This window comes from Podarcis pityusensis (assembly GCF_964106645.2).
Source record: "Podarcis pityusensis genome assembly, chromosome: 9".
NCBI classification, from domain to species: Eukaryota; Metazoa; Chordata; class Lepidosauria; order Squamata; family Lacertidae; genus Podarcis; species Podarcis pityusensis.
The window spans coordinates 54514789-54719100 of record NC_138034.1 but is presented as its reverse complement, the minus strand read 5'-3'; the positions used below and the strand labels follow the sequence as shown (position 1 = coordinate 54719100).

The 204312-nt window shown below is 41.3% G+C and overlaps 3 protein-coding genes and 1 long non-coding RNA gene across 10 annotated transcripts; 1 reads left to right on the top strand and 3 right to left on the bottom strand.

Moving 5' to 3' along the window:
• Positions 1-7134: 7134 nt before the first annotated feature.
• Positions 7135-93966, bottom strand: TBCK (TBC1 domain containing kinase). The gene is made up of 26 exons (XM_081020285.1): positions 93944-93966; positions 89826-90061; positions 84483-84555; positions 63744-63858; positions 61003-61076; positions 60228-60369; positions 58860-58920; positions 57326-57387; positions 56416-56477; positions 53990-54138; positions 51953-52091; positions 50441-50540; positions 47627-47676; positions 46817-46946; positions 46452-46550; positions 45147-45209; positions 44386-44512; positions 43686-43736; positions 42224-42307; positions 38282-38367; positions 34717-34753; positions 29785-29946; positions 25849-26024; positions 21183-21358; positions 17066-17225; positions 7135-8157 (listed from the first exon to the last, which is right to left on the bottom strand). Exons 2-26 carry the CDS (start codon positions 90016-90018, stop codon positions 8047-8049), a joined length of 2682 nt encoding a protein of 893 aa, XP_080876411.1. The 5' UTR covers positions 90019-90061; positions 93944-93966; the 3' UTR covers positions 7135-8046.
• Positions 93967-94087: 121 nt separating this feature from the next.
• On the top strand, positions 94088-130026 carry AIMP1 (aminoacyl tRNA synthetase complex interacting multifunctional protein 1). Of its 5 annotated transcripts, XM_081020398.1 has the most exons (8): positions 94089-94179; positions 96194-96292; positions 108007-108140; positions 111435-111548; positions 113177-113341; positions 114878-115086; positions 118487-118655; positions 129771-130026. In XM_081020398.1, coding segments are annotated over exons 2-8 (960 nt in total). In that variant the 5' UTR covers positions 94089-94179; positions 96194-96290; the 3' UTR covers positions 129938-130026. The 5 variants fall into 5 exon arrangements, with proteins under 5 accessions (XP_080876526.1, XP_080876524.1, XP_080876525.1 ...); XM_081020400.1 differs by lacking the exon at positions 96194-96292 and having other exon boundaries at positions 94088-94179; XM_081020399.1 differs by lacking the exons at positions 94089-94179; positions 96194-96292 and adding an exon at positions 94557-94688.
• A 2723-nt stretch (positions 130027-132749) lies between these two features.
• On the bottom strand, positions 132750-142179 carry GIMD1 (GIMAP family P-loop NTPase domain containing 1). Of its 3 annotated transcripts, none has more exons than XM_081021450.1 (3): positions 142066-142179; positions 137262-137676; positions 132750-133156 (listed from the first exon to the last, which is right to left on the bottom strand). In XM_081021450.1, exons 2-3 carry the CDS (start codon positions 137652-137654, stop codon positions 132887-132889), a joined length of 663 nt encoding a protein of 220 aa, XP_080877576.1. In that variant the 5' UTR covers positions 137655-137676; positions 142066-142179; the 3' UTR covers positions 132750-132886. The 3 variants fall into 3 exon arrangements, with proteins under 3 accessions (XP_080877576.1, XP_080877578.1, XP_080877577.1); XM_081021452.1 differs by having other exon boundaries at positions 142081-142157; XM_081021451.1 differs by lacking the exon at positions 142066-142179 and adding an exon at positions 138712-138817.
• A 32291-nt stretch (positions 142180-174470) lies between these two features.
• On the bottom strand, positions 174471-185442 carry LOC308485084. The gene is made up of 4 exons (XR_013990331.1): positions 185409-185442; positions 183547-183687; positions 181567-181667; positions 174471-174992 (listed from the first exon to the last, which is right to left on the bottom strand). It is a non-coding gene; the product is annotated as an uncharacterized lncRNA (long non-coding RNA).
• Positions 185443-204312: the final 18870 nt, after the last annotated feature.

The following is a 204312-nucleotide window of genomic DNA, read 5'->3' as shown; positions in this document are numbered from 1 at the left end:
CAAAAAGGACCCACAAAAAGGAAGCAATGAAAACACGATTCCTAAATGCACAGGACACACAAATTATGCTCAGGTAAACTAAGAAGACGTAGCTTGAAGTCTGACTATACATACATCAGGAAGAACTTTCTGATGGTAAGAGCTGTTCGACAGTGGAATGGTCTCCCTTGGGAGGTTGTGGACTCTCCCAGAGGTTGGATGGCCACCTGTCATGTATGATCTAGTTCAGGCATGGCCAAATTTGGCCCTCCAGCTGTTTTGGGACCACAGTTCCCATTATCCCTGACCACTGGTCCTGTTAGCTAGGGATGATGGGAGTTGTAATCCTAAAAGAGCAGGAGGACCAAGTTTGGCCACGCCTGATCTAGTTGATTGCAGGGGCTTGGAAAGGATGATCTTTGGGATCCCTTCCAACTCTTCAATTCCATGATTCCATGATCCGTGCAAAGCACATGCCAGACTAACTGCATTTCAGTCCGTCTCTACACCATCTAACATTGTGGGAGAGGAATGCTACCGTGTCGACAGGACTTGCAAATGTTTTAGGCACGCATTAGCGATCGTGCCTCACCATGTCCTGGAAAAATCTTTGAACGAAAGGACAACCAGGGGATGGTTTATGATTTTGTCATATGCCAGCAATGAAGCAGCCAACACACATCAGCCTGTAATAATTCATCGGATTACTGCTATGTAAACAAAAATGAAAGGGAATTTCCTCGCAATACATTCTTGTTCTCCAGAGGGAGGATGACAGTCATTAGCCTCTCTGGATAGTCCATTTTGTTTAGGCAGAGGGTCAGCCAGGTTTTTGTCAGGCTTTGGACAAAGGTCAGGCTCTGGACAGTTGTGTTCTGGGACTTTGGGGAAGCTAGCTGTCAGTCTCCATGAGGCTACATTCCAGCCATGCAAAATTCAGGAGTTTCTAGGCATATAACATCTTTCCACCCGCTTCTAGGTAATCAAGGCATTATCCCAGTCAGGGCTGAATTAAGGTCAGGTGTCCCTTTACCTTTTTAAGCTACTGAAGGTAATGGAGCCCTTTATATGTCCAGCTGACCTTTGTCAACAACAAATTGTCGCTGTTTTTTGTGTTGAATATATGTTATATAGTTATTTATGGACCTAATAGGTATCTAAATCCATTTGCACATGCAGAATATAGGCACCCTATACAGTGGTACCTCGGGTTACAGACACTTCAGGTTACATACGCTTCAGGTTACAGACTCCGCTAATCCAAAAATAGTACCTCGGGTTAAGAACTTTGCTTCAGGATGAGAACACAAATTGTATTCTGGCGGCGCGGCGGCAGCAGGAGGCCCCATTAGCTAAGTGGTGCTTCAGGTTAAGAACAGTTTCAGGTTAAGAACGGACCTCCGGAAAGAATTAAGTACTTAACCTGAGGTACCACTGTATATAGAAATAAGCAAACCAGTGATATTTTAGGGAGCAGGCTAGCAGGTGGGTCCCATTACTTACATCATTACTTACAAAAAAACAATTTTGCTGCATGTAGATTTTATTTGTTTTTTATCTTATATTTTGGAAATGTACATCCAGTTTTTTCCCCCTTTAATTTTTTTGCCCCCCCCCCCCGAGAGTGGGGCCCTAAGCTATAGCTTGTTTAGCTTATTCGTAAATCCGGCATTGATCCCAGTTGAAAAATATAAGATGAACCTGCTGGATCAGGCCAATGTCCTGTCTAGAATCATAGAATTGTAGAGTTGGAATGGGCCTCCAAGGGTCATTACTTATTATTTATTTTATTTATTGAATTTACATACCGCCCTATACCCAGAGGTCTCAGGGCGGCTCACAGAACAAAACCAGAACACAAAACCGCAAAATATATAATTAAAATAAAAACAACAACCAAATAACTGCCCCCCCCCCCCATTTTAAAAGGGCATAGGATCATCTAGTTCAGGGATCAGCAAAGTTTTTCAGCAGGGGGCCGGTCCTCTGTCCCTCAGACCTTGTGGGGGGCCGGACTATATTTTGACGAAAAAAATAATGAACGAATTCCTATGCCCCACAAATAATCTAGAGATGCATTTTAAATAAAAGGACACATTCTACTCATGTAAAAACACGCTGATTCCCGGACTGTTTGCAGGCCGGATTTAGAAGGCGATTGGGCTGGATATGGCCCCCGGGCCTTAGTTTGCCTACCCATGATTTAGTCCAATCCCAGCCTCCTGTTCTCCTCACAGTGGCCGAAGAGATGCCTGTGGGAAAGCAGGATTCAAGCACAAGACCCCTCTCCCCTTCTGTGGTTTCCAGCAACTCATATCCAGAAGCATTGCTGCCTCTGGCTGTGGAGGCAGAGCATAGCCATCGAGGCTAGAAGCCATCAATAGCCCTCTCCGCCATGAATTTGTCAGAGACAAAGCCTAGCCAAGCAAAAGCCCTCAAGGAGAAAACGGCATGCGCGAGGGGCACGGCAACAAATGTGAGGGGCTCGTCCCAATACAAATGCTTAAAATAAATTAATCAAATGAGATGAATGGGAAAGGATTTTGTCCAGTCCCCCAGTCCCAGGCCTGGCCACTGGAAGTCCTGATATGATGCTGTAAAGGGCTTCCTTTTCCTCCGAGGAAATGAAGAAGCTTGCCCTACGTCCTGCCCTGGGTGGGAGAGATGCCCTCATGTGGTGCCATTAGAGGACGGGAGTTTGGAAAACACATCCAGGGCTCTACTCAGCAGAAACATCAAGAGGGCCTCTGCATGGATCGTGGCTGGTTCACTGTATTTTGAGGTTAGTGAAGTAATATTTATTGAATTTATATACCACCGTATACCTGCAGGTCTCGGGGTAGTTCATAGAATAAAATACACTTTTCGCACCTAAGGATGGGGGGGTCCTTTGTAAGTCAACAGAATTACTGAGGTACCTCAGGTTACAGACGCTTCAGGTTACAGACGCTTCAGGTTACAGACTCCACTAACCCAGAAATAGTACCTTGGGTTAAGAACTTTGCTTCAGGATGAGAACAGAAATCGCGCGGCAGCAGCGGGAGGCCCCATTAGCTAAAGTGGTACCTCAGGTTAAGAACAGTTTCAGGATAAGAACGGACCTCCAGAACAAATTAAGTTCGTAACCAGAGGTACCACTGTATCTAACTGTACCATCAGCTGAGAGAAAGGCATTGTTTGGGAGTAAACCCCAAGGAAAAACCCCAAGCTGCTGCTTTGAGGGACATATAAGGGAGAAGAAAAGGCTAAAGAGCAAATCCTACACAAATCTGGAACACAGTTCCTGAGATGGTTGGATGGGCCTTGTATGCTTCCTTCCAGCAATTCCTGCAGCCAAGCTGGTGTCGAATGTATTGCGCTGCTTTCCTGTGGACCACATCATTGAGGCCTGGGTGGGGTGGGGGGTGATGTCATTTGGGCAGCCCAGGGCCTCCATACACACTGCCCAAGCTTGCACCCTGGGGGTGGGGGGTCACTTTGGTGTTGCTAATGCAGCAAAAACAATGCAAGAGGTGGCAGTCATGAGTTATCAGTCTCTGCAGCTACAGTGGGCGCTGTGATTCCCCAGCAGTTTGACTTGAAACTCAGAGGCACACTCCATTGTTTTTCAAGAAAGACGGATGCCAGCAACCATCACCGTCAGCAGAGGCGGAGCTAGCCGGGGCGAGCTGTGGGGGCGGGGAGGCAAGCATCCCATGGGGGTGGCATGGTGAGCATGGGGGTGGTGCCGCCCACGATGAGTGTCTCGGGGGGGACGAGTGTCCCACGGGGGTGGCGCAGCAAAGTCACCCCCCTCAGGGATGACACCCGGGGCAGACAACACACCCCGCAGTGTGTGCCCGTCGGCTTTCATACCTCCATGTAACTGGATTGCAGCCTAGGTGTGCAATCCACAAGCAATGACAAGCACATCGATAGTGCATGTGGAGCCGTGATTAGAGTGCTGCACTAGGAACGAAGAGACCACAGTTCAAATCCCAAGGTCACTCAGTAGGTGATCTTGGGCCAGTCACAGTGTCTCACCCTGACCTACTTCACAGGGTTGCTGTGAGGATAACACTGAGGAGGAGGAGAACCACCTTGAGCTCCTTGGACAAACGGTGGGCTATAAACGCCATAAATAACAAATAACATGAAATCTGCCACTGACTTCAACAGGATGGGAATGGCATCCTTAAGAGAAAACAAACCTACAGTAACTGATGTCCATTCTAAACTGGGTCTTGATTCTGCCATACCTTGAAATCACACAATCCTTACGGAACATCAAGCCTAATCACAGATCCGCTACTATCATTCAGCAGCCAGATTTGAGAGAAACTTCAGACGTTTCAAAAGCGTCAGAAAACGAGAAGGCTAATTAAGGACTCCAAAGGATTAACTGAAGGCATTTGGAAGGGTGGGAACCAGGCAAATCGAGTCTAGTACTCTGGAGGCGAGAAAGCTAAACCTCCCCTAATTCCTTGGGGTCTACCATACCCAGTGCCCCTGAATCCCTGCAAACTGACAGGCTTGTTATTGTAGCTAATATTAACAATTATCCTGCGGAAGAAAGATTTATTGTGCTACTTTTGTGCTCTGTGGCGCCAGAGTTATGTCCTAAACCAAGAAACAAGATAAAATTTCTCCCTACAGAGGTGCCTGAGAAAAGGTGGAGCCGTGACTCACACTGGAATCAGCTTACCGTGATAATGCCAGGTAAATACATATTCGGTAGAAAAAAACTTGTCCTTTGACAGTTGATGAAACACGCTTTGGAATACCTGGAGGCAAAAACGACTCTCACCTTCCCCCCTCCCCCCCTCCAAAATGCTTGTTCATCTGCATACTTTTTGTACTTGGGAACTAAAAAAGTTGTAAAGATGCTGGCGATATCCACAAGCATTGCAGGTGTATTGAAATGACTCCAGACCAGAAGACGCACTGCAGCAGGGGTAGCCAATGTTGTGCTCTTCGGATGTTTTGTACTACAACTCTCACCAGACCCATCCAGCATGGCCAATGGCCAAGGATGATGGAAGTGGTAGCCCAAAACATTCGGAGGGCAACACATCAAGTACTCCTGCAATGCCAATTCCAGGATGGGAAGCCTTGCTTACCTTGCTAGCTATCGTTTGTTTATTCCAACCATTTTTATCTTGCTCTTCAGCCAAAGAAGGCTCCCAATGCTGCTTGCCAACAAGACAGGGCACTGTTCTTCCATGTGACAGATATTTGAAGATGGCTACCATATCACCACTCGGTCTTCTCTTCTACAGGCTAAACAAATCCAACTTCCTCAACTGTTCCTCATAAGGCTTGGTTCCCAGACCCTTGGCTGCCCGCCTTTGCACATGTTCCAGTTTTTCAATATCCTTCTTAAATTGTGGTGCCCAGAACTGGACACAGCAGTCCAGGTGTGGTCTGACCAAGGCAGGATAGAGTTGTACTACTGCTTCCCTTGATATGGACACTAGACTTCTGTTGATGAAGCTTAGAATAGCAGTAGCTTCTTTTGCTACAGCATCACACTGTTGACTCATGGTTAAGCCTGTGGTCTATTAAGACCCCTAGATCCTTTTCATATGTACTGATGTCAAGTCGTATGTTCCCCACCCTCTATTATGGGGAGGGGGAGCAGCATGTACACCACTTTGAGCTTGGAAGAAAGGTGTGATAAAAATAAAACAACTCTTTCAATTCTAACTGCTCATTGCAAGGATTCTGCACCTAAGGAACAAGCCCTACTTTGCTCTTCCCACCTTCCCACCTTCCCTCCTCATCTGTTTTCTGTTGTGTCTTTTAGATAGTAAGCCTGAGAACAGGGACTGCCTAATCCAGGGGTCAGCAAACTAAGGTCCGTGGGCCGGATGTGGCCCGCCAGGCTCGTAAACCCTGCCACCTGCTTGGTCAGTCACCGCACGATGCGGACACCTCGCTGCATGGGGGCTGACTTCTGCGACACTGGCACAGCTTCTGGGTGGCCGGCAACATTGGCAAGGCTTCGGATTGGCTGCGGGAAGCTCCTGCAGCCAATCTGAAGTGTGGACACCTCTGGGCAGGCAGTGACGCTGGCATGACTTCGGATTGGCTGCAGGAAGTTCCTGCAGCCAATCCGAAGCCTCACCACCTGCAGCTGAGGTAAACCTGGTGCGGCCATGGATGGAGAGGCTGGCGGGCTGATGGAGCAGCTGCTGCTGGTCAACTCTGGTGAGCGGGCGGTGCCGAGACGCGCCTCTGAGTGCGTGCAGAGTACATTCTTCTTCCAGGTCCGGAGGCAGCTGCGGGACTGGCTTGCAGGGTATTTATATTTTTCAAAATATAGTCCGGCTCCCCACAAGGTCTGAGGGACAGTGGACTGGCCTCCTGATGAAAAAGTTTGCTGACCCCTGGCCTAATCATAGCTTTACAAAGGTGAAGGATATGATGAAATCACCTGTGATAAGATTTCTGATTCCATAGAGTTTTGATGGTTTCCTACTCCTATGGAAATGGGAATATATCTACTCCATCGAGGCAGAAGATCAACATGTGACAGGGTGGGAAAATGGGCACTCTTCTCTGGTTTCCCTTTTAATCTGAGCTGGAGAAGAATCCAGGGCCTGTTCTTTCAGGTGGGCTTTTTCTGCATTTGGCTTGGGAGAATGTTACTGGTATCCCATGGAACTCAGTAGGGGAGGAATTTCTGTTGGCTTAGGGGAAGCAACTGGCTTGTCACTCACATCTTCCCAGTCCCACAATGATTGTTCTATCACCTTTGGTCTTTGAAGCATCAGCCATCCTCCAACCCCAAACTCATGAGAGAATCAGTTGGGCCTCAGGTATACCTCCCATTCCATTGCTTGGGAAGAAGGGACTGGATGAGTGAGATGCACTTATGATTAACAAAGAGAATATATATATATATATATATATATATATATATATATATATATATGTGTGTGTGTGTGTGTGTGTATATATATATATATATATATATATATATAAACTTGCCCTTTATCTAATGTCTTCATTTGAAAGTAAAATGTGCTGTCTAGAAGCATAAAAAAAATCACTGTGGTCTGAAACCCAGATTAGGCAACCTCTTTTATGCACTTGAGATGTTATTGTTAATCTTCACATTTCAAGGGCTCCTCTCTAAAAAAAGGAAAAAATTGTTATCATGCCAGGCTCTGATTACGGTAAAAACAAACTCAGGACTTTATTTTAGTCTATTGATGCAGACACTGTAAGCAATAGGTCTTATAATGCTGAAAAACATAAAGGTGAAGACTGCCAGGGTGTTCTCCACCTTAAGCTCTCCACACACGACTGTTTTCCTTCTGACGCTGTCTGTAAGTTGTTGAAGTAGAGATATTTCTTCGGAGTTTTAGAATTTGCAAAAAGCAAATTTAAATTACATTACAAATTAAAACATAAAGCCTGAGGATGTTATCTGTGAGGTCTGTGCACAAGCCTATACTTTTTACGCAGACGTCATTTGTAAAGTTCATTTATATCAAAGTTAATATTCAGACATTTGAAATTTTTCAAAGAAAGAAAGGTTAAACATGGCTTAAATGAAGTATTTGATAGAACAAAATGTTTTTTAAATGTTGCCAAGAGTGGAGGCATGCTATTTTATTGATACCAATATCTTTTAAAAAAGAAAGAGCACTAGAAATAGAAAAACAAGAGAAATAAGACAACAGAACTCTTTGAAAGGGAAATGTGCAAGAGCCCAACATTTATCGGATCTGCATGAGTTGATTGCATCCCATTAATTTAAAGTGTTCGCTCTCTGAAACATTTACTTTAAAACAATTCACTTATTTTTGCATGAATATTTTGAGAGAATGTCTGCGGATTTTTAAAATAGCACAGTTGATGTTCATTGCCACGATGATCTTAGATGACTTGGGGTGACATTAAACATTCCAAAGCTCCACTTTTTCATCCAGAAAAAAGGTGAAAGGGAAGAATACTACAGTATTTCCTGCAAAATCACGATGGAAAGCCATAAAAAATATGTGTCGCTATTGCAACGCAGATGCCGTAATGCCCATAAAGAATCTTCTCATATTGTTGATAAAAATGCAAGCTTCTCACTCATATTTGTGGAGAAGGAACAGTCAGCAGACCAGTTGGCTTGATTTTGTTGATGCCTCCATCCAAAATGCAAACCCTTGGATATTTGACTTTCACCAGGTGAGCTGCAAACTGAAGCAGAAAGACCCAATGTCAGGAAGATGCCTATCATTTCTGAATGTGCACATACACATTAGCACAAAGGAGCAAGGTGGCTTGCTGGGATACCTGCATCATCCTATCAATCAAACCACAGTATTGCTTTACAAAATTATTTCAAGGTATTTTGATGGTTTGCCTGTTCTCTATATAAACAAACAAACAAACAAACAAACAAACAAACAAACAGACCGTACTGTGCTGATAAAAGATTAAAAGTTGTTGCTTTCTTAAGGCAAGGGGTAACAGATCAGTGGCGAAACATGTGCTGAAAGACCCATGTTCCATCCTGGGCAAAAAAGAAAAGGAAGGCAGGAAGACAGATCAGATAACAGGTGATAGGAATCTGAGGCAAGGGGGAAGAGACAACACCAGGCTAGATATGTGCACCAAAAATGAAGAAGACTCTTGCCCAAATGACAATAGATGCCCAATAAAAAGGCACTGTAATATAAATCAGGCAATGGCAGTGGAGGCTAGACCATCAGGGAAAATGGGGCACTGTCCCAGCAACCTCCGTCTGCCTTCCGTCAGCTTCCGTCAGCCCCCACCTGCCTTCTTACAACTAGTCCAGGTTGTGGCTGCCGCCTTCCTCCTTTGTCTCAGTTCTGCAGTCAGGACAATGGGGAGGAAACTAGAATTTGTTGGCTATGCCTGTGATTAGTTCTGGGATCTGCCAACTGTTGGGCTCCCTGCCTTCCACCCTACCAGCCACTGTGGAGTAACAGATTAACAACAGAGAAACAACTACAGGACATTCAGAAGACACCAGAAGGCAACTCTCTACAGCGAAGTTTTTAGTGTTTGATGTTTTATTGTGATTTTATATTGCTGGAAGCTGCCCAGAGTTGCTGGGGAATATAAATGATAAAATAATAATGATAATAATTGCTATACAAAGAGTAGGCGAAACAGTAAAAGAGGGGTTCACTGGGTTTAAAGAGGAACAACCACCATCCTTGTGTTTATGCTGCATAATCAAACTGCTTTAAGTAGAGGCTGGATGGCCACTTGTCATGGATGCTATAGCCGAGATTCCTGCATTGCAGGGGGTTGGACTAGATAGCCCCTGGTGTCCCTTCCACCTCTACAGTTCTGAGATTCTAAGCATACTTTCTCTCTCCACACACACCCTCCATATTGCTGCCTGTCGTGTGCCTTCAGGACATGGCCTAAGAAACAAATGGTGAACCTGCTGCATCCTGAACTCCAGCTTCCATGAGTCCTAGCCAGAATGGCCAATGGGCAGGAACAATGGGAGCTATTGTCCAGAAGCAACTGCAGCATCACAGGTTTCCAGTCCCTGTGTTAAAACCTCTCCCATTGGCTGCAGATGATCTTTTTGTATGCCACAGCTTCTCATGTTGGGCTTGAACCAGCTGCAGAGTTTGGTGAACAATCAAAGTACACCGTACACCTATGCAAACAGAGACACAGCTGATCACACAGATGTAGAGTACTGAGTGTAGCTGCTGCTAAACAAACCACTTTAGCAAAGAGCAAGGCCAAACAACCTTGGCGTCTGTGTCTCCATTCAGGTTGCTGCCAGATCGACAGAAGGGCGCTGTCTGTGGTCAGGAGAAGGGGAAAACTCAACAAAACATTGGCTTTATTGTTACCCAGGGGATGACACGGCAACAATGTGGGTAGACCAGAAAATACAGCTCTTTGCTTCCTTTGCCAAGAACCCGAGTTGTGTTGCTTTGGCTACAAACAACCTTTATGGATTTTCCATTGGTGCACTTCAGCTCTCGGCTTTCTGTAGCCTGTGATTGCATGGCATGTCTTCTTAAATCTCTTCTCTGTCTTGCATTCATTCAGCCCACTCCGAATGAAAACCAATTGCCCTTACTGGAAAAACCCTCCATAGTCTCACCCTTGCAATTTCTTCACTCTTAAGTCCCAATGCACTCCTGCATGCAACCTTTCCCAGTTCCACCCTACGTCCGGTCATCTGACAGTTGACTATGCCCCTTATTCTTTTCTGCCTCCTATGCCTTTCAGAACACCTACAGGATATCGGCTCTCATTTGGTCTCAAAGCTAACATTTTCCTTGAAATGCCAAATCCATTCATCCACCTTATATTATCCCAAGGCCCAATTATAAGTAAGTCAAAGCAACTGAAATTAAAAAACCCATAATCTTCCCCTATTCTTTCTGGGTTGAATTTTAGACTGTAAACTCCTTGAGGCAGCACCCTATCATGTTCAACTCTTGTAATGCACATTGACGGTGGCATAGCTATTAAGGGGAATGTAAGTTATTGTGCAGAAAAACCAGCCATTGTGCACATTCACCAGGCCTCACGGAGAAGGTGCATATTAACCTTCCATGAAGAAGGAATTGTGCACATTTCCTTATCAACATATAGTAGAAGGTCTCCACTACGATTCCTGACCCTACCCTGCTATTAAGCTTTTTTATTTATGCATTAACCCGTACACAAACAAAAAACTGGGCTGATGAAGTCAGTCTTTTCTACCTCATTGTCAATGGCTTGGAAGGACCCCTAGGTCACCCTACACTACAGTATTCCCATGCATACCTGGGAGATGCATTTGAGCACCAAAGGGAACCTGCTCCCAAGTGGTTGCAGCTGCATATGAAGGGGCCATGAATACAGAACTACAACCCTTGAGATCTATTCATAATTTCAAGTGAAAAGCCAACAGAACTCCAGTTATGTATTTTACGGCTGTGCCTTTGGCTTCCGTTTATTCAAAAGGCAACTGTGTGTCCTGAAGATTTGCTTCTCGCTCAGAGCTGATAAATCTTGCGCTGTCCTATTCGTCCGTAATGCCCAAGTAATCATGATGTAGTAAAACAAGGATTTCACTGAAACTTTGACAAATGACCTTTTAAACCTCCCAACGGGACAAAGGGCTATTACTACCCTCATGCTGGGAGACCCTTAGCAACCAGGCTGGAGAGGATCTGTGACAACTGCTGAAATATCAGCTGTAAGAGAGAGAGAGATCAGCAGAGTACTGCAGAAGAAATGTAGTGCCTTTTGCTAGCTGGGTGGTCCAAAGGATGAGGAATACTGCAGAGAAAAGAAATGGCGAAGAGCTTGAGTGGAAAGGGACAGATGTAAAATGTGACATGGAACTAGGTGGTCTTGTAAATAGAATTTGGGAAGATATTTATTGATGGGATGAAGGACAGCGTGTGCTTGCATGCATCATTTTCACCAGAGAGAGACATCCATGGATGCAATTTGAAAAGGCGACAAATCACAATAAATAACAATGAAAGCAGCCCCGCTCTGCACCCAATTCAAAAACAGTCGTATTGGATTATGTCTAGGTTCTATCTAGGTTACTATCCAACAGCACCAAATAATTGGCTGAGGCCATGTTTCATACTCAGGTCTCACTTGCACCAAGAAAAACCTGCATTTGTCAGAGGCGATGCCACACATGCCAGTTGCTAGAAAGACACGACATCTTCTTCACCTGTGCTTTCTGCAAAGTAAAACACTGCTAGAGGAACATTGGCGGTTATTGCTAATTTCCTTTATACAGTTCCATTGGTGTGCATGGCAGTTTACATAATGCCAACCCGGCTAAGGAACGTGCAATTATTTCACTTACATGTACTTGGAACGTAGCTCTGGAAAACTAACTGCAGGACCAGGTGTAGCCAATGTGGTGTCCTCTTCATTTTGTTGGTCTCCAAATGCCACCACTAGCAGCCAGCAAAGCTGATGGGAGTTCAGAGTTCAAGAATATCCAATTACCCCTGCTATAATTATGGGTATAACTAGGGGATTAGTGCTAAATACTTCCCCCTCTACTAATGATGCTAAATGATGATCACCCCTGTTGTCTAGCACTTTAACTTTTGGCAACAAACATGGATGTAGCTGCAGAGGTTAAAATCACAGAATCACAGAATTGTAGAGTTGGAAGTGACCCCTGAGAGTTGTGCAACCCCTTGCAATGCAATGAGTTTACCTCCCTCTTGAGCCGCAGATATGGAGAGATGGGTAGTGTCTACCCCACATTTTGCCGCTGGTAAAGACAAGAGTCAGCAGGTTGATCTCCTCCCTAGCCCCTTCCCTCTGTTTCTTAAAGTGCTGCAAGCTTCCAGAGGCAGGTTGGGAGACATCCAGGGTCTCAAATGGTGTCAGGTGCGGCAACATCCCCTTGGCAACGTAGCAGCTATTCAAGCCTTCTTGGTCTCCATCCAGTTCCTTGGTCCTTGTGCTAATGATAATGGCTGGCTGACCCCCCTCCCCAAACTGTCCTGCCCACTTGTTACCAGGAAGGCAGGGGCTGCCTTGACTGCTTTTCCCACCTCTTCTCTCATTGCTTGGGGAGGAATACCCAGGGCAGCCTGGATACCATCAAAGTCCCTTTAAGGCTAACCACTGATCGCTACTCATTTTTAAACTTTTTCTCCTGAATACATTTATCTGCTTTAGAATGTATAGCTCCAACTTCTTGTTATACTCATGCATCAGAAGCTAAAATCTTGTGTTTACAGTTCTACTGTCAACTATCACGTTCCTCAATAGAAGGTAGGGTCAAATTATGTTTATGTCCAGACTGCTGAGAGCAGTAAAACTTAACATCTTTCATGTATGTTGGTACGTTAGACACTTCATGCACTCAAAGTGTATACAATGGAGATTCCATTAAGGGAGGGGAAAACTGTTGAGCAGTAACTGGACTAAGGCCAAATCCTGGCACTTCATTTCTCTTACAGACAAGTGTAAGGGGGAAAAATGGAAGATTTGTGAAGGCGGGTTGGCTAAAAAATGCAGTAGAAGCAAACAATGGTACTTTTCTACATCATGCATTGGATCTTGCGGTTTCTTGGGAGCATATTGTTAAATGATTTAATTCAATGATAATGTTTAAGTAACTATGGTCCAATATGTTCTTATACAAGAAATCCAGAATGAGGTAAAGCAATCCTTCAATGCTTTATCAGCACACAACCCCATTTTAGGAATTCACAATATTTGACTGAGATCATGATTACCAGACACTTATAAAATGTAGGCCGCTTTAATTCAATTAGCTAACTTTAAACATTTAAAAATATATAATACCATAATACCCTAAAACCACCAAGACATCTAAAAATATAGAGCTGAGGTCAACTAATATTTACTCAGAGTAGACCCAGCAAAAATTAATGGCCATGTCTGATTTGGACCCACTGATTTCAGTGGGTCTACTTTGAGTAAAAATTATTTGACCACAGCCCACTATAGCAGCAGAATTAAAAACAATGGGTGGCATTCAACAAAATTTACTAAGTAGATCTATTCACATGAATGGACCTAGTTTAGTCGTGTTCATGTGTCTGCTCTCGAGCATGACTAATGTTGGATACAATCTAGTATCAACAGACTCAAACAGCTCAAACGCACAAAGCAGTAGTAACATCACAAGTTAAAAACAACAGCAGTTAAACACCAATTACTAAATTATCTGGTAAAATCACTTTGGACCAGAAAGTCATTCAGAAGTCATCAGTGTTCAGAAGTCATCAGTGTGGGGACCATGTATACGTGGGTAGAAAATCTGATATGCATGGGGCCACCTAAACATATTAAGCTACTGGCTGTTCTGCATTGATTCCACACACCATGGTGCACACTCTTAGATCCCTATTAGTTTTGTAGGTGACTACTTATTTAACAAAGTCAAACAGTAAAGATCCTCTGGTGATCAATGACACTGGAAACATGTTTCTTAGATGTGGTTTGCAGCTGTACCAACCCTGAAATATGATGGTAATGAGGGAGATAAGTAGTGAAAAACAGAGTATGGTAAAAATGCACTTTTCACTCAAGATCAAGGAAAAATTCCTTGCATGCTCAACTGGTGAGGAATGTACACTTTCCACTCCATAATTTCAAGTATAAACTGACAGGTATAAGGGTCTAACGCACAAGGAGTTTAAAGTTCCCATTCATCTGCACAGATGGAAAAATATGATAAGAGATAAGGCTACCACAGGCCAGCATACGCCAAAAGAGAACATTTCTAGCTTAACTACTTTAAATTTGACCACACTTACCGCAGATCAAACTGTTTACTTAAAAATGTACAAGTATTTATTAAACAGTTCTTCCAACTTTTCAAAGTGGAAAGATCTCGCCACCACCAAAGACTGCTTAGTTAGTAATTTGCTGTAACAATTTATGTTGTGTTTGCATAAAATCAACACAGTCAGCTCGGGTGGAAGGAAGCAGTTCACAGGGTCTTCTTACCTAAGCTGCAAAATAATCCTAACTTTATTTATACAGCCTGTCCCGCCTTCCCACCACCTTGAACTTTACAAGGGACAATATACTTGGTGAAGCATCCATTGATACAACTGCAAGAATACTACAGGTGTTTCTAAAAAGGAAGCAGAATCAACAAATGTGCTAAAGGAATCAAACAGCAAAACATTCAAAGCCATTTGGAAAACAACAAGGTTTCTATGTACTTCTCGTTCAACACCGTTCTTGGTTCTGAGGGCAAAGGGGAGCAAAATGGAATGCCTCTGGGTCCAAACTAGACATCATATGGCAGATGTGTAACCTTTTCCTGATGCCTGTTTTAAAATGACACAAAGCTACAGTCTTATTCAGGCATCCTACTTCTGTGCTGAATCAATGTATGAAGGGGGAAAGCAAGGATGCAAATGCTGGCTCTGTCTCCTGTTGCCCTCCATGGGTTTGAGGTGTAGCGTGTGTGTGGGGGGGACGGACTGCTCTACCTATGTTGGCTCCCCGCATGATGCAACAGGGTTTTAAATCTTCCGAGGTAGCCTACAAAAGCAGACCAGGCTCTCCACCAAAGATGTTATTCCTCCAACCTGTGGAGGGCAACAGTGATGGGAGGTGGAGTTAAGTTTGCTCATCGTTGCTCCCTCATTTCACCCCACTTTGTGTGATTTAACGCAAAAATACGATGCCTTAAAATTGTTTGTGGCTGTCTGCAGTTGGGAGTGCAGGAAGGAGAGGGAGTTTAACCCTTTCCAGCTGCACTGCTGTGCACCCTCAAGTTCCAGGCATGAGAAACAATGTGGAGAAAAGCATGAAACCACGGTTCATTGGGAAAAGCTTCAAGAGTCCCTGTTGTTCCTCCACTCTTGGCTCAGCCTCCCAGAGACGCCTTTCATGGGGAGGGGCTCCCCCAAACCTGTTGGAAAACTATTTCATGCATCCACTGTGCATAGATTCAGTAATTAGTAAGCACCGAAAATATTCTACAATGATCATTGTGATGTGAACCAAGATACTTTCTTTTGCTGTCAGCCAAAGGAACAGTTCCCACGTGGAAGGGTCACCAGGCACATTTGGAAACACGTCAGTTTCATAAGGGAAAGATACATTTGCCAAGAATGTGTCTGTTTCCTTGTGCTTTATAATAAGCCAACAAAACCTCGTGCAAAATCATGACTCCGACTCTGACTTTTTGTTTGGAGTTGGTTGCCCATCTCTCCCTAATGGCGAATATTTCTCTGTGCTAGCAAGAATTGTGATATTTTGGTATTTGGAGTGAGGTATTTAAAAATTGTTCCAGAAAATGAGATAGTAACATTCTGGTAACTTTTCAGGCCAAAAACAAATGGCTGTGATGATCAAAAGTTCATGTGCCATAACCACAGACAGCTATAAAAACACTGTAGGGTAAAAAGTTCATTTAGCTTCATAATCACCCCCTCCTGGCCTGAGCTCCCAAAGTTGTGTCCAAGAAAATGCTGTTCCCAGAGTAACAGAGACAAGAATGGCTAATTATTATTGTCAACAGATTAATAATGTTAAGCTTGAGCTTCTTTTTCACATTAAGAGGATTACTTCTGCACTGCAAAAGGACAACCCTGTCATTTCAGATCACAGAGAGTCGGCTTGCACGTCTAAGTGTATTAATAGAAATATGACAATTCTTCAGAATTAGTGCTCTTAGTAGATGCAATTAACTCACTATGCATTCAGTAATGTGATCAGTTTCAGAAAAGGTGTTGTTTACCATACTGGCCATTGCAATATTCTCCCCCACCCCCAAAGAAAAAGGAAGAAAGCAAGAAAGCAGAGATATTTCTGTTCACTCTTCTTGGGCAAGTTGTTTTTCTGGTTTCCTTGTTTGTTGACCAGGCAAAGAGGCCACACTCACATTCTGTGAGCTACTTCAGTGATGCTGGAAACCATGTGAATTCCATTGCCCAAGTAAACAGGGTCCTTCAAATAGGGAGTTTGTGCCACACAAGAAAGAGATGGGGGAAACCTGCTCACAGACAAAATCTAGCTATCTGAAGACTGTCAATAAGCAAGTGCTTTGAGACATTCATAAAATCAGACCTGCTCTGATTTTAAGCGAATGTGTGCAGTTACCCTTAACACACAAATCAAGTAAAAACTGACATAATTGTAACACCAGTGTTGAAACACCCCAGGAACTAAATTAAACCCTTACCACCACCTCAAGACTCCGTCTGTTGTTGTTGTGAGTTACTGCTGCCAATCCATTATGCATTAACATATTCAAAACACTGCAATACCCCCCTCCAATTGAAAATTTTCAGGGCAGTTTACAACAGCTCATAAAACACAATGATTAAAAGCTACAATGAAACCAGTAGAACATTTAATAGCCAAAACCACAGAAGAAATACAAAAGCAACCATAGCAAAACCACACACAAATATATAAGTGAATAAATTTCAGCGACACTCTTCCATGTCTATCATGGAACTGGTTTCGTACATGAGATACAGATTAATATCCCAGTAATCTAAAAAGTTGTATGTCTAGACCGAGTCTTTATTTCTGTAGAATTCTGTCCAGAAAATTACACACTACCGTACCACTAACTAACTGTTATTGTTAAACCTTCTCATCCTTAACATTCATGCCATCATAGAAAACTTACCAGTGCTGCATTCTTTGCCACGTGTCCTACAACCACGACAACTCTCCCTTTAAAGCTCTGAAGAGTGGAAGTAGCAGGGCACTGGACGAGGTCTCCTTCAGCAGTGAATGCCGATCCAAATGGGATATTGATGCTGCCAGATATATGCCCTCGATTAAAGCTGTGCAAGAAGTAGGTCCATTAAGGAAATCAAGGAGGAAGAGAGGAAAACCAAGCTCTGAATATCATCGTCCTTTATTCAATTTAGTACCCGACCTTCACCGTAAGGTCTCTGGGGTGGTTATAGCAACTTAAAATTTATATTAAAAACCACAGGAATAAGGTGGGTCCTGAAAACACTTGTTTCAGGTGTGAAAGACCAGGATACAGAGGTGTCTTCAACATACAACCATAAACTGCATCATGGAAGCGCCAGACACACCTCTTTGGGGAAGGAATTCCACAACTTGGGAGTCTGTCACAGAGAATGCCCTTTCCTGGGCCACCACTCCCTAGACAGTCACACAGATAGAGACTTTTGCTGCACCTCTGAATGGGTGCCTAAGTGCAAAAGGAGAGTGCTCTGCAAATGTTTACTGTTCACATGGGATGAGAGTTTAAAAAGCCCTGAGCAAGTAATAGAAAGTGCCCTTATACTGAGTCAGGCCATTAGTCCATCGAGCTTAGAATTGTCCATAGTCCATACCAATTTGCAACAGTTCTCCAGGGCTTTTGACTGACAGGGATCTTTCCCAGCCCTAGGTAGACATGCTAGGGATTGACATGCTAGGGATTGAGCACCATGTACTCACAAAGCCCATACACACCTAGATATGTTGCATTTGCAAGAACAAAAGTTGTTACCTGATGGGGAAGTAACAAACATTGAAGTTTGGGTGCTAAAAAGATGAGATTGTCCACAATCAATGTCATAGTAAGATAAAGAGATCCTTGGGATCTGGGACCATGATGGGGCCAGATGTGAAGCCTCTAGGACAGGCATAGGCAAACTCGGCCCTCCAGATGTTTTGGGACTACAACTCCCATCATCCCTAACTAACAGGACCAGTGGTCAGGGATGATGGGAATTATAGTCCCAAAACATCTGGAGGGCCGAGTTTGCCTATGCCTGCTCTAGGAGGTAGAATGTGGTCCTGGGCCACAAGTTGCTTACCCCCATGTTAAGATATTTTTAAAGTTATTGGTTACCTTTTCATTCACTGTAAGTGCAAAAAAGTTAGCTTCTGCATTCATGCAAGTGATATGCATTCAACACGCATTTTACAGAAAACATTTTCAAGTATGATTTGTGGTGGTCAAATAGTCATGGTTTTTCAACTCGCGCTCACGTTATGTCTTCAAGAGTACCGGGTGCCAAAGAAAGCTACTTTTTATTCTTGGATCTAGAATGAATTGCCTTGGAAAGGCTTAGAATTAATCTAAGATTAAGAGATTCCTTTAAAAATAATTCATTTGAACAGTTCCATCTGGATGACTGTAAAATTTATACTGCGGGAAGTATGAAGTTTGTAAGATCACTAATAAACTAAACCATCCCACTTAGTTAGCACAGTTCATTAATTTTCTAACTCAAAGGAATAAGTATTTCTTGCATTCCAAAATTTACAGACCCATAAATCTATGGAGTCAATGTATATATTTCAATATGACATGGTAATTGTAAGACATGACAAGGAGAAAAATGCCTTTAACCTTAAGAAGGTCAAATACAGTTACTTTTTTGATTAAAGTAGTTGCATTAGTCACTATGCACACTTCAAAATGTCTTTTGAATTCTTTCTAATCTTAGCTGGTTATCTTAACCACTCCATTGCTGAGATGATTACAAAAGCTAGAAATTTATGCAAAGGAGGTTATAGGACCATAAAGAAATTTTGCTGGGAACTTCATGAAATGAATGGACCACCACTCATGTTTTTGTAACGTGCTTAATGAAATGAATTGTAGACAATTTCTATAGAAATAAAAATATCACCTAGATGTTACCTTAACCCCCCCCCCCCAAAAAAAACCCTCAAGCATAGCCCAGATAACATCCTTTTACCAGGAAGCTTCACCTTATAAAACTGGAAAAAAGAAAAGCCTCTCAAACTTACAACAGCCACCAGATTGTATTTCAGTAACTCCTTAGCTCCCAAGTGCAGTGTTACATGGAAAACGTCGCTAAAAGAAATAGGACACCTGTTGCTAGACCCTGGAGTGTTTCCCATTAAATTATGTAAAGAAAAATGCACTAAGCTGCCATCTGCCTTCTCTTTTCCTGAAGTGCTTGGAGGGGTATGGCAAAGTCCTGGGAAACAGCTAGCAGGAATTACATGGGTATGCAGAGGGGTGTAACAACTAGGACAGCTACAGGCTGGCAACACAACTCAGCAACACTGACTGGCCATCAGGAAAATGCTCTATGCTCTCATAGCATTCAAACAGTCGTTTCCAGTTATGGCTTGGATGTGAACTATAGTTAGGTTTAACAAGTTTCTCCATTTCGATGACACAACAAACTGTGTTTGATATGGAGCAGAAAGGAGTAGGACTGCCCTTTATGTTTCAGTAACGTGTAATTAAACATGCAGTGCAGTTATCCACTCTAGACCTGTAGCTCATCCTATCTGAACAAATCTAAACATGCAATGTTTAGCCTCTTCTGGAAAATGTTGCTTCCTGTTTATTTCTTGGACTAAAACTCAACTTTATTAATAAACATTTAATCACACCATCTGGAGGGCCTTAGTTTTAAAAAAGTTTATTTGCCTTGCCTTGAATTGAATAGGTGCATTAAATTACAATTAATAGTTACTACTAGCAAACCTGCTCACATTTCTGGTTTTTTCCTCAACATGCCAGCGAAAAGGGAAGGCAAAATTAAACAGCTTTGCTATGAATGCATTCGGCTTAAATATTAAACTCTTTCAGGAGAAAAACCTCAGAAGACTAAACAAGAAAGAGCTTTTGACACTGAAGCCTATGATTGACTGGAAATTTCTAGTGGTGTATGAAATTAATAAACATACAGAAGAAATAAATATACTTTCATGCTTCTTTGACCACTGAAGGTTGGGTTTTGGCATATTTTCAAGCTATAACTGTTCCATTTTGCTTATATAAAGTTGTGATGTAGAACAGTCTCTACCAAGCTGAGCTGAAAGGATAACTTCCAGGATATAATCAAGGGTAACTTATTTCTGTCTGATATGACTCATCCAGGGACTATTGGGAAGGCTATGCCAGTTCCCTGGCTTCTGCAAGATTTCAAGTGCTATCACCAATGCTATCTAATATTTATATGTCTTATAGCACTAATATTCATAGTGATCATCTGTAACTTCGGGTTGAGTTTCTTTAAATATTTATATATAATAAATCGAATTGAGACAAGCTGGAGGTGATGTTGGTAGACAGCTGCTGCAGTTTAGAAGTGCTTAGCTTGGCTATGATTAATGTTTTTTGGGGGACACTTTCTGATCAAGTAAAACACATGGAGGCCTCACTGATGCAGCACTAGCTCTTGAGAAGCAGGTCAGAGTTGCTGCTAGGAGTGCATTTTTCCATCTTTACCTAATAAGGTTGCTTTCCCCCCCATTTCTGGACAAGTCAGATCATGCAATGCTGATCTGTAATTTCCAGACTTGGTTACTGCACTCTCCCTGAATGGGACTCTCTTTGAATATATCCTGGAAACTTCCAGTGGGGCAGAATGCTGCTGCACACCTCCTGACAGATGCTGAGTGCATCTCCTGAGTGCACTTTCTACATCCTCAATAAGATGCGGAAGTAATTCTCCTTGAAGTCCATTATGCTTCTCTCTATCATGTACATTACCAACCTAGTCCTCATCGAGATGGACAACCTGAACCTAGGCTTTACAACTTCAGACTGCAGGCAGGAGACTCAAGTGAGCAAATGCTCCACCAAGTAAAATAATATGAAAACATAGGGTTTACAGATTTACAGGGTTTACAACATTAGATGTCAGGGAGAAAGAAGCCAGGCCAAAAATCTTCTCCCTAACTCGCCAGACCAGTTAAAACTCCCTGCTGCAGCAATGTAGCGCTTTCGGTTGAAATTGGCAAAGCATATAGTAACGATCAATCTATGGCTTTTCCATTTAGAAGGATACTCCTCGCTGTTACGGATGTCAACGATAAGCAGCTTGGGCTTGCTAGATTTTGTTTTCTTTGTTGGAGTCTTGAAATGACCAGGTCCTGTCAGTTCACACAAGTCGATCAAATCTTCAGCCGAGATCCTCGGTGACACTTCTGATTTCAGATCATTCAACTTGATAGAATCCCTGGACTTTTAAATGGAGACAAGAAACAAGAAAATAAAGATGAAACAATGCCCTTTAGCAACACAATGCCTTTATCCAGCATTGTGCGCAATCTCCCATTTCCATTAAGAGTAAACATTGTTTCTCTGACAAACTCCAAGCTATTTTATGCTCTAACTCCCATGGGGCCACACATAATACAAGCTCTCCCCCAACGCACACATTTCATTCATCGCGGTGACAAGCATTTTTTGTATCTCTGAGATATTACTCAATGCAGCATCCACATATCATCCACCAGTTTTCAATGAACAACTGGATGGGTGCCTGGGATGTTTTGTGTAATCAAAGCACATATCCTTTCTACTTGAAATATGGCAACTTGATGCAAATCACACAGGGAAACTGCCATCCAGAGCCTCATTTACAGCTTCCTCCTTGACTCAGTAGAAAGGTTAGCCTCCTCTCTTCTGCTACTGAAGGAAAGAAATCTCAGCTGCAAAGCTTCACAGCAGACAGCAATCTTACGTACCCATATCTTACACAAGCTAAGAAAATGAGCATATACGTGTGGCAACCAAGGAGATAGGAACAAAGCAAATAGCACCACAAGACAATTGCAGCATATATATGCGGCTACCCTCTTCAGTTTGATTGATACTGCATCCTTTGGGTACAACAATTAAACATAACATAGGGGGGAATAAGGGAAGACAGACAGCATCTATTTTAGAGCTTTACTTCCTTTATAATGATGACACCATCTATGTCTAATATATCTGCCCAATGGACTAACCCTAGAGGATTATTTCTCTACTAGACATGAAATTTAATACTCACTGTAGGGCTATTTTCATTCTTTTTTTAAGATGAAGAATACTATTTTCGTGATAAAATATACAGATTCTTTACTGAACCATGACATAAAACAGTAACACTCCACAAACAGCACTATGCTGAGCTACATTTGCTGCCAAAAAGTCTGCATCCACTAGCCACATCTTTTTATACCTAAAATTACTCATATACTTACGAAGAAATAAAACTCTGCTAGGGCTAAGCTTGCCAAAAGCATTACTTTGGCTCTTACTGTAAGCAAACAAATTCAGGACATTTGAACACCACAGTATTCTAGTCCATAAAACATGACTGTGTTCTGCACTGTAAACTGTGGGCTGCAACCCAGAGTATTACTGGGTTAGTCACACATTGAGTCCCCCAACCTGCATGGTGGCAACATCTCACCATTACTGTTGCATAGCTTCTTGGAGGCAAGTGTATTTGCTCCCTCCTTCCCTCTATGTCAGTGGTTAAATTCTATTCAAATATATACTCTCTCTCTCTCTCTCTCTCTCTCTCTCTCTCTCTCTCTGTGTGTGTGTCTCTGTGTGTGTGTGTGTTCGTGTGTTTATGTGTATGTGTATGTCCTAGACAACTGCTACCAGTCCAAGTACACAGTTCTGGGCTATATGGACACACAGTCTAGCCTAGTACAAAGTAGCAACTCCTTGATTTGTGAGTGCACAAACGGCAATATAAACACATTTTTCCAGGTTCCTTACTTGCACACATGACCTTGCAGCTGTTCCTTTGCACACTAAAACACACATGTGCCTAACTATGTGTTGCAATTTAGGTGTACACTCAAATGCAATGGGTATGATACAGCCAGCCTTAAGTACTCTGAAATCACATTCATTTTAATGAGTGAGAATTAAGTGTCTGCTTAACTCCCCCCCCCCCCGCCTGCTGAAATGAATGAGACATAAAACTCTGGCCGGATGACTGTACCCTATTTTATGAAGTGGCCTCTCATCTGCTATAAAACTTCAGTAAAGAATACAGATGTGGACAAGGGGTAGAACTATGAACAGTGCTCTCTTTGGGACTGTTATCCCTATAACATAGAACCTAACAAGTCAAACACAACAAAACCTGCTTTCTCTCCCTCCCTCTCTATATAGTCAAATTTTGCAATAGTAAACTGATAAGCAGCAGTGGGGCCTCAGAAGCCCCAGCTCTCCCCCCTCCCACTTCAGAAGAAATGAAGCCACTTCAAGCACTTTTGAAGTGAGGTACGGCATGTGCTAGGACAGAGAAAGACAAAAAGAGCGAAGAAAAAGAAAACAAGGGAGAGTCCCACTGCTGACCAAGTATTTGTTTTTTCTTTTGTATAACATACCATCAACATTTGCTCTGCTCCGCGATAATGGTCTTTGGGAGTTTACTTTAGGAAGTGATCAGCACACCGCGGAGGAGAAATGCTGCTCATGGCATGAAAGGAATTGCAATTTCATAAAGGAGGCATCTAGTGTCAAGCTGTTCGGAGAGTGTTGGGGTGCAAAGGGAACTGTGGAAAACCATCAAAGGAGTTCTGCCGATAAGGCTATCACTTGGCTCTGAAAGCGCAAACACCTTGCCCAGGCAACGTCTCTTGGCCTTGTTTGTCAATTCCGTGCATTTCTTATGCTTTGGAACTCCTTGAGAGGGCAAGCAACAATTAGTTGCAAGGTGCAGCCAATGGGATAGTTCAGGGTTTTTTTCCCTAGCCACAAAATATATGGTGTGTTTTATAAAATGTGAATATTGCATGTTTCAGGATCACACACATACACACATCACTCCAAATGAGCAAGGCAAGGTTTCCAAAGACAGCATAGGACAGGGACTTGTCAATAATCTAAATTAATCTATCTAAAATCTATCTGCTTCAGTACCAAGCTATTGGAGGAGGGCTGAAAACACCACACTTGTTGGCATCCATCTGTCTTGAGAGACATCGGAGTGCACCTCCAGGGGTGAAGTCAAACGACTGCACTATCAGCACCATATTGACCTTCCAAGGATGTAAGTCTGGCCAATGTGCATGGAGGTCTTGGGTTGCCCAGACAACAAGACCCCCCTCACAGCCTGGCTGATGCGGTCCAAAGGAAAGCAGAGCAATATGTTTGGCATCAGCTGGGCTGCGGGAGTTGCTGGAAAGCACCATCCAACAGTCTTGGGGACTCCACTCTGGATTTGTGTAGGGTTTACTCCTTAGTTTTTTCTTCTTCCGAAGATATCATGCAAAGCAGTGGTTTCCCTTCTCCTAGATGGGCTACTTTCCGAGGTTGATGAGCCCCATCTGCCCCTAAGGTAAAGGTAAAGGTAAAGGTAAAGGGACCCCTGACCATTAGGTCCAGTCGTGGCCGACTCTGGGGTTGCAGCGCTCATCTCGCTTTATTGGCTGAAGGAGGAGCGTACAGCATGACTAAGCTGTTTCTGGCGAACCAGAGCAGCGTACGGAAACGCTGTTTACCTTCCCGCCGGAGCAGTACCTATTTATCTACTTGCACTTTGATGTGCTTTTGAACTGCTAGGTTGGCAGGAGTAGGGACTGAGCAATGGGATCTCACCCCGTCGCGGGGATGTGAACCACCGACCTTCCGATTGGCAAGCCCTAGGCTCTGTGGTTTAACCCACAGTGCCACCCGCTTCCCTTTTATCTGCCCCTATAGCACCCCACTAATAACTGACTAATTATGCTCTAGGTATTTCTCTCTCTGTAAAGTTAAAAAAAAAAAAAAGCAAATTCAAAGAGACAAAAAATGTATTTCCTAAATTAAAGAGCAAACAAAATAAAATATTCCCAGGCTAGTTCCAAAGGTTTATCTGAGATCACCCCACTCCCCAGGCCACCACCAAAGGCCATTTCCATTGCAAAGAAATGTTTCTGTATTTAAATTAAGACAAAGGTTACATTTTCATAATTGCTAAGAGAGAAGCTATCTGCTTGTTGAATCAGCAATCAGCATGTTGGATACAGTGAGTAAGCCATCAGAAAGTAAGGCCTTTTAAAATAGCACATTCCACAAATTCCACGGGAGAGGGAAATGGATTCTTTTTTGCTATTCTTCCTCCGTGAAGAGAAGGCTTACTCAGAAATTCTGTGACTAGGCCTCAATAATCTCTGTTACAGGAATAAAAGCCCGTGCACAACAGAAACAGTATGATTACAGGAGCAGGGAGAAGCCCTGGCACAAGATGAAATACTTCCATTGGCACATTCTTCAGAGCAGTTCTAGGATCAAGATGGTACTGGAACATAAATAAAAGGTCACGTGGCCATCAAACCACAAAACAGCTCAGAAGTTCAAAAAGTTTGGGGAGTCAGGGAAGTTAGAAACCCAAATTAGTGTGCTCATGAAGAACAAAGATATACACTTCAAACTCCAAACAATAAATAGCTGACGTGGTTTAGTCAAGCAATGTCACAATGAGAAAACATCTATACATAGCTGTTAACTGTAAAATGAAGGAAGAGACATCAACAAGAAATGTTGACATCAACAACTGGATTTTTTGTTTGTTTTTAGGTTTATTTTATTGATTTTAAAAAGAAACATATCCTTTCTGCAGAATGGTCTCAGTGAATACCATTTTTTAAAAAAAATTAGGAGAATAAGAGTATGTTTAGCCTTAATATTCTGTTCTATATACCCAAAAATCAATGTAAGTTGAAAGTATAAAAACTCACCAGATCACTTCTGGGAGCATCCTGATAGTCGGATGAGAAACAAGACATTAAACTTCTTGAACAGTTGCCCTCTCCGGCTTGCTTGGGATGCTGTGCGTATTGTCTGTATGTGGCACTCTTAGGGGTCCAGCAGAAAAGATTGATTGATTCACGGACACAACGTTCTATGTCGATTTCTGAAAAGAGGACCGCAAGGTGTAATGGCTGACATGGTGGAAAGTGAACCTTGGTGAGATCAAAAGAGTTCTGGAAAGCCAAGAACAAACCTTTTTTGGTGGGAGCAAATCAAACCACATTCCCTGGTTCAGAAATAACGGGAAGCCAGGGATTGTGGTTCGTTTTGCTCCTGGCATGATCAAGGAAGAGCCAAGCGCACACATTTTGCTCTGGCGAATGCGGCCTAAAACCTAAACTACTTTTAAGAATCCCGCTACTTCTTAAATCACTGACATCTAGCCTAGAAATCATCTAAAGGCTACTCAGCAAAATTAAACGAGCCCCGTTAATGGACTTATTTCCTGTAGGTTTAATGACATGGAAAAAAGAATCTGTTGCCTAATTCTTAGTGGAAATTTAGCAGCTGTATTTTGTCAAAACGAAGCAAGTCATTAATCTCCCTTGATTTGATAAAACTGTCACACCTGACTGGAGAGGCATTTGAGGCTGCAGCAGCTTATATTCCACGCTACAACTCACAATCACATATTACATTTCGGTAAAGTGTTATTGTATGATAACTGATAAATAGCAAAGCCCTACAGCCTTCAGAAAGATTCCATAATCTCCAGCAGTCATTTTAAACTTTCAGTCTGTATTTCACAGGGACGGCAGAGCACACAGAGCACAAAGTTAAGAAGGAACACAGGTGACAAGAGGGGAATTTCGCAGCAAAGCACTTGAGCGCTTTTCTGCAAAGACAGATCACTGGAAAAACAGAGGGCTAAACAAGGGATTATTGACACAGAAAATATTTCATTAAAAGTGTGGCAAATAGTATATATAAATGTGACAAAGCATTTCTTTTGCATATCATTAAATCCATTCCAGAAACCTGCTTCTTTCTGGCGACCCTGCATGCGAAGAGGAAATTTAGAAAAGATAAATTGCTTGTCACTCTTAGAAAGAATGCATGTTAATAGCATTGGCCTGGCCTTTGAGTCCCAAGCATTTTATTTAATGTCCTACAAAACTTGCCCCAGGCACACAGACAACACTTTGGGAGGAGAAAGTAAGATATCAAGAGGTCTGCTTGCAGAAGCCTTTCCTTTTCACATAGTTTTCCTGTGAACACGCATCTTATAGCTTGGTAGGGCTCTGCCTATTAGATACTGCATTGCTTTCCATCTGACACGAAAACATTTTCACTAACTGATGTTACTATTTACTTGAAAATCCTCCATGTTTTCTATTGGTTGAACATGGCACATGATCACACTGCAATGCTGCACTGTGTTGCACCGTAGCAATTTCCTTTTTTAAAAAGTAGTTAGGTAAAATATTAAGTTCTGAATTCTTGCCAGGTCCAATCGTATGTCTTTGGCTGCATTTGCACAATTGGTAAGCCAAATAGGCATGCATCTTTTGCCCCCATGACCCATCCTCACACTGCAGAGGAGGAGGATGGAGACAATTTGGCTTGGGCCTGGCAGGCCAACAGCAGTGCCCTGAGGTTTGCCACTCCTATTCTAAGCCCCTTGGAGGTCCCCCCCCCCTTACAATCAACTGGTATATACAAATTATATGAAAATAAATAAATAAATAAATAAATAAATAAATAAATAAATAAAATGTATTATGTGCAAATGAAGCTGCAGATCTTTTGAAAATCTGATACAAATGGATCTTGTCTGGTTTTTCCATTTAAAAACAAACAAACTTTCATACCCCAAATCCTGCGTTATCTATATACACATGCATGTACATACACATAAACACACACATAGTTAACAAGTAGCTATTCATAAAGCCTGGAGACTTTGTATGTATGGAGAAGCCAAATATGAAGATGCTGATAAATGTATCTGTATAGAAGCTCGTAAGAGATAGTAAATGCCAGGTAATTAGTCTATATACAATATGACCAAGTATACAACAGCCAGGGAGCTGATAAGAAAGAGTGAATGAGAAATTGTTTGGGGTTTCTTCATCCTTAGAGCTAAAAACTAGGATTGATAGGCTTGAATATGTGAGCATCACATATATACAAGTGGAAAATGGGTATAATTAAAGGATTCAGAGCTTTAGGTAAAATGGCATCAATCTTGCAGGCCTCAACATTACAGAACAACTTCAGCAAGCAGGTGTGTGCTAACAAATCACTTTCTATCTGTACCAAAGCCAGCTCCACTACCCCATACTTGGCTGGAAGCTATTAAATATTGGCACGTAGGCATAGCTTCTGTTCTCAAATACCATTATTCACCTTTGATGAATTTTTAGAACTGTTTTATAAACACATCTGCCTCTTGCTCTCTTGACAAAGGCATCAAACACAGGTGATTCAAGAATACGTAGAGGTAAAAGAACAAAACAAAAAAAACCCTTTCATAAACAAGCGGCTCTTGTGTCTTTTTCTTGAAAGTGAAACAGCAACGAATACACCTTCCTGGGAGGGATGGCGAGAGGCAAGTCAAGCATGTGACACTTCTCCTCCAGCCTTCTCTGTCTGCAGGGACAGCTTCTGGAGAAGCTGTCAAACATGCTGCTTGCCATGTGAACAACGTATAAGGAAGTCAGCTCCTGCCTCCTCGTAAAGGGAGGCTTCGGATTCCAGAGCTGCTTTCAATGTGATGCACACTTGTAGATATTTTCTAAGGCAACTGTTGCTCTCTAGTTCCATTAGAACCTATGGTAAAAGGTAAAAGTACCCCTGACTCTGGGGTTGCACGCTCATCTCACTCTATAGGCTGAGGGAGCCGGCATTTGTCCACAGACAGCTTCCAGGTCATGTGGCCAGCATGACTAAGCCGCTTCTGGCAAACCAGAGCAGCGCATGGAGTGGTTTGCTAGTCTATCAAAAGGTAATGAGATTGCATCAGATGAGATTGTAACGTTCTGCTCTGGAGAAGGCCAAACACACCCTAGTTAATCAACTGTGTGGAAAAAAATGAAATCAAGACAAAATTGGTTGCTAAGATTTAAAAGGAAAACATAATACTGGAGTCCCAAGCTCAAGAGGAGAGCTGGGACATGAACTCGCTTGTGAGGCAGTTAGGGCCCTTCAGAAACGTAATGCAACTGTAGGAATGATGCCACAACTTCAAGGTCTGCAGGAAGTCTGGGGCTCATTGTACCTGTCAGAATGGAACTGGTTACTCACCACAGCAAATGAAACTGCAACACATATTACTGGAAGATCTATTAGGAAAGGTGTGTGGTTTCATACTATGGCATGCCCAGTTAATTTAATTCAAGAAAAAGACTGAGAGCCAGTGTGGTGTAGTGGTTAAGAGCGGTAGTCACGTAATCTGGGGAACCGGGTTCGCATCTCCGCTCCTCCACATGCAGCTGCTGGGTGACCTTGGGCCAGTCACACTTCTTTGAAGTCTCTCAGCCTCACTCACCTCACAGAGTGTTTGTTGTGGGGGAGGAAGGGAAAGGAGAATGTTAGCTGCTTTGAGACTCCTTAAGGGGAGTGAAAGGCGGGATATCAAATCCAAACTCCTCTTCTTCTTCTTCTTCTTCTTCTTCTTCTTCTTCTTCTTCTTCTTCTTCTCCTCTCATATTACACTCCTACAACTTAGCTATCCAATTTTGCTTTTTCCATCTCAAAATATGTCCTACAATTAATTCAAACTCTGCTCAGTGAAATGCAAGGACCCATCTATATCAATATTTTCCATCACCCTTCTAAGATCTTACACTCAAAACCCAAAATTATCAACAGAAACTTCATGAACCGTAATGAAAGAGATCCAGCATAGAAACTTGCAATACCTGGCAAATCAGAAAACAGCAAAATGCATTCGTTGAATCCATTAGAGAGAAGTCGGTCCCTCAGCTGCTGCAGAATAGCCACTCCAATACAGAAAGGGAAAGAAGAATTCCCAAGTAGTAATGTATCCCACAGATGAAATATTTTGTGCAACGGAAAGACATCTGCAAGGTGGGAAAGACAGGAAAATTATGTTTAATTATCTTGAGAGACTAGAAACCTCGCATGGCCCATCAGTAGATCAAACCAAACTAGTTTGTTGATCATTATGTTTAGAAAAGGTTGTGTTGACCTGGAACTGTTGACAGGAGTAGTCAATGTGGTGGTGTTGCTGGACTACAGCTCCCATCATCCTTGACCATTAGCCATGCTGGCTGGGACTGATGGGAGTTGGAGGGCAGCTTCTTGAAGGCACCACCTTGGCTTTTGCTGCAGAACGAAAGTGGGGAACCTGTGGTCTTCCAGATGTTGCTGGACTACAATTCCTATTACCCCTGGTCATTGGCCATGCTGGCTGCATCTGGTGGGAGCTGAAGTTGAACAACAATGATGTAACTGATAACACAAACTCAGTATGCAAAGGGTTTATAAATAAGATTCAACACAGGAAAAGGCCCTAAATAGCAGGTGACCTAATAGCATGCATGCAACCAAGTGGTGGAAGAGCCATTTGGAGAAACCCAAATAGTGTTATGTTATTAAGTCAATAGATTCATTGATAAATTGAGTAGGATAGTGAAAGAGGCCTATGATTTTCTGTCACAGATATACAGCCATTTTTCTAGATAAATTACCACAACTTGAAGGTTATTGCTTTAATTTTAGAACAAAGAATACCCAACCTTGTTTAGAAAGATTTATCTTCATCTGTAGATCACTCCCAAAGGTAATCAATAACTCATTTCAGTGTTATTAAATGCCTAATTAAGAGAATTATATATTCTGCTAAAAAAAACATTTCAAGGACTTTTCTCTTTTGTTGAAACACTCTGTATTTATTACTGAAGCAAAAGGAAAGAGATGCATGATCTGCATAGACATTGAATTCCCAGCTAACTGTTTCAATGGGACCCTTTTCTCCCGTAAGTACATTTTCGATCTTCTTGTTATAATAAACATTTACTAGAGACATTGTATGTACAAACTAATCAAGAAATGTGCACAGATAGCTATTGCTCAGCATGCTAAAATAGTTGGCAATATTGAGAAGGAGTTGGCAGAAGGACAACAGGTGGTTGTCCATGGGGAAGACATATTTACAGGCAGATTTGGTACTAATAAAACGTAGTCACTTGCAAATGTCATAATTTTTAGGTGAACTTCATAGGCAGCACAAAATATTTCAATAAATAGGCCAGCAGTGCTCAGTATTTAACTGTGAAAAGTGAGGAGGGGTAAGGACGGACTTAACACATCTATGTTTACCAATCTGGTTGTTTCCAGAAAGAATCATAGAGTTGGAAGAGACCACAAGGGCCATCGAGTCCAACCCCCTGCCAAGCAGGAAACACCATCAGAGCACTCCTGACATATGGTTGTCAAGCCTCTGCTTAAAGACCTCCAAAGAAGGAGACTCCACCACACTCCTTGGCAGCAAATTCCACTGTCAAACAGCTCTTACTGTCAGGAAGTTCTTCCTAATGTTTAGGTGGAATCTTCTTTCTTGTACTTTGGATCCATGGCTCCGTGTCCGCTTCTCTGGAGCAGCAGAAAACAACCTTTCTCCCTCCTCTATGTGACATTCTTTTATATATTTGAACATGGCTATCATATCACCCCTTAACCTCCTCTTCTCCAGGCTAAACATGCTCAGCTCCCTTAGCCGTTCCTCATAAGGCATCGTTTCCAGGCCTTTGACCATTTTGGTTGCCCTCCTCTGGACACGTTCCAGTTTGTCAGTGTCCTTCTTGAACTGTGGTGCCCAGAACTGGACACAGTACTCCAGGTGAGGTCTGACCAGAGCAGAATACAGTGGCACTATTACTTCCCTTGATCTAGATGCTATACTCCTATTGATGCAGCCCAGAATTGCATTGGCTTTTTTAGCTGCCGCGTCACACTGTTGGCTCATGTCAAGTTTGTGGTCAACCAAGACTCCTAGATCCTTTTCACATGTACTGCTCTCAAGCCAGGTGTCACCCATCTTGTATTTGTGCCTCTCATTTTTTTTGCCCAAGTGCAATACTTTACATTTCTCCCTGTTAAAATTCACCTTGTTTGTTTTGGCCCAGTTCTCTAATCTGTCAAGGTCATTTTGAAATGTGATCCTGTCCTCTGGGGTGTTAGCCACCCCTCCCAGTTTGGTGTCATCTGCAAATTTGATCAGGATGCCCTTGAGTCCATCATCCAAGTCATTGATAAAGATGTTTTGGGCCACAACTCCATAACCCCTGACTAGGTCGGGTGGGAGTTTTAGTACAAAACATCTGGAGGCACCCCCAAAATTGAACAGAGGTGGGATAAATTTCGGGGGGGGGGAATGTTTTGGGGGAGGGAGAGAGGTTTTGGTCTTGTTTATAGAGTGATGAGATGGCCAAGGGCATTTTTTCTGAGTGAGGAGGAGTATCTATTTTTACAAACTAAAGCCACCAAAATAGTTCATTGCAGAACATTTGAACCAGGGGACTTTCTGATTTAGTGCAGCTTTTTAGCTACAACATGACTTCAGCTTTCTGTGACAGTGTTACAAATAAACCCTGAAGTTTTTGCACCCAGGAGAGCAACACATTTTAATGCAGGCACCCATTTTTAGACAAACTATTCCTCCTGTTATGCTTACTAATTATCAGTCAAACTTTATGTACAATACTATAATTGTATGTGAGGTATATAATTCTCCAAAGGACAGAAGCAGTTGAATGATTTCCCTTCACATTAACTCATCTGAATCAGTATCATAGTTAATCTTTGACTTTATCTGACAGCCATTATGTACTTGGATACTAGTTAATTTATAAAACAAATTTAAAACCTCATCAGATATACCCGTTACCAAAACTGAGCTTTTTAAACCACAGCACTGTCTTGTTGTGTCCCAACAAAAATGGATATAAAATGCTAGTAAAAAAGAATTTTTTGCAAAATGCTTAGAAGGCAATTCTTAGATATACTGCAAATCTTCTGTTAAGTATATGGATTATGCCACACACTTGTAGGTGCTTGTAGGAAAATCCCCTGTGAATTAAGGACATGTCTTACTGTATCACACAATTTCACAATAATATAGACATGGTTACTGCTGTAACAACTTTTAGGTCTACTTTTAAAATGTGTTGCTGTATGTGCAAACAAACCGTAACCCTACTGTGCTTCTAAGAAACCAGTAGGATTGAGGCATTTTATGCATTGTATTTTTACATATATCTTCTGGGTTGTTTGCGATTTTTAAATAATTGTTGCAATTGACCAGGGTGATTTTATTTTATTAGGTAAAAAGGTAAAGGTACCCCTGCCCGTACGGGCCAGTCGTGTCCGACTCTAGGGTTGTGCGCCCATTTCACTTAAGAGGCCGGGGGCCAGCGCTGTCCGAAGACACTTCCGGGTCACGTGGCCAGCGTGACGAAGCTGCTCTGGCGAGCCAGCACCAGCGCAGCGCACGGAAACGCCGTTTACCTTCCCGCTATAAAGCGGTACCTATTTATCTACTTGCACTTGGGGGTGCTTTCGAACTGCTAGGTGGGCAGGAGCTGGGACCAAAAGACGGGAGCTCACCCCGCCGCGGGGATTCGAACCGCCGACCATGCGATCGGCAAGTCCTAGGCACTGAGGTTTTACCCACAGCGCCACCCGCTTTTTAATTTATTTTATTTTATTATCATTTGCTAAATTTGCTAAAAAAAATTTAAAGCATCATATTGTAATACTATGTATGCCCCACTATTCACATAATGCTAAGCCAAACCATGGTTTAGTGTGAACAAGTGAATGGATGAGAAAATTGCAGCCACTGTGCTCTACCTCTGTTTCTGCTGCTGCCATGCTACTCTGGCTAAACCATAAGTGGCAAATGAAGAGGAAACCTGAGTTACAGCTCATGGTTTGCCTGGAGCCTGGGAGTTTCGACATAACACTAAGTCATACCATAGCTTAGCATTATGTGGGAACTGGGTCTATATATGTGAAATGGGTCCTTGAATTTTGTTAATCGATTTTGGATTGCGATGGTTATAGGATCACAATGCGATTTTTGTTGTGTATTTTGTCGTTTTTATAGGTTGCAAACTACCTTGAGTGCAGTAATTCAGGAAGATAGAGTACAAATTAAAAATGAAATGACACCACTGCTTTGAAAGGACAACGTGGAATTATTCCTGAAAGAGTACGGTCCTTCTGATGGGGATGTGTAAGAGTTGCTCAAAGCTAGAGCATGTCATAAAAGACAAGACAAAACAGCAGGAGGATATTTCTAAGTGAAAATGTGCCACAGTACATATATGAATTGAGTGAACTATGATCATTCAATACTATAATCGGACAATCAGAAATGAAAATGTTGCTGCTTTGGGGTTGTATCCAACACTCCCATTCTGCTTGAAAAACAGAGCATCTCCCTTCTCTCTCCTGCAGCCCCCTAAAAAATTGCTCTAGAGGGTTGAAGGAGATTTTGGGGGGGCGCATGGAGTTAGGAGAGTAAGGGGGAGTTCCACTGCATGAGTGCATTACAGACTCCCAAATCTTCCGAAACATTGGCATGAAATCCTAGCCATCCTCTGTAGGTCCTATATCAGGCCTAGGGAACCGGTGCCCTTCCAGATGTTGCTGGATTTCAACTCCCTTCATTCCTGACCACTGATCATACTGGTGTGCGCGGGAGTTGGAATACAACATCTGGAAACTCACAGGTTCCCCAGATATTTAACCCAGATCAAAGTGAAAAAATGCAATATAAAGGGCATGCTTAGCACAGAAAAAAAATGACAAAGGGTCATACTCACGTGTAAACATTGTGAGAAACCAAGGGATAGCATACAGCTACAAAAACCACAGGAAGAGGGTGGGGAGAAAAGAATACATGTGTTAAAGCACAGCCTTGTAAATTTTCTATCACCTTAGTGTTCTGCAGCCTCTGACTGTAACAAGTGTGAGCAATTTAAAGTCAGGATTGCAGTTTAAAATCTGTATCGCAGTAGCATGTTACCAACGCTGCAATTTGAACCCCTAGAACCTGCACTTCACTATTTCATGGCTCTGTATAATAACTGTAATCCAGGCGTCATGTAGGGGGATTTCAACAAGCGCTCCATCATTTTGTTTTCTCTCATTACAAAATTTGCACGTGGTTTTTCTATATATGAAATTTCCTCTTCGGAATCAAAATGGGAGCTTCCTCTCTCCCACCTCTCCTATGCTGAAGCTGAGAAGTCTTGATCTATAAAATAATCTGTTCACAGAAGGGAGGAAGTTTGGAAGTATGATAAAGAGGTGAGGGAAGCCATTTTTCCATGATTAAGAAAAATGGGTTACATAACCATCCCTGGAAAAAACTGCTGCTTTCTACTGAGTTATCGTTAATTCCAGATTCATATAATTGTTGTGCAGCTCAGTTTACCTATTACATTTTCTACAAAATGGGTGGGAGTGGTGTATGCCCTTTAGGTTTGTACTAGGCTGAGATTTCTCTCTGGAAAGTAACAAGCAACCATCTTATGGAGAGGCTAAGGTCATATGAAATTGCATGGCACTGAAGCAGATGTCCTTTCTGATTCTATCAGACTCTATCTGTCTCATGTGTGTGCATGTGTCTATGTGTGTGTGTAAAATGCTCTATTTGCACTCAAGCTGGCCTAGGTCACTGTTCTAAGCAATACAAAGGAAGCTTTTGTGCCCAGTAAGTCAAGGTGGCGAAACTGAGTACAGTATACAGAAGAGACAATCCACAGTTCATTTAATGGCCATTTGTCTCTTTGGTAGCAGACCCGCTGTGACAAAATACCAGTTCTCAAATATTTAGCTTCTATTAGACCGCACTGATTAACTGAAATTGTGTTAGTGGAAATTGTATAAATTCAAATGACTGAGGCCTAACACACTGACGTAGAGGGATGGTCTCAGAGATGTATCAAACCTTACTGACAACTAGTCAATACACTGAAAAAGTAGTAAATTAGTATTTCATTTCACTATCTGAGAGTGCAATGCACCCCCCCCATATAATATTCTAGGAAAAGCAAAGGAAAAACAATAAGTTATCAACATTCCTTTCACAAATGCACTATAATCAGTTGTGTGTCTAGTTGTGCCTTAGGGAGACAAAAGGAGAAACATGAAAATAGAAAGAAAAATACACCAAAATATCTGATTCAATCCTTGCTTCCCAAATTTGCATTTAAGAACAGCTGCAACAATGAGCTTCTATTAGCTGAGATGCATTGTTCTTAGTACACAGTGCCCCCTACCAACCTCCCTCAAGTATAACCAAGCGGCAGAGACTGCTACAAATTCTTACTGCAATATTCCCCCAAAGTTTTATCTTTAAGATGGACTTACAAATACTGTATGTCAAACAGAGCATGCCAATAATAAAGTACAACTAACAGTCAATACAGTAGGTTCCCAGATCTTTCAAAGTTTAACCCTCACAACAATCCTGTGAAGCAAATATTTTTATAGATTTCCCCTCCCCCCCCAGCTCAAAATAATTTGTGAACAGGGAATTGAATTGATCTCTAACTGCTTGCAGGCTTCCCATGAGCCTATGGCCTGGCAAAAAAAGAGAGGTTAAAATTGGGGGGAAACACCACTGACATTTGAGTTACACTTGAATCTTGTTCTAGGTCTATACTGTTTTAGTATTTTAACTTTTGAGCATTTTAAGGTATGGTTGTGAAATTTTCTTGACTTTATTATCTTTTTGTAAACCGCTTTGAGGTTTTTTGTTTTTCCATCAAATAGTAGTGTATAAATCTTAGAATATAAGTAGGTCAGTCTACCTGACACCAAGTCAAATGTAATGTAACTCATCACTGCTAGATCAGTTGCCCCCCTTTGAATGTTCCATGTTACTGGTGGGAGAGAAGGCATGATTAACCAGCACACCCTCTTTCTCTTACTGCTGGGTTTTACATGGGTGGGTTACATATTCCACTCCTTTGCAGCAGACCTGAAAGCGGATCAAGACATGTGTTTCACTCAACCTTGCTCTCTTGCTGCTTCCATATAAAGTAAATGTGGTGTGGACGCCATTGTAATATGCAAAACCTCAATTCTGTGATGTATTTGTGTGTTTTGATGGTACTTACGGCACATCTGTAATTTTAAAAAATTGGCCCAAAAGCTTGATTAAAGGACAAAAAATTGACACTAGTGTCCTCTCAAATAACAATTAGCTGTACCATCATTACACAAACTTAGCAGCAATACTTTTTTGTTAAGCACTTGTAATTAGCTAGGTGCTAAGTTACTTGCAGGTGAATAAAATCAAAGCTTTTGGTAGCCACTTTCTTAAGTGGTTACCAAGTAGACACAGCCAGAACCTATAATTAATGGCAAATCAAAACTGTGACTGAATAATTTAAACATACAAGTTCATGTTTTGGTAGTAAGGATCCTTTAGGTTAAGAGATTATTGTTTTCATGTCAGAATTACACAGGAAATATGGACATTTTCATAACACAGTGTAAGATTTTATAAAATGTATACAATAGTTATTGTTCGGTGTTGTTGTTTTTAAGAAACCCTGCTCACTTTTCGCCACATAATACTTCAGGCAGACATTGTGACCAATAACAATACTTGCTGCTCAGTAGTGTTCAAGACTCTATTCAAGAGCTCTATAATATAAAAACAAATGGCAGAGTGGCAAGAAATAATCTCTTGCACAGCAGGAACCTGGAAGATTTATCAGTGTTCAATTTGATAGGATTAGTACTCAAGCATGAAAATCTGGTTCAGATCACTGCTGAAGTGCATATGCTTCAACCTAGATAGATCCTGATGAGTCGCCGGTATCAATTTTATTTTCCAAGTGACACACGCAGCTCCTATTAAGCTTATTGTAGGATAGCAAACCCATTTGTATGGAAAATACAGTTTTGCAGATAGCTTGTTTTCCATGTAATTATATACTCTCCCCATATACTCTTCTTCAGACTGTAAACCTCCTTGCATCAAGAACTGAGCACGTACATGGGAAGGTGAACTCCCAGGAAATTCTGCTTGCAGACTTTGAACATAACTGCAATTCAAATGCTTCTACATAGACGTCAACACTACTCAGAGTAGAGCCACTTAAATCAATGAACGTGGCTAAGTCAGAGCCATTAATTACTCTGATTAAAATTTAGCTGAATTCCACCACACTATACTGATTTGACAGTGATAGCATGTTAAGTGGTACAACACCAACTAATTGCACTGGCAGCTCCTATCAGGTTCTGAAGGTTTCTTGCATCAAATTTGTTTTGGGTTCTGATATGCGGAAACAAACCTTTGAGACTGACCCCACTTTCCCTTTCCCTACTGCTATTTATTAAAAACGCACAAGAAGCATTTCCACTTACATCTGGAATGAAGCCAATTTCGTTGAGATGGTTACTCAGCTCGGGGTCATGGAATGCAATCATCTGGGAGAAAACTGTCAGGTATTCTGGAAGAGCGATAGAAAAGGAAAGACATATTAGAAAACCTTTCACTCGGAATTTAGGCCTTAGGGATCAGAAACTAAGTCTGCTTGGTGGAATCCCCTATTACAAAGAGAACACAAGGAAACAAGCTCAAAATATTTACTATAAGTGACCTGCAATCACATCAATATTATGGTTCATTATTTCTTCCCTTCCCTTAAAAGAAGGGGAAAAGGGGGGGAACACAAACATTGCAGTAGATTTTGTACATATGTGCAGTTTGTATGTACATGATTTCCGTATGCATACATTTTACATCCTCTTTAATAGGACAACATTAAACACTTTGACATGCTGTTAGAAAGTTTACTTCAGATGTTAAAAATAATTTACTTTTAATCTGTGCTTGCCAGGTGTGTGATTATGATGGTATTTGTGACGGTAGCGAGCAGCAGTTTATGGCCATCTGTTTTATACCAATCATAAAGGATCATTGAACATATTTATGGTGCTTGATATTTTGATCTCCTGGTTTCTATGTAGCACTTCCAATAAAATATTAGTGTATCTTCTCATAAGATCAGTGTTTTTTACAAACCAGGTTTTGCGTTTGTTGCTACAGTCAATTGATGCTCAGTCCATCAGTTGTAGGAGCCATACTGGACCAGATCGAAGGTCTATCTAGTCCAGCATCCTGTTCTCTCAGTGGTCCACCAGATGCCAATGGGAAGACCATAAGCAGGATGTGACCACAATAGCACCCTGCTACTTACGGCTAATTAAATAATCCATGGCCTTTTAAACTGTAGGGAGTTACTGTTTTTGCTTGTCACCATTATGTATTTTTGTGTTTTTATACAGTAACCACCCTGTGATCCTCGGGTGAAAAGAAGTACTGTAAAGAAATTTAATAAATAAAATGAATTCTTACTTCTATTTTTGCCTCAGAGCTTTGGGGAGTACTTTTATTTTGGTATGAAAACCCACGTGATCCTTCAGTACTGCATTATCTCTAAGCCCCTGAAACGATCCTTAATTTATATACCTTTCTCCGAATGTAGTGTTAACATATTTACGTTCCTAATGAATTCACCAACAACAGGTAAAGTATTTAAAGCGACTAATCGCATAAACTCGGCTATGTGCTGATGAAAACAAATGTACAATTAGTTTCCTAAAAGCACATTTCTTTTCAAACAAGGGATTCGTGCCTTCAGTGGTTCTAGATGGATATGCTATACCTTGTTAAATACCATCTTTATTTGAACAGCAAGGCTCATAAAATATAATTGCTTTGTGGGATTACATGGTTAATTAAGTGTCTATTGAAGGCACATGTCTTTCCATGAAAATCTATTGACTGGGATCAGCCAAACAGCACTAGCTTAGATGATACAAATTATTCCTTCAGTATATTTTAGCTGTAAACTTTCAACAGGTCTTGCATTCTCAAAATCTGAAAAAGCCTATACTAAGGCTGTGTGCGACACATCGACAAGAAAGTGGTGATACTATGCGTACCCCTCATCTTAAGGCTGACAGTTCCCATACTACAGACACCTTAAGAGTTAGGGGCTGTCAAAGACTTGCAACCAAAAGCGCATGGAGGCACTGATTTCTAAACTCATGCTTCAATGTGGGATCCATATACGAAGCAGTCACAATTTTGTGCAATAACAAGTCACACTTCTTTGAACTACTGTAATCACGTATGTTTAGCCACAAGAAGTACTGGTGATTCATACAATCAGCGTCTCCATGTGACGCTGGCTGGATTGTGAACCTATCAATAGTCCAAATTTATTTTGAAGGCCACTGTGTGGGGCTGATGCCTTTACGAACCACCCCTTGAATATTCAGGGGTTTAGGAACAGTCACTCACGGGTTTTCTAACAAAGCACCACTGTGGCCTCCTGAAACCTGTATCAATTTCTATATATTGTAAAAGACTCATAAAAGACTGCCATTTTTTATTTCAAGTGGTGCAAATACAGTGGTACCTCGGGTAACATACGCTTCAGGTTACATACACTTCAGGTTACAGACTCTGCTAACCCAGAAATATTACCTCGGGTTAAGTACTTTGCTTCAGGATGAGAACAGAAATTGTGCTCCGGCGGCGCGGCAGCAGCAGGAGGCCCCATTAGCTAAAGCGGTGCTTCAGGTTAAGAACAGTTTCAGGTTAAGAATGGACCTCCGGAACAAATTAAGTACTTAACCCAAGGTACCACTGTACCATGAGTAGACTAAATGTCTGGGAGGAGGGACACTTCCAAATATAAAGTTTTCCATTTACAAAACTAGTTTCTTTCATCCTTTAAACATCTCTAAGCTTTTATGAAAGCGTATAGAGCAGGAAGTTCTTAAGTTGTTTACCCGTACAATTAAATTACAGTTCTATTATCTAACCTTAAAGCATGCTATTTCCAAACTAAACAGGGGTTTTTTTTATCTTCTGTTATTTCCGTTTCTGTTTTTTTTTAAAAAAATACTAGTCCCATCAACTTTATTCCTTTGTAGAATACTTAAACACACACAGGTCTATTTTCCTTCCAGAAATGAGACATAGATTGTGTTTGCACTGAAGGTTTTTTCTTGTCACCCTGTGTAGTCGGTGACCACACCTCATCTTGTCTTGCTATTTGCATTACAGTTTCAACAGCTTCTAAGTGCCAAGAGCCATGAGGGTATTTCTCTTTTGTTCCAGACTGAGCTACGGATATATTTTTCAGGAATTTTCAAAAGGCACCATAAGCGTCTGACTTTAAAAGAAGTCGTTTGGATCTGCTACATGTGCCATGTCTATATTTTCTCCAATTTATTTCATATGCAGGAAAGAAGCACAAGCTGCTGGGGAGGGAGAAAGCTCTACCTTTGAGGAAAAGTCAGCACCAGAGTACTGTATGTATTTTGCACACACTAGGAGTCAGGTTCAATCGCCAGTTAAAAGGGTCACAAGGTATCAATGTTAGAAAAGAACCTCTGCCTAAGGAAGAGTAATGAAGATACTACATGCACAATAGCAGTTAAAATTGCTATAAATGAAACTGGAAATAATAAAAAGTGCGTTAATTAAATCTGCGTTGATCTAACAAGCTGCTAAGCCTAAATTTTAACAAACTCTTGCATCTCATCCTCTTTTAAAGCCATCCAAGTTGCGTGACCATCACTGTTTCATGTAGGAGTGAGTTCCACAATTTAATTATGTGATGCGTGAAGAATTATGTTCTTTTGTCTGTCCCGAGTCTTTGAACATTCAGCCTCAGTGGACATCCTTGAGCTCTAGTGGTATGAGAGAGGAAGTAAAGCTTTCCCCACGGTATAAGCTTTTAGTGGGTCTGTTCTGAAGAGAACGTGGTTGAATACCACCCAGAATCTGATGGAGATGATCAGAACCATACTAACAAATATCAGTCACATATTACCCAATATATCCTCTAAGTCAGGGCTGTCCAAGTTTTTTAGAGGGAAGCTCCAGCGACTGAGCAGGATTGAGCAGGGGCATCCCGCAATCGACCAGTAGATTGCGACCGACCTGTTGGACAGCCCTGCTCTAAGTCATACTTGGAGCAAAACCATTGAAATAAGTGGATTTAAGTTACTTCTTGATTGATTTCAATTGATCTAATTTAAGTATGGCTAACATCTAACAATCACCCTATACTGTTATAATATATTAACAAGAGAGGCGTTGAAGATGATGTACAGTGTGGAGACAGAGTGGACCCACTAAAATTAATGAACATGACTAAGTTAGGTCCATTAATTTCAATGGTCTACTCTCAGTTAAAATTTAGTTGAATACCTCCCTATACATGTAAAGCTATATAAGACCTATCAAGGCAGACTTCTAAAAAGGAGGTTCAACAGAAAACCTACCTTGAATCACATGAGAATTGTCTTTCAGAAAGAAGTTATACAGGTATTTTGGAATAAAGGCAGACATACAGGCATAGGCCAGGGCTTTAAAAAAGAAGAGGAGATCATTAGGAAAAGATAACATTATTACTGTTACAGTAAAATTACACTTTATTTCATAAGCTACATTGTGAATGCGAAAGGCTCCTGTAATTTTAAAAACATTTGCAAAAATTAGCAACTACCCATGAAAAAAAGAGGGTTGGGTCTTGCGTAAAGCATGCAGAAGTCACTTTCCCACCCTCCCCTTTCCCCAGCAAACCCCTGAAAATTCTCTTCCAAAGATAAGACCTCTGCTTGTGTACAGCACCTCCTCTGATTTTCAGAGACCCTCCCCACCTATACCACACTCCCATAACCCACCCCAGTCAGAAGTGAGAAGGCTTACAAAGGGGAGATGCCAGAAGTAGGTGGGCAATCGGTTTCTGCTAGAACATTTCCCTGCATTTTTCCAAGCCAGGGCACCAGCAAGTGTATCAGGGACCTGACAAAGGGGCACCTATATTAACACATATAAAGGTAAAGGGACCCCTGACCATTAGGTCCAGTCGTGGCCGACTCTGGGGTTGCGGCGCTCATCTCGCTTTATTGGCCGAGGGAGCCGGCGTACAGCTTCTGGGTCATGTGGCCAGCATGACTAAGCCGCTTCTGGCGAACCAGAGCAGCGCACAGAAACACTGTTTACCTTCCCGCCAGAGCGGTACCTATTTATCTACTTGCACTCTGACGTGCTTTCGAACTGCTAGGTTGGCAGGAGCAGGGACCGAGCAAGGGGGATTCGAACCGCCGACCTTCTGATCGGCAAGTCCTAGGCTCTGTGGTTTAACCCACAGCACCACCCGCATCCTTATTAACATACATATAACACATATAATAGCCTTCTTCACGTACATAAAGCACCCAACTATGTTCCGTAATGAATTTCGCATCAGATCAACACAGGATGTAGTGGAAGCGATTAGCAATGTTCCCGAGCCGTATGATCTCTGTACAATGCATCTACACAAACATTCTTTTGATGGTGAATGACTGGTTGACTGTATTTTTATGCTGCTTTCTATGTAATGAATACCAAAGCGGCTTAAAAAGAATAAGCAACAATGGCATAACAAAGCATCAGAAGTACAGCAGAAATCATGTGCATATTCTCATGTTAGCAACAGCAATCCAAGTGGAAAAGTTATGCTAGTATGCAATGAACCAGCTGGTTCTCATGTTGCTGAAATCCCTACATTACCGGTGAACCACGGAAGCCAGGTATGAGGGAGCAGTTGTGACAATATTATATGAGACATCCTGTCTATGTAGTTTCTGGAGTTCAGCGCATGCAGGAACTATTTACAGGATGAGGAGAGATGAGAGATGGGAAATAGCAGACATCTCGTCTGGAGAGAACAACAAACTAAGAGTGGAAAATGCTTACCTTCATTGTTGAAATTCAAGTATAAGAACGGCGCACAAAGGGAGTCAAGACCTACAAGGGACGAAAACAAATGAAAGCACCAATGATGTTAATGTGATTTGCCAGATATTACGCAGTCCTCAGTTTTACTTCACTCACCCCAACACAGCCATATGCTCTGTATAGAGAATGTGCATATTTTTTCAAGTGTTTCTCGCATGAAGCAATATGCATTTGCCTCAAAAAAGCATAATGTGTGAAGCGATCCTGAAGTAAAATTTATTTTACTTGTCTGTCCCCCCCCCCCCGCCCCACTTCTGTAATGTCCACCAACTGCAGAAAAACTCCAGGTATATTACATTCTATAAATCAATACTTAAAGGTGTAATTGAGATGCTGATCATTACTCTGTTTAGCTACAATTTATTCACTATGTGGAAATAATCTAACTGATATTTTAAAGCACAGCATGAAAACAACAGAAGAATCAACAATTCTTAATTCCATGAAAATTCACAAAACTTGGGTTTGTTTTTTTAAAGCCAACAGATTGAATTACTGCATTTCTTATATCTAAAGCTAAATATATATATATATATATGTTGTTGTGGTTTATTCTACAGCACAGAAAGAAAACGTAAAATATGGCCCTGATTGCTTAAGTAAATTTAAGATTAAAAAAAATAATAATTCCTCAGCATAGTAAGTCAGCTGAACTAACCTTGCCAATATACAAGACCGGGATGCGAAACTACCCATGCTTTCAGTACCCGTCTAAATTTTGCGTGACCCTCCGGCGATGACAGTAATTCATCATACTGATGGCAGCGAGGAATGTCAACTTCAATCTACGATATAGGCAAGCACAGAAAAGGAGGGTGAGAGAAGTACTATAACAAAGCTCCAAAGTGGAATGTATGCTCAATTCCGCTCTGGGTTCGTAGAGTTCAAAGCAGGCATCTGTTTCCATCTGTTTTAGTCTCCCATACTAGTTCCAGGGTGGATCTGAGAATATGTCCTCCCAAAACTGCTGTTCTTTGCATATCACTGAATGGGAGAATGGAAGAAGTCATGGGAAATAAGGAAAGTGTTGTGCAAAAGCCACCTAAGAGAGCACCTAAGAGTGGTACCTCAGGTTACATACGCTTCAGGTTACATACGCTTCAGGTTACAGACTCCGCTAACCCAGAACTAGTACCTTGGGTTAAGAACTTTGCTTCAGGATGAGAACAGAAATCGTGATCCAGCAGTGCGGTGGCAGCAGGAGGCCCCATTAGCTACAGTAGTGCTTCAGGTTAAGAACAGTTTCAGGTTAAGAACGGACCTATGGAACGAATTAAGTACTTAACCCGAGGTACCACTGTACATTGTGAAGGGTTTTGTGTGCCAGAAAGTTTATTTTATTATCTGTCCAATAATTAAGTTGTACTTGAACGTATTTTCATAATTTCACAGGTGATCATATGAAAAGAAGACTCTTACTTGTCTATCTGTAGGAATTGGAGTGTCCTTGTCAATAGCGTCATACTTTGCTTGAATGTCACCCTAAAATCCATAAGACATCAAAGCGGTAAGAACCTACATGCGCAACTGAACTCATCGCTAGAATTAATGCTACATATGCGGCACTAACAGAAATGCCAGCAAAACTCATTCATGCAGGGTTCTGACAGGAGTTTTGGCAAGTGGTCCAAATTATTCTCTGGTTCAGATGGAGTGCTCTCCCTGCCCATCACCCAAACACTTCTCTCGGAACAATGCACAATTCTTTAACTAAAATACAGTGGTACCTCGCAAGACGAATGCCTCGCAAGACAAAAAACTCGCTAGACGAAAGGGTTTTTTGTTTTTTGAGCTGCTTCGCAAGACGATTTTCCCTATGGGTTTGCTTCGCAAGACGGAAACGTCTTGCAAGTTTGTTTCCTTTTTCTTAACACCGTTAATACAGTTGCGACTTGACTTCGAGGAGCAACTCATAGAACGCGGTGTGGTAGCCTTTTTAGAGGTTTTTAAAGACTTTGGTGATTTTTGAAGCTTTTCCAAAACTTTCCCGACACCGTGCTTCGCAAGACGAAAAAAATCGCAAGACGACAAAACTCGCGGAACGAATTAATTTCGTCTTGCGAGGCACCACTGTACAGTAACAAACTACGATTTCATGGCCACAGGCTGTTTTCGGACACATGTGACCCTGTGTGGATGTCAAAACTAGGACAAGCACACCATATGGCCATGCTCCCCCCCCCCCCACAATGCATATTGCCTGGAACTGGGCAAAGTATCTTTTGATCCAGAACTTTACCCCACTCCAAACACAAAAAGACTGAATGCTGAGAAGTGGAGTGGGAGAAAGGCAAGACTATACTTGATTGGGACTGGTGGTGTTAGGGAGAGAATGAGGGGGCGGCGTTCTGCATTAAATGATTGCAACCATATTGTGAGCCGTTTTGGGCACATTTCTGTGAAAATGCGGTATAAAAACTGGAATAATAAATGCTCTGCCCCTCCCCAGAAACAGGATTCAAGAGTAAGGAAGGGCTATTTCCTCATCAAGCCGTATCTTGCATGTATGTTTATGCCCGCATATCCCACTGAATGGTTTTCCTTTCCCCCAACTAAGCCTGCTCTTGTATCTCTCTGTGTGTAGGAGTGGGGAGGTTGGGCAAAACATTATTCAGCTATCTCTCAGGGAAACTGCAGTCATTGCACAGTTATTATAAGCAGCCTCTGCAGTTTGCAATTAAGAATCTCTCTCTCTTTCTCTCTCTTTCTCGCTTTCATTCTTACCTCTACTCCAAGTAAGGCAGCCCACGTTAGACCTCTCATTAGTGGAGGAATGTCGACTCTGGCTTCTTTCCAAATTTGATTTTTTTTGTATGGATAGGCCTGGAGACAACATATCATTTTACAGGACTGGAAATACTTTCAAATTGCATCTTATATTTATATACTGTTTGAATCTATATCTTTTATAATAATATACACACAAACATGTACATCCATATACAGATTCTTAAGAAACACACCTGGTGTTGACGTCGAAAGATAAATGACTGAGACATATCTCACTGCAGGAAGCATTGAGGGCAAAATGAAGATATAAACACAGTATATGAGGGAAATTGTATACAAATTTTGTTAGTACTACGCACCTTCAGCAGCCTGTCAAAAAGGACAATTCTGTTTAGCTGGTATTCTGTATCCCGCTCTCGGATTATAAGAGGAAGATTAGCAGCAGCAGATAATTCATTATTACTGTTTGAATGGGGTATATTTGACTGGCTGAAAAGATAATAGAGGATGTGGTTGTGATTTATTTTATTTCTTTTGCCCCAATACACTGAATTAACTATAGAAGAAATTGGGAAAAGCTGAAGCAATTAAGATCATCATCACACACACTCAAAAGTGAAATCAATTCTCTTACTCTCTTATTCTAAATGGAGACAATCTCATAATTTATAAGTCAGAATACTTTTTTTTGCAATGATCAATAAATAACATGCTAGATAGAAATATATTACTAGCTCTGAACATCATACCTGTCTACTCAGCAGTTTTATTTAAAGCTGGGGGCTAATCTAATGAAAGCAAGTGTTTCTGTTCCCACAACAGAACCAAAAATGGATCAATGACTTCTGCTGCTTCACAATCCTGACCAGCGGGAAACATTCCAAAAATCTCAATGATCCAACAGTAAACAAATTGTTTAGAGCACTGACCTCTACTTTAAACTAGTATTTTCCTTCTGATATGCCAGTCACACAGATCACCAAGAAATAGGCAGAGTGGACAGGAATACCATAGCCCAATGGATGCTACCCTTTTTTGACTCGAGGGCCACGTTCATCATTGGTCAACCCCTTGGGGGCCGCATTCCAGACTCACACATATTCCCACATGAGATGTTAGCCACCCCTAGTCTAAGATCTCAAAGAAAATGGCTTATTCTATGTACTTACTCATCTTCAAGCAATGGATAAAACGCTTCTCCACTGACATCTTTCAGCCTCTGTGGAAGGTCACAAAAACACTCAAAATTACATTCTGCATTTAATGTAAGGAAACAATTGTTGGAAATTTCCATTCCACCTTTAGTTGCTGACATGGAACTGTTGCGTGTCACATGTCTGTTTACATTCCAGCACAGTTTGCTGGGAACTTCCGTGGTGTATTGCTTTTGCTTTTGACTCTCTCTCTGAGGAGACGGAAAGAGAGACGACATGTTTCTTTTGTCCTGATTTATGCTTAATAAATCCGTAGCTTGTTAGTATGTTTCCACAAGCCTCATGCCTCTTCTGTTTGAGCAGTATGCTCTGCTGATATAGTGTGCTCAGGCTTTGAAGTTTGAGTTGCTGATTTACGTCGCACCAGAGGTCGGGGGTTCGTCATGGCTGGAAGGGCACGATCCAGCTGTGGGCTAGCCAGCTGGCATCTCGACCACCGAAAAATGCCGACAGCAACAATGACCATTTTGTCAAGTCAGTTATCTATTCCAGCCTTCCCTAACTTGGCGTTGTTCAGATGTTGAGACCTACAACTCCCAACAGCCCAAGCCAGCATGATCAGGGATGATGGATGAAAGCTCAAAAACATTTGGAGGGCACCAGATCTGAGAAGCCTAATCTACTCTGTGTTTATCTTGGACATGATTTCAAAATACTATCTTGCTTGTTTGAGCCTTCAGAAACAATTCTTGCTCATTTAGCCCTCAAAAAAGGGTCAAAAGAAACAAAATTAGCTATTTAAACAGGTGAAGGCATAGTACTAGCTATCCCTTAACCACAACTAAGGCTTGGGCCTGGGCTGTGAGATTGTGAAATCCCTCTAAAAGGATATTAGCCTTATCCTCTATGGATTTGCCTACCAAAGGCTGCAAGTTATTATATTCAAGTCATGATGAATATGTTACTTTCAGCTGGCATGCATCTGAATGCCGATTACTAGGAAACAACACACACACACACACACACACACAAACACACACACAAACAGAGAGAGAGAGGAAGAAGAATCCATTTCCTAAGTTCCTTAGGAAGCATGGATGGATGCCAACTGCAAATATAAGCCTGGTTAAGCCTGGTACTTTCAACATATTTAGCTTTGTTTACTAAACACAAGGAAAATAAACATGCTAAATTAGATCACTCGCTCGGGCATCAGAAAATGTTCTGATGCAACCTGAAAAACGTACACTGAAATAAAATAAATCAAATTAATAAAACTACTAAGGTGATGGTGGTCTTTTGAAGCTGCCAGGGCTCTGCTGCCTATAGCCCCAAAGATCAGGTGTTAAATTAACTTTAGTCTGGGGTGCAGCGTGATTAAGTTTAATATCACCTTTTGGACTATGTTCTTATACAATTCATGCCCTAGTCAGAAACTGCAGCACAATCTTCTCTTGGGATTTGCAGTGCAGTTTAAAACTCTTTACATCATGCAGCACTGATCCTCTTTTGATTACAGTCTATTCCAGCAGCAGGGCTTGGAGAATTCTAATTGCTAAAGAAAATCGTTCAGCTAATACTGCAAAGTTTGGCTAGGAGATTAGTGAGAGTCAGACCAGATCTTCCCCAAAGAGAAGGTTCTCTGTATTTAGCATATATATCAATTTCTACTGGCATTTCAATGTGAGGAAAAGCTCAGCGAAATAACAAAAGTCTTTTATTTGTTCAGATTTTTATGTGTTGATGAAAAACACAGAATGTCTGTTAATACACTAAACGAATGTTTTCATGTTTCCTTTTGTTGTTCATAAAATGACTTTTAATTTTTTTGTTCAAGTTACATATGGATTTATGTAAACACTTATATCCCACCCTGTTTGTTTTTTAAAAAAATGCATAAGGGAACTTAAAAATAAAAAGACCAAGAAGTAGAAGACATTCACAATAAAATTGAACACCACAAAGCCCAGCTCTACGAAGTCAAGAGTTCAAAATCATCAGATTGATATCAAATGGCTGTTGGGAGCGAAATTCTTTCAAGAAATTGTGAAAAACCATCAAAATGGACCTCCCAGTCAGGATCTGGAATACCCTATCACACAGTTTATGCAGATGAATTATGAACATTGTCAAACAAAATAACAAAAAATAGCATACAGATTTTTTTTGTTTTGTTTTAAATATCTTCGTGAATCTCCTAATTCTCTCCATACCCCCTCGGCTAGTAATGATTCAGAGCCCTGCAAATGTCAAACTGTTGCAGCAATGTTAAGAATACTCCATCTGATTCCCAAACATGGCAAACACATTTTATAAAAACTTAAGACCAAAATGAAGGAAAGTTCTAAGTCCGAGTTCAGTCTTATCTTAAACCGCTATGACAAGATGACTAAGTTACTGCATTCCAACAAAAGCAAATGAGTAAGTGAATTTGTAATTAAATAAATAGTGAAAATTTAATGGGAAAAAGTGAGGAGAAAAATGAGATGTGCTCATGTATTTTGAAAGCTCTGGGGGTAGATCCACTAAGTCATAGTCAGAGAAGATGCACTGAAATCAACAGACATGACTAACTTAAGACCACTGGCTCGGTTTGAGACACCCCTTTTCCTGCAAACATTTACATTATTGGTCAGGAAAATATATACGGTAAACTGCAAATATTTCAGCACATGGATAGCTCAGCTGGTTAGAGCGTGGTGCTGATAATACCAAGGTTGCAGGTTGCTATGTGGGACAGCTGCATATTCCTGTAATGCAAGGGGGTTGGATTAGATGATCATCAGAGTCCCTTCCAACTCTACAATTCTGTGATTCTATTATTCTTACGTTTCTGAGCTGGCAGAGGGAGAGAGTCACAGTTGTGTCGTCGAAAAGGAAGCTTCTATCCCGCCCTTGTCCAAAGCTCTCCCCATCCTCAAACAGAAAACTAGGAAGAAGGGAGGAAAAGTCACAGATCAAAATGATTTGAGAAGATAGGTTTTCTAAAGACATCTTTATATAGGTCCTTTTTTATATCTAAAGGTATATATCTATATAGGCACTAGAGGGACTGAATAATGGTGAATAAAATAGTGAATCAAACCCCAAAATTTCTACATTTAGTTTACATGAACCAATGCTGTTTGGGGGGAAAGGAAAATTTCTCCCAACCGCAATCCTTGTCTTGTTTCGAATGGGGATGCTTCTGTTTTATTTCCACTGGCATTTGATATAGATTGCATTTTGCTCGCCTTCAGATTTAGGGAAGTGATCTCATCTATTCCAATCTAAAGCTGGTCAGCAGCAGATACAGCTTGCACCTAAATGAAGTTTATTTGAGCTGAGCTGGGAATTTAAAGCAGAAGTTTAAACAGGAACAGAGCAAATTCTGCAAGCTAAAATAGGGATGAAAGTCACTGATGAGCAAGCCTTCATTTAAAAGAGCCTTTAAAAACAATGAAATTATGTGACCAACCCCAGGATTTGGAGACCAGCCATTGAATGGCAGGCAGGAATTGCCATTTCAGTTTCTCTCCCGCTCCCCCTTTTTAGGTTCCATATCATCTAGAGTCAACACTGATTTGGAGACATATTAAAGTACTGTATACATTGACTGGCAGCTCTCCAGGGATGCACAGAGATGTATTTCCTTGTCCTGCCTGTAGGGCCAGATTGAGACCTTTAGCGGCCTAAAACATATATGGTGCCTCCATAGATATCCAATTCAAAATATAAACTGTAAAATAACATTTTATTTTTTGAAACAATACACAACCTACAACAAGATGGAAACTAATGTTTATTTTCGTACACTTCCATTTTATTTATATTTGGAAAAGTTTCCTCCTACATTTTCTAATTGCAAAGCCTTTGATCAAAGCCTCAGAACTAATCTTACATAACACATCTACTTCTACACTTGGTAGAGATAAGGCATGCAGCCTGGCTTGTTGCAACAGCACAGCTTTTCTGCTGGTGTTTTGAATATACTTCAACTGAAAAAATGAATGCTCAGCTGAGCAATTTGTGACCATTCATGTTAAAAATCTGACAATGGAAAATTTATGTTGTGCCAGCCCCCTTCCCTTGATGCCCTAAGCGCGTGCTTATTTTGCTTAATGGTTAATCCAGCCCTGTCCACCTGGAGATACTAGGAATTGAACATTGGGATTTTGTGCAGGCAAAGTGTGTGCTCTGCTTTGGTTCTAAAGGATTGCATGGTGCTTGATAATGCGACTGTTTTTCAGACTCTGGACTTCTATTTCCCCCTTTAAAGCCACTTTCACTTCACTGTATCGTTTAACTTTTTTACTTCATGCTTCCATTCCTAAAATCTGGGGGTTTTTTTTTGTTTCTTACATGGGAAGAGTGCAGATGGGTGGTTTCGAATGAATGATTTCCTTGTTGACAAGCTCTTTCTCCAAGTCTCCTCCAGCCAAGCACCAGAGATAATAAACTTCTTCTATCGACCTTTCTGCTAGGTAATCAGAGTTTTCCTCTATTAACAGAAGCCAACAAAGACAGCATTATAAACTTTCCAGCAACTCTTTCAGTCCTCCTTCCCCCAGCACTGAAAACTCTGTTGTTGTTGCTGCTAGAAACAGAGTAATAGGTCTGAGGAGCAATTCTTCAGACCATGTTATTAGAGATAAACGATCTTCCCTTTGGAAGTGCTAGATGGAAAATCCCTGGGAAAACAAAAGCAGCTGGACAAACTATGGAGTCGATCGGGCAGGCGGGGACAGAATATCTCCATCTTTATTTGATAGCAGAAATGATATACACCAGGGAAACATTTATTAAATGCTTCATTACTTAAAAAAGGCTTCTCTCCTCTGGTTTAATGGGATGCAGTGACAGTAAATAACAGAACGCTTAATGTTCACTGAGTTCCTCTGAAAGTTGTGTGTGTTTCAATTTAACAACAATCTCGGACTAAAAGATAGCTGGGCAGAACAATCCTGTTGGGGCAAACAGAGGGAGAATTTGGAGCAACAGAACTGCCAGATCCAAAGTCCTGCTCAACCTGAATGGCTACAGCAGAAAGGGGAGGGACACTGTTGGAGGGGAAAATAAGCACGCTAGCTCCACAGCTTGAATATTTCACCTCCAGTACGTTTCCAAGCACAATTCAAAGTCTTGGTGCTAACCTTTAAAGCCCTAAACAGCCTCGGCCCATGATACCTGAAGGAGCGTCTCCACCCCCAACATTCAGCCCGGAGAGGGCCTTCTGGCGGTTCCCTCACTGTGAGAAGTGAGGTTACAGGGAACCAGGCAGAGGGCCTTCTCAGTAGTGGCACCCGCCCTGTGGAACACCCTCCCATCAGATGTCAAGGAAATAAACAACTATCGGACTTTTAGAAGACATCTGAAGGTAGCCCTGTTTAGGGAAGTTTTTAAAGTTTGATGTTTTATCATGTTTTAATATTCTGTTGGAAGCCTCCCAGAGTGGCTGGGGAGACCCAGCCAGATGGGTGTGGTATAAATATTATTATTATTATTATTATTATTATTATTACTCTACTGTTGCTGGGTATGTCTGAGGAGTGGAAGGATTTGGGATCACATGGACCAGAGAAGACAAAAGATCAGTGCAAAGAAGCTTGGAAAATCAAAAGGGAAAGCAGTTTTAAGCCAAAAACAAAAAAACCCTACCCAGATAGCCTTGCACACTTCTTCACTTTAAGACTACATAGTATTATGAACTAACGAAATTCTTTTTCTGGTTGTCATCTCCCTTCATGCACTAAAAGGCTTCTCCTGTCCATGTGAGGCTCCTGATTTAGTGAAAGTCCCTCATTGGCACGGGGAAGACAACCTTGGCCGATTTCCCTCCTTCCCATATTGTTCCTGAGGGTCCACCCTCAACCCTCCAGAACAGTGTGGGAAGTGCTTCTGGGGGATGTAAAGGGAAAATCAGCAAATGTTCCCTCCTCCCCTTCTGCTGACAGGGATGCTCCCATTGGAAGAAATGACATCTGGATCCAACTCATTTTTTTTAATTTATTGGAGAATCCTGCAATTGCAGACTGCTGGACAGAGAGCTTTGAACAGGGTGGCTTTGAACAAATTGCTATTTTGTGATCTGACTTGCCTCACAGGATTGTTGTAGAATTAAAGTGGGGGTCATCTAACATATGTTGTTGAAGGAAACCCAAGATTTTGATACAATTTTCCAAATTCACCTACCACTTTGCAAGATATATTCTGCCACCAAACCAATGGTGCCTAAAGACGTACTGTACATGCTCACAATATTCCTCAACAACCAGAAAACATTCACACAGAAATACACATTATGTCGACAGCCTGCAGACTGAAAATTTGCCAATGATGACAAATTATATATTAGATCATAATTAAGCCTAGACTTTAAATCTGTTACCTCATTTTTACCTTTAAACAGCTGGCTAATATCCTCAGGAAGAGTTAAGTTAGCACATCTTAAAGTGGGTGAGAAAAGGCTGGAAGGTTTGTGGAAGGCTGGGTATAAAGATGAGATTTCACTAAACACAAGGTCATTCAGTAACCTGTCAGGAGTAAGTCTAAGGAAAAAGAAAAAGGAAGGAGGGGGGTGAATCAAATCTCTTTTGGAAATCAGCTGTTTTGAAAATACACTCTTGAAAATCCAAATGTAAATTGGATGTGGTACAATGTGCACTTTTTTGCTTTATTTAAGAACTCGTGCAACTTTCCTGCTGTGTTTCTTAATTATTATTATTATTTATTAAATTTGCATACCACCCTATCTGTAGGTTCTCAGGGCAGTTCACAACATAAAATTACAATATAAAAATCCATAATACAGAAAACAAATAATTAAAACCATTAACAATGCTAACGTATGCAAACTAATACACTTAACAATTGAAACAGCAATTTAAAATATTGCCGTCCCTTCAAAAGCACTGATCTTACCCATGGGTAGGCAAACTAAGGGCCAGGAGCTGGATTTGGCCCAATCGCCTTCTAAATCCAGCCCGTGGACAGTCCGGGAATCAGCGTGTTTTTACATAAGTAGAATGTGTCCTTTTATTTAAAATGCATCTCTGGGTTATTTATGGGGCATAGGAATTCGATCATATTTCCCCCCCCAAAAATATAGTCTGGCCCCCCACAAGGTCTGAGGGACAGTGGACCGGCCCCCTGCTGAAAAAGTTTGCTGACCCCTGATCTTACCACAAAGAGGCTGGCCCATGCCCTCATTCCATCCCTGAAGTGCTGCCCCCCCAAGGCACAAACTCTTTGGTGTCTCCCTTTGGGTGGTGGCCCCGTCCCCAAGACAGGCTTTATAGAGCTGGCCCAGAAGCTGGGGCAGCAGATGTTACCAAATGCTGCCTGTCTTCATAGGGTCCTTGCCCCTAAGCTACTCTCAGCAGCTGCAAGTCCAGGCAGATGGAAGTCCCCAGGCAGCAGCTGCAGGCAGGTCCAGGCACCTCAGTGCATTCAGTGAGGCTTAATCCATGGATGCATTATTTCTTTTGTTTTTCTCCCAATTAGCAGTTTAATGTCTCCATTGTATTCTTTTCTTTTTTGTAGCTAGGCTATAAAAATAATTACCAACCACAATGTTTTGCAACTGTGTTACCTTCTAAAAATACAGCCAGCCCTCAAGCTACAATCAGTTGCTTGTTTGTGCATTTAACTACTTAGGTGAAGTTATGCCCCACAACAGCAATTTCCATGAACATGAATTTCTGTTTCAGCGCCTCCAATTTACTGGAGTCGCTCCTGAGATACTGAATATCTTTCCTCCTAGCATACAACATTGCTTATGCGATCACTCTTATGAGCTGTGAAATAGGGCTAATCGTAGCATGTGAAGTGGCCCGTGAATTAAGCTTATGTCTAAAACGCTTGGAAGAAAAACAATTAAGAATACCATAAGTTGCTACAGCAAATTGTATTTTAAATTCTCCATAACTTTCATACCTCCTCATCCAGTTTACGCCAAACACACACAAGCTTCTGCCTGCTGTTTTTTACCTACTTGTAGAACTACACCTTTTAACGCCTGATGGGCACATGCCTTGGGTATGATTATCGACAAGAGCACTGAACATTTATTTAAGCAAAGAGGGGAAGGGACCGTGATTGAATCTAAACCCTGCATTCTTACCCTACCCCTGGAACAGATGCCTGGTGCTGTCACTGATAGTTTGCAGACCACACATTCTATCTCTAGAAACTCATCTACAGTGGTGCCTCAGGTTACATACACTTCAGGTTACATACGCTTCAGGTTACAGACTCTGCTAACCCAGAAATAGTGCTTCAGGTTAAGAACTTTGCTTCAGGATGAGAACAGAAATCGTGCTCCGGCAGTTCGGCGGCAGCAGGAGGCCCCATTAGCTAAAGTGGTCTTCAGGTTAAGAACAGTTTCAGGTTAAGAACGGACCTCCGGAACGAAGTAAGTACTTAACCCGAGGTACCACTGTATAAGGTGTGAATGAAAAAACAAGAACAAGTATATTCATAAAGTTTGCAAACAACTGTTTTCACAGAGGTATGGCTTTTGGGAATCCATGATTGGCTGCAGATGACTTGGTGGCAAATATGGATTTGCAGAATTTGTGAAATAATTGATTCATAGATGTGGCTGTGCCAACATTAACCAGGCACTGTCATCTCTACACAAACATAAACAGGACTGGAGTCTTTGTTAATAGACACAAACTGCAAAATTAGCAAGAAGACGTAAAAATAGACCGGCATATATGGCTCTCATTTTTAGGTAAGTAGGAGCAGATGGCTGCAGTATGGCAGTTGCATTTCCCTTATTTTAAGCATCATTATTCACTGTACTTTAAAAGCGCACTCACCGCTTAGAAGGGTGGAATGTAAGGCACTTCTTCAGTAGCGTTAAAGTATTTTCAGGAAGTTCCTGGTTGAGAAACGTATAGATATTGTTGTTGAAGCAAGCGTATGCCCTTCAGTGCAGCATTTAAACAGGCATGCATTTCAGTTCAAAATGAAGCAATCAGGATCATTCTTTTCTTGAATTCTAAGAGCCAAGGGTTCAACCTATATCTTCTGGGTTGGATATAATTTGTGGATAAACCGATTTTCATCATATACTGATTTTGACAAGAGAGAAGGACTTTCATTTATCGGACACACATTAATGATGAACATACATTAGCTTTGCAGATATCAACCTGAGTATTTAGACTCAGCAATCACTTTGAAATCAGTAGTCCCACTATACTTTCTTTTTTTGCTGAACTCTGACCAAATAGTAGATTTGTAGCAGCAGGGGCAGCCAACAAGGTCCCTTCCAGATGTTTTTGGACTCCAACTCCCATCATCCCTAAACACTGGCCATGCATGTTGGGGGCTGATGAGAGTTGAACTCTTAACAGCATCTAATTTGCTATCACTTCACTATAGTGTGCCAGTTCAACAAATAAAAACAACAACACTAAGAGTGGGATTTGTGTATGGTTCACATATGCCTGCTCAGGTTTATTGTAAAACTTGTATAATTATTATTTTGAAGTTGGATTATCTCAAGTAAATATCAAGCTCATCAAGTAAAATGAGCTTTCAATAACACACACACACACACACACACACACACACACACACACAATTAAAACATGAAAGACTGTCAGAGCAAGACAAATGAATTTTAGAACAACAACAAAAAACATTTCAAGGGAAGAAATCCAATACTGTGACAAACAGTAAAGTTATAATTTAAGCAAGAGGGAGTGCTGGATATATTCGAACCTTAATGATGTCAAGACAACCATGTTCTTCAGCTAGGACTGTTATGATATCATCCACGCATCCTGTAAGTAAGAGGAGGAGGAACAAATGTTGGCAATGTAACACTGTTCAAAGATAAGCCATAAGTATATTTCACCTCCTTAGAGCAGGGGTGGGGAACTTGTGGCCCTTGCAGGACTCCAACTCCCATCAGATCCAGCCAGCATGGCCGATGGTCAAGGATGATGGAACATGCAGTCCGGCAACATCTAGAGGGCCACTGATTGCCCATCACTGCTTTAGGGGCTAATCACCAAACCCTATATTCCTGAAACAGGAAAGCAGACTGCTGCAGACACAAAAACAGACACCCACCCACCAATAACACTATTTTCTTCTTATACGTTTTTAACAATTAAGCTTCATTAACGTACAACTTGCCATGTATGTAAGAGAAGGGTCCGTGTGCCTAAATCCTGTATTAAATTTACTCTATCAATAGAATAGAATAGAATAATTTATTATTTATACCCCGCCCATCTGGCTGGGCCTCACCAGCCACTCTGGGCGGCTTCCATAGAAACCAAAAATACACTAAAATATCACACGTTAAAAACTTCCCTTAAGATGTCTTCTGAATGTCAGGTAGTTGTTTATTGCTTTGACATCTGCTGGAAGGGCGTTCCACAGGGCGGGCGCCACTACCAAGAAGGCCCTCTGCCTGGTTCCCTGCAGCTTTGCTTCTCGCAATGAGGGAACTGCCAGAAGGCCCTCGGCGCTGGACCTCAGCACTGTGAAGTTTTATAATCAGTGTAAATATGCACTGATTAATATGAGAGAAGATTATGTAAGGGCACTACCGACAAACTCAGTTTTATTCTGTTAGAAGTGCCCCAGCTACAGCTTTCCAGACAACAGCTGGATTTTCTGAACCAGTTCAGCATTGGGGATTGGCATGGCCAGACATCTGCCATGGCCTAGACGTCGGAACAGCCCCAAGAAGCAGGGAAGAGGTGGGTCAAAGGTGGTCAGGCCCTATTCTGTTTCAAACCAATCATTGTGTGAAGGACTGGTCAACCTTGACAACTATTGTCCACTGTGCCTTGCATTCCCTGCACAAGACTAGAAGGGAAGTTGTCAACTACTTGGCACCCTGTAGTAAGGGCAGAAACAGAACCTGGCTGCAGTCACACAGGTATGGGCCGCACTATTTTTTGTCTCTTGCTGGTTATTATCTGCAAAAGTTATCCTGCAGAGGCAAGCATTATGTTGGGACTTGTGCCTGTTTGGGGCAGCAATGATCCCTTCTTTGATCTTTGCAAATTGTGCAATACAGAAAGTCAAGATCACCATGATAAGCGGCAGCTCATACTTTTGCCGTGCCGTTGAATTCTCTTCAACAGTAACTATCCCCTTCTCGATGGGTAGTGCTGTTCTGTTTAACTTTCCAATGCACTGAAAGCATTTACATCCCCAAACTCAGTATCACGACCCCTGGGCTCATCTGAGATTTTATGAAGTCTTTGTGCCCCAAGGCTGTTTTCACATTACTCACCAAGATTAAGTATAAGTTTTAGTCTTTCGGCTATATCCAAACTCTGGAAGAGCTTTCTGCCCTAAAGGCAACAGTAAGGTATGTGGTTAAAGTAGGGTCATTATGAAAAGCTCATGACAAAACACACAGCCATTATATGCTTTTGAAGTTTGCTTTAAAAGAAATATATGTGGTGATAATGTTTTTGTTCTACATAATCATGTTTGCTGACTTAGGCTGCAATCCTTCAACAGGACTTTTAAAGGAGGAAACAGGATTGGGGGTCACAGACATAAGTAACCTATGGGTGCCCATTAGAAACTGTTATGCTAACTTTTGAAGATCATCAATTAACATTTGATTATATTATTCAAATAAAAGATGTGGTAAAATAATCAATGATGCAGGGATATAATTATAGAATATAAATTACAGAATATAAATCATTATAATATAGGGTTTTTGTTGTTGTTGTATGGTTGTTCTTCAGTGACCACGTTAATTACTACAGTTGTTGCATTTTGAGTAGTGAAAAAGAAAATCAGCTCTGGCTTCATGAGAAGCACTGCCTTAAGGTAAAAAGGTGGTTACTTTTACAAAGGTCATAGGTCATTGTTTCTTTTATGTGAAGGAAACTGTCAACAAAATATGCAGACTTTTATCCTTGCAACAAATTATGCTCTAAATTTTATCAGGTGAATGAAAGCTGCATGCCACAATGCTTTTAAATTGTTAGACATTGCTTAAACCTAGAGAAGTCTAGATCAAGTCACAGATCCAGCATAACCCTTATTTTTCCAATAAGGCTATGTCAAGAGCCTATTATTTTGCTATAAAGCCTCAACATTTGGCAGAACCAAATGGTGCAAACTGAAAGAGAAGTTTACAAAATCACGGTCCAAGAGTCTATATATTTATGCATATTTATGCATATTTTTCTAATGCCACATGCTGTTTCATTCCCTCTTTCAAATAAGCAGTAAAATAAATTAAGCCCCTCAGTAAAATATCAGGGGTTAGGAACCTGTAGCCCACCAGACACTGCTGGACTACAACTCCCATCATTCCTGGCCATTGACTATTATGGCTGAAACTGATGGCTGTTGGAGTCCAACTGCATCTGGAGGACCACATTAGCCCTCCCTGATATAACATCTCTATTTACAAGATTATTGAGATGAAGGTGAAATAAATTTTTCCTATGAAAAATATATTTCTGGTAAGATGACGTTTATACTGTTTTGCTGTTTTGAATTTGTTTCAATATTTTGAATCCTCACATTTCTCTTAAAAACAAGGTGACTCAACAAAAAATAAACATATACGGAATATGTTTTGCACAGCAGCAACCTGATAACCCAAATACATAGAATAATGTCAGATACATACCACACAAAGCTCAAATAATATAACACCAAGGGACCACACGTCTGATTTAGGGCCCGAAGGGAGATGCTTTTCACTTTGCATATGATCACTGTTTTTGATAATTCCCTGTGCAATTACCTCCGGTGCCAGGTATGATGGATACCTACAAGTAATGGTACAATAATAAAAGCAAAAGCATAGTTCAAAAGGCCTACAGGACAAATCCATTGAATTTTCATAATGGACACCTGTCTCTTTAAACTCCGTGTCATCTTTTATAGCTTAAAAAACCCTTGACACGGTAGAAATAAAAGGTGTCAGCCTAACCTACTTCACAGGATTGTTGTGAGGATAAAAGACAGGGGTGAAAAGAACCTTAAGCTCTTTGAGGGGAAAGTGGTATAGAAATTTAATGAATGAATAAATGAATAGCCTGCTTTCAAATCCTGGTTTAACAGCATTGCAATTATCTGCAGTGTAAATGCTGACTGCTCTCCTGCTACTTCACTGGAAACATCGGGGTAAATGTGTGAGGGTGATTTGAGTGTACAATCGCTTGTCAATTACATGAGCTCTAGATGAGCCCCTAGAATGCTGCTAAGATGAGATTCTCCTAATTCTAACCAGAATACTGTCTGGTAACCAAAGTCAAGTTTTACATTTCTCATGGCAACCAGGCTTAGAATAATAGAATCAAGCATTATTCTTTGTCAGGTGTGAGGAGATATTCTTGGGGGGGGGGGGGGAGGTTCACACACAACGTACGATTCCTAGAATGTCACAATGTAAAACTTACCCTATAGGAAAATCAACATCGGCACCATAAGCTGTCATGTAGTAAAGGCCGAATTTAGCCAGTTTAGCATGACCCTATTAAAAAGAGGAAGAAATGTACTGATTATCAACCTAATGAGGGTTTCTACCTTGCAGGAAGCTTTGTGTTTGAAAATGCATTGACATTCATGTTTGAATTCACAATTTCCATGGCCAAAAATCTGATGGTGAGAAACTACCAGATATGATTACTCTGTCTGCACGTAGCCCTAGGCCAAATCACGACTTAGCACGGAAGGGCAAAGAGGTTCCCAGACCAAAGATTACGGCTGCAAGCTCCTTTCCTACCTGGACCTAAGCCTGGGGGAACCTCTTTCAGCCCGAGGCCCGCATTGCCTTGTGGGCAACCAGGGAAGGGCAGTCAGTGCATGCCAAGAAGGGCCAGACACAAAAGTGGGTGAACAATACATATGACTCTTACCTTTGTTCAGGAGCCTACAATCACCATCACCCAAACTCTATTGGTCTAACAAATACAGGTTATACCTGTTAGCATTTCACTCCTCCGTTGCTGGATGTGTTACAATCACATGTCTGTGTTTACTTTCTAGGCTTGGAAAGCCTGAGAACGGAAGCTAGCCTTATCTCTTCTGCTCTGTTGTGTTTTTGTACTTTTTACTTTCTGTTCTCTCTTGGAGCTGAAGTAAGAGAATCCCATGATCACTTTGTCCTGTATATGTTGTTGTTTAGTCATTTAGTCGTGTCCGACTCTTCGTGACCCCATGGACCAGAGCACGCCAGGCACTCCTGTCTTCCACTGCCTCCCGCAGTTTGGCCAAACTCATGCTGGTAGCTTCGAGAACACTGTCCAACCATCTTGCCCTCTTCTCCTTGTGCCCTCCATCTTTCCCAACATCAGGGTCTTTTCCAGGGAGTCTTCTCTTCTCATGAGGTGGCCAAAGTACTGGAGCCTCAGCTTCAGGATCTGTCCTTCCAGTGAGCACTCAGGGCTGATTTCCTTCACAATGGATCGGTTTGATCTTCTTGCAGTCCATGGGACTCTCAAGAGTCTCCTCCAGCACCATAATTAAAAAGCATCAATTTTGTATATACTGCTTCATAAAAGTATATAGTCCTGTATATACTGCTTAATAAAAGCTTAGAATGAGCACACCAATATCCACTTTGTTTCCGCTAAGCTCTGCTGAGTGTGTGTGCACATAGGCATCTGCTATGTGTTACTGGAGCGTACCGGGACTGATGAATTATGGGCATCCCATAGCTGCGCAACTTCAGGATGACACCCGAGAGGTTTGTCTCATCTCGGGGGCTGCGTGGACCCCCTGGCATATTCCTACAATACCTAGTAGCCTACTAGGTATAGTCATGCAAAGATTGGGGACGGGGTTACACACACACACACTTCTCTCCATGCAGGCAAGTAGAAAGCATTTTCATGGTTTAAGGACACATTTGCCAAGGAAAACCACTTGAGGAGGATTTAGAGCATGGCTGGTGTGGGAGCATGCATTAGAAGAGTCCCAAAGGTCAAAAAGAGAAGTCTAGAGGACCATATTTGGTCCCTGGGGATAATATTCCCCATCCATGCTTAGTGTTGCATTCAAACCCGGGCTTATGGTGTGTCTTGGTCCAGATAAGTGGCCCTCAGCTCCTGGACCCAATGTTCCCCACCGCTGGCTGAACATTATATCCAAACCCACAGGCAAACCACAAAATCAAGTTAGGATGTAGCACTAAGACAGACCATGGCTTAGCTCTGCTTAGTGCAGAACCATAGTGCAGCTTCAATCTTTGGTCCAGGAACCAGCACGTTTCTTTGCTTTTGATAAGTTGTGGTGTGGCTCAGGGTTATGTGCAAAGTGGACCTAAGTGTGGTATTTCAGAACATTGCTCAGTCTTGCTTCAGCTTTCCCTCTACCCAAATTGCCAACATTTGTAGACAAAACTTTTATGTCCCATGCAGAAGATTTTCAATGAACACCGTTGTAAGATGAAAACGTAAGAGCTGTCGTCCTCGACAAAGTTTCCTAGCTGTGTAGCTGAAGACATTTATTTCTGTTGAATGCTAGGATACGTGTGAAAGGCAGTCTCAAATTTGTGAAATCAAAATATTTTCCAGGAAGCCTGCATAATTATATTCCCATTTATTTATGTGTGTATTTAGCCCAGAATTTATAAGCCAACTTCCAGAGATTAAATCTCGAGAAGACCCACAAAGTATTACAAACATAAAATTCATTCACTGGATAATTACAAACCATAAAACCACAAATCTTTAAAATGCTAAAATGTCTAAAAATATTCTATTAGCAGCAATAAAACAGTTTCAGCAAAACAACTAAGGTTTGCGCGATGGTTTATGGCTTGGGTTTGTCTGGAAGAGCTAAACCATGCGTCTGGATTTAGACGATCTGCTAAGCAAAACTGAATTTCACCTAGGTTTGTTACCGTCACAATAAACAATGGTTCATGACATCCAAATGAAGTCACTGCATTCGTGTCTAGGAAAGGTGTTCCATTTTAGATAAAGGTAGACGTGTATCTTCCATTTACATGGGGGAAGAGTGCCATATAGACAAAACTGTGCAAAATATGAAAGTAAGAATTTACCTTGCATTTAAATGCAAAATGTTGCTTTTATAAGAGAGGTATCTTTCGAAAAGATTTCAAACGAAGTTCTTATTACATCAATGTTGACAAAGGATGCAGACCGACAGCAAAAACAAAATCTTCTAGCCTTACCTCTTGATCCATGAGGACGTTGTGAGGTGAAAGTGCACGGTGGACTATTCCATGCTTGTTCATGTACTGCAAGCCCTGCAGCACTTCATAGGCGATACATGAAATCCTAAAAGGGCTGCAGCGAAATAGTAAGAAAATAGCCTGTTTCAGTTATTTTGGCCTGAAGCAATATTTTCAGCTGATCTTAGCCACTCATAATTCTCCCCACATAATCAAAGGTTACTATCCAAATTAAGCAGACAGGATAGAGGTAGACGGGAAAGCATAATAAAAGCCTAGAGGCGAGTTCGCTGGGTTCACAGCTGGGTTCACAAGAGAATGGTGCTGTTTATAGGTTCAAACGAGTTTCGTATCCTTTAAGAAGATGTGTCATAGGAGGTCAACCATATGGAGGATTCTCACAGGCCTGGAAACTTCCTGCAGGCATCAGTATCAGAAGTGAAACTAGTTAGAGCTAAAGATTCACAAGGATTTTGTTTGGTCTGCATTTTTAAGTGAGTAGATCTGGGTCGTACTTCCCAGACTAATACACAGATCAGAACATATTTTTTAGTTCTTGCACTTCTCCATAGGTTGCGATACAACCCTCAGCTTAAAGAATATATCAATATGATCACAGAAATGTGTTTTTTTTTCAAATCAAATGCATACAAAATTTGCATAGTTTGTCATTTATCTATCTTTTGATAAATATTAGGTTAACTTGCTCTCCTGGTCTCCTTACCCAACTTAAAATTATCAGTTGGAGTGCCACTGGCAGTATAATACTATATGTTTCTTCTTAGAAGTAGAAGTTCAATGTAGCTTAAACTCAATAATTGTATATGGGACTGCAGCCTGAGTTATATTTAACAAAACACAGTTAAGTGTAGGTGTCGGGTCGTATGGTCCAGGGGTCTTAAATCCACTGGATTTTTTGTTCAATCTCCAGAGTGGAGAATCAGAAAAATGTGAATGTGAGAAGCTGTAATTCACTGAAACACTAGAGGGCCTCCTCTGATTATCTTTGCACTATAAAAGTCAGAGCACCCGAAAGCAGAAATTCAGGATTAAATGCTAAACCCTATACAGAGCCAACTCTATACTCCCACAGTTTAAATTGTAACAATTGCTTTAACTATTAAAGTAAAGCATGTAATAAACACATTACATGAGGATCTCCTTGTGCTATGGGGAAGGCAATATGACCATCTCTCTTAGGTTTGCAACGAAGTCCTCAGTGGACAGGTGAAAATTAATGCATGCTAAGACCTCTGCAAACTGAGGGATAGTTTTTATACTATTCCGCTCCCTGTGAATACTTAAGTTTAGAATTCTATCAGTAATTACTGTGAGGAAAATATGGGATGACATAAGCAGACAGGACGACTCTGAAGTTTCCTTTTTTAAAAATGTGTCTAACTGTTTTTGTTTGCACAAGACTCCAAAACATGAAACAACCCTAATTGAATGCAGAAATGTCTGCAGAGTCATACTACTTCTGGAACAAAATGCCCCATATACATCAATGGACGCTTTACTGGATGAGAGTACTTAAAAAATGTGGACTTTTTAATTATCCCCCTCAGAGTTCATAATTACGCCCGCTGGATGAACACACTAAAGAAAAAGACCCTCCTCTCCTTCCAGCCCCAAGACAATACTAATACAGACCGAAAATGTAAGAAGAATCTAAGTTGGTGATGTTGGATGCAGCTGGTGGTCAGAAGATAGATTTTTTTTTTAAAAAAAACAAAACCCCTCCTGCAAATTTACATAATGAAGCAGCAGGGATATAATTTGCTTTCATCTTCTTTAACAGGGACCCTCAGCTGTTTGGAAAATGCTTTTTAGTCTGAAATGCTAAATGAATCCCTAATGCTTCTGACCATTCGAAATTCATACCAAAGGATAGCCCACATTTTTTCTCTCAGCACACGCAAATAGAAGCCCATTAAGAGTGGCAGGGGCTACAAGGGAGGATGAACAAACCTCTCCCTTTCTCATTTCCCCATTCTTAAATTCAATTCCCCAGATTTCCACATCGTTTTGGGGTGTGTTTTTTTAAAGTCCTGATGAAAATCCACCAATATTTTAATGTGGATTTCTAATACATTATACACACACGGTTTTGCCTAATACACACACTATTTTGCAAAGCAATTTTCCCTAAAAGAGTGCCTTTTGGTATGTTATTCTCACAAACATAGGCACCTTTATTAACAATTTACACTAGCATATGCATTTTTTTGTACACATCACGAGGGCTGAGAACTGCATTGCAAAGTTCAGAGAAGCGGGAATTTCAAGGGATTGCTGCGTTTTGGTTTGCATACAATTTCAGAGCCTGCAGATTAGGTAAATGTGACCTAAATCAAATTTCTGCCCCATTCCTAACCAAGAGACAAGAAAGTGACCTTACACTTACCTCATAAGAATCTAACCTTGGGATTGAGTGCTCACTATTTTTAAGGTTCGGTGCAGACCATTTAGAGGTAATGGATGATTAAGCAGTATACTAATTCTGTTAGATAAACAAATAACAAAAAACAAATACTGCAGAGCAGATGCATACAAAAAGGGAGCGAAGGGGATAATGGCATGTGTGTGTGTGTGTGTGTGCGCGCGCGCGTGTACGCGCAAAGTAGGTTCCACAATAGGAGAAATGATAAGGCATGGAAATGAGAGTGATCTATGTACAAGGAAGAGTTGAGAAAAGTGCAGAGGAGGGTGGAAGGGAAAAGGGGAAATGTGAGTGCACAGGGGGTTGTGAAAAAGGAAGGGGTAAGAGGCTTGGAATTAGGTTCAAAGATGAAAGGGTCCGAAGGAGAAGGTGATGGATACTGAACTGTGGCAAGTGAGCTCTCCATAAAAAAAAGGGTGGGTCTTAAAAAAACACACACACACAAAAACCCACCCTCTCCCTCCATGCAGTAAGTGTGCGGTAAACTTGTAACAGTCTGTTTTGCTTTTCCAGAATGTACAATTTTTTTCAAGTTCTGACCAGTTTCCAAAAAATGGGTGTGTACGAGAGGGACAAGCATACACAGCCAGAAGTTCACATTCACATTCCTCTCTTTCTCTTGAACCACTTGTTGGGTTTGGCTGTGGAAATGGCTGTAGAGACAAGCACAGCTTTCTCACTTGTGTGTTTATGTATTCTTCGAATTCTGTTTCCAGCTTTATGGCTAAACCAAGGCCAAACCCAAAGTGCAGCCAAACAGAATTTTAAGCTGGAGATTTGCAAGGGTGAAACCTTGTTAAATTGGGAATAAACTGTGTAATACAGAGCTGGCCAGCTATGTGTCCAATGACCAGCACCTTGGAGGCTCCTGTTGGACCATGGCTTTCATTTCATTTCAATTTCTATTTATAGATGAATTAATTTTTGATGATAAACAAGGTGGCAAATTAAAAAGATAGGTGTATTATTTTCTCAGTTTGATTCTGCCAAGTTTTTCAGGTGTGACTCCTTTAGTGGTGGCACGGTAGTCTGTTCATTCACTGTTACTGAAACAGATCCACTTTAAACAAAGAATTCCATCTGCTTGGTGCGGGAAAAGAGGTTTTTCAAAATATAACCAGCTACTGGAATGAGTGGAATACCACATAATGCAAGTATCTTTGAGCCTTACACAACCCGCGCGTGGTTTGAAACAACCTTATGGACTGATAGAAGAAGAGAAGAAAACACACGGGGGATAACAAATAAACTCTTACCTTTTGCCCTTTGGAATATTTGCCTGAAGACTCTCGGACTTCCCTGCTGCCTCCTGTGTGTTGGAGGACGTGGGGAGAGGAGGGATAGAAGTGACGGACGTGCTGGGAGTGACGATACAGCGTGTGGATTAGGGACTGCAACCGTGTGGGGAGCTAAACAATTACATTCTAAAAGCAAAGAAGCCGGGAAAGTGCTCCCCTGGTGGCTGGCTGAAACATGGTGTGGACTGACTTTGTGTGATATATATATAAGATCTAAATTTTTGTATAATATATATTTAAGATGTCCGGGGAAAATGGGAAAAAGGGAATAGGGACCCCAGCAGAGAGACGCCCATCTAGGTAAGAAAATGGAAAAGAAAATAAGGACTATGAGAGCTTACTGGGGGAAATAAGAAAAGAGTTTAAGCAGAATGAGCAATATATAGAGAGAAAATTATTGGAGGTCCAGGAAGCCTTAGACAAAAAATTGGAAATGGTGGTGGGAGAGTTGACAGGGAAGGTAAAAGACTTGGAAATAAGAACTAAAGTGGTAGAGGATTCAAACAAACACAACCAGAAAGATCTAAAGGAAGTAAAAAGACAGACAGAACAAATTAGAGGAGAAATTACAGAAATGAATAGGGCACAGAAGGAGATGTTGGATAATCTATCTACTCTGGAGATGCGTCAAAAAGAGCGAAATTTGAAATTCAGGGGTCTCCCGGAGACGCCAAATGAGAATATAAGAGATAAAATAATAAGAGAACTGGCTGGGTGGATGGAATTAAGAGAAGAAGATATTGGCCCAATGATAATGAATGTCTTTAGAATAAAGGTTAGATCAGTGAAAGCAAGGGCAAAAAAGCTTCCTGGAGACGTTCTAGTCATGTTTAACTCATTGGACATAAGAAATGAAATACTGAGACTGAATTACAACAAAAATCTATGCATAGATGGAGTGAAAATCTTGATTTTTAGGGAGATCCCTGCCAGGTTTCTGAAACAAAGGGGAATTTATAAACAAATGGTGAGTCTACTGAAAAGGAATGGAATTCAGCATAGATGGGAATTCCCAGAAGGAATCTCCTTTTATTTTAAAGATAAAAGATTCAAACTAACTAGCCCCCAAGAGTTAGAAAAATTCTCCAGAAGATACAACAAAGAGTTAGGGAGGACAGGGAAAATAAAACCAAGACAGGATCAGAAAGAGGAAGGAAAGGAAAAGGAGAAAGAAGAACAACGTCAGGAAGAAGAGGAGGAACAAGAAGAAGAGAGAGAGGAATCAGAAGAAGACGACAACAACAAAGAACAGTAAATTTAGCGCAACTGAGTGGGAACTCTTAGATAAAAGAAATAATGAACCTGAAAGTATTTTCCTGGAATGTCAATGGGATGAACAATTTAAATAAGAGACGAAAAGTTAACCATGCTTTGATTAAACGAAACCTAGATATCATATGCCTGCAAGAAACACACGTAGCAAAAAAGCATAAAAGAATTTTAAGTAATAAAAAACTGGGCCAAGAGTTTATCGCGTCAGATTCGAACAAAAAGAGAGGTGTGGTAATATATGTAAAAGAGAAGCATGATCCAAGATTAATTTTTAAGGAGGATGAGGGAAGAATATTGATTGTACAAATTGGGTTTCAAGGGGGGAAATGGCTGATTGTGGGGATCTATGCACCAAATGATAAGAAAGCTGAATTTTATACAAAGTTGAATGAAATAATGTTAGAGTATTTAGATCAGAAATTGATACTACTGGGAGATTTTAATGGAGTGGTGGTACCGGACTTAGATAGATTAACAAAGAGGCGAAATACATATGAAGGTAAACTCCCGAAGGCCTTCTTTGATATGGCCAATATATTGGGAGTAATTGACATCTGGAGATTAAGGAATCCAACAGTAAGACAATTTTCATTCCACTCTGAACCAAACCAAAGCTTCAGCAGAATAGATCAGATCTGGGTTTCTAAGATTCTAACACCAAGAGTAACTAGAATTGAAATCCTCCCAAGAACCCTGTCAGATCATAATCCGCTATATATGGAATTAAAAGGAAAGGACCCTTCTACACATAGATGGAGAATGAATAAGAGCTTATTTAATGACCAGAGAGTAGTGGAAACTGCAAAAGAGACAATAACAGACTATTTTAAATGGAATTTAAACAAAGAAACACCAATTGAAACAGTCTGGGACGCGAGCAAAGCGGTGATAAGGGGTTTCCTGATTCAAAAAAACAGCTTCCAGAAAAGAGGGAGAGAGAAGAAGAAAGAAGAGATCCTGTCCCAGCTCATGGAGAACGAAAAACAGCTAATAACAAAACCTAAAGATGAAATAATAAAACGAAATATAAAAATGTTGCAGTCTCAGTTCTCCATGGTGGTGGGACAGGAGATCGAATGGAAAATAAAAACCATGAGACAAAAAATTTTTGAGTCGGCCAACAAAGTTGGGAGATTCTTGGTGTGGCAAATAAAAGCAAGACAAAAACAGAACACAATTTGTAAAATAAAAGATAGGGATAAAATGATTGAGGACCCGAAAGAAATTAGAAAAGTATTTCAGAGATTCTATAGAGATCTTTATAGGAAAGATAAAGAAGACAATAAGAGAATAGAAAAGTATATCCATGATCATAAACTACATCAAATCTCAGAAGAAGAAAAAAGAATGCTTAACCAGGAGATAACAGAACAAGAGGTCACGAAGGCAATAAAAAGAATGAAAATAGGGAAGGCCCCAGGACCGGACGGTATCTCAGCAAAGTATTATAAAACACTATCGCAATACCTGACACCTGTTCTAAGTGAAGTAATGAATAAAGTCTTAAGAGAAGGAAAGATGCCAATCACCTGGAAAGAAGCTTATATTACACTGATCCCAAAGAAAGAGGGGGATATATTAGATGTAAAAAATTTCAGACCAATTTCGTTATTGAATAACGACTATAAGCTATTTGCGGATATACTAGCGAATAGACTAAAAATGGTGTTAAATAAGGTGATACACAAGGACCAAACAGGCTTTCTGCCAGGGAGGCAACTAAGGGACAACGTAAGAAACCTGATAAATATAATTGAATACCTTGAAGTCAGAAATGAGAAACAGGCAGTACTATTGTTCATAGACGCGGAAAAAGCGTTTGATAATGTTTCTTGGCATTTCATGAAAGAAAACTTAAAAGTACTAGGAATTGGTGAAAATTTTTTGAGAGGTATTGACACGATTTATTCGGACCAAAAAGCAAAGTTAATAATTAATAACAACATATCAGATAACTTTGAGATAACTAAAGGTACTAGGCAGGGATGCCCTTTGTCTCCCTTGCTATTTATTACAGTCCTAGAGGTCTTGAATAAGAAGCTAAGAGAATCATCAGAAGTCAGAGGCATTAAGGTGGGACGAAAAGAATTTAAGTTAAGAGCCTTCGCAGATGATCTAGTCTTAACGTTGGAAGAACCAAGACAAAGTGTGAAAGAGGCAATAAAAAGAATGGAAGAGTTTGGGAAGGTATCAGGGTTTAAACTCAACAAAAACAAGACGAAAATGCTAGCAAAAAATCTGAAGAAAGAAGAGATGGAAGAATTACAAGTAGACTCAGGAATCGCGATAGCTAAAAAAATAAAATATTTAGGAATTTGGATGACAACAAAAAATATAAACCTGTACAAGGACAACTATGAGGTGGTATGGAAAGAAATTAAGAAAGATATGGATATATGGAGTAGACTAAAATTGTCATTATTAGGCAGAATCTCTGTGATAAAAATGAATATACTACCTAGACTGTTATTTTTATTTCAAGCAATACCAGTGGTAAAAGGGATAAGACAATTTAAGGATTGGCAAAAAAACTTAGCGAAGTTTGTCTGGCAGGGGAAAAGGCCAAGGATAAAAATGAAGATACTAGTAGATAAGAAAGAGAGAGGAGGTTTTGATTTACCAGACCTGACTTTATATTATGAAGCTTCGTGCTTGGTATGGTTAAAAGACTGGCTGACTTTAGAAAACACTGACCTATTAGATCTAGAGGGCCACGACAATAGATATGGTTGGCATTCGTACCTATGGTACAACAAAGTAAAGGTACATAAAGGTTTTCTAAACCATGTGATTAGGAAATCTTTATATGAAGTATGGGATCGGAATAAAAACCTCCTGGAAAGAAAGACACCCTGGTGGATATCACCAATTGAGGTGCTGACAACAAAAAAAGTAAACATGGAAGGGGAAAGAGTAACATATGAGGATATTACTAGGAAAACAGTCCAAGGGATAAAGCTCAAACCATATGACCAAACTAAAAAGATGTTAACAGGGTGGCTGCAATACCATCAGATCAGTGACTTATTAAAGGAAGACAAAAAGAGAAATGGGTTCGAAGATAAAAAATCGAAATTCCAAATCGAGTTAATAGACTGTAAAGATAAAATTTTATCAAGAATGTATAGTTTATTGCTAGAATGGTATACAAAAGACGAAGAAGTAAAGGAAACAATGATAAAATGGGCAATTGATATTGGGCATAACATTGAATTGGATGCGTGGAAAAGATTATGGAAGGAGGGTTTGAGATTCACAGGATGCATGGCTTTAAAGGAAAACTTGCTAAAAATGATGTATAGATGGCATTTGACGCCAGTAAAATTAGCTAAAATGTATAGGAAAAAAGAAAGAAAGTGTTGGAAATGCAAAAAGGCAGATGGGGTAAAAAAATTTTGGGAATCAATTTATAATGAACTCAAAAAAATATTTAGATATACTTTCCCCTAAAGACCGGAAGCGTGTCTATTAGGCTTAATAGGAACAGAAATTAAAATAGAAGATCAAAATTTGTTCATGTATGCTCCAGCTGCCGCGAGGACCCTTCTGGCCCAAAGATGGAAAGTACAAGATATACCAACTATACAGGAGTGGCAGGCGAAGTTGACAGAATATGCAGAACTTGCCAAACTGTCAGGGAGGATCCGGGACCAGGGAGATCAAAGATACCAAAATAACTGGAGTAAATTTATTGAATATTTAAAGAAGAATTGTAAAGAGGTCAAGACACTAGCAGGATTGACATAATACCTCCAATGTATAATAGTACTAATATGAGAATGATGTGTGTGATGGAAAGAGGATAAATATACCAGTTGTGGGGAGGGAGGGGGGGTCGTGACTCGGCAGAGTCAAAGGGAATGTATGGTGCTATTACAATTTGTAAGGAAAACAATAAAAATTCACTTGGGAAAAAAAAAGCAAGTATCTTTGAGTCTGCAGAAGATGTTCATAAAAATAAAGAAGTTGTATCTCTTATAGTGAAAGGAAGTCTGGAAAGGATGACCATTAGTGTATCCAGCACACCATTATCTCCTCTTCAGGTTGCAGAAATTATTAGAACAGAACACTTTGCACAGTTCAGCAGAGATGTTCTGCCTGACCTTAAGGCTTCAGCAGCTTCTGCCACTGATGAACACAATGATAATAAAACACGAGTTGTTCTATTAAGTGCACATTCTTTAGGGTTAGCCTAGCTGTTATGTACCCCATCCTGATTTGATTACATACCACAAGCAAACACTGCAGAGTTTTCCTGAATATTTTTATTAGCCATCATAAATAGAATGCTTTATCAAGGAGACTGTGGTTAATATATATATTATGGAAGAAAACACTCCCAGAGTCTCACTTCATTTGCATGCAGCCGCAACTGACTACCAGACCTACTCATTTTCACAACTCGCACTAAAGCCAGATTTTAAGGCCTCACAATGTAGATTCGAAACGTGGGTGTCAATTTCGGAGCCAGGCATATACCTTTTTTTTAATTTTTTTCAGGCCTTTCGCATTCATTTTCATCTTGCCTGATGAGTTTTTTAAAAAGTTTTTAAACCATTCATATAGAATTTGATGCCTTTTGTATATATTCTCCTGTTTCCAATTTGTTGCTGGCAATCAAAAATTGGGAGAATCTTCTTGGGCTCAGGTCCTGCTTGCAGGCTTCCCATAAGAAACTGGTTAGCCACTAAGAGATCAGGATGCTGGGCTGAATGGGTCTTTGGTCAGATCCAGAAGAAACCTTTTTATGGTCTTTTTATGGCATTTGGAAACTGTGAAAGGAATTTGATGAGGATCATATAGTGTGGTACCTCAGGTTAAGAACTTAATTCGTTCTGGAGGTCCATTCTTAACCTGAAACTGTTCTTAACCTGAGGTGCCACTTTAGCTAATAGGGCTTCCCGCTGCTGCTGCTGCTCTTGCTGTTGCTGCTGTGTGATTTCTGTTTTTATCCTGAAGCAAAGTTCTGAACCTGGGGTACTATTTCTGGGTTAGTGGAGTCTGTAACCTGAAGCATCTGTAACCCAAGGTACCACTGTATATGAGTCTGAGCACTGGTCCATCTAGCTCATTACTGCTTACACTGAGAAAATTGTGGTTTTTTTCTCCCAAGCCCTTGCCAAAGATTGAACCTGGGACTTTTGCAGCAAAAAGAACCAAGAGCCTTGCAACAGCAAATTTTATTATGACATAATCTTTGTTAGCCTTTCAAGATGCCACATGTTCATTTGTTATTTTGTTTAATAGCCCTTTAAAAAAACCAATTAATGGAAATGACAGGGGAGAAAGTGGGGTGAAAATTAAAAAACTAGGATAGATAAAATTAGGATTAAGCAAATTCACGGATGATAAATCCACCAACAATTATTATGATTCGTGGGTAAGGAAGGGGACTTTTGTGTGGCTGGAATGTAGCGTACTGTACAAAGGTAGCAGTTGCATCCATTGCTCCAAAATACATCCCCATCCCTGCCTCCATGGCTGGGTGGCAATGGCGCATGAAGAAGCTGCCGAGACAGACCACTGATCCATCTAGCTCAGTACTGTAGGCCTCGACTTGCAGTTGCTATCCAGGGTTTTAGTTGGGGGTTATTCATAATAAGTCTTAACTAGAGTTGTCAAGGATTGACCCCAAGGCCTACTTCTGAGCTACAGTAATTTTAAATTTCTATTTAAATGTAATTAATACATACAGGCTCATGAAAGGAAAACTGAGGTTCACGAAGAGATTTTGGTCCAATTTTTATACACAAGCTTAATGATCGAACATGGTAATTATTCGTCCCATTGCTTAACATTAAGGTAAGTTTCTTGAATCAACTCTCGCACATGTGTAATTGTGCAAGACGTTTGGCTCACAACGCTTTGGATCCTGATCATGCTTTGTACAAAACCAACAACCACAGAAGTAATACAATCTTCCAATTAAAACCAACAATGATATTTATCAAGAACTGTTACCAAAAACCCACACCTTTTTCATGCAGGAGAGTAAAGACCTTTGGAGAATACAAATTGCCCTCTAGAGCCACTTTCAGATATTTAAAATATTTGGAAGCAAGTCTTTGGGTTTCTTTGTGCTTTTTCAGCTGCAATTCTTTTTAAAAACCAAGTCATTCATATTATTAGCATTATCCTCTCAATGTATTCCCCCCCAAAGAGTTCCCGACAGGAAATTACTAATTAATTTCATCATTATTTTTCTTTCCTTAAAAATATAAATAATATTGCATAGTGACCTTGTGTACTGTTTTCCAGCTTAAGTTTGTGCAAATCACAAAATCTGTCTTACAGCCTCCTCCTTGATAGCAAGGCCAAAAGGAATATATTGACTTAATAAAATGTAAAGCCATGAAAAAATGCTGACATAGCAGGCCACCAGGATTATGCACTGGGTTTCAACACACCATTTCAACAGATGACAATAAAGGAGTAGAAACTTATTAAAATACTTTAAGTCCTCCCCCCTCTTTTTAACAAGTCAAATTCAATTTGATAATGCATAGTAAAATGAAAAGGTAAAAAGGAACATCTAGCATAGGACTTCAGCAGGAAAAAACAAACAAAACAAAAACCGATTTCAAAGATGAGATAATGGATTTTCTCACTATTATAAAGCCCAGTTCAAAAGCCAATTCCATAGGCAAAACTAACCTCCATCTTTCTCCTGATCTTTCCTATCTGATCTTTCAATTGAGCAGTATCTCAATTATTCAGTTATTTTGAAGCCCTTCCCTTCCCGTTGTCCCCTAATATTGGTTGGGAGGTGGGGGAGAGAAAGAATTGCAGAGAATGACCATGAATGTTCTATCTGTAATTGTCATGGGTAGCACTGCAAGACAGAATGTCATCAGACAATCACAATCAGAAGTTAAGAGTTCTGGTCAAAGCACAGAAGCAACACATTATCTGTTACCAAAAAGAGATGAAAGAAATATGGCAAAGGGGGAGCTTCCAGTTCCTTTCCCAGACATATGCACGCAAATGCACACGGACACACATATATCAAACTCTCAGCGGCAGAGTTGCTCTGATCAGCTCCCAAGCAAGCGAATGCTGATGGAGGAGGGAAAAAGTGATTTGTGCCCAATGTAGGTGCATTCCTTATTGTAAGCCTTCTAAGCATCTATTTATCATATCAGGTGGATCTGACACCCTGCCAGAACAGTGAATTGAAGTTAAATTCACCAAACAGTCGTTTTACAAACATGGCTTGCATTTGACACTCTGTAAATCTGGCACCAAATGCTTTCAGCAGACACTGGATTCAGTCAAGAGCTCCAACTGGAAGCTCAAGCATGGATCTGACCCTAGCAGCATCGCTTGACATGTGGTACCAACAGTGCCGAATGCAAGCCACAGTTGCAAAGGGGAAAAAAAATATCAAAGCACCTGATATGAAGTCAGGTGAGTGACAGGTGGCCAAGGGGCAAATGGCCTTACAGATCAAATAGATTCTTTGGCCCATCTCTGCTGGAAATATGGTGGCAGAAACTAGGAACAGGACTTTCTAAAAGGGGAGCGCTCCTGCCTGGTGAGATCTAACAGGCTCCTCTTCCTTTCACTGGCTGTAAACTTAAAAAAAGAATAATTATGATTAAGGAAGGTCTTTGCAATGTAATCTTTTTGGCTGTTCTTAAACTGATTTTTATGTTGTGGAAAACCTCTATTTCTTCCCTGCCCTTTCTTGGATTGGCATTAGTGCAAACATTTACACCACAACCTGAGGAACTCTTAAACTGGTTCTCAAAGTATATTTAGGAACATTCTCAGGCTCACTTAAACTGGCAAGGAATGCTGAACTTTAGAAGGGGGGGGGGGTTGTGTATGTGAGGGAACAGATGATTTTCCAAACTCTAAACTGGGGGTCACTGGGCCTTCCAGATGTTGTTGGACTCAAATTCCTACCAATCCCAGCCAGCATGGCCCATGGTCAACAGAGTTATAGTTCAGCAGCATCTGGAAGGCACCACTTTGCCTAACCCTGCTCTAAATGCTAGGCAAGTATTACTTTTGAACAAGGCCATTTATTTCAGAAACTTCCAAGACACAGGAAAAGTAGGGCAAGGCATTAACGCACCAAGTAAGCATTATTTGATGGATAGTCTGTTTGGGGACTAAAAGCTTTTGCAAACAAGCAAAGAAGACATCTGTATTCAAGCAAAAGAAGGAGCTGATCAGGGATGCTACAGAAGTGTATGTGAAGATCTGAGCAAAACCATCTGGATCAATGTTTGCAAATGAACATGCTGCAAATTATCCTAATTCTTCTTCACTATGAAGAAATTAATGATGTCCTTTATGATAAAGGGCAAAATGTCTGGACTCAGATACGGTGTGAAATCATGGTTTGTGATCTGTAACTGTAGTTTAAATTCCACACAGTGGCTTAAGCTTCCAAGTGTGCAGCAGGCCAGCTGGGGTCTAGATCTGCTTGCTTTTGTTTCCTTTTTGTTTCCTTTTTAAAAAATTTGTCTTTATTGATTTAAAATATCATCTTACATATATGTTACAAATAGTTGCAGCAAAATTAAACACAAAAATATAAGAGAAAAAAGATAAAGAAAATTAAAAAAAAAGAAAGGAGAGTTAACAATAAGAAATGAATATTGGTTATAACATCCTGTCTTTTCTAATGAAGTCTTCTGAAAGAAACTTCCAATCATTCTCGTTGTACTTTTTCTATTGTTTTAATTTTATTGCAGTTTTATGACTTTTCCTGTATATTTTTCTAGTATATTTATTCCATTTGTATATTATATACAAGTATTATTCAGTTCTGCTAGGGTAACATCATTTTTACAATATAATCTTATATATTCTTTGAATAGTCTCCATTCTCTGCTTGCCTTTGTTTCCTCTCTGCTCTGCATTCAACATCAAGCTCGCTTCCATTTTCATGGTGCAACAGTCTTCCAAGAGGTTTGTCAAGGCTCTGAAGAATCACCATCACATATTCCAACAGCAAACTCATTCTCTGACTGAGGATCCTTATACAGTGGTGCCTCGCAAGACGAAATTAATCCGTTCCGCGAGTGTCTTCGTCTAGCGGTTTTTTCGTCTTGCAAAGCAACCCTATTAGCGGCTTAACGGATTAGCACTATTAGCGGTTTAGCGGCTATTAAAGGCTTAGCGGCTTAGATAAAGGGGGGGGGAAGCGGAAAAAAAATCTCAAGACTCGCAAGACATTTTCGTCTTGCGAAGCAAGCCCATAGGGAAATTCGTCCTGCGAAGCAACTCAAAAACGGAAAACCCTTTCGTCTAGCGGGTTTTCCGTCTTGCGAGGCATTCATCTTGTGGGGCACCACTGTATAACCAAAACGGCACCATCCACAAACAGAGGGTAGTATAAACAGGAACCCCAGTATTTGCAGAAATACTGAAAAAATACCCTCCCAAAATCAAAGAGGATTGAAAAGATAGGGAACTCAGAATACTGTTTTTTATTGGGGGCAGGGAGAGATGGAAATGAATATTCAGGAAGAATGAGCCTAACAATAACTCTCCCTACCTTTGATTCCCAATAACTGGCATTCAGAGGCTTACTGCACGCTTTGTAAACCAGCTTAAAACTGTGGTTTCAGATCCTAGTCACAAAACCTGTTAGCTGGCTTAGGTTTGGGCATGAAAATCCTGGTTCAGCAAAACAAAATGTGATTTTACATGACCTCCAGGCTGGCTCAGAGCAGGTGGTAACGTTTATTGTTACATTAACACCTTCTGCTATAGATTGAATTACTTTGCATACCAGCTTCAGCTCCCATTTTATATTTACTAAAAATTCAAACTAATTAAGAAAAGCAGTATTGGATAGTGCATAAACAAGACATGACTAATGGATTTCTTTTGCTCCATGACTTCACACCAATAAATGCTATTTTGGAAATGGATTACTGGGAAAGGATTAAAATGGAAATAAACAAATACCCAACTATATACATGTTGTTATACTTGATTGTGACAAATAGTTGTGTGGTTTTTTTAAAAAAAAAGTTTCTTGATTACCTACTTCCATACTTTTCCATTATTTTAATATTCCCTTGCTCTTCAGCTTATTTGCTCAGACTGGTTGCACTTTTCTACATCCGTAGCAGCAACACTTAAATCATGTTTATATTGTAAGAATGAAAACATAATAATTAGTTCCAGAAAGGTGTTGTAGAAAGGTATTTTGAGCTATGCCCCTTTCTCCTTAATCCTTCTTTTACTGAGAGACACACAGTATTCAGCATTTTTGAAAGAATTATCTTAGAAATAGCTACTCATCTGTGTCACCCCCAAAACCTGATTTTACTCAAAATGAGCCCACTTTCCACAGACTCCAATCTCCTAATCCAACCTAAAGATATTCATCTCATTAGTTAAAACAGAGCTGGAGAACCTGTCACTCTCAAGATGTTTCTGGAGTCCAGCTCCCATCAGCACCAGTCAGCATAGCCAATGGTTAGGGTCAACCGCGGACCTGAAGACTCAACAGTGTTCCAAATGAAAGCACCACATACACAACCCTTGAAGCTGTATCAATGGCTGCTTCTGAATTAGAATCATATGAGTATTCAGTTGCTGGAAAGCATTCGCCTTCCTCTTACCCCTTTCCTCATCTTATTTTTGTTTTTTACAAGCTACATGTTTACCCTTTGGAGAACCTTTTTCACATAAAGCCTACCTCCCATTTGATTTTGGAACACAATACAAACGGTAATGCATTTATAGTAGAGATTGGAACAAAGACATCTAATACATGGAGTAGACAATAGTTTAATAAGAGCAAATAAAACCTACTCATCCGAGTCGGATCATGTTTTCCACCAAGCTAGTAAACAGCTGCAGACAGAGTCTGCTTCCGATCAAAGAGTCTATGTATAACATATTATACCTCTGTATCTCTCTGATGGTTCACTGGTAATTTTTCAAAACCATAACCTCTGAAACATATGACAACTATATTTTATTGAAGACATACTATGACCACTCCGCTCACTAATTCAGAACAATTCAAAATGCATAATGCAGGTGCCAAAAGCCATCTAAATGTCTACATACTCCATCTGTTGGCTTTTGTGACTGTAAAATTGCAAAAGGCTTCAAAAAGGAAAGTAGGGCATTTTAAAGTATAATGTGAAAAAATAATAACAGAGTGGTATGTGTGCTTATTTTCAGTGTTCAGAAGAAAACATTTCTCAACTAACAGCTTTAAAAGGTAGCTTGTAGGACACTGCACCTCTGACTAGAAAAACTGGAATTCAAAGGCAGGCAATTTACAAAGTTGTAAAACCACTAAGGCTACAATCTTCGACAAACTTACTAGAAAGCAAGCCTCATGGAGCCTAGTCAGACTTCTGAGTAAACAGAAACAGGGTTGTGTTGCATGGCACTAGCTAGAACTTAATAAGGTTGTTGAATTTCAATTGAAACCAATATTCTAATTAGAATGAAGAATCCAGTTTGGTTATTTGCTTGTACTTTGAACAAATAAATGTTAAATGACAATATTTTGCTATGCAGACAGACAGACATATATATGGCAGTTACTCTTATGAACAAGATTGCAGTTCTACTGGCAGGCTACAAACATAGCACATTCCTTTCCAAGATTGTATACTGCAATTTTATTGATATCGAGTTGTTGTTCCAATATTTAAATGCCAGAGTCAGATTTCCAGATGGGAAAAATTTGTGAAACCACAAAATTCTGCAAAATGCAATTACAGCTGAAGTCATTTTTTTTTTTTTATTATTGCATTGCATTCTTGAAATTTGTATACCGCCTTTCATTCAAAGATCACAAGGAGGTTCGCAACATAAAAATACGAAATGAAAACACAAAATATGTAACAAAAAACTAACAGACTAAGAAACCAATAACTCCCCTCCAATGAACACATTTAAGAGGCCATAGTACTATCAGGAATCCTATCTGCTCAGATGTGCCCTAAGTTCATTTGAGTTGCAGACAGAAAAAAACCAGGCTGCCCATGATTTACTGTGAAATGCAATGCATGCTTACCCACCGTGCTCACTGGGGCTTACTCTCTTGTAAGCATGCATAGGATTACAGCCTTGGTCTAATTCTTTATTCTAAACCAAATGTTTTAGATCCTGACACCTACTGAGAAGTGGTTATATCAGTTTCCCAGTGTTCGTGGGGCTGAGTGTTTTGCTAACATTTCACCTTCTACAACTATACCTATACTGTTGCCCAGGTTATTTCAACAAGGTTGCCGAGAACGTATGGTAGAGGTAATAATATACTCTCAAGAGGCTTTGAAGATTACGTTTAACAAAAGGTTTCCATTATCCAAAATGTATCCATCTGGGGATACACAGAGATCATAACAGAAAAGTGTGCTGCAATGTTTCTGTGGAATGCTTAGCTTCCTGACTGAGTTACAAGAGAAGCCAAATGTAGCGTAACTATTTGAGATATCTAACTTTGGAGTTAGAAATTCTGATAAGCTCTTCTTAAGTAGTATCCTAATGGAACATCACCACCTTATGGAAAAGTGGGAGAAAAAGGAGGGCAAGTTCTTGTGGACTCAAAAACAGAACTGTGCAGAAACACCTATGCAAACGTTACCTCATATGTAATCGGTATAATGATGCATGACTTCATAAGATTAACTGCAAATAACTATCAGACAGCTGTATAGCCTGCTGTTTTGCAATATGCATGGAAAGATGGACTGTCCACCCATGGTATATCTTCAGTTTCAGCAACAGCCTAATAGAAGATTTCCTGCTGACTTGACATCAGCTTGTGGTACAGGTGCAAAGGACTTATTTCCTGGCAAGTGCAAGAAGAATTAATCTATAAACCATAAGGACAGCTTCTCCCATTCCATAACAGTTTGTGAAATTAATTGCAATAGCATGCATATCAACTTTGGGTAGAAAACCTGTTCTATCATGAGCTAATATAATCAAAACAAGTAGGGGGGAGGACCCCAAATAGTTCCCTACAAAGCTAATTGACGGAGATGGATTGAATAGCATAACTGGGAATTGCTCTTTCTTAAATTATTTCTGGCTATTGAAAGGTCTTATGACAGAAACAAAAAGATGTCAATTTTAATTAACTGAAAAACAATGGGAAATGTTTCAGTTGGTCTCAGTGAAAGTATCCCTGAGGTGAAACAGCTTCTCTTTTGAATAGTATGAACTCGAAATTTTTGCTGCATATGCTGGCTTGAGAAATACACACAAAAAAAGCCTTGAGGGAGGCACATTTCTTTTCTGATTTGGGCATTAATTTTTTTTTTAGAAATTATGCTTCCATAAAAAATTGCCACTGGCTGGGCATTTCTCTTAAGATAGGTGAGAAAAAGCTTTCAGTCTTTTGCCTTGCTGGGCAAATGGGGGAATTAAAGGACTGGACATTAAAATAATGCTTCAGGAAAAAATATGACGGCAAACTGCTAACATTAAACTCACTTTGGAGATACTTTAGATAGACAGTACAACATTTTGATATAGGTTGGGCGAAAACATAATTTTGGACTTAGTAGCATCCCCGAGAGCTGACATAACTCAGTGCCTAAAAGCGAAACCCTGTATATGAAACTAAGAAGCAAGTGCTATGAAGTTCAATCGAGTTTACTCCCAGGTAAGTGACAAAGCTACAAATCCCCAATTCAAATGTTGATTCTGCCACTATCTCTCAGCTTCAACACCCCCTCACTCAGCAAAAGGAGAAAACAATACTGACTTACATTACAGGGTTGCTAGAATTACAAAAAGCAATGAAAAGAGTTTGTGAAATGATTTGAAAGTTTAAAATACAGAGTATTTTTTTTATTTTACTGGGTTCTTATTTTATTCGGCAAGATTTAAATACCACTTAATTCACAAAAATCCCCTCAATTTATTATTGTGCTTTTGTTCCTTATTCCCTTCTAAATCACCTGGGAACATAAATTAATTCTGAAGGCACAGGATGTAAATTATGTAAAGGAATATCCTAGTTTTAATGTACTATTAGGAAATCTGGTATCTACGATCTTTAATGACAGGGGCTTAGAAGTCTTCAATCACAGCAAACTGTTAATTATTAAGTAATCTGCTATATATCTCTGATATCCACTAAACAGACATGCACCTTCGCATTGGGTATACGCTATACACCAACATCTGTCAACATGCAATGAAGATAAATTTAGAGCTCACTCCATCCACATGCCAAGCACAAATGGCAGGACTCAGATAGAAGCACTCTCAGTTTCTGCTCTATAGCCAAGGCGACAATTGGGGATTATTCTGCAGGAGCAGGCACTTAATGACCTGGTAGTAAAATAATTTCTGAGATACATTATTTCCAATACATTTCAAAATGTGTTCAGTTGCCCCTCAAGTCTTCAATCCAGCTAAATAAATCAGTAGGAAAGAATCTAAACTCAACAAAAGTGAAATGGAAATATTAACACTAAGCCAGGTAAGGCCAAGGCTGGAGAATTCAACCACAGCACAAGTTTGGTCTCATTCATGGGGTGAGTGCAAAGGGGACTCTGAGATCTAATTTGCACACTTTATTTGAAAATTATTATTTTTATTCTATGTAATAAGAAATTTTGGTAGATTTGATCATGGTTTTACTGCATATGTATCAACTGTTTTTTGTGTTTTTTTTGTTGTTTTTCCTTCTTTGGATGATGCTATGGCCTTTGGCTAGTGCAATAAAAGTTTCTCTCCCTATCTCCCTATTTTCATATTTATCAAACCGCAGACACCACTGTAAGAGCCTGATCCTAGGGATGTAGCGTTCTCGGAGGAAATCCTACTAAGCACTATTGCTATGCCAAAATCCGGCCCCATTCCCTAAAGATTCTAAAAATGTACACATGCACAATCTACCTGCACAATCTGTACCCTGAAGAGGGTGCAAATTACGCCAAGCAGCTCCATGCATGCAGACTTTATGTGCAAACAGTTTGTAGGTTGCATTTACAGCTTCAGATAACTGTGCACACTTTAAGCAAAAGGCACTTCCTGTATCCACACAATCATTTCTTTGTATGTGTCATATCAAAGGGATACTGTGCTATGCTACCAGCCTAAGGCCAGAAGCAGAAAGGGTTGCCATGCAATATTCTGCGCTGAGCAGAGGTATGGCTGAGGCTTCCTGATCCCCTCACCTGGCTAGAATGTACTCCTTTGTCCGCTGGAAGAAAATAATGGTGTAATCTCTGTTCTGCGTTTTACATTGCACAGCAATATCAAATGTCCTGAACCTGATGCTGCACTTTATATTATATAGCAATACAGAAACTGCAGGGAAACATCAAGATATATACTTTCATTTTCGTTTCATATAGAAATGAAACTAACATTCATCATTTAAAAGCTTAAAACCCTGCACAACTAATGCACAAGCACTGTCATGTACACACAATTCCTCAATACGTTTCAGGTTGGCTTTAAAAAACCCCAAAAAACTCATTATCTGAAACATAACTTAAAACGCAAGCAAAGCATATTGGAAGAAATGGCTGGCAGGTTCCAGCACTTTCATCGTAAAACTTTTGTGAAGAAGTAAATATATGCTTCATCCTAAGCATGTGTTTATCTGGCTGCCAGAAGGATAAAGTACTGGAAGATGTCAGCTTTGAATCTGTTAGACCTGGAAAGGTAGTTAGCGTTTTAAAAGAAAAAGTGCATCTGGACCTTGTAACTTAAAGTAGATAAACCTTTCAGTTTGCATGTTTCCTTGCAATGTTTTTCTTGATACCATACCTCACTGGTTTCCTGTCTCGAAGCAAATCTTCCAGACTCTTTCCACAGTGTTCCGCAACAACCACTAGCCTCTCTGATGAAAAATATACACAGAGAGACAGATTTAGTATCTCAGTGCACACAGGCACAAAAACACTTTCACTCTCGCATCCCACTGAAATTAAAGCCATATTATGGTAATGCTGCATCTCATAATACAAAAAGGATGTCTACTTATTTTAGGGGAATAGAAAATCATACTGAGTATACGTTACACAGAATATAACCAAATTAACACGTAGATGGCAATTATTTGCAGCCAACAACTGTCTAGAGTAATTTCAGTGTAGAGAACATATGAGCATATATATTTTTTTCTCATTTTACATCAACTACTAGTAAATAGAAATTTTCTGTGATAGGCTGTTTTTACTGATCAATAATTTTGTATTCGTTTTTGGTTGTATTCCACCAGTTTCTGATTTGCAGTTTTTATGGAGTGTGTGCTTTTAGCATGGTAAATATTTTGTTATTATTGTTTTGGTTATAAACTCTGAATATTGTATACATTTTATATTTCTCCATGTTGCCTTGGGTCATTTTTGAAAAAGGTAACTAAGATTTTTTTTTAGCAACTATTGCCATTTTTTGAAAGTTTCTTTCTCAGTTTTACGGTCAGTACTTCCAATTTTCTACTTTTTCTAAATGCATTTGTAAATGTATTAGAAACTTCTAGTATTATATCAGCTACTCTTTCAGTATCAAAATTACCAAATTTTTTTGTGTAAGTGAAGGAAGACAAGAAAGAAAAAAATAGATAAGTGAGTACCATTTGTTTTGGAATAGGGCTAGTAAAATAATAGCAAAATATACAAATTGTTTCAGTTGCAACGAGTACATATGGGTTAACCTACTCGCTTGGTATTTTCTCCATTTCTTTTATTTACCACATTGAGGAGATAGACCACTGTTTTTGAAAAGGAACATTTCTCCATTACTGTGAAGGAGAGCAAATTTTAAGGCATAGCACTCGCTCCCTTTGTACATTTACAAACATTCATCACACCATTTCCCCCACATAAAGCTTAGTTTACAATTTACCTTTTTTAATGCAAGAAAGTGCCATACTTTTCCGTGTATAAGACTAGGTTTCTTTCTTTAAAAATTATGCTAAAAAGTGTGGGCCGTCTTATACATGGAGCCATCTCCCCCCATTTTCTAAAATTTGAGTTCCCCAAAACAGGGGGCATCTTATACACGGGGGCGTCCTATACATGGAAAAATACGGTATTTCAGTTGCAGGTCCCCAACAGGACATAATTTTAGAGGCCCATACTTATAAGAATCGTGCGCCAGCCCTGGAAAGGTCCCTTGCCATTGTTCCTCTGACATCAGTGCACTGATGGTGGAGAGGTCAAAATGGGGGGGGGGGGAGGTGGCAATTCAGTAGCATGTTGGGAGTTGATAGGGGGAGGCTTCAGATCTGTTGAATCCTTCCATCCCCACAATATGCCCTTAATATGGCATGTATGCCCTGGGGCTGGATCGAATGAGAGGGAATACATTATTTAAAGAATACCTCAAGACAGCCAATGGAAGGGGGCCAAGAGAAAACCCTACCCGCCCACTCCACCTAGTGCCCTGCTGGACACCAGCTTTCGATTTGACAGCTCATCCACTGCAAGTACCGCCTCTCCCAACCCAGTAAGATTTCTCTTTTAAACAACTGAAATATATAAACCGTGTTATTTAGGAATGGACTGTAATGGTGAAAAAGGGATAGGTATTCAGAGATCAACTGAAGGAAAACAGTGCCTCATGCTGAAACCTCTCCTGCCCTCACCAACTCCATTCACACAGGAGTATTGATTGCCTTACTATCATCCACGACTGAGGTGCGTGGATGAGCATGGGGAACAGTTACCCTGAACATGATGCTGTGGGAGCCACCAAAATCTTAGTAATTGTCAACACTGTTCCCGATAACAGGATTATTTAAGGCAGGATTTCCTAAACTGTGCTCCCTGAGCTTCATTTGGGTGGTCTGTGGATTTTGGTTGAGGATGGTATCTCCATCCCATTAAATATCCACATTGGTTTTTAAATGCATTTGTAGTGTTTCTTTTATATCTTGTATTGTATTTTATGGCATTACAATTTTAATTCCATGGAAATTCAAACAAATAAAAAGAGATCGTGACAGGCACATCCATTCTGCTGCACTAATTTTGTTATAAAATGCACCGCCAGCTAAGACTATTTTTGGATTTTCCTCTCTGAGCTGCGTCATAATACATTATTCTTGTATAGCTGTAAGAATATTGACATTCTATGTACAACCACTTCTCCTTTAAAACAGATTTACAATGTGAAGCTTCTCCTCTGCTTTGCCAGACATTCTGCTTAGCTATACAGCAAAAGCTACAGTTAAATAAAATTCACCATGTAAAAGAAAAGAAACTTCACTTAAAAGTAATAAAACTGATCCCAGGTGTAACAGTCACCCTCCACCCCTGCCAAGATACCAAGAAAGCACGATCATATTGAATAAGTTTGGAACAGTTTATAGAAGACAGGAAAACCCTGACTTCTGAACTAACTTTTATTCTTTGGCGATCACTCGTCGCCGAGTAAGATTGTCTTCCATAAACACGCTTTTAACGATGAGTCGTAAGTGACTGTGGAGGCCAAGTCTGGACCCACACGTCCTTCCACAGTGGGGACATTGGTTCCCAGGCGGGAGTTGATCACGGTGTGGATTTGCCAAGTGTGCCTTCCTCTTAGCACAGTTCTCCCTTTCATCCTGCATTCGAGTGTCTTCAAAGCTCATGACACCTTTGGTAAAGGCTGTTCTCCAACTGGAGTGCTCACAGGCCAGTGTTTCCCAGTTGTCGGTGTTTATACTACATTTTTTTTAGATTTGCCTTGAGACAGACTTTAAACCTCTTTTGTTGACCACCAGCATTACGCTTTCCATTTTTAAGTTTGGAATAGAGTAGTTGCTTTGGAAGACGATCATCAGGCATCTGCACAACATGACCAGTCCAACGAAGTTGTGTTGAAGAATCATTGCTTCAACACTGGTGATCTTTGCTTCATCCAGTACACTGATATTAGTTCGCCTGTCTTCCTAAGCAATGTGTAAGATTTTTCGGAAAATACAATGCCCTTTAAAGGACAGGTCACATGTGATATACAGCATGAGAATGGGAAAATCAAAAATGTAAATGGAACAAATAAAGTCAAGTGAAAAACTGAACAGCCGATTATAAGCAGCACATAGAGCAGCATGCCAGGCAAGTTGTGAGGAAGGCTTTGTATCTTTCAAGGAGTCCTCTGTGTGCATACAGAGACAAGCTGCACACATAGCATTGCAGTTCTCCTCACAGGAGGAATATGTAAGATTAAAAAGATGCACTTAAGAGATGGCATTTCGCAAAGGAAATAGCCTGCTAAAATGGGCATAGTTCAACCCAAAATCTCCTTTTTTCAGTCATGCTAAAGTCCCTTCCAACTCTACGATTCTATGATTGACTTGAAACATTCCGTGGCCTACGAGAGATACACCGAGGTGCCTGCTCTTGATGGCTTACACTCCCTCTGAAAGAGTGGGTACATAGCTTGGGAGGACTTCTGGACCCTTTGATGTTGCTTGACGCTCAGGTGGCCTCGGTGGTGTGGAGTGCCTTCCATCAGTTTCGGCTACGGACCTAGCTGTGTCCCTATTGGGATAAGGATAACCCAACTTTTGTCATCTATGCTCCGGTAACCTCTTAGTAAGATTACTGAAACACATTATGTGTAGGGCTGCCTCTGAGGACAGTTTGAAAACTTTAGCTGGTGCAGAATTTGGCAGTCACGCCACTCACTAGGGTAAGATGGTTTGAGCATATTACACCAATCCTGGCCTGATTGTACTGGCTGCCAATTAAGTTTCCAGGCCCAGTTTGAAGTGCTGGTTTTGACCTAAAAAGGTAAAGGACCCCTGACAGCTAAGTCCAGTCGCAGACGACTCTGGGGTTGCGGCGCTCATCTCGCTCCAAGGGAGCCGGCGTTTGTCCGCAGACAGTTTTTCCGGGTTATGTGGCCAGCATGACTAAGCCGCTTCTGGCAAAGCCAGAGCAGCACACGGAAACGCCCTTTACCTTCCCGCTGGAGCGGTACCTATTTATCTACTTGCACTTTTTGGCATGCTTTCAAACTGCTATGTTGGCAGGAGCTGGAACAGAGCAACAGGAGCTCACCCCGTTGCGGGGATTCGAACAGCCGACCTTCTGATCAGCAAGCCCAAGAGGCTCAGTGGTTTAGACCACAGCACCACCTGTACCCCAACTTTTGACCCAGAAGGCCTTCAATGGACCACAATACCTCAAGGACTACCTCTTCCCATATGAACTGACCCAGATCCTGTGATCATAACCTGAGGCCCTTCTTCATGTGCCTCCTCCACATGAGGTCCTCAGGGTGGCAACATGAGAATGACTCCCCATTTGTGGAATGCTCTCTCCAGAGAGGCTTGCCTCGTGCCTTCATTACATATATTTATGTACCATGTGAAAATATTTCTCTATAACGAGGCCTTTGGCTGATAAACATCCTATGGCCTTTTAAAATGTGTTTTTGGTAGGAGATTATGGGCTTATTTTTATTTTTAAAATGTATTTTTGTGTTCTTATTTTGTATTTCTATGTTGTGAACCACCCTGTGATCTTTGGATGAAGGGCAGTATACAAACAGAAATAACAGAATAAGTAAATTACAGCTTATATTTCATCTTCAACATGATATATGGCACACTGATAAGTTCCAAAATGCGAGGACTGGGAGAGAACTGTCGAGGCCGCCTTCTGTGGAGCACATTTCTTTTAAACTCTGAACTTCAAAAGAGAGATTTGAAGAATTAAATAAAAAGAAAGACAGATTGATGAATTACAGGAACCTATGGAACAAATGGACTGAAAGAAACCTGCAGTTTTCAAGAACAACCCCCCCCCCCCCAAAAAAAAGCATGTGAAGGAACAGAGGGTGGAGGGGGGAATGGAGTAAAGAGAGATAAGCAGAGTGTGAAAAAGAAAAGGAAATACCTAAAAATTATCAATGTGATCTGAACTACAGGATAACAAAGGCCTGCAGCCCAGCAGCATACATCTGTGTCTGTTATGTGCAACAACAGAGACAAGCCTGAAAAATGCTGCTGCAGAGTCAGTCTGGGGAAAAGCAAACTGCCGTCTTGGGGGGAAAAAATGCTGATGGCTGCTTTGAAGTCTAATGCTCTGAAACACATGCACAGAATAATTACTGTAACACTCCTACATGCACACCCCAAAGTTATGGGGCAGGAAGGGGGGGAGAAAGCACACTCACCATGCTTTCCACGGGAAATGTCCACATACTGGCAGAGCCTAGGATGCGTAATTGTCTTAAGAATCTGAAAGCGTCCCAGGATCTTTATGGAGTTTGGCGTCAAGGGCAGGCCGTTGCTCCCACAAACATCATTTGGAAGAGCAGAAGCAAAGAAGGTAAAGGCTCCCAATTCTGCATCCTTTAAGGGAAACATCTTAGGAGTTCCGTGAGATACCCCTCCTTGTACGTAGCGTTCCCTTGAAAGAAAGAAAAAAAGGGAACACAAACAATAAAACCAGGCTGCTAGGCTCCAAACCAGTAAACAGGCTGCCTATAGAGAAAAAAACCAGGTTAAAGCCTACAGGTTTAATTTTAAGGCTAGTCAAGCAAACGGATGCCATTGATATTACTGCTGGTTATAACAAAGCAATGAAAGCTGTTTTTAGCATCTGAAAATGTATAAAGCAATAAACTGCAAGTCAACAGAATATTTAGAGGATTATAGCCTGAACTGAACTCTGCAAAGGAATCATGCTATTTATTCAAAGCCAGTAAGTAAGGATACAATCTAGAAAGCCTGGGCATCCATCCATATTTGAGCAGCAGCAGCCAGTCACTATTTTGCAGGAAGGAGTCAAGTACATAGTAGAAATTAAGTCCACACAATTAAAGCAGATTATAACACCCTGTTGCCCTGGACCACCAAATCCACTAAAAAAAATAGCAACTATCAATGGACTTTTTGTGTTAAAAATATGATGGGGAAATGCACTGAAAAGTTTGGGAAGTTTTTAAAGCAACCTGCAGACAAACCAGGATGAATGTTTAATGTCCTATAACATCCCCATGAACCATTCTGAATGAACACTCATGCAAATCAGAATGAATGCTCCATAAGCAGGTCATCTGTAGGAGCCCTGAACTGCAAACACTTTTTGGCATTATATAGAGTTGCTGTTGTGGGGAAACAGAACTCCCACCTACTGCTGGCTAAATGACACAGGGAACATGATCAGTTGCGCACCATGGAAATAAAATATAGCTCAAACTGAGCGTGCAAGCATCAGAGCAGTGTCAGTCCCCAAATTAGGAGCAACATGCTTGAGGCCCCAACACATGCCTTTTGCCAGAGGGGCCCATAGATTGAGGACTGCTTCTGTTGGCCAAATTCTGACTGCTCTTTTCTGCCCTCCTGGCTCACACAATGCACTTTCCCCTGCATCAAGCACACACTGGCCTTTATCAGTCCTCGTCCCCATGAATGTGGGTGTGATATTTCAAGGTGGCTTTCCCATGCCTAAAGGCAGTGTAAAAAGCCACCTGGAGCAAATATGAAACCAGAAAAGGCAGCTGGCAATTTACAATGCTTCAAGAGTGTAAGCAGGCACAGTATCTGTCACAGGTCCACTTGCTACCCAGCTTACTCTGTTCTGCTGGCATCTTTTTGTTCCAGAATCTGATGCTTAGAAACCAACAGTGCAATCATAGGCATACTTATTCAAAAAGTATATTTCACTGAATTCAAAAGGGCTTAATTCCACTTAAATCAGCAAAGGATTTCAGTCAAAAAGTTCCATTTTCAGAATCCCCTAGTAATGAGCGTCTTTAGCAACCTATGGACCAAATTTGAACTTTTAAACTAGTCACTTAGCCGTTTGGGGGTATACTTCATGTACCTCATTTTGCAACAGGGCTGTACAAATGTGGCAGCCCAACTGCTGACCATAGCAATCAACATAGATTGTATTAATCCAGTTCAGAGTTAACCCTGCAGGTAAACAATTTTTTTGCAGAGATCCATTTAAGGTGCTACCTGTGACCTCTGAAGCTCTAAAGTGGGGGTGGGGTACCTATGACCCTCCAGTTCTTGGTGGACTGCAACTCCCATCTTCAATGACCATTAACCAAGCTGGCTAGGGCTCATAGAGTCCAATGACATCTGGAGGATCTGCTCTAAATCACCTGGGGGAAAGGTAGTGAGATGTGAAGGCCCAGGAGGATCAGAGGGGGCTTGGTTTCCCTCCACCCCACAGTTTTTCAATTGGAAACATTGGAACAAAAAGCCATTTATTGAATATTGTATTTTGGAATGGCTGGTGTACTTTTAAAGAGTACATATAGTTTGAAGACTTTTACGCAAGACAATCTACAGCTGTAGAGAATAATTCCTGTGCATAATGTAGACCAACCTTCCTCAATTTGAGGTCCTCCAGATGATGTTGGAATGCAAATCCCAATAGCCACAGCCAATGGTCAGGGATAGCGAGACTTGCAGTCCAGAATAACCTGGTTGGTGAAGGTGGTTGCAGCCATAACCCTCACTCTAAGATGCATTTTCACATTGAGAGGGTGCTACCATCTTCATAAGGGCAGAATACAAAACTTGTTTATTATTATTAATAATAATGTTGACCTCCGATCTAGCATGGAGATGCTAAATACATATATCTACCTTTCTGACCCTGCCCATACCCTGTGGTTTACATTTTCACTCTCCAAACGACTGTAATAAAGGCACTCTACTTTAAAACAACAACAACTAGCAGTAGAATCCTATGCAAAGCTGATGCTGGATTCAGTGGAACATATTCCCAGGTAAACACATATAGGACTGCTATTTTAATATGTTTATATATTGGGAAACTAGCTCCAGATGACCAGATTCTTACTTCACCCAACACCACTGGGTGACATGAGGGATGTGGGACGGATTCCCAACCCACCCACAAGGGTTTGGACTAGATGACCCTCGAGGTGCCTTCCAACTCTACAATTCTGTGAAATATTTGCTAAATATATTGAGCGGTCATCATTCCAGGCCCAACTCAGGGCAGATCCATTGAAGTGAGTGGGCATGGCCAACTTAAAGGGACCCCTGACAATTAGGTCCAGTCGTGGCCGACTCTGGGGTTGCGGCGCTTCTCTCGCTTTATTGGCCGAGGAAGCCGGCGTACATGTGGCCAGCATGACTAAGTCGCTTCTGGAGAACTAGAGCAGCACTCGGAAATGCCGTTTACCTTCCCGCCGGAGCGGTACCTATTTATCTACTTGCACTTTGATGTGCTTTTGAACTGCTAGGTTGGCAGGAGCAGTGACTGAGCAAAGGAAGCTCACCCCGTCGCGGGGATTCGAACCACTGACCTTCTGAACAGCAAGCCCTAGGCTCTGTGGTTTAACCCACAGTGCCACCCGCGTCCCATGGCCAACTTAGGTCTACTCAAATACATCCCGATACAATATTTGCATCTGACTGGCTTTGTACTGCACCTGTACCCCCACGGTTACCATGTAAACGTCAAGTTAAGGTTACAGAGGGAATAAAGCGGCAGGCTGAATGGTAGCAGCAGCGGCACAGGTTTAGGGAAAACTAATGGAGTGGGAATTGGGCTTTGTGACTATAGCCTAAGTAAGTAAACACCCCCACTCCTTTCACCCAGCCCAACATCTGGAGAACATCAACTTACCTATCTCTGAGGGCAAGTGAAAAACCACAAAATGATAACTTCCTCTCAAAGTAAGCCACGCAGGAGCCTTAAGGAGAATTAAGCTACACTGAAACCTACTGGAAAAGCAACCCTTTCGGGATTCTTGGGGAGCATTAAAAGCAGACAGCATCCCCCCCCAGCCCATTTTCGAAAGTACCTTCTGATACATGAAATAACAACACGGTCCTAGAACCAGGCCAGTGTCAGATTTACGTATAAGCTAAACAAGCTATAGCTTAGGGCCCCACTCTCTTGGGGGGCCCCCAAAAAAATTAAAGGAAAAATATTAATGTTAATATATTGTTTTTCAGTTCAACAATTACTTTGATAAAATACACATTCTGTTATGTGCAAATGGCTTTAGATACCTATTAGGTCCACAATATTCAACACACAAAACAGCGACAATTTGTTGTTGACAAAGGACAGCTGGACCCGTTACCTTCAGTAGCTTAGGGCCTCATCAAACTTAAATCCGGCCCTGAACCAGGCCTTATAGGAAACGCAAAGCATCTAACAGGGAACAAGCCGCCGGCCTGCCTGACAATGACACCCAGCGCCCGCCGCCCGGACTCTCCTTACCCGGGCTGTTAAATCCACCTCCCCCCGCCCGTCAAGTTTCTAGCCCTCATGAGCACCACCTGTAATACGCACAGACAAGCGCGAGCGCATACACAAACCCTTCGCCGGTACTCCTTCCTCCGGCGGCTCCGCCCACCTCGCTTCCCTCCGCGCCCGATTGGCCAGAGAATGCGTTGACGCAAACGCGCACGCCGCTTTTTTTTTTTTTTTTTTTTTGCTCCCCGACCTCTCCCCCTCCCGCGGGGCGTGCGACGTGCTCGCGCATGCGTAGAACGCGCACGTTTCCGCTGCCCGTGAATCCTGAGCGGGTAAGTTTTGGGGGCACTTAAACTGGGGAGCGGCGAGAGGCTGAGTGGGGTCGCTTCTCTTTCTCATGCCCTTCGTGGTTATAAGGGGTGGGGGATGGGTTACCTTTCGCTGGCCTACCTTTCGCTGAAGGGGTGGGGGAGCTCTTAGGGTAAGGCCTGTAAATGGCATAAAGCTTCATAGGAGCCCCTCGTTGCTGGAGGGGGGGGAGGGGGTTGGAGATAAGGGAATTGGAAAAACTGCTGCCCTAATGGCAATATTCTGTAGAGGGGTCGGTCTCTTGCAGCAGGAAAGAACCACCAAAAAAAGAAAATAAGAGATGGTCTCCTACCATCTCAAAAGACGAATGCGTTTTTATTCTGGCATAAGCATTCGTGGACTAAAATATAGGTGATTTCTCTCTCTCTCTCTCTCTCTCTCTCTCACACACACACACACACACACACAACAACAACAACAACTGGGATTTCGTATAGGCAAGTGGTCGTAGAGTCAGTGTGGCAAATGAAATGTAAGTAATAGTGACAGTGCCTATTTGTAGAGGCCACACTAATGGAGGTGGGGGAAAGAGACCCTATGGACAGTCATAATCCTCTTATTGTCTTGTCATATTTTTTTCCTTACTTGCACAGGAGGAGCCGGGTAAAAGAGTGCTCAAAGGCATTTTGGAAGAAAAAGTGAAGGGAGGGCAAAGAGTAGCAATTGGGGGAGGGGAGAGAAGTATCCTGTGGACACAGTGAGGATGTAAGGACTGGAAGGTCGTGAACTTGGGTGGCTGCATGGGCACTCGTTGGTCTTGTTTGGGTGAAAGCTTGTTCCAAAGCTGATGCCACTGTCGTTCTTTTAAACTAGTTTGTCTTATATAGAGTTTTGGGACTATTTGGTCCCATTTTTCTCACTAGGGAGGTACAAGTACATACTGTCAGCTTATGCTTGGTCCAAAGTTCAGTCCCTGGCATCAACAGTTAAAAGAAACCAGCACCAGTTGATGTAGAGAACTGCCCATCAGAGGGCACAGTACTTGGCTAGATAAACCCAATACAAGGTAGCTTTTTACATTCCTGTCAAGTGCTAACACATCATGTATGTAACTCTAGTGTACAAATGAATTTATCCATCTTTTAAGATGTCACAAAAGATTGCTGCAACACACTAACAAAGCTATCCCTCTGGAAGCATATACTGTAATAGGTTTGCAGTCTGTGTTTAGCTTCTGAAATGCTGGAGCTAAGAAAACATTCCTCCTATTTCCTTTGCATGCCAACTTCATCTTCATTCTTGGCTCCTGAAAGTTAGTTGTGGTTATTACTTGACAGGATGGGAAAGAGTGCTTGGTACATGTTCACAGGTACTTTATCTTCGCAAGACTGAACCTTGGAAATGGATGCAGATTCTAGATTTAAGTTCCACCAACCTTGGTTCCAATTATTAGGTTTATCAGATGTTTACTAGATTGCCCTGAAGCAATTATCGCTAAGCATAGTGCTGAAAGGTGCAGCGTGAGAATGTAAAGAACAATTTCTGAGAATGGCTCTTGGTGAGATATGATAGTGAAGGGTGTGGGGACGAATGTAGAGAGAAACTATCAATGCTGGATGGGTTGTGGCCAGGTTAAATCTCTGAATTATGGGAAGGACAAAATTAGCCTGCAGCTAGTCTCCCAAACTATGGGTGTATCTGCTTCACAAGAAGTGAGTTGGTGGTTACTCATCTCAGCTAACTCTGTCACTCCTCATTTCTCCTCAGTGTGTGTTTCTGTTGGTAACTCTCCATCATATTCTTATATTCCCCCTCTCTTTCTGAAATATATTGTAACTCCTCCTGCCATGTGCCTCTTAAATTATCATGGTGGCTTAACACAGTGCAAAAATTACTAATCCCTATGGTGAGCTGTATAATACCTAATGGTGATTAATATTGTTTGTGCAATGTCCTGAGAGCACAGTGCTTTCTTAAATTTACACGACTTTTCTCCAGAGATATTTGTGTGCTTAATACTGCCTCTCCTGATATCAGGTGCTTACAGATTTGTCAGGGAAGAGGAAGCAGATTTGCGGTCCTGTCTTCTGCTGAATTTTGCAGCGTGGATCTCTGCGCTGACTGTGCTTGTTAAATGTGAGTTGTGCTAACACCTATTTATGTAACATTGAATTAAGGGGAAGCAAAATGTAGGCATTGGCAGTGAGTGGATCATGTTAAAGAGCAAAAGTGGGGTTCTGAGTCTTGTGTTCTGCCCCCATAGCGCTTCATTTTTAAAACTGTTTTTCCTTAGACTAGGAACGAGAAGAGGACATTTTTATTCTGTAGTTGAGGATTGAGGGATTGTTTGTGTGAGAGAACTGGTAGGTACAGTTCTTCCTATAAGCTTGTCCTGAGGCCTCAAGTAGCTTCCATTCCTTTATTCTTTTATGCTTCTGCTCTGTGCACATTGGCAAAAAGCATTTTGAAATGGCAAATCACTCTTCCAGTTGCTTAGAATCCCCTCAGTAGCCCAGTTGTCTAGGCTCTCCCTAATCTTGCTTGCTATGAGAGTTGAACAACCTGCTGCAGTGAAGAGGGTGGTGGGGACTCTTAATTCTGTCATTGGTTAGGCAAGGTTTGCCATCTGGCCTTTCTGTCAGTGGCCTTATCCTCCACAAATTTGATATTTTAAAGCTGGTCAAGTTGGCATCCGCCACTGCATATAGTGGGAGCAAATTGCACTATGCACTTTGTGAGCAAGTACTTGCTTTCTTCTGTCTTGAGTCTCCAACCCTCTAGCTTCAATGTGTGTGTACATTTCTTACTCAGTTTCCCCTCTTGACTTTTTTCTGAGCCGCCAAAGTTGTAAACTTTCTTCAAAGTGGAGGAAATCCACCAGAAATGGTTTTCTTCGATATCACCTCCTGCAGATTGAGTCTCTTCTTGCCCATTCAGTCTCCCTTTTTCCTTCTCTCACTTCACTTTTCCATCACTTCTTCCTAAGTAAAACTTTGCTTATTTCCTGCATTGTGATGCTGCTGAAATCCCACATGTTTTGTGGCTTATACCTCTGAATTTTAAAAAATCTTATTGTTACTCAGCATTCAGTGCCTGTTGGGGTGTTCTGTTTGCTTCTTAGGCTGAAGTCCTGTTCTCTCCTACGTAGTAGTAAATCCCAGTGAACTCAGTTGGATTTACCTCTGAATAGACGTTATAGGATTTCACTGTGTTGTTTGACTACCTCTCACTTTATAAAAGCCAGACTCACTCATTATATATGTTGACTAATTTTCTGTAATGCACTGTTCTGAGATTAGGCAAGCTACTGTAAAAGTGAGTGCCTGTCTACATTTGGGAATACTGCAACCTATGTGTCAGGCATGAAGGACAAACATACTAAAAATGGAAGCATCTGAATTGGTTTTCAAGGCATGATTCTTCTATACATTTGTAGAGGTGAGGAGGAAAGTTTTGAGACTCCTGTTACAATAACCAGGAATCAAAGAATATTGTTTAAGAAGCAGTCCTGTTTAGGTTTTGAGCGTTATACATATCCAGGCAATGCTAAAAGTGGATATCTTTTTGTCTTGCACAATAATTGAAACAAGTGTGCAGCTGGAGCTTTCTCTGCTGCAGATTTTCTCACTTCCAAGGAGACAAGCTGGCATTGACTTTCAAATATGTAGTTGGTGTTGAATCCACCTAACTCATTTAGCTGCAGTGATTGCCCAATAAACAATAAGAGTGTATAGTCAGAGTGCCTTGATCTTTGAGGAGTATGTAAAAACCTGCAAATGACAGCACTAAGTTAAATAAGTTAAATGCTGCAAGATACCAGGCATTTTGTTACATCTTTGAGTGGTGTTGCCAAACAATTCTGTAAATATAATGTAGTTGACTTCTTCAAATACAGACCATATTTCCAACCATTTATTTAGCTGTGACCTTTTATTAAAATGTCTAATGTGGTATCCTTTATTTTTAATAGCATTTATTGCAATAATACAGAACAGTGAGCATGCTGATCTAAAGAACTGGAGGACCTTCTCTATGGATAAATTTATTCCATAAGTATGTTCACTTAGTACCCCACCTTTTTTACTGTTCTTTAGGCATCAGGTAAAGTCCATCCCAATCCCAAGCCTTTTATTTTTACATATTATCTGATCACCCCTTTAAAAATTGTATAGGTTGCTGTTTAATAGTTTTTGTACTAGCTCACCGTGGCTTTATTTTATGTCTTTTGTGTTTTATTGTTTATATGTGGTTTTGTTAACTGCCTTGAGGCTTATGCAAAAGGTGGAATATAAATGTCTTAAATAAACTGAACATCTGTTTCCATATTTCATCGTGGCCTCCCAAGAGATAGTTAAGAGTTTTTTTTTCTTTTAGTATTGGAGTTATTTTCAACTCTGGCAGCTTCTATGCTGCTTCACACATAATGTATTTACTCTGTGTTTGCATATATAGCACAGGTTACAGTTATAATGGAAACACTCTTTAAAACATAGCACAATGATTAGCTCGAAAATATATCAGATGAATATCAACAATGGATGTTTCCGTATAATTCGGTTAAAATGCCTTGCATGGAAAAGATAAAATGTATAAGCATTAAGATCTCAATTGAAAACTTCTGTTAAGTTTTGTTCCCTGCTTGCATATGTTTAAATGGAAATATATCCATGCAATGAAACTTGGATCTTCAAAATGCATTTTGTGCTGTTGTTCAATGTATCACTTCAAAAATATTTAACTCATTAAATATATCATTTAGAATTAATGTGCTTCACAGCTTGGTTGTCTGCTCGTTTACTGAGATAGCTCAGTCAGTAGAGCATGAGACTCTTAATATCAGGATCATAGGTTCGAGTTCCACATTGGGTGAAACATTCCTGCATTGCAGGGGGGTTGGACTAGATGACCCTTGTGGTACATTCCAAGTTTAAAATTCTATGATCGATGAAATTAATTTTATTGTCTTCAGTGGGGCTTGTTCCCTAGTCACCTACCTGGAAGTATATCTCATTCCAGCAGAAAGCCCATCAGTTAAAAAATAGCCAAAACAGAATTTATAATAAAATGCAGTTCACTATGACAACATAACACTTCTTTCCAAACCAGCAATAAAACATGTATAGGATTGCACTCTTTGGCCCATAGCAGAAGCTTTTGTATGAAGGTCTGGTAACTGTGCTTTAAAATGAGTGCAGGGACTAGGCATTCTGGAACCTGGGGGAGGAGAATGTAAATTTAATTGTGGGTAGTAACATAAATGAAAGGAATAATTGTATGTTTGTGCCATAGTAATATGGCCTGTGGTGCAAGTTTATTTATACAACTACTTAATCACCTTTCCAGCCAAATGGGCATTCAAACCAACATGTAAAAAGTTTTTTTAAAAAACCATTAATGAATTTAAAAGCCCATAAAAATATCAGTCAATAGCTGAAACAGCTGCTCAAAACAAGACTAATAACAGATCAACCATAAATCTATACAACATAAATGCTTGGGTGGGGGAAGTATCTTAAGCTGCTGATGGTGGATGCAAAAGGAAGCCCTCTGAAGTTCTCTAGGGAGAATATTCCATAGGATGTCAGCCAGTTAAAATGGACTCCGGATTGGAACTACTTCCAAAAAGCGGGCTACTGCATTTTAAACTGGTTAAGCTTACTAACTTTCTAAGGAGAGCCCAACGTCGAGCATGTTTTTGTAATCTAAGTAAGACCTTGCCATTGGATGAATAACAGTGGTGAGAACTTGGCTAGAGGACAATTTATAGCTGCCTCTTTGACCATCTAAATCTGGTAAGATGTGTTTCTAACCAGAGCTGTGGCTTTAGGAGTCAAGCATCAAAGTCGTGTGTTGGAGCACACCCGAGATGCACACTTTCTCCAGCTCGCTAATCATAATTTATTTTGTCTTGCCAGGTTTCAGTTTTGTTAACACTTATCCAGTTCATCATGGTATTGTAACTAGCAATAACTTCCCAACAATGAAGATAACTTTGGCTTCTGTGAAAGGAGATGGCTATCCATAGACCTTCTTTCTTCCCAACCCTTTCTCCTTAACATGAAAGTTGTGCCATCTCGCCTTCTGTTTCCACACTGGTCCCATTCTGATGAGATTTCCTCATCCAATGATGCTTTCTTCAGTCACACATTAAGCCTTGCCTTTCCAAAAGCATTCCAATGCTCTGCGCTTTCCTTGAGATTTTATTTGTGCAAATGTTTAAGTGGAACTTAGCAACTGCTTGGATAGAATGCTTTCTTAAAATTCAAGTCACACATGAAAACAATTTAAACTGCAAATTGGCTCTGCTTGGCAAGCAGGTCCCTTCTCCCTCCAGGTGCTGAATGCAGATGATCTCAAAGCAGGCTTGGCCTAAGGAATGAGAGAGGGTGACCGCCCATGGCCCTCCAGTGAGCTTTGGCTGAGTAGGAGTGTAAATTGGCTCTTATGCATACAGCCAATCCTCTGGTCAGTGGTTGATAATTTGCTAGTTGCAGCTCTGGTCTGGAATTTAAAAGGCCAGAAGCAGGTAATGGATCAGAAAACTGTGGCTGTACCAGAGCCATGTGGAGGCTATTAAACATGTCTATTGTGTAAGTGTTGTTTCTGGGTGGAACACCAGACAGCGTTTCATGTATATCCAACAGTACTGTATATGGGACTTCAAACTATCCCTTGTGTAGCAGGGAGATTGCCTTTAGCTATAGAAGGAGGTTCAAGCCATTCAGGCATAAGGTGTTCGAAAAATAAATTATTAGTGGCTTGGGTCCTAAGTTTTTATTTGTGATCAGGAGAAGCTTCTGTTCATGGAGGAAGAATTCCTTCATGGGAGGAACCCTTCCTTGTTAGAAACCCCTTCTGTCAACAAACACCTAAGATCCCAGTCTAAATAGACCAAGTACCTATTTTTCAGTATGTACTAAAGTTAATTGAAAATTTGCTGATTAATTCTCCAAACTTCACTGCTTACTACTTTTTTTTGCGAAGGTATTGGGTTCATTTGGACTGAAGTGAACTACGGTACGTCCATGCTGATAACAGCCTGCATTTTTAGCTGAAATTGTTTTGGCTGTAATCCTAGGCATCCATTGCAGGCCGGGAATTCTTAGTTTCACTAGGTAGTGTCCAATGAAGTAGATCCGTTTAGCACATATATTTCTGTATGCGCAACGGAACTTCCTCGCCTGCCCCCCATCTTCCCCAGATTTGCTCCACAGGGTTTCAGGAACCTCCAGAACAGATCTAGTGGGGTGCAATCAGTGGAACCGGAAGTTACGTTCCACAGCCAGAAGTCCTTGCACTAACCAGATTACTTCATTGGATACCATACTTTGTACTTAGGGAGACTTGATTCTGAGTAAATATGCAGATGATCAAGGAATGTGATTTCTATCTTGTCAGTGCAGCTGTCATTTGGGAGTCTAAATTCAAGTGACTATGCCATTCCACCCAAGTTAGACTAAGAACAGTTGTATGAAGATGAGGAAAGAGGTGGAAGTGTTGGTTGAAGCTTTATTTCGGTCGAGACTGCTTTGGGATCATCTTTGTTCAACACCTGGAAGGAGAAAAGACCTGCTTGCCAAGCAGAGCCAATTTGCAATTTAAATTGTTCTCCTGTGTGACTTCAATTTTAAGAAAGCTAACTCCCTTGCCCATTCAGGGCTGTAGAATTAACTATATGATTATGTGTTGGTGAACCAATATAATAAGATTTTTTAAAAAGAAAAATAATGCATTTTCCCATTTTTTTCAAAGGTAATGCTTCTGTACAAATTCATATTCAGGCTTTTGTTGTATTTTATTTTATTTTATTTTTACTTCCACGGTTAGGCATAATACTTTTATTTTTCTATTTTTGTAAAGCATGAAAGCTTCCACAGAGAACTTGTAAGGGTGAGTAACATGGGTGCATGGTAGCTTAGAACCAGTATTAAAAACTCAGCTATATAAGCTAGGCGCCAAATGGCTTCTTAAACCAGGGTTACAGTCACCAAAACGGAATGCCTAGTTGCCATTTTGGGGCCAGACGTCTGGAAAGTCATATTTTGAATACAGACGTACCTTGGTTCTCAAACGCCTTGTGACTCGAACGTTTTGGCTCCCGAATGCCGCAAACCCGGAAGTGTTTGTGAACTTTTTTTGGAAGCCAAGCATCCGACACGGCTTCTGATTGAATGCAGGAAGCTCCTGCAGCCAATCGGAAGCCGCACCTTGGTTTTTGAACATTTTCGGAAGGTGAACGGACTTCCAGAATGGATCCCATTCGAGAACCAAGGTACGACTGTATGACTTTTTGGTTTCTGAAATTCATTCTGATTGCATAGATAAAATAGAACAGATAGAATTCTACAGAATGTGTTACTGGTGTGTGAAAACAGTCAAGATCCAAGGATCCCCAGGCTTGTGGCCAGTAGCCAGGTACAAAATGCAGCTGCAAATTTCGAACGCTGCTTAGAACTCAAATCAATATATAACATGGTGTGGGTATGTTTGTGATAAGATTAGCTAGCTGGCAAATGCACCATTGTAGCCTGTGAGAAAGAGAAGTTATTGTACATATCTTTGTTATAGCATCCTGATTTTAGTATCCAGAGAGCAGAAGTGGAATCGTTAGCTCAGTCTTGAATGGGTGGCCAGAAAGATTTCCTAAACCAGCAAGTGTGATTGTTCCCACATAACTCAACATACTTTATAGACTGTATTTAGAAGGGGGGGGGGGGACTTTGTGGTCTGAATGGGTTTGTATTCCTATTAGGAATGATATTAAAAATGTACTTGGGATGGCCTAATTATTCCAATTACCATACAGTAAAATGTTCTGCCAAAATGACAAAGAGATATGGGACTCTGAGAGTTAGAAACTAGGGCCACCGTCCTAAACAGCTACAGCGCAGACAAAAGAGAAGAGTGTATCCAGAGATTTTTTTTTTAAAAAATATCTGTAGCTGAACAGGCATTCTGGTTTTAAATAGAAAAGCAACTTGCCTGTTTGGCAGCGGTAAAATCTGTCTCCATACCGCTGTTGACATACCGCTTCTGCAATGACTATCTTTAGAATTGTAGATGTTGAGCAGTTTTGCTTGGGGTTTTTGTATGGCTGTATTCTGCTCAGTGTAGAAATTGTGTAGGATATCAGTGCACTGCCTGAACTAGACAACAGAGATTGAAATCCTAGCAGTTCAAAATAGATACACTAGTCATAGGGAGACTTCTCTGTTGTAACAGAACCTGTTAAAAAAATTCCCTGGTGATCTATTTTCAGCTGTTATCGGTATTATCTTACATATAGTGCTACTGAGGAAGTGCTTAACCTTGTACTCTTAGTTTCATTGCTTTCTTTGAGTAACATCACTGTACTGTACATGCTTGAAAAGGTAAAGGTAAAGGTACCCCTGCCCGTACGGGCCAGTCTTGACAGACTCTGGGGTTGTGCGCTCATCTCACTCTAGAGGCCGGGAGCCAGCGCTGTCCACAGACATTTCCGGGTTACGTGGCCAGCGTGACGAAGCTGCTCCGGCGAACCGGCACCAGAGCAGCACACGGAACGCCATTTACCTTCCCGCTATAAAGCGGTCCCTATTTATCTACTTGCACCCAGGGGTGCTTTTGAACTGCTAGGTTGGCTGGCGCTGGGACCGAGCAACGGGAGCGCACCCCGCCGCGGGGATTCGAACTGCCGACCATGCGATCGGCAAGTCCTAGGCGCTGAGGTTTAACCCACAGTGCCACCCGCGTCCCACTGTACATGCTTACTCAGAAGTAAATTTCTTGTGAGTTTTATGGGGCTTACTCCCAGTAAGTGCAGCTTAATATAAGAAAGTTTAAGTGGAAGTAAACTCTTACAGATCACCCATTTATTTATTTATTTAAGAAATCTGTTGCACAGGTACGCTGAAATTGGTAGGTTTAAGCAGCAGTAAAAAGTTTATGAAGTGATTCAACTGAAATCTGCTAAGTGCTACTAAAGAGCTCTCAACTAAGCTTTCGCAATGTGAATTGAGTAGGATCGTGATTTGACTTGTTCAAGAGTCCTGCAGCTGAACTTAACCTACTGAAATTCTCATGTTCTACCAAAACAGCTGTGCTAGGTTTTTTAAAAAAAAAACAGTTTGCAGCAAAGTTTATATTTCTGTATGTTTGTTTAAATGCTGACATTTGTTTCCCTTGCTTAATCCAAACAGGGGGAAAATGCTTGATCTGCCTTGTGTCAGTGTGGCTGAAATACAAAATCTAAGGACCTTTGCTTGCTCTCTCTCTCTTTTTTTTAAAGCATTTGTGATTTATGGAATAATTAAGTCATCGGCTGTAGGATATCCCACACTGTGGCCTGGATTGCATGTAGCTCTAAGCCAAATTCAATGTGAAATCGTGAGTGTGCTGGTTCCAGAGTAGAGATCACGGCCACTACATTCCTCCCTTGTTTGTCCTACTGTTGCCCTGCCAAGCTAACCTTGGTTTGGCTGAACCTGCCGTGTGAACCTGAGCTTGTGGGTTGTGCACTCCAGATAAACCGCAAACTATAAAACAGTGCCCACAGTTTATGGCTTGTGATTTGTCTGGAGAGGACAAACTGCAAACTTGGGTTTGGATGACACCCTATGTGAAACTGTGGCTATGCTCAGCACCTGCCGTCTCTTGTCTAGGAACCCTCACGCATTCTCACTAAGCGATAGTTTGGCTTAGTGATACATGTGAACTGGGCCATTCCTGTTTGATAATTAAACCATGGTTAATTACGTTCATGCCATTCCACAGTCCTGTACCAGTGTCACTCTGGCATAAAATGACAATCTATACTGTTACACTGCTAGGCTCTCTCACTGTTGTTTCTGAACACAAATTAAACAAGTTGTGAAATATTTGTAAAGCACGGATAGGTTAATTTTCAATCACTGCAGCTTTGAAGCAGTAATTGTCTTATAGTTGAACCCATAAATTATTATTTGAATAGAAAATAGAAAATCTGTTATCTCTTGAATGACCAGAGAGCTTCCAGAGTGAAAATGGGGAAAAGCCAGAGGTGTTAGCTTCAAAAATTCTGCCTTGTAGCCATAAAACTCATTAATCCCGCAATTACTGTGGCCAAATTCAAGTGGTCTTTCCAGACTTTCAGTATGATAACTGTGAAACTAGTACATTTCTACATGCATATCAACTGCAGAATATTTTCTAAACCTAAGCAGTAGTCCAAATATATGACTGAAATACCATCCTAATATCTTGTTGAAGTGGTGTGTTTATAAATAGCTGACCAGGGCCAGTTGCTGCTGAACAGTGTGGCTGGGTGCTTTTGGATCTGGTTTATGCTTTCAGTTTCAGCACTGGACCAAATATTAATATTCAGGTAATTACAGAAACTAGCAGAATAATAAGGGTTGTTCCCTCTTTTTTAACCATTCCAGTTATATGGGCTTAAGAAGATAGATTTCTTTTCTTTCTACTTGATTTGACAGTGCATGGCATAGTGAACTGCGGGTGTAAAAGAATGACACTGGGTAAAGTGATCATGTTTTCTATCAGACAACTGTTCTGTTTCTTTGACACATGATTAAGTGCAGTCATTTGGGGGATTCCTTTATTGTTACTGTCCTCATTATTTTGGTCTATAAAGCCCAGGATTGCATTTAATACTGATTTTATATAACTTGCATGCTTTCTTAAATTGTCAGGGTATATTTTTGGATCCTTAAAATACAGTTTGCTAGTAAGAAGCCTCTATTTCTTTGTTTAAATGCTGTGTCTGAAGTGTTAAGACTTGTATATTGAAAGCAGATGCTTCAGAAATGAATTTAAAGAATAATACTAGGCTAGATAGAACCAAATGCACAACTTGTGAATATCACAATGTCTTCTTTGTTGTGAGAACTCTTGGTTCATAATTATTTTATCAGCTAGAATTGTTCTCAGATTAGCGAAAAGAACCTAGTGTTTTTCTCAGCGTTAAGGAAATAACCAGATAATCATGTCACTGAAGCAAGTTATTCCCCTCCAATCTTCATCAGAAATTAGTTTGATTTATAGCTGTGGTTTTTTCCATGACATTCCTGTAATTACAATGTATTAGAATAATTAGAATAATCCCTGTAATAATCCTCCAATTTTATCTTCTACAAATTATAAGAAGTTGAGAAGTCTTTATCCCAATGAAAACTGGATATTTTATTGCTTTAATAATTATGTTGTATGGTAGCATGTTTTGTATATAGTTACTTGGTTAGCCCATAAGTATTATGAATAGTATTCTTAGACAATGTATTTTTCAGAAACTAGTTTTTTTTATATAAAAAGTACAATTGAAGTGATCTGATGAATGGGGCAATACCAAAGGACACAATTTAGAATTTGATGTTTCAGACAAGGCAGCTATGCTGTAGATCCATGTTTCAGCAGTCATACATTTTCTGCTGTCTACAGCATTCTAGATTTCGTAGAGTACTTGGGGGAAAGTACTCTACTGTTCTCATTTCTAGTGGGAACAGAGGGAAGAATAGAAAACAACATTTGGCTGTGTTTGTCTAGTAACATAGAACATACATTTAATCCTGCATTAATTTAAAAATCTCCCTGGAATCGGGACTGGAATCTAAAACCTACTTGAGGCCTTTTTTCTTTGAACATCAGTCCTTCAGCTTTAATTGCTAGGTTATTTTGGTACGAAAAGAAAGAAAGGGGAATCTTTAAAAACCAGGAATTGCACGATGCAGAAGGTGAATTGCTTTTCTGTGCAGATTACAGAAGATGTTTCTTTGTCTTTTTGCTCTGGATCTTCATGCTCACAGAAATAAACTACAGCTTACTGCCTTGAAGTTTATACTTGCACTGTGAATTTTCCTCTTATATATGCCGGTTTCAGTCAGTTTTGATTATACAAAATTCTTCCTTTATATCACTTCCTGGAGATCTATAACGGATACATGTTGCTGCTGTTTTAGGCTTGCTGTTTTAGGTTTGTTCAGAAGTAGAGATTATTATTAACTATGTGCTCTTTTTTTTTAAAAAAAGGTATAATATCATTGTATAATATATTTTCAGAAAAAAATAATATCAATAACTATGCTGGGTAAAGTAGCAAGAGCAAATGTCTGCTTGTGTAATGGGATTTTTACAACTTCCTTCCCCCTCTATCTCCTGCTCCCAAATATGTTCCAGGGGGGTTGGAGGACCTTCCAGAGCAAATATTGGAGGTGTGTCAGGGCGGAGGCAAGAGGGGCTAGGGCTGGAGTGGGGAAAAAGAAAGTTCCATTGCAGAAATTGATTTCCATGCACACGTGGGTGAACATCACCGGATATTGCCCTTTAACTTCCATAGCCCTTCCAGTGTTGACAGTTGGCAAAGTTATTTATTTTTTTATTGATAAGTTGGCAGTGCCACACAAAACCTATGGGCCTCCAGATGTGGTTGGACACCCAACTCCCATCAGCTCCAGCCAGCATGGCCCAATGGTCAGGGATGATGGGAGTTGGAGTCCAGCAACCTCAGGAGGAGCACAGGTTTCCCACCCCTGCCCTACACCTTAGTGCTCTTTTGGAAATCAATAGTGGTTAAAACGACCTAACTTTAGCAGACTCAGCCTTGCATTATATAAAAAGTAGAATTAAGAAACATGTTTGTTACAGATGGTAGACCATAATCACTTTTCTTCCAGAATACTGGAAAATAGTGTCACACAGCAAAATCAGCTTGACAATTCCTTTTAATCTGAGTGTTTTAAGTTAAACAGGGCAAACCCAATAGGCTCTATTGTTAGATGTTCTACGGCGCTGGCAGTGGCTGGTTCTTAGTCAATTCAAAACAGAGCTACAGATAATTGCATTAATAAAATGTTCACATCATCCTGTTTCCTTTTATTTAGGTTTTTTGTCCGTTCCTTGATGAAAATGGCAGCCAACAACGCAGTTTTGAACAGGCTGGAGCAGAAGGGCGCAGAAGCAGATCAAGTTATCGAATACCTTAAGCAGCAAGTGGCTCTTTTAAAGGAAAAAGCCAGTAAGGCATCAGTCTTTGACCTTATCATTTAAATGTGCTTTGTCATAAAACTTGCATGCAAAATCTGTGAGCAGAGTTGAGAATTTCTTACTGTGAATCTAGCCCAGTATGTAAACCCCAGAATTTAGGTTATACCTTCCCTGCAGCAAGCAATAAACGTGCTAAGTTTCCTATCGTTTTAAAAAGCAAAAGAATTACCAGGTGTCAAAACAGCATTGATACTTGGCAGGCCCCCAACCTTAATTATTGTCATGGCTGTAAAATGAACAATTCCTGAATTAACTTTTATACTTGATGGCACAAGGTCTTCTCTTCTCAGGGAAGGTACATATGGAAAATGGTATGCCGGGCCATGTAGGGCTTTATGGACAATAATAAACACATTGAATTATATAGAGAAAATAATTGTCAGCCACTGCAAATTTCCAAGCTGTTTTCAAGAACATCCTCTATAGAGCGCATTCAGTAGTCTAAACTGGGAGGCCAGTACCTTTGTGATTTAACAAGGAATAGGAGCCAGTGCATAAAATTCAGTTAATAAAACATTTCTAGCAACTATTATCTTCTGGACATCCAGGTAGAGTGCCAGGACTAAAAGCATGCCAACGTTTTAAAGCTGATGCCAGCACGTTGTAGCAACCCTGAAAACTTAAAATGGAGGATTTTTACAGAGCATTGTGCATTGTGGTATGCTGGAATTGATATTCTCCTGTTTCTTCCAAACAAACATAAGATAGGTGTCCCAATATTGAACTCATTTAAATAGTAGGTGCTGCAGAAATGTAGGAGATGGTGTGCACATTTGTAGCTCCCTACCACAAAATGGATTTGAAGTATAGCATGTATATTTTAATGCCTTCCAAAAGATGTGTGTATCTTGAGAATACTCACTGGATATTTTCATACACGGTTCCTTCAATTTAATAATACGGTAAAGACACATGGTTCAAATCTGCTTGTTTCCAAAAGTGTTTGGGTAGTTTTTATTTATTCTGCTGGTTCCCATAGATTTTAATTTAAAAGTTTTAGAGTTGCGGTGCTAGTTTGAATTTTTGTATATTAGTGTGTAAACTGTCTTGAGAGCTCAGTTCAGATCTATTAAATCAGATCTGTGTCCCTCTGGATTTTGTTGGACTATAATTCCTCTCATTCTTCACTATGTTGGCTTGGGCTGATGGGAGTTGGAATCCAACAGCATCTTGAGGGTCGTTGGTCCCCCATCCCTGTATTAGATGAATAAAAATGTAATTCCTATTCATGGGGAGAGGAGAGTTAAAATCCACAGGGTGCAGAAATATTAAGCCCTCTTTAAAGAGCAAGATAGCAAACTCTTGCTCATGTGTGTGATACCAGAAAAGGGCCAAGTCCAGTCCTTCTCAAGGTGCAGAGAATTCTGCTATAACTAGAGCTGACTGTACTGAATGGTGGCATCCTCCTCTTAAAGAAAAAATATTTCGTGAGAGCTGTGTAAATGTAAGCCACCTGACTCTGAAGAATTTACAGTTTGCTTCTCTAGCATTGTTAAAAGCCCACCATATAAAACCGCCTTATAGAAATCAGATGATTGATCTGTCTCTACGCTTGACTGAAAGAATCTCCCTAAGGTCTTGGTTATAGGCTATCCTACCCCTAAACCCATGGTCCTTTAGCGAGAGATTCTGGAGATGGACATACAACTTTATACATGTAGATCATGTGATTGATAACTAAGCTTTTAGCCCATGCTGTGATAGTGCTAATTAATAACCTTGTGCAGCTTATTGTGACTTTAATAACCCTTCAACAATTCGTCTGCATGGATTCTTAATTGTTTGCTTTCAGCATTGATTTGCCCAAGAGTTGGTTGTGATACCTATGAAATTCTTTGACTAGGTCAAGATTAAAAAACCACAAAGCCCCAATCTGTGTTATATAATGATCTAGAGCCCCAGTTGAAGCTCTTTAAGCATATTTTTTACCTTTTGTTATGCTTATGTGCTTGTGTACATAATTATATATTCCAGTGGTTTAAAGCAGGCTTTACTGACCTCTAGCACTCTATAAAGATTTTTGGACTTCAACTCCCATCAGGCCCAGACATACTGCATGCTGCTTGGGGCTGATGGGATTTGGAATCCAAAACATCTGAGGGGCACTAGAAGCTGACAAAGGCTGTGTTAACATTTGTGGACTATAGCACAAAGCGAAAAATAAGTGTCTGCCACCTTTTTGATTGTATTATCTCCAGGTCCAGGGTTTTTAGCATATTGTTCAATGTGTCTGAACCAAAGCCTCACATTAAAAAATTAAAATTCCAAAGGAGTCATTTTGGCCTAGAATTCAACAGACAAATGTTCTGTTTATAAATATAGGAGATCAAACCTTTCAACAGTTTCTGCATTGCCCTCAGGTAGTGCCTCTAGAGTTCATTTCACTATAGTTTACAGAGAAATGCTCTGTCATCTTCCTTCCACCCCTGCTTTCCTGATGTAGTTATAAGGAAGACTTTTAAACTAAAGAATAAACAGTTTGGCTATGCATTCCATTGTAATAGGCATACAATACAGTTCCAAATTGTATTCCCGCAAGAACCTTAGAGCAACAGCTCATTTCTCAGAGCAGGTGCCAAGGAAAAGGGGAGCTGGGGGGGGGGAGGCGCCCAATGTGATTAAAAAGTCCAATTCTAGCTATGCTGTGGAATTAATTGAAAAAATACCTAAGACTCAGCGGTAGTAACAGATATTAGTGTGTCATTTTGACATTTGTGTGGGATGGTAAAATATCTTTAATAACTGAGAAAACTGAGGTGTTAAGTAGCTATATATGGGCATTCTGTGGAAAAGCAAGGGATAGAACTCACATCTCCTGCTCTCATTTCCAGAACCTTAATGGAAAAAACATCTTTCCTTTTAGTTGCTATGTTGAGACTTTCTCTGTTGTCACGACTTTCCCCCCTCGTTTGCTTTTTTTAAAAAAGCTGATAGTTTCCGATTTCCCCCCTACAACAGAATCAATCTGGAATTTGAGCACTGCAAGAAACTCCTAATGTGCTCTGTAGTCCCGTATTTTTTTTGTCTTAATTTGATTATTGCCCTAGGTTTTTTTTTAATAGGAAAGGATTTAGAGGGGGGGGGGCATAAAGAAGAGCACTAATGCATGAATTGTGATTCTTCTGTTTTTTGAAGTTTTAAGAATAAGTGGGTCTTAAGTCAACTTTAAACCCTTAAACCCTGAATTTCAGAGTTGTGAAATTAAGCTTTCCCTTTATGACAGTATTGTGTATGTGATTCCTAATGGAGAATTTGTCTCCTGTAGTCTTGCAGGCATCCCTGAGGGAAGAGAAGAAGCTTCGTGTAGAAAACGCTAAACTGAAGAAAGAAATTGATGTGCTGAAACAAGAATTGATCCAGGCTGAAATTCGGAATGGAGGTGACTGAAATGGGGTTGGGGGTTGGGAGAGCAATGTCGTCTTAAGCAAGTGTGGCTTCTTCATTCAGTCTGCAGAACACTCATTTCCCATACCAAGCGGAGAAATATTTGGGAGGCACTGAAGGGACAAAGTGTATTTTGGGGTGTAGAGTAATATTTACCCTAATTCTTAGATTTATGAAGAAAAATATTGGTGGTAAGCTACTTGTCTGGGTAGTATTCACTACCTGTCTGACACCACCTATACATTTTGTTCTACTGCATCATAGCAAACCATAGTAACATTTGCATGCTACACTTTCTAAAATGTTACTCTACATGCCTTTAGGATCTGGAATGTTGTGAGAGGTGAAGTTGAGCCAGCAGACAAACTGGAGCATCAAGAATCAATCTTGGGTGCTCCTTTTATCAAATTCGCAAATTCTAAGCTGTTTTGGTTGAAAACTGGTGGCGGAGGGGGAAAAGGGATAAACTGGAATTTTATTTGTGCGTGCGTGCAAAATACATACAACCCTTATAAGTGACATTTTCTTCTTAATTCTAAAGAATGGGGGGAGCTGTCCCAGGGGGCAGGAGACGAAGAGGAAATCCTGTTGCACAAGCAGAAATCCGATTGCATGATATTGGAAGCCATTATCCACATTTTGCTTTCTTCAAAATTGTGCATACAAAAATATTTTCTGTGAGCCTCTGAGTTTAAGTACATAGAAATCGCCTAAGTTTGTAACTTACAAACTTAATTTTATGCTTGCCATAGTGTACTATGAACTTTGTGTACTAGGGACTTTGGCTACATGCAGCCAAATGAGATGATATCATCCAAAGGATAGGTGGTGTTATCACTTAAAGAGTGTGTGTGGTGCACTCTGCAAGTAAAAACCTTGTCTCATTGGAATGGATGGGTGGAGAAGAGAAATGTTTTAGCCCTGTCCAATCCTTGTTGTGTTAGGGGAACACTCAACTGTAAACCAGGTCAAAAGCATACGTTAGTAACATTATACTAATTTTATGTACTATGTTAGTAATATTATATTATGTTAGTAATCTTATACTAATTTTATGTACTATGTTAGTAATATTATATCATGTTAGTAATCTTATACTAATTTTATGATGTGTTTGTCCTCTAGCTTGGTATGAAGCTATTGTCCAAATCAATAACTTTAACCTATTGATTTTTATATTTCAGTGTATTGTTTCTAACCTATTTTAATCTGCTGACTAAAATGCCACATTTAGCTAAGGCTACAATCTAACTTGGAAGCAAGTCTCAGTTCAATCAGAATTTATTCTAATTAACGTGATTGGCACAGTTAATTCTTGCTGCTGTCAACAGTGTGATTGCCTATTAATTCTCATGATGCTTACCCATAAAAGCCAGAAGGATTAAATTTAATATGTGTAAGTGAACCCAGACATTTGGAGATGACAGAATCCCAATATTGAAATTTATCCCTGCATTTTATTACTACTAATATTTCACAAAACCTTTGAAACCTACAGGACTCTCGTTTTTGATTAATGGATTGAATTTTAGCATTTTATACATTTTATTAAATAAATGTATAATATTCCTGCATTAAATATATCTTGGAAATGTTTTGAATCTTTCTTTGTGTTTAATGTAGTGAAACAAGTCTCTCTGCCGTCCAGTGAAACACCTTCTGCAACAGCATCCTTTTCAGAAGAAGTCTCTCAGCCTGCCGCTGCTGCAGCGGCCCCATCTGGTCCTAAAGACCAAATTAAAGGAACAAATGAAGAAAAGAAGAAAAAGGACAAGACGGAAAAGAAAGGTGATTTTACATATGCTACTTGGAAATGTTTGAAGTTCAGTTTCATTAATAAACACCAGAAAGGAATGTTATCAAGGCAGAAGTTTTTCAGGAAAATTATTCCGGACTAGGTTAGGCAAGGTGGTAAGTGAATGTAGCTTATGTGAAATAAAAGCTCGGAAGTAACTAATGATTTCCATTTAAAAATGCTCCTAAATTTCCAAAGTAATTTAGTTTAATACAATATCCTTAGAAATGAAAAGAGAATTACTAGAATTGGAGGAAACAAGTGGGGACACGAAACAAACCTGTATCCCCACTTCTTGTTCAGTGCTCCAGCCATCTTGGAATAGGGGCCATATAGTCCGGGGTGGGATAATAATAATAATAATAATAATAATAATAATAATAATAATTTATTTATACCCTGCCCATCTGGCTGGGTTTGCCCAGCCACTCTGGGTGGCTCCCAAGAGAATTAAAAGCACAATAAAACATCAAACATTAAAAGGCTCCCTAAACAGGGCTGCCTTCAGGTGTCTTCTAAAAGTCAGATAGTTGTTTATTTCCTTCACATCTGGTGGGAGGGCGTTCCACAGGGTGGGCGCCACTACCAAGAAGGCTCTCTGCCTGGTTCCCTGCAACCTCACTCCTTCAGGGAGGGAACCGCCAGAAGGCCCTTGGACAATGGGGATGGAGATGCTCCTTCAGGTATGCTGGGCTGAGGCCATTTAAGGCTTTAAAAGTCAGTACCAACACTTTGAATTATGCTCAGAAACATACTGGGAACCAGTGTAGGTCTTTCAGGATGGGTGTTATATGTTCTCAGCAGCCACTCCGAGGGGGGGGGGGGGGCAGGGGGAATCAAGAGGAGGATGTCCTGAACCTAAGTGATTTATTGCCATGTAGGTGCAGTTGATCAAGAAGAGTTCCTGGTCAATGGGAATGGGGGGGAAAAATATCTTTCCCAGCTTCCTTCTTCCTTCATCCTAATACTGTTCACTAAGTATAAGCCCAAGCAGGCAAGATTACTTTCATTGCCACCTCTTTCCCCTTTTTCAGAACTGATACCCTTAACAATCTAGGGAGCAGTCCGTGGTTTAACTGTCCTCAACATTCCACAGTCCTTGAAGAACAAGGACTACTGAGAACAAGTCCTCAGCAGGCCAATTGTGAAGGTTCTAGCCTACTTGCAGTAGATTGAAATTAATGGACCCAAGTTGGTTAGGTCCATTATGAATCTTTGTTTTTTAAAGCTATATTTACAAGTTAATATATTTCTGTGATTCTAGGGATCCCGTCAGGTATGCAGAAACTGTAAACTTATTTTTGGGTAGGTGCATTTTGCTTCTAAGCAAGACATTAAAGGAAATGGTACCATAATTCTATCTAGTTATCCATGTTTAAGGAAGCCTGTTGTCACACAGTTGTAATATTTTGGGTCTCTGTTTTGAAATCAAAGAATGTTAAAAGACAGGGAAAAAGAAAACTTGCTTGATATGCATTCCAGGGGATGTGTGTGCCTGTGTAATTAAATGGCTTCCGATTTTGTTTTAGCAGAAAAGAAGGAGAAAAAGCAGCAGTCAGCTGCGAATGATGACTCAAAGCCTTTAGATGTTTCCCGACTTGATTTTCGAATTGGTTGCATCACAGCAGCAAAGAAACACCCAGATGCTGATACTCTGTATGTTGAGGAAGTTGACGTGGGAGAAACAAACCCTAGAACTGTCGTCAGTGGTCTAGTGAAACATGTTCCTTTAGAAGAGGTACATAAAGAATTCCTTTGATACTTCTTTTTCTTTGCTAAATAAAGTTTATTTTAAATATTTAAAATTGGTTTTTTATAATAATTCAGCATTTAGTTTTGGCACTTAAAGTTATGCAGCAGATGGATACTGAAATAATCTCAAGTTCACGAACTTATTACTTAAGAAACAAATTAAATAGAGGGGAGCCAAAACAAATCTAGCTTCTGCCAGTGTCAGAATCTGACTCCAGCAACAACCCAATGAACCTTGGTGGTCCTCTTCCTGTATGCAGCACACCTGGAGTAGCCAGTAATAACTTCTCAGTCTGCATCTTCCTGGCCAAGGGTGGGGGGCCTGTGCCCCAGCAAATGTTGCTAGACTACAGTTCCCATCATTCCTGATCATTGTGGCTATGGCTAATGAACCCAACATCTGCAGGACCACAGGCTCTCCCCCTCGGTTCTAGGCATATTTCAATGTGCTCTTCTGCTCTTTTTGCCATATATAAGATGCTGCAGCAAGCGGGTCAAGGTACGATGTCTCTTCATCTTTAACCAAGTGGTAATGTCACTTGAGCTATTGCAGCCTGTCTGTCAAGCAGAGGATGCACTAAGAATGCCTTTCATTCATGTGTAAGGCATAGCCATATTTCCCAGAAGCATATGCAGTTTTCTTCTCTTGGGATTTAAGAAGCCCCTAGCAGGGAGGAAATATGAAACAGTATTCTAGGCTGGATCTCTACGCTGGAACTAGACACTTCAAAGAAGTGATTCACTTAAATGCATTGTCAGCTTCATACAGGGTAATCCCGTTGGTGAAACTCAACAGCGCCATCTGGGGTCATAGTGTTATAACCCCTATAAAGCGCTTTATCTTTGTGAATGTAGCTGAGTCCCTAATTCTGGTATTTGATAGCAAAACACACCTTCTGGGTAATTTTGAGTAAATGTGTAATTTGAAATTATTTATTGTAATACTGGTGGAGGAGGCAAAAAAAAATATTTTGGATGTAAACTTCTCTTCTTAACTTACTGCTGGAAAATGCTCAACTTTCATATATGTCCTTTGTCCATTTTGAAGAATGGAGACATACCTTGAAGGAAATCAGGAGCGCCCATGTACACTGTCACTTGAATGATAGAATCATAGAATTTTAGAGTTGGAAGGGTCATCTAGTCCAACCCCCTGCAATGCAGGAATCTCAAATAAGGCATTGGTGACAGATGGCCATCCAACTTTTGCTTAGAAACCTCCAAGGAAAGAGAGTCCACCACCTCAAAAGGGAGTCCATTCCACTGTCGAACAGGTCTTACCGTCAGAAAGTTCTTCCTGATGTTTAGTTGGTATCTCCTTTCTTGCAACTTGAATCCTTTGTTTCAAGTCTTACCCTCCAGACTCATTAGGTAGGATCTGTGTAGTTACTTAGTAAAGGGACCCCTGACCATTAGGTCCAGTCACAGATGACTCTGGGGTTGCGGCGCTCATCTCACTTTATTGGCCAAGGGAGCTGGCGTACAGCTTCCGGGTCATGTGGCCAGCATGACTAAGCTGCTTCTGGCGAACCAGAGCAGCGCACAGAAATGCCATTTACCTTCCCACCAGAGTGGTACCTATTTATCTACTTGTACTTTGATGTGCTTTCAAACTGCTAGGTTGGCAGGAGCAGGGACCAAGCAACAGGAGCTCACCCCGCCGCGGGGATTCGAACTGCCGACCTTCTGATCGGCAAGTCCTAGGCTCTGTGGTTTAACCCACAGTGCCACCCGCATCTGTGCAGCTACTTAAGGCATGCCTAAAGATTGAGGAGTGCAATTCTTCTTCTTTGCCCTTTTTTGGCGTTGTCCTCCTTTTCAGCCTCCCCCCAAAGTTCAGGAATGTTTGAAAAACTCACCTAAGTTTCAGAAGAGGTTTGCCATGAGCAAGGGTTGTAGCTCAGTAAACATGGGCGCAGAATTCCCCTAGACCTGCATAATTAGCCCCATGGATAGCTGTGTTTGCATAGAGCACTCATTAGGATCTACTGCTCACTTTTTCTCTTTCCTAGGAAATATAAAAAGGACATTCCATCCCCATAGTCAGCTCTGTGTGTGTTTTGGTAGTTATATTATACCAGCAATTGCAATAAAAATATGAGAGACTGTTTGTTGTTGGCTTCATCTGTGTCCCAATATGTTTTGAAGCATCTAGGGCATTGTGTTTTGCCTCTTACATAAAATACAGTGGACTCTCCGCAATCCAGACAGCTTGAAGGACACCCACACTATACAGAACTGCAGTAAGGAAAACATCCTTTCTGGCTGAACATATTGAAATAAGCCAGATCCTGAATTTTAAGCAATATTTATCCAATATAATATTCAGGAAAGGAGAAGGAATTCTGTTCCTTGTTCTGACAGTTCCTGGCGTTCCAAACATCCCTTTAGTACCTCAGTTTAAGACAGCTGGGACTGCCTTAAATTTATCCAACAGTTAATTGTAATCAATGAAATCCCAATGATTTTAAGGCAGACTGTTGCATATTTTTATACATAAGGTGGTTAGAAATGGGCTGCAGCTTCCAACCTAAACTTATTAATGTCTAATAACCATTTTTAGTCTCTTTCTCCTCAAGTTGGCAAATGTATTAATTAAAATCTGCTGCTTAAATTACAATTTGTGTGGAAACACGAACATCGGTTTGTATGCCTGGTAGGTTTTTGAATATCATCAGTAACTTTATTGTCAAAGATCTTTTTTGATTTCTGTATTAAAAGAAAAACAATCTGTTTTCTTGACCAAGTTGTTAGCTGCAGTGTTTGCTAATGAGGCCTCATTGTTCTGCTTATTCATTGTAGTCTTCCCTAGTGGGGGGGGGGGGACCCAGAAGCATTTGTAGTTTTAAATAAATAAATTGCAGTGCACATTATGGACAACTGTTTTGATAAAATATGCTTCCAAAATGTCCTCCTGTCTTTGGATTAATTACATCCTGAATGGTAAACCACCTGGGCATGCTTTCTCTGATTAGTTTAGAAGGATGTTTTTACAAAAATTCCTTAAGTAACTGTTAAAAGTTGGAACCCAGGACCACAAAGAATGGAAAGTCAGTAAAAAATTGTTTCAGCCATTATACCCAAGCACCAGGACACAATGTTGTCTTTATTGCACCCTCTTGTGTGTCTGTATTAGAAGACAGTTATCCTTAATTGTTTCCTGGCTTTTACTACTGAATTAGTCTTGAAAGAATGTTAATTGTTGCTAACATATTTAGCAACAGTTGTCCATAAGTATGTTATCTGCATACTTGGTGTTTTTGCGTGTTTTACTGTGTGCAGTTGCATGCATTAATCCCCCCCCCCCCTTGCTTCCTCATTGTGAAATAAATGCAGAGAAGCCTAGCTAAATTTCATTTTTGTTTTGACTTACATCCCATGTACAGATGCAAAACCGGATGGCAATATTTCTCTGTAACCTGAAGCCAGTGAAAATGAGAGGAGTTTTGTCCCAAGCCATGCTGATGTGTGCTAGCACGCCAGAGAAGGTGGAGATTCTAATCCCTCCTAGTGGGGTTGTTCCTGGAGACAGAATTACATTTGAAGGTTTTCCTGGTAAGCAAAAGCATCTTGGAGATGGGGATATCAGAAGAAATTACAGAGGAAATATATATATCAACATGTACAGAAATGAAATTATCCAGTACTTTTATCATTAACTCTAATGAATGAAATAATTCTTCCCTGTGAGTGTAGCCCAGTGCATGCAAAATTTGCTGAAAATAAGTTCGCTTTTTCTCTGCACCCACCTATACCCCACATGAAGGAACTTTGAAATTCATTTGTGAATTGTGTGAGAGGTTGTTGGTACTTGCAAAGAGGAGGAGGAGGGTGTCACTATCAACTTGCAGAGACTGGTAGAAGAACTTGTTAAGCAGTGTCTGACAAATGGATGGGTTTGCACAAAATAAACTTTATTTTTTTAAAAAGGGATAAAGCTGTCCTGTATTTGAAGGAACTAGACACTGCCAGGCTGGGGAATACTTGAGAATTGCCCAGGAAGTTAGTGCTTTAATGAAGTACAAATTTTCATATTGAAAAAGCGTGAAAGAGCAGCACCAATTAGGAGGTATAAATGATGGTGTAGAGAGTGTACCAGTGGTATATTTTTACTGAGAGATTGTGGGGAAAGAACTGGTGCATAGGAAAGAAAATGAAATGCTTCCAGTAAAATGGTCTTGGTTCAGATAAACCGTTAAGAATAGAGAGTTGTATCCAACTCTTTTATTATTATTTTTTAGAAGACATCTGAGGGCAGTCCTGTTTAGTGAAGTTTTTAATGTTTGATGTTTTATCGTGTTTTTTATATTCTGTTGGGAGCCTCCCAGAGTGGCTGGGGAAAACCAGCCAGATGGGCGGGGTATAAATAAATATTTTATTTTATTTTATTTTATTTTATTTTATTTTATTTTATTTTATTTTATTATTTTATTTTATTATTTTATTTTTAATATGAGTGGACTTTCTCTTCCTCCTGTGTTCCTCCTGTGCCACTTAACCCCCTGTCTGCTCTGGAGAATCCCACAACTATACAGACCAGATTTTTATTTTTATTTGGAGGGGGACGCAGAGGGAAAAGGAGAGGAAGGGGAAATGCTGTTGCTAGGGCATAAATTTGTCCCTCTTGTGCAAGAGCATGGTTTAGTGCAACCCAGGGCTAACTTTTCTTGGATTTCTAGTGACTTTACAACATGAGTTGATGGTCCATTGGTTGTAGATTTGTAACTGATGAGTTTTGAGCCCATGCCTAAATGGTAATCCTGTGCCTGCCTGATGCTCTTTGAAAGTGAATTCTGCAGGACAGCTGCCACCATACTAAAAAGGCTCTTCCCTTAGTAGACATAAGACAAACTTCCAGAGCTTACAACATTACCAAAAGTGTCATTCCTGAGGATCTAAGAGGCTGGGCAAGGGTATATAATAAGGAGTTCATGGAGGTAACCTGGTGCCAAGTTATTTAGAGTTTAAATGCCAAAAGCAAGACATAGGTGTCATGCAGTGTCGGTACAGCATTCTGCACCAGTTGCAACTTCTGGACCCAACCTTAAGAGAAGCAACACATAGATTGCATTGCCATAATCTTAACCTAGAAGCTACTTTATTTTCTAGCAAAGGCAACATATATATTTTTTGTCATCGAGATTTGGAGAAAAGAGAGAACAACACAGCCCGTATATTATCCAAGAGCAATCAAATTGGCTGTTTCCCATTGATCTGGCAATATAATATGATAGGCTTAATACCACAAACATAAAATCAAAGAAGGCATTGCCCAACGAACTCTGCAGTCAATAACAAACCAGCTTTTCAGTTGAAGCCGAAATTGTGTTGCCGTTTGAGCCAAAAAACACATCTTGTCAAACATTCTGTATCCCTGCAATGAACTGCCATATGCCTCCCAGCGGAATTGGCTTAATGGATATGTGTGTCCACTGTTTGTCCACATTAGAGGATGATTAGATTAGATTTGCACTGCTTCTAAATGTAGAGATTCCATGTGTGGCTCTGCTCTGACATTTATTGAACTGATGAGAGCATATGCCTTTAGATGTTGTCAAATGGCTTAAAATGCAGGTTCATGGTTGCAATAAATATTTTTTTATTAGCAAGGGCTATAGTGGCTTCTAGGACAGTTAACAACCGCACTAAAAGTACTGTTTATGCATAATTGCAAAGTGTGCACACTGCCCATTTAGCTATCAGAATTGAAAAGAGTGATAGATTATACCAAATTACATCACCGCTTTTAAAATAAAAATGTCTGGGGGAAGAAAAACTGCAGTTAATGTTTCTTTCCCCTAGGGCCTATTATCCCTAAATGTCAACCAAACAAATGTTTTCATTCCCAGAGGTTAAATTCTAAAATTCTACAGACACGGTTTTTTGTTTGCTTGCATGAAATTAGATTTATGTGTGGAAATCACATGATTATAACCCACCATATTATAGTTTCTTGGTTGTTCCTCCTTTCAAGTTTGTGTGTGTGTGTGTGTGTGTGAGAGAGAGAGAGAGAGAGAGAGAGAGAGAGAATTTACTAAACATGTAAACAGTATTTGATTGATGAATTGTTCTTTTACAAGTCCTTTTAAAGTTTCCAATATGATGTTTATTTTTTAAAGGAGAAAAGTGTCATCAGTCATAGTTTATTTTCTACCTAGTTCTGATAAATGAAGAGTTGTTGTCTGTCATTTCTAAACAAAACAGGGGCATGATCCATAAATATATGCCTTTTTAAAGTGTCAGTGAAAACATTTTTCTACTTTGACTTGCATATCAAACTATAGCATAAACCAGGCCCTCCATATGTTTTGGACTACAAGTCCCATCATCCCTGACCACTGGTCCTGTTAGCTAGGGATCATGGGAGTTGGAGGCCAAAACATCTGGAGGGCTGCAGGTTGGGGAAGCCTGGCATAAACCATAGTAGTACTTCTGAAAGACCATCATTTCATGTATTCTTGTGAGTTGACTGTCTTCTTAATCCTAACATCATTTCCTTCTCTCACACTTGCCTAAATGCTTGTAAATGATTCTGTTAAAAGCTTACTGCTCATTTATTTCCGTTTAGAACTTTGTATTAGGAAAGCAAAGGAATGTTCAATTGCCATCACCCCCCCCAAAAAAAGCAAAACAAAAAACATGCCCCTACAAGTGTTCTAAATCATTGTTAAATGTGAGTTTTATTTTAATGTGCTTTTGTCCTTATTAAAAATAACCCCATTACACTTTGAGAAAAGCACTTGAAGCTCCAGTTGTTGTTTCCTTTTGGGGATGCTTAGGGTCCAGTTGTAATTGGATATGGCTTTATTGTGGGTTGTAGTTTTATTTTTAACTGGATTTTATTGTTGCATCTTATTGATTTATAGTCTGCTTTTGACAAAGTACTTCACCAAAGACCTCTGTGTAAACTTTGCAGTCATATAAGAAGAGCAGAGGTCCTCTTTTGGATCAGGAATTGGTCAAGTTGCAGGAAGCAGGGAGTAAGAATAAATGAACAGTTCTCCGAATGGAGAAATATAGAAAGTGGAGCCCCCCCAAGGAATGGTATTGGGACCTGCGCTTTTTAGCTTGTTCATAAAAGATCTAGAACTGGGGGTGAGCCAATGATGAGACAGTAGCCCCCCACCTATGCAAGGGTTTGGTTCCAGGGGCCTGTTTGCTGTCAGAGACCTTGCACTGCCTTCCCCAAGCCCAGTAAGCAAGGAAAAAGCTCGCTGGAAGCATGGGTGGGGAAACGATAAATAAATGGAGAGCTGAGAGTGGTGGTTCTCCCTGTTGTTGTTGTTTAGTCATTTAGTCATGTCCGACTCTTCGTGACCCCATGGACCAGAGCACGCCAGGCACTCCTGTCTTCCACTGCCTCCCACAGTTTGGTCAAACTCATGCTGGTAGCTTCGAGAACACTGTCCAACCATCTCATCCTCTGTCGTCCCCTTCTCCTTGCGCCCTCAATCTTTCCCAACATCAGGGTCTTTTCCAGGGAGTCGTCTCTTCTCATGAGGTGGCCAAAGTATTGAAGCCTCAGCTTCAGGATCTGTCCTTTCAGTGAGCACTCAGGGCTGATATCCTTCAGAATGGATAGGTTTGATCTTCTTGCAGTCCATGGGACTCTTCAAGAGTCTCCTCCAGCACCATAATTCAAAAGCATCAATTCTTCGGCAATCAGCCTTCTTTATGGTCCAGCTCTCACTTCCATACATCACTACTGGGTCAGTTCTCCCTGACTCTCCATTTATGCCCCCCTCCCAACCAATATAAGGTGATCGCATAAGTAAAGCGAGCGCAAGTTGCATGCTTACTGTACTAAATTGTTCAGGGTCATTAAAACGAAGAGATTCTGAAGAGCTCCAGAAGGAGCTCTCCAAACCGAGTGGATGGGCAATAAAATGGCAAATTAAGCAAAGTGAAGCAAGTGTCAAGTGATGCACATTGAGGCAGAAACATCTTAGTTTTACATATATTCTCATGGGCTGTGAACAAACCCAGGAACCTTGAGGTCACAGTAGACAGCTGGATGGAGATATTGACCCAGCATGCGGCAGCTTTGAAAAAGGCGAATTCCCTGCTTCAGATCATTAAGAGAAGAATTGAATATGCCTCTGGATACCAGTTGCTGGAAATTGCAGGCAGGCAGAGTGCTCAGGTCCTTCTTTGTGGGCTACCCAACCAAGATAACAGGATGCTGGACTAGATGGGTCATTGGCCCAATTCAGCAGTCCCATCTTACTTTTTCAAGGAAAGGAGAGTTGGAATAAACTCCCCCCCCCCCCCAATATAAATTGATTATGAAAGAGTCTCGTCTTTTCCCACCCCAATCTGTATTACATACATGATTCAAAGGTTGCACTGAGGAACTAGCCAGCGTTGCGTGAGAGAAGACTTTGTGAACTTTACCACTGCTTCCTTTCTGATAGGAAACCAGAGATAACTCAGGAGTTTTAATAGTTCCAAGTGAAGGATTTATAACCCATTTTAAGTAAGTTCGGTCTTCTGAGGCTATATATCTTAGCTGCAGAATAAAACAGTGCTCCCTAAAGCACCAAAGGGAAAGAACTGCTCACAAATCTGGTAGCTGCGAAATAAAGGCAGTATATTCTCCGAGAATATGCTGTACCAAATAGTGCAAGAGTCTCATTCTGACACCACAGCACATTTTTATTTTGTATTAATTCTCCTGATACTGTGGTATAGGGTAAATAAATATATGAATGGGGGGGGGGGTCTCTATAGGAAGATGACTAATTTGCAAAAAAATGAAAAAGAAAAAAGGCAAAGGTGGTGGTGGAGAAAAGATGAATGATGTAGAACTGTTAGAGCTGCCTCACTTTTTTAACTGAACCAACCAGCTTAAAGAGAGTGTCCCAACTTTATTGCTTCCTTTATTTGTAGATTTATATTGTGCTTTTTGATTGAAGCCCACAGAGCAACTCACATCATGAATATAATGCAAGTCATACATTAAAAGCCAGATACTTAAAATAAAGCAAGACCAACCCAGCTGGAGCAGGTGCCTGATGTGGTCTTTGCCTGCTTCCATCTCTCTCTCTCTTCTCTTCTTTCGCACCTAGCAGTTGGTCTTAGCTGTCTTGAAGAGGGAAAGGGGATATCAACTGCAAAAGCAACTTTGAGGAAGTGCAGGGCAAGGAAGTGCAAGGAAGTGCAGTTTATATTTTTGAACAGCACATTGGATCGCTTTCTCTTTTTAACCGTTGGTGTATACCATGGCTCCTTGCTGGCGATTGGAACATACTTTTATTTACATAATAACCCACGACATCTGGAAAGTTTGAGTAAGGACACAGCGCATGCTGTAAAATTCCTTCTGAAACCACAACCTGCTGGTTTAGCCATTAGTGGCTCGCGCTGCTGAAGCTTAAACGTGATCCAGGGCCTGTGAAGCCCTGTTGTTAATTCCCAGTGAATTTGGGTCCAGCCACTTGCTTTTACCAGAGGAGCAGAAATACTCAAGTGTAGCGCTCTGCTGTGCCTCACGGCAGCCTAGAAGTAGTTCTCCCAGGAAATTTGCCCTGACATTCTTGCGCATATCATTTACTTGCATTCATGCAAAGACAGGAGCTGTGCGCAGCAATCGCTGGATTCAGTTTGGGAGCTTGTTGTCTTTTTTTTTTTTTTTTTTAATTATTTGGTTTTTCAAATTGACATTTTACAGAGATATATCAAACATAAATAATAATAAAAAGGTTCCAAGAAATCTCCTGGACTTCCATCCTCCTCTTTGTGGGTCCTATTATTAATCATTTCCTCCTGCGTCATTTATGATAATCCAAATCTTTTATATCTCCATTGTGTCCAGAATTCACCCTTAAACTACAAGTGATATTCTAATCCCACTAACGAGTTTAACTGTTTACAATGGTCTTTTAAGATAAGTTATAAATTTTCCCCATTTCTTATTAAATTTTGGTCTTCCTGATTTCTGATTCTTCTGGTCATTTTCGGCATAGTCCGTCAACTTCACCCGCCATTCTTCTCTGGTAGGAACTTTATCTTCTTTCCATCTCTGGGCCAATAACATCCGTGCAGCTGTGGTCGCATACATAAATAGTCTTTTCTGCTCCCTTGGGATTTCGGCACCTAGGATCTCATTGTCCTTCAAGGTCATTTGCCCCAAGTAATCAATGTGTGGATGCCTCTTGGAGGCAGTAATGAGTCATATGAGTCATCACTGCTTTCACAGGTTTCGAACTTTCCTGTGTTCCTTTAACATGAACAGGATAGTTTACTCAACAGAGCAAATTTTAAAATTCTAGTTAAATACGAACTTACTGTAGCTTTATTTAATACTCAGTTTAGACTGGGGATGGGGAATGTGTCTATAGAGATTGCTGGACTGCAACTCCCATCATCCTTGACCACGTTTGCTGGATCTGATGGGAGTCGGGAGTCCTGACGACATCTGAAAAGGGACCACAGATTCCCCATCTCTGGTTTGGACTTTTTCACTTGGAAGCATGTACACATTAATGGCTTGAAACCCAGTGAACTCATTCACCCTGTTACATTTCAAGTTGCTGCATATACCAGAGATCGGGCAGGGATGTCTTCAACCTACACCCATTGTCTGATTCATTTGCACGCACAACGGCTGCCTGAAATGTACACATCTCAACTTAACTGCAGCTTCCGTTTTCAAATTGGGTGGAAACGGAAGCCCATCAAACAGAAGTATTTCTTGAGAAGCTACAGGATACCTGTGGATTGTGGCGAACACTGTGTACTTTGCTCTAAACACTAGCAGTGGGAGCCCATTGGACCCAGAATGAGTATTAATGTGTACACTACCTTAGTGTACTGTAACAATTCTGAAGAGAAGCTTTTCTGGGTCTCGAGTTCCTCACTTACTGGAGGAAAATATCTCTTTACTTACCTTTGGGCCTTTCACTCAAGCATCCCATGCCTGTTCTGTTCCAACTTCTGGTATGTTTTCAGTGCTTTGACGAGCCAGAGCAGCAGAGCAGTATAATGCCTGTCAGTTAACTTTTCTGCAAATTTAAAGAAAGCTAACTGCTCTCCCCAAAGAGTAGGAATCACGAGTTTTCTCCCATCTTATTTTTAGCTGTCCTTCACAGTGGTTGTTTCTCTTGCAAGAAGGGGATGCAGAGGGGAGGTTTACTGTGGAACGCACAACACAGTGCTCTGGTAATGTTTAAAAGTGGTGCCTGTGCTAATCTAATACAAGCCCACCACAGATCCCAGGGGAGCTTGCCTGGGTATTCCAAAGCAAGTTTTAATAAGATCCAGAAGGTGTTTGTGTAATAAAAGCCAGATTTTAATTTATTCTTGAAAACTAAATTTGCTTTTATAATGTTTGCATTTGAAAAGAATTGACTTCACCTTGGGGGTGATATAATTTTTGCTTTGCATAGAATCAGCCCCCCCCCCCCCAAATATCTAGCTTACTCCAAAAGTTGGGATGGGGGTGGGCAATGATTTATTTATTTGTTTGTTTGTTTGTTTGTTTACTATGGGGCAGATCATCTTAACTATCCTCTAGGGCAGGTTCGGCTAACCTGTGGTCCTCCCGATGTTGTTTGACAACCCCCATAATCACTGACCATTGGGCATGCTAGCTGGGGCTAATGGGTATCAGAACTAGCAGCATCTGGAGGACTACAGGCTAGCCTCCCTCTTCTGGGTGCTTTATTGTTTCTCTAAAAGGTGAACTGTTTCTCTATAAATTACTTGCTGACTATGGCTGATGCACTGAAGCTTCTCTTCGTCACAAGCCGATCTGTTTAACAGAGTTGTAGCGGGTTAATCATAATTAACTCTATGGCTGTTGCTGAGGTGGAAAGCTGATCCCCAGCCATCTGGTAGTATAATTGGGTTGCACCAAACTCCAGCAAGCTCCATGAGGAAATGCTGTGGCCATTTCTGCGCTCAGATTCTCCGACATATAAACCTGATGTACTATTAATACATTTGAGGCCAAAATTAAGCAAAGGTGGCTTATGGGGCAGTTACACTGAGCATCTAGTATGCTCAGGATGAAATAAGTTAGTGGTTGTTGTTTTCTGTTCCCTTTCAATAGTTAACACAGAGTTTGAATGGAAGCAAAGAGTTTCTGTCCCTACCACACCCCTTATTGCCACAAAGGAGTAGAGTTGACAGGCATACAGCTGTCGCTAAACGATAAGGCATTTGGATATTTCCAAGCACCCAGAAATATCAGAAATTGATAGTTGCCTCTGGTTTGAGCCCATTTCCAATCCCTTAATTGTAAGTCAATCTTTAGTATGAGATTATAAAATAAAAGCAGATTGGAGGGCGGATTACCATATTTTTCTGTCTATAAGATGCCCCCATGTATAAGATGCCACCTATTTTGGGGGACTCAGATTTAAGAAAATGGGAGAGACACTATCAGTGTATAAGACACCCCTTAATTTTGGACATTATTTTTTAGGGGGGAAACCTAGTCTTATACATGGAAAAATACGGTAATTTAAGAAATGTCATGGAGAGGGATCCAGATAAGTAAGCAACTAGCTCTGTGCTCCCCAGGGAGCTTTGGACATGTGTTTATTGAGTAGCAGCCGTCTCATGACACATGGCAAAATCCATATTTGAAAATGAGAAAGGGGGCTTTAAAAGGTTTGTGGGAAGCAAAGAAGGAAAAGGCAGAAATCCCCCTTGGCTTGCCCCAAGCCCATACACATGTCTAAAGTAGCTCTTCTAATTTACAGGTGAAGGAGAGGATGTAAAGTAAGTGGACTGCTAGGTTAAGGCATCTTTTGGGCAGGATATACACTGTTGTTGTTTTATTATTTTCTGCTCAGAGGGGCCAATGTGGTGAGGGGTGGTGAGGATGTGCCAGTGCATGAGATGAAAATCTATTACTACGGACAATGTTCCAGTTCCTATTTGAGAACTGGTAAGTCACCAGTAAATTGTGCAAGTTGCTTTCGCTGCCTTTTAAATAATCTTGGGTGCTTTCTGCCTTGTGGGCTTGAGTTTTGAAAGGCTTCATCAAAAGGAATGGGCAGCCAAAATACAAAGTCCATTCAGCCCACACTAGGATGTTAAATGAGGCTCCTAGTTGGCAGAAAGGCTGATAATGAAAATGATTGTTATTGAGGCTCACCATTGTTACAGTTTGTTGTACTTACTAGAAGGAATTGTACAAAAGAGGATAAGATATCCCAGGCCATTCTGGCTGGACAATTTGAATCCTTGTTTTATCAGCATTAAATTATGAAGTGAAACCCGCTTGATCTTACAAGCAGGATTAAATAATACATTTTGCACATTTTCTTTCCATTGTTGGTATGCATACATCATTCAGTGGTGTTTGGGCATGGGTGGCTGTGACTTTTTATGATTTCCCACGTCCCCTGCAGCCCCCAGCGTATAATCTTCCACACTGTCCTGGAAGGCCCCCTAAATTCATCTAAACTGTGTGGAAACAGTACTGAGGACTGCAGGAAAAAGTGGGTTATCAAAAGTCACCTCTTTATGCCATCAGATCCTATGAGCAGAGCCTTCCCCAAAGTTGCTCACCCTATCCGTTCTTTCTCTAGCTGTTTTTCTTGCCCGTGCAGCTGGTTTCTATGATGTGTTTTGGTTTGCTTTCTTTATTCTACTTGTGAATTCCATTGAAGTTTTTTTTATTATTTTTATTTAAGAATAGGCTAGTGTTATTTGACGTTGGTCCTAATATTGTATACCTGATTTTGCAATACAGCAGCTCCATGAGCTTTCTGAAACCAAGAATTCTTTCAGCAAGCACGTGTACCTAGCGAATGTATTAATGTGGACACTAATTGCTGTATGAATCTTGCACTAGGGGAATAAGGAGTAAAGCATTACTGCTGCTCGGAATGGCCTCTCATGTTTGTGATGGGAAGCAGAACACCTAGCTCACTTAAATAGTTTTGATGATCTTTCTCTTGGGTTTTGTATTATTCCACTATTGTGACTCCCTTAACCATTCGCAGCAGTTTCAAAAAGTAGTAGGAAAAGAGCATTAGACTTACTTTCCCTAGCTCCAGCTTTCCACAGAATTGGTAATCCTTGTGCTTCCTTGTTTTGAACATGTTTGCGTGATTAAAAATAATAATTATTAGTGGAGTTGAAATATTTTGTTTGTCTTTGCATTCCAGTTCCTCTCAGAGAGCTGCTTCATATCTAATCTGCTTGTGGATAGCTATTGGAACAAATGTTAAGCATTGCTATTAATAACCAGAGGCTGCTTCTAACCAGAATTTGAAGTTCTGGCTTTATAACTGGTTTCATATTCGGGTTAGAAGCAAACCACGGTGCGTGTTGAGTGTGGCAAATAGTAATGATGCCGGCTAACCATGGTACATAGCTAACCATGGTGCAGGGTGAAAGGAATTGGCATGTGGGAGGGAAGATGGATGAAGGAGGGGAATTTGCAATTTCATGGCACACTTTCCTTAACCTTCGGTTTAAAATAAAGGTTCTTATGACTGTGGCAGCCAAGAGTTCTTCCTTTTAGCCCGCTAGATCTGTTACAGTTAAACCCTTTACTTGGTGGGTAAACTATTTTATACGGATCAGAAAAAGAACTCCCCCCAATGTACTTAATACTTTGATTTCTAGCAGCTCATGCCATTTCCAATACATTTTGAAAGGAAACAGTCTTTAAAATGATTTATCCTGCTTTCATGTCTGTCTGTTTTATAGGTGACCCTGAACGAGAACTTAACCCTAAGAAGAAAATATGGGAGCAGATCCAGCCTGACCTTCATACTGATGGCCAGTGTGTTGCTACATACAAAGGAGTGCCATTTGAAGTGAGGGGGAAAGGAGTCTGCAGAGCTGCTACCATGGCCAACAGTGGAATCAAATAAACATTTATCGGTTCTGCAAGCGCTTTAGGTCATTTTTAATGGAAAGGAATGCAAACACAATTAAAAACAAATAATTGCCTCACCCGAAACTATGCTCATTCATTTTTGTACACCTGTTGCCAAATAATGAGTTTCCATGGCTAACAACTTCATATTTCTCTTTCATCGCTTTTTGGAATCTGAATATAGGCATTCATTAGGTGGAGCGTAACTCTTGCTTTCAGGGCAAATGGCTCTTAAAAGGGCAAAAGGAGGTTCAATTTTTGTGAAGTGGGGAGTAGATTAAGTCAGAGGAACCAGGATAATGATTATTTGGTGGAGGAAGGGTCGGAAACGTCTAAACAACAACAGTTAGTCGATAAATGGTGTGTGTGTTTGGATGGATGTGCAAGTTGACTTTGCCTGCTAAGGATGGTGACTGTGCCATACTATAATTACTTTATATTAAATCATATTGGAAAAACTACAGCTGTAGTTACTGATCACTTAATAACCGAAATCACCAGTTGAGCTAAATTTGGCATACAAATTTTACCTACAAGTTCCTGCCTAAATTGAATTTGAGAAGTAGGCTAAGATGAAGACTAGATATGACTCAATTAGATATGACCTGATACCAGGAAATCTAAAAGCTGTTTTTTTAAAAAAATAATATAAAAAATGCTGTAATGAAATTTTATGTCACACATTGCATATTTTTTTATTTTTTTAAAAACATTTCTAGCCTTTCATCACAAGCAATCCCAGGGCATGGTTCAGTAAGCAATTTAACGCTAAAACAAACTAATAATAAAACTGACTTGTATATAACATACCATGGTGCTGTAAAATTATATCTGGCTTTCTTTCACAGGGTATTGAAGATAACGGTTCTGTTTCTTCCAAAATGGTATAAATGCATTTATGAACAAGAGATGGAATGGAGCACAGATGTGGAAATTATGGAACTTTGCATTGCAATTTAACTAAAAGAGCAAGGCTGGTTAATATAAATTAATTACAAATGGGCTGGGAGAAGGTTGGGGGTGTCTGTGATGGGAGGGAGAGCCTGGTCCATATACCTGATAGTTTGAACTAAACAATGGTTTAGAGTGCACTAGAGGTTTGCTCCTTTCCTGCAACACATCACAAGTTTGGGTTTGCATAGAAGCCAGACTCTGGGTGCCAGCAGAATCAGGAGCAGACCATTGTTTGTTTTAAACTCCGACTTTAATGTGTGCAAACCAAGCTAATGATTTACCCCTTGTTAATCGTTTTGTGAGTCAGAGAAGTACAGCATTCATAGGAAGTGTTCAGCCAATGAGAGAGGTGAAAATGAGAGGTTAAGAAAATTCTTGGGTTGAGTGCAGGAGACTGATTTGATCCTGGACATATGGTGTGGAAACAAGCCCTGTTTTTTTCCATAGGCTTAAGTAGTCTAGTATTAAAGTTACTGGGCAAAATCTAGAGAGATTAAGTGTCCCAAAGTTCCTTTGGATGAACAGGATTTAAGTATTTAACAGTATGCTTGCTTAGGCATAGCTACCTTTCCCTACATCTTACCTTCTTTCTCAGCAGTGTTACTGAGTTCAACCATTTCTTTGGATTCAGTGGCATTTCACTGAGGTTGTGTACCATTACTAATTACTTTATAACACAATTTATGTGAATGCTGACGGGTTAGCAAACGATGACCAGATTGTCTGGCAGGCCTCTTCTCCCTGGCTTTACTTGAGGAGGAGCCGGAGCCAACTGAGTTGGGAGAAGCTGATACACAGTTGAAAAGAGGCCTCTAGTTGATGCGCTAGCTACTTCGTTGTAAACTATCCTTAATCTGTAAATCAAGACATTGGTCTACTTAGACATCACATTAAAACAACGTTTAAAACAGTCATTTAATCTGATCGATCAGCGCGCTAGTGCACGCTGCTCAAAAGTTCCCATGGTGGTCCTCTCCTGTTCCTGTCACCACCACAAACAAAACGGCTATTCATGCCATTTCATCCAGATTTGGGCCAAATTGTGAGCAGTAGCTATGAGTGGAATTCAACTGTTACTCAGAGTAGACCCGCTGAAATTAAGCGACAAATTAGTCCTGTTCAATAATTTCAGCGGGTCTACTCTGAGTAGGTATAGTGTTGAATTCCACCCTATGGTTCTGGGCATATTAAAAGGTAAAGGGACACCTGACCGTTAGGTCCAGTCATGGCCAACTCTGGGGTTGCGGCGCTCATCTTGCTTTATTGGCCAAGGGAGCCGGCGTACAGCTTCCGGGTCATGTGGCCATCATGACTAAGCTGCTTCTGGCGAATCAGAGCAATGCACGGAAATGCCGTTTACCTTCCCGCTGGAGCGGTACCTATTTATCTACTTGCACTTTGACGTGCTTTCGAACTGCTAGGTTAGCAGGAGCTGGGACCAAGCAACGGGAGCTCACTCCATTGCGGGGATTCAAACTGCCGACCTTCTGATCGGCAAGTCCTAGGCTCTGTGGTTTAACCCACAGCGCCACCCACGTCCCTTCTGGGCATATTACTCATGGTTTTGGGGGGATGAAACAAAACAATATGTCAAGAGCTACTCTGGCTTGTTTTGACTGATATAGCAGGAGCAGGTAAGGAGCAGCATGGGAGTTTCTGAGTAGTTATACAAGCAGAAGCATCATTTTATTTGTATGCTTCCTTTCCATTGTTAAAACCCATGCTCAAGCTGGTTTACAGCTCGGCAAGATTTATATAATTACAAACCTAATAAAACGCATCAAAAAGCACACAAATTGAAACAATTTCCACATAAATCAAAATAAGATCTAAAAATAAAGATACAAAAAGTAATATTTATTATTATTTATTAAATCTGTATACCGCCCTATACCCTCAGGTCTCAGGGCAGTTCATGAGATGCCTAATGAGCTTTAAAGTTAAAAGACAAGACACAAAAGCAAGCTGAAAGTAAATCAGCTGCTTAAGTTTATATCATTTGTTTAAATACAAGGGTCTGGTAACTGTTTTGCTTCAGAAACTCCATAATTTTCCTTAAAACTTCTAGGTGTTCCTGTTTCAAAGGCTGTTCATGATTGCCTACAAAAATGTACTTATGCTCCACTGACTGCAGGAGTTTATGAAGTGTGTCTGTGGCAGAACGCAAATACTGTTCTGTAGTGAATCTGCCCTTTTCAATCTGGTCAGAATGAGTAAGACAGATGGCAGTATAACTTTTCCAGTTAGGACCCAAGAGTTCCTAAAAGAGAGAGAGAGAGAAAGTTCCTTAATACATTTATTTCATACATTATTTCATCAAAGAGCAATGCATTGGCTTGGCTCTGCAATGAGGCTTTTCTTTCCTATAGTGGGGAAGTCCTTATGAGCAATTTTCCTTTGGAAGTTGACTTTAATTCATTCGGTCTATATAAAATATGAATTTATAGTGGGTTCCCAGTTGCCTGAATGGCTTAAATGTTGAGAAGGGTAGGCTTGAGCTCCTTGGAATAAATGAATAAATATGATGCATAGACTTTGTGGGAATCACTTGTTTCAATGGCATCCATGTCCTTTTACAACAGGACCTGCTGAGGAGTGGCAGTCAATTTGCCATCTTGTGGCTGAATTGGAGGTTGCAATTCAGTAACAATTGCCAGAATGATCCCAGCTCAAGGACTGTGTACCGTGTTAGAATCGTCAGCTCCTAGAGCTCACCAAACCCATAAAAGCAAAAAGGATGATAATTTGTTCTACTTGTGAGGCTAGATATACAAAGTTAAACCTGGATTCTTGGCACTGCCCATATGTTATGTTCTGGGATCAAAACACATCATTTTAATTAGGGATTGCAAAGCTGAAAATAATACAGTTGAGAACCAAGCAGTCACCGTAAAAAGGAAGATGATGCCCAAAGGTTTTAAAACTTTCAGAGCCTGAATTAATGAAACTCCTTGATATAATAATAATAATAACAATAATAATAATAATAATAATAAAATAATAATAATAATATCCCGCCCTCCCCAGCCAAAGCCAGGCTCAGAGCGGCTAACAACAAGTAAAAATAGCATAGTGTACATAAAATCACATAGTCAATTAATTAAAATACATTCTAAAATCAATTCAGAATCAAATTAATGGTAACAATTGGGCTAGAGTTCTATGAGGATTACAGAAGGGGAGAGGGGGTCAGACTGTGCCTTGGCCAAAGGCCTGGCGGAACAGCTCTGTCTTACAGGCCCTGCAGAAAGATGTCAAGTCCCTCAGGGCCCTAGTCTCTTGTGACAGAGCGTTACACCAGATCAGGGCCACGGCCAGAAAAGCCCTGGCTCTGGTCGAGGCCAGCCCAACCTCCCTGTGGCCAAGATGTTTTTATTTGAAGACCGTAAGGTCCTCTGTGGGACATACCAGGAGAGGCGGTCCTGTTCCTAAGTGGCACTGTCCCAAGGTCAACGTGTGTAGTACCCAAAATCAGAGACAGGCTAGGTACCACGAATTTCTTTTTCTGTAGGTGACTTGCTGGGGCCCCATACCCAATTCTGAACAGATTTGCAAGCCTAGTAAACATGATTTAAATGCATCCTGGACAACTTTTACAACTGCCTCGTTCTGCGGACAGTCTCCTGCCATTTCTTTGAACGCCCTTTAACTTGCTTGGGCAACCCATGGCCATAGGAGGGGGTAGATCCTGCCATGGTGTTCCTCGAGATCTTGTGGATGTATTCTGCAGCATTGTCACCATAATAGCGCATCAGTGGTGGATTTATTCAGCTTTACTTTGTTCTGCAACGCTGACCCAAAGCGTCCATGTTATTGCTATCTGCTGCTAGAGTGGAACAATATTGGGACAAAACCCAGAACATTTGTGATCTTTAAGGAGTCGCAGGGTTTTATAGGATATGCATTGACTGGAAGTGAAGCAATGTGGCCACCCCAAAACATTTGCAAGTGGAAAACTATTAAAGCTGGGTTGTCCCAATGATGGCATTGGGAGCACAAATCATCAGGAATGCACAATGCAAGGGATGTCTGGAAGAGCCCTTAGAGAAACAGGAGGAAGGGAGAAGGACAACAGCAAGCAGTGCATTTAAATAGCCGTTTCCAAGGAAAGCGTGTTCTCCCTAACAGCACGTGTTGCGGTTGGGGGAACAAGCCACCCTGCCGTTACTGGGCAGATTTGGTGAGGAACCCAAGCCTTTAAGTGGTTAAATTGGGTTGCTGGGGAGTTTTGATTGTTGCCAATTTGGAGGAGGGGTCAGAGTCTTTAAATACAGGGGACAGACGTTGGACGTCCTCTTGGCCGTTTTGACCCTCCCTTTAATAGGGTGGTTTTTTCTTGATTGCTTGACCTTGCTATGCCTGTCATGGGGTCGTCTGCCTTGGAGCGGGGGCCTGGTAGGAATTTTGCCATCTGGCTGATTGGCTGGTGCCATTTGGTTTTTGCCTACTGTGTAGCAAATCATCACAACTTGTAAGGTTGGCGGTTAGGCATTGGTTAAATTGGTGCTTGGAGGGGTAAGTGCCTACCCCTCCAAATGATGTGGAAAGGGAATTCCGTTAAAGGAATCCAGGGGCTTGCCATTCTTTTCGTCCTTGTCCCTGGCATCGGACTTGGGCCGTGCAAGCCCCACAGGAACATGAGGGTGAGAAGTGAGGGACTGATGCCCAGCTTCATTTTCTCACCCAATACTTGTTTCCCACGCTGGTTTCCGTTGGTGTCCGGAAGGCCAGCTCTGTCCCTGAGGGCAAGGACGGATAGTCATAACCAATGCCTAAGCAATCACTCACATTTTTTGTATTTTTAATAAAGTTGTGGCCAAAATTATGCCAAAAACCTTAAACAAAAATTGATGTGTGAAGTGTGAATTTTTGGGGGGTGGCATTGTGGGACTCAACACGCAATATGATTTTTAGCCCTGATGTTTTGGGTGCAATTTTAAATTAATTACGCAGTGGCTGAATGCTGGCTTTCAGCTCCTGGAGGAATTTACGCAGAGGCTGAATGGCTACAGGGATGCTGTAGTTGCATCCCTTCTTGGTCCTGCATTGAGGAAAGGGGTGGCTTATTCTGTATATGAATTTCTGTGCCATCCTCCTACGAAATTAGGGAAGCTTCCGATACGTAGAAAAACAATAATGTTACAAAGACCAACAACATAAAACACAATAAAGAGCAAGTTGGACTAACTAATCATCAAATCCTGACATAATGGGAACAGTTTGTGGTTGGATTCCGTATTCTATACAACTCAGGAACTCCATTCTGTGGTTACTGAGCGGTCATAGCTATAATGTTATTGCGGAACACTCACTGTGATGTATAAACAATGTTCTTAGGGATACACTTATTTCCCTAGGACGACATCAGCTTTCTTGCCCCATTTATTTTATGAACAATGAAATCATATCATCTGGACTTTTAGGAAAATGAACAATTAGCCAAATATTACATCAACTATGGACCATAATTATGACAATGGAAGAGGAACAGTAGGCATTAATGCTCTCTGCCTTCTTACTAAAATTAGCTTCCTATTTGCTTCCCCCACCTTAACATCCAAGTGATGAGTTGGCCTGTGTCCTAATTTAGGATTGAATGCATATATTCACACCTGAATGCATGATTGTCCCATCAATGGCTTTTCAGGCAACACAGAAACATGAAAAGCTGTAAGAATACTGTTTGTACTGTTGGGAGCCGCCCAGAGTGGCCTGGGAAACCCAGCCAGATGGGTGGGGTATAAATAATAATTTGTTGTTGTCTCTGACTGGCAGCAGCTCACTAGGTTCTTGGAAAGAGGTCTTCCCAGTATCTTCTACCTGTTCCTTTTAACTGAAGATGCCAGGAAGGACACCTGGAGCCTTCTGAATGCAACGTGGGCACTTGTCACTGAGCCATCTGTTATCTGGTGAATCAGCAAAGCATCACTGCACATCAGGCAGAAGCCAACCCACCTTGTTGGTTTAAAGTTCTTTCCCAGCATCTTAACATGCACATTTGGGTAATACAGTGGTACCTCGGGTTACATACGCTTCAGGTTACATACGCTTCATGTTACAGGCTCTGCTAACCCAGAAATAGGACCTCGGGTTAAGAACTTTGCTTCAGGATGAGAACAGAAATCATGCTCCGGCGGCGCGGCGGCAGCAGGAGCCCCATTAGCTAAAGTGGTGCTTCAGGTTAAGAACAGTTTCAGGTTAAGAATGGCCCTCCAGAACGAATTAAGTACTTAACCCGAGGTAACACTGTACTTTGAAGCTCGTGTTTCCTGAACGCAGAGAATTGCATGGAAATGTGACGTTGCTCTTTCAGTTAAATCTTGATATGCCATTCTACTGGATATGCTTACTGGTACACAGTTTACCTGGGCTAGCTGGATTGTAGGGTCCTCTTCCTCCTCACACAGTGGAACATCGGCCCTGAGGACCAACAAGGCCAAGTGAAGGCCTTTCTCTCCAAAGTGCCGGACTAAAGCACTTCTCACCTCGGTCTTCACTTGCTCTCTGCTCAGGCTGCTGTGAGGGTAGCCGGGAGTGTCCAGCACTTGGACCTGCACAGTGAGCTCACTGCCTCGGCGACGCGCAAAGCCCAAAATGGGACAGCTGCGGCCTAGACTGCAAGATGTGGTCACAGAGGATGGGGAAAGAAAACTGGCAAAGTCTCTGCTGCCCAGAAGGGTGTTTCCTGTAGCACTTTTGCCACTCTGTGTCTTTCCAAGCAAGAGGAGGTTGAGCGTCATCTTGCTGTTGTCGGACATTGTGCTTTCCTCCTACAAATCCCTGGAAACAGAAAAGAGAATTAATAATGCATGGCACAATAGGAAGCTGCCTTGTAGTGAGCCAGACCATTGATACGTCTAGTGCTGTCCACACTGACTGGTTTCAGACAGGGGGCATTTCTAGCCCTTCCTGGAGATCCCAGGGATGGAACCCTGTAGGACTGGATTCTTTCCCCTCCCCTTTTGCCTCACATGCCCCTGAATGGGCATGTAAGGCAAATGCTCTTCCATCAGGTCTTGGCTCTTCCAAAAGTAACAATGCTCTCCTGCAATAACTACTGTAAGTATAGGCTGGGCACAGTTTGGGTGGCCAGGCAAAGGAAGGTTTGAGGTACGTCAGTTGCTGAGAGTCACAAGTGGGCAGAGTGCTGTTGCACTAAATTTTGCTTTGATGATTTTTCAGAAGCATCTGTTTGACTACTATCAGAAAAGGGTGTTGGTCTTGATTCAGCAGGTTCTTCTTACATTCATATGTAAGTACCTGTAGAAGAAATGTCTCTTTCAGCAACTGCTCCTTTTGTTAGGAATGAAAACAGCTGTAGTTTTATATAGGCAACAACCGTTTTGCACGGGGGTTGCTCTTTATGGCTTATTATGTTTGTTAATAACATGAAAATTATTGTTGTTATTATTTAAAAGCTTGCAGTTTCTGAATCCCTTTCCCATACACGCACATTTACCCATCCCAGCAGGTAAAAGTTCTTATCATGGTTCAAATACACATTCCAGCCAGGCAAAAGAACTCAGTGAGGGTGTGTAGCAGATCCAGTAAGGAACATGACCTAGGGAAACTCCTGGGGATTTGGTAGAGGGGCCTGGAAACCACATTTGGTCTGCAGACCAGAAGTACTCTGCCCTAGATTTAAAACAAAAATATAGCATGAGCTACCTGTGAGCTGAGATTGCTGCCGTAATCCATGGTTGCTGAGTCTTGTATATTAGTGTTTGTTTATATATAGCACGAAGAATTTCTACCTTCATCTAACTGCATCAAACAACATTCTGAGCTTCAGGCAGTGCTCCAGATTTTGCTTACCTTACTGTGTCCTAAAGGTCTTTCTCTGGCCACTTTCTCTCTTTAAGAGCCTTTGTCTTTGATGGGCAGCTTGTACTTTGAAGCAGATCTTGCTATTGTACCACAGTGAGACTGACACGGACTCTTTACTCAGGTTAATCGGTTACAGAGTGATCCTCATTTATAGCTGATAAGAAATGCCCCAATAATCTGCCTTGGCACTTTACTTCCTTCTAGTTGTTCAGCGGGATTGCAATTTTCTGTTTGCTTTCACCCAAAGCTCATAAGAAGAGGTTTGCCACGAAAAAATGCTTTGTTCCATTGCCTTATTGTTTGGAATGGCTACTACGTTGTATAAGGCGGTTGTTGTTCCTTTTACACTTCTGCTATCTCCCTTTTTCTTTCTGCCATTATGCCTTGGCATATTGGAATTCATTTTCCAAGGGTGGGTCCTAATGTAGCCCAAACAGCAGCACCATCCACTCACAAGAAGCAGAGATGGGCACTCCAAGATTTACAGAAGTACAAAAGTGTCTTTAGGGAGCAGGGCCCCAAGGGTGGTAAACAATAACAAACCAGCTCAGTGGAGACTGAGCATGCTCGATAGCCACAGAACACTGACTATTGGATGGAAAACTAAGGAGGAAGGAGAATGCAATGGAGTATACTAGAAAAGGCCATAGATCATTTGCTGCTGAAACTTTCAACGAGAGTATTCCACACGACAACATTTTATTGTACACCCTCGTCTACCTACTTGTTCTTTGTCTACCTGTACAACAGTCATTTGTCAATATTTCATCTTCCTTTCCTAAAATTATTTCTGGCTCTTCTTTGACCCAGGAAGAGAACACAGGAATAGGCTGACTCAATGGCTGGGATCATCATGGACAGTGAACAGGCTCAATTCCAGTTGTGTCCCTGAGGGCACCTGAAGGGTTAACCGAATGGCTGCCATGAATTCCTATAATTAAAAGGAAAACACTCTACTTGGGACCAGTGCTGCAGTAAGGCAAAAAACTCTTGGTGTCTCACTTTCAGGATTTTCACAAGAGTGTTTGCACCCTCTGCTGTGGTATTTGCAGTATTCAAACCCTCCATCTGAGCAGTCCAGCCATCATCATGATGAGCATTTGCTAGTGTATTAATAATTACCAGTTAACAGTAATCTCTGAATTTCTATTGCCTTCCTAGTTGAGTTATTTCTGCAAAATTGGGATGTTCAGTGTGCTGTTACATGAGCATGAGTGTTATAATAATAATAATAATAATAATAATAATAATAATAATAATAATTTTTTATTTATACCTCGCCCTCCCCGGCCTGAACCAGGCTCAGGGCGGCTAACACCAATAAAATTACAATAAAACATAAAAGAAAAAGAAAAAACAGTTAATTAAAATACAGGTTAAAATACAATGAAAAATGCAGCCTCATTTTAGTAGTAGCCCATAAATCAAAACCATAAGGGGAGGGAAACATAAGGGCCAGACTGAGTCCAAACCAAAGGCCCCGTGGAACAGCTCCGTCTTGCAGGCCCTGTGGGAAGATGTCAAATCCCGCAGGGCCCTGGTCTCTTGTGACAAAGCGTTCCACCAAGTCGGGGCCAGTACTGAAAAGGCCCTAGCCCTAGTTGAGACCAATCTAACCACCTTGCGGCTTGGGACCTCCAAAGTGTTGTTATTTGTGAAACTTAAGGTCCTTCACAGGGTATACCAGGAGAGGCGGTCCCATGGGTTGTTGGGTATGCCTTCTAGTAAACATGGTCTGAAACCCTCAAGAGCAGCTAAGTTCAGAGAGAAAAGCTAGATAAAACTATCCTACAAATCTTTGAATTTAGTTCTCTCTCTTATAGAAAACAGCATAGGCCAGACCCCCCTGTTATGATGCACTCCATGTGTTTTGGACTACAAGCTCACATCATCCTCAGCCAGTATGGCCAATGGTCAGAGATGATGGCAGCTGTAGCCCCAAACATCTGGAGGGCACCAGGTTGGGGAAGGTTAGCATAGACCCTTGGACCGTTCCATTTTATTAGCTTGCAATGCAAGATAATATTACGTTAAAGCAGGCATGGTGAAATGACACATTATCAGACTGTACTTCTCCAACTCAGAACAATGGCAGTTCTCCACAATGAACATCGTAATGTGCATGGTGCTGGGAGACATCTGGAAGATCTTATGACCGCATGAGTAGAAGGATTTAAGAAACTTTTCTTCCTGTGGGGATATGACAAGCAAAACCTGAAGTTGATTTATGTGACAACGCTCAAGGCTTCTTCAACTTCAGGGAAGGAGTCTTCCCCAAGGTGGCAGCATATGCCTGTTTCACAGGTACTGATGCAACTAGCTGAAAACTTCTTTTATGGACAATTAAGAATTTTGTTTTAACATTCAGCTGATTATTGGGGGAAGAGGGCTGTTCAAGGAAATGAACGAAACACTGGGGAAACTGTTTAACCCAACTAGCAGTGCTTGTAGATACTTGGGGCAGGGTTCACCCTGACCAAGGACTTATTTGATGCTTCAGCAAGTGAAGCCATCTTCTTGATTGCTGTCCTCCACTGCTACTGCTTCCATTTCATTTACTTCTTTATAAATGTATTTATATTCTGTGCTACCAGGGCTTTCTTTCAGCTAGAGCTCACAGGAACTCAGTTCCGGCACCTCTCAGGTGGGCGCCATTGCCATTATAAGAGAATAGGGAATTATAAGAGAATTCATGGTGAGAGCATGCCAGGCACTCCTGTCTTCCACTGCCTCCCACAGTTTGGTCAAACTCATGCTGGTAGCTTTGAGAACATTGTCCTACCATCTCGTCCTCTGTCGTCCCCTTCTCCTTGTGCCCTCCATCTTTCCCAGCATCAGGGTCTTTTCCAGGGAGCCTTCTCTTCTCATGAGGTGGCCAAAGTATTGGAGCCTCAGCTTCAGGATCTGTCCTTCCAGTGAGCACTCAGGGCTAATTTCCTTAAGAATGGATAGGTTTGATCTTCTTGCAGTCCATGGGACTCTCAAGAGTCTCCTCCAGCACCATAATTCAAAAGCATCAATTCTTCGGCGATCAACCTTCTTTATGGTCCAGCTCTCACTTCCATACATCACTACTGAGGAAACCATAGCTTTAACTATACGGACCTTTGTTGGCAAGGTGATGTCTCTGCTTTTTAAGATGCTATCTAGGTTTGTCATTGCTTTTCTCCCAAGAAGCAGGCATCTTTTAATTTCGTGGCTGCTGTCACCAACTCGTCGCTTTACACCTGACCAAACTCCCCTCCCTTTACATCTTACCCACCCACTCACCTACCCTCAAGCTTTCTCCTCCCCTCACAGCTCTCCCCAAGCCCCACCTGTTTTAAAGGAGAAGACACTTACCTGTTAGACACTTACCTGGGTGGCCTGTCACTTGTGCCATTTACTCATGCACCTGTCTGCCATACTGCTGTCATGCTGGCATTTCCATAGACCCCTATTGGCAGCCATACAAACTGCACTATGATGACAGCCTTACGTTTCTATGTATATAGGAAACTATGTCACAATGGTTGTTATAGTTAATGTTTAATTGGGAAATAGAAATATGTCCAGAAGAACTGTACCTTTTTGACTGTGGGATATATCTTCTAGATAAGCTGTGTTGCCGCCCATATCTTCACTCTCTTTGATTCTTGGTTCCCATGCATTCCAGCTCTTTAGAACTTCATTGCATACAGGCACTCTGATATAGCCAGAGATAATGCCACAATAAACAATTTAAGATGTGCCCTCGTGCATTTCACACTCTCTGGTGGGAAACAAAATGACATCAATTGATGTAGGGCCATTTGCAGATGCTTACCCCTTTGTTTCATAAAATTATGGGAAACACTGATAGCATCCGATAATGGAAACAGAATGTAGACTATGCACTCCTTTTGAAATCAAAGTTCCACTTCTGCTACACAATAGGAAATGAATGCAATTCAAAGCTTGCTAGGAGGAAGGGAGCAGAAATCTAATACCCTAAAAACATTGGCCTAGATCCAAAAGAACTGCACAACTACTTTCCTACAACCATGTGTTTTTCAATCAGTATTCCTCCATTCTACATGGCAAATTACTTTTCAAACCAAGGAGAGTTTCCAAAAAAGTCTGCAGCATAGCATGGTGGTCTGCTATATAAGGAGGACAGAGAAACCAAACATTCTTCTGGTCAATGCCAAAGCTTTGAGCCCACTCAAAGTAGCACCTTTGATCCCAGCCATTATATACAAGTAGGGTCTACTGAAGTAAATGCATCTTCCATGTGTTATGTTCGAGGTAAGTTGTAAACATTATTCTTTGTAATATGGTTAGTGAGTCATGATTTTGGTTCACAAATATGGAAGGCAATTGTACAAACACTACATGAGAACTGATCTTGTTTTTCCCCCTTGTAGCTAACCCTCCAGAAAATTTGAGATATTTGCTGACCGCAAAGTTTAGCAGCCAGTAATGCCACCTTGTCCTCAGTATATTTTCTTATTTTCTGACATGCCTTGCGATTTTGTTTATTTATTTTACTATCTTCAATGCTAAGTTTCTCTTTGAACTTCCTTGTGTGTGATCTGGGAAGCTTCCACTCTGGTTTTGCCATAGAGCTCTGAAAAATAATGACTGGTTATGCTTTTCAATTTCTTTTCTTCCCTGCTCAGTTTGAGCAAAGGAATTTAGCGGTTGCAAGTGGATTGTCAACCAAGCAAACTGGCTTTGCTAGGCCAGAGTTGTTCAACCTTTGGTCCCCAAATGTTTTTGGACTACAATTTCCTTCATCTCCGAGGAGTTAGATTACCAGCTGGGGATGATGTAAGTTGTAGTCTAGAAACATTTGGAGACCCAAAGTTCAACAACTCCGTACCAGGCAATGACCTTAAGCACCTTTGGCATGAGTTTGGATTTGGTATCCCACTTTATCACTACCAGAAGGAGTCTCAAAGCAGCTAACATTCTCCTTTCTCTTCCTCCCCCACGACAAACACTCTGTGAAGTGAGTGAAGCTGAGAGACTTCAAAGAAGTGTAACTAGCCCAAAGTCACCCAGTAGCTGCATGTGGAGGAGTGGAGACGCGAACCCGGTTCACCAGATTACGAGTCTACCACTCTTAACCATTACACCACACTGGCTTTCAGGCATGACTCAAAATAAGCAGTCACTTATTTCAATGAAGAATCTCACTTGAACCCCTTTGGTGAATTCTTTCTACCTAGTCATTCTGCCTAAACTCAGCCACCTTCCCTTCTTTCACTGTTAAGTTTTTGTGCAGGGCTCTTCTGGGCTGTATTTTATTGCGGGTGTATTCCGCAGCATATTCTTGGCACAATAATAGTGGATGGAGTAGATTTGTTCTGCCTTAATTTGCTCCATGATGCTTCCCCAATGCTACCACATTATTGATGTCCAGAGAGGCTATAGTGCAACAAAAGCAGGGCGAAAATAAGCCAGAACATTTGTGGTATGAAAAGTTATGGGATTTCAGCAGGACGTTACGGGATATGCACTGATCAGAAGAGAAGCAGTGTGACCACCCCAAACCTTTTGCAGGCACAAGGGCAATCACTGGCATTTTCATGGAGGTCTGGGAAAAACCTTCCAGAGTTAGATGAACCAGCAGCTTCCTATACTCTTGGTATGAGGGACCATTATAGCAAGAAAGGACTCTGGTTCAGTGGGAGAGCAGCTGCTTTGCATGTGGAATGTTCCACCTTAATTCCCTGGCATCCAGATACAGACTGGAAAAATCTCTTGCTTCGAAGGGCTGGGAGAGACACCTATCTGGAAAAACCCTCAAGAGCCATTGTCACTCAGCATAGGAAAAACTGAACTAGATAGACCAGTAAACTGACTCAATATAAGACAGTTTCCCATTTTTCTTATGTATGAGGCCACTGGGCTTACATCCTGTGGAATCAGCATTATTTGTATTAAGTCTGTATATTGCATATTTTTTTTAACCAAAGGGTCCATTAAAGCTCTAGGATCACCTTTTTGAGTTCATATTGAGTTGTTCTATCGGATATATATTTGCGGACATTCACCCAAAATAAACAGTGATGTAGAGTAAACACTAATATCCGCTGTAAATTCTTGACTTCCCTATATTCCAATACTCACTGGAGATTTAGATCATAATATTTGACCCAGATATGTTAAAAAAATATTTAAAGTTTCCTAATGACCCCAGTATGAGGATGTTTTCCCTATACATTATACAGTTCCAAGCCATTGCAAATGCAACGTTGAAAAAGAATAAAACATGGAAATTACTTTACAAACCAATGTGGATTTCTTTGGCAATGAAATGTTTGAAAGGCCTGCAATTGCTATAACTGGAATGTAAAAATCCTACACAATGCATGTAAATTGGAGTGGGTGGATTAGTGATCCAAGTGCAAGTTTTGGAGTTCAAAACTCCTTGAGAACACATGTCTAAATCCCAGTATGTTCAACCTGGTCTTCTGTGTTTGGGTAGGCTGATAAATTGAGCAGCAAGTTATTCGTTGAGATAGTTGTTTCCCTGAAGGCAGAACAAGTTTTATTCCTGGATTTAACGACATGTAGCTATGGGCAAGCTTGCAATCCAGCGCTGTGCAATCGTAGCACCGCTTGGCTGAATGCAAATTCCACTGTATTGTGGTGCAGTTGACAGGATATTACGGCCAGGGTCTAATCACTGCTCCGCCATGGAGCTCAAGGGATAGCTTGAGGCTGGAGATAAGAATAGACCGTAGTTGATCTTCTGTTCTTGGGCTATGAAATTGAAAAAATCAGAAATAACACTTGTGGTTACGAGTGAAATCTCAAGATGCTTGTTTTACTCCATTTCAGCAGAACCATATCAGAACTTGAAGCCTGGACAGGCCTGATGTGTTACATGATATACACAACACTGGATGACTTTACCATTCAGTTCCTCATGGGGGAATAAATTGTTCAAATCTCTTAGAGGAAGCTGGTATTTATCATCATTCTAAAGCAAACCCAGTAGCCCAGTGAGCATCAGAGCAGCTTTTCACCATGCAATGGCACGTTCAAATAGTTTTACCACATGGCGCTGACATTGTAAGAGCACTTTATGATGTCCAAATGCACAGCAACTTCCAAAAATCCGATGAGCATGTCTGTCATCTTCTACCCAAATTACCAAAGATAAACCAACCAGGATGACTTCTTTGCCTCTGTCGCTGAATGTGGAACAGTGTCCCTCATTCCTTCTTTTCCCTTGCAGCCTTTTGAAGGTCATGGAGTCTTCTGAGGTGCATGACTTGAAAAGTATGGCTTTTGACTGATCTGTCAACTCCAGGATTTGGAAAAGAACCAAGAGCTTCTTTGCATTACTGAAACACAGAGAACTGAATGAATAATATTTTTTTTAAAAAAACCAACTAAAGTTTTTGACCTGGTTCAGACATAAGGAGTCCAAATCAAGTAAATCTTTTTTATAATTTTATAAACAAAATTATCTGCCAATCTACTTTTGGCACCACTCACGAGACAGTGAGACAGACTGATTGGGGTGATTTTCTAGATGGGACTCACTGGAATGACAGCTTTCCTCATTTTGTTTTACTTAATGATGAAGAGTAGGATAACAGTTCTTCCTCACTTGATGCTTTTCATCAGGTTCCATCAATGGCATCCAAATGTCAATGGACCACTTTCTGCCATGGAATGAGTTAGTTCAGACATCATTCTAGGCAGTAACACAGTACAGGGACCTTCCAAGCACTGGCTAAGATGATCCCCCCCCCCCTCAGGGACTTGGGCTGCAATTCTAAATACAAGTAACCTGAAGTAAGTGCCACTCAGTTACTTACTTCTTAGTAAACATGCATAGGATCGTCCTCTCAGTGACATACTGTGGGGGCTTCCAGGCCTGTTTATTGAGCATTTGTCAGCAAGGATGCTAGGTGACATTGGCTATTATGTGAGCAGCCTTTCTGATTTGTTTGTGGGGAGGTAAAAATGGCATCAAGCATTGTCCCACATTTCTCCATCATTTTCCATGTTGCAAAAGTTCGATCTTTTATGGAAGCAGGTTTCTTGCGGAAGAGCTCCCAAACAACTTGAATTTGCTGGTATGCGATTGAATTGAAAATAGTGACAAACTGGAAGTGCTGTCTGTGATGAAAATGTTTTGTTAAGTACAATAAAATACTCTACTCCCTGAGAGACACACTGGAGGACTTCTTCAACAGGATTGGCCGAAAATATTTTGCTGCTGAATGCAGAAACAGCAGATTGCTCCCCACAAGTCAAAGACCATACCAATACCATATTAAAAAATTCCTTCCAGTAGCACCTAAGTTTGTTCTTGGTATGAGCTTTCGTGTGCGTGCACACTTCTTCAAATACACTTCTTCATGCACACACATGAAAGCTCAGACCAATAACAAACTTAGTTGGTCTCTAAGGTGCTGCTGGAAGAAATTTTTTTTATTTTGTTTCGACTACGGCAGACCAACACGGCTATCTACCTGTAACTACTCAATACCAGTCCAGCTATTTTGGCACTTGAAGCAGAAAATCTTCAAGATCCTTCCCCCGGAAGTAAAAATACAGTTATAATGAATTAAAGTGCTGCCTTTCTAGGACACTGAAAATCAGTTGCCTGCTTCTTCTCTCTGCCTAATGGGAGGACTAGCACCCTCAAGGGACATTCTTCATTGGTTTATATGAATATGTATCTTTCAAGTCATAAGTACCATGGTAGTTTGCTGCTTCAAGAAACAAACTTGAAGAGTTTGGGTGAATGGAAGAATTCTTTATTAGGGCTTGAATTGTTGAGAAGCCTCCTAATGGGAAGCTGAGGGTTTTTATTTTTAATATATTTGAAAGAATAATTACAACCTTCGACTTATAGAAACACAATGGGGTGTACAATAAAATCCTGAAACAATCGTAAAATGCTAAAATTGTAAAATACAGAACAAAAGACGAGGACTGAATCCAATTAATTAACCAAAAACACTTGGTGAAGCAAAACTATTCCCCCCCCCTTTTTTGGAAGCAAAACAGTTTTCAGCAGGTGACAAAAATATCAGAATGATATGCGTCTGTCTGATTTCAATAAGCTTTCCAAATTACTGGTGTCACGACACTAATGGCTCTGGTTCATGAAGAAACTAAACTTTATTGTCCTACTTTCTGTTGACTGTTGAAGTTTTTACAGTCCACTTGAAGCTTTCCTGAAATGCGGTCAGGGGAGGAGTCCAACCTCCTGCAATGCAGAAATTCCAACTAAAGCATCCATGACAGATGGCCCTCTAAACTCTGCTCAAGGAAGGAGAGTTCATCTCCTTCCAAAGGAGTCTGTTCCATTGTCGAACAGCTCTTAGTGTCAGAAATTTCTTCCTAATGTTTAGTTAGATTCTCCTTTCTTGTAACTTGAAGCCACTGGTTCAGGTTCTAGCTTCCAGAGCAGAAGGAAAGAAGCTTGCTCCATCTTTCATGTGACAGCCCTTGAGATATTTGAAGATGGTTATCATATCTTATCTCAGTCTCCTCTTTTCCAGGCTAAACACCCCCCACTCCTTCAACCATTCCTTATATAGTTTGGTTTCCAGACCTTTGATCATCTTGCTCACCTTCTTCTGCACACATTCCAGCTTGTCAATATCCTTCTTAAATTGTGGCACCCAGAACTGGACACTGTACTCTAGGTGTGTTCTGATCAAGGAAGAATAGACCGGGACTATGACTTCCCTTGATGCAGCCTAGAATAGAATTAGTGGTTTTGATTTGCTTTTGCTGCTGCATCGTTGACTCGTGTTAAGCTTGTGGTCTACTAAGACCCCCAGATCCTTTTCACATGTACTACTAGTAAGCCAGGTGCCCCCCATCTTATATTTGTGCAGCTGCTGCTTCCTGCCTAAGTGTAGAACCTAACATTTGTCCCTATTGAAATTCAATTTGTTAGTTTTGGTCCAATTCTTCAATCTGTTAAGGTCATCTTGAATTCTGAGTGTCTTCTGCGGCATTAGCTACCCCTCCCAGTTTGGTGTCATCTGCAAATTTGACGAGCATCCCCTCAATTCCTTCATTCAAGTCATTTATAAAGATGTTAAACAACCATAGGCCCAGGACAGAACCCTGCAGCACCCCACTTGTCACTTTTTTCCAGGCTGGTGAGGAACTGTTATTAAGGATGAGGCAACCTTTTACATGGGACGCGGGTGGCGCTGTGGGTTAAACCACAGAGCCTAGGAGCTGCTGATCAGAAGGTCGGTGAGGTCCCCGCAACAGGGTGAGGTCCCGATGCTCGGTCCCTGCTCCTGCCAACCTAGCAGTTCGAAAGCACATCAAAGTGCAAGTAGATAAATAGGTACCACTCCGACGGGAAGGTAAACGGCGTTTCCGTGTGCTGCAGAAGCGGCTTAGTCATGCTGGCCCCATGACCCGGAAGCTGTACCCCAGCTCCCTCGGCCAATAAAGCGAGATGAGCACCGCAACCCCAGAGTCAGCCACAACTGGACCTAATGGTCAGGAGTCCCTTTACGTTACCTTTTAACCTTTTACATATCCTTGTCTCAAGCTATATAGGACTTTGTACAGTAGTACCAACTCCTTGAACTTAGCCTGGTAGGTAACTAGCAGCCTGTGCCATTTTCTCAACAGGGGTGCTACATGGTGTTGATGGTCCATCCCAGTGAGCAGTCAAGTGGCTGTATTTTTTCCCCCATCAGCTACAGTTTCTGGGCCATCACAAAACAGAGCTATCCCTCTCACAGCAAGATTACCCTCCAGCCACATTTGCTTTCCTGTTCCCTTTTATTACACAGGGTTAAGGATATTGGTGGATGTGACTAGGAATGACTAATAAAGTACTAAGTAGCTTTGCCCTCATGGGGAAGGAGCGTTGGCCAGAAGGGCCCCCAAAGAAAATGTAACTATCACTGAACTTCTGCACTACTAGGAATACTGTCACGATAAAATCTTATTAAATGTGTCAAGGCAAATAGCCTTTCTAATGCAAGTTGGACTGCAAGTTTTAGCGAGGCCTTCCAGAGAATGCAGGTTCCACTGCCTTCAACACAACTGATTAACCGATCATTCGTGACTTAGTAAACTTTTAGAAACTCACTCTACCACATTTTGCTTTAAATAAATAAAATACAAAAGTATTGGCTTCTTTTGCTTTATATCCTCATGAATCCATGCCCTCTTTTAAGTCTGGGGTGAAGGGGAGACAGATTTTTATATTTCCTGCAAGTCACGTTTTCATTTCTCCCACTCTCATGAGGGGATTTTACCTCAGAAACACCAAATAGAAAACATGTGGTCAGGGCTAACGGTATTGCTGCTCAGATGGTCAGTTCCAAAGACTTGGTGTAAAAGCTTTGCTGATTTAAAGTGAAATAAAAACAGCTGGTGTAAGAAATGTGAGGCATAAACTCTCAATACATGTTGTGTTACGTTTCATTTATATTTCTAATAGATCAGATTAAGAGAAAATAATTGATAAAACAGAATTCTCTTTTTTCCTCACACCCATGAATTTTCAGACTTTGTGTGTGCTGCTGTATTTGTGGGCTGGTTTAATATTTTAATTTTACACTATTAGTTGCTATTGAAAATTGCTTTAGCTAGCAAGATTTATATACTGCTCGACTGTAATAAAGCCTCTAAGCAATTTGCAAGAACAAATAAAACTACCAATAAAAGACAAGTTAAAAACAAGTAATTAAAACATTTCAAACATATTTAAAAGAGATTAAAACACATCTGTCTAGTTAGGCTTGCTTAAACATTTTTTTTAAAGCAGGCACCAAAAAAAATACAGCAAATACGCCTGACTGATATCAGTCATCCCAGAATTCTTTGGGGAAAGTGATGTGCCTTGGATGTGCTTTAGAAGTATGGTTTCTATTTCTATTTTTAAACAAAGCAACAAACAAAAATTTGGATTTGGGTGCACAAGATAGACTTAGATACCTTAGGAATCTTGGTGAAATATGTTATGGAAAGATTGTTTTCCATGAGTCCAGCTAAGGGCTTAAGCTGAGTTAAAGCATAAGAACTGGATACTCCCCGTGTTATGTATTCCTCCCCTCTCTTTTGGAGTCTCAGTGGATATTAAGGAAAGCAAAACTTGCTGTTCTTAGTGAAATTCCTCTTTGTCAAAAATGATGAACACTGGCACTTCTCTGGCTACATATCAAGCTGTTTCTCGCCTTTGAAAGTTGGTTATTATTATTGTAGCACCTCTTTAATGGCCACCTCCCCCCCCCCCCCACATACACACCTCAGCTCCCATTAAAACTAACAGAGTTGATGGATGTTGTCAGAACAACTTCAGATTCGATATCCTTGGGGCCAATGGAGATTTGCTTGTATATATAAAAAATGTCACACTGGATATGAACTGGAGAAGGTGCTGGACCAATATTAACAGCGGACACCCATGGCTGGCTGAAAACAAAAATACCTTCGGATTCATAAATTCCACAGGGCATGAGTGGTTACCAGAAGACCAAAGTAATGTTGTCGCCTCCTTATTAATCGACTGGTATGTCAACTCAGTTCTTAGAATTCACAATATTGTGATAATCCACAGGGTTCTGTAGTAATGGCTTAAGAAATGTCTAAGAAGAAAAGCCCCAATACAGTTGAAATATATATGTTAGACATTATTCCCTTTGAAAAATATCAATGATATGTGGAAACTAAACACTAATGTTGTAGAACAGCTGCAGGACTGTTAAAGTAAGCCTACATTTCTGGGGGTTTTTTGAAAAAGAGAATCCTTCCACAATTCCATATTATTGGAGGAGAAGAAAAGAAATGGCCTCCCGCCTTAGCTATAATAATGCAATTTCAAGTTACTGATATTAATTTATGTAATTTCCTATCCTGCCTCATTCCTTGAACTCACAGCAGTTTATGAATACAAGGTGATAGTCAATGAAGTTTTACTCAGTAAAGACCCACTGAAAATAATGAAAATGCAGAAGTTTAGTCTATTAATTTTAGTGGGTTAACTCCCATAGTTGCCCCTAGTGGACTTGTTGAACGTTACATGTGAACAGCTGTATGACTGTACAGATCAGATGGTACACTTCTTGAATGAAATGTGTGAACACTCCTTCTGTTTTCTCAGGTTGGGATGGAAATAGGAGTAAAAGCAGAAGAAAACCACCTTCCAGTAAAATTTCTCTCTCCTTCTCCTGCAGGAGACCTCTTGAGCACTTTGGGAGTTGCCAGAGTGCTGCCCAAGTTAGTACGGTCCCCAGAACAACCCCGGATTATTGTATATTTGTGAAAAAGGGGTTGTACTTCATAGACAAGGCCTATAGGCAAGTGAGAATGGTTGCACATCTGGCAACACTGGTTTAACTGACGAGTAGTATTGGCTGCGATGCTGACTTATAACTTGATGCTACTCCTCAGAGACTGCTAGGATGCTGCTATGGCAACTGGTTGTTGGGGATGAATCTGATGGGGAAGCCAGTCAGGCAGGTGGGAGGGGAACTATCATCTGTGGCAGGGGCCTTGGAGGGAAACGAAGCCTGTTGCTCTCTCCATAAAAGAGGACACCTGTGTTTTCATTCTGTCAAAATTTCATTGAAGGACAGCTCCCATGCCAAAGCCAAGAGCCTTCATAGGCTCCATCACCTTTCGCTCCGAGCGCAAGGTGAAATGTCTTTGGTCTCCCATGGCTCCTGTGAACTCTTAGCAGCATGCGCATTCCTACCCAAAGCCAACCAAAGCAAACAAACCCACACCTACTAAACAAAAGCCAACCCCCTGCTGTGCGCACTATTCTCTCCCGGAGTAAGAATGAGTCATACATGACAGATGTTAGTCACATCACTCAAGGCACTACTGGAAGGTGCTCATGTGCTGCGGTAAAGAAGACCCGAGGGACCGTGGATAGGATGGAACAGAATGCAGCACAAATTGAAGAATGGCATTCGTTTGGATTTGCAAGCAATACCGCTGACAATAATTTTCAGTTGCACTTAATGCTTTCCTGTTGGCAAAATCTAATTGCTGTTTTGTATGAGCCCCCACCACACCACAGCCCTACCCTTGCCTGACTGGATGCTTTCCCTGAGTACCACGTACTGTAAGCAAGGTTAGCCCACGGTTAAAGCCCTCAAGATTCATCTGCAGATAATATTTTATTTGAGTGTGATTTTATGGCCCCGTATAAAACCTCCTCTTTTAAGTGTCAGATTCGAGCTGCTTTGTATAAAGGCCACATCAGTTTTACAACACACATCTTGAGATGCTCTTAAAATAGAGGCTGAAGTTTTAGGTGGACTGGAACTGAAGTATTGAACTCCAATGCCTTTTATAAGTCTTTCTGGATAATCTCTAGATAATTGTATTCTCTAACTGTAGTCCTCTGAGACAAAGAGAAACCTTGTTAAAAGCTGTCGAAGTGGGAGGAGGGTGGACTACACGGAACTGGTGGAAATGACTGGCAGAATCCGAGACCAGGGAGAAGAGTCGGTGGAAGAAGATTGGAAGAAATTTAAAGACTATTTACAGAAATACTGCAAAATTAATGAATGTTAGAATGATGTCAGAATGAAGTTAAGTGGTTTTAGCAGCAATGTTATAAAGGTGTATGTAAAAATGGATTGTTAACAGGTGAGAATCTAAGGTTATAATATATTAAGTTAAAGGATTAAGATAAAAACAAAGAGGGAAAGGAATTGCTGAATTAATTAACTGAACTGGAATACAAAAAAGGGAGGCGTGAGGAGGTCAGGGAAACAAGTAAATGAAATGTAAGGTATGGAAAGATTGATTTGTTTTTAAGTCTCTTTTATTTTTTCTGTATTTTGTATTTTTTCTTTTCTCTATTTTTCTTTTTCTTATATGTGTAACCTTTTTTTGGAAACCTTAATAAATATCATTTTAAAAAAAACACAAAGTGGGAGGAGGGGATGTGCTGTAATGAAGTGCATGACTCTGGTCAATCCCTTTACTACACATGGTCTGAGCAAAAATAAGCAGTTACTACTGATGGGCAAAAGTAAATTTATATCTCAGAAATGATGCCGAAGGCATGATTTTACCTTATGAGGTCATTGTCCATAAATCTTGAATCCTTAATTGACTTTGATTTGATCTTACAGTTTTGGCAACTGCTTCTTCCTTCTGTCAAGGAAACCTGGTAAACCATGTTTTCCACATATGGTGGGAGTTGTCCAAAGGTTTAAAGGGGTTTGGAGAGTTGTTAGTAAGAGAATAATTGGTATTAAGTTACCTAAAGACCATGTACTGATCATGTTTAGAATACCTGATAGAAATATATCTCAAAAATGAGCATTTGTCAGGAACTTTTGTGTTGCTGTTAGAATGAAAGAATGCCTGTAATTCATTCTTGGCTTATAGTTCATCAAAATGTATGCAGATGTTCTATCCAATATTTGTCATATTCAGAGAAGACCCACTGAAATTAATGGACATGCCTAACCTAGGTCTATTCATTTCAATGGGACTGAGTATAACCCACAGACTAGTAATCCCCAAAACACATTTACAGAATTTTGGATTATGATCACGAAAAGCATGTTATAATATCTTCAGTTTATTAGTGCAATTATTGTGAGAAGCTAACTTTGGCAGTGTCTTGAATTCTACTCTGTTGATATGTGTGCTCAGCATTTATAAATAATACTGTTGTGAGTTTGGGGGACTCAGTTGTTGAAGCAGCCAGGTCAGCTTCTTGGTGGGTTAATGGACACCAAGCATGGTTGTTAGTAAACAAAGAAGTGGCTTTGTGACAGAGGCCAGATAGTTTAGCCCTCCCTCCCTCCCTCACCTGGCTAGTAGTGGGAAGGACAATGGCCAAAGTAGTGTGCTAGAAGCAGGGAGACGCCAAAGAGACTGAGCCATGCTTGATTTCTGCTTGAATCCAAGGCTGTGACTATGGGAGAAGCAAGACCTTTTGGGATGTTAATGCTGTGAGCCTCTCCATTGTAGGCTCAGATTGTATAGCTCCCTATCTTCAAAAAAGGGAAAAAAGAAAACCTGTGTAATTACCCACTGCTCAGCTCAACATCGATACCAGGAAAGGTCCTAAAATTAAATAGTCGGTATGTGAGCAATTAGAAAAGGAGGCTGTGATTACTAAGACCTAGCATGGTTTCTCAAAAAGAAGTTGTCAGGGGTTCAGGGACAGAGGCACAGGGTAGGCAGGAGATGGAGAGCGATGGGGATGAATCCCAGGACAGCGAGGAAGAGGATGACAATGACTCAAGAGATTCCATGAGTCTTTCCAGCGAATCAGAGGATTCCCAGAAGGGGGCGCCGGTGGTCAAGGCCAGGGGAGCCCCAGGGGGGACGTGTCAGGAGCAGGGGGCCAGCGGGGGATCCCAAAGTGGCAGCTGGGTGTCAGGACCAGCCTCCCCGCCAGAGTGCAGCGAAGGGGGTGGAGGTTCCAGTGTATCAGGGGAGGCGGCTCCGGCAGTAGAGAAAGGAGGGAGGTCGGAGCAAGCCACCCTCCCGGAAGGGGAGGGGAGTAGTGAAGGGAGTAGCGTAGCTGTCAAAAGGAAAGTTAGAGGTTGGGCGCGCGCGCCAAGTTCAAATGTAGAGGCGCGCGGAAGTACAGGGAGCCCGGAGGAGGGGCCAGGTCCCAAAGCCCGCAGAAGGGGGCAAGAGCAGTCTGATTCCGCGTCGGAGGAATCCAGGAGGGGCGAAACCCCAGCGGGCAGAAAGACCCTGCGGAAAAGGAAAGAGAGAAAGAGGTGGAGCAGCGCAAGCCTCTTAAACTGGTGCAGGGGAGGGACGGATTCAGAGGGGACTTCAGCGGTCTAAGCCTAGCAGACGTAGGGCTGCGCGCCTCGGATCTGAAGCAAACAATGAACTGCAATAAACACTTTTGTATATAAGAAAAGATAGGCGTTGGTCTTTTGTGAGCTGAGACTTGAGGGAGCCCTGACAGAAGTCATGCCAGATGAATCACATTTCTTTCTTTTTTTAAATAGAGTTACAAGCTTGGTGGATCAGGGGAATGCTGTGGACATAGTGTACCCCAATTTCAGTAATGCTTTTGACAAAGTCCCTCATGATATTGCAGGGAAGATGATAAAATGTGGACTGGGCAAGGCAACTGTTAGGTGGATTTGTAACTAGTTGACTGACTGAACCCAACGAGTGCTCCTTAATGGTTCCTCATCATCCTGGAAAAAAGTGACGTGGGGTGCCTCAGAGTTCTGTCCTGAGCCCGTTGATGTTCAACATCTTTATAAACCACCTTAATGAAGGAATTGAGGAGATGCTCATCAAATTTGCACATGACACCAAACTGGGAGGAGGTGCCAAGAAGGCAGAATCGAGATTCAATATGAACTTCACAGATTGGAGAACTGGGCCCAAACTAACAAAATGAATTTCAGTAGGGACAAAGTGTAAGGTTCTACACTTTGGCAGGAATAACCAGCAGCACAAATATAAGATGGAGAGCACCTGGATTGCCAGGAGTACATGTGAAGAGGATGTAGGGGTCTTAGCAGACCACAGGCTTAAGTCAACAGTGGGATGCAACGGAAAAAAAAATCTGATGCTATTCTAGGCTGCATCAACAGAAGTATAGTGTCTTGGTCAGAACCCCTGGAATTCTGTACCACTCAGAGATTGGGGTGGCATGGTGGTGATGGTATTTTGTTATATATTTTTGTATTTTTATATTGCAAACCACCCTGTAATCCTTAGATGAAAGGCAGTATAGAAATGGGAAACTGGATCCCAGTCACAGGGTTAGATTCAAAGAACATGAATAGGCAGTAAGTCTGTTTTGCAAATGCTAAGTGAAGTTTCTCTGCCAAACCCAGGGGAATTTAAGAAACATCTCAGGTAATACCATCATGCCATAGATTCAGATGCACCCTTCTTAAATTCCCCTGGGTTTGGCATTTGAAACAACCTGGTTTGATATGGATTTAAATACTGAATGGTATAGTCTTTGGACCAGTGGGTCACATTAACTTTGAGGGCCAGGACACCATCAGCTGTCAATTTAGGTCATATGTATGTGTATACTAATCATACTAATAATAGTAGACCAAGCTTTTAACTTTCTTATTGTATGACATTTATGATGTTTAGAGGGGCCAGTTTCGCCATCCCAGCCTGGAAAGTTAAGAAAGAATTTATAGAGATCCCAGTGGCTGGTGGCCTAGCAGATGATTTGCATTTGGTATTATTTTCCTATTTTTGTCTTTTTAGGCTGTATTTCCCTTTCTGTTTCTTTAATGCTTTGCAGTTTTGGTTGTAAGTGGCTGAAGCCTTTTTGGTAGACCAACAGACTGAACTGTTGGGAACGTTTCTTTGAGAGACTTTGCTGTCAACAAGAAGATGCATAAGAATGACTTACTGCGTGAACTCATTAGGAAGAATAAGAATCGTAAAGCAATTTATCCACTCCAAATGCTTTATAAAGGAATAGCAAAAATTTTATTGCATTATTGCCTATGGATTGTTTGTGAATTGCTCAATGGTATAATTTTGTTATGCTTATGGTAACATACTTTCCCCAATAGTATTTTCTTATATTATTAAATCAAATAGTAATGTGTTTTGGTGCAGTTGAAATTCAAGTGGTTACCAGCACTGGATTTAACCAGGGAAATAATATTTGCTTTCTAAAGCTTAAAAGTTATGTTTTTAATATCTTTTGGGAAAGAACAATTTCCCTGAATATTTGCATCTATTACTTTAACTTTTTTGTTTATGTTACATGCTTTCTAATATAATCCTTTGCCCAAATGTTATATACTTACCCATATGTAAAAAACATGAAGCTCCCTAAATCAGTTTCTTATGAAGCCACTAAGAATATGCAAAGCCATTCATTCGTAATGAAGCTCCCTAGCCAGGGAATATAGGGCCATGAATTCAAAAATAAATAAATAAACTGAAATGTTATCCAGATTGTAAATATAATACTCATAAAAAGTAAGTTGCCTGAACAGCATATAACTTAATTCATATTGCTAGGGATGCATATAAACATACATAATTCATGAAATCATGAACCATTTTTTAATTGGTTTTAATTTTGTCACACAAAATGCTGTAGATAAACAGTCTGCAATGGTCAGAAAGGATGCAGTCATGATCCAAACACCAACTGAGAACCAGGATGGGATAGGAGTTGGAGTGCTGGACTAGGACCATGGAGAGCAAGGTTTGAATCGCCACAGCCATTAAGTTCACTGCCTCTCAGCCTAATCTTGATCACGGGATTGTTGTGGGGATTAAATGAGGAAGGGGAGAACCATGCACACCACCTTGAACCCCTTGGAGGAAAAGGTGGGATAAAAATGCAACAAATAAGGTAAAGGTGAAAGGTAAAGGACCCCTGGATGCTTAAGTCCAGTCAAAGGACACTATGGGGTTGCGGCGCTCATCTCGCTTTCAGGCCGAAGGAGCCAGCGTTTGTCCGCAGACAACTTTCCTTGTCATGTGGCCAGCATGACTAAACCGCTTCTGGCACAATGGAACACCATGACAGAAGCCAGAGTGCATGGAAATGCCGTTTACCTTCCCGCCACAGTGGTACCTATTCATCTACTTGCACTGCCATGCTTTCAAACTGCCTCCGCCCAGTATACCTGAAGGAGTGTCTCTACCCCCCTCGTTCAGCCCGGACACTGAGGCCCAGCTCTGAGGGCCTCCTGGCGGTTCCCTCACTGTGAGAAGTGAGGTTACAGGGAACCAAGCAGAAAGCCTTCTTGATAGTGGCACCCACCCTGTGGAACACCCTCCCATCAGATGTCAAGGAAATAAACAACTATCTGACTGTTAGAAGACTTCTGAAGGCAGCCCTGTTTAGGGAAGTTTTTAATGTTTGATGTTTAGTCGCTTTTTTATATATATTCTGTTGGGAGCCACCCAGAGTGGCTGAGGAAACCCAGCCAGATGGGTGGCATATAAATAATAAATTATTGTTATTATATTATTACTGCTAGGTTGGCAGAAGTTGGGACAGAGCAACGGGAGCTCACCCCATTATGCAGATTCGAATCACCAACCTTCTGATCAGCAAGCCCAAGAGGCTCAGTCGTTTAGTCCACAGTGCCACCCGCGTCCTTGCAACAAATAAACAAATGAATGAAACCTGTTATATGCTAGGACCCTCCCCTATCAAGGGGAGAGTGAAGATTAAAATGGGAAACAGGGAGGGGAGAGAATAATAGAATCATACACTTATAGGGACCATGAGTGTCATCTAGTCCAATCCCCAGCAACGCAGGAATCTTTTGTCCAATGTGGGGCTAGGACCCATGACACTACAAATTAGCTATAAAATGGGCAGCACTGTATCTATCTTTCTAAAATTTGGAAAGTATTATAATTTTAGGGGTCAGCAAACTTTTTCAGCAGAGGGGCCAGTCCACTGTCCCTCCGACCTTTTGGGGGGCCGGACTATATTTTGGAAAGAAAAAAAAAGAACAAATTCCTATGCCCCAGAAATAACCCAGAGATGCATTTTAAATAAAAGGACACATTCTACTAATGTAAAAACACGCTGATTCCTGGACCACCCGCTAGCCGGATTTAGAAGATGATTGGGCCAGATCCGGCCCCCGGGCCTTAGTTTGCCTACCCATGTATTATATTAACAGAGGGCAGTGTGATGTCTGAAAACTGTAAGATGGATAGCACCAGCATTTACAAGCTCTGCAGTATCATCTAAATACTCCACTGAAATCAATGAAAATGAAAGCAGAATGGGAAAACTAAAGTGGACAAAAACCCATGGAAGAGAACTCTAATCTAGCAAATCAACAAGGACATGAATGACAGGTTTCAGAATGAAAACAGTGGTACCTTGGGTTACAGACGCTTCAGGTTACAGACTCCGCTAACCCAGAAATAGTACCTCAGGTTAAGAACTTTGCTTCAGGATGAGAACAGAAATCACGCGGTGGCAGCGGGAGGCCCCATTAGCTAATGTGGTACCTCAGGTTAAGAACAGTTTCAGGTTAAGAATGGACCTCCAGAACGAATTAAGTCCTTAACCCGAGGAACCACTGTATAGGCAAAAAATCATGACACAGTGAATGGTGTTCCAATGAATCAACGGCAACTCATATAAATGGCTTTAGAAGGAAAATAAATAAACCGATGGTTGCAAGAAAAACTTTTGCTTGCACACTCCTATGTGTAAGAATGGTGGATATGCTTCATTCAGTGAGAAGCACTCAAGCAATTTTGCCACCTTCGTGTCCGCAATATGTCTGGCCTTCCCAGGCACAGTCCCAAACTGCAGACAAATGTTCTTGGTGGGTCTTTTAGCGAAATGCTTGGGACTATCTTGATTAAAGCATTCTGATATGGATTTTAGAAATGAATTGTGAGGTCTTTGAACCAGTGGGTCACATTAATTTTTGGGAGGCAGGGAATCAGCTGGTAACAGTTAGTAGTCAAAATCTCTGCCTCCAGCTGGCTTGCTGCCTGCCACACGCCTGTGCGGTAACGAAAGACAGACAGGACTTAAGACACACGGCTCAGCTCAGAAGTATGTTGGCAAGGCCAGAGATGAAACAAAGGCTTTTTTGAGGTAAGTGTAAATTACAAAGGTATTTTCCATGTGTTTCCATCCAGGTTCTCATTCCATAAATAAGCAATTCCAGCAGATGATTATTTAAGTAATATTGCGTTATCTCGGAGTTGTTTTTCCTTTAATTTCTAGGCAACAGATTAAGGTTCACTTTGCTCCCTAAAAGCTGTTCTGCCAGCAAAATCGCCATGGCTGCTTCAGGGGGCTCTGAAGGCACTGAGATCCTCCAGCTTTGAAAAACTGATAGAGTAACTTACTCTTTCGCAGTTTTGGAAAACTGAGCAATTTTGGAATGACCAGTTTCATTTAAGGGGCTACAAAATGCTTATATTTGTATTCAGTTCCCCTATACAGTAGTATTTGCTGCCAGTGGCATAGCATGGGGGGGGGGGGACAGGGATGACTGTCTTGGGTGCTAAATTGTCAGGGGGCACAAAATGTCAATGCCTAGTGCTGCCTTGATACAGCTGCACACTTCCGTGGCAGGGCTCTGTTGAAAATGGCTTCTCCATGCGAACCAGAAGTGACCTCTTCAGACAACTGAATGACTCTTCTTTGTTTATCTCTGCGGCTGTGATCCCTTGGGTGACGTGGACGCCGTTAGGCAGTTGAATGCGCTTATGCACTCTGTCCATTTCCCTCCCTCCCACCACCCCTCCAAGTGGCCCCGGGCACTGGTAACCCACACTATGCCCCTGTTTGCTGCCAATAGGCTTAGCTTCCCAGGATGCAAACTCTCACTTGGGAATTAATTGACGTCCTTACAGAATCTGAATTGCTATATCAGAGCAGGACACTGGATGATCTCAGTTCTTCTTGCCACTTTGATGAAACTTTGCTACAACATATTTGCTCGGATCTAAGGTCTTGCAGGCTTTGCTAGCAGATTGGAATGTACAAATAGACTTCAGTAATTCACCAGTTTCCCATCCCTGAAGATTGCTCAATAATTTGTGGTACTGCAGCCCAAACAAAGGACCACTAAAGGTCCTGATAAGGCCCCTGCACATCATGTTAGCGTTAATTTAGCAGATTTGACTAGTAGTTGCACTAAGCTCATAGTGACCTAGGTTCAAACTGTGAGATACAGTGGTGCCTCACAAGACGAAATTAATTCGTTCTGCAAGTTTTTTCGTCTTGCGAGTTTTTTCGTCTTGCGAAGCACGGTTTCAATTTTTTCAAAAAAATCTTCAAAAACCTCAAAAAAGGCTACCACACCGCGTGCTATGAGTTGCTCCCTGAAGTCAAGTCGCAACTGCACCTCTTCAAGCAATGCACCCTGTATTACTGTAACGGTTTTAAGAAAAAGGAAACAAACTTGCAAGATGTTTCCGTCTTGCGAAGCAAACCCATAGGGAAATTCGTCTCGCGAAGCAACTCGATAAACCAAAAACTCTTTCGTCTTGCGAGTTTTTCGTCTTGAGAGGCATTCGTCTTGCGAGGTACCACTGTATATCCAGTCTCATGTAACTCTAATTAATGCACGGAGGGGTTAAGACCATAGAGTAAGCTGTCCTGCCAAGCTTAGCTAGGCCACTCTCCCTCACCTTGGGAGAAAGCACTACCAAACATTTTGCTTGCCCGCTTTCCACCCTTTCTTTTCCACCATGTGAACCGACCAGTATGAACATCCAAGCGGAATGCTTCAAGCTTAGACTGTGTGGCTCTAGCAAGCCATCTTTTTGTTTCTATACAAATAATTTAGAAACTCTTGCCATTTTTGAAATGGTGTTTGTATTATTTGTATAGAAACACAATTATTTGTATAGAAACACAAAGATAGCTTTGTCTACAGCCACATTACCCTGAACCCATTCCTACTCAGCCATTAAGTTCCCTGAGTGATCTTGGGTCAACCATAGACCTACTGCCTAATCTACTTTATAGGGGAGGGTAGCTATATGTGGCACTCCAGGCTGCTTGGAGGAAGCATGCGAAAAAGTGTACTACAGTGGTACCTCAGGTTAAGAATTTAATTCGTTCTGGAGGTCTGTTCTTAACCTGAAACTGTTCTTAACCTGAAGTACCACTTTAGCTAAGGGGGCCTCCCGCTGCTGCCGCTCCGCCACTGCACAATTTCTGTTCTCATCCTGAAGCAAAGTTCCTAACCCGAGGTACTATTTCTGGGTTAGTGGAGTCTGTAACCTTTAGCGTCTGTAACATGAAACACCTGTAACCTGAGGTACCACTGTATTGCTATTACTACTACTTTAAAATAATAATATTATTATTTCAAATTTATAACTCACCCTTCCTCTTCCAAGGGAGCCCAGGGCAGCTCACAATAATAAAATTACATAAAAACAATTTTAAAACAACACTATAACAAATTGCAGACAGCAGTTAAAACCAGCAGCATAAAAGCTTCATTGCTTCTTTGATACCTCCCATCTGTAATGTGGTCAAAGTAGACTTCTCAAGGCTGCAGAAGCTACAGCTTCTCTTGTAACCATGTTTTAGCCAATTTGACATCATCCAGAGATTTCAAGACAGCAGCAGCATATCTATGTATCTATAATATTTGGTTCAGTATCATTGCTCTGGCTTCAACATTTTCTTGGTGGTAATTGAGAAGGCCACGGCAAGCAACAATGAATGTATAAACAAAAGGAACATGTTGTAGGCTTGTTCCCAGAAATAACACTGAAGAACTCTGATATGCAACGATTTTCCAGTAAAAATATTGCCGTCATTTTCTCAAATGAATTACTCATGTTTTCAAAGCTTCTTAGAGATGCCAATATTGCTTTTCATGTTTAGACAAATTTGACGGGCTACAGCAGAGCCCATTATTGCGCAGGGATTCTGTCACACAGCTTGCAGTTCACATGTGGAGCTGGTGCAAGCAAACTGTTCTTCAAAATGAGAGTGGGGAAGGCACAGAAAGAGACTGTGTTCTTTAAGGTTATCCATCACCTTGTCCACTTCAAAGCATATTGCACGAGTCTTCTTTTGGATTTGGTGCTGCTGACTCAAGACATTTTGCCCCTGAAGTGGAGCCTGAATGATGTGGCCCTCTGCTCAGGCCAAACACTTTTAAAGGTCTTGCTGTGCCATCCAAACACCAGTTCTTGCCTTCACCTGTTATCTCATGATGCTGTCTGAAGCACACCACTCATAGTCTCCAATTGCCATGAAAATACCTGGACCTTCACAAAAACCCTTAAGCCACCACAGCTTCTCACTTTGTCATGGGGAGTCCCAAATTCCCAAACACAAGCTACTTTAAGCTGCTCTTGAAAGGACCATGGGCAAAATTGCAGCTAACTTGCAGTTTTAGTTTCGCTGCAGTTTTGCCCATGGACCCTGAAAGAGTAGCTCTGCTTAGGCTTGAACAGCGCAGTGCTTTCTTTATCCTGTGTGCATGTCCTGGCATCCTTGCTCTTAGACGTGTCCCACAACTTGCCCAAGCCAAATAGTGGAAGTATTTCTTAGCTATTATTGGGTTGTCGCTACGGCCAAGGGAAGAAAAGATCCAGCAAGGGGCAGTCACAAAATAGGGGGTGAGTGGAAAGACTATTGAGAAATAGGACCTTGGGGGCAGGGTACCTCAAGTGTTCCTAAATGCAATACACAAATTCAAAAATTTCTGTGCTTAAAATACTGCAGTCTTGTGTGTCTCCTCTAATAACTTTTGTACATGGCCAGAAGAAAATGCTCAAGCAGTGATACTGATGTAGAATAGAATGTCCCTATTTTCATCTGAGGAATACTGGAGGGTATGCATCACTTCGCTGGCTGTGTGGTAGGGCTGGCCCTGGGATTTGGGGTATAGGACCAAGAGATTGTGTCGGAAGAAACTTATTGCCTCCTGAGACACCATTGGTAGGCAGACTGTTCCTGGGCACTACAGTGTAAATAATGGCTTTAGGGCTAGCTTTTCAACAGGATTGTGCTGTAGAAGATTGTGCTTTGAAGGTCCCACTCTTAATCAGCCACCCTGCAGCTGCTATTTAAATTAGAAAAAAGAAGCATGAAAACTATTCCTTCAGCATGACTAGTAAAGGTAAAGGTAAAGGGACCCCTGACCATTAGGTCCAGTTGTGGCCGACTCTGGGGTTGCGGCGCTCATCTCGCTTTATTGGCCGAGGGAGCCGGCATACAGCTTCCGGGTCATGTGGCCAGCATGACTAAGCCGCTTCTGGCGAACCAGAGCAGCGCACAGAAACGCCGTTTACCTTCCTGCCGGAGCGGTACCTATTTATCTACTTGTACTTTGACGTGCTTTCGAACTGCTAGGTTGGCAGAAGCAGGGACTGAGCTCACCCCGTCGCGGGGATTTGAACCACCGACCTTCTGATCGGCAAGTCCTAGGCTCTGTGGTTTAACTCACAGCGCCACCCACGTCCCTTTTAGCATGACTAGTAGTTCTGCCTAAATATCTCAACATCAATGCTGGTGATGGCCACTCCCTTAGGTGGAGTTAAAATGGGATTATACAAATCTGTGGACGATAAAACTACCAATGGCTACTAGCCATGGTGACTAGCATCGAATTCTGGGCCAGAAGCACTATATCTGCTGATGAGCAACAGAGGGAGACTGCTATTGCTGGTGTTATGTATTCAGTGGTCTGTGTTTGCCTGAACTTGAGTCTGGACTAAGGATTCTGAGCCCCTGTGTTCTATTTGATACGTGATATCCAATCACAGAACATTTCAGGATTTTAGCCTCTGCCATTGGCCCTTAAACTCTGAGTCATGATTCGCAGCTTGGAAGTTTAGGCAGCCAATCACGTTGGAAGTGGGAGTGGCCGAGGCCTTCAGAAATGTACCATATATAAACAGTTGCTTTGCTCCTGTTGTCCAGTTCTGTTAGTTCAATAAAGGTTTTTGCTGTTATCGCTGTGTATTGCCTCATGGAAACCCACCTACACTTCAGTCCCCATGCCCTGTTTGTGGATTTCCCAGAGACATCTGGTTGGCCATTTTGATGAGCAGGATGCTGGATTAGATAGGGCCTTTGGCCTGATCCAGGAAGACTCTACTTATATTCCTAGGTTTCATAGACATGCTTCAGCTACCTCATACATAGTTCTGGCTATAGAAAAGAAAGAACAAAGGCTGCAGAACACATCCGGCTTGCTTTCAGTTGTGACTGTTCCCATTTAGTTCCTGTACTCAGCACCAGAGATATATTTAGGGGTAAACTTCGACTTGCATTAGTCTGATCAACTCTAATAAGTCTTTAATGCATTAATTATGCCGAGCTATTCGTTTGGCAGAAGATGGAGCTTAATGGTTTCCTGAAATATGTCAAGGAGGGGGGAACTCTTCTTTAATTCCAGCTTGTCCTTCTCTTTGTAATGTGGGATGGATAACAATTATAAAGCCAACAATATTAGCCGGGAAGAAAAAATCTAGAGAATGGGAAACCGCTATCAGAGCCAATCAACTAACAACCAAACCCTTGCACAGTCTTGACGAGAATCAAAACAAACTTTCATTTCTTCAGAACACAATTTTATTTCTGACATAGCTTCCTCCATCTGCTTGAGTCTCATTGAATATTGATGTGAATTCTGTAGCAAATGCCAAGATTTGCAGCTGTTTCGTTTTTCTCCTTATCTGAGAGAGGGATGCCAGAATATTTTTGATAATGCACCTAGTTCATTTCCCATATGGTTTCACAATGATTAATCCCTATGCAGGTCTATACTGAACTGAGCAAAGATCAGGTAGCACTGTTTCTGGGTGCAAATTATATACGGCATGCTTTTTTGGCTGATCATCCTTCTTCCATGTGCTTGGATGACCAGTAGAAAAAAACAGGAAAGTAAGTAGTTTTCCAGTGTGTCTATGGATATTTAAACATCATTTCATGCTTTTCACTTTGCCAAGTGAGAGGAAGTTCCAGCAGTAGCTTTTAAAGGGTGAGAGTACTGTGGTATTATTATTATTATTATTCCTCAGCTATCTCCAATCAACAGCAGAAATCAGAAGAGAATTGCTAGCCTGTTCTTTGCTGTGCTGCCACAATCACTGGAGGTGGCTAGAACATGGTACTGCAGTTATCCATCTAGCAGTGATCATGTGACACAAGGGGCCAATAGGATCTCCACTGGTTATACAAAAGAGTTGACTCTGATGGGGCCTCTCAGTCTGGCCAGTTGCTCCAGCACAGAAGGAGCTTCTTTCATTGTCTCTTCTGTTGCTTAATTCCAAAGCATCTGCCCTACTAAGATATGGGGTAAAAAGAAGCAAAAATGGTCCCTGTTTATTTATAGGGATTTCCTTCCACTGGATCAGTGGAGTGGGTGAGTCCCTTTGAGTAAGGTTTCAATTGCTCTTTGAAATAAGAATAAATGATTATGGGTGCCAAAACACATTCTTCTCTGTCAGACATTCCCCTCTGCTGTCAATTCTGTGACTAGCTTATGAGTTATGCCTTCTGTTGGTGTGGGCTATGGTTAGGTATTTTGGTTTGTTTTAAACAGATTTTTCTAATCCTTTTCTCAAGAGATGCTGCAAATACAGCAGTACCTATGACATGAACAGTTGCCTATAAAACCTGAGGGCCATATTCAAATGAAAAAAATGAAAGCCTGCATTCAGTCGCCTATTTTTGTGGTTTTAGGAAAGACCCAGGCACCATAAGCCTGAAATTTCCTGATTCCTTGCTGCTTATGGGATGGCACCATACAGAATCAGTTTGTTCAAAAGCTCATCTTCCTCCCAGGCCCTCAACTCACTGTATATTAATTCAGAATCAGACGTGCACAGACTATGCATCTGTCCCTTTGCAAATAAATATTAATTTGGTGTAGTCTCTGTATTTGCCAGAGGGAATAAGGTTTGGACTGAGTGCTTTGGAGATAACCAATTTAACTTTAGGAGCCTTAAGATTTATTACAAAAAAAATGAATTGTGCAATTGCAGAAAGCAACACAATGTTAACAGACTCAAGAGAAGCATGGGGAAGGCTGGATCAGATGACAAATTCAGATTCAAATAAGGCAAATTCATTGTTTTATGTCAACTACAGAATAAAATACTGAGGGATGCGGGTGGCGCTGTGGGTTAAACCACAGAGCCTAGGACTTGCTGATCAGAAGGTCAGCATTTCGAATCCCCACGACGGGGTGAGCTCCCATTGCTCGGTCCCTGCTCCTGCCAACCTAGCAGTTCGAAAGCACGTCAAAGTGCAAGTAGATAAATAGGTACCGCTCCGGCGGGAAGGTAAACGGCGCTGCTCTGGTTTGCCAGAAGCAGCTTAGTCATGCTGGCCGCATGACCCGGAAGCTGTACGCCGGCTCCCTCGGCCAATAAACGAGATGAGCGCCACAACCCCAGAGTCGGCCACGACTGGACCTAATGGTCAGGGGTCCCTTTACCTTTACAGAATAAAAAGCTTTCTGGCTCTGCTGTTCCCCCCACTGTGATAGTTCTGCTTAGGGGGCCCCAACTAGCATTTTTTTAAATGTAATGTTTGCATTCTCCACATTGTGGGATGTGTGGTTGGCAGAACCTGCTTCCCAACTCTTGCCTAGATGCTTACCTAGGTGGGCCTGCTCTGCCATGACCTAATCCAGTAGCAAAACGGATATTGGGAGGGACAGCTCTGTCAGGAGCCCTGACTCCTGAGTGTTTCTGTGGGGGGCTGACCAGGCCAGGACAACGAAGAGAAGTGACTGACAAAGGGCTCTGGGGATCCAGTAGGCTGGCAATTTTGTTGTTGTAGAATGGCAACTTGGAAGAAAGAGCAAGCCCAGACATTGAATATTAAAGGGTAAAGGTAAAGGATGCTAAACTGGATTTCTCTGGGATCTAGTACGTATTTGCTCTCAGTTCTAAGAAACAGAGATTTCTGTTGGCACTGGTGGTATGTGATACTATGGAATCTAGGATTTATGCACCTGTACTGTGTTATTGCTGTGAAATGTTCCATACCACAAAATTCAAAGTTTCCTTCAGGTAGAAAGAAACACAGGTGGAGCACTATTGGGTCAGAGCCTATGAATTAAGTCCCGTTGTGAAGTTGTAAAATTCCCTCTTCACTTTCACTGTACATCTCTTTACCCCGGACTTTGGCACTTGAGATATGTGCTTTCAGCACTCACTCTACTCCTGTGACTGTAATTTGTTTTAACTGTTTCTGATTTTGAATTCTGAATTGTTGTAACCTGCTCTTGGGTATTAAACATGAGGGTGATAATGATGATGAGTACACAATGACTACTTTGATTATCCTTTTCGTTACTTGTGCAGGCACAGTTAGGAACAGCTTTTTTATTTTCTTATTTTTTAAAAATAACTTCTTTCAAGTGAATCCATTTGGCAGTTTTATAGACAGACATGTCAGTACCACAACACATTTCAAGCCCTGAGTGATGTTGTGTTTGTTTGCATTGTTTAATTAAAGCAGGATGAATTCACAAATGGAAATTTGGCGAAAGAAACCCATGCACGATATGGTCAAATTGCTTTAAGATATGTTGGACATCTCTATAAAAGGACGAGCAGGGATGGCTCAACCAAGAGACACATGAAATGTTTGTTCTGGTTGCCAGACCTGCAGGGGACACTGATCAGCCAGCGTCTAGGAAACAGGGAGGGAAGGCTGCACGGGTATCAAAGCAGAGACAGAGAAATAAGAGGAAGTGATGTGAGACTAGGGCTGCACAGCCACCAGATATTCAAAGCACAGTTCCCTCCTCAAAGAATCCTGGGAACTGTAGTTTTATCCCTGAAGGAACTATAACTCCCAGCAACCTCACCAAACCACAGCTCCCAGGATTCCTATTTTTGAGGTGGGGATGGGGTTGAGAATGTCCTTTAAATGTATGGTGTGTACACAGCTGGTGTAGGAGAAAAAAAAGGGGCTGTGTCAGATCCCAGAAGTAAGTACAAATATGCCTACAATATTATCTCTGTCTGAATAAGGCAACAAATTGCTTTGGAATATCTAGTTTTCACACCCCAGAAACAGGGAAAGAGAAACCAAATGTTACAAGTAAATTTAGTTGATTAAGAAGCTGGTGGAGGAGAAGCAGTTGCCTCCTTACCATCACATATTTCTTATTGAGAAATATCCTTATTTGCCCAGCTTGCCCATTTTATTACCCTTAATACCAGAGATGGGTGAATCTGTCTATTCTGGTTCCTGTTAATTTCATATGTGTTTATTTTAAAACCCATTCCATCCTGCTTCTGTATTAATTTGTGATTTTTTTTAAAAAATAATAATACAGAAATTTGTGTTTAAACTCTTAAATATGTATTTTATTGCAAATGCATCTTTTAATATGTATCTTACTTCAGTGTTTGGATTTCTAAATATATTTTATTCTGAAATATGTGTTTTATTTCATACATCTGGAAATGATTTTTTTTGAACTGTGAACTGTACTGCAAAATTCGGAGAAATACAAAACACAGACGTTAATTATGATCCTATCCAAGTACAGTGGTACCTTGGTTCTTGAACATAATCCGTTCCGGAAGTCTGAAAACCAAGGTACAGTTTCCGATTGGCGCAAACATCCTGGAAACGATAGCTGACAGCTGCACCAGACATACAGCTTCCAAAAAACGTTTGAAAACCGGAACACTTACTTCCAGGTTTTCGGCATTTGGGAGCCAAAATGTTTGAGTACCAAGGCATCCGCGGAACGCGGGTGGCGCTGTGGGTAAAACCTTAGTGCCTAGGACTTGCTGATCATATGGTCGGCGGTTCGAATCCCCGCGGCAGGGTGAGCTCCCGTCGTTCGATCCCAGCTCCTGCCCACCTAGCAGTTCGAAAGCACTCTTAAGTGCAAGTAGATAAATAGGTACCACTTTATAGCGGGAAGGTAAATGGCGTTTCCGTGTGCTGCGCTGGTGCTGGCTCGCCAGCTGCAGCTTCGTCACGCTGGCCACGTGATCCGGAAGTGTCTTCGGATGGCGCTGGCTCACGGCCTCTAGAGTGAGATGAGCACACAACCCTAGAGTCGGACACGACTGGCCCGTACGGGCAGGCGTACCTTACCAAGGCATCCAGGAACCAAGGTTCCACTGTACTAGTTTTGCAGGCACAAGTGTCATCAGTGTCAGCATTCTTCCTCTTAAAGTGCCATTCAGGAGCTGATTTTTACTTCAGGGTCCACTTAGTGTGTCCCCAATTCCCTCCAGGGTTAGAGAATATTAGCTTGTCTCGCTCTCTCTCTGTTTGATTTCACAGAATCAAGCTATTCTCGAAAATTTGATTAAGAAAACATAGTTTACATGCTCGTTGAATACATATGGAAATTGGTTGAGGCAGAGTGGGTTACTGCAATTGGATAATTAGTTTCAAGAAACTTGATTTGCAGGAGTTTTTGTGATTAGCCTTTCTCCTTTATGTGATAAGACAAATAACCTTGGCAGTAAGTAGCTACTGGAAACAGTTCTGCGCAGTTGGGGTCCATGTTCTAGCAGTAACATACTCAAGTACCAATTATATGCTTTAGTTGGATTACAGAAATATTTACCATGCTAATGGGAAAAAACTCCACTGGGCAGCTTTCATTGGCCGAATTATACATTACAATAAACAGGATACAGAGGTTTGGCGTTTGCATAATGAAGATGCCATACCCACCTCTTATGGGAAGGGGGCTCCACAACTACATCTCCCATCAACTCTGGTCATTGGCCTGCACTTGCTGTGGCTGATGGGAACTGTAGTTCAGTAACATCTGGAGAATCAAAGATCACCCAACCCTGTGTGGAGCCTGAATTAGGTAAACATTACCAACTAATTTCCTTGAATGTTTTAAAAACATGTATTCAAAGTGCTATATGTAAATCACACCTGCTTAAAGGTAAAGGTAAAGGTACCCCTGACCGTTAGGTCCAGTCGCGGATGACTCTGGGGTTGCACGCTAATCTTGCTCTGTAGGCCAAGGGAGTCGGCGTTTGTCCGCTTCTGGGTCATGTGGCCAGCATGACTAAGCCGCTTCTGGCGAACCAGAGCAGCACACAGAAGAAGAAGAAGAAGAGTTTGGATTTGATATCCCGCCTTTCACTCCCTTTAAGGAGTCTCAAAGCGGCTAACATTCTCCTTTCTCTTCCTCCCCCACAACAAACACTTTGTGAGGTGAGTGGGGCTGAGAGACGTCAAAGAAGTGTGACTGGCCCAAGGTCACCCAGCAGCTGCATGTGGAGGAGCGGAGACGCGAACCCGGTTCCTCAGATTAGGAGACTACCACTCTTAACCACTACACCACACTGGCTCTCGAGAAACACCATTTACCTTCCCGCCGGAGTGGTACCTATTTATCTACTTGCACTTGATGTGCTTTCGAACTGCTAGGTAGGTAGGAGCAGGGACTGAGCAACGGGAGCTCACCCGGTTGTGGGGATTTCAACTGCCAACCTTCCAATCAGGAAGCCCTAGGCTCTGTGGTTTAGACCACAGCACCACCCGCGTCCCCCACACCTGCTTAACCCATCATAGAAGTGGAGAAAGGACGCTATATGTGACTACTATATGTGAATGGAGCTAGTATAGTTTCATTCACATATACTGCCAAGTTATGGATTGTATGCAATGAGGTCATCCCATTAGGGCAAGGACTTCCACCTAGACAATGAGACTTCTTTCCCCTCTCCATGCCCTCTGTGTCCTCCATCTTTGCTCCAGAGGGTTGGAGGGAACCCCAGAACAGATATGGCGCATGGGTGGAGTGTATGGGTAGAGGAAAGGAAGTCCCAATTGCACAAGTAGGGATGTGTGCTAATGGGATGTCTCAGTTAGTATGTATTTATAAATAAATATATTGAAGCCGAGGCTGGATGGCCACTTGTTGGGGTTGTTGTAATTACATACTGCACTGCAAATCTTGCACTCAGCAGTGAGTTGGACTTGGTGATTCCCAAGGTTCCTTCTAGCTCTACAATTAGCTCTACAATTAGCACTGACTTACTGAGGCTCTCCAAGATTTCAAGCAAGGGTCTGTCCCAGGGCTACCTGGAGATGCCAGGATTGAACTTGGAACCACCTGCAGATGCTCTAGCACTGAGCAATATCCCTCTTCCCCAATTTCTATACTAGAGACATTGACATTTCTGAGTCTGTTTAGGCCAAAGCCCATATAGGAAAGTTTTGTTGTTGTTTTTTTGCTTCGTTATTACATAGCTAATATTCTGAACTGTACTTAAAATAAATAAATAAATGTGTGCCCAGTGAGTGGAACAAATTGTACCTTCCAAATGACAGGGTATTCACATCAAATACCATACTGATGAGCATAATGAAAACACAAAGGAGGATCTGCATGATGTTAACTGGAATAAGCCCATGGAATGGAAAACAAAACAGAATGATTAACATGAGACAGGCATTGACGCAGATGGCTTCATGCTAGCCATCAAGGAAGCTGGAGAAAAGAGTGACACCCTGGTAAGGAAAGAGAGGCGCGCACCTATTAAGATGAAACAACAGCAGTGTTAAAGCTGTCATACTTCATCAATTTAAAAAGAGCATTTAACAGCGCCTTTGCATCCTTACTGAAAAGTAATTCTTCCGATTCCCAGGTAAGCATTGGTACAAAATACCTTTTAAGCTTGCATGAAATTAATTTGTGCAATTTCAACCAGCCAGCTCTCAATCAGGCAAGGTTCAAATTGCTCACGTTAATTGCATGCAAGTTGCGATTACATTGCATAATCCATAAATATATTATTTCAGTAACTTCAAAGGGACACATTGGCGCAATTCAGGCAATCAGTTCCTGGCTTGCTAAACCATAGTTTAGCAGCCAAAACTGAGAGACAAAACAATGCATCGGTGCCAGGTTTAGAGATGTGTAGCTGGTTCCCAAGCCAAGGGGTGCAAAATTGAGAAGATCCTTTATTGAGAAGATTCATTTGGGGGCACCAAATTTTGGCCTTACCCAGGGTGCCATATTACCCTGGGTAAAGATTACCAAAAAACCATCCCTGCCTGCCTTCTGTCCTCTTCCACCCCTGTGCTTCTACCCTTTCTTTGCGCTTACATCCTGGTTAAACTAGTCAGCCATTCTGTCCAAAATGGGGTGCTATAGTTTAACACCAGTTTCCTGTCAAAAGCACAAAAGACAGACTTGCCTTGCCCAATATATCCCAGCCTAGCACCTGTGCTCCTGAGATGGGGCAAAGCTGAAAGTACCATAACCCCAGAGGCATGTGCCAGAAACCAGGCTTTTAGTGTTGCACCTCCAGCAATCTGGACTCAGTCACCAGCCAAAATCAAACAGGTGCCTAGCGTCATGATGTTTAGGCACCTGTTGGAGATGGGTTTTCCCTGAGATGTAACACAGTTATTTTATACCTGATGAAATGGCTTGCTTTTGGTGTTTGTACGGGTGGTTTCACTGTTTGTCGTTTGCTGGATTGATTTTATTGTTTTAAGACCTTTATTCTGCTTTATCTTGTACCCTACTTGGAGGGCTATATGCTGTGAAGCAGTCTATTAAACAACAACAAAAATTATTAGTATGCAATTGATCCACAGTACCAGCTTCTGGAACCCATTTCTCAGAGATAAATACAACTACAGTGGTACCTCGGGTTACAAACGCTTCAGGTTACAGACTCCGCTAACCCAGAAATAGTACCTTGGGTTAAGAACTTTGCTTCAGGATGAGAACAGAAATTGTGCTTTGGCGGTGCGGCGGCAGCAGGAGGCCCCATTAGCTAAAGTGGTGCTTCAGGTTAAGAACAGTTTCAGGTTAAGAACGGACCTCTGGAACAAATTAAGTACTTAACCTGAGGTACCACTGTACTTCCATTGTCAGAGGGCAGTATACCTCTGAATAGCAGTTGCTGAGAAGCTCAAGTGGAGAGGACACTGTTGCACTTAGGTCTTGCTTGCAGGCTTCCTATGGCATATGATTGACCAGTTTGAGAACTGAGTGCTGGACTATCTGGATTTTCTTACGTTAACCGCCACAATATGGTGCCTCCACATTTTGATCCACAACAGTTGGTTCAGAAGGATAGGTCAATAGTTCTGAAAATAGTTGAAAGGTCTTGGGCTGTGTTGTACTCCCCCTGGCTCTTTCCTAGTGAAACTCCCCCCTCAAGGTGACCAAGGTAGTTTTAGTCCCTAAACAGGGTTGTGCACCAGACCAAAATCACTCTAGATAATCCATTTCATTCAGGAATGTCTGGAGTTGAACAGCCAATATGACTAACGAAAGCGAGTACGTTCTGAAGAATTCATTGCCGGATGAAGAATTAACTAATTAATCATGGTGCCATGTTCTGTCTTCAGTTAAAAATTGGGCTGCCGGCAAAAGGAATGGATTTGATCTGAAGGATCTTTATTACTCATACATGAGTGGGAAAGAATTCAGAAAGTCATTTTGATTCCAAAAGATACAAAATGCATGCAAATCCAAGTTCTTCTGAGACACAGAAGCTTACAGTGAACATAACACAAGTATCCTTTTTGATGAACAGACGGTACTTAACAAAGATAAAGTGTCAATTGGCATCAGTCTGTTGATTTCAAGGGTGCTGTCAATCAGTTTTGTTCAAAGAGTGAGTGACACGCTGAGAGCATAAAGTGATCAATCTGAAGTCTTAGACATGATGTCATAGATCAGTTTCTACGGTTGCAGCATAAATGGTTTATAATCTGCCTCTAGTGAAATATTAAGATATCGTCTGTTACCTCTCAACAGAGCTTACAACTTTTATTTCCGCCCTTTGGGCTCCAACGTTCAGAAAGTCAGCACTTCAGACTTCCATCCAGTGGTTCCAGCCAAGTATCTATTGTTGAAAGCACTTGTGAGTGAGAAGAGGCAAAAGATCAAGGACTGCTGCCAAAGGAACAATAAATAAGTGAGATAACATCCACACAAATCGTGTCTCGGAAACCAAACAAAAGAAAATACTGGGCCTTAAAAACAGGTTAAAAGAGAATGGTGCAACACTCAGATACAAGGAAATGCCAAAGACAGGATGACCAGCTTGGGTCCAATAATATGTGAATTATAATATAATATTATCTGGTCATGTTTACCACAATAATCCATACGGGATCATAAGGATTGGGGTGGGGGGAGGCATGAGTGTGTGGTTTGCTCATCATACAATATTCTGCATACTTGTTAGAATGCATGCACTGAATTCAACTCCTGAGTAAACACCTTTACACACACCCCTACACACACACACCAGTATATATATACACCCCCCCCACACACCATATATGACTTAATCATAAGAAAAACAAAATGAAGTGGTGAATAACATCATGATTTGATACAAGCCAGAGGCTATGTTACATGCAGAGTAGACCTACTGAAATTAATGCACCAAAGTTGCAGTGTGATCCTAACTACAGTTCCAGCACCCGTTTCTTCTAACATAAGCATTTTGTACATGGTTTTGCCTAATGCGCACATTTTGGCAAATTATCTCCTTTAACATAATACACAGTGTTTGATTTTGAAGTGCATTTGTTTGCTTTGTTGTAAGCTGCTTTGAACATGTTTTTTTTTTGGTGTGTGTGTGGCAAAGCAGCATACAAATCACCAGTGTATTAATTTTTGTTTGCATTTCCCCCTGCTGTATCCATTTTTTGTGTGCAAAGTTTTGGATTGGATAAGTTCCTCACAAAATTGGGAGAAGTGTGAATTCCAAAGTATAGCTAGTTGCATTCTGGTTTACATATTAATTCAGGAAATGTGAGGTTTGCTGGCATCAAAATGCAACTTGAATTAGTTACTCTCCCATCCATACATGTCATTAACTCTAGAGCCAATCCAGTAGCATTTTCTAGCATGGCAACATTGACCCACAGCAAATTGTTGGTGGGACAATGTTGTAGACCAGCTTCTGGCATGATGGTGCTGGTCATGACTGTGCATTAGCAGTGTTTACATCCCATCTAACACACTTTCTTTTTTATTTATTTGCCAGCAGAGTCTCTCGTAGGATTAGGCAATTATTTCTGATTTTCGACAGCTCTGCAAGCAGAAATTGTGCCAGCATTCTGCCCTTGCACCCCCCACAACCCCATCATTTTTCATTAAGACAATTTAATCACACACACATTTAGCGTAGCTATTCTTAGCTGCCCTTTCACAGTCTTGGTGAAAAATCCATGGATGTTACGCATGAGCCAAGTATAAGTCAGCTGAACACTTTTAAATTGAAACCCATTTCCCCTGGAACACAAAGGCATTCCCCAACCCCATCCCACGTTGAAGATTATTTCCACTTTTTAACCACAGTCATTTTGGCTTAAAGGTTCTTTGGAAAAGATCCCCAGCCTTTTTATAGGGGTATCTGGGTGCTTAAAATGCCTGAAAATCAGGCCACTCATTGCCGTGGTTAAATGTGGGATGGGAAGCCAACTTTATTTTAACACTATGGTTTTAAGCAAACCTATATGGCTTTCTTTTTTGCAAGCAACCTTCCCAAAACGATTCAGCGGCTCAGATTTTGACATAACATAACTTTGTATAAACTCTGTACGGTGTGTTTATAGGAATAATGTTGCTTGTATAAATACAATTGGCAAGGAGGATGGGAAACAGAGAATGGCCTCTTTGGTGGCCCAAGAGACCCAGAACTGACCCGAACATTAGGTTGGTCTCAAGTGGCATTGAAGAGGGTGGCCCCCAAGATCTCTTGCACTGTCATAGAGGATGCTGGGAATGGGATGAAACTTTCTGGCCATCTGTGCCAGGGTGCGCGACCTTTCTCAGTCCGAGAGCTGCTTTCTCTGCTAGCCAGACTTCTGAGGGCCACATGCCATTTGTGGGTGGGACCAGAGGAAAAAGTGGGCAGCAGAACAAATGTGAATTTTACTTCTGTACAAGTAGGCTAGTTTCTGTGCCCTCTCACACCCTGATCTCTTCTCCAGCCAGGCAAGAAAACAGCACTATCAGAGTTCAAGGACAGATTCCAGGGAGGCATTGCAGGGGGTTAGACAAGATGAGTGTTTGACCCATCTTCCAACTCTACGATGCTGTTATTGTATGATTCTAAGGACAAAACCCAAAACAGAACAAAGCTCAAGGAGGGTACAAAGCAGGGCTGGTGAAGGGTATGGGCTGGGAGAAGCCCAAGGGCCAGGTAGAAAGAGATGGAGGGCCATTTGGCCCCTGGGCCTCAGTTTTCCCATCCCCGATGTACGCAGAGGAGTTCTGGAAGAGGAGGTGAATTTCGCCCTCTGTGCAATTCCAAAGTAAAGACGACTTAAAGGGCATCCATGAAAATGAGAGACATCTGGTATCCCTGTAACCGCCATGCAGCCACTATCAACAAACATGCAGCTTCCCCACACAGCAGAGGCTTTAGTTAAAATGTGGCAAGGAATATAAACAAACAGAGGATAATGGGATGGTAAAACTGTAAAAAAAATTCCACATAACTTCAGGATCAATTACCAGTGTCATCTTACTTGTTTCTGGGAGGTTGTGTGCCTCTCGGAAATGGTCCTCTCCTCCCACCTCCCCATTGTTCTTGGCACCTAGACACATCTAAATTAAAAGTAGCTGGTTGTTGTTTATCATACTGAAGATTGGGTATCCAAGTGCATTGACCATAAATCCTAATGAAACATTTTTAATGCTCAAGCCTGCATTTTCTGTATGGTTTGAATTACCCCATATTCCGTTTACTAGCTTTGGAGTGTTGTGGAGGCAACGAATGCTCCATTAATGGGCCATTCAGCACAGGCTATTTATCTCCAGAAAAACGTTGAGCACTTGCCTGTATGTGAAATGATGGAATTTTCCAATGTAATATTATTAGTGAGATGGCTTATTGGTCAACACACACAGAGAGAGCTTTTCATAGCATTCATTTAATATTTAAAACATGACCAGGCAATGTTTAGCTTTTGACAATCCTGTCATGGCCCCATGAGGTCTCTCAAGAGATCCGGGAGCTGATGGGCTAAAATGGGCTTCACCCTCCAAGCAAGGTGGAGTGCTTAAAAGCCTTTTTCATGCTGGTTAATCCCAAGTGGACCCAGTGCTAAAAGAACTTTCAAGCTCTCTGCCTTGCTTGGAGTTAACTTGTGCAATTTCAACTGGTCTGCCTTCAGCCATGTAAGGATGAAAGTGTGCAAGCTAAATGCATGGGCAGGGTCTAAATACTATTATTATTATTGCCTTCTCTGTCAAAATGACCTCCAAATGGTTTACAACAAAGGAAACGTATCAATAAGTGTAGGGATGTTGAAGAATTCTAACAAAAAAAAGAAATGGGAGTGCAAATTGCTGATACACACCTATTCATCCCATATCCAGAACATAAATTAATTCAGCAACTGTGATTTCATGGTTGTTGATGCATTCAGTCAGCAAAAGATACGTAATTGATTATTTCTCTCACCATCCCTTTGCATTGCATTTCCTTTGCACTGCAATGAATAGAGTGGAATAATGTAATGCAATGACAATTTAATTTATGTGATTAATTATGTGAATTACTTAAGTTATGTCATTTTGCCACAGTGAGACCTTCATTTTTGGTGGAAGACCAACTGCAGCAGCACTGGAACAATGCTGCATGAAATGAAAACAGGGAAACCCATTCAGATAGGTGGGGTACAAATAATAAAATTATTATTATTATAAAATGGAAAACAAGGCCTTCTTAGATACATAATGTTACAAAAAAATAGTGAAATCACAATGAAAAGCCAACAGTTAAGTAATAACAATGCAGAAATATTAGAGGGTGGAAAAAAAAGTGAAATCAAATGAAATATGGCCTTTGAAAACATGGGAAAACAAAGTCTTTAGTGTGTGGTACCTAGGAGCAGTACCTATTTATCTACTTGCACTTTGACGTGCTTTCAAACTGCTAGGTGGGCAGGAGCAGGGCCTGAGCAATGGGAGCTTACCCCGCCGTGGGGATTCGAACTGCCAACCTTCTCATCCGCAAGCCATAGGCTCTGTGGTTTAATCCACAGCGCCACCCATGCCCCTATACTACTATTGGTAGTTTTGTGCAAAAGTATAGCAGTAGTAACATTCCGGCCTGAAATTCTAAAAGCCAAACTGGTCATTTTTCTCTTCAAATGGACTTGTAAAGCCTGAGAAACATGCAAAAATGCTCCATTTTGTATGTGTGTTTTTATGAGGACAGCTCTAGGCTGTTTTAAAGTTTTTAAAGGAACCAAATGAAAATGGATCCATTTCTTTACAAGTGGTGGTTTAATCCTGCTGGTAATGTGGTTGTATTCCAAACGACTCTCCCAAGGGACAGGGAGGAGCCCAGCCAAATGTGTCTTGTGTTGAAAGGTTTACAAAGGAGAAACAGATCACATTCAGCAGGCTGATAAATGGCTTCATTTCCACAGCCAGAAGGAAGGCTATTTGTTTGGTTTGTTTGCTTTTGAGAAGCAGAAAGACCCGTGTCCTCCCCATTACCTCTCAATTGGGGCTCCCAAGGGAGAACTATTTCCCCATCAGTTCCGAAAGGTAACACACAGACACAAAAAACTTTCATCGTGAACCTCTGGATTCCATTATGGAGTTTTAAAAAAGATTTCTTTCAGTAATGATTTGATCCAAATGAAGTTAGCAGTTTGAACATGATGAAGGCCCTGATGATTTTGATGAAATGCAGGCCTATAAGAACATTAAGGCTGTGAGATTATTGCCATAATCTTAATAATGTCTTAATGACATTAAGACATCAGAGAGGCTGTGGCACCTTAAAGTCTGACAAATTTATTGCAGCGTGATCTTCAATAAGCCCAAGAAAGCTCATGTGGGAACAGATTTTTCTAGGCTGCAAGATATTCCAGGACTATTGAAGTGCACTGGAAATCCCTGATTTAAATCTCAGGCCAGTGGGTAGTCTTAAACAACTGAGGATGCCCAGGGCCAGCATCTTGTTCTGGGTGGAAGACAATTGCGTTTCCTCCTAAACAGTTTCTCCAAATGATGCCTCTTTTCTATATAACCAATGGGAAGGGATTTACTATGACTACATTTAGAGCTCACCTTTTCTCCAAGGAGCTTGAAGTGGTGCGTATGGTTCTCCCCCTCTCCCTTTTATCTTTACAACAATACAGAGAAGTAGATTAGGCTGGACCATAATGAAGGCTGATCGCCGAAGAATTGATGCTTTTGAATTCTGGTGCTGGAGGAGACTCTTGAGAGTCCCATGGACTGCAAGAAGATCAAACCGATCCATTCTTAAGGAAATCAGCCCTGAGGGCTCACTGGAAGGACAGATTGTGAAGCTGAGGCTCCAATACTTTGGCCACCTCATGAGAAGAGAAGACTCCCTGGAAAAGACCCTGATGTTGGGAAAGACTGAGGGCACAAGGAGAAGGGGACAACAAAGGACGAGATGGTTGGACAGTGTTCTTGAAGCTACTAACATGAGTTTGACCAAGCTGCGGGAGGCAGTGGAAGACAGGAGTGCCTGGCGTGCTCTGGTCCATGGAGTCACGAAGAGTCGGACACGACTAAACAACAACAACAAGATTAGGCTGAGAGACAGTGGTCACCCAGGTCACCCACTGAGCTTCATGGCGAAATGGAGATTGAACCTGGTCTCCCAGATCTTTGTACGGCACTCTAACCACGAAACTACATGGAATAAGTCAGGGGAAAGGCTGCGAATAAGGGGAGAAATTGCCCCCATTATTTAGCCCCCACACAGTCCCTAGATAGCCACTAGTAATGCCTTTTGAGCCTGTTGGGTTTCACCAGTCTCAGCTGTTATTTAGATTATTTCTATCCCACTTTTCAGTTGAGTGATTCTTAAGAACAGCTTACACACACACACACACACACACACACACACACACACACACACCAAACCCACACAACCTGGCACTCCTCAGCCTGTTGGCTGTTGAATAGGGCCGAAGTGTGATTTCCTTCATATCCACAGTCTCATAGTATCTAGCAATTGGAACAGAATGTTCTTTCTAGGGGTGGAGAAGCAAGATCCCTGCAGCAGATGGATGGGACCAGAGTCAGCTCCATGAAGCAAAGGGCGAGATGGGTCCCTCCCTCCATGTACAGAAACCAGCTGGAACAGGGCACTTAAATCTTACTTCAACACTTTGTTGATGGATGGAGCCAGAGTGTGCAAGGCAAAAGGCATAGCCCAGTGGTAGACCATTTGCTTTGCAGGTTCAATCGCAGGCACCTCCAGGTAGGTTTGGAACCCTAGAGAACCACTGGCAGTGAATGTGGGCAATATTGAGCCAGGTGAACCAATGCTCTGACTTGGTATAAGGCAATATCCTATATATTCTTATGTTCACTGTGGACAGACCAGCAGCTTCTGCTGTACTTGAGGGCAATGTGCTAACTTAGGGGGTGAAGGGCAGCTCATGTGGCACATACTGTCCTACCCACTCTGTGCTCCACAACATCTGCCTCAGGGGGCATCATCTCACTTTACCTGATGGTAGGGCCATTCTTAGATGGGGCCATCTTTCTTTCTTTCTTTCTTTCTTTCTTTCTTTCTTTCTTGAATTGATATGCTGCCCTATACCCGCAGGTCTCAAGGTGGTTCACAGAATAAAATCAGAATATAAAACCAGACAATACATAATCAAAATAAAATCAACAACAACCCAATAACAGCCCTCCCCCAACACATCTTAAAAGGGCATAGGATGTCAGTCAAATCAACCAAAGGCCTGGTTTAAAAGGAATGTTTTTCCTGGCACCTAAAGGTGTATAATGAAGGCACCAGGAGAACTTCCCTGGGGAGAGCATTCCACAGATGGGAAGCCACTGCAGAGAAGGCCCGTTCTCATGTTACTACCCTCTGGACCTCTGGAGGAGGAGGCACACGAAGAAGTGCCTCAGATGTTCTCAGGGTCTGGGTAGGTTCATATGGAAAGAGGCGGTCCTTGAGGTATTGCAGTCCTGAGCCGTTTCCCCTGGTCATTGTGTTCTTTCTGGGAAGTAGGGGGTACATATGGAAAATAGGACCAGAGTATGCTTCCCTTCAGTTTTGCAGTCCCAGAGAAACTGGCTGTCCTTTCTGGAAGGGATGGAGAGGGACACAAATGCAACCATGATGGCTGATCTATTCCTTGATCCAAGCTAGAAATTCAAAATGCTCTGAGCTAAGCACAAATTAGTGCACCCCAGAACTTGCTGTAAGTGGAAAGGAGAGCGGGAATTCTGGAAGAAGTAACAATAGTCTGTGTATACAGTGGTACCTCTGGTTAAGAACTTAATTTGTTCTGGGGGGTCCATTCTTAACCTGAAACTGTTCTTAACCTGAGGTACCACTTTAGCTAATGGAGCCTCCCACTGCTGCCACACCGCTATCGCAGGATTTCTGTTCTCATCCTGAGGTAAAGTTCTTAACCAGAGGTACTACTTCTGGGTTAGTGGAGTCTGTAACCTGAAGCGTCTGTAACCTGAAGCGTTTGTAACCCAAGGTACCACTGTAGCTGTATGTGAGGAAGAAACTCTAAAATAAAACTATGCATCTGCAAAACCTAGGCTGAATCTAGGTTCTTATTTCTAAGAGTTTTGTTGTTTTTGTTGGTAACTACTTCTTCGACTGAATTGCCCCTTCTCCATGATATTCTTCCTGAGAGACATCTCCATGGATGGAGTAAGGGGTTCTTAATCTTATGTAGTTAATATTCTGCAGTGTGAGTATGCTGTATTATATTGTCCAAAGAAAATATCCCAGCCAATAAGATTTGCACTCAAATTGTAGCTTTCAACCAATGAAAAAAGTGACAATCTTTTAATTTATTAAGGATGTGTGTTTAGAAAAATAAACTCACGGGTGCAATGAACTTATTAAATATTCACTGATATTTCCCCCCTTCCCCCAAAAATTTGTTGCAAGAGGGTTGAGGTTAGAGATGAGGAATCTTTAATATTTTCCCAAACCTTGTTTATATAAAGAGCAAAAAACAAAAGCATTACAAGATGAGAGCTAATTGCAAGTACAGTTGCAATCTCATGATATGCCTGGATAGATATCATAATACTTTGAAGAGGGAGAGAAAAATTTGGATGGGAGGGAAAGTGAGAGACATGATTTGTATTATGTTGTCTTCTTTTTTCTGTTTTGTATTAGACAAGGCTCTCAATATAAATTCTTCACAGTGGAAAAATGTGTCTCATGGGGATCTATTATATTATTGCATTTTTCTCTTTTGATGAAAAAAATGGTAATGATACGAAGAGGGAAATGTCAAGAAAAATTAGTCTAAATGCTTGATGCTCTAAAGCAAAATAGGAAACACATTTAGTGACATGTCGCTGCTCTTTGCCAGAGGCTTATCATACAGGTGAGCCAAAATATTGAAATATGATGGATAGCTTTTCTTTTGCACCTAAGTGTTCTGTCCTTTAGGATCTTTATCCCTCCTTCAGGTCTTGATTCAGAAAAGTCATCACAAACCTGCTTAAATCCAGATTGTTCTGAATCTATTTTGTCCCGCACTTGGGGCAGGGAATTCCTTGATGCTGGATGGCTGACCTTGGTGTGACCTTGACTTTCCCCAATGGTCCAAGAAGCAATGCTATCAGAAGGGTCACAGAACTGGTAGGGAATGAAGAAGAAAGTACAAGAATACTGAAGGTCTAAAGGGGTTGTATACCAGGGGATGGGGGTTGGGAACATGCTAGAGGTGGACAAGGCTAGCAGCAAAAGTGGTTGAACCAATGACTGTAAATGGTTATTTTTGCTTCTTGTTTTGTATGATAGGCACATTGCTACACTCCCTCTCTATCTTCTATTCAGGCAAGCAAGAGGCACTAGCAGAATTCAAGGCACAATCACTCAAGGAAGATGAAAATCAGGGGTGTTTACAAGTCCCACTGAGGTGTCATGGAGGCGGTGGGCAGACCATGAGGAGGAATCCCAGTGGGCTGGGATGGTGGTTTCTGAACTCCAATAGATGTCTGATCCTGGGGAGGGTCTCAGTAGGATAGACGGTGGTTGCCTGCCCCCCAGAGAGGCTCAGGCAAACTTTTAGAAGTGCCTCCTGTTACCTCCCTTGCAGACATGCCTCCTTAGTTTCTCCAGCTACACAGTTACAAAGTAGTGCATTTTTCCCTGTATAAGACGATGCTTTTTGCTAAAAAAAAAAAAAAAGGAAAAAATTGGGTGTCGTCTTATACACGGAGAATGAATGCAGAGGGGGGGACGTGCGATTAATGACAGCAGCAAGCAGGAGATTGGCAGCGGCGATTGGGCGGGTGATTGGTGGCTGCGGCAAGGCCTGCTGGCGATTGGCTGTAGCTGCGGCAATTGGGAGGCAATTGGCAGCTGTGGCGAGGCAAGCAGGCGATTGGTGGTTGTGGCAAGTGGGTAGGTGGGCTGCTGGTGGCGGCGGGCGGGCAGACAGTTGGCGACTGTGGCAAGGTGTGTGATCGGCAGTGGCTGTGGCAAGCGATCGGCAGTGGCAGGCAGGCGGGTGAGCGATTGGTGGAAGTGACCTCCCCCACCCCCAAAAGGTAAACAACTTAATTTCTTAATTTTGGGTTAAAAAAATAGGGGTCATCTTATACACAGAAAAATACAGTAATTTCTCCCTTTAGGCAGCAGGGAGTATATCTGGTGCTGGGATGGCACCCATCGCACCTCTGTTGCCTAGGACAAGGAGACACCAACATGAGTACACACAAACCTCACCTAGCCAGCCCACTAGAAGGTGTGCCCATTTGCTTACCAGTCTGGGGACTCCAGCTAAATGCTGGTCCTGACCTGTCCTCCCAGTAGTATTGCTTGTTGGCTCAGTGCCATAGCTCACACTTAGCTATGCCTCTGATGCCTCATGAAACTGCTAATCCTTGCAACTTGTGAGTTCCCTGATGTTGATGATGAAGAAGGTGATGGTGATTTTACCCCACCCATCTGACTGGGTTTCCCCAGCAACTCTGAGTGGCTTCCATGAGGAGGAGGCCCCGGCTGAGGTAGAGAATTCTGTATTATTATTATTATTATTATTATTATTATTATTATTAACCCACCCTTCAACCCAAGGTTCTAGGGTGGGTTACAACATTAAAACACAATTATGATTTTTTAAAATTTAAAAAATGGATAAAATCATAGTGTAACACAACCTAAGAAATGCTGAGTGCAGGACACGTAAGTCTAGGAACTGAGCAATGTACAGCAAGGTTTTGAGAAGCTATTTACTGGCCAAGCTCAGGTGGAAGACTTAGTGCAATCACACTACCAGATGTCAGTTTTGCAGAAATAAAAATCAAAAATCACACTCACCCATAGAGAGTGTGCAGACTTCCCAAACTGACCTGCAAAGCACTAGATGTCTTGAGCCAATTGTAGCTGGAACAACTGAGAATATAGATGTAGATATATATATATATGATGCAGGTATTGTGAAGTCATAGGTCAGAGCAGGTGAAACTGCCAGAGCACAGAGTGACGGCTGCGCTGGCCCTTCCAACCTTCTAAAACCATCTTCTCCACCAATGAATTCCTTGTTGCTGTCCCTTTTTAAATACTGCTGCTACTGCTGCTTGACAGTGAGAATGCATAAAATGCATGCGAATGGGGAGACAATATATTCCTGTGTGAAGGTGCTTACTGTGTGTGTGAATACAAGCCCATATTTTACACTCGTTTTAAATACTGTTGCTGTCCAATTGAAGTTGCCAGTTTGGTCCTGGACAAAATTGGTTCCCCCATCTCTGGCTGAACAAGAGCAACACATTGATTCATCTTTCCTTTGGGTGGCCTCATTTCACTTCACATGCAGAATATATTTTACGATTTCAGTTCACTGGTGCTTGCATGTAGTAATTGCAGGAATATTTCAGGCTAACAAATGGAAGGAAATTGGCTGTTGTCTCTAATTTAAAGTGAAATTGACAGGAAATACCTTATTTTAGGCTTAGAGGGTGCATACACATTTTCAGAAGGGAACTCTTAAAACCTTAATGTGAGCCACATTAAATAATAACTTATGAAATTAATCAGCTGCTTCCCATATGGTCTTCAAAATATTTTCCAATAAGGTAAATATGAGCAAACGTGATTTTTTGATTGAATAGATTATTTAATGTTTTCGTACTCTCTATCTTTCCAGAAAGTAAGATGGTTATCGGAACATAAAAAGGATTTTAATTCAAAGTGACTTTGCCAGGTTCAAATAACATCACTGGGGTTTGATATTCTGTTCAGAGATGTAAGATTTAGACCTATTTCCTTGCTTCGGCTGCAGTGAACGTGGTGGTGGTCGTGACTTCAAGAGGAGTTTGCCGTTAATAAAAACGAAGGGCTGGAGGGTTTGGGTTTTATTAAAAGCATAAGCCATAATGATCAATTTGGATAAATTAAGCTTCTGTAATTACTTGCAACTGATGCACTGCGAGGACCTTGAGGGCTCTGTTTTATCAGGAGCACAAAACTCAGTACTGAGCGCATTATGGAGCAATCTCTGCGCTTTCTCTGAGCTCTCCAGAGGGCCTACAGCTCAGTGACAAAGCAGATACTGAATCTCCAGCAACCTGCAGACAAAGAGCCCATAGAAAGCACTGCCAGTCTGAGTAAGCCAGACTGATTAGATGGACTATGGTCTGACCCACCATAAGCCAGTTTCATATGTTCATGAGGGTTGCTAGGGCTGCACTCCTCACCTTACTTTCCCGAAAGGAAGCTCCGCTGCATTCAACAAGAGTTATTTCTGAGTGGACGTGTGCTGTAATGCTGCTATTCTAACCCATGTACCTGGGAATCAGGACCATTGAATACAATGGGATTTACTCCTTAGAAACTGGTTGGATTGTTGCCTAAATCTAGTTTGCTGCCACCAAATTAGCTCCCAGTTCTCTCAGTTGTCTTCCCTTTTTAGTTATGGGCTACGTTCTCTTCAGATATAACTTGCAGCCCAAGCCCATATCGCTAATATTTGGGCCGACCCTGGGCTTACATTTCCTTGGACTGTGCCCTTCAAAAATGTCACGTGGACTCTGTGAGCTCTTCTTTATTTGCTTCAACATTTGGGACTACAGTATATCTCCAATGAGTCACAAAAACTGTTGCATCTATGTCAGTGTCTATAATTAACTAGACCCGATTTGCTAGAACTGAGGATCTAGTTAGGATAAATGAAGTGACTGTCTACCAAAATATGGAGAGAGTTGTCTGCTACCTTAGGTTCAATCTAATTTGAATACCCATATTTTTCTGTATATAAGACGTCCCCTACTTTTGGGTACCCCAAATTTAGAAAATGGGCATATGCACTATCCGTGTATAAGACGCCCCCAGATTTTTAACCTTCTTTTAAAGTAAAAAAACCCTAGTCTTCTACACGGAAAAGTATGGTGTGTGTGTACACACACACATACACCGCTAAATCACAAAGCATATACAACATTTAAAAGATAAAAGCTATACAACAAAACATAAAAAGTCAAAAACAAATTAAAAGCAGAAAAGCATTGAAAAGTTAAAAGCATGCATCAATAAACTATTGTTGGAAATGGACTCTTAATTGCCTGCATAGACTTGGTGGCATAAAAAAGTTTTTAGCAGGCACTTAAAAGATGAGCAGGGTATAAATATAGTATTATTATTATTGTTGTTAGTCCCCTAATGCATGGAGAATTCCATGTGAATAAAAGACCCCTGTAGATGAGAAAGTGGGAGGGTCAAGGCTGATGCACACAAGGGCAAATGCATACGGGGACATTGAGAGTAGGAGGTGCATGTGAGTCTCTGCTATCATCCCCCATTTTAACCATGGCACATTTTGGGCATATGTCTCAATTCTCTCAATAAGTTTCCCCATGATTTTTCAAGTGGCGGGGAAACGAAGAGCAAAAACAACCAGATGAAAAATGTTGCTTGAAAATAAATATTTTGCAAAGTTCTCTCTCTTTTTTTGACAATTGAGCTTTTATGCTTGTTCCGAACATATTTATGGAGCAGAGCCACTTGGGTGCAATCCCATCAAGACACAATGAATAGCAAGGAGGAAAAGCAACGTGTTGGCAAACAAATGGTTTTATGTCTAAAAGATGGGAGAGGGGGAGTTTGAGGAATAATTCGTTCAGGTGACCTTTCGCTGAGTTTTAGCAGAAAATTTATATGGTTAATACCAGCGTCTGTCCATTTCTTCATTTTGTGGAAGCCAGCAGTGGTTTTGTTTAAGAAAGACAGAGCAAAAGAACAAAAGCAGAGTTTGTGCTATAAAACGACAACTTTAATATGTTCCAGGACTGACTTTCACCAGAAACACTTAAGCTGGAGACAGATTGTCCTTTTGGAGAACGGGATTTCTTAATTTATTTAAAACTATGTATTTCTGCCTGATAACGGGCCTCTAGGGCAGCTGGCAATAAGTGAAAATGAATTTGTAACAACTCTTCATAGTATTCCTTGAAATGGCTGTGGTGACTTATGAAGGCTCTAGGGGATCGACAATGGGAAATTTATTTATTTAATGATAGCAATTGTGCCCCACTTGTCAACTGAAGGGAGAAAAAGCTGTCAAACTGTCTTACAAAGAGCAATAATAAGACAGTCTATGTGAGATTCGGCATCACACCAGATGATGTTTCCTTTCCCTCCATATGAGAGAAAGGGGAAGTCCCATTTTCCCAATGACTCTGGCATTGGCATCTGGCTCCAGTAACTACTTGAAATGAAAGCAACACCAGCCATTTTTTAGGCATCATGATCACTCACCATTAAATCACAGCCAGATCCTAGTTTATAATCTGCAAGTAAACCACAGTTTCCAAGTTCAGATGTCACAGGAAACTGTGGTTTGATAAGTGAGGATCAAAACACTTGAGCCAGGTAGTGAGGGAAGAAGAAGTCCAACAACTTTGACTCATGTTATTCTCAGGCTCATAAAACCATGATTTTATCAGCCTAAGATTGTTATATATGAACTGGGCCTATTTGAAAACAAAAAGACCCTGGAGTACCACAGGTGTTAAAGTATCAGTGGCACACTGAGCAATGGACAACCTTCTAGGATGGGTATAACTTTCCACTACTCATGATTATTTATTTTTATTTTATTTATTCATCAAATTTATTTACATTCTGTAAAAGCAGTCCCTCCCCCACAAAAAAAATATCATGATACTTCAGTATCCAGCCCTGAAAACATCATTGTAAAACTGAAGCATGCATCATATCTCAAGAGAACAAAATGCAAATGTGACTCAAGTTTACTCAGGAGGAGTTACTTGATATGGCAACTGTTACATGGACTGTGAGATAAGCTACTTCCATAACAAAAAAAGCACCATTTTTCATATTGGCTCCAAAAGCCCCAGGAACAACGCTAAAGATTTGCAGGAAATGCAGAGTCATGAACACCAGGTGCTGTTGCTCTTCCCCAAGTGATTCTCTCAGAACAATTTGCTCTATGCAAGCAATACTACATATTCCCACTCCATCTCCAAACGACCAGGGGGAACCAAAAGAAGAGGAACCACATACTGTAATCGGATTGCTTACTCTTCTGAGACTGGCCTCCTTAATTTGACATGTAAATTTAGCCCACCAAAACTGTAAAAGTGTATGTCTTTATTGATGAGTCAAGTTGTTGCAACTAGGTTCATAAATTGAGAGCAATGGGCTCTGAGAGAAATTAATCCTTTCTTGATACATTACACGTTACCTCCTGTTGCCATCACCACCAGCTTAGGAGTATAGGAAGATGCCCTACATTGAGTGTGTGTGTGTGGGGGGGGAACCACTGGTCCATCAAACTAAGTATTGCCAGCATTGTTGGCTCTGCAGGGTTTCAGTCTTACCTGGAGATGCTGGAAATTGGACCTGAGAGCTTTTCTATGCCAGGTAGATGCTCCACCACTGAGCTGTGGCCCTTCCCCACAGGCTGGAGGGATAAATGTTGCAGTTGCGGAGACTTTTCTGTTCCTGTAGTTTCCCTGTGCAAGTTGGAAGCCTGATTGTCCAGGGTTTTCAACTGAGCAAGGAGCCTAAATGTGTAGAGGAGGCTCTCTGCGCTGATGTTTGCCTCCAATTTATGAAGGAAAATGAGGATGCTGGAACTACTCTGCCCAATTCCATTCTCTATAGGAGAAGAAGAAGAAGAAGAAGAAGAAGAAGAAGAAGAAGAAGAAGAAGAAGAAGAATCTATATGCTGCCCATCTGACTGGGTTGTTGTAGCCACCCTGGGCTGATTCCAGCAAATTAAAACATCAAGCATTCTTTTAATTGCACGGGTGTGATTAGGATGCCTCAAAAGCAGTGCAATTTAGTTTATTTGATGTTCTGACCATAAGCATCAGATACTGTATAGGGTTATCCAGACAACAGTACAGAGAGAGAAAACACAATATAAATGCACACAGTTTGTGTCTTTTAAAATAAAGATCAAAAATATATAAATAATAGACAATTTTGTCTGTTATTAACAATTGTGTCCTAGTTTTCATGGCTATGGCAAAGAACTTGCTATGTATTCTGTGATTTTAGAGTTGAAATAAAACTTTATCTGAGTTCCCTAAGTTTAAAGAGAGTACTGAACACATAAATTGGGATCTTATATCCCTATAAAAAACACAATGGAGAAGAACATGGACCAATGCTTCAACTGAACATTTGAGATCCTGTCCACAAGGGCAGAATCTAAAATGTCAATTTAGCTGGGTTTTGGGAAGAATCTAAAATGTCAATTTAGCTGGGTTTTGGGTAAATCAAACTTCCATAATTGCCAGTGGCAAAGTATTAAACCTAACCATTGGAAATGTTTTCCTGTATTTTGGAATCTTTAATGCTGCTAAATACCTAGTGGGCTGATTAGATTTTTTTCCTCATTGACCACTTTTTTCTAGTAGCTACAAATCTTACCTGTACATACCCTGGGCTAGCTACCTGACCAATTTGTGTTTTGATTTTGATTTTTTTGCTTATTAGGTTGATTTTTCTCCCATTGTGCTGAATGTGCTTCCTGACATGTATCTTCAAGGAAATTCAACTAATACAATGGACTTTTTTTGTTTTGTTTTTTACAAAATAAAATAAAAGGAAGAACCAAACATCTAGCTCAAATCGTTGCCATCCCATGCCTCTCTTACTAATAAAGCTCCTGGCATAGCTGTATGTTCAGATCCTTTTTGTTTATTGTCCACAGAACCCATCCACCTGAGACGAACAGGAAAGATTGGAAACATGCACAGCAGCCAGTCAGCCAGATTAAGGATCCAAGACAATTGGCAGTCGAAGTGCAGACCAGAATTTAATTTACACCATAAGTATTGGTCTGAATCATATACCCAAAGAGTTGATTCATTACGGACAATCTCCACCAGCAGGGCCTCAAGCGGAGTGTTGTTTTTTCCCTTTTCTGTTTGGCAACTGTTTTTGACACAGCAGCCCATTCAAATTTTGAAGCGAGCACATTCTAATTCTAATTTTGTTGTCACCGAAAATCAGCTCTCTCAGCCAGGCTCAGTGTAGTCACAGATGATACCTAACATTCTTGAGGTGAGATTGACAATTCCGACAAACAGCATTTTAGATGAAAAAGGTGGTATGGGAACATATGGGATCTGCTTCCAACCCTATCCCTCTCCTGTATTTGACTCAAAGCATCAGCAAATTGTCTACAAATTACAGCTCAGTCGTTCTTCAAAGAAGCATACAGTCAGGGTTAATTGGACCGTATCGGTGCCTGAAGAAGAGAAGGAGGATATTCCACTACCAGCCTCCCTCTCTGCTTAAGAACGATGTAATACTTGACGTCTTGCTAATCTGCAGGCATGTTATTCTTGATTTCACATTCTTGTTATAAATGTAAGAAAGAGTTGGACCTCAAATAGTTTAAATGACTCATGGGACTCCGTCACATCTCAGTGGCTGCAGTCTTACAATTTCTCTCGCATTCTTCCTCTGCATTACAACAGGACATGACACAAGTCCATTTGAGCTTCCCATCATAATTGGTGCATTTCTTACCTCATTCCTATTAAGGATCCCTCAGTCTCTAGAAGGGATTATGTTGTGCAGAATGGCCACAGCTTTATTCAGCACATGTAAAGGATCATCTGATCTTCTGTGCTCTGCCTCAGTCACCGAGATCCTCTGATGGGGAACTTCAGCCAGTGTGGTGTAGTGGTTAAGAGTGATAGACTCGTAATCTGGGGAACCGGGTTCATGTCTCCGCTCCTCCACATGCATGACCTTGGGCTAGTCACACTTCTTTGAAGTCTCTCAGCCTCACTCACCTCACAGAGTGTTTGTTGCGGGGGGGGGGGAGGAAAGGAGATTGTTAGCCGCTTTGAGACTCCTGAAGGGGAGTGATAAAATGGGATATCAAATCCAAACACTTCTACTCTTATTCTTCTTCTATTGGTCCTCCTTGTCCCTGAGGTTCAGTTGACCTTTAGTGTGGCAGGACTTGCCCAGTGTAGCTCCCTACCAGTAGCAGTTCAGCAAGAATTGCACCTGCCTTCTTTTAGATGACTTCTGAAAAATACTGTTCAGACAGGCCTTTGCAATATGATTTTTTTTTTCATTTTTAAAGATCCAGCATTTGCTGACATTTTTACTGATGCTTTTACAGAGCTTCTTATATGTGTATACTGCCTTGTTATACTTTTATGAAAGTGCAGATGATAAATTCTTAAATTAGTAAATAATAAATGTTGATCTTTGCAAGATAATAAAACAGTGGTACCTCAGGTTACAAACACCTTGGGTTACAAACACTTCGGGTTACAGACTCCGCTAACCTGGAAGTAGTACCTCGCATTAATAAGTTTACCTCAGGATGAGAACAGAAATCGGGTGCCAGCAGCGCAGCAGCAACAGGAGGCCCCATTAGCTAAAGTGGTACCTCAGGTTAAGAATGGTTTCAGGTTAAGAACGGACCTCCGGAAAAATTAAGTTCATAACCAGAGGTACCACTGTAATAATAATAATAATAATAATAATAATAATAATAATAATAATGGTATTCTGTTGTCCCTGTTGCTCTTCATACTCGATCATTCATGGGAGGGGTATTTCTAACTGCCCTACCCTTTGGAAGCCTTATAAGGCGCTACTGCAGGAGAGAGACTGTGAGCAACACTTCAGGAGGGTGTTTCTTGGACTAAAGTGAAACAGTGACACTCCTTTGTTATTTTTGCTATTGGATGCTGTATGGGGTTTGTGTAATCTTGTTATATTTATAGTATAGTATGTCATTATATTTGCTATAGTTTTGCTTTGTCATTATGCAATTGTTTTTGTACTGTTTGTTTGAAATGCATTCCTCCTTTTTCTGTAAGCTGTTTTGAGCATGATTGTGTGTGTGTGTGTGTGTGTGTGCGTGCGCGCGCGCAAAAGTGGCATACAAATGAAAGGAATGAATGAATGAAATGAATTTTGTGGTGGTGATTATTTTAATAAATGCAACCTTTTAAAAATTCTGTAGGGGTCCCCCATCACACAATGAGCTGGCCCTCTCTGCAGTCCACCCAGATGGCGGTCACTGTTGTTCCTTTTAACAGATAGGAAGTGAGAGATATGAACTTGTCCAAGGCGATGTAGTGATTCCATGAGACTGACATTTCTACTCACTGGAACAAATTTCTATAAATGGTTTGCTCAAACTATGAGGTTTCCATTGCTCCCACTGGGAGAATATGGATCTCATTCGTGTGTGTGTGTGTGTGTGTGTGTGTGTGTGTGTGTGTAGGGTTGTATATATTTCATGGCAGTCAGCCTAAATTCTTTGCTCAGTTCCATCCCTATCTGTTCTAATTACATCCTTTGGACCACCAGAAACTATTCTTCTTCCTCTTTGTTTCTTAAAACAGTTCAAATACTCCCCCCAAATTTGTCATTATTTAGCCTTGCTATGCACATTTCCTCCCTTTCATCTTTCTGCATAAGTCAGGGGAGCCCATGGAGCCACCATAGAGATGCAAGCATTGATGAATAAATCCCATAGTGAGTGTGATTGATATGGCGAGATTGTGGTGGCTCAGAAGAAGCTGCCAAAACGAGACGAGAAATATTAAAGGGGTATTTGCTTACATTTTGCTCCCCTCTCTACCATCCAATTACGCTTCCCAGTTGTAGTTGTTTACATTTTGGAAATGTTGACTGGAGCTGCTCACAGAATGAAAGGGAAAGCCAGCTCCAATATTGCAAGCATTTAGATGCTTTTGCAACACATGTGAGACAAATAATAAAAAAGCAAGTTAAAATACAGCTATTCCACAGGAAATGCTTTTTGCTAGTGAATGTGCTGGCCATGGTTTTCTTAGGGATAAGCAACTTTCACCCATTCCATTGCATGATTGTTCCATTTTTCTGCCCTGCAGCCTGCTAGAGTTGGTGCCTCTGCTGGAAGAATCATGTCCAGGTTATTGACATACATTTCATTGCGCACATATATAAGACATTAGTGATAATAGAGGAGTTTAATTACAGGAAGGAATAATGATGTTTAATTGTGGGTTGATTCAACAAATCTCTGATGCTGGCAGACATCTCTGTCCATCTGATTAGGGTGAGGGACATTTGTGCCTCATCTAGAGTGTCCTGCTTGTATCCCCCGAAAGCCAAAAACCCAAAAGCAATTACTAAGAGCGCAATGACAACATCCAGCATACACATCTCTGTGCTTAAACCTTCCTTTGTTTGGTGTTATGGAAAAAATTGCAGCAACACTGAGCGAGGGAGGGAAGATGAACAAATTGCGATCAGCATTCTCAGTGTTTCCAGAAAATTCAAAACATCAGCTCCTTAGCCTAGAGGCTGAAAATAAACGTTCCCTGTCAGCACAATCTTCCAGTTGGCATAATCTCCATTGACTTTAATGGGTCTTGTGCTAGCTAATGGAACCGCATGATGAACCATTGCCAGCTTATTTAATTGATCTGATCCTCTTTAATCTGGGTGAGCATTAAATTTACATTTTTCACAGAGCCGTTTGAAGTGTATGTGGGCATGCTCGCATTTGATCCTTCACAGGAGAGAAGAAGCCCGTTGCTTTTTTAAAATTGCAGCTCATCAGAGCTGCCTCTCTTCTTCCTCCTTTTTGCTGGAAAAACAAAGGGCTCTACACTTGTACAATGCGCACATTGTAGAAGGAGTAAGGATGCATGTGGAAGACGTTTGTGTGAATGGCTGTACAAGTGGTGACTATAAAAGTCAACAATGGACTGAGCTAAAATAAAATATGGGGTGCAAACTGTGAGTACTGCTGGCATGGGCTGAATGTTCCTATGTGTGATCCTGTGTGGTGTTCTCAAGACATGGACATGTGTTTAACATCTTACTGTCAACATCAAGCTACATGTTATATGGAAGCTCCATGATTGGAACTGCCCATATTTTCTTTCTTTCTTAAAAACAATTGAAGGGGGGTTGATGCAATGAGGAAGTGGTTCTAATCCTTCCCTCTCATACCAGTTTCCCCATGCAACTCATGCCCCCCCCCCTTGTTGTTATGTGTACAGAGGAAAATACCTGGATCACAGGCAGGTCTGGGATTGGCTGGGGACCAGGAAGCTGATATAGTAGTACTATCCTGCACAGCAGGTGTGTGTATATTGCATACCTGGCCAATTTTCCATTGCTTTCTTTCCTTTTGGCTTGATAGAAAGCTACAACCCCTTCTGTTAATTTGAAGAATTTCATCCCTTGCTTAGTCAACAAAAAATGATTTGCCTTGAATGAATGAATGAATTTATTAATACGGTCACAGACCAGCGCCAACACACACAACATCACAGATCATAAAATATATATATAAAAAAGGACAATATAAGTATAACAAGCATTTAAATATAAAAAATTAAAATTAATTATTAACATGCCCCCTGCTATTAACATTTGGGGGTTTGGTCACCATGGGATACCACTTGCTTCCTGCGACTAATTGCAGCTGCACAGAATTTGGCTACATTTAATGTAGTCTTGGGATTCTTGTCCTCTAGCAGTGGTTCCAAACCATGGTGTTCCGACTCTTTCCTGGACTTCCGCAAAACAGGTGCAATAAAAGTCGAACGTATGTCCTCATTTGCCTTAAATCTTAGTTTGCCTGCACAAATGTTACTAGCTCACAAAAAGCTTGTAATTTGTGGCACATCAGCAGCTTGAAGGGCCAGACTGGGACTACCTGATATTTCAGCACTGTTGAAACTCAATTTTGGGTAGCAGGTGTCTACTTTACAGAAGACAGTTCTCTATCCAAAGGACTCTTGTCTTTGAAGGGCTGGCTGGTCCACATCCAGCTAAACAGGCTGAAGAAGGGAGAGCAGGAGCCAGGTGTCACTAACAGGTTGCCCTCCAGATTTTATTGGACTCCAACTCCCATTAACCTCAGCTAGCATGGCCAATGATAGGGGATTATGGGGTTTGTAGTCCTATGACAACTGGAAGTCACCATAATGATTAGCTCAGTATTAAGCAGGTTGGTTAGGATTGTGACGTCCTGAAGTACAAGGCATAACTGCAGTGGTTTTAGGGAGGAACACACAAAATGGCCTGTGGTAGCCTTTTAAAAACTTTTACAGTTACCACTTCCCCCATAGCTTATCCTTATTTTCATTCTTTTGTCATTTTCTTCCTCATATACTTTCCATGTCTGTCCCTCAGCCTTTCCTTCTTAACCACCCTTTATTTTGTCTTTTACGGCTCAGTTAAAAGAAAAGAACACTCTGTTAACTCACCCTTCCTTCAAATGATAGACCGACAATAGGTGTCTGGAAGTGGTTGATTTCTATGTTTCAACAGCAACACTGTCTGCCTTTTGCTTCGACAGCCTTGTGGAGCCTTGTCTCATTTTTAGGCTGCAATCCTATGTGCTAGGGAGTAAACATGCTTAGATGCACATCTGCTGAAACTCTCTGATCCCCTTCGGTGATCCTGCTGCACAATTTGTTGCCATCATTATACATGTGTGTACTCAGATTTTCCATTTGACTTAACAAAACGTTAATCCTGTTTGTTGATACTGGTGAATTAAATTTCATGGTGTTGTCTTAAGCCCAGTTTGTTCATCTTTTTTGAATTGTTCTCTTAGTTTATGACATCTTTGCAGCCATAACCTGGCTGTTTTTGATTTTGGTCTTCTTATTCCCAATGCCTGATTTCAATTGCGTAGTATAGGGGAAAGGTGTACGAGTAATAAAGTGGTGCTGTTAAAAGTTTTAGGGGTGCTGGAATGCACTTCCTTTAGAAAGCATGTGACAACTTTGTTGTATCCAGGCACAGTGAATTAGCTATACACTGCCCCCTTAGACATTCAATTCCAGCTTCTAAGTGCCCTTCTTTTTCTTAACCCTTGAACTAACCCTTCCAAAGCATACAGTTGAGTCGTATAGATTCCCAGCTGTATAGGGAGGTGGCTCAAGACAGATTAGATTAGAATCCAGCTGTTGTGATACCACCAATATCAACTGAAGAGTTACATCTCCATCACAGAAACTGATTCCAACAAATTCAGGACAAGAGGTGTGCACTGCGCCAACATCTTAGCCACCAAGAAATAGGGACAGGGGCATCTGTCAATTTCGGGTTCACTCAGTTTTTCATGTTTCCAGTCTTAAATTTGGTTCTCCACATTTTCACATGAGTTTGCATATATTTTTTAAAATGCAAACATGTCCTCATGAAGGCTGCCAGCATTTTAGTTCAAAATTCTTCTCGTATATCCATTTTTGATGCAACTTCCCCTGATATTTGGACCAATAATGCATTTTTGTATGTTCTTTCCACCTAAGCAGAAGCTTTGTGCATATTTTACCCAATGCCCCCCCCCCCCGGTAAACATTGCTTTGCTTGGAAACTGCATTGCAAAATTTGGAAAAGTGCAAATTTTGAAAGACAGCTACATTTCAGTTCACATATTGTTTCAGGAGTGTGAATTAAGCATGTGTACCTTTAAATGTGAACTAAACCAAATCCCCCCCCATCCCCATTGTGAATAAAATTAAAGGGTTTTGTAGCATTAATTCATAACAAGGATAATTTTTCTACAATTACCTGTTTATATCCTTTTGCTGACTTGGCAAGAACGACATTGTTGGGGGAAAGTTATTGAAATTATAAATTTCACATTAGCATATAAAAACCTTTGCATTAGGGAATTTGATGTGGGTCACAATGCATGATCAGAAATAAATTCCAGCCATTTCTCGCTTGTAATGCAGAACTCATTATTTGTCTTTGGCTATGATAGGGTTTCCACATCTGCAGTGCTCAAATACACAGTGCCAAAACTTCCTGCAATGCCTCATTTGAGTAGCCTTACTGACTTTAGTGAAATGATTCTTATGTGCACAGTGGATATGTTTTGGCTTAAAGGCAGTGTGAAAACCAATATCTAGGCCCATGTCTGGGCTTTGGACCATTCGTATGTTGCTGGTTAAAGGTGTTCAGTTTTCATTTCCAAACAGAGTTGTCCATCTAACTTGGAATAACGTTAGCTGAAATTATTTTACCTTGAGTATGGAAAGATAACCAGTAGATCTAAAAAATTAAAACAAGCTTTCTTATACTATGATTACTTTATAATTTTAAAGAACACATTATAACACAGCAATGGATGACTTCCAAACATGCCATGCCCCTTATCAAATTGGATTCCAGGTAGCTAAAACAAATTATTAACCCACTAAATCTCAAGAAGTAGGGCTGCCATGTTTTCCCAGACATTACCGGGATTTCAAGGGTGGAATTGACGTCCGGGGGGAATTTCCAAAAGGTGGCACTTTGTCCTGGCTCTTAGGCAAGTCAAAAAATCGTGTTCCTGAGGAAAGTTCAATAATTTTGGTGGTTTCCTAAAAAAAAGTTCAACAACCACTTTGGGGACGTCCTGGTTTTTACTTGAAATACAAGAAACCCATTAAAGTTCAAGATGGAACATGGCAACCTCAGCATACCCTCCAACATATTGGAAGGTAAAATTGGGATACACACTCCACACTCTCTCCCTCCTGCCCACCTTACATTTGCTGGCTGTCTCTCTTCCTCCTCCTCCGCTGCTGCTGCCACTGTGAAACCTCAGCTGCAAGGCCTCCTTCTCCACCACCGCAGCAAGGCCTCAGGGTCCTCCTCCATTGCCACAGTGGGCTAAAGCCTCCTCTGCTGCAAGACATACGCATGGTCAGAAAAAGGTGCTACATTCAAGAAGCACTGAATCGCAGCTGGAAAAGAAGAATTGGAGAACACTGAGAGTGCATTCAGGAGTCTTCCTCTGCAAGTTACAGGTTCAAAGTTGAGTCACCAGATGTCACCTGACACCAGGTGATTGACAGGTGGACAGTTCCACCCACCTGTTAAAGTGGTCCACAGAGTAGTGGGGTGATTTCTGGAGCTTGCTGACAAATCCAGCCTCCACTTCTGCAGTAAGGTCTCACTAGGCAGTGTGAAAACTAAAAGTGAAAGAGGTCTTTCCACCACCCTCCCCCAAAGGGACTGACAGACATAGTGAAATTCAATTTAGAATGTTGGCTTTGATTTTCAAACCCCAATTAAACATAATCCTCCAAAAACCCAAATAAATAATGCCATTTGATTGTACCACTGACATTCTCTCGACTGGCTGGGTTGTACAATTGCTTTCTTCTTACTGAAGAGAAAATTGACCAAAGATGTAAATGTGGTTGCTTGTGCTTAACTAGCTATTTCCAGTCCTATACATGGCTTTTTTCTTCCAGAAACCAAACTAACATATGAATGAAGCCACTTGGATAGTTGCCTAGCTTTCGTCTGAAGTACCAATTAAGAATTGGCTCAGGCAGGAAGTGTAGGGCCTAGCCATGTCCATATTAAGTTGGTCTGCCATCCTAGAGCAACTTACAAGTCTTTCCGCACAGTCAAAGGACGTCTGGAGGGAAGAAATGAATTTAGGGCTGTGGTTTTGGTTATTGGAGGAGCGCAATTATAAACAATCTTAAGCAATTGATTGAGGTCTGCATCTGATGTAACATTTTCCACACTTAAGAAACGCAGCAGACTCTTAGCTTTGTACATCCAGTTCGCATCCCCATTGCCACAAGTACACAGAAACAAATGGCAGGCGATCAAAAGTGTTAGAGGGGAAATCACACACAAACAAGACATCTAAAGAGGGACAGCTTGTTGTACGCTCGTGCAAAAACAAAAGTGTCTGACAGATTGTTGAGCAAGTTGACGGAGGACATATTAGGGAGAAGGCGGGTTGCAATCTTAGCTGGAAGCAAGAGCTACAGCAGGGGTGGCTAAGCTGTGGACCTCCAGATGTTGTTGGAACACAGCTCCCATCATTCCTGGCTATTGTGCAGGCAGGCAGGGACTGTTGGGAGTTAAGAGTCCAAAAATATCTGGGGGGCACAGCTGACATGGACTGGTTGGGCACAGAGGAATGGTGGGAGGAACCAGCTGAGGAACCACCAAGGAAGAAGGCTCAAAGTGGAGTGGGAGTGGCAGTGAAGAAGAAGAAGAAGAGTTTGGATTTGATATCCCTAAGGTGTCTCAAAGCGGCTAACAAACTCCCTTCCTCCCCCACAACAAACACTCTGTGAGGTGAGTGAGGCTGAGAGATGCGAACCCAGCTCACCAGATTGCGAGTCTACTGCTCTTAACCACTATACCACACTGGCTCTGTGGGACAATGATGAGTGCTCACAGGGAGAAGAGGGAGAAGACTGGAAAGAGGAGGTATCAGGAGATGAAGGGGCAACAGGGTTTCGTGAGCTGGGAGAGTTTGTGGCAGAGAGAAGTTCGGAATCAGAGGCAGGAGCAAAAGCAGAGGTGGAAGGAGGTCAAGAGTCAGAGATGAGAAGAGTCCGGTGATGTGTCTCCCTCTCCTTGATGTGACAAGCTCCACTTCCTGCTTGTCTACCAGAACCAGATGAGGCATGAAGTGGGAGGTGCAAATGCAGACACATAGGCACAGTCTCCAATTTCTTGGGGGGGGGGGAACCCTGGAGAGGAGCGGACTTAGGCAGCTGTGTGGAGGCAGGGACCTTCAGTCTCAGCAACTGATCCATAGAAGCAAGACCTACTAGGAAAGAGTTCCTGTGCTCATCAGGCCTGATGCTCCATCGGTCTGTGCAGATCCTGTTCTAGCTAATAAAGAGTTAACTCCAATGTGCATGGTGTGAGTTACTGCTGGCTTGCTCCTGTCAACACCTTAGCCACCCCTGATTTACAGGACATATCACACTGGAGATGGATGTACCATTTGCTTCAAAAAGAGCCAGTAAACTAAAATCTTAAAAGAAGCCAGTTTACCTGCAGACTCACTGTGGCTAGGAATTCAATGCCCCAAACCTTCTTTGTACTAAAGATTAATGATTGTACTCCTAAACCGAACACTGATGATGTTTTTGAGTTGCAGAACAATATCACAGAAATAACTGAGGTGGCTGGAGTTGCAAAGGACATTTCATTTCATCTTAAATGATGCCCAGCATGAAATGTAAGCGTTGTTGAACTGTTTAGAAATAGTAACTGTCTGCTCACAACATCCAGGATAGCCATATTTTATTTGAAGAAGGGCGGCATTGTGTAAAAAAATAATAATTAGAATGCTAGTTTAAGGTAAGGCTGAGTGAAAATGGCATTCTAAAACTGGTCACAACATTACATAACACTGGGTTAAAACTTTCTTGCTTGCCTGGGGATTTTAAAGATCTTACATTTGTATTTAGTCTGCTTTTTGGGCTTTGAAGCTGTTGTCTCTTGTTTTAATGTTTTTATGATGGATTCTGTTTTACATCTATCATATGTTGTTGATATTGTTGTTATTTGTTGTTGAATGTCATCCTATCCATTTGGATGAAAAGCAATTTTGGATTTTGAAAGAAAATAAATAGAATGTCTTTGGCAAAAAACTATTATAATTATTTGCCATTAAAAAACAACAACACACATTCTTTCAAGAAGGACCAAATTCTCAAAAACGAATCAATTGAAAGGAAGTGGAAAGGCATAGTTGGTGGAATTCTTAGTTCCTGGAGATTAAAACCAACACCACAAACAAATATACCATAAAAATAAAATGTCCATTACACCTATGCAGGTTATTGCTGGGGCTGGGTGGTGATTACTTGAAAACTCATAGTGTTGAAAAGACATCTAGGGTTGGACAGAAGCCCTACTAAAATTCAAATGACTACCCTTCCCCTACACCCCAGAGGCCAGAGAATAGGCTTTAATGTAATAATAATAAGGGCTGGACTACTTAAGGTTATTTCATAGGATAGAAAACAGACAGAAGAAAAGCATTAAGAGCTCACCCTGCTCCCTTTTTGATATGGCTCCCCTCAGCATGAGGCTACTGCTCTCTTGCTAGCATGTTCATAAAAGCTTTCCCCTTTGCTTGCTAGCACGTCCTTGGCTACGAAACACAGAAAATGTTTGGCTCCCCTGCTTCTTAATGGAGAACAAGGAACTAGAACAGGCTTTCTGTGTTTGCTTGGAATACATTTCCAGTGCTCTGCCCTGTGGCTGACCTTTAAGCCTGCAGTCTTCATATGCATCACTCTCCTTCTGGCAAATGTCTTGGTAAGAAAGGATGGTCAGGTGGTTTGCTGGCTGAAGCCGACATTATTAATTGAACACATAGAGAGAAGTGAAATGAGTTTTCATGGTGATGTCATTACACCTTTGCCCTGTAATCAATCTGTGCAGCTTCTTCCCCTCCCCTGGGCACTCTGAGCTCCACACAGTGTTCTTCTTCCATGAGCAAAAGATCTGACTAGACTACTGAAAGGTTATCAGCAGCTAGTGGAGATGCAATCCTTAACTGATTTGGAAGCAGTTGTGATGACCGGCTCTGAGGATGGGATTATGTTGCATCCCGAAGAAATGCAGTGTACTCTTCCTCAAGCGAGTGAGCCCCATGTCTAACATGTAGAGTTTATTTCCAGCTATCAAAGGAAATATTCCTTATTCCTTCTGGTTAACTTTCAGGATTCTCAGTCATTCAAACTTGAACCATTTTGAATGCTCTCATTCATTTTACAATTTGGCCACTGTTCTGTGTCTCTAAACTATTAGAGGTGGTGAGTTGCTGTGAAAGTAGCTGAAGATGACAAGATCTCTTGACTAGATTAGATTGGTGATTACACTTTATGACTTCACTTAGCTGAGTCGAGGCCTCACAGCAGCTCAGCCACACACAAAATCTAATAAAAATATTGGTGTATATATAACTGCTACCCAGCAATATTATATGCCCCTTTTCAGGCATAGCAGTTGTAGTGCTATAATAGCTATTTCTTTACAGTCCCCCCCCCCCGCATGCTTCCATATGATGTCATTGTCAATCTGTCACTATCCTGGAATATTGCACTCATCCAGCCACACAAGCACATTTCTATACAGTGGTACCTCGGGTTATAGATGCTTCAAGTTACAGACACTTCAGGTTACAGACTCCGCTAACCCAGAAATAGTACCCTGGGTTAAGAACTTTGCTTCAGGATGAGAACAGAAATCGCACGGCAGCGGTAACAGAAGGCCCCATCAGCTAAAGTGGTATCTCAGGTTAAGAACAGATTCATGTTAAGAATGGACCTCTGGAACGAACTAAATTCTTTCTGTTCTGGCTTCTGAGATTCAGAATATTTTTTTTCTTGTTTTCCTCCTCCAAAAACTAGGTGCATCTTATGGTCTGGTGCCTCTTATAGAGTGAAAAATACGGTATATGAACCAAAAGTGTGGATTATAAATGTGTAAGTAAATAAAACAATGTTCATAACACCAACATTTGATTGGAGGAACAAGGGAATGGAAGGGGTGTGGCTATCTACAGAACTTTTTTTAGTCCAACCACATCCTATATTTGGCGTGTATGGGAAAAAGCTCACCCACCCTCCAAAGGAATGCACAAAAGGCCAGTGACATGCAACTGAGTGCTATGGACAGTCCACTACAATATCTCCTCCCAAAGCATCAGAACAAACAGCAGTTATGTGCTATAAACAGTGTGCCTGGAAAGGCCCTCAGTCAAGAAGGTTTTTTCGGGATTTTTAGCTCTCATAATTGACCAAGGAAATATATTCACATGTCTTGTCCTGAAACACCTCCAAGATCAGATTGGCATGTGACTGGGCCTGATTCTATTTCAAAAGGCAATATATTAGTCCCCAGATAATTCCTCAGACACTCTGCAGGCTCCAATAGTATTAAATAAAAACACAAAAACACAAAACAGAAATCGGACCTAGGAAGCGGTTCTAGGAACTGGCATGGCAGAAGAGTTGGCCATGTGCC

What these genes read in the sequence shown, in the direction of transcription:
- GIMD1 (XM_081021450.1), bottom strand. Translation starts at nt 137,654, where the DNA reads ATGTCCGACAACAGCAAGATGACGCTCAACCTCCTCTTGCTTGGAAAG. An exon ending in CTACAATCCAGCTAGCCCAG is followed by an intron (nt 133,157 to 137,261) that starts GTAAACTGTGTA and finishes TCTCTCTTTTAG; the next exon opens with GAACTCTTGGGTCCTAACTG.
- TBCK (XM_081020285.1), bottom strand. Translation starts at nt 90,018, where the DNA reads ATGTTTCCCTTAAAGGATGCAGAATTGGGAGCCTTTACCTTCTTTGCT. An exon ending in AAAACTTATACTTAATCTTG is followed by an intron (nt 57,388 to 58,859) that starts GTGAGTAATGTG and finishes TCTTACTTACAG; the next exon opens with GATGCGTGGATGATATCATA. An exon ending in ATGCTCCCAGAAGTGATCTG is followed by an intron (nt 21,359 to 25,848) that starts GTGAGTTTTTAT and finishes TCCATTTAAAAG; the next exon opens with TCCAGGGATTCTATCAAGTT.
- AIMP1 (XM_081020396.1), top strand. Translation starts at nt 105,457, where the DNA reads ATGCTTTCAGTTTCAGCACTGGACCAAATATTAATATTCAG. An exon ending in TCTTTTAAAGGAAAAAGCCA is followed by an intron (nt 108,141 to 111,434) that starts GTAAGGCATCAG and finishes TGTCTCCTGTAG; the next exon opens with TCTTGCAGGCATCCCTGAGG. An exon ending in GGACAAGACGGAAAAGAAAG is followed by an intron (nt 113,342 to 114,877) that starts GTGATTTTACAT and finishes ATTTTGTTTTAG; the next exon opens with CAGAAAAGAAGGAGAAAAAG.